The following is a 288358-nucleotide window of genomic DNA, read 5'->3' on the forward strand; positions in this document are numbered from 1 at the left end:
ACCTCCTTCCCTCAGTTAGAGCATTGAAGATGGGTCGAGGCTGGGTCTTCCAACATGACAATGACCAAGCACACAGCCAGGATAACCAAGGAGTGGCTCTGTAAGAAGCATATCAAGGTTCTGGCGTGGCCTAGCCAGTCTCCAGACCTAAACCCAATAGAGAATCTTTGAGGGAGCTCAAAGCCAGAAACCTGACTGATCTAGAGAAGATCTGTGTGGAGGAGTGGGCCAAAATCCCTCCTGCAGTGTGTGCAAACCTGGTGAAAAACTACAGGAAACGTTTGACCTCTGTAATTGCAAACAAAGGCTACTGTACCAAATATTAACATTGATTTTCTCAGGTGTTCAAATACTTATTTGCAGCTGTATCATACAAATAAATAGTTAAAAATCATACATTGTGATTTCTGGATTTTTTTTTAGATTATGTCTCTCACAGTGGACATGCACCTACGATGACAATTTCAGACCCCTCCATGATTTCTAAGTGGGAGAACTTGCAAAATAGCAGGGTGTTCAAATACTTATTTTCCTCACTGTAAGTATGTAAATGTATTTGTAGTATTCTTAGAATAAAATAAATGTATTTCAAATACATTTTAGTATATTTATTTTTTATTAGGGGTATTAACATGATAATTAATCGGTTTGAGATCAAATTCATGGATCAAAATCGTGGTCAAAAACATGGTAACTACAGCAGGTAAAATAAGCATTTAACACGTCACTATTTTTCTCAGTAAATATATTTCTAAAGGTGCTGTTGACATGAAATTTTCACCAGATGTTGGTAACAACCCAAACACACAGTCAAGGAAGCTCTCGATTGGTTTCAGAGAAAGAAAGTAAAGCTGCTAGAATGGCCAGCCAATCACTTGCCTTGAATCCAATAGAAAATAAGAACTAAAGATCAGAGTTGATAGAAGAGACCCACAAAAGACTGTTTGTGTGGAAGAATGAGCCAAAATCACACCTGGGCAATGCATACGACTAGTTTCTCCAACATGAGGCATCTTGAAGCTGTGATTACCAACAAAGGCTTTTGTACGAAGTATTAAATCAATTTCAGTAAGCGTGTTCAATACTTTCTCCTTGGGTCATTCCATCTTATTACACAGAACTTAATTTCTGAACTTATTTGTTTTGTTTTATTTGTATGTATGGATTACTTGGGTTGTTACTGACATCTGGTGAAAATCTGATGTTAACAGCACCTTTAGAAATATATTTATTGAGAAAAATAGTGACCAATACTACCACAATAGTGTTCAATACTTATTTTACCCGCTGTATCTACTGTTCACTGTTTTATTTTGCTTTATTTGCAAATGTTTGACTCTGTTGCGGATTCTCTTTTATGCCATACTGGGTTATATGTTTAAGTCCACATGTTATATGAAACTTTACTTATAAAATCACAGCTCATGTAGTTCTGACTGCGAGTGTTCATTAGAAACTGATATTTCAGGAAACACAGAATCACTGAACACCACAGCTGTCTAAAGATGATTTTAGGAAACACACTGCAGGTCAATTAATCATCTGATAATTGGCAAATTTGAGAATATCAAATGATAATGTGTCTGCTTGGCTGATTTTATTAGCTGTCAGTTCCAGAAACTAAAATCGTGTCAATGGATAATCTAACCATTTTATTGTCAAATGTTTTTAGTGAGTTAATTAATATTAAGTATAAGTTATTATTGCATGTTGTATCAGCCAGCCCACTATTTACTAAAGTCATTTTTTATTTTATATCAGAATCGCCCACTGAAAAATACTGCATTGTTCAACTAGTGTTGTTATACTAAAGTTCATTATTAAACTCTACATTCAGATTTGCTGCTGCATAGACACACTTCCACCTGTATTTCATTTTGATCCTCCTCTCAGTAATATTTCTGTTTATTCTCATGTGTTTCCAGCTGCTCTGCCCGTTCCTATGATTGTCAAAGACTCATCAAATCATCAAGCTCACAATGTGTCCTGCTGTGTTCAGTGATGAATGTGACGGAGGCGACTCTCTGCTCTAGCTATAAACAGTAGAGTCCGGTGTGGAAAGAGAGGTGGAAAGTGAAAATGTCTTCTTGAAATCTTCTGCTCATATATGTCGTGACATGAGGTGCATGAGAGAACATTTTAACTATTTTAAACACTGATGCAGAAGAGGGTATCCAAAATCTCTCACTCTATTACGTCACTACAGTGTCACAATTTAACGGTCAGATATTGCTAATCCGTCCGTCATCAGTCATAAATGTGTAAATCAAAGCGTTTATTTGAACTAAAACCAGCAGTACTTGCATGTCTCTCATATCACAGCATTTTTCATACAAACTCAACTGCCGCCATCTTGAATCTATTGATTGTGAAAATGACCTTTGAGTAATAGTATTATTGCAGTGTTCATCTTGTTGCTAATCTGTTTGTAATTAACTGTTGTAATGAATTGAACCACATGCAGACGCTAGATACCTACTCTTTAGTTATAATAATGAAATTCGATCGGTTGAAATTTGTAAGATTTGAGCACTGAAATTATATTTGAATCGTTAATTTCATCGGAGACTTATTAGCTTAAAACTTACTAACATAAATAAGCCAGTTGCGTGATATCTAGTGGGGCACAGATTTCAGTGAGGGGCGGAGAAGAAACAGTTTTAAAATCTTACCTGTTTATTGTCTTGTATTCTATTACAGTGTACAAAACAGTTGTTCTTTCAACAAAAGGAACACTTCAACAATATTAGCATAGGCCTATCAACACTGAAGTCCACCAGTTTTATCTCACAGTAAATACAGTCAATAATTGAGGCGCAAGACGGGACTTGCTGCATTTGAATGAAAGCACATCTGTGATGCTAAGTCTCATATTTAAAGAAAATAGCTCACTTTCACGTTGAAAACAAGGTGGATAAGCTCTGCTGTTTACACCAGTCATTATCACGGTATAACTGTGGAGTATTGTGACTGAGCCAGAATTAATTACACTTAATTTAGCAAATTAAACTGAGTATTAACAGCTATCAGTTATTTTCAATACCTCGATTTCAAACCCTACTCCGGTCTAAAATTAGGAAGATAATGGGATAGGTATATATTACATCCTCCTAACTTTGTAGGAAATAGTGCCTATATTTGTACTAATGGTCTGATGGTGTGATTGCAGGGGTCGTTTAGGGTTATGAGAGGAACAGAAGAACAGTCTCCAGGAGATTCAACAGCCACCCAGATGAGAGGAGTCCTTTCGAGATTGATGAAGGATCATGACCAACTTATAACACTTGCTAGCCAATAATGATGACAAAATAAACACATTCATTTAGGTCAGGGGTCTTTGGGGCTGGATTGGACACCCCGACTGTGTGTTTGGATCTGATCTTGTAACCTATTTGCGGCGGGCGGGTTACAATGTATCTATGAAAAGTATATGTACAATATATGTAAATATGTATGTGTATACATGTATAAAAAGACTGGGAACATATTTCTTTTCTACAAGCTCTTTGCCATGAAATGTAGCAGTCAATGAAAGCACACAACAAAGGAGAGTGTAATGAAAACCGTTTTAATAATAAACACTATCGGAACTCAGTTTATATACAGGACAAAGAAAGGGAACTAATGAGTTAATTAATGAGACGCCAGGTGAACAGGATTACTAATCAGACAACTCAGAAATACTAGGTCACAGGACACAATCAAAGCAGACATGTAACACTCTTCCAGTTCCATTGCTTTTTTTTAAACAAGCGACAACAAAAATGTTGACTGTGATCATTTATTGTGATTTATCAGACAATCAGTCTTTTATAAACATGAAAGTCATTTCTATAGACCAGTTCAGCTACAACCCTAATTAAAACTCACCTGCCTGTAGCTCCTAGTAAGTGTTCAGACCTTGATTAGATTGTTCAGGTGCGTTTGATTAGGGTTGAAGCAAAACTGCAGGGCTGCAGCTCTACAGGACCGACGTTCGTTACCCCTGCTATAGACTATTTCATCTTATATCTAGGGCACAATTTTAAAGTGACAAAATGAGCAAAGGGTTTTGGGTCTTAGGAGTTGCCTTTTTACTAGCAGGTGTGTACGTGCTGCAATAGATATATAAGATAATAATATATAAGATATATATATATATATATATACACATATCTATGCATGCTGTAGGTGTGACACCAAAACCTGTAAGACTAATTCGCCGCTGGTTCCCTTGACATTTTCCTATGGGTTTTAATTTTTTCCCCATTTGAGTAAAATAAGGTCTGTGGTAAACATAATTTGATGATACTTGGCCGTTTTGCTTTACAATGTAAATTACACCTATTGAAAACTTACTTTGAATCTTTTATTATTATTATTATTATTAACCTTTGGGGTGTGAGCTGTGAAAAAAAAAAAGTCCAAGTACCAAGTTATGTTCATACAAATCATATTTTACATAAAATAAAAAAACACCCACACTGTAAAAAAAAAGTTGCGCTAACTTAAAATTATAAGGCAACCAGCTTCAGCAGATTTTTGAGTTTTCTCAACTTGTTGTTTTAAGTTTATACAACAAAAATTGGAGAATCAAATAAGTTGAGCAAACTCAAAAATCTGCTGAAGCTGGTTGCCTTAAAATTTTAAGTTGGCTCAACTTTGTTTATTTTTTACAGTGCATAGCCTATATATATATATATATATATATATATATATATATATATATGAAAATGTGTTAGGCCTATAAGGTTTAGCTCAGGGTTCTCAACTCGAGGTTTAGCTTCAACTCTAATCAAACCCACTTGAACAAGCTTAATCAGGTCTTCAGGATTACTAGAAAGTTACTGGCAGGTGAGTTTGATCAAGACTGAAGCTGAACTCTGCAGGAATCTGTACCTCGAAGACCAGAGAACTTCTAGTTTAGCTAATTAGCAAAGATAGTTACAACGTTTTTGGAAGGCTCTTAAAAGTGTGAAAGAATTCGCTTTTTAATATCTAATAATTTATATTTCCCCTGGTCTTCTAATATTGAAGAAGAAAAATTATGCTAATGAACAGTTAATAATCCCTGCAATGTCTGTGTACACGTGTCAGTGCTGGAGATGGCAGCAAACATTCAAAGCATTACCTGCAAGACAACTGGTGGTTTAGGAGTAGTTCAACTTTAACAGAAGTGTCAAAAACTAAAAAGTCCTGCAATGCAATGGATTTAAACCTACATTTTGATTGTATACGTGTGTTCTTCATGTGTATCTAGGGGGTGGTTCAAATAAATCATTTATGTAGGCTATTTTATTCATTTAAAAAAAGACACAAAAATGACCAAATTAAAGTAATTAACACTAATGCATTTCTTTTTTGTAATTTACATGAACGCATTTTGTGTTATTTTATTCTGGGGAAAACATTTTCATGATTTGTCCAGTAGATGGCTGCAGTGATCCACACATGCTGCTCATTCAGACTGTTTCAACAAGCAGAGGAAATTAAGATGAAATCATTTCTATTATTATATATTAGTGCTGAAAAAATAACTAATTAATTGCACATTAATCCCACCTTACATTAAAGTTTTTAAATATACTTTTATATTGCAATAATTTCACATGCAATCAAATTAATGTACAAACAACATAAAGACAGTATATTTTTGTTAATATGTGTTTAAAGCCAACTTCTTGGCTCACAAAAAGCCAGTATTGTTTATGACTGAAGGCAAGTATCACCAATACCACTGATGTCTCTATATAATTTCCCCCCCCCTAATATTAAACCATTGATTATAGCCATTCAGCACTACAGTATAATTGAGAGTTATCAATTTTAACATTAGACTTTAAAAAAACAACTTCTAATTTAAGTGGACTTAAAACAATATTCACATAAACCTATTATAATAAATGCCATATTTAGATAGGCTGACTGTGCCCTTCAACAGAAATATACAGAAACTGAATAAAGTTATCAAAAACTACATTCTAAAGTAAATATAAATGAACCCCTTGAAGCCATAAAAGTTATTGATTTCCTCTTTTTTCCTTTTCTTTTCTCTTTGATTGACAGACATCACAGCAGCTGGTTAGGTTATTGGCCTGCTGTTGCTTTAAGAGCTGGTGCTAAACGTGACACAGATCTGACATGCATTGTATTTTCTCTCAACTCTCTTTACCATTTCTGACCCACTTCATGTCTTAAAGTCCAAACTTTAAGTATTATTCATTCAGTCATTTTTCACCATGTCATGTATCATTGCAATCTCTAGAAGTAATCTATAACAATTTCAACTAAAATTGATTTTCTTTGTTTCATTTATTTGACAAATAATTTTGTATGTCAGGGGCATAATTTTTGAGGGGGCACGAGTGAAGGGAGGGAGGGGGGGGTCTCTCATGCTTTTTATTCGAAATATTCCCAAAATATATCATGAAATATCTTGATTCTCAAATATGTGTAAGTAAACGCATTTTGCACCAGATTATGTTAGTTGATCTATAATGGGCGATGGGCAAAGTAGCCTAATAGTGTAATCTATTAACTTTGCATAAAAATCCGTCTTTTTACTTAAGTACCAGATATGAGTGTCATACCATAAAATATTTTTTAATACGACTGACTTTGTATTTTATGTGGATTTAATAAAAACACTGTAAGTTACTAATTAGCCCATAACACTTTAATTGTACAAAAAGTGAGCAAAGAACGTTTTCACTTCAGTCCAGCGAGTTCAAGCACTCTCAAAAACTCCCATAATAATCTCTAAAGCTGTTTACACTGTGAAATTAATATCTTACTTACATTCGTACATCTTCACTTTCTTGTTTCTGATGAGAGAATTAACTTTAGTCAGAGAATTCAGTCGTCATTCAGAATTCATTCATATAATTTATATTATATATAAATATATTTCATATATAAACGCAACATATTTTTATTAAATATATACATGCATGTGTGTGTATTTATATATACATAATAAATATACACAGTACACACACATATACTATGTAAACAAAAACTTTTATTTTGGATGCGATTAATCGTGATTAATCGTTTGACAGCACTATTTTAAAACAATAAAATAAATACAGATGTTGAACATTCTCAGAAACTTTCAACTTGGATTTCACAGGTTTTGCCGTTTGTATTTATGTTCCATGTGGAATCGCAGAGGCCGCGACGCGAGCACCGCCCCAACTGCACAAAAGGCCCCGACCAGAGAAAGCTGAAGCCGCGCAGCGAGCCTACCGGCCACCGCGCCCCGTGCAAAGGCTCTTCACACGGGACGTAGCAAGCGGGGTGAACATTACCACAAAAGCCCAAATGACACACACTTCAGACTTGTACACTGAAACGGGAACTGGAACAATTCTTTCATCCTCCGTTACTAGCAGCAAACTATACAGGTGCATCTCAATAAATTAGAATGTCGTGGAAAAGTTCATTTATTTCAGTAATTCAACTCAAATTGTGAAATGTGAGCCAAAATCATCACAATTAAAAGAACCAAAGACTTAAACTACTTCAGTCTGTGTTTCATAATTTGAGTTGAATTACTGAAATAAATGAACTTTTCCACAACATTCTAATTTATTGAGATGCACCTGTATTAACGCTAACATTAGTGTCAAGTCAAGTCACCTTTATTCATATAGCGCTTTTAACAATACAGATTGTGTCAAAGCAGCTTTACAGTGTTAAGTAGGAAAATAGTGTGTCAATAATGCAAAAGTTCAATATATACACTCAATTTTCAGTTAAATGCAATTCATCATTGAATTCAGTGATGTCATAATCCAGCTCAGTTCAGTTTAAATATCGATGATATCACTGGAAATTAAGTGTCCCCAACTAAGCAAGCCAGAGGCGACAGCGGCAAGGAATCAAAACTCCATCGGTGACAGAATGGAGAAAAAAGCCTTGGGAGATACCAGGCTCAGTCAAGGGGCCAGTTCTCCTCTGACCAGACGAACCAGCTGGTTGTTCCATACTGCAGCAAAGTCAGATTGTGCAGAGGACTCATCTAGTACCTGTGGTCTTGTCCCGGTGGCCGTCTAGGAGACAAGGTCTTCACTGGGGATCTGTCCTTTGGGCTCATCTACACTGACGTTCAGGGCTGTAGAGGTCATCTCTAGGTGCTCATCTGGGCAGGATACGTACTGGATCCGGGTAACTGCAGTGACATGTACTTTGCTACATCATTAGAAGAATGGCATCTACACTAATATTAGTCTGTTTCTTTCTTATTCCGAGGTCCTGTAGCCACCAGATCCAGTCTGTATCCAGATCAGATGGTCACTGCAGATGAATGAAAATCTTATGGATTTGGAACGGTATGAGGGTGAGTAACTGATGACAGAATTCACATTTTTGGGTGAACTGTCCTTTTAAATAATATTGTGTTCTTCTATAGATTAAATGGTGTAAACACTGGAACATTTCACTTGACTATTGACTGTAAGTCTATAGCAATTGTTATTAATGCCAGCCCTGTCTTTGTGTTAATTTTTTCCCCCATGTATTTGAAAATATTTTGAATCTTGACTGTTTCACAATGAAGTTTATCTTTGTGACCACTATTTGGTGCGACACCAATATTGTACAAGTCAAGTACCTGCTTATGTTTTCTTTTCTGCATGTTGCTGTTTAAAACTAAAAAGTGTTCCACAATACAAGCATTTTCAGTGGTGCTTTACACATTGTTAAATTAATTGATGTAATATTTTTGTCTTCACCTATTTAAGGCAAATAAAAGCTACTGAACACACTTTTAAGAATGTTTACATGAGGTAAAAATAAACCATGTTCAATTTGTATATATTGTGCTGGATTTATTTGCTACTAAAGATAGGCCTATGCTATAATTTTTTAGAAATTTCTGCATTAAGGATTGTCCGTTTATGGTACAGAAGAAAATGTAAATCTACAGAATTTTCCGTTTTAATGTTGAAGGAAATGTCCGTAAATTGAACAGAAAATGTCCTGGTAATTTTCTGCCAGTACATTATCCGTTTTTTTACAGAATTTTTTTTTACAGTGCAGATAGCAACATATTGTTGGCCCAGATCCGGCCCACAGCTGGCACATGTGGAATGATGATCTGGCCCACATGTAGCATGGAATGATGGCACTTGGGCGGACTGCTCTTGTTTGCCAGATCTGGGCCAAAAGCAGGCCATAGCAATGCCACATGTCAGCCAAGAGCAAAGAAATAAGCCACATTGGACCTTTTCTGAGCTACAATATCTTCGTATATTATTTATAGAGTCTTCGCAGCTTGTCTAAGCTTTTTAGGCAAGGCAAGGCAAGTTTATTTATATAGCACATTTCATACAGTGGTAATTCAAAGTGCTTTACATAAAAGGAAGTGAAATAGTCATTTAAAATAATAAAAAAAATAATAATCACAACAATAAAAACAAAGTCATTAAAAAAATATATTTAAAAAAAACAAACAAACATATTTACAACATTTTTAACAAGCAAAATCAATGGAAAAGTTAATTTCTGTGAACCAACCTTCACACAAAATATGAAGAATATGAGTCAGCTGTCCATGACGGGCCTCAACCAGCCAAGGTAGCAGAACAAAAATACACTTAGCAAATTATTGTCTAATTATTGTTATCAACAAAATCCCAGATAATAGAGATAACATTTTAGTTATCAATATTGCACACCCCTAATTATGATAGTAAAGCAGAACAAAAAAACATACTTTACTTCAAATACTGAAAAGCAACTGAAATAGCAGTAATGTAAGATAAGCTTTCCAAAATATATGAACAGGGTTCCCACACTTTGGATAACTTCAAATTCAAGGACCTTTCAAGGACTTTCCAGGTCCAATACCCTCAAATTCAAGGACTTAATGTGGGGACACATTTCAAGTGAGAGCAAAGGTTACATCGCGTCACCTTGTAAGATACATTGTAACAGTTTTCATGTGTCAAACACAACTATGCAAAAAAGCTATTTCTTTTTTTTTTTTGCTTTTATTTTTGGCCATATGACAGAAATCTGATATTTGTCGTATTTCTGTTTTGCATAAAATTGAGTAATATTTAGTACATATACTGTACTATACTGTACTGTATTCTAAATTTATCTGATATTAACTTTTGCATGGATTTTATTGAAAAGAGCTTATCTCATGTAACCAGAAGTTTTAAAGGGGTCATATAATGCCATTTTTGTACAAGTTAATATGATTCTTTAGGGTCTAAATGAAAAGTTTGTAATATACTTTAATTAAAAATTCTCGTTAGTATTGTAAGAAAAGACTAATTTTACCTGCTCAAAAACAGCTCTCTGTTCAGCACACCGTTTCAGTGCATGGGCCTTTAAATGATCATGAGTTTCTGAGCACACTTTCATTAATTTTAATGTACTGTTACCACGTTAACTTTACCACAGCGTACACAGTTTGTAATAACACAATAACCATAACGTTTTGTTCATTATAAACGTGGGATTATTAATTATATTGAGAACGTCAGAATAGAAAACATGCATGTACCCTGAATGTAAACATTAGCCACATACATCGTGAAGCGTGCTAGCGATTTGCAAAGATTAATATAAAGATTAATATAAAGGTTAATTAAACGTTACCCTCACTTCTTCTGGAGGTTCAGCAGGAACACGAATAGTTGGTACCGATTCTTTTTTCAGGAGCAGCTTCTTAGCAAAACCAGCTTTATACTGACCTTCATTTATAAAGCAGTCTGGTGAAAATGATTCGCACAAACATGAAAACATTGACGTTGCTCGTGGGGAATATTCCTTCAAAAGCAAAACTCAGCCACTGTGTCTTCAGCGGTTCGGACTTAGGAACATCAAAATGACTGCTGTGTTCATTATTGCACCCGAGAACAGAACACCACAATCGCTTAGACGCCATTCTGCTCATAGACAGCTCCAGCGTATATCAACAATGACGCGCGGACTATGATTGACAGCTCGCTCACGAGCAAGGGCGGGTCTGTGTTGAAACACTGCTGTCAATCAACCATCGTGGGAGGGGCGTCCGACCGTGTGGCGTCACACGGTCGAACGGCTTGATTTGAGACAGGGTAAAACAAATAAGGAGATTAAAAAAAAAACACTGGATGGATTTTTATCATTTTATGATGGTTGCTAACACACATTTCAGTACAATCAACTTGTAAAAGTGCATGTACCATTATATGACCCCTTTAAGATATATGAATATGCTTTTAAGTTTTTCTTGCCTCATGGCTTTACATTATCTTAACAAGCAAAGCAATTCAACATTACATCCTTTGGATCTCTGGCAAGCCATTCTTTGTAATCTTCTTTGGTGAGCCAAATATCTTGAAACTTGCATTTTCCAGTCATCACGTTTCAGCCTATTTTTGCAATGTTTCACAGTGTGTCTGTGAAACATTGAGGTACCATCTTAGTAGTTTCGTGTGCATGTGAACGTCATGGCAACAAACAACACAGAGTACCTCACGTGGGAAACACTTAACGTAACGCATAAATGTGCAATGTAAATCAAGCTAGCTAGTATGCACAAAGTGTTGGCAAAATAACATTAGCGGACCCGGAGGGAATAATATGGAATTTTCAAGGACCTGTATCTATGTTTGTTTATTTTCAAAAACTTTCCAGGGCCTTGAAAATTTTTTATCAGATTCACAAACTTTCAAGGATTTCAAGGACCCGTGGGAACCCTGTATGAACAAACTGTTTAGTTCAGTCAGTATGCTATCACATTTTTAAAAAACGAGGCATTATACAATGTGGCATCCATGTCTTTTTTTTAAATCAATGTAATATCAAAATGTACCTTATTAAATTTCTTAGCTATTCCAAAGATAAACAAAGCAATGTATATAATTTTTTTTTACAATCCAATTAATTCCTGATGGATAAAATCAAGTTCTTCGCTACACATTTTCTCGTTGAATATCCTGTTTCACTCAGAAGTCAAAAGGGTTGAGATGCTGCTTCATGTTGACTTTAACAACTGTGAGATGCCAAAAGGAGTCACTCTCAAAATTACAGTAAGTAATCATGTTCAGTCCAAACTTGTGACTGAGAGAATCCAGGATGAAGCTGAAGTTTTCTCACCATCACGACAGATTAATATCAGATTGCAGGTTCTTGCTCTTCAACAGATGCAGCTGTTAAATACACACAAAACAATCAAGCATTTACTTGAACGCATATGTATGTTTTTTTTCTCTCTATGTTCATCGTTTTCATGAACTACCTACCATCATCTTTTAACTATATTTAATCAAATTTGACTAGAAAAGACAAAACAAAAAATCATGTCTTTTGTCAGTGTTGAAAGATGTGTATTTGTAGAGTAAAAGATAAACAGGAGGAGTAAGACAGATTCAATTTAACTAATTTGTATTACAGCAATTTTCACAATACATGCTGTTTCAAAGCAGCTTTAGTAAGTACTTTACAAATCCAAAGCATGACAAGCTACACAGTATTAATAATAACTAGATACAAATTTTTGGTAACACTTTATTTCAATAGTCCACTTTAGACATTCTACTAACAGTAAGTAACTTTGCAACTACATGTCAACTAGCAGTCATTAGAGTATTGGTAGACTGTCTGCTTAATATCTTTATTTAATAATAATAATGATAAATAGATAATAATAATACACTTTATTTGTGATGGGTCCACAACACACAACATACTGACTATGAGAAACTTTGCAAGTAAATGTCAACTTATTCTACTAACCCTAAACCTAACCTAATGGTCTACTCTGAGAGTTAGTCATATAGTTGCAAATTAATGAAAATTAGTTGACATGTAGTTCCAAAGTTACTTATAGTTAGTAGAATGTCTAAAGTGGACTATCAAACTAAAGCATAACCTGAAAATATAGATAGAAGTTAATAACATGTTTCTACCATGATTAGCATGTTGTTAGCATGATTAAAATTTAGATTTGACTTGTTTAGTCCTGTGAATGTTATGTTTAATAAAAAAAGCATGATTAACATATTGTTAGAATGTTGTTAATCATGTTTATAGCATGATTAACATGTTATTAACATGATTAGTATGTTTCTTGCATATTGTTAGCATGATTTAACACATTGCTAACATGTTTTAACATGATTAAGCTTATTGCTAGCATGTTTTAACATGGATTTAACACACTGCTAGCACGTTTTAGCATGATTTAATACACTGCTAGCATGTTTTAACACATTAATACCATGATTAGCATGTTGCTAACATTGATAGCATGTCTTAGGCTACTTACTAGGCTTGGCTAGTGGGATAGATAGATAGATAGATAGATAGATAGATAGATAGATAGATAGATAGATAGATTAAATGAGACTAAATTGATTAGAAAGGGACGCTTGATTGAGTCTTAAGGGATTCTGGGAGTTAAGATTAGAATTTTGACAGGTGGAGTTTGAATAGTCTTGGCTCATTTGAACATTCCGTCAATGTAAGTCTATGGGATATTTAATCTTCATTTTTATCAGTCTGAAAAGAGCAAGCAACCCGAGTCAGAACAGTCTGAAGAGCCGAGCCTAGTTTAGTGGTTCTAGCTTAAAAGCTCTAGGAGGAGTAGCGTTCAGAAATTTAGTCGAAGAAGAAGAAGCGACTTAAATAGCATATCAGTAGGTTAGCTTTCTCAAGTCATTTGGTGGACACTGACGCCCGTTTCACACTGCAGCTGCAGACTCGCAGAGTATTCACACTGGAAGCATTTGTTCAGCGTCACAGCAGCGGCTCCAAAGCCATATTTCTTTACAAAGACAACTATAAATTTGTTTTTAGAAGTTGGACAGTTATAAACTTTAAAGTTTTGAAGTCTTGGGGATTCGCTTGTAAATGGTAAACAACAAAAACAGCTCCTATCATGTTGTTTCAGTCATACTCAAATATAGTGTCAGGGTACTGCCCTGACAGTCATGTCTGTTCTGGCTTTGTTTAATGTCTCCTTGTTTGTCTTGTGTCTGAGCACATGGCTTTGTCTTTGTTTTTGTTGGCCATGTGCTCCGCTTGCCCTGCCTCCTGGTTTCCAGTTACCCCGCCCCCTTGTTTAGTCCTGGTCTAGTCCTCGTTTACGTGATTGTGTCCACCTGATCCTCATGTGCTCTGCTCCTTTATATTGAGCCCCTTTCCCTCTTGTCTCTGCTGGTTCGTTGCGTTAGTTCCTTGTGTTTAAGAGAATTCATTGTCAGTCAACTGGTCGTATTAGTAGTGTTGTTTTACTTCCCTGGTCAGTCTAGCTTTGCATTTAGTTTTTTTTGAAGTTCATTTGGATTTCTTTGTTTTTGTTATTTTGGTCTAGAGCAAAAAGTAAAGCCAGGAACTAGGTTAGTCTTTTCTAGCTTTTAGTTTGGCTTCTTTCTTTATTTTGTTTTTGTTTTAGCCAGTTTATATTTCCAGTTATCGATTCCTGGTATTTGCCTTTTGGTTTATTATTTTGTTTATTTGTTCTCTGCCGTTTGTATTGCTTTTTTCCCCTTTCTAGTCATAGCGTGTAGTTGGTGTCTTATATTGTTGCTTGTTCTGTCTTGTGTGTTTTTTTTTGTCTAGTGTTTGTTCCTGTTCTGTGTCCTGATTCCCCCTGGCTGCTGTTCTCAATACCTGGCAATCTGAGCTGGACTGGTTTCACTACAGCTCAAATTATCAAGCCCTGACTGCTGTTCTCAAGACCTGGCTATCCGACTGGACTAGGTTTACTACAGCTCAAAGTATCTAGCTCAGGCTGCTGCCTGATCTCCTGTGGTCTCATTGACTGGTGCATCTCCTTTGTTCTCCGCCAAGCCTTGTCCAGGTCTGACCTCGGCCATCCTCCTGTGCTCCAGCAGACTGCCCTTTCCTACCGTTTGGACTCACTTCAGCCCTGTTTATACCAGTTTTGTCAATAAACGTCACCCCCTTGATAATTCTGCATCTGGGTCTCTCTCTCTAGTAAACTGTTGTGACAAAACCCTGACATATAGAAAGTGCTGTTTATACGGGTTTTTTTTTATAATAATAATAATATATATTTTACCCATAATCTCAATTTCTTATAGAAGCTGTCAATATGCTTTATGTAAATTACTTGTGATTAAACTCCACTTTTGTAACTGATCGGGAGAAATGTGAATTATGCGTTGGATTTTAACTAATTGTTATAGGCTAAGTAAAAATGTCAAAATGCTTAAGTTATTATTTAGAGCTGAATAAAAAAAAGTAGGCTATGTGTTTCTAACCAATCGTAATTTAAAGCTTAATATTTTTTCTTAGAAGCTGTCAATATGGGTTATATGATTTTTTTGGTGTCTGTGTTCATCTTGTGTCCTTGTTATAATTTGTGCCTTGTTGTCCGTTTTTGTAACCGAAGAGCTGGAGCAATTAGTCATTCTATTTTAGCTAATTGTTAAGTGAGAATATTATGTTTAAGTCATTATTTGTTCATAGAGATTCATTTCAAAAATGAAAAGGTGTATTTCTAACCAAGGTGAGCTTCGTTCATATATATATTTTTTATTTGGCCGAATGTTGAATGTCAGTATGTTTCATGTGCATTATTGTGTCTATAGCTCCTGCAAATAAATAAAAGGCGCAAGTTTGTCACTTCAATCATAAGTGAACACGTATGCAATATTTACAGAATACAATATTTACAGAAGCTGTCAATAATGAATGAATAATGAATTTCTTATGTAGGCCTACTGTATATACTCCATTGTAACTTAAGATCCTGAGCAAGATGAATTGTTCGTTGTGAGTTTGATAAAATGCTTTAAGTTATAATTTGCTTATGGCAATAAAAAATGAAAAACAAGTTAAAATGGGTAAATCTTCTAACATATTTTTGATTGTTCATTGTCTTTCCTGACACACTCCAATTCGTCTTAAAACACACTAGACCTGCTTATTCTGTGCATTTTTAGCACGTTTTGTGTGAAATCATATTTATTTTGTCCATCAAAAGTGTGCTGTCACTTTAATTGAGCGTGAGCGGCGCTGCAAAAATAGACTCGGCGCCGAAACCATCGCTGCAGCGCTGCTCACGCGACGCTCCTGCTTGACGCTCACGCGCTGCTCCTGCTCCCGGTGTGAATGCACTCATTTGTTAACATGCACGCCGAAAGAAATACGCGCCGCTCACGCTGGCGGTGTGAAACCGGCTTAATGATGACCAATTTGGTGTTGAACTGAATATAATGAATGTAAAGTAATAAATCAGACATTTACCTCTCATCCTGCAGCATTTGAAAATCAGCACGACTGTCACTAGCAGATATGGAGAAACTGCCAGAACAGAACTGAGTGTGTGGAGGACAGAGATCTGAGATCCTGAATGAGACGCTGAAGAAGAGACACACAAACACTTTATCAAGCTCCATATCTGAACGAGAACATAAGAAGAAATAAATCAGCTCAGTTTCATTGACTCTCACCTGTGACTGAGATCCAGCTCTTGGGTGACTCTCCTCTCTCTCGGTGTTTGCAGGAGTAGAAACCCTCGTGTGACTTTGAGACAGTAGAGATGATCATCTCTGTAGTTTGACTCTGGATGAGTGACCCATCTTTATAGAAATCAGCTCTGAGGTTTGGTGGAGTTGTGTGTCGATCTAAACAGCGTAGAGTCAGAGTTTCTCCTTCAGTCACAGGATGAACAGGACTCTCCAGAATCACATCAGCTACAGAAACAGAGCAAACATCAACTGACAAATAGTACGATTATAGTAAGAATGAATCAACAATGTGGTGACAACAACAAAAACAACAACAACAACAACAACAATAATAATAATGCATTTTATTTAGAGATGCTTTTCAAAACACTCAAAAACACCTTAAACTTAATGACAATCTTAAATTACAAGGCAGTAATACGATCAAAATAATTTCTATTCAACATTAAGATAATCCATAAATTAAAATTAATCAGTTAAAGCTAATTGAAAAAGATGAGTTTTAAGACACTTTTTTTTTTTTTTTAATGACAAAAGTCAAAGTTTGAGCAATGGCTTAATAGTCAAAGGTTTAATAGTCTAACAGATTGTCATTCAGGAATAAGATTGTGTGGATGGTTGAATTGAGATCACAATCCAGCTATTTAAATCCAAAACATAAAATTAGGGTTTTGTGAAATGAATAAATATAGAAACACAGACTCACGGTGTACAGTGATATTAACAGGATGATATTTCTCTCCAGATTCAGACTCACACCAGTACACTCCAGTGTCATGTGTGATGGTGGGGCTGATTGTACATGTAGATCCTGTTTGTGATCCCGACACTGATGATGAACAATCTTCCAGCTTCTCCCAGCTGTCTGTGTATCTTCTCACTGTCCATCCAGTAGAGTTACTCTGGTCCTCACAGCTCAGAGAGAGAGAGTCAGATGTGAAGTGTTGAGTTCTGTTGGGTCTGACGATCAGAGAGACTGGAGGAGAAACACCTGAGAAGACAATTACAGCTACAGTTTAGAAATCAATCAAGACAGTTTTATTGATAAAACACTTTACACAACTTACATTGTTTCAAAGCAGCTTTTCAGAAAAATATTAAAGTTCTAATATCTGAAAATCCATAAGTCAACACTGAATATTTCTAAAACTTCATAAACAAAATTACACCTTAATATATTTGTCATTATGCCATCAGCAATCAAACTAAAGACAGCTGTGACAACCAACAAAAACCTCCATAAGCTGTTACTATTGGAGAAAAAAAACCTTGGGAGAAACCAGACTCAACTCGGGGGTCAGTTCTTCTTTGCCTGTACAGCCTGTACAGGCAAAGAAGCCTTATATTAGGCTTGTTTGAGTAGTATTCATAGTTAGCTGAGATTGTTGTGTATTTATTTACTTAGATATAATCAGTGATGGGCAGTAGCGTCGCTACAAGTAGTAACGCTACTAGTTTAACTACATTTCTCAGTAGCGTGGCGGTAGCTTCACTGCTTTCTGAATCAAATAGCTTTTCACATTTTCCAAAGAAAGCATTCTGAAACTCGAGCTCAAATCAGAAATATAACAGCTACGGATCACTGATCCTGGATCAGTAAGTGACGCCACAGACACTCAAGCCTCGTTCAGACTGTCAGCCCAAATCCGATTTTGTGCTTATCCAGATGGAATCGGATTTGAATAACTGACTGTCCACACAGCATATCGCAACTGTTCATATGCGAATTGTGTGTCCATAAGCACTCTTTCGTTTTTACTGAATGTGCATTGGTTTCTATGGTAATACCCTTGAGTTGTTATGACTACGTTAAAAACAACAGTAACAGCAATACAGTTTGCAATACAGAAAATAGAATACGGAAATAGGTCTGGTATCTGATATCTAAACTAGGACAGTATTAATAATATAACATAAACGTCTCGAATGAAGATGACGGGTGGGTTGAAGCCGTGTTTTATTAAATCAAGCAAATTAGCAGAAATATGGACAAAGAGACAACAAAAAACTAGGGTGCAAAGCGCAAGGCCAAACAATTACCTTTAGAGGGGGAAAATACAACAAGAGCGGTAAACAAATTCAAACAGAAAGAATGCGCAAAGTCATGAAATTGTTCTGGTTTCAAAGCGTCGCCCCATGAAAAACCTCGCAATTTATATCTCACAACGGTGTGACGAGGCCTAGCGCTGTTAAGCACACGGATAAAGTCAAGATACCTCTCAGTTTTAGGGGTACTTACGAGGGACCAGTCTGGTGTGTGAAAGAGTTAGAACAATCATTTGTGTTTGTGATGTTCTTATTGTCTCTATAAAGATTTGTACGTTTATATCCATTTATGAACGCTGTTACAGAATTTGTCTTAGTGACATGCAATGGAATATTTTATTAAAAGATAACGCAGAGGACTGATTGAGTAACACTCGGTCAAGGGTTCGTTCAAGTACCGTAAACCTGTAACTTTATCGTAATTATTTAAAAAAATACATACAAGCATCACGCCTGCCACTTTTGTAACTGACTGATATTTAAGCTAAACAAACATTTGCAATTGTGAAAAATTAAGATAATTAAGACGCGTTAAAAACTGCCGACCGCATTCTTTCTTAAAGAAGAGCAGACAGACATGACAACGCTCAATTACAGGATCTGTTTGGAGTTGGCATTCCTTATTTTTAAAAACATTTGTCAACATGATTTCTTTTGTAATATCATGTTTGGCCTTGTATTTACTAGGAATTGAATCTTTGTAAAAATAAGAAAAGTAATAAATAAAAAAATGAAAATGATATAGATTTAAGAGACTTGTGAACCGTTAAAACTTAACAACAGTATTACCACTATTAATAAGCAGTCTTAACAACAAAGCATATTGTGGCGGGGGTGAGGAATCACACACGACAACAAGACTGTTGACGTCAAGAAAAACCCCGGAGGGTGGATTTATTCGTGCAGTATTGTGAGTTCGTGGTGTGGTGCTCCGTGTAGTGTTCCCGCTTAATCCTCGTGTGCCTTCCAAGTAGTGGGTCGGTGTGGTGCTCCGTGGATCGGCAGGACCGGTCACCCGCTGTCTTCTGGTAGGGAGGAGAGAGAACAACATTAGTTGTGGAGACTTCCTTGGAACTCACCAGAGTGTGCGTGAAAGGTGGCTTATAAAGGGCGGTGTCTGATGAGCTCCAGGTGTGACCGGTCTGCCGGTGATGCGTGGCGCAGGTGTGCACCCTTTGTTTCCAGAGCGACGCTGATGACGGCTCGGGACACGTGTCACACTCCCCAAGCGTTGTCCTGGTGCTCCTACACAACGGGGAAGACAGGGGTGGGTGGGTGGTGAACCCTGACAGACCTGCGAAAGCTGCCCAGCCACGGGAGAGTCCATCCGCATTGGCATTGGCCGTTCCGGCCCGATGTTGTACGTCAAAGTGGAAGTCCTGGAGCGCCAGGAACCACCGAGTCACCCGCGCGTTGGGTCTCCTTAGCTCGGGCCATCCACTGCAGGGGAGCGTGGTCGGTGACGAGGGTGAACTTCCGCCCGAGGAGGTAATATCGGAGCTCCAGGACTGCCCACTTAACGGCCAACGCTTCTCTCTCTACCGTGGCATAGCGACGTTCCGCGGGGGTCAGCTTCCGACTGATGTAGACCACCGGGTGTTCCTCGCCGTCTACTACCTGGGAGAGGACGGCTCCCAACCCGGTGTCGGATGCGTCCGTCTGCAGTAGGAAGGGGCAGCTGAAATCCGGGGCCCGTAGGATGGGCTCGGTCGTGAGGGCCGCCTTCACCTGTTGGAACGCCTGGTCCGTCTCACGGTTCCAGACGATCTTCTCGGGCTGCCCCTTCTGGATCAAGTCTGTCAGGGGAGCAGCTAAGGAGGAGAAGTTAGGGATAAAACAGCGGTAATACCCTGCCAACCCCAAAAAGGCTCGTACCTGGGTCTTGGTCGTGGGAACCGGTGTGGAGAGGATAGCCGCCACTTTCTTCTCCTGGTGCCGGACGACACCCCGTCCCACCTGGAAGCCCAGGTACTTGGCGTCGAAGAGGGCCAGGTGGCATTTCCGGGGGTTGGCAGTCAGTCCAGCCCTGCGAAGCTCCATCAGATTTAGATTTAGATTTAGTCATTTTGCAGACGCTTTAATCCAAAGCGACTTACAATTGGGGAATACATAAAGCGATTCATCTTGAAGAGGCAATCAGACAGACGAAGTGCTTGCAACACCAAGTCTCAGGCATTGTTCAAATAAATACAAACTACCAAAGGAAGGAATAAGTAAAGATTATTATTATTTTTTTTTTTTAAGTTTAGGATGAAGTCAAGTGCTGTCGAAAGAGATGAGTTTTCAGTTGTTGCTTGAAGATTGACAGGGATCCAGTATTCCGGATAGGGGTGGGAAGATCGTTCCACCAGCCAGGAATGGTGAACGAGAATGTTCTGGAGAGTGATTTTGAGCCTCTCTGTGATGGTACCACGAGGCGTCGCTCACTCGCAGATCTCAGATTTCTGGAGGGGATGTAGTTTGTTAATAGAGAGTGCAAGTAAACGGGTGCTGAGCCAGTGGTTGTTCTATATGCAAGCATCAGTGTCTTGAACTTGATGCGAGCCGCGACTGGTAGCCAGTGCAGGGAGATAAAGAGAGGTGTAACATGGGCTCTTTTGGGTTCGTTGAAGACCAGTCGTGCCGCTGCATTCTGAATCATTTGTAGAGGTTTGACTGTGTTAGACGGAAGTCCAGCCAGAAGAGCATTGCAATAGTCCAGCCTAGAAATGACAAGGGCCTGGACAAGAAGTTGTGCAGCATGCTCTGTCAGAAAGGGCCTGATCTTTCTGATGTTATATAGTGCAAACCTGCAAGATCGACCAGTCTTTGCAATGTGGTCTTTTTGAAGGTCAGCTGATCATCAAAGATTACACCAAGATTTCTGACCGAAGTTGATGGGGTTATTGTTGATGAACCTAACTGGATCGTGAAGTCATGCTGTAGAGTCGGAGTGGCAGGGAGGACAAGAAGCTCAGTCTTTGCCAGGTTGAGCTGCAGGTGATGTTCTTTCATCCATGCCGAGATGTCCGCCAGGCAACCTGAGATCCTTGCAGCTACCGTTGGATCATCTGGTTGAAAAGAGAGGTAGAGCTGTGTGTCATCAGCGTAGCAATGGTATGAGAATCCATGTGCCTGTATGATGGGACCCAGTGATGTAGTGTATGTGGAGAAGAGGAGGGGCCCAAGAACTGATCCCTGAGGAACTGCAGTGACCAGTATATGTGCTTTGGATACCTCCCCTCTCCAGGTCACCCTGAAAGACCTACCAGTGAGATAGGATTCAAACCAGCGAAGTGGAATGCCAGTGATGCCCAGTGATGAGAGGGTGGACATTAGTATCTGATGATTGACAGTGTCAAAAGCGGCAGATAGATCCAGCAGAATGAGGACTGATGATTTGGAATCAGCTTTTGCAATTCGCAGGGCTTCAGTGACCGAGAGAAGCGACACCCTCCGCAACCGTTCGAGGTGTTCCTCCCAGCTTTCCGCGTGTATGATGACATCATCCAAATAGGCCGCTGCGTAGGCCTGGTGGGGCCGTATTAGGACATCCATCAGCCGTTGGAAGGTGGCTGGGGCCCCGTGTAGGCCGAAGGGGAGAACCCGGTACTGCCTGTTGCCACTAGGGGTCGAAAAGGCGGTCTTAGGTTTTGCGGACTCGGTTAGCGGCACCTGCCAATATCCCTTTGTGAGGTCGAGCGTCGAGATGAACCGCAGGGCCGCTGCCTCACGATGGTCCCAGTCGGGCGCGGATGTCGTGGTGGAGGACGTTGGTCCGCCCGGGCAGGGGGGAGAACAAATCGGAGAACTGACTGACCAGATGTTGCAGCTCCGTCTTCTGGGCAGCCGAGAGATGGGGGTTGACGTCGACAACCACGGGGTCTGAGGTGGCAAGGGCCGACAGTTGAGCCCGGCTCCCAACCCACCGTTTCAAGAGATTGACATGATAGAGTTGCTCCTCTCGTCGGCGGCCAGGCTGACGTACCCGATAGGTGACTGGCCCAACTCATTTGGTGACGGTGTACGACCCCTGCCAGGTGGCCAGGAACTTGCAAGCGGCTGAGGGGACCAACACCATCACATGGTCCCCCGGCTGAAACTCCCGTGGTTGGGCTGCCCGGTTGTAGTGACGTTGCTGGGCTTGTTGGGCCTTGGTGAGGTGTTCCCGGACTAACGGCATCACTCTGTCGATCCTCTCCCTCATGTCGCACACATGCTCGATCGTGGATCGGAAGGCGGCTGGCTGTTGCTCCCAGGCTTCCCTCGCAATGTCCAGGAGTCCTCGAGGCTGGCGGCCGAACAGCAACTCGAAGGGGTAAACCCGGTGGAGGCCTGGGGAACCTCCCGGATCCCGAATAGCACGTAAGGGAGCATCCGGTCCCAGTCGCGCTTGTTCTCGGCAGCCACGCGGCGAAGCATTTGCTTGAGGGTTTGGTTGAATCTCTCTACCAAGCCGTCCGTCTGGGGATGGTAAACGGTGGTTTGACCTTCAGGAGGCGACAGAGGTCCACCATTAGCCGGGACATGAACGGCGTGCCTTGGTCAGTCAGTATCTCCGCTGGGATGCCGACTCGGCTACTCAAGAGGAACAGCTCCTGGGCGATGGCCTTGGAGGTGGCCTTACGAAGGGGGATTGCCTCTGGGTACCGGGTGGCATAGTCGACAATCACCAGGATGTGTTCATGGCCACGGGCGGACTTCGGCAACGGCCCTATCAGGTCCATCCCGATGCGCTCGAAGGGCACCTCGATGATGGGTAGCGGAATCAGCGGGCTGGGGGGAGGAGTCCTCGGTGAGGTCCGTTGGCAAGTCGGGCAAGCTTGACAGAAGCGCCTCACATCGGCCTCCAGGCCTGGCCAATGGAAACGGTCCCTGATGCGTTGGGTGGTATTCTGCACTCCGAGGTGGCCTGCCATCGGGTGGGCGTGGACTAGTTCCATCATGACCTCTGTTTTGGCTTTCGGCACTACCAACAGCGATTTTTCCTCCCCCCTCCGCTGAGCGACACAGTAAAGCAGGCCATTTTGGATGCGGAAGTGGGGGATCGGGTGCGGCGCTGGCAGGACCTCTTTCCCCTCGATTACCCGCACTTGCGTCCAACAGTGCTTCAGGCGGTCATCCCCGTGCTGCTCCTTTGCGAACGATCCCCTTTGAGGATCCTACTTTGAGAGGGGGACTCACCATCTCGGGCGCTGTCGGATGCCAGCAACACGGGGCGACGGCGGGGACTGCGTCTGGGTTTTCGGCGACGGCGGTTCCAGGCCGGGCTGACAGGCTGGCTGGCTGGCGGCGGTAAGGAGCCGTTCGAAACCCGGCCAGTCTCTCCCGAGGAGGACGGGGACCGGCAGGTCCTTTAGAATTCCCACTTCCACTGGCCAGGTTCCATGGGCCGCCGAGATGTTGATCCGCCGCGCGGGTATCTGCCGCATGTCCCCATGGACGCAGGTTACGGACAGGAGGGCCTTGGACTCGGCCTGCGAGGGAAGGACGGCCGGTTGGACGAGGCTTATGGCGCTGCCTGAGTCCAGGAGGGCGGGGAATGGACGTCCGTTAATCCGTACCTCCGTCTGTGGGGCGGCGAGGGGCGGGTCCTGGTGTAGGGAGCAGCCTGTCAGCCAGGCCCGGTTTGGAGAGCGGGGCGGTTCGGTGGGCATGGGCTCATCCTGGGGGCCGGGAACCGCTGGCCTGTTTACCGGTCGCGGGGTGCCCTCCGGCGTGCGTCGCTCCTGGACCACCCTCCGGGGAAAAGGCGGCACTCGCTCCCCCGCCTCTCGGTGAAGGGTGGCATCCGCGAGTTCGATGGCCTTGACGACTTCCCCGATGGTAAGGGGGTTGCGCATCCCAGCGGCTTGCCGAAGGGGGCGGGGTAGAGCTCGGAGAAGCCTGTCCACGACGACCCTTTCGGCGACTTGATTGGCCGTGGGGTTACCGACGAGGAGCCAATGTCGAGCCAGACGCGAGAGCTCGGCTGCCTGGGCGTGGGCCGGTAGGCGGGGCTTGTACTCCCAGTCCTGGAACAGTTGGGCCGCTCGGATAGGGGACAGGCCCACTCTAGCCAGGACTCCGGGGATAACGCGAAGTAGGCTCGCTGCGCCTCTCCGGTCAGAAGGGGAGCGATAACCCGGGCCCATTCCTCTTGCGGCCAATCCTCCCGGAGCGCGACGGCCTCGAACATTTGGAGGAAGTGTTCTACGTCGTCGTGGACAGTCTTCTTAGGGAGAAGCTGGGTCGCCCGCACGCGGGGATCGGGCAGCGGAATTCTGCATTCTCCACCAGTGTGGCGGGGGTGAGGAATCACACACGATAACGAGACTGTTGACGTCAAGAAAAACCCCGGAGGGTGGATTTATTCGTGCAGTATTGTGAGTTCGTGGTGTGGTGCTCCGTGTAGTGTTCCCGCTTAATCCTCGTGTGCCTTCCAAGTAGTGGGTCGGTGTGGTGCTCCGTGGATCGGCAGGACCGGTCACCCGCTGTCTTCTGGTAGGGAGGAGAGAGAACAACATTAGTTGTGGAGACTTCCTTGGAACTCACCAGAGTGTGCGTGAAAGGTGGCTTATAAAGGGCGGTGTCTGATGAGCTCCAGGTGTGACCGGTCTGCCGGTGATGCGTGGTGCAGGTGTGCACCCTTTGTTTCCAGGGCGACGCTGATGACGGCTCGGGACACGTGTCACAATATGTTTAATACATATTGTAGATAGGTTTTAACGGTGCAGGTATTTTCATACCGTCGGACATTCATTTAGCTTGTTCTGTGCTTTTAAAGCGTAATTAAATACCCTCAGGGACCCATTGCTCCGCATAAGGTGTTCCTCACATGTGCCGATTCATTCAAGGGTAGTTTACAACTTGAATGAAGTTGTAATACAAGTTTACAGTTTTGCCAAAGTTCTACCAACATGTGAACTTTGCAACAAGGGGAAATAACACACTGGACTTTGTTTACACAACAGTTAAGAGCGCATACAAAGCTGAACCCCGCCCCCACCTCGGGTACTCAGACCACATCTCTGTTATGCTAATCCCAGCATACAGACCACTTCTGAAACTGGCCAAACCGGTTCACAAACAGATCAAGGTATGGCCAGACAATGCCACCTCAGCACTGCAGGACTGCTTCCAGGACACAGACTGGAACATGTTTAAAGAGGCGGCCACCTACAACAACCACACAGACCTGCAGGAGTACACTGAAACTGTGACTGCTTACATCCAAAAGTGCACTGATGATGTGACAGTCACCAAGACCATCACCACACGCGCCAACCAGAAGCCATGGATGACAGCAGAGGTTCGTGGGCTGCTAAAGACCAGAGATGAAGCATTCAGATCAGGAGATAAAGCAGCCCTCAAAACAGCAAGAGCCAATCTGTCCCGCAGCATCAAAAATGCAAAACGGTCATACGCTCAAAAAATCAACAATCACTTCACAGACAGCAGTGACACACGGAGCCTGTGGCAAGCTATTCAGACCATCACAGACTACAAGCCCCCACCACAGGCCTGTGATGACGACACATCCCTCCCAGATACACTCAACCACTTTTACTCACGGTTTGAAATGCTGAATGACACACCTGCACAAAAACTGCCCACACCTCCCAACGACCAGGCGCTCTGTCTGTCTCCAGCCGACGTAAGGAAGTCCCTATCTAGGATCAACCCACGCAAGGCTGCGGGTCCCGACAACATACCTGGCCGTGTACTGAAAGACTGCGCTGCACAGCTGACAGATGTCCTAACAGATATCTTCAACACCTCGCTGAGCCAGGCAGTCGTCCCCACATGTCTCAAATCCACAACAATCATACCGGTACCAAAGAAATCACCTGTGTCCTGTCTAAATGACTACCGTCCCATAGCACTGACTCAATCATAATGAAGTGCTTTGAGAGGTTAGTCATGCACAACATCAAAACCAGCCTCCCCAACACACTCGATCCGCTCCAGTTTGCATACCGTCCGAACCGCTCTACGGACAATGCAATTTCCTCCACTCTCCACCTGGCTCTTACCCACCTAGAAAATAAAGACTCTACGTTAGAATGCTGTTCATTGACTTCAGCTCAGCATTCAACACAATAATCCCACAACAGCTCATAAATAAACTCAACCTGCTGGGCCTTAACAATTCCCTCTGCAATTGGATCCTGGACTTTCTAACCGGAAGACCTCAGTCAGTCCGTGTCGGCCACAACACCTCGAGCACTACCACACTGAACACAGGTGCCCCACAAGGCTGTGTGCTCAGCCCGCTGCTCTTCACGCTGCTGACCCACGACTGCACTGCCAAGTCCAGCTCCAACCACATCATCAAGTTCGCTGATGACACAACAGTGGTAGGCCTCATCAGCAACAACGATGAAACGCACTACAGAGAGGAAGTGGCACAGCTGGCTGAATGGTGTGGCACTAACAACCTGTCCCTCAATGTGAGTAAGACAAAGGAGGTTGTGATGGACTTCAGGAGAAACTCCGGTGATCACCCCCCACTGACCATCGACAGCTCGCCTGTGGAGAGAGTCAGCAGCACTAAATTCCTGGGGGTGCACATCACAGAGGATCTCACCTGGTCCACCAACACCATGTCACTCTCCAAGAAGGCACAACAGCGCCTACACTTCCTCCGCCGGCTGAAAAGAGCAAGTCTCCTCCACCCATCCTCACCACTTTCTACAGGGGCACCATTGAGAGTGTGCTGACCAGCTGCATCACTGTCTGGTACGGAACTGTACTGCAGCAGACCGCAAGACCCTACAACGGACAGTGAACACCGCTGCAAGGATCATCGGTGCCCCTCTCCCTCCATCCTGGATATTTTCCTCACACGATGCTCCAGCAAAGCCAATAGTATCGTGAAGGACTCCACACACCCTCCCACAGTCTCTTCCAGCTCCTACCATCAGGAAGACGGTACCGAGCATCAGAGCCCGCTCTGCCAGACTGCTCAACAGCTTTTTCCCCAGGCTGTGAGAGCCCTGAACTCAAATCACCCCGCCCCTCTCTGAACCCCCATACAAACCCCTACCTCCTGTAACATGTAACGTGCAATTCAAGTGTGCTACACACAGGTGAGTGGGCCTGTACAAACCACCTGTAGTAGCACACTCTCCTCCTCTATGCGCACTAGTCACTTTTCACACACACTGCTGTGTGTACACAAATCCCACAAAAAGAACTCCGTAATATATGTATGTTTACATGCTCATGCACTACAAATCATCCTGCACTGTTCCCCAGCCAGCTGCTTGAACTCAATGTTTCTCCTTGCACATGTACAGTACTTATCTGAAGCATTCGTATAGTTTGTATAGTTTGTATTTTTTAGTTTGTATAGGTACTTTTTTATAGATAGTATATTTATATTTATAGTCAAAATCTATCAGTAGGATAGTTGTGTATAGGTTTATATTGTCTTACTCCATTGTTGTATGCCTGTATTTATGTAGCACCGTGGTCCTGTGAGGCACGACATTTCGTTCCACTGTATGCCCCCGCATGTAGCGGAATGACAATAAAGCTCAACTTGACTTGAACTTGACTTGAACTCCGAAGAATGTGTGCCATGGTGACATGGACGATTTTGTAAAGACTTTTCACATGTCTGTAGTTGACTTAAACAAACATTTTAAATGAGCTGGAATGTTATGGGTAGAAAGATTGGTGCCTGCAAAAGCCATAAACTCGCTCTTCAAAGACGTGACCCTTCAAATCACATGACCATCAGGCAAGATGTTACATCATCATATGGTCTGTCTACATATGTTTCTTAGTAGACAACCAATAGTATATTTTCAGCTAAGGGTACCCTGCTGATAAAGAACGTTCAGAAAAGTACGACCATATACAACTATATAAGTGTAGAACTAGATCACAGGCTCACCCTAGTATGCTAATACTCTAAGATATGGCCGCTTTTTTATTTTTTATTTTGCTTTTTAAGCAGTAATATGCCTTGAAATAAGTTAAATATAAAATTTTCTAAAAATAAAACTTAAATAAGGAATCACCGCTCCGTGTTTGATGGAAGATACGTCAACGCTGTGACAAACACCCAGACGCCTTCACATATGGAACTTTTTAAAATATCGCTAGTTTATTTTTTTAAAACATACAGAAAGACTTTGGCAAAATGTTTTATAGCATGTGTGAGGGGATTAAAACATTGGAGACGATACTTAAAATAAGAACCTTTTAAAGATGCTGAAGTGTTTAATGTGGAATAAATCTAATATAAACTATTCTTTAGTTGAAATAAGAGTCACCGACATCAGCTGAAGTAGGGAAACTCTCTCTTAGAGAAAAGGTTAGCAGACTAACATCTCAGATCATCTGGTCTGTAACTCGACCCTCACCCTCCCTTGGCTGCCAGGGTCTGAGGCAGACCCTCAGTTTCACATTGGAGATTACCCCAAAGAGGAACTGTGAGTTTTGTTAATATTTAATAATGTTTATAACTTAAACTTTTTTATTTTATTTCTTTTATTTTGGAAATCTTTAATTCCCAGTATGGACATCATTGTTCACAGAAAAATGTAAGACATTTTATTGTCACCTAGCCTGGCTATTGTAAATGTTTATTTTTAATATAGTATGTTACATGTAATCACAGTGATGCCACCTTCTTTAAAAGACGAGAATGATGCGTTTTATAAGTTCAATCACCTTAAATGTTGAATATGTGTTTAAAATGTATGATGAATGAATTGCCTTTGTAGCATGTTGTCATATATATGTATCACCATTGGGGATTTTTTATTTATTTTCATTTAAAAGAAGAGAATAGCCTACGACTCGGGACGATTGAATGCGCAAGCGTTCATGTGAGAGAGAGAGAAAGAGAGGAGAGAGAGAGAGAGAGAGAATAGCAACCAACGTCAAATTCGTAGCATAAAGGGGTGACTAGTTGTCATTTTAGATAAATCATTAAAGTTTTGAAGCCCTTCCGAGCCGGGATTAGATAAGCGATCATGTAAATCATGTTTAAACTAAACACAATTTGTGTAATCAGTTCATTTGAGGCCGACTGGTATACCATGAAGACGTGATTCTCCATGAAGAATGTAAGACCATTTTATTTGTTAAACTAAAAAATTTTTATCCCTTCTCATTATTAGTCATGTTGCCTATTTTATTTAAATTCTTTTTATACAACCAACAGAATATATGTGTGAGCAAGGGCTTGTGTCTTAAAACTGACCTGTTAAAATTGTTTATTTATTCTGCTTTTACCCTTAAATTCAATATCTTTTTCTCAAGGACCCCAGAGATATAGAGAGCGAGAGAGAAAGAGCATGAGGGTGGAGACAGAGAACTTTTTACAACTAAACACTTTTTGTAAACCTCTCGTTCGAAGAATGGTGATGCTCGCAAGAGGAGGAAATATTTTTCTCTTGAGGAAAAATGTAAGAGGGTTTATTTCTTTATTGTCTGTCTTAAAACTGACCTGTTAAAATTTATTCTGTTCATCCTTTTACATACATCTCCCATAGAGGGAGAGTCCATAATACACCAGGCCTCGGAATGCAACCGCCACGTGGTCCACAGATGGGCAAACCCCCACCGGATGAGCATAAAATCTTCAAAACATTACCCGACAGCTCATTTATGGTTTTACACTTGTACAAACAACATATCTCATCCCCGGATGATGTAGGAATTTCACGCATTCCAATCCTCACATCTGGATCGCATTAACGGGGTCAAGGGGTCAACACGACCTGGGTGGTCGCTATGTGGGTGGGCCGTGTGGGGGAGGGGGAAAAGCCATAAATAAATCATTTTTGTCACTGTGTACTCCTTATATACTACTAGTATTGTTCATTCTTAGTTCATGTTAACTGAACCTTATTGTGAAGTGTTACCATGTATATAAATGTATCTGTATACAATAAAGCCACAATACCAACTACCAGGAGGTTTCCGGCCGACAGCAAAAATTTATTTTGCCTATGTCACAATTTGAGGTCAGTCCGGCCCTGTATTTGATACTGATTATGTTGCCAAACTGGTTTGGAACAGCTGTTGAATAAACAATTAATCTGAACTATTATGTCTATCTGCTTGACTGACAGTTTTATTGATCACTGAGAGAGCATTGACTTGGTATGATGTTGGTTCAATAGAATTTTTTTTTTTTTTTTTTTAAATAGCTTGGATGTAGTAAACTACTTTTGCCATGTTGCCGTAGCTTAGCTTGCTACATTTCCCAGGGTTGTAGCTTTAGTGTAGTGAAGCTTCATTTAAAGAAGAGTAACTGTTAGCTTAGCTCACTACATTTTCCAAGTAGCTTGCCCAACACTGCACTGTAAAAAAATTTAAAGTAAAAAAAAACAGCGAAATGCTTGGCAGCACAGGGTACCAAACGTTTGCCATTAATGGAAATAACGGTTAAAGAACGTTTTTAAAAAAAATGGTCAATGAATGGCAGAAGCAACTGCCAAACAAAAACTGTAAAATGAAGGTACAAGATCCTATTTTTTTTTTTACTTTACAGATATTGTCTGGATTACAATTGTGAAACATTCTCTGTGCAACTTTTTTTTACAGTTAACCATCATCTAACAACAGCATACGTGTAAAAACTAATAACGACCACTACATCAACAGCTCCACAGTTACTGCTTTTATATAAAAACAACAGAACATTAAACACTAACAGATCTCTCTAGATCTCAGCATCTTCACTTATTACAAACCAGTCTGAATTTATTTATTTCATACAAAACTTCTTATTGAGAATTAACAGAGGTTTAGATGTTGATGTTTTATTGAAAATAATCAAGTTTGAAGTCACCATTGCGGAGATAATCGTTTAGTAAGTGTTAGTGTTTAATGTTCTGTTGCTGCCAGTTGTGACGTTTAATTAATTAATTAGTTAATTTTACAGTGAAGGTGTTTGATCGTAATAATTTATGAAATTTCTGTAAATTAACAGTGTTGTCAGCTTGTTTAAATAAGAAGATTTTACTTTAATTTTAAGGTTTTAGTTTGGCACCCTGTGCTGCCAGTCATTTGACCGTTTTTGTCTTTTGTTTTTCAGTGAAGGTGTTTGATCATAAAAATTCAGGAAATACCTGTAAAATAACAGTGCTTGTCAGATTATTTAAATAAGGATATTTTACTTTAATTTTATGTTTTTTGTTTGGCAGCTGTTGCTGCCAGTCATTTGACCATTTTATCATCTAACGGTTTTATTTGATTAATTACAGATTATTTTGTGGATATAATTATTAGGCAGATGCTAATCAAACTGTAAAATGATTGATTAAGTGTTTATATGGTTCATCCTATAAAATGTGCTGATGTGCACATTGAGTGTCCTGTGTTGCTGGTAAAGTGCATCCTAGAATCAAGATCTGGTCAATGACATAAAAATTAAAAATTAATTTAATAATGAAAACACTATTTATTAAATATGTCAGATTATAAATTTGTATTACACCTATTTGATTATTTTCCCTCAAGTCCACTTATGTAAGAAACACTTTTGTGCCACAGTAGTTATATTTTAGTTTTTCATGACGATTAGAATTAAACGTTTTACATTTTTGCAGCAAACCCAGGAATCAACATGTTGCTGGTTAGTTTGGTCTATTTAGGCCCTGCTACTAGATTCAGTAACTACACCTGACAGCAGAAGCATCTCTCTCCATTCACACCATTAAAAAGTAGCTGTATATTATGACAGGATAAAATTTCCAGACACATCAAGCTCTAAAAAGATAGAAAATTTCAGAGTGTTTCATTCATTCTGTTCAGTCTGAACTCACCAGTGACCCAAAGTGGCTGTTTGTTGCTGATGGTTGTGTTATAGGCTGGTTCTCCTCTCTTTGCTCTGCACACATAAACTCCTGTGTGTTTTAGAGCAGCAGAACTGACAGTGTAGTTTCCTCCAGCTCCTCTGCTGCTGTCTGAGAGCAGATCATAACGATATCTGCTGTCTGTATAAAGTGAAAATGTGCAGTTACCTCAAGAAATGAGCAGACATTTATACATGAGTCTTATAAATGACCTTTGTTGGTGTAATCAGAGTATTCAGATTGATTAAATATTTTTAATCTCTATATTATTTTTTTATGAAACCAGTTTATTCAGATGTTACTGAAGCACACTATATCTTACCTGATGAACCAGTATCAGTGAACCAGCTGAATGTCCAGCCTGTAGAGGAGCCGTTAACCTCACAGATCAGAGTCACTGGATCTCCTTCAGTCAACCACGTCTGTGGAGAAACACTTAAAACTGCTCTGGGATCTGAAGCTGAGAAATCACTCATTAATAACATGTTAAACTTGTGTGTGAATGTGAAGAGCCCAGTCAACAATTTGATATCACAGTGATGTCACCATGAGCTCACAGGATACTCGTGATGAGATCACAATGTGAGGTAACAGTGAGCTAAAAGTGTAACCTCACAGCGCCCTCACTGTGTGCTCATACTATGGTCACAATGTAAGGTCAAAGTGCACTCACTGCACAGAGACTAGGTACCCAGCATGCATTGCAGCATAACGCTTTTGATTGTTTACAGTGTATCAAACACATAACAGTGTTTGATACACTGATTCTTGATATCTCTCTTTGTGTTTAAATGACACAGTAGTTCAAAATGTTTGTCTTATCATGCTTTTAATATTCTTCATAAACGATTATGACACTGCTGGGTCCTATATTGTATAACCACAGAGCTATTATTAAAAACTTTAAATTAATAACTCCTCACAAAGACTGCATACTGAAGTCTTCATCAGTTATCGTCAGTAACAAACCAATATCACCTGGTTGCAGTCTCTTTTTGGTTTTCCTTGCCATAACAAATATGCTTTACAAACACAGTTATAACAGCCCCAAAAGATATAATTCTGTAAAGTCAAGGGTCAAGAGCCCAACTAAAGCAAATACCACTCACCACGATGGTAATGTCAAACAAAACAATAAAACATCATCATATAAATCTCTGTTAATTCTCAATAAGCGCTTTTGTAGATGTCTGACAGAAATAAGAACCCCGCTCATCTTTTTAGTTCACAATGAGCTCATATATTACTCACACTGTGAGGATCATTGTATGAGAATGGTGTGATCTCACGTGTTGACTGGGAGATGATCAAACTCACCTGATACTGTCAGTGTAACTTCATCACTGATGTGTGATCCTTCTCTCTCTGCTCCATAACAGAAGTATTTACCTGCATCAGACTCAGTAACAGAACTGAATTTGTGTTCCTGTCGTTCACTGACAAAAACAAATGAACCGTCTTTATACCAGCTGTACTGGGCCTGTCTTTGCTGACACCACACCAGGCATCCACTTCTTTCCTCTCCGGTAATCCCAAACTAATACCCTGTCACCCACTGCAAATGTTCTGTCTTTAGCGTGCACTTGACGTCGCTGGCACAGTTTACCTTGAGCTTTTTCAACCACAGAGGCAACATTCGGTTTCAACAGATCAAAGCGAGATCGCAATCTACGATGTAGAAACAACATAGCAGGTGACTCCTTTGTGGTGGCGTGCGGGGTGTTTCGGTACGCCAGTAGAAAGGTGTCCAACCTTTGTTGAATGGAAGTTGATCCTTTTGAACAACGTAAAGCCCTCTTTACTGTCTGAACCATGCGTTCCGCCAAGCCATTCGTAGCTGGGTGAAAAAGTGCAGAACGTGTGTGTGTCACTCCATTGGCCTTGAGAAATGTCTGGAACTCCTCGGAGGTGAACTGAGGTCCGTTATCACTAACCAGAACTTCTGGGAGTCCATAATGACTAAACAGTGTCCTCAGCACCTGAATGGTCTTAGTAGATGTAGTTGAATCCATCACACACACTTCGGGCCACTTGGAGTGAGCATCCACTACTACCAGATACATGTGTCCTTCCAATGGGCCTGCGAAGTCCACATGTATGCGTTGCCACGGGGCTTCTGGCCATTTCCACGGGTGCAAGGGTGAGGGTCCAGGAGCTTTTAGTGTCTGTTGGCAGGACTGACAGTTCTTTGACAACTGCTCGACTTGAGCATCAATACCTGGCCACCAGACATAACTACGTGCAACTGCCTTCATCCTGACAACACCCGGATGTCCTGTATGTAGTTCTGCCAGCACCCTGGATCTCAGCTTAGGAGGGATAACCACTCTCCAACCCCACATGATGCAACCTTGTTGGGTAGTCAACTCATCCTTCCTGTTCACATATGGGGTGAGCATGTTATTCACATTTGTGACAGTTGGAAAATGTCCAGTTGCCACCATCTCCATTACTTGTGACAGGATGGAGTCAGCCCTTGTCTCCTTACAGACATCTGCACACAACACTGGTAGGGAATCCAGCTGTTTTACTTGAAGTAACTCCACAGTATCCAGCTTAACTTGGGATGCAGTTGGCAGGGGTAATCGTGATAACCCATCCGCATTGCAGTGGTGTGCACCATCTCTGTACTGAATGTCGTAATCATAGGCTGCCAACAACAAAGCCCAGCGCTGCAACCGAGCCACAGCCATGGATGGAATGGCTTTTGTTGGACTGAAGATGGTCGTAAGCGGACGGTGATCTGTGAGCAATGTAAACTTCCGCCCGTACAGGTATTGGTAAAATTTCCGTACTCCAAAAACAATACCAAGTGCCTCTCTTTCAATTTGAGCATAATTTTGCTCTGCTTTGCTCAGTGTTCTTGAGGCAAAGGCAATCGGTTTTTCCTGTCCCTCTGGAAGGACGTGTGAGATGACGGCACCAACACCGTACGGTGATGCATCGCAGGCCAGTCTGATTGGTAACTGTGGATTGTAATGTGTCAAGACACTCTGTGACAGTAACAAGTTTTTAGCCTTGTCGAAAGCATCGTCACACTCCTTAGACCACAGCCACTGTTTTCCCTTGCACAGCAGAGCATTGAGAGGGGCTAACACTGACGCCAGATTAGGGATAAATCGACTGTAATAATTTAAAAGTCCCAGAAATGAACGACGCGTTGTGTGGCGTCCTTTGGTGCAGGTGCATCCATGATTGCCCTGACCTTTTCAGGTGATTTATGAAGACCCTGAGCATCAATGATATGCCCCAAGTACTCCAGCGAATCTTTAAAGAACTCACACTTCTCACGCTGGACACATAACCCAAATTCATCCAGACGACTGAGGACTGCGTCCACATTTTTAAGATGTTGCTCATCATCTGACCCAGTCACTAATATATCGTCTAGGTAGCAGTGTACGTTAGGGAGGCCTTGTAAAATCTGATCCATTGCCCTTTGGAAAATTGCTGGTGCCGATGCAATCCCAAAAGGCAACCGATTGTAACAGAACAGCCCCTTTGATGTGGTGATTGTGAGGCACTTACGTGAGTTTTCCTTCACAGGAACTTGTAGGTATGCATTAGAAAGATCTAATTTAGTGAAGCGCTGGCCCCCTGCTAATGATGCGAATAAATCCTCTATTCGTGGGATTGGGTAGTGCTCAACACAAAGGGCAGGATTCACTGTTACCTTAAAATCTCCACAAATCCTCACATCCCCATTCCTTTTTACAACTGGCACAATCGGTGTGGCCCAATCGCTGCATGTGACAGGGGAGATGACCCCCAGCTCCAATAATCGATTTATCTCAGCCTCAACTTTTGGCTTCAAAGCATAGGGGACATTGCGCGCTTGGCAAAATCGTGGCTGGGACTGCGGCTTTAGTAACACTGTGGCTTCGATACCTTTTAACAAGCCCAATCCTTTCCTGAAAACATTTTTGTGCTTTGATAGCACGGTCTCAAGTGCATCCTTTTTCACACTCTTAATTTCACGCCAGTTCAGCCTGATTTTCTTGAGCCACTCTCTGCCGAATAGAGGTGGGCGCCTTCCACGACATAAAGTGGTAATTTCGCTTTTGTTTGTTCATTTTCACTTTAACTTCGATGACCCCTACTGGAGACACCACTTCTCCTGTATATGTTTTCAGGATCACATCGGTTGTGTACAGCGGTTTATGAGCTAATTGTGCGTTGTAAAGTTCTCTTGAAATTAGAGAGACAGCCGCTCCAGTGTCTAATTCCATTTCCATAATTTCTCCTTCTACTTTTGGTTTAAGACAAATGTGTGACAATTCCTCTTTCTTAGTCATCACATGAAGTGCAAGCTCTGTATCCGTAGTGTCATCACTTGATGAATCTTTCACATCCATCTGATGCACTTTCTTTCTCTGTTGGACATTTTTCCTCCACTTTGACTTTACCTTTACATTTTCCGTCGTGTGTTTCCCTTTAATTCTACACACTCTGGAAATGTGGCCTTTTTTAGCACAGTTGTGGCACTGTTGGTCTTTGAAATAGCAATCTCTCTCATTGTGGTTCGTCCTTCCACAACGGTAGCACTTGTTTCCCCCTTTTTCTTGCAAGGACAATGCATGCACTTTCAAAGAACCACTTAACTGTTGAGATTCTCTTGTGGCCGTTTCCATAGACACTGCAATCTCCACTGCCTTTTGGAACGTGAGCGCCGCTTCCGTGAGTAGCCGTTTCTGTATGGACTCCGTTTTCAACCCGCACACAAAACGATCGCGCAACGCATCTTGTAAATGTGTCCCAAACTCGCAGTGTTCACTCAGCTTTTTCAGGACTGCGACATACTGTGCTACTGTCTCCGTCTCGTGCTGACTGCGGCCATGAAACCTAAATCATTCTGCAATCACGATCGGTTTCGGAGAAAAATGTTCTTTCAAAACAGCGACAATGTCATTGTATGATTTCGCACCCGGTTTCTCCGGGGCAACTAAACTCCGCAGCAGTCCGTATGTAGATGAGCCCATTACACTCAACAACACCGCGACTTGTTTCTCTTCCGAAATGTCATTTGCAGAAACAAATTGTTCAAACCTTTCTATGTAGGTAGCCCACTGTTCGGCTGACTCATCAAAGGAATCCATATGACCGATAAACACAGCCATTTCGTCAGGTGTTGTTCCACAAATTCACTACAGTCATGCAATCCAATGTTTTCAGCAGTCGGTCCTTCACTTCACACTCAGGCGTTCGAAAAAAAAAAACAATCCTCGTCGCCAATATGTTATATCTTATCTGTTATATAACATGAATAATACGCTGAGACGGGTGCAGTGTCAACTCACTTCTTATTTACTGAGAACTCTGGAAAAACTCCTTTTTCTTCATTGATAACAAAACATACACACGGGAGGAATCTTGAGCGCCCTCTAGTGCGCTGAAACATTAAGTGCATACATTACAGAGAAAAACTAAGATATTGTGTGGGGACTGTATATGTGTCTAGATGAACATGAAAACATATTTTATAGATTTGGTCACAGCAGAGAACTGTTTTGGGAACTTGAAGGAAACAGTCTGATCACGAGCAGAAGAATAAAGACAAACTCTTACTAACTGTGTACTAGTGAATATTACGACAACAGCGACAATAACTGCAAAACAAACCAACAGAACTGATTCAACAGCATTACACATCACAAAACTGACTGACTGAACAAACACTGATCTACAACACAACAGAATGCATTTCTCTTTCACAAACAGCACTAACTGTACACTGTAAAAATTTGCTGTAAAAAAACAGCCATATTGTGACAGTAACATCCTGTTTTTTCATTACAACAGTAAAATCCCGTAAAAAACAATGAATTCTGGGTAATATTTGTTGTTTTCCAGAAAGTAGCCTTCTGCAGTCCTGTGAAGTAACAGCGCCCAGAGTCGACACTCAGAGGCTGTGTTTCAAACCAGACCCTACACCCTCATTCACTATTCCCTACATGAGTTTACTAATATAGCCCACCTGACAGAGAGAATGAACACTAATGAGTGAATTCAGCCAATGATGAGCAGCTGCTGTGAACAAGCAGAATCACTGGAGAGAAAAATGAAACTACAACTGACAAACAGCCACAGCCTTAGATGAAATCAACTGAAATAAAACAGCAGAGGATGATTAAACAACTCCACAAACAGCATCACCAACTTCACGCATTACAGTCTGACTTTATTTCTGCCATATATCTATAAAAAATTATTTGAGAATTAATAGACATTTAGATGCTTTATTGAAAACGTTTCTTGTGACCTCACCATTATGGCAATCAGTGTTTGCTTTAGTTGGTCTCTTCACCCTTGACTTTTCAATGCTTGATTTTTATTATTTTTTGCTTGTTGTAACTGTGTTTGTAAAAAGCATAGATTAAACAAAAGCCAAACAAATTTGTAAGTAAAAGTTTTTGGATTGTACTTCTCATGAAGCGACATCCTTCTCTGGTCTCATTCAGTCTTTAATGAAGTGGTGTGGATTTTTTTGTTAGTTTCATGTTCAAACTATGAACAATTGTAAAACATCTAACCCACAAAATCTTCAATATTACAGCATTGTTTAGACACACACAGACATCAAGAATCAGCATATGAATCTCAACAATGGTGAGTCAAAAGCTTCATGCTGCAATGCATGCTGGGTACCAGCACAGTATAAAACTCACCCATGACTCCCAGCATGCATTGCGGCATGAATAAATTGTCCTCTTGTTTTCTCTAATTCTTTCTATTTGCTTTTATAATTGCTTTTGTTTTTGTGTTGAGTTTTAATAGCATGTTTTGTGATGTTCAGAGTTTATCTGTTTATTTATTTTGGTTGATTGTCACCACTGTTGAGATTCATACGCTGATTCTTGATGTGTGTGTTTCATAGCACTTTAGAGCTTCTTTTTTTTTAATTGTCAGTAATGTTTTTAACAGTCTTATGTAAGCTAGAGCAAAATAATGAGCAGACCGTTATTACATCATCACTTTGGTAACAGAAGAGACACTGCAGAGAAAAAATAATCAATACTTAATGAACAATGCTTAATGATGGTTAGGTCATTAGCAAAACACAACTAACAATATTACAGATTTTGCTTTGGTTCTTTTTGCCTTAACAAATGTGCTTTAAAACACATGTTTACAACAGCCAAAGGCAAGTTAATGTTAAAAAGTTAATGTTAAAAAGTCAAGGTTCAAGAGCCCAACTAAAGCTAACAATGATCTCCATCATGGTAGTTAAAAAAAAACCCAACAACAACTTGCATTTCTGTGAACGTCTGACAGAAATAGCATCAGTCTGGTTAGTAATTTGTGAAGTAATGCTGATTTAGGAGCTGTTTAATCAGATCTTGAGAGGTTTAATGTCTTTATTTTAGTTGATTTCATCCAAGGCTGTGGCTGAAGTCAGTTGTAGTTCTTGTGTTTCTCTTTCATTCAGTGATTCTGCTTGTTAACAGCAGCTGTTCATCATTAATGCACAATCATCACTTAATTAATCACAGAATTATCTCGTTAACTTCAGCACTGATTCAGTGTTACTCTAACACTCTGTAGTGTGCACACATTATGTGTTCATTTAAAACTCAGGATTTTGTTGTGGGGTTTAAAGGGTTAAAGATGTAAGAAGAAAAAACCCAGCATGAAACGTAATTTAACAGCAATAAACTGTAATTAATTTACAGCAACAAACTGTAGAAAAACAGTTACTTACTGGCAACCGTGCTGCCAGTAGATTACCGTTAATCTACTGAAATTAACTGAAGTTAAAAAACAGCAATTTACTGTAAAATGTAACAGTCAGATTAACCAAACGAAAAAAGTTATTTTTACTGAAATATTAGTGAAGGTCCACAGAAAACAGTAATGCAAAGTCATGAACTTATAAGGAGAGTAAATATTAAACTGAACTGTATTAATGTGTTTTTGTACAAGAGAGATCTGTTAGTTTAACATAGTTTTGTGGGTCACCGTTGTGCTGGAGAGTAGAGCCTGTGCTTCAGTCAATGATGAGCCACAAACACTGATGTTCTGCTGCTTTATTTTTTAAAGTCAGTAACTGTGCAGTTGTTTAAGCAGCAATAATCTTTTTAAGTTCTTCAACACATGCATGTGTATTATAGCTGATGATGAACTGCAACAATTTGAGTAAAGACATGTTTTTAGTTATTTAAGGTGTTTGCAGTTTTATACTGAGAAATATTTATTCTCAGTGGACTCAAAAGATATAAGTTCACATTACTAATGCCATACCAATATTTTAAACTCAAACTGTTTGAACCATTTGGAGCAGAGTTCATTTCCATGGTAGTATAACAGTAACATGCTGTAAAAATGAAGAGCTGTAAATTAACGGTAGAGGGTTGTAAATTAGCAGTACATTACTGGCAACTCTGCTGCCAGTAAATTACTGTTATTTAACGGCACATTTTATTTACAGTGAACTCATCCTTCACTCAGATATCATGGACTAGAGCTGGATCTGAAACTCTGAGAGTAGCAAGAAAATACATAAATCTAGAAACACTAAAACACTTGATCATTTATATAATATAATAGCAATTCCACTGAAATACATTTAGAGAAAATAATACTCACAGAACACAAGAGGAAGTTGACTGAGCTCCATACTGACTGAATGATGACAGACGGTTAAAGACACAGACTGTTAAAGACTCAAGACTTCCTGAAATCTGCGGTCAGATCTTCAGAATAATGTTGATCAGTCAGATCTTTTCATAATGTTGATAATCTTGTAATAAGTTTTCACAGAATGTCACACTGACTAACATGCAAGCTTTCTACAGAAATGTTGTTGTGACCCATTCAGTATTAAACTGAACAGGATTTATTTGCTGTTATGAAAAGTTGTATTCTGGTGTGTTTAATGAACAAGAGAAATAGAGCAATATTTATTGTAATGGTGGTATAAGCTGTGTTTATAATTATGTATATACATGACAATATAGTGAACTGCTGCTGCTCTCTCACTGGTTCGTGTGTCGGAGCTGAAAGAGAACAAACCAAAACAAACCAAACTCTGATCTTAAATCTATCTATTTCTATTCTATCAGGCCTCTGACACTGATTTTGCTGAGTCTGACACTGATATATTTGTACCTGTGAATTGAAACAAATTTAATGTTTATAATTCCAGTTAATCTTAATGAATCCACCGTCTTAATATTAAATTTATTAATTTTTTTCAGTTGTTTTAAAGAAGAAATTCTTACTTTCAGCTCCCAGAAGCTCATATCAGTGGTTTTCAGATTTTATTTTGTTAGTGCTTCATGCAGAATGAGAAATGTTAGTAAAACCAAACACATAGGAATTTTAATCATTTGAGAAGCATCAATATCACTGTTGCTCATATATACTTTTTTGTTGTTGTTGTTCTTTTTTTTTTTTTTTTTGTAAGTCTCTTTTCTTATTAAAGTTTTCTCAGTTGCTTAGACACTAAAATTCATTATAAAACCCAAATGTCACCAACATAACGTCGCCTTGGAATTATAAGGTTCTATCTGACACTTTTGTCAAAAAGTTATTCACATATTCTTATTCTGTGACAACTTATTTACATTATGTGATGGTTTTTTTTAAGTTGTGTACATTGTAGGACTTTTTATTTAGAAAACAAAAAGGTTCTATCTACTAAGTAGAACTCTAACTTGGTTCTATAAGGTTCTATCTGTGAATCGGCCAATCAGTACTTCGAATGCACGCAAGAGGACCAATCAGGATCAACGTTCTTTGTCATGTCGCCGGACTGCTCCGTAACAGCAGGAATGATTAAACATTAAACAAAAATTACATGTCTGCAGAATCAATAAGTGTTTTTCTCAAAGTGGCACTGTTTAAAACATAATGATGACGTGATTTTTCACTCATAATTACCTCAGGCATAAAACAAATAATATCATCTGCAAAAATCTAACTGGCTTGAATGGCTTTACTGCAGAGCAATTACTGCACATAATAAGTGTCACTGTCTTTTGATGATGGATGTGGTGAATAGCGATCAAAATGTTGTTTTTGAAAATGTTGAAAACTATAGTTTTGAGAATATGGTTGAGATTGTGAATATGAGCCTGATGCTGAATGTATAGCCTACTGGGGAAATGCGTTCTGACGATGGCAGCGATGCTTAAATCGAACCATTGTAAGTTTCGAAAGGTAAGGAAGTATGCTTTATTTATTCTTTTGTAATTGTTCTTTAAATATCAGGAGAGTTTTATGCTATTGCAGCAGTTAGAGATCCATCCATGATAGATATATATCTGGGTCGCTAAAGACCCGAATATGTAGGCTAATGATTGGCTAAACATTCGTGCAGTTTAAAGTCTTAAAATGTCTTCAATTTTGCAATATTAAGCCTTAAAGATCAAATAGTCAACAATTTAAATGATGGGGTCTTAATTACAACAATAAACGTCAGCAAGTTGTCTCGGCCATACTGACCTAAAGAGAAAGCCATTTTCCCTGTCCCGCTATCTTATTTCTAAAGTGCTTTTTACAATATAGACTGTTTCACAGCAGCTTCACAATAGCATCAAATTCAAATTCTGCTGTAAAGCAACTATAACAAGTCAATAGTGTCATTATACAGCTCAAGTTAGTTCAGTATTGATTGTTCAGTTGCATAACTGTGTAAAATTCATCAGTCATACATACTGTATTTACAGTGTATATGTGCATATGCATGGATGTGCGAGTGCTATGACAAACTCCTGTGTACTCCACTGAACTCTGACCAACCAAAAGACACACAAGAGTAGTGTTTTACATTTTTCACATCTGTGTGTAGTTTGGCGTGTATAATTATTTTATGCTTGTGTGTAGAGTTAGAGTTTTTCTCAGTCGCTTTGGTGCATTTCTCGAATCATCCTTAATATTTGCAAAAAAAGTAGTGTATTTCTCAAAACAATTCGTACAAACAGCACCTCACAATGGATTTCCTGCAAAAGCCTGTAACTTAGAATGAAATGTCCTTGTGTCATTGTTGATAAACAAGATGACAAACTTTATGCTATATCCATTTCAAAAGTATAAATTTACACATTACATGTATGTGGGATATTGACTGAAAGAAACTGGATATGATTCACAGTTTCACTTTTACTGGTCTGACATAAAAACACACATTACAACGTCATTGTGATATAGAAAAGAAAAATAAATATGTGGACTTATATTGCTCAGAAGTCAAATTTTGGTTGAAAGTGTAGGATCAGAACGAGTCATACAAAACTAAGATTCGATCAGAAGCTCGAAACATGAGGAGCCGAAATTTCGGAGAGGCCCAAGAAAACAGGACATCATAAATCAGATTCCTAAGCGCCATGAGTCTGGAGCAAGCCTTACCAACAAGCCTCTTTCACAGAACAGTTTGCAACATTAAGACAAAAGAACACTTATTGATAAGTCCAACGCAGGAAGGAGATCGTCAAATTTGGGGTAAATAATTCAGATTAATGGTCAAAGAGATGGCCATCACATGTGTTCCACGAGAGAAATCACGAGCTTCTTTAGATTGACTTTTCCCCCACACATAGAAGACAAAGAACCAGACTGAAATTCCTCTGTCCAAAGAACATGTCTTTTGGTCTCCACAGAACTACACAGAGACTTTCTTTTTCATATGCACATAAAACCATCCTAAAAGGACATTGCTAGGCATAACACAATATTATGTATGTAACCCAGACATTAGACTATCATGTTTTAAGCACATATTATGTATGTCTTTTTAATAACTATTGAATGACTTTAAGGTATTCGTGTTTGGTATGTATGAGTTTGACAATTCTAGCTTGAAATGTTTCTTTCAATGAATTCTGTGTCAAATGTATCATATTCTGGTTATAGAAATCATGTCCAAAATTATACTTTACAAGAGCGTGTAAAATTCAGACCATGTGACCAGATAACAAACTGATTTATGATGAAAGGAACAACCCTAGCTAAGATAATAGCCTACCTAATTGGTCAAGACACCAGATGAGATGTGTTCAGAAGCCGAGTTTAAAACCTCAGGACACCATCCCTTCTTCCCTTCTTCCCTTCTCGTCCTTCTCTCCTCTTCTTCTCGCCACCGTGTTTTGACGCTGTTTTAGCGCTCTTTGAGCGTGCTCTGGCCTACAGGCCAGTTGCTACCTAACACCACGATGAGAGGAAAAACCACCTAGTCTCGTTACTCATTTTATTCTTTTACTGTAGTTTCTTTTCTTTCCGTTGAGTCTCGTGTTCAAAAGTTAAGTTTGCCGCAAAGTCCAGCTCCGACTGCACCCGCTTCAAACTTCAACCAGCAACTGACTCCAAGACCATCCTCAGCCAACGCCCAACCATTGGCTTCCCAAGACATCACTTCAAAGACTACTGAACTTCCAGCCAATCACCAACTCGGGAAAACCCCTTTCCTGCAACGACGACGACAGAAGGGAATCCCTTAACACAAAGGCAACGCAAGTAAAACAACTCCAGATTCTAACTGAGCTGGTGCATTTAATATACATTTTAGCCTCATTGAGAAACTCAATGCGAGGGTTAATTAAGTGATTGATGGTTGTTCAGGTCTATGTGATAGCACATATTGCTATAAACTTGGGATTTCACTTTCTCATTCTCTAAACTCCTCCTTTCTCTCTTTCTGCAACGTGTGAATGTGTGTGTTCATGTGTTAGATTAGTTTATGTCTTAGTTTTATATAAATAGTCTTATTTATATTGAAAAGAGAAGTATCTTGTGTTTTGTGCTTACAAGTTAATGTCTTAATCTGCCGATCTTGTTACTGTGCTTATTAATACTGTTTTCACTATATTTTGGATTTTAATATCCAGTGCAGAATTAATGTTATACGGCTCGTTCAGTGAATCGCTGCCGACTCAGTGATCAGCCACAAAACAGTGATTCTGTTTAAATTCCCTATAAAATCATAAATGATTCCCTTTGAGCTAAATTAAATTATAATTTATGTATAAACCCTACAAAAGTGAAAACCCCAACCTTTGTTTAATGTCAAGCTCCAGCGTAAATAACTCCAAAACCAGCATTACCAGCTTCACTTATAAACCATTTACTTTATTTCTGACATACATTTACAAAAGATCTTATTGAGATTAACAGAGGTTTAGATGTTGATGGTTTATTGAAAATAATAGTTTGGTTTGACGTCACCATTATTTTGATCAGTAGTTGGGCAGTTTGACTGATTCTTTTCAATGTTAGTTTTTGTTTAGTTGCTGTAGCTATGTTTGTTACGGCAAACACTGTGAAAGAAAATGTGATTTACAATGGCTGAGAGAGCTCAACGCACTGCAAATAGAAAAAAAAAAACACCTGCAAATGAAAAGAACTGCTTCATCAATTTGACAACACATGCGCTGCAAATGCTCACAACACAAACAAATAAAGAAACACGCTGCAAATAAAGTTCTTTATTTGGTTGTGTTGTAAACATCTGCAGCGTGTTTCTTTATTTGTTTGTGTTGTGAGCATTTGCAGCACCTGCTGTCAAACTGATGAAGATGTTTTCTTGATTTGCTGGTGCTTTTTCTATTTGCATGAAGTTGCAGCGCATTGAGCTCTCTCGGCCACCGAAGTGATCAGATGGTGTTGGTCACTTGCTTTTGTTAAAGATCAACTGATCTCATCCAGAGTCTAATCCATGCTATTAATTTCATATTAATGACTTTAATAATGTGCTTCAACAGCATAAAGTCCAGCAGTGTTTCAATCAGATGATTTGTTTTTCTATCTGTAATTTTTAAAACACATTGTTCACAAATTACTTTGAATTACTGAACATTTCGGCACACACAGACATCAAGAAACGGTGTATGAATCTCAACAATGGTGACATGCATCATGCCGCAATGCATTTGGATGAGTTTTGCACCCAGAAACACTGCAGCATGACGCATCACCACTGTTTCATAACCTGAGTCTTGAAGTGATGTTTTATTAACAAATTTCAGGAGGAGCACGCGCAGATAATTAACACAGCCAATTCATCATCAGCAATCACACTATCTATCCAATCAGCTCGAGAGAGAATCCCTATAAATAATCAAGCAGTCTTACCTCCATCAGTTCTAGTCTTTCAGCGTTCGATTTGCTCTTTTGCTATTATATCACAGACCCAATTTTTCCCCATCCAAACAACGTGATCTATACTCGAGATTTTCGGATCCTCTGCAGCAAATCTGCCGGCCCCAGGATCACTCCTCCTCCACCGGTCATCGCCGCCGAGCCCCAGGCTCCATCGCAGCCGCCACGCTGCTCGACCAGCCACAACATTTCCCCGACACAGAGGCTTAACCTCGCCTCCACTGCCTAACTTCCACCTTCCCTGGCATCCTTGTATCATTCGGCTGCGCCAATAAATTTCTCCGATCGGAAAGTGGTGAGTATTTAATCCAGAAGCAAACGCTGATTAATTCGCTCTGTTCTCGCAGAGAATAAACAAACGGATTCGTACGATCTATTCATCACCCTGCAAATCAGCCAACCTCACTCCTAAATCCACTTCAGTCGCCAAGGCCAATAGATCGAGCAAAGCCCCGAACTCGTCTCGCTTGACACCACCATTGTCCCACACAAAACCCGGTTCTCCGCGGGTCGCAGAAGCAGGCCTTCAACAAGCCTGGGCCGCGCCCAGTTCTTACCGCAGCAAAGCCTCACTCGCTTCCCGCTTCGGCTCAGCCTTCACCGCAGCTCTTCAGGCCGCAGCGCCGCATGCAGCCGGGCCTAACTTCTGTTTCTAGACGCAAGCGCGAGGCTGCCTCCGCTAGCGGCACAGGCCACCAGTCTTGCCAAACAATTTTCAGGTAAAAATCGCTAAAAGCAGGTCATTTGTTGTTAAATAACCATAACATGAACAATTACTGAACAAATGCAACCTGCAACTTAATTCATATATGAAGTGCATACTGCTAGGCACCTCCCTCAAAGTGTCTACGTTACCAGCCGATGTGCCGCTTGGCTGGCTAGCTGTTTCAATATGTTTTCCTTTTGCGTGGTTAAGAGAAAAACGCATGCCTTTTACCATTTTATCACTTTTAGATGCCGCAGCAGAGCCCGCCTCCGCAGAAGCCGCATTTTCTTCCAGATGCCGCAGCAGAGCACGCTTCCGCAGAAGCCGCATTTTCTTTCAGATGTTGCAGCAGTGCCAGCTTCTATAGAAGCCACATTCTCTTTCCAGATGCCGCAGCAGAGCCCGCTTCCGCAGAAGCCATATTCTCTTCCAGATGCCGCAGCAGAGCCCTCCTCCGCAGAAGCCGCATTTTCTTCCAGATGCCGCAGCAGAGCACGCTTCCGCAGAAGCCGCATTTTCTTTCAGATGTTGCAGCAGTGCCCGCTTCTATAGAAGCCACATTCTCTTTCCAGATGCCGCAGCAGAGCCCGCTTCTGCAGAAGCCATATTCTCTTCCAGATGCCGAAGCAGAGCCCGCTTCCGCAGAAGCTGCATTTTCTTCCAGATGTTGCAGCAGGGCCGCTTTCGCAGAAGCCACTTTCTGTTCCAGATGCTGCAGCAGAACCTGCTTTCGCAGAAGCCGCATTTTCTTCCAGATGCCGCAGCAGAGCACGCTTCCGCAGAAGCCGCATTTTCTTTCAGATGTTGCAGCAGTGCCCGCTTCTATAGAAGCCACATTCTCTTTCCAGATGCCGCAGCAGAGCCCGCTTCCGCAGAAGCCATATTCTCTTCCAGATGCCGCAGCAGAGCCCTCCTCCGCAGAAGCCGCATTTTCTTCCAGATGCCGTAGCAGAGCCTGCTTCCGCAGAAGCCGCATTTTCTTCCAGATGTTGCAGCAGGGCCGCTTCCGCAGAAGCCACTTTCTGTTCCAGATGCTGCAGCAGAGCCCGCTTCCGCAGAAGCCGCATTTTCTTCCAGATGTTGCAGCAGTGCCCGCTTCCGCAGAAGACACATTCTTTTTCAGACGCTGCCACAGTTTATGCCCACACAGAAGCCTTTCCTGTATCTTCCCTACTGCCACAGCAGTAGCTACTCCCGCAGGAGCCTTTTATCTCCCCTTCCAGCAGCGAAGGCTCCCGCAGAAGCCAACTCCTCTTTTGAGATACCACCATATCATTAATGACGTCCAGCACTCCTCTAACATTAAGCCTTGCTTTTTGGGGGGGTCATAAATGCACGTATCTGGCTGCTGTCCCGTGCTTATTGCATCTTTGGGGGGAACGCTCTGGGTCCAGGCTAAATGCAGAGCTCGGACCCCTCTCCCCGGACAGGGGGAGTACCCTGGGCTCGGGAGTAAGTACCGAGCTCTGAGCCCTCTCCCTGGACAGCACGCCAAATACGCATGACCTTTATTCAGTGCATTATATGTAAGTGTGAACTCGTGAAACTCTGCTGGGTCTCAGTCTGTTGAACCAATGAGGTGCGATAATATATAACGTGCAACTAATACCATAGATCAGTGTTTCCCAACCACTGTGCCGCGGCACACTAGTGTGCCGTGACAGGTTGTCGGGTGTGCCGTGGAAAATTATCAAAAACTTCTTATCTCAATTGTATTTCGTTATTATTTTAAATCAGTGCTATTGGTCATCGTTATGTCTGTTTGTGGGTTTTACACATATTTAACCAATGAAAAGCATTCAAAAGAGCTTGTGACTAAACCTCATAACGCCATTGGATCCTCAAATTGTCAGTCAAACCTCATAGCTCCACCCCGCCTCCATAGAATGAAGCGCCGCCCCGTTTGAAGACGGACGTCTACTTCTTCGCAATGCAAGGGTAAATAAAGAACTGATGTTTGAATAAGTACAGCGTTTCCTTTACTCAAGAAACGCTGTCTATAAATGCTAATGTTTTGTGTGTTTAAAGAGCAGAGTCTTAGCATTTGCTGTCTAGTTGTAGCCAATACACTTTTGTACGTTTTAAATATCCTGTGCATAGCGGTTCGTCTTTTATATCGTGAGATTTGGCCAAATGTATTAAACAACAAGAGAAACTGAACGCCCATTTGGCTACAATAAACTTTATAACCTGAAAACTGATTAAAACGTGATGCTGTTAATTTATTGCCTCATTTGCGGCCGTTCTAATGATGGACAAAACACAGATCTCCTGTCATTCTGTCGTCAAAAACCTTGTTAACTCCATATGTGTATGATTTTCAGAAATTAAGTGCAAGTGTCTGATCATATATAAAGCCAAAATACCAACTCTGATGACGCAATGTTTAATTATTGGGAGAAAAAAAAAAAAAACTTTTCCCCTTTCTATTTAAAAAAAAATATATATAATGCTTAGTGGTGTGCCGTGAGATTTTTTACATATCAAAACTGTGCCACGGCAGAAAAAAGGTTGGGAAACACTGCCATAGATTAGACTGAACAAAATAAGATAATCAGTCTGCTATGTGCTGATATCTTAATCATCAGCAGGCAACCAGCATCATCTAACCACATGCTCTCTTGCTGTTTTTGTCATAACAAACATGGATGTAACAACTAAACAAAAACATTGAGATGTCAAGAGTCAAATAGCCCAACTAAAGCAAACACTGATCACCACAATGGTGACATCAAAGCAAACTATTACTTTCAAACAGACATCACGTCCGCCATAGGGGCTGGACATTCAGAAAATGTAGAAAGTAGGCATATATTAATCTTACTTTTTTCAGCAAAAAAAAATAAAAAATACAAAGGGGAGCCCCTTGATAAAAATAAATAAATAAATATCTCAGAGAAGTAGGGTAGGGGGTGGATGGAGGTTATAAATCGCATCAAGGAAAGCAGATTCACCTCAGTAGAAATCACATTCCAGGGCCCTTAGGGAAGGGCCTTATAGGCCTTCCTGGCCCCCCTGTACACAGTCCCCTTTCTATTTATTTTGAGTTTAAAAATTGTGAAAATGTTAATATTTGCATGTAAAATGGATAATATTACATTTAGTTGACTACATCTTTTAATTTTTTCTCTTGCAGGGTTTCAAACAGCTTATTTTATGGTAGAACAGGGTTGTCCAACCCTGCTACTACACTCAAATAAATTATTCAGTCTAAATTTACATTTTATGTAATTCAATTGCATAACAATTTTCCATCCATTTAGATTACATAGTTTTAACATAAACAAATCAATAAACTAAATGTGAGTCATATGCATCAGTCATACGTGAATGAAACAAGTAAGTTTTATGTAATAATTCACAGCAAAGTCCCCACACTGCTCAGTGTTCATGTGTTTCCACACTACAGAGTGTTCAAGTAGAATTGAAGCAGTGCTGGAGTTAAGGAGATAATTATGTGATGATTGATCATTAATGATGAACAGCTGCTGTTATCAAGAAGAATCACCGAAAGAAAGAGAAACACAAGAACTACAACTGACTTCAGCCACAGCCGAAGATGAAATCAACTGAAATAAAAGAAGACATTAAATCTCTCAAGATCTGATTAAACAACTCCACAAACAGCATCAGATTGACCAGACTGACTTTATTTCTGTCAGACTTCTAGAAAGCTCTTATTGAGAATTAACAGAGGTTTAGATGTTTTATTGTTTTGTTTGAAATCACCATCAAAGAGACCAGTGTTTCCTTTTGTTGAGCTCTTGACCCTTGACATTTTGGTGTTAGTATTACGCTGGTTGCTTTAATTGTGTGATAAGCCAGCAAAGCCAAGTGAAAAAGAGTTGTGAGTAGATGATCCACTGATCTCATTTCAAGTCCAATTTCTGATTATATAGACATTATACTGTTTTAGGTTTTTTCATAGCTTCATATCTTGCAGTATTGTAAATATCAGAAAATTTGAATAATTTACAAGTCACTTTGTGCACATAAAGTTTTCATCTGTAGCAATACAAAGACCACAGACATCAAGAATCAGTATATGAATCTCAACAATGGTGACAGTCAAGAAAATATTCAGATGAAACTCTGAACATCACAAAACAAGCTACTAAAAGTCACAACTATAACAGCATACTTAAAATAAAATAGTAAGAATAAAAGAAAATAATCAGACAATTCAGCTGCGTTGTTTATTCATGCTGCAATGCATGCTGGGATACATGGAAGAGTCTTGTACTATGCTGGTACCCAGCATGCATTGCAACATGAAGCATTTTGTTGACTGTAAGTCCAGATGATACAAAAAGTGACATGAAATGATTTTTTTGCTGATCATTTTCCACTCTTGCCTGTTTTAGGGTTAAAACAACTTGAAGTTGACTAAAGTGCTTCACATATAGACACATATAGAACAACATTCAAAACAAAACAGAGCAAAACAATTTAAAGGTAATAAATCAATCTCTATAATACATTAAAATAATACACTGAATTTTTAACTCAGCCTTAAAATCTGACAATGTCTTAGCAGTTCTGATATACAGTGGAAGACTATTCCACAATTTAGGGGCAATCACAGAAAAAGACCGATCCCCTCTCATATTTAGTCATGCCCTAGGAACAGTCAACAGCCTCTGATCAGATGATCGGAGAGATCTCGATGGGTTGTGTAAGAGCAACATATTTGGAGCCAGTCCATGTAAAGATTTAAAAACATTTAACATTAAAACAAAAACATTAAAATAATCTTAAAATCAATTCTATAGTGGACAGGAAGCCAATGAAGAGACATTAGAATTGGGGTAATATGTTCACATTTTCGTACACCCAACAGAATTCTCGCCACAGAGTTTTGCACCATTTGAAGTCGAGAAATAGGCTGTTTGTTAATTCCTACATAGAGAGAGTTGCAGTTGTCAAGATGGGTAGAAATGAATTACCTTTCCAAAGTCATTGTGAGAGAGCCAAGGCTTCCTTTTCTATCAAATAGCACACCCAGGTTTTTTACAAAACAAAAAAGCAAGATAACTACTCCAAATTGATATTCTGAGTATCATACCCATGAGAAGGACTAAATACAACAATCTTTGTTTTGAATTCAACTAAAAAATATATTCATCACATTTTGACAACATTGATTGGTCAGAAGAAACCTATGTATTTCGTCCCTCTGAGCCAAACAGGAAGGATTGTTGACGCCAAGTCCCACCCCCGTGCCCAGATTGCTTCAAAGTGTCACATATTCAACCAATAAGCATAGGTTTTGGTCTTTTGAACCATTGTTTAATGTGTTTCTTAGGTAATTTGAGCAAGCGCAAAGTGAAAGTAAATGCGTGCGTGCATGAAAACAAACACAAAATAACACATTTGCATGAGAGCACTCTCTGAAAAAGCCCAGAAAAACACAGGACAGAGCACTTTGGCATAAAATAAACCAAAAGCAAGGATGAAAAAACGGTACATTTCGGATAAAGCACTGGAATTGAGGTATTCGCGTCGCAAGGTGATGTCCCGGTAATATCAGTTCTGACGCAGAGTGCAACCAGAGGATCCATCCATTTGGCTGTTTTATTATGTAAATAATAGGTACTTATATAGTTCATAAAGATCATTTGCACTATTTTTTTCTATTGCAATATATATATATTTCTCACCCATTTTGTGTGTAGTTTGTGAATCATTTGCACTGCTTGTATGTTTGTTGCATAGGACAATTGTTTCACAACTTTCTGCATTGTTTGTGTTTGTTGTTCATACTCAGATTGAAAATATATTTTTTTTTCTGAAAAAAAAGTTACTTTTTTACTGTATTTTGTTATTATATAACACGGATTCCATTTTCTTTACTCCCTAATTTTTATTTTTTATTTTTTTTTATACATATATATTGTTAGTAAAGTAAATAGACCTGTTTTTCACTGAAAAACGCCTATAATAATATTGTAATAAATGGCTATAACTTGCTTGGGGGATGTTATATGTAGACAAATTTTTATTTGGAAGTGTAAAACACACAGATACAACTTTTTAAAGTTTCTGTTTAAGTACACAATAAAAAAACACCCAATTATTGCTTGCGTTTTTCTTAAAATTCTGGAAATTCGTTAATTCTTAGAGAAAACAAAGGGAAAATTGGGACTTTAAATTAGCTAGACCGAAACTTCAAGTTCTCCTGTTTATAATGATATATGGCACTTAATGCTGACTGCTAGAATAGGTCTGAAAAAACAAAGAAAAGTACAGGCGTGTCAGGTGCACCAAACTGTTTAGCTCTGTTTTGTTTTGAATTTTGTTCTGTATGTGCCTATATGTAAAGCACTTTGGTCAACTTCAAGTTGTTTAAATTGTGCTCTAGAAATAAATTGACTGACATTTTATTTTAGTTCCCAGAATATTCTCCTAAAAAGATAACATTCTCTAAAAACATTCTAAAAATGTTTATTGATAACATTATTAGAACATTATCCCCCAACATTCTAATGAAGATTTAAGCGGGAAATTTTCCATTGGACATTTCATGTGGACTCAAATGTTGCTCAGATATCAAATTTTGGTTGAAAGTAAAAACCCAACCTTTGTTTGATGAATCTCCAACTTAATTAAATAAATCCAACAACAGTATTTCCAGCTTCACTTGTCATAAACCAGACTGACTTTATTTCTGTCATACATGTACAAAAGGTCTTGTTGAGATTAACAGAGGTTTAGATGTTGATGTCTGTTTGAAAGTAATAGTTTGCTTTGATGTCACCATTGTGGTGATCAGTGTTTGCTTTAGTTGGACTATTTATTTGGACTCTTGACTTCTCAATGTTTTTTTCTAGCTGCTGTAGCTATGTTTGTTATGGAAAAAACAGCAAGAGAACATGTGGTTAGATGATGCTGGTTGCTTGCTGATAATTAAGACATCATCACGTAGCTATCTGATTTTGTTCAGTCTAATCTATGGTATTAGTTGCACGTTATACATCATCGCACCTCATTGGTTCAACAGACTGAGACTCAGCAGAGTTTTAATCAGATAATTTCAAGGATTTCCAAAAAAAATATAAAAACCTTCAAGACTCAGGTTATGAGTCTCAACAGTGGTGACATGCTTCATGCTGCAATGTATTCTGGGTGCATCATACAAAACTCATCCATAGCCAAAATGCATTGCGGCATGTCACCACTGTTGAGGTTCATACACCGTTGCTCTGTGTGTATCTAAGCGTCAGTAGTTCAAAGTGATTTCTGAACAGTATGTTTCAAAAATTATAGACAGAAATACAGATCATCTGATTAAAACACTACTAAAGTCACTAATATGAAATTAATAGCATAGATTAAACTGTAGATGAGATCGGTTGATCAGACCACTACATCTTTAACAAAAGCAAATAGCCAACATCATCTGATCATGTTTTCTCTCACTGTTTTTGCCGTAACAAACATAGCTACAACATCCAAACAAAAACTAACATTAAAAAGTTTGAGTCAAACTGCCCAACTACTGTTCACAATAATGGTGACGTCAAACCAAACTATTATTTTAAATAAACCATCAACATCTAAGCCTCTGTTAATCTCAATAAAAACTTTTGTAAATGTATGTCAGAAATAAATATCCATACTGTCGCCATAGTTTACATCAAGTAGTACTAACAGAGTGCACTGTTATATTGACAACATGACTAAGCATTTTGACTGTCTTTTCTTTTTCAAAAATGACACAAGGACATTTCATTCTGTTACAGGCTTTTGCAGGTAATTGTGAGGTGCTGTTTGTACAAATTGTTTTGAGAAATGCACATACTTTTTTGCAAATATCAAGGATGATTTGAGAAATGCACGAAAGCGACTGAGAAAAACTGTAACTCTACACACAAGCATAAAATAATTAGCCACATACTGAAGGAATGGATTGCAGATCTACAATGGTCCTCATAATAATGTTAATTATAATATTTATTGAATAATAATTTATCAAAATTACATTTATGCATGTTAGAAAATAAGTTGAATATGGTTTTAGTCTGCATTTTTACTCTCTAAGAAGCTGATCTCATTGTGTGTGTGTGTAGTTAACCATATTTGATAATATTCAGGGCAGAGCCCGGAAACCTTGAAGTACAGATAAGTGTTCTCTGCGTATGTGTGTGAATGTCTATCTTTGTAGCTAGATGCAGAGAGAGAGCTCTAGGAGAAAATCGTCATTTGCCGTCACCCTGATGTCCAGGGTAACAGATATACAGGTACTGGTCATATAATTAGAATATCATCAAAAAGTTGATTTATTTCATTAATTCCATTCAAAAAGTGAAACTTGTATATTATATTCATTCATTACACACAGACTGATATATTTCGAATGTTTATTTCTTTTAATTTTGATGATTAGAGCTTACAGCTCATGAAAGTCAAAAATCAGTATCTCTAAATATTAGAATATTTACATTTGAGTTTGAATAAATTACCATCTCTACAGTATAAATTCTGGGTATCTCTTGTTCTTTGAAACCACAATAATGGAGAAGACTGCTGACTTGGCAATGATCCAGAAGATGAACATTGACGCCCTCCACAAAGAGGGTAAGTCACAGAAGGTCATTACTGAAAGGTGTGGCTGTTTACAGAGTGCTGTATCAAAGCATATTAAATGCAAAGTTGACTGGAAGGAAGAATTTGGGTAGGAAGAGGTGCACAAGCAACAGGGATGACCGCAAGCTTGAGAATACAGTCAAGCAAAGCCGATTCAAACACTTGGGAGAGCTTCACAAGGAGAGAACTGAAGCTGGAGTCAGTGCATCAAGAGTCACCACGCTCAGACGTCTTCAGGAAAAGGGCTACCAAGCCACTTCTGAACCAGAGACAACGTCAGAAGCATCTTACCTGGGCTGTGGAGAAAAAGAACTGGACTGTTGCTCAGTGGTCCAAAGTCCTCTTTTCAGATGAAAGTAAATGTTACATTTCATTTGGAAATCAAGGTCCCAGAGTCTGAAGGAAGAGTGGAGAGGCACAGAATCCATGTTGCTTGAAGTCCAGTGTGAAGTTTCCACAGTCAGTGATGATTTGGGCTGCCATGTCATCTGCTGGTGTTGGTCCACTGTGTTTCCATCTACCAGGAAATTTTAGAGCACTTCATGCTTCCTTCTGTTGACAAGCTTTATGGAGATGCTGATTTCATTTTCCAGCAGGACTTGGCACCTGCCCACACTGCCAAAGGTACCAAAAGCTGGTTCAATGACCATAGTGTTACTGTGCTTGATTGGCCAGCAAACTCGCCTGACCTGAACCCCATAGAGAATCTGTGGGGTATTGTCAAGAGGAAGATGAGAGACACCAGACCCAACAATGCAGAAGAGCTGAAGGCCACTATCAGAGCAACCTGGGCTCTCATAACACCTGAGCAGTGCCACAGACTGATCGACTCCATGCCACGCCGCATTGCTGCAGTAATTCAGGCAAAGGAGCCCCAACTAAGTATTGAGTGCTGTACATGCTCATACTTTTCATTTTCATACTTTTCAGTTGGCCAAGATTTCTAAAAATCCTTTCTTTGTATTGGTCTTAAGTAATATTCTAATATTTTGAGATACTGATTTTTGACTTTCATGAGCTGTAAGCTCTAATCATCAAAATTAAAAGAAATAAACATTTGAAATATATCAGTCTGTGTGTAATGAATGAATATAATATACAAGTTTCACTTTTTGAATGGAATTAGTGAAATAAATCAACTTTTTGATGATATTCTAATTATATGACCAGCACCTGTACGTCTGTGGAGAGACCTATTCTGCCCTACAAAGGCAAAAGACCTTAACTCACCAGAGTGTGAAACTGAGAAAAATGACTTTAAAGTTTTTTTTGTTGTCCAGCCAATTGTATGACAGGTAGGACACTGAAAATTTGCCAAGCAGTTGTCATAATTAATATATTTATCTACATAAAAAAGTTAATGTATTCTGCCTTTGCATTATCTGCAAAACAATAATGGGTCATACCAAGGCAAAATACCGTAATTTATAATTTATTGATCATTTTGACTTTTATCACTCTATACAAACATTTATATGATAACAATGAAAGCCTTAAAATAACATTTAGTGAGTTCTGTATAGTAAGGCTTAATATTACATCAATAGAATATTACAAAATAAAAAATGATGAGAAGGCTACAACTCTACTGGATCATTTTAAACCTTTATCATTGTACTTAATTTAAGTAAAATAACACTTTAAGAGGTTAATAAAGTAACCTTCCACAAATATTTCTTACATTTGAAAGTTTTGTTTTGGCTATGCCAGTAATATGTAGACGCCCTTTCTCAACACCATTCACCCTTTTCTGACAAAATGTATAGGAATATGCTATCTGATGACATTGTGTGTATGTTTTCCAGAATTAATGAAAAACTCTGTATTAATACATTTTCCTGGACAGAATGGAAAATGTATTTAGTACCACATGCATGTACAGACTACAGTTCTTGCTCACACATTTGACGTGATTAGGATTGATTGTCTTGATATAGTCAGTTTATGACAGTTTACAAAGAAGGGAGTCTAACAACAAACTGATTTCAAGAAATTTATTAAATTAACAAGAAAATGAATGTTAAGAGGTGAATAAAATGAAAAATGTTGATGTATTTTGGTTGTGTGTGTGTGTGTGTGTGTGTGTGTGTGTGTGTGAGAGAGAGATAGAGAATCACAAGATTCTGGAAATCAGTCCACAGAGGGGCTTAATTTATCCCTATTCTTCAACCTCATTGAGGTTTCTGACCAACAAGGAGCTCCAGAAAAACCTCCTGGTAGGAGGCATGAGGGGAACAACCACTGCAACAATTTTATTTTCACTTTATTTAAGTTAATGGGTGTGTCAAAAGTGCTTCAATACATTTGTGCATAACACCGTAACTTCAGCGCGGCAAAAATCTTAACGTTGGTAAAACAAAGGCAGAGTGCCTTAACTCCAGCGTAACTGAATTCCAGCGTTCTAGAGTGCAGCGGAACAAAGCTGTAACTGATGTTAAGGGTTTCTGCCTTTGCTTTCCCTCTGCTTTTGGAAGTTATGGCAAAAACAGCATCCTATTTTCAGCAGAAAATAACAAAATTGACTTAAGATATTTTTCCACATGATAAAACTGATGTCCATTGTTCCAAAAAAGGCAATAACTCATTTTGACCAAAATTGAAGTTAAGGTCTTTTGCCTTTGCACGGCAGTATTGCGTCTGACCTCTTATCATTTGTCACCAAAATAATCACTAGAAGATATGCTTCGAGTTTTACGTCCATGTGTGGAGATTTCCTAAGTTTATCTACCAACCAGAATCTTGCTTACCTATGTATTGACGTAATTAGTGACCTCTGTTAGAGTATAACTGTTGGTGTCTAGAACATGTAAGCTGAGCGGCTTACGAACTCGATTGCGAGTCTTGAAGCTGACTTCTGCTGATGAAACTGCAAACTATCTTCAGTAAATTTTCATTTTTGACCGAATCTCTTGACTTCTGGTCTTCATTCAACACACCTGGGGCCTGTACCATGATGGTGGCTAAACAAACTCCGGGTTACAGGATTAGTTTTGAGTTGACAAAACCAAACCGATGCAATCAGGCTTAATTGGTACCATGAAGCAGCTCATCAACTTTCTCTGTCAACTCGGGCTTTGATCCTTAAGCTATGATTACTCCACGGGCGCGTGCACATAAAAGAGTGACGCCGGCACCGAACAACCAATCGCGTTCAATATGGATAGAGCGAGAGCTGTATATTTTTCATGGAGGAGCAAGAAATAATTATTCAAAAGTATGAAGAATATAAACGTGTTTCAAGGACGCAGTAATACTGTATCTGCTGCCAAAGCAAGAGAAGAGTGTTGGAAAAAGATCGCTGATTGCGTTAATGCGTAAGTTAAACAAATATACATTCAATATTAATTAAAAATGATGTGCATGATGTATGTGTGCGCGTGTATATGATGCCTTTACAATAAGGTTGTATTTGTTTAGAGAACGTAATGCAGCTAACATGAATTGACAATGAACGATAGTTTTTCAGCATTTATTAATCTAATGTTAATTCCGTTAGTTGTTCAAGTTACTCATGTTACTTCACTGTGCATTAGACGTATGTTAACAGTTAGTTTTATTTTAAAAATGTATTAATGCTTAAATTAAAATGTGTATATACGTATACTGTATGTACAAAGGTTTGTGTATAAAAATGTGACTGTATATTAGGCCTACGTCATATAGATTAATAGGCTATTCATTGATTTTTAGATGCAACCCCAACTACAAACGTTCTTGGCAGCAGATAAAGACAAAATATAAAAATATCATTCAAAGTGGTGAGTATTTACCATAACCTTTTATTATTTTCGTGAACATTTTCACAAAAACGTTTTTGCAGCAAACAGAAAAAAGTGTGACATTCGGAAAACTGGGGGAGGGCCACCTCCCCCAGAATACACTGTGGCAGAGGAGCTGGCTCTGAGTAGCAATAAGGGGCGGCCGATTATGGATGGTATTACAGGTGCTGTACAATCTGACCCTGGTGCTGGCTCCTCTAAGCAAGTGACACTGGGTATGTGTGCAATGCATTACTACCTTTTAAAAGTTGTACATGTGGCTGACTGTATGTTCTGCAGTAGAGGGAAATACAGTGTCCCTGTTGAAGCCGGCACACATTCACACAGTCTCCCACACAGAGGTGAGCTTGCAGCAGACAGAACACTATGAATATGCTTTACAACAGTTACGCTTTACATTGGCCTACTTTTATTTATTAGGGTGACGCAAATGACGAAGACACCCTCTCTGTGTGTTCTGAAACCATTGCTGAGGTGAAAGCATTGTTTTTATTTTTTATTTTATGGCACACATTTTAATGTCACACCAATGTGACTGGCCCTTATCTTTTATTGTAGGATTTTTCACAACCTACCCCACAAACTGACGCCTCTACCTCAATGGGCTTCAGAAGGAATGTGAACAAGGTACTGCTTTAAACCCTTGACATAAATTACAGCCAGTCCTGTGCCTGTATTAAGTCATGCCTTTTGTCATTTGATTTACCTTAAGACTTGTAATGACTGTTTGTGGTGGAATTATGTTTCAGGTGGAAACTGACTCCGTCAGGGCCCTTTACAAAAGGAGCCTAGAATTAGACTGCACACTAAAGGAGCTGGACTGTGAGCTGAGGAGCCTCCAAATTAAAAAAATTAAATTGGAGATCAAACAGCTGGAAAAACAGATCTCAGTATGTGAACTTACTAAAACAGGCAACACATTAGTATGAACACTCAATACTTATTAATGCATCTTTCTCTCTTTCTCCCTCCTTAGCCACATCAACAATAAAACCATTTGAGACCTATCTGCAGTTTCAATGTGCTTTTATTAAGTAAAATATTGTATGGTGATTGCATCTCTGACAGCTGTGCCAGCTGGGTGGTCAAGTGTGATTGGGTCAATTTCATCGGGGAGAAGCTGGTTTAGTGGTGGTGCTTGCTCCTTTCTGATAGTGGCTATATTGTGCAGAATGGCACATGCTGTGATGCCCGCTCTGGTGACACCCTTAACAGCCGAAGGCAGTTGAAACGTGCCTTTAGGATGCCAAAGGTCATCTCGATCTTGACCCTGGTTTTACTGAGGGCCACATTGAACCTGTTTTGTGGCCTTGTCTGAGGGTCAGGATAGGGGGTTAGTAAAAATCTCTGGCATGCATAACCCCTGTCTCCTACCAACAGGCCATCAAAAAGCCCTGTCACAGAACAGAAAAGGGGAAAATTGTATAAGTTTTGCTTTGTCAATTAAAAAGAACACTTTAAAGTGTTTTGTACTGTAACTTGCCTTCCTCAAAGCGCTGACACAACACAGACTCACGGAAAATTCGTGAGTCATGCACTGAGCCAGGCCATTTGGCATCCAAGCTTGTGATCATGCATTCATGATCACAAGTTATCTGAAGATGAAATGTACAGTAGATCATTGTCATATGTGTTAATGATTCATCTCACTGAAAATAAGTCATCTTGAATCTATAGTACACCTACCTGAACATTGAGGCTGTGAAAGGACTTTCTATTCACATAATCTGCCTCATGTTCTCCAAGAGCTGTGGAGATTGCAACATGTGTGCAGTCTATTGCTCCTATGACTCTAGGGAATCCTATCATAAGATTAATATATTTGTTAAAAGATTTAGAATAATATTAACATGTACTGTATTGTATAATTTAAGTGTTCTAAGTGAAATCTGCTTTCTGGGGAGAAAAAAGTGAATGTATAAAAGTAAATCTGTTCATGTAGTGTCACCCTATCAGTCTTACCGGCAATTTTATAAAAGCCCTCTTTTATGGACATGGTCGATAAATGTCCAGGGAACACTATGAAGCTATTCATGTACCCCTGCAGTGCGAGGACCACCTTGCGAATGGTTCGACAAACCGTGTTTTTCCCAAGGTTCTCTGCATCACCGACCGCATACAAGTACGTACCGCTTGCAAAAAAACGCAACGCAATGCATACCATTTGCGGTACAGTAAGAGCATGACTTCGACGTGTCACATTTGATATGTGCGGCTCAAGAAGTTCGCAAATATAAGAGATTCCTTCCGCGGAGAATCTGTATCTTTCATACAAGTAAGTATCAGGAAAATCTAGGGGATTTTGTCTGTCCCTAAAAACTCTTTCTCTACGAAGTGCTCGTCTAACAATTTGTGCGGAGATGTCCACAGGATTTGGTAGAAAAGGTGAAGCCATTGCAACAGACACTGGGATATGTGACGTCACCTATATGTTTCTTTGATCACAGCTGATTGGTCGAATTTCAGTCTGAGATCTCGAATCCAGAACATAACCTGCCCCGGAGCAGGTTAGCCGTGCAGCATAAGATACCATGGCAACAAACAACGCTTAAAGCCGAGCTACCTTCATGGTACCTAAAACCCAGAGTTGGGGCAAACTAAACTGAAACTTACCTGGCTAGCCAGCTAATCCGGCTTCATGGTACAGGCCCCTGGTCCGAGGGTCTTTACTGTAAATTCCCCTACATTTGTTTTTTATGCTGCAAAGGAAAATATAGCTTATAATATAGCCTAATAATCAGCATACGGGTGAAAAAAAAAAAAAACACTCCATATTTCCTAAAGATATCACCCATCAGTGGCATTTATAAAGAAAATAAGACTGGGGCAAGAATTTAACCCTGTGGCACCCCACATGCAAGTGAGCGTGAGGATGAACTATGTTGGCCAACAGAAACACTAAATCTTTTATTTCTTAGAAATGATTGAATGAGGAAAAGATCCATGAATAAAGAAAGATGATTCAGGATTTTGGAGAAGGGGAGGAGTTCCCACAGCGATGCTTCGCAATGTAGTCAACTCTTGAAAGGGAACCACATTGTAATGTGCTGCTGCAGGAGCTCAGAATGGACAATTGGCAGGTTTCAATTTGTTTTAATGTGCATTTGTACACACAAAGCTGGCCTATGACCCATGCGGACTTATATTACTATAATTTTGTTTTTTGAACTTTTCAAAACAGAGAGATCTGAGATATCTATCTATCTTATCTATCTATCCATCCATGCATCCATGGAAAGTGGGGAAAAATACACAGCACCTTTAAAGCTATATTATTTATTATTTGAAGTCAGTCTCCATGTAATAAAAATAATAATACTAACACTTCAGATAGCTTTGATATATATTACCCCTTAACTTTTCAATCAGGAGGGCAAAGTAGCACCAGTCAACCACATCAAAGAAAAAGAAAAAAAGATTGAGGTAACATTAAAAATCACAAAACATGAAATCATGACATGTAACTCATTCTAATTGTAGTTATTGTGCAATATAAGTCTCATAGTAATCAATGACCCATACACATTTTCAGTATACATAACTACATGTTTGCATCAAAATCATTCGTATTAAAAAATATAATGCATCTATAGCAAGCATAGCTATACAGTTTCAGTCATTTTCATTTTTCATATATAAGACACAAACTGCCTAATTTGAGTGTGTTAATTATACACTTTATGAACTAAAACAACCGTTCATATCAGCTCCTAATTGTGGATATCAGCTAAAAAAATAAGACTTAAAAGCATATCTAAGACATCATTGAAAGAAAGCAACTCCTGAGTTAAAGCAAACATAACGGTGATCTTCATTATATGGGATCAGCCCATTCTTTGGTGTTATGGCAGAAACATTTGTCAATATGTGCGGAAATCAGCATCTTTACTGAGAACCGCGAGGAGCAGAAGCAGCTGTGAGAGGCTGAAGCAGGAGAGGAGGAGTGAGATCCTCTACTCTTCGCCGCTCAGAGGCGGCACGCTGGCCAGAGCCGGGACCAGACGCTCGTACACCTGGATGCCCCGCAGGAACACCTGCTCATTCAGATACTCATTATGATCGTGAAGCAGGATGGGAGTGAGATTCATCGGAGAGAAGCCAATGGCAGGAAGACCCTCCTGCAAAAACACAATATTAATAGGAACTCACCTACGGAGGGATATAACATACAAAATTAATGAAATACAATAGTTTAGGGTCAGTATGATTTTAAATATCTATACATTTAACATGCATCAATCAGAAATGTTTCTTGAACAGCTAATCAGTATATGTAAATGATTTCTGAAGGATCATGTGACACTGAAGACTGGAGTAATGATGCTGAGTAAATTCAGCTTTATCATCACAGGAATAAATTACATCAGAAGTGAAATTGACTTACTTCCCTGATGAAGCGGCTGTCTGTGGCAGCAGGGAAGATTTCCTTTTTCAGAGTCATGTTCCTGTTATGAGACACATAGAGTCACATGTCTACATGTGTATAATATAAACTAGAGGCTCACAAAACTACGTTCAACAAACTACTTTTCCCTCACATTGCTTTGCAGGTAGAGCTAAACGCGTGCCACCAGGGGTCACTCTCCTCTGTGGATGTGAAATTCTGGTCCATATGTTTCTGAAGAGCAGAAAAAAGCAACAGATTTAAAACCAAATCATGAGTCTCTTGTGCTTGTACAGAGGCACACATAGTTTAGTAATTTACAGGAAGACTGACTCCCGCATTTACCACAACTACGCAATGTATACGGAAACAAACTGAGCAACTAGTTGTTAATGTTGTATTTAAAATCATATCAGAGTTGTGTCTTTTCTGTGTGTGGGGTGCAAGAAATCACAGGGAAGGTTTTGACTCAGTAGTGTTGCCAGATCTTGCTATAAAATAAATAAATATATTTTCCTATATATATATATATATATATATATATATATATATATATATATATATATATATATATAGCAACCTGCACCTGCCTACTTTATTAACTCCATAAACTGGATCACTTTAGGAGCCGGGCCAAACAACAAAAACATCGTTTATAATAAGTGGACATGGCAACCGTTCAAGAGCGCATACTTCCAAACATAAACATGACTCTGAAATGACTCTGTGGTTTAGTTAAAAATCGCCAAACATTAGTCTTTGGTCAATGTAAATTTAAAAAATGAGACCAACTGTGCAAGATGCCACATGCAACGGTTAGCATGATGTAAATCATGGCAGTTTCGAGAGCAAGTTCTGACAACAATTTAGAGAATTCACCCCTGTATTTAAATGTAGGTGTCACTCCTGAATCTCTACAGTGTGTACGTGGCCAGAGTCTCCTGGCAGACACATGAAATTACCAGATGTGAGATCAGGCCACATGGAATTGTGTTTGGGGTGTAAAAAATAAATCTGACCTGTGCAAAATCATATGTCACGTCCTCACCAGCTTCTTTACACCAGGCTTTTATCTTCTCTTCAAACTCCTGTCCAGTGAACAGAATTGGCAGTGGCACATGGCGAAAGAATCAGTTCAAAGCCAAATAATTTAATAGAATAAAGAGACTATAAATGGAGGAGGGTGTAACTGAACTCGTGTTCGGATCACATGTAATGGTCCAGATACACACCTGCAGGTTAACGGTGGGCGGGATTCTCAAGTCAAAGCTGACATCCATTTCTGCAGGAACCACGTTGTAAGCCACGCCCCCTTTCACCATGGTCATGTTAACAGTGGTGACATCACCCAGAGTAAAACACTCGTTGGTGTTCAGCCTAAAAATCACACACAGGTGTATTTTCATTTTTAACAGATCTCCTTTAACCAGCTGTTTATAATACAGATTGAGAATGAAGCTCACCGGTGTTTCTCCTTCGCTCTGAACTCCAGGAAGGAGTTTATAACTCGCCGCTGTGGACACAACACAGACAGATGCATCAGAAACAGAACAAAAATAGACTTCAGGGTAAAATAAACTTCATGAGTTTAGGTTAAAATGCATTTATTTGTATATTTTCAAGTTACTTGCAATTTAATATAAAACTTTTTGCCTTCATTTGTTCACTTTAAATATTGCTGTTTTTTTAATAGTATAAATATTTAATGTAGTTTGTCAATTAATAGGAGAATGAACAGGAAAACTGCATGTACAACTATTATACATTTTGAAAGAGGTTTGTTTCTAATAGTTCGACGTCTGTATGCTGCGCCCTCACAAATAAGAGAAGATATGACTTCATTTATAAGGATCTCTCATGATCCTTCAGAAATCATTCTGATATGCTGATTTGCTGTTCAAGAAACATTTCTGGGGCCGGATTCACGAACATCATCTTAAGAAATACGTTAAAAATATTCTTAAGATAAATTCCACGAAGTTCGTAAGAATGTTCTTAAGCGCAATTCTTGAAAAATTCTTAATTTCTTAAAAATGTTTCCTAAGAACATCTTAAGAAGAAAATGACAGTCTTTATAATAAATCAGAATAAATGGCTGAAGACACACTGATAAACTCACACTTCAAGGATTGTCTTTTTGCGCTTCCTGCAGATTACCCTAATAATCATAATAAGCGCGCACACTATTTTCATCGCAACCAGCTTCACAGGCTCTTTAAAAATATAAAGTGCGTTAAAAACGCCAGTCTCAAGCTGCAGAGATCGGTTTCTTTCATTTTTGTGCTGTGTTTTTGCGCTCTCTTCCGAGTGAAAGCTTCCGGTATGTGCAGTGTTGCCAGACGTACGATAATTATCATATTTGTACGATAATTTTGACCTCTGTACAATAATAAAATGCCATAATGTACGATAATTTCAGAATTTTGTGACGCCTCAATTGATGGCAGTTGTGGTCATAGGGCTTCTATACTCGTATGCGAAATCGGCGCATCCAGTGTAGACAGCGTCACTGATTATAATGGGTTCTATAGTATTTTGCTCGCGTCCGGTGTAGACACGGTGTAAGGGGCGCCTAGTTATTTATCTAATGTGGTCATTTGCAGGTCGTGTCAGAAAATTGTTGGTCAAGATAAATAGCTGTATTCTGTACGTTTGACTCGCGTACGATAATTTTCTTCCTAATACGATAATTTTGAGATTCTAGTAAGATACTTGGACATTTCCAATCTGGCAACGCTGTGTGTCCACGCTGCTACAGTAAACACGTCCTGTGTATGGATGCATTCATATGCGCTAAAAACTGCCAAAGATTATATCGTATTTATAGGCTAAAATTAAAAATGAGCACCCTATCCGACTAATTTTTTTTAGAGTTGTTACTGAATTTTGAATTCAGCAAAAAGTCGCCTTACACATAAGCTAATCATGACCGATCATTGTTTACATTATCAGTCATTGGTGTGTCCCTACACAAGCACATCCCTATTAATAGTTCTACTATGTATTAGATGTAGATAGTTTTATTCTAATGCTTAAAACTATCAATTAAATTGAAATAACCCAATAAATTAAATCATTCTTACTATTTGGGATTTAAGACAAGTCTGGGGCTATCCTAACTTTAAGAAGTTATTGACGAACATTTTGAAGAAGATTCTTTTCAAGAATTTGAATTCTTCTGAAGATATGTCTTAAAAACAATCTTAAGAAAAAAGATAAGAACAATCTTAAGAAGAATTTTTGGGAATACAAAATACACAACTTTTTTCTTAAGTTAAAAAATAAGAAGAAAACTGCAGTTAAGAAGACATTCTTAAGAAAAAGTTTCATGAATCCGGCCCCTGATTATTAGCAATGTTGAGAACAGTTGCACTGCCGGATATTTCCAATTTTTCGAACTTCAGAATTCTAAAATGAAGTTCAAAAAATGGTATTTATTTGAAATAGAAATCTTTTGGACCATTATGAATGTTTTTATTTTTGATCAAATTAATTTGTCTTTGCAGAAAAAAAAAAGTGTTTGGCCACATTACGTTCTGAACACACTCACTAGTTTCTCTGCTGCTGTGTTCTCCACAAACCTGGAACCATGACCTGGACTTCCTGGACAGCGGACTGTTATCCCTGCAGGCCAGAGCACATGTTTGTTAACACACACACACACACACACAGAGTAAATGTGGCTACTGGCATATGTGATACTCACACCAGGGGTTCCTTTCTCCGTAGAAGACAGTATAGGCATTGGTTGGGTTTGCCAAACCTGTGAACAAATAAAACATCTCATTAATATTAGTGCATACATGTTTTAGTTTAAAAAACGGTTAAAATCAAGTCTGCAATTTTGAGAAAACCTGAGAACACTAAAGCAACTACAACTAGAAAACTGGATCTACAGGTTTGTTTACCTTCATCAAGGGCAAAACCAATGTTCAGCTTTTGAAATTCAGGTTGCTTCACAAATGTCTCCATTCCTTTGTGACCACCGACCTCCTCATCTGTCAAAACATTAAAAACACCATACATTTGTAGGCAAAGTGGCTTTTATTGCAGAACTGGTCACAACAGATACAAAAGCGTCAATGGATCTTTGTTATGCCATGTTTAATTTGCTACAATTGAAAATTTGAGGATGTGCGGATCTTGCGGAATTTGAGGATCTTGGTGTCAATGACCCAGTGAAAAACTGGTATTACATACATACTATATACCCTACTCAAGAGTCTAGTATACAAAAAAACTCAGGAAAACATGTTTGTGAAAATTAGACATTACAAAAAACTAATTTAAAACGCCATTCAAAATCACATTTTATTTCCAGAAGTACTTTTAATGTTGTGCAATAATACAGAAAACTTGCATTAAAGTTAACTACAATTCAGTGTCAATTTTTACTAACTTGACTATCCACATTTTTTAACGCAGAAGTAAGGTGTTTTCTGTGAATGTGCGAGACGGTTCATTAGTCACTGTAGTGAAATAACGAGAGGAATAACAAAATGCAGTAAACAGTAAAACTGTTTGCACTACAAACCAGTGCGTTTATAATTTAGACCAGGGGTGTCCAAACTCAAACTATTGTTAATGCGACTGCAGCTTAAATAGGTCATGAACTGAGAAACCAAAATTGCCTTTATCTTTTGACCTATAAGAGGTCGCTGTACTAGAAAAACATCCTGTCAGTTTCAGAACTCAAAATGTTGTCGTTAGTCTAAAAACAGCTTATACTGAAGCCAGGTCAAAACAACAGCTTGTGGAATGTTCTACTCTATGATGTAATAGTGTGGATAAGCACCGCCTCCGCAGATGATGATCAACACCTGCTTCTACATCGCTGCCTGTTTAGCCCCGCCCACTTATTCGCACATGTAGCCTAGTGTTTACAAGAGAGGTAACAGGTCTATGCAGAAACCAAACGATAAAGATGTTCTGAAGACAAGAAGACGCTGTGCAGTGCCAAGCTGTGGAAAAACAGCCTTTGCATTGCCTTCCTTCTGATCCCAACGTTAGGAAAGAGTGGATTGAGTTTATTTTTAATGAAGATCCAGACTGCATCAGTAAAAACTCTTGTCTTTTCTTCTCTTTCTTGTCTTGTCAGTAAGAACTCGTTCACTTTATTTTACCACGGATTCGTTAACATACAAGGCAGAATTCGACACGGGATTTTCAAAAAGATTGAAACTAAACGTTGATGCTGTGCCAACTATATTGGATCCGACAGTAATGTCACAACACACAAGTGTGAGTAACTGTATTCATTTCATGGTCACTATTGCTTTGCCTGTTATTACAGATCGTTTGACACGTATTGAGTTATTTATGCATTTTTCACCTAAATCACTGCAGCGCCCATCTATGAGGAATGTACGCTGTCAAACATACACAACTGTTAGCCAATCATAGCAGTGGCCGTTTACTTCGGAGTCTACCATACACCAAAAAAAAACAGAGGCAGTTCATGACCCCAAGGTCTGTTGTGAGCTGACCTGGGACAAATGTTAAATGGATAGTACGAGAAAATCTCTTCCCAGCCGCCTTCAATCTGCGAATGGCTTCAATGTACCTGCAGAGAAACAAAACTTCAAAACACAAGCAAACTCCATATCCAATTTAGATAAATTATTATTCTTTTCTTATGTTTGTTCGTGCCCAACCAAACCATAGCTGATGTTAGAAAATATCTGACTATAATACTCCAAAACTTTCATGATTTTGACCACAATTGTGACCCTGGACCACAAAACCAGTCTTAAGTCGCTGGGGTATATTTGTAGCTATAGCCAAAAATACATTGTATGAGTCAAAATTATCGATTTCTCTTTTATGTCAAAAATCATTAGGGCATTAAGTAAAGATCATGTTCCATGAAGATATTTAGTAAATTTCTTACTGTAAATGTATCAAAACTTAATTTTTGATTAGTAATATGCATTGCTAAGAACTTCATTTATACAACTTTAAAGGCGATTTTCTCAATATTTTGATTTTTTTGCACCCTCAGATTCCAGATTTTCAAATAGTTGTATTTCAGCCAAATATTGTCCGATGCTAACAAACCATACATCAATGGAAATCTCATTTATTAAGCTTTCAGTCTATGTATAAATCCCAATTTCGAAAAATTTACACTTAAGACTGGTTTTGTCATCCAGGGTCACAATTTATAAAAATATAAACTGTAACTGTAAGTATGGCAGTACCTCAGTAATACTACAACAACACTGGCTTGCCAGGTCAAAGGTTTTAACACAACCTTTAGTTTGTAGCTGGTTTTAAACTCACTGTATCGTGACACATTTCATATCCTGAGATCCTCTGCCGTAGATGTTGCCATGCTCATCTTTAACAGCAGCAAATGGATCGTGTTTCCAGTGTTCCTGAAGCAGACGGACACAGTTTTTGAGTGAGATCTGACCCATGCTATGTGATCTGTACAGTGATTGATGTGTTACCTCATAAACCGGAACCACATCGGTGTGTGAGTTCAGCACCACAGACTTCAGCTCCGGCCGGCTGCCGACCCACGTGATGATCGCAATGACTCGACCCGGACACACCTGAGGAACAGCTTTAAATTAACATGGCCGTGATTGATGAAGAACATGATTAGAGTTAGACAGATCCAGCAGGTAGTATCAATACCTCCACTTTCTTCATGGGTAAAGCCAGCTCCGCTGCTATCCGCTCCAGGAACCTTAAAGCAGCATCTGACAAAGAGTGATCGACAGAAGCAGATTTACTTTACCGATCCCAGACATGATAGTCAGCAACTTTTCATTTGCGATAACCAAAGGTTGTGGTTCACTAATCATTATCCCTCAGTCTCAGAGACAAAAGTGGTTTTCTATTTATATCCATCTGTAGAATAATGCAATTGTAATGTAAATTGTGAAAAACACACCAGACTACAGTTTTGTGATCTGTTCACCCAAATTAATGAACAATATGTTCATTAATATGAAAAAAACACTCTTTGATCTCCATTTGCATCCTTTATTCTGGGGATGTTTGCAGGAAAGACCAGGACAGGGTTGCACCAGCTATGTGCAATTTACAATATATGCACAACTAAATATTTACGAAGTGTCTATTTACACTAACTCGTGTGATTGGGGTAGTCAACGCTACAAAACACGGCTGTTTCAAACCTCATTTCACATCGGAAAAGGTATTTATTTTCAATAAAAATGAAGGAAATAGCCTAATCAAAAAGTTTAGGTAGGTGCAGGGACGGCTTTATTGTCCCAATAAGGTGGCATTCAGTTAATAATTTGAATTAAAGTTATAATTTAGTTATTATTGCATACCGTTTCATAATGTACTGCAATTCTGAGGTGCAGATATTTGCCAATATTTGCATTAACTGGTATAAATAGCAGAAAATACTGCTATTTGCACAGTGCAAATAGCCGCAGCCAAATATTTAAGCATAGCATCATTAAATTTAGCAGAACATAACTCTGTGTAAAAGCTAAATATCTGCAGTGGCTGGAATGGAGCGGGTCAGGTATGACGGCCGAACCCAGAGGACTCATTCACTGCTGGTTCCTATGGGGTTTTATAATGGGTTTTTTCAATTTGTGAGTAAAATAAAACCCATGGTAAACTTAACTTGATACTTTGAGGTTTTGTTCAGTACAGTATGCCTTCAATACTCATTTCTGCATAAATTGAATCTAAACTGTAACAAACAACTTGGGTTAAGTTTGTATAAAGACAGTGATTAACCTACTCCTAGTTTACCTGTATTAAGTAATCATCGCCGCACTTGATCAAAGATCAACTAATGGACTTTGGACGGATGTCATTGGTAATACATTACAACACCTTTCAGGGCAAATTAGTCTCAAAACTAGTAAACTGCCTACCTAGACAACATTTCTAAATGTTGAAGGGGTTAACATGTATTCCTGGGCAAAGGTTAACCCGAGTCATAAACCTAGAAGGTGATATTGCAATCCTATTTACAGCAGGACAGGGTGAGAGGGTCTCTGAGGTACCGTAGTCAGGCTCTGGGTGGACCGTCTTGAGCCGCAGGTATTCTCTGAACAGGGTCACTGAAGGGTCTTCTGTCCCGGGGCCATCCTTGACCCCTCCGCCTCCGTTTGGTCCATCTTTATCAGGCAACATACCGGCCCACTGTCCTGTGACGAGACGGTTCATTATTAACTAATACACATATTTTAAATAAATAAATAAAACAAAATATATATATATAAGTAAATAAAGCCTGTTGAAGGGACATTTTAAGGATTTATTTATTTATTTTTAACATTTTAACTATTATTTTAACAAGTACATTTTCATGAACCATAGCTTTATTAACAGTGATTCAAAAGGTGAGATTGCATTAAATTGATCGAACGTGACAGTTTATAATACATTTCTATTTATATACAAAATGCATAATTCATAAACATTTATAACGTTGCAACATATTTCTATTTCAAATAAATGATGTTCATTTGAACTTCCATTCATCAAAGAATCCTGAAAAAAAAGGAAAAAATTATAAATTATAAAAATTAAAAATTTATTTTTTAAATTAAAAAAATATGCATTTTAAAAAATGTATGCATTTAATATTTTTAAATTATGTTAAACAGTCTTTGCAAATATTAATTCAAAATTATCTTTAATATTTTTAAACATCTTCATAAAGGGTTTGGCTACATATACACATTACACTTACTAAAACAAATAACATTTGCAGATCTTACAGACGTCTTATTACAGGTTAGTTCTAGCTTCTTGAAACTATTTTTTTTAGTGAACGCACCGGGCTTTTTGGGGTTTGAACCCGCAACCTGACACTGGCAGGTCACATAAACTGCTTTGACTAGTCTTAAACGTTAGTATAAACTTACTTATTGTCCATTAAACGTCTGCATAAACCAGTTTACATTTTCATGTAGCAATCTTGAAAAAGTTACTACCAGTCTTAAAGAAAAAAAGAAAAAGAAAAGATGACTTGTAACACTAGTCTAAGCAGTTTATGCAACCAGTCACTGATTTTAAAGACAGGAGATACATTATATAAAATGAGATAGATAGATAGATAGATAGATATAAAAGACTTGCCTTTTGGCTATAGTTGGTCAGATTAGTTTTTAAGACTCTCTCTCAACCTAGTCACTGCGTTTATGCAACTGACCCCTGACCTTTAACTGAATCACAGCACCATCGACCACATTCACTTCTTTCACGAAAGGAATAAGTTACCGCATTTATTTCACCCTGATGAGGTTGTGATAACAGCTGTCTTCTCGTAAACACAGGTCAAATGTCAAGAGAAGTACTGTGTCATGTAAACTAATCCACTGCTCTTTAACTGTCAACACAACATGGCAGAAAAACTATATATATAGCGTAAACATCACTGCACAACAAATACCAGCCTGTCTTAAATCAGACGAGCGTCTCTCATGACTGCCGTGTGTTTAATATTAATAATAAGTGTATCATCAGTAGCAGCAGCTGCAGCTCGACGCATTGACTCACCTGCTTCCGCGCGAGCTCGCAGCTGATTTGCGTCTTAATCAATAAAGAACACAACACTGTCTTTCTCTGTAAGAGACAGATATCTGAAGGTGATTTATAACTCACCTTCGCTCCAGGGTGCTCGGCTGAACTCGGGTCGTTACTTATTATGCTTGATCATGCCAAAAAAACATCCTCTCTCTCGCTCCTGAGTCTTGCGTCATGACGTCGCACGGGATGTTTAGAGCGCATGCGCAGCACGTAAGAAGCGTTACTACACTATACTACAATTGTCCGTATGTGTTTTCATAGCTTTTTTAGATAAGTGATTTTTATTCCTGGTCTTTATTTAACACACTTCAGACTATGAGCTCGAAACACACACTGTGTGAGCGACGCGTTTTATCTTATTTTAACAGGATTCACGTTGTATACTCGATTTCGTGTTACTTTGAAGCTGAGTATGTGAGGTCTGTAGTGCGTACTAGTAAGCAAGCGTTGGTGGTATAGTGGTGAGCATAGCTGCCTTCCAAGCAGTTGACCCGGGTTCGATTCCCGGCCAACGCAGATATCTTTTCCTGTTTTAAGTAACTTCAAGGAAAAGCCCTTCACGCCAAGCTAGATCATTATAACGATTTTTTTTCTGTTCCGGGATGAACGAAAAAAACATTGACAGCCGATAAAACGCTCAAGCATAACGTTATCGTGCATTGATGTAATGCTGTATTACATTTACATTTAGTTATTTAGCAGACGCTTTTATCCAAAGCGACTTACGGACAATGAAGCAATCAAAATCAACAAAAGAGCAATGCTATTCAAGTGCTATAACAAGTTAGCTTGTTTAACAAAACAAGCAGTTACACAACTTACACATTTTAAATAAATAAATAAAAAAAACAATATATATATATATATATATATATATATATATATATATATATTAGTAAATAAAGTCTGTTGAAGTGACATTTTAAGGATTTTTTTTTTTTAACATTTTAACTATTATTTTAACAAGTACATTTTCATGAACCATAGCTTTATTAACTGTGATTCAAAAGGTGAGATTGCATTAAATTGATCGAACGTGACAGTTTATAATACATTTCTATTTATATACAAAATGCATATAATTCATAAACATTTATAACGTTGCAACATATTTCTATTTCAAATAAATGATGTTCATTTGAACTTCCATTCATCAAAGAATCCTGAAAAAAAAGGAAAAAATTATAAATTATAAAAATTAAAAATTTATATTTTTAAATTAAAAAATATGCATTTTAAAAATGTATGCGTTTAATATTTTTAAATTATGTTAAATAGTCTTTGCAAATATTAATTCAAAATTATCTTTAATATTTTTAAACATCTTCATAAAGGGTTTGGCTACATATACACATTACACTTACTAAAACAAATAACATTTGCAGATCTTACAGACGTCTTATTACAGGTTAGTTCTAGCTTCTTGAAACTATTTTTTTTAGTGAACGCACCGGGCTTTTTGGGGTTTGAACCCGCAACCTGACACTGGCAGGTCACATAAACTGCTTTGACTAGTCTTAAACGTTAGTATAAACTTACTTATTGTCCATTAAACGTCTGCATAAACCAGTTTACATTTTCATGTAGCAATCTTGAAAAAGTTACTACCAGTCTTAAAGAAAAAAAGAAAAAGAAAAAGAAAAGATGACTTGTAACACTAGTCTAAGCAGTTTAAGCAGTTACAAAACAAGCAGTTAGTAAATGAATAGAGTGCATGTCTAAAAGGAGGATTTAAAAACAAAAATAAAAAATAGAATAGAAACTAGAGTTATAGGGTCAAATAAAGATGGAAGAGATGTGTTTTTAGCCGATTCATGAAGACTGATTGAGTTGGGCAGGTTACTTTGATGTTTAATGTACTTCATGTTGTTAATAACAACTAATTATTGTTGTATTTTTTATGCTACAAGATTATCCTATTTAAATCAGTGTGAAAAACAAGTTAGGTCAAAAGTAATCTTAGCTGATTATATTACCTACAATTTTTATCATGTAATTTGGAATAAATAACAAATTGTAAGCAATCTACCCAGCTCTGCCTATATTTATTTTTGTAGGTTTGAGCGAATAAATAGCAAACTTTGGTAAACACAAAGCTTTATTCAGTTCAACAGTACAAAAATTGTTATGAAACTAAAAGCTGTTTTATTAAAATTCAAACCACCACAATATCTTAGCAAAGAATTACAAGCTTTGGCATCATCATTTCAATGGGACAAAACTGAGATGAACTCATTTTGGGCACTTCTGCATTTGCCGTGTGGATTCTTATTGTAATGCTTTAATCAGGGGGCGCTCGAGGTCCACTCTTTCCTGCAGAGTTTAGCTCCAGCCATTATCAGACACACCTGCACAAGAATAATGAAGGTCTTCAGGATCACTAGAAAGTTACAGACAGGCGAGTTTGATCAAGACCGGAGCTAAGCTCTGCAGGAAAGTGGATCTGGAAAGCCAGAGTTGAGAACCTCTGCTTTAACTGCTGTTGTCTTGAAAGTACAGATTCACATATTGTAAGATGTGGTCAACAGCTTTGAGCAGCAGAATATCAGTGTTTTCATCCAGATCCAGCTCTGAGCAGTAGTTCTTCACTGGGACGATGTAGGATGTGGCCATTCCCAGCAGCTCTCCGGCCTTCACCATCTAGAGAGGTCAGTGAAGACAGAACGAATCATGTGACGCTCAAACAGCAGAACATGGCAAAGTGAAGCCTTCAGATGTAAACACTGTTATCAAGCATGACATACCGCCTGCTTAATGGCCTGGCTCTTGTAAACCTTGGTAATGTCACTTCTGGTAGCGTTACAAACCTGGTCCACATGGGTCAGTAACGCCACCTGGTGCACACCTGCAATTCAGACAATGATATTCGATTTTTCACAGTTCTTAATAATATGTGATCCTGGAGCACAAAACCAGTCTTAAGTCGCTGGGGTATATTTGTAGCAATAGCCAACAATACATTGTATGGGTCAAAATGATCAATTCTTTTATGCCAAAAATCATTAGGATATTAAGTAAAGATCATGCTCCATTAAGATATTTTGTAAATTTCATACCGTAAATAGGCCTATATCAAAACTTAATATTTGATTAGTAATATGCATTGCTAAGAACTTCATTTGGACAACTTTAAAGGCGATTTTCTCAATATTTTGTTTTTGTATGCACCCTCAGATTCCAGATTTTCAAATAGTTGTATCAAATAGTGTCCGATCCTAACAAACCATACATCAATGGAAAGCTTATTTATTCAGCTTTCATATGATGTTTAAACCTCAATTTAAAAAAAAAAGAAAAAGACCTTTAAAGGGTTACTCCACCCCAAAATGAAAAAGCCGCAGTTTGAACTGAGGCTTCTATACAGCGATCTGTCGCACCACATCAAAGAGCGCTAAAATGGCATCGTATTGTCTAAATTTCCTGAAAAACATTTAATTATTTGTTTGGTACACATGCATACCGAATGGAAAGTCCCATATCGAAAATTTTCGGTACAAATACATGTACTGTTACACCCCTAAGTATATGTGACCCTGGACCACGAAACCAGTCTTAAAGGGTTACTCCACCCCAAAATGAAAATTTTGTCATTAATCACTTACCCCCATGTCGTTCCAAACCCGTAAAAGTTTCGTTCGTCTTTGTAACACAATTTAAGATATTTTGTATGAAAACCGGGAGGCTTGTGACTGTCCCATTGACTGCCAAAAAGTATGAAAACCATCGTCAAAATAGTTTATCTGCCATCAGTGGTTCAATCTGAACTTTATGAAGCGACAAGAATACTTTTTGTACGCAAAGAAAATCAAAATAACGACTTTATTCAACAATTCGTCTCCTCTGGTTCACCGTAGCGCCATTTTGGAGAGAATCCGCTAGACGCAAATAGCGTATGCTGTTCTGTGTCAGCTGCGCCACACGGATCAAAGCGTAAATACACGTAAGAGACTTTTCTGGGTCTTGACAGTGTTAATTGTTTGGCAGTCAATGGGACAGTCACAAACCTTATCTTAAATATCTTAAATTGTGTTCCGAAGACGAACAAAGTTTTTACGGGTTTGGAACGACATGGGGGTAAGTGTTTAATGGCAATTTTCATTTTGGGGTGGAGTAACCCTTTAAGACTGGATTCGTGGTCCAGGGTCACATATACTTAGGGGTGTAACAGTACATGTATTTGTACCGAAAATTTTCGATATGGGACTTTCCGTTCGGTATGCATGTGTACCAAACAAATAATTAAATGTTTTTCAGGAAATTTAGACAATAGATGCCATTTTAGCGCTCTTTGATGTGGTGCGACAGATCGCTGTAAAGAAGCCTCAGTTCAAACGGCGGCGTGGAGCGTGATCATCCCCTCCTCTTTATACTACTACTAGTATTAACGCGAAATAAACATGAATGAACATCTCGCCCCTCACGCAATCGCTCAGCCGCGTAAAGACGTGATTAAAACATTATGTAGCATTTCATTTACCGTAGGCAAGTCATCAGTGTCTACAGCTCGTTAGTTTCCTAGAGAAATTAAGTCTAGAGAAGAGCATTTTGCGAAATATTAGACTATACTCATATTTTACTTTACCTGATAGTGATGTCTTAATTATTTAATGTATGTTTTGAATAAATCTTTTATGAATCAATATTTTGTAAATGATTATATTTCAACAACAATTAGAATTTAAAAGTTCATTTAAAAACTGCATTATGTACAATTTACATGTTTGCATACAACTTGTTTAATTTGAGTGTTGATTCAAATAAATAGTAATTGAATTTTGGGCTCTGTTGCTAATTGTAACGTTATAGTAATGTAAAAGGCTCCCTATAGTTTAGAGCAGAAGCTGAGGTAGATTGTATCCCTAAGAAAATATTAATTATAATTGAATGTATTTAAAGAAAGAGCAATTTGTTTTATTTTCTCCTGCTGTATCGAAACCATACCGAACCGTGACGTCAAAACCGAGGTACGTACCGAACCGTCATGTTTGTGTACCGTTACACTCCTAATATATACAGTATGAAACATGGCTAAAGACTATTAAGTGAAGCATCAAAAACAACAAAAACGATAACTATAAATAAACTATAATGATAAAGATATTACCGCTCACACCAATGGACGTTCTTTAAAATACTTTTTTGTTCTGTTCAGCCCATTTTTTATTGTGAGACTGATTGTGATTCGTTCTTCAGACACGACTCACCTAAGTTGCTGATGTGTTCTCTTAACTGCTGGAAAGTCGCGCCAAAGCTTTTGGCGTATGAACCGACTTTTGAGCCGTCTATTACAAACACCACACAGTGCACTTTATCATTAGTGCTCGGTTTCTTTATGAAGCCCACAGTCTCTGCTCCAATCGGCTGCTGAGGACTAAACTATAAAGACAAAGGAATGTTTTACTAATAATTGTACTGTTAACTACACACTTTGTCAACATTGAGTTATGAGTTCATGGTAAAAATACTTGTAATTTTAATATATATAAAATGTAATGTTCTACAGTACAGTAAAAACTTAATTGATAACTATATAATGTGAATTACCACATAATTTACAGTGAAAATGTGTACTTCACCCCATTTTATGTTACTTAGTAGCCTTTCATTTTCCTTTCTAAAGACTGCAGAGAAATCAAGAGATTAATCATGCTATTTCCACTTAGTGCAAACAGCCGCTGCCTTTTGTTTATTATAAGCACTCACAGCGTTTGTCGTCTGTCACTTTAAATCCTCAAAATCCATAAAAATAAAATAAAAGTTCTTCTGATCAGCTGGAAAAAATATATATTTTGGAAAGTGTTTACAACGATATCGTTCCTCTGTGCCGTTATTGTTATATTCGTGGTGTAGACTTCCAGGTCATAGAATTAGAATAATTTTTGTTTGTATTTTTGTCCTTTGGTTTGAAAGAGTCTTAATGCTATCCTGCAAATCTTTAAGTTTTGTTAAAGTGTTTTTATCAGCAAAGTTCTGCCAATCACACTCGCCTGTTTTTACTGTACATTTAAATGCACAAATGTCCTATTATCCAGCTTAAATGTACCTGGTGTCCCTCTGGTGCGTGTCCTTTAATTACAGACAGTGCATCATGAAGAGTCAGTCCAGTGCTTTCTCCTTCACCTACACCCATAATGTCACACAAGACCAGAGCTGTGGGCTCATTTGCATTCTCTCCCGCTCCTTTGATGTTGTACGAGCGAAGCTGAGAAGCACCAAAGAAAACAGAAGAAAACTAACCACTACTTTCCACAAATAGACTGCAAAATATAGCAAAAAGTCAATGAAACCTTCAGAACCATGTTGGATTCTGTTTGATCACAAAGCTTTCCCAAGTTCTAGTCACGTTTACCTTTTTAGTGAAGCTGGTGGAGGATGAAGAGCCCACCATGGCTCTGTTGATGACCCGTCCAGAGAAGACAGACTGGACCGAGCTGATGAAGCTGGACTTTCCAGCACCGACTGGACCGACCAGCAAAACTCTGGCTTCGGTAACAGTCTCACTGGCCGGTTTAAATGACCTGATAGACTCCATCAATGTCTCTCTCACGCTAAACACACAGAGTAAAGGTCATTGCACACTGCCTCCGAAACTTTCGTCCGTCAAAAAAAAAAAAATTACGGATCAGGTTCGATTTTCTGCGTTTTCGCATCCGTAGCATGCATTTTGATAGGAAAGGATGATGAATACGAAAACACAGAAAAACGCATGCGATAATTTCGGACTCAGTGTGCAATGACCTTTAGTCAGTATTAAAGGCATTTGATACCTTGGTGTTATAACAGTCCAGTTTCATAGTGGTGGGTCTACTTACTCTTCACTCCACTCCATATTTCTCCACTCCTTTTCTAGCAAGGATGAAGCTTGTGTTAAGGTGTAAAATTAACAGTTATAAAGTGGACATTGAGAGTTAATTAAGTATTTGCAAGGTTGTTTAGATATGTGTATAATACCTCCATGAGTAAATTGAGGTGGAGGTGCTGTTAAGTTTTCAGGTTTGCTAGCAGGCTGCACTGACTGCTGCACCGAACGTAAAGGACGAAGTAACATTGTCTGCTGCGGGTTTCCCAAAAGCTGAGGAACCAAAACGTAATCCTTGATTCATCCTTGATCAGAGAAGGGAATGTTTGCGGATGTTTCTAGAATCAAAGGCAATCAAAGACAGGACAATACAAGATTACTGAGTATATAAAAATATACAAAGTATATAAAAAAGTATTTAATATTTACATAGCCTACTGTAAGTGTTATATGTGACCCTGGACCACAAAACCAGTTATAAGGGTCAATTTTTTAAAATTGAGATTTATGCATCATAAAGAAAATAAATTAAAGGCTTTCAATGGTTTGTTAGGATCAGACAATATTTGGCTGAGATACAACTATTTGAAAATCTGGAATCTGAGGGTGCAAAAAAAATCTAAATATTGAGAAAATCGCCTTTAAAGTTGTCCAAATGAAGTTCTTAGCAATGCATATTACTAATCAAAAATTCAGTTTTGATATATTTGAGGTAGGAAATTTACAAAATGTATTCATGGAACACGATCTTTACTTAATATCCTAATGATTTTTGGCATAAAAGAAAAATCGATAATTTTGACCCATACAATGTATTGTTGGCTATTGCTACAAGTAGCCTATACCCCAGCGACTTAAGACTGGTTTTGTGGTCCTGGGTCACATATGTTACTGTTAAAATTATAATGCTGGATTCTCTTCCTAATTAAACAATAACAACAACAACAAAAAGCACAGGCCTAGATTTTGTAATATTTATAGGCTACTGATGTTGTTTATTGTTTATCAAATGTTCGGGTCAAGGGTGCAAGGAAAAAATGTGAAAACTGACAGACTTTTGACTGTAAGATTTTACTACCATAAATGTTAGTAAAGTCTTTTTACGGGGTCGAAATATGACCAGCTAGCAATTTTTCAGTATAATAGGCTACTAAACTTAATTATGGTATTTTTGTGACAAGCTATCTCAATGGAAATCAAATTAAAACAGATTTTTTACAGTTTTTATGACATAATGTGCCATTGTTACAAGAAAATATATCGCTTTAACACTGCGGTCAAGCCAGCCGCGGTTTGAAAATACACGGTCAAGCCAGCCGCACTTTGTTTTGTTTGCGCGTCTAATCGCGCACTTACGGTAGGGGTGCTGGAGCGGTCAAAATGGATGTAAAGAAGCTGTCATAACGGCGTTTCCTTTGTACTTTTGCTGATATTTTCAATAGCTTGCCGTTCACGGTGACCTAAAATATGTCTACATTAAACATAATTTAACCCTAAAAAGACCATAAAGCGACATCAGAATATGTATTTATTGCTATTTTATAATTTTATATAATGACATAAATAATACAATTTCAGGATTTTTTTAATGACTTGAACATTGAATTAATGTTTGTAAATATTTTTTTTTACATTAACATTTGTATTGTACATTTATTAATATACATCATTTATCAATGTTACTATATATATATATATATATACATATATATGTATATATATATATATATATATATATATATATATATATATATATATATATGTGTGTGTGTGTGTATGTGTGTGTACCTTTCAACTGATACTTGTTTAGAGTGACCATTACTGTAATAATTTTCAAGTTAAATCTACTGTACAATTTCTGTACAAATTAATGGCAAATCACTCCAAATCTCAATGTGCATCCACACATTTTCTCATAAGCACTTACTCGTAAAAAGCTTTCCTTAATAGGTTTGCTCTTTCTTCCAATTGATTCCTGATCACAGTGACCCTGACTATTACTGTGATAATTGTTAAAGATTTTTACTCTATGGTTTTGGAGAAAATTAAAGGTAAATTCACCACAACCATCTAATTGCATAAGCACTTTTCAATCACGTCTCATTTTCAAACACTCATAAAAATCTTTCCTTTATAGGTTTGCTTGTTTTATCAACTGATTCCTGTTCAGAGTGACCCTGACTATTACTGTACTGATTTTCAAATATTTTTACTGTATAGTTTTGGAGAAAATTAGAGGCAAATTCACCCTAAGCATCTAAGTGTATAAGCACTTTTACACCATATCCCATTTTCAAACACTCATAAAAATCTTTCCTTTATAGGTTTGCTCGTTCTTCCAGTTGATTCCTGCTCACAGTGACCCTGACTATTACTGTGATAATTGTTAAAGATTTTACTCTATGGTTTTGGAGAAAATTAAAGGTAAATTCACCACAACCATCTAATTGCATAAGCACTTTTACACCATATCACATTTTCAAACACTCATAAAAATCTTTCCTTTATAGGTTTGCTTGTTTTATCAACTGATTCCTGTTCAGAGTGACCCTGACTATTACTGTAATAATTGTCAAATATTTTTACTGTATAGTTTTGGAGAAAATTAAAGGCAAATTCACTCCAAGTATTTAAGTGCATAAGCACTTTTACACCATGTCCCATTTTCAAACACTCATAATTATTTTTCCTTTATAGGTTTGCTCTTGCTTTCTGGTGATTCCTTTTCACAGTGACCCTGACTATTACTGTAATAGTTTTCAAATATTTTTACTGTATAGTTTTGGAGAAAATTAATGGCAAATTCACCCTAAGCATCTAAGTGTATAAGCACTTTCACACCATGTCTCATTTTCAAACACTCATGAAAATATTTCCTCTATAGGTTTGCTCGTTCTTCCAGTTGATTCCTGCTCACAGTGACCCTGACTATTACTGTATTAATTTTCATGTTATTTTACTGTGTAGTTTCTAATAAAATTAAAGGCAAACTCACTCCAAAAATGTTTTTGGAGTGCATTCTTGCATTTTCAAACACAATGTTTTCATTTTTTGAAGGTATTATTGAGCAAACGTACCATGCTTGTTACCATATGAAACTGAAAAGTCTAGGTTACGTACGTAACCCTTGTTCCCTGATGGAGGGAACGGAGATGTTATTATCCCCATGCCACAACCTTGAACCAATCGCTGATGCCGGGACATGTTCTCGGCTCCTCAGCGTAAAACCTGAATGAGTGGATGCACGCTGTCACCTTATATACCCATATGCACGAGGAGTGGCTCAGCATGCAAAATCCACTAGCCAAATTTCATTGGCGTTTTTAGGGGTTTACTTGGGAGCCCCAATCATCTCTGAGAGAAGAAATGCAGAAGAAAGGCATCCAGTGTCCACTGGGCCAACCTCTTCTTGAAGACAGCCTTCCTTTTCTCCTCCGGGGGCAGCGCTTGCAGGTTCACCACCTGGTCTTGGAAGGGAGTGGTGGGAACCTTGGGCGTGTATCTAGGCAGGGGTCTCAGGACAACTTGAGAGTAGGCCGGCCCGAACACAAGACACTCTTTGCTCACTGAAAGTGCTTGGAGGTCCCGACCCTCTTGATGGAGGTGAGAGCAATCAGGAGCGCTGTCTTAATAGACAAATATTTAAGCTCAACCGATTCCAGCAGCTCAAAGGGATCCTTCTGAAGTCAAGCCAGGACAACAGAGAGATCCCAGGAGGGCACAATGGGTGACCTAGGAGGATTTTATCTTCTGGCACCCCTCAGGAACCTAACGATCAGGTCATGCTTCCCCAGGAATTTGCCACTGCATCATGCATCACTTTCAAGGTGGAGGGTGACAGCCTACACCCCCACCTTTCTTGCAGAAAAGAAAGTACGACTCTACTCAGGCATCTTTGGGTGTCTTCGGGAGAAGACACCCAAAGGGTGAAGGGCCGATTCAAGACGCCAAGAGATCCAAGATTGGCCAAAGGCCACCGCTTTTCTTGGGTACAATGAAGTAAGGGCTGTAAAACCCCTGCTTCATCTCAGCTGGAGGGACAGGCGCGATTGCATCCTTCGCCGACAGGATGCACAGGACAGGGGCATCTCGGACTGTCACCGAAGTCTCGAGGATGCCGCTGAACCTGGGGGGTTGCCTGGCGAACTGAATTGCGTAGCCGAGTCGAACTGTCCGAATGAGCCAGCGGGACGGGTTGGGTAGCACAAGCCACGTCCCCAAACTCCGTGCGAGTGGCACCAAAGGGACAATCGACATACTGCATACCGCGGTGGTGCAATGGTGGGGAGTCGTGCTGGATGGCCCAGGAGGCAGCGCGTTCTAGAGCAGCTTCCCACATCTCCAGGTTGTCTGTGTCAGGGCCGCTTCATCGTCTTCCTGTAGGACTTGGTGGACCACTGGGACGAAAATGGAAGAATGCACTCCAAAAGCAATTTTGGACCGAGTTTGCCTTTAATTTTACCAGAAACTATACAGTAAAATGACATGAAAATTAATATAGAAATAGTCAGGGTCACTGTGAACAGGAATCATTTCAAAGAATGAGCAAACCAATAATATATTTTTATGAGTTTTTGAAAATGGTAAATGGTCCAAACGCTAGAATGCACTTTGATTTACGGAGTGAATTTGCCTTTAATTTTCACCAAAACTGTAGAGTACAATGATTTTAAAATGAATACAGTAATGGTAAGGATGACTGTGAACCGGAATCAATTGAAAGAATGAGCAAACCTATAAAGGAAGGATTTTTATGTGTGTTTGAAAATGGGTAATAGTGCAAGAATGCACTTTTACGCTTGGGGTGTTTACCATTAATTTTCTCCAAAACCATACAGTAAAAATATTAGAAAATTCATAAAGTAATAGTTAGGGTCACTGTGAACGAGCAGACCTATAAAGGAAAGATTTGAATATTTGAGTATTTGAAATGGGAAATTAGAATGCACTGATTTTTGGAGTGATTTTCTTTACTGTTATTCAAAACTATAGAGTAAAATCAGTTGAAACTTGATACAGTAATAGTTTGGTTCACTCTGAATAGGAATCAATTGGAAGAATAAGCAAACCTATAAAGGAAACATTTTGATGTGTTTGAAAATGGGATGTGATTGAAAAGTGCCAGGATACACAGATGCTGGGGGTGACTTTGCCCCCAAATCTTTGACAATTATTACAGTAATAGTCAGGGTCACTGTGAACAGGAATCAGTTGATAATACAAGCAAACCTATAAAGGAAACACTTTTATGAGTGTTTGAAAATGGGACATGGTGTAAAAGTGCTCATGCATTTACATGCTTGAGGTGAATTTGCCTTTCATTTTCTCCAAAACTATACAGTAAAAATATTTGAAGAATATTACAGTATTAGTCAGGGTCACTGTGAATAGGAATCACCTGAAAGAAAGAGCAAACCTATAAAGGAAATATTTTTATGAATGTTTGACAATGGGACGTGATGTAAAAGTGCAAGGATACACTTAGATGCTTGGGGTGACTTTGCCATTAATTTTCTCCAAAACTATACAGTAAAAATATTTGACAATTATTACAGTAATAGTCAGGGTAACTGTGAACAGGAATCAGTTGATAAATCAAGCAAACCTATAAAGCATATATTTTTATGAGTGTTTGAAAATGAGACATGGTGTAAAAGTGCTTATACAATTAAATACTTGGGGTGAATTTGCCTTTAATTTTCTCCAAAACTATACAGTAAAAATATTTCAAAATCAGTACAGTAATAGTCAGGGTCACTGTGAACAGGAATCAATTGGAAGAACGAGCAAACCTATAAAGGAAAGACTTTTATGAGTGTTTGAAAATGAGACGTGATTGAAAAGTGCTTATGCAATTAGATGGTTGTGGTGAATTTACCTTTAATTTTCTCCAAAACCATAGAGTAAAAATCTTTAACAATTATTACAGTAATAGTCAGGGTCACTGTTAACAGGAATCAATTGGAAGAAAGAGCAAACCTATTAAGGAAAGCTTTTTACGAGTAAGTGCTTATGAGAAAATGTGTGAATGCACATTGAGATTTGGAGTGATTTGCCATTAATTTGTACAGAAATTGTACAGTAGATTTAACTTGAAAATTATTACAGTAATGGTCACTCTAAACAAGTATCAGTTGAAAGGTACACACACACACACACACACACACACACACATATATATATATATATATACATATATATGTATATGTATATGTATATATATATATATATATATATATATATATAGTAACATTGATAAATGATGTATATTAATAAATGTACAATACAAATGTTAATGTAAAAAAAAATATTTACAAACATTAATTCAATGTTCAAGTCATTAAAAAAATCCTGAAATTGTATTATTTATGTCATTATATAAAATTATAAAATAGCAATAAATACATATTCTGATGTCGCTTTATGGTCTTTTTAGGGTTAAATTATGTTTAATGTAGACATATTTTAGGTCACCGTGAACGGCAAGCTATTGAAAATATCAGCAAAAGTACAAAGGAAACGCCGTTATGACAGCTTCTTTACATCCATTTTGACCGCTCCAGCACCCCTACCGTAAGTGCGCGATTAGACGCGCAAACAAAACAAAAGTGCGGCTGGCTTGACCGCAGTGCTTTAACTACATAGCATCTCGTTATTACGACAAAATGTAGTTTTAAAGACAAAAAAGATTAGTTTTAAAGACAAAAATATATGTCGTTTAAACGATCAAAGCGTCTCGTTATTACGAGAAAATATAGGCTATAGTTTAAACAATATAAGACCTCGTTATTGTGAGATAATGGAGAAAAAAAAACATGTAAGCAGCAGCAATTAATGCGCCACAGCAGGAGTCGAGATACTGTCTCAAATGTACAGAGTCGTTCAGTAGCGCATTATCAGAGTTATAATCCTGTTACCGTGGTATTTTTGTGAGGAACACAGTAACTCAGGTAACTGTTAGGTCATTGCAAATCAAATTAAAACATACTTACAACTTTGACATGAAAGAGTGCCGAGGAACCAAGTGAAAGGTTTCAATACCGAGAAAACGAAACTGTGTTGTGTATGTTTGATATCTGGCCAGTAGAGGGCTGCCTTTTCATAGATTATTATTAAAAGACAAGCCATAACTCATCAACACAATAAGACACTAAGGACAAACATTTCACGTCTTCAAGACGTTATTTTATTAGTAAAGTCGCATATTGTTCCAGAAGATACTGCTGCTGCTTAGTACGAAGTAACATTTACATTTAGCAGACTCTTTTATCCAAAGCGACTTGCAAATGAGGACAATGGAAGCAATCGAAACCAACAAAAGAGCAATGATATGCAGGTGCTATAATAAGTCTCAGTTACCTTAACGCAGGTAGATTATTTCAACACAACCATATTGACCAATCAGATTTCAGCACGGAGTTTCATTCAGCTTTGCATGGCCTTTAAGCCTAGCTTGCATACATTTTTGGTCTTTGATGAATATGGTTTCACTTAAGCGTTCATCTGAGTAAAAGAAAATTCTAACCAAATAATTAACTTTTATTCATGTATATATAGGTGTTGGTAGTCGATTTGCTGTCATACAATGTTTGAAATGTGCATTTTTCTGGAGAATTTTCAGAGCCACTGCAGAAAGACAAAAACCCACACTGTACTTTCATTCTTAACTTATCAATTTTATTTAACATTTGAAAATATGCTTACATTTTGGAATTCAGTACTGAAACATTTAAGCCTGTTAGTGACATTTAACACATTTGCGGTGATATTTTATTTATTTTTGGCTGGTTTCTCCTTATAAGAAAAATGAATGAAAAATAAAATAAAATTAAACAGTACTTGTACCTCAGAAAAATAATTTTATCGGCTCAGGAAAAAATAAAATAAAATAAAAGTGCAATTTTGAAAATGTGAAGCATTAACTGTTTCATTAACGGCTTTATAAAGTCCAAACAAATAAAAAAAAATGTCTAACAAGAGAATTTTATGGAAATGTCTCCACCTGTTTACAATTAAACATTTTTCTCAGAAAGTTTAGCAGCCATTGCTGTGACAACGTACACATTGGTTGAGCTTGTCTAAATGACATTCAATAAAAATCAGAAAAGCAAGGTGATCAGCAAAAAGTATTCATAACTCTAAATGTCATGAACGACGTGCTGCTTTAGTGTTTGTCGATGATGGCGAGAACATTAAGGCATTCAGCTTTGTACACATAACATGTTCTCTACCAAAAAGAGCCAAGTGGGAAAAAAAGCAAAGACTATAATATTCCTCTCTCTTAACAAATGTAGAATTAAAATGTTTCTTTCACTACAAATGTTTTCATATATGCTTCACAAAAATACTTTGCTACATAGTGTTCACACACAAGTCATTTGATGCACTAAAATTTTATCTTGCTTACATTGCGAAACCACACTTTCCACTGAATGTTTTAATCTGGAAATGTATTTGGTTCAAATTACTGCACTAGAGAAGTGTTTATCTAGCTGGTAAAGCTCAGAGTCTGTTGACGAAGGTGGTGCAGCTCTGGTAAACAAAACAATTGCCTTCATTTTCTCTCTAGAAGAAAACAAACTTGCTAAAGATATCACTAACAGACCAAAAAAAAAAAAAAACAACACTGTGGAGTGCATGATCTATACAGTGAAACACAAATACATCTGCCGCTTACAAACATATCAAGTGTTAACCTGCATGTCTGACTCTATTCTGCCATAGTTTTCCAAGGGGCATCTAAACTGTGCAAAGTGTATAAGCAATGTAGGACCATAAGATATGGTAAACTGTTCAGATGAAACTTGACCAACATGCTAGATGATCAACAAGATGCAATGAATAAAATAACATGGACAAGTGTAAAACTGATAAAAAGAGCTTTAAAGAAAAGAAATGGCAACATTGTGTACTCTGTTCACACAGAATCCTAACATTTAATAAGCAGCAAGTGTGTAGAAGTCTTAACACTACAGATAATAAGTCATTCCTTATGAATGGAACTGAAATGCTTCATCCTGCTGCTCAAGATAAAATGTGAGAGACAACATTTTGAAAGTGAACAGAAGTGCTCTAGTGACAGGCAGGGGTGTGATCCTTCAGGTGTCTTTAAAACTCCACTTTGCATGCTGGGAAGGTCTCGTCCTGCATGGCCACGGTGCTGTTGCTCCCAAGTACCGTGATTGCTAGATCTCTCTGCCGTTCGTGAGTCTCCTGGTACCAGCTGTGCATAGTCAGCGAATCAAACGTGGGGATCAAAGTCACCTGTAGGTGAACAGAAAAACTATTAAACAACTATTAATCAGTGAACTGGTCAAAACTGTCGTTTGTGTGAATTTCAACCTCTGTAGAGATCTGACGTGTTGAGTGAGAGTAAACGTTGACTGAACTTTCATTTTTGTGAAACTTATCATTTTTGCATCTTGAGCTTGGGAAAGGTGATATAAATAAATAAAACATCTACTTACCTGAACATCTGGCCAGGATGCTTTGCCCTCTAAAAGAGAGTTGAGAGTAGATCTCATGACTGTTTCCTTGTGCGGCTCATCTCCACTAATTATATAGCAGGATGAGCGGAGGCGCCGGAAAAACTCCACATCGACAGTGGAAGCTGCAGAGCCGGAGGGCAAATATGCCAAGTCCAAACAGATGGGTACTGAACCTGCAAAGGAAACCAATAACATTATGCACATTTGGACTTCAAAGCAGATTTACTGATCTCCCTCCATTTATAAATTCCAATATAAATGGAAAGCGTTGGGCCTTCACTTCATAAAATGTATTGCTGCTATTCACTGGAGCTGGTTGATATGATTCAAGTTTTAGAATGCTTATTAAAGACGTTCACTGAACACCAGTGAACTAACAAATGGACAATATATTCTCAGAGTTCAGGTCACTGGTTTGCATTGACCAAATTGATTGTCTTGAAGGCAGTTGATGTCTTACCTAAATTGTGACTATGGATGGTTGTAGCAGTAGCGGTTTTAATGAATTTGCATGAATTTAAGCCTTGTTTAGACTGTCAGTCCAAAGCCAATTTTTGTGCACATCCGATAGGAATCCGATCATATTTTGCAAGTGGGAAAGGCAAAAAACATCACATGAAATACTATTTTAACAAATCCGATTCAAGCTACATCCATATGTGGTTTGAAATCCTACTCAAATCACGTTTCTGGAAATCAGTTTCAGTTTGAGCGCTCCCATTGAAATTTGCATAGCTTTGTTTTGCTTATGTCAATATCTAATGCAATGTAAAACGTAAACACATCAGACGTTGTTTGTTAAAACAAGCAGAATCTCTGCAGAAACAAGGTTGTGTTGTTTCGAAGTGCAAGTCGAGAGAAAAAATACAAATACTGCTAGTCTACAAACTGTGCATTCCAGCTTCCTACATTTGTCCTGCTGCCTCAAGCGTAATAATCCAGCGAAACGACAACGTTTTCATGTTGTAATACAAAATCTATATTGCAAACCACGTTGCTGTTGTTTTTTAGCGTAGGCATACCAATGCACCGTCATTTACGTAGAAACCAATGCAGATATTCAATAAAACGTAACAGCGCCACAAGACACACAAATCGCATCTGAACAGTTGCGATACACAATGAAGACAGTCTGTCATTCAGATCAGAATTAAAGCAGATACACAAATAATTGGATATGGACTGACAGTGTAAACATAGCTTTGGAGATGCAACCTATTCTAAAAAACCTAAAGGTTATAGTTAAAATCCTGTCAGAGATATTGTGCCTTTAAATCATTGGTGTCAAACTCAATTCCTGGAGGACCGCAGCTCTGCACAGTTTAGCTCCAGCCCTAATCAAACACACCTGATCCAGCTAATCAAGGTCTTCAGGATCACTAGAAACTTCTAAGCAGGTGTGATTTGGAGTTGGTTGGAGTTAAACTCTGCAGAGCTGTGGCCATCCAGGAATTGAGTTTGAGACCACTGCTTTAAATTCATCGCCTTTAATTTATCATCTCTAAAAATAAGCTTCACTAAGTGACTAGGAGAATATCCTAACCGATCCCCAACATATGTACAAGTCATATATTTCTAGAAGAAGCAATGAGCCCTTACTGGATGAGGACTTTGAAGGCACTGGTCTAGATCCGCTGACAGCATTGCGGGATGCAGGTCTGGTGTCCAGACTGGATGTTGGCCGAATAGTTCCACTGGCAGACAGCGCAGCACCAGTCCTTGTCTTCCCACTCTGTGTTACAATGTTTGCAGATGCAGTCTTTGTTGACACAGGTGCTGTTTTTTTGGTCTTTGATGTTACATTCTTGGAAGATCTACCCTGACCATCAGCCTCTGGGTCAGCCATGCAGGCACCGGGCTGGGGTGGCAGTGGTGGCAAGTCCTTCATTGGGGCAGGTGGAGGGTCCTCAGAGACATGTTGGGAATTGTGGTGTACTGAATGACTGCTAGGATGGTCGTGAGGGTGGTTGGGTGGAAAGATGTCACTAGGGTCCTCATCAGAGTCCAAGTCCTCAGTAATGGAGGGGCACTCTTTGGTGGCTGGTGGCACATCAGAATCAGAAACCGAGATGAGAGAGACGCTGACAGAGGACGTCGTCTCCTGACCTTCCAGAGACTGATGATCGCTACTACTGCATTGGTAGGGCAGTCTACCGGGCTCCAGAGAGAGGTCAGGACTTGGGGCAGCAACCTCCGAGGACAGTCCCTGTTGGTTCTCTGGAGATTTGTGATGCTTAAACTCACAAGGTGAAACCAGACATAGATCAACATCATGTGGAAGGATGTCAATCTGTGGTCCAAAGAGGTGATTCTCAGATTCGTCATATGCGTGATGACTATTATGAGATGTTTTTAAAGGTAAGGACATATCTGTTTTGGAGTCACGGTCTGCTAAATGTCCATTAGTGTATGCCAAGCTGCCCATCTCTTCCTGTGAATGACAAACAGGCACTTGTTCAAAGGAAACCGATAAGGAATCATCTACTTCAGTGGAGTGTGGAGAGCCAACTTCCGCAGGAAAGGAAGTGATGCTGGGAGAGCCATCGGGTAGAGTATCTTTAAGGGAGGTTGAGGAGAGAAAGCTTGATTGTCTATCTTGTGACGATATAGAGCTGTTTTCTATATTGCTTCTTGAACAACCTGCTATCAAGTTCTTGCAGATTTGCTGACCGTCTTCAAAACCAAGACCAGAGTTCCTGAGACCTACCTTGCAATCTTCCCCAGTGACTTGAGAAGAATTGTCAGGAGATTGTGGGCAATGGCCTGAACTGTTCTTCCCAGAGTCTGTGGGGGAAACTAATTCAAGGGTTTTTTCATCCGAGCTCGTACAGACATCGTCTTTGAGGCATCCATCAAGCACTGTTGGCGTGATATCAAAATTAACACTTTTCTCACTCTTTGGAGTATTTGCAAGTGGGGAGGGAAGTCCAATAGCGCTGTTCGAGCCAGGGGCCCCATCCATACTACGAAACTTCTCTGGACTTTCATCAGTACCTGTTGTACAGCCATTCACCTGCTTGTCATTGTTCCCGGAGGCACATTCAGTTCTTGAGCTCGAAGGGTTGCCTTCAACATCCTGCAATGGCCCATGTTCATTCTCAATACCCAACTTTTCCAACTGAGCAGTAATGTCCTCAGGAGTAGATGTCTTTGACCGCTCTGCACTTGAGGCTTTCAGATTTTCAGGCTCCTTTTTGCCTGGCTTTGGCTTCCCTTTGGTTAAAGAATCCTTTTTAGGGACCATCAAGTCTTTCTTTAGTGAGCCATTCTTGCCCATTGGCTTTCTAGACTCTGCATTACCTGACAAATTTCCAGCTGCTTTCTTAACATCCTTAACCTGAGTTTTGGTGGTTTTTTTGTCTTCTGGTTTGACCTCTTTCTTAATCTCCTTTTTCAACTCGGGTTTAATATCTTTCTTGGGCTTTGCACCAAGATCTTTTTTCAAGGGTTCTTTCTTTTTCTCTACGTTCTCATCTTTCTTTGCCATACTTGTCGGTGGCCTTTCCTCTTTCTTCCTAACTTCCTTTTTCTCATCTTTAGCAGGTTCTTTCTTAGCCACTTGCTTTTCAGGCTTAGAAGTTCTTTGTTTCACATCATCTTTTGGCTTTGCTTTTTCCTCACTCTCTTTCCCTTCTTTTGGAACAGTGTCACTAGTGGGTTTAGTCTTTGTTTTAGTGTCGAGCTTTTTCAAATCTACTTTGCTTACCTTGTCTCTGAGCGAGGCACTACCAGGTCGAGATTCTTTGGAAATACTCTTAAGGCTTTCCTTGCTCCCAGCATGCTTTGGCTGTTTATCCAATTTTGATGCCTCAAGGTCCTTCAAACTAACTACTGGGTGTTTGAGGAACTCTAGATGCTTTAGTCTCTCTAAACCTTCAAAGATCTTGGATTCTGGAGTGCACCCAGGAAACAGAACACGAATGATCTTTTCTCGAGGATTAGCTGGATGCCATACCAACAGTGCACATATGGACACCATACACTCTAGAGGGATTTCTGAGGTTTTTATATTTGGAGTGCTGCCAGGCCAAGTTTGCAAGAAAGCTTCTAGTTCTTTGCTACCTTTGACTGGATTGAGTACATAAAGATCTAGTCGACCTACACCCATCTTCTGGAAAAGAATTACCGGCTCAATAGTTGGCCCTGCAGAACGACTGATCTGTTCTGGAAAAATTGACAACCTTTCTAAATGCTGTAATGTTAGGGAAGCCTGATCACAGCTTCGAAGGACCCTGGAGTCACTCTGTAATGTTTTGAGTCTTTCTGAGGCATTGAAAAATACAACCCCTATTTCTGGAGATATCAGATTCCTCTGCCAGTCTTCATTGCTCTGCGATCCAGCAGACGACTCTTCTTCTTGTTCAGCCGCTTTTCTGTTAAGTAGGCTGTTTATACCAGGTAGATTATCCACACCAACATGGGTGAGCAATACTGAGTCAACTCGGTCTAGATGTCTCACCAGTTTCCAAAAACAGGATCGAGAATCAGACCCCCCATTGACTAAGACATTAAAACCATTCACAGCAAAGAAGGCACAGTCACCTCTTCCTCCAGGAAACACATAGCAGCAGGGACGGGACAGTTTTAGGAAGCCGACTGTCCTGGGTGGCTCGAGCAAATCAAAAGGCGACTGAGGTTCAAGAGACTCGGACAGATACTCTGTGAACTCCTGAAGGCCCTCCATCTCTGGGAGCACTAACGGAGGGTTGGTTTTAATTTCTATATAATCTTGCAAATTATGCTTTTCTAACTGAGAATTTTTCCACATCCCAGATTCGGGACAGCTCAGAGTTAGGCTGGCTTTCTGAGTAGGGTCTGCAGAGCTCAGAAGATCTCCAATCTGTTTTAAGGAAAACACTTTCTATTACAAAACAGCATATTAATACCAATTGCAGTTAATAAATGTTAATTGTTTTTTAATAATAAGAGAGTAAAATTACAAAATAAAGAACTTGTTTGACAAATGCTTGACTGACCTCTTCATTTGTAAATATCTGGATGAAGTCATTCAGTGAAAAAGACCCTGTTTGTAACACAAGGTCTCCAGTCTCTTCAACACATTGTCCAGCAAGAATTAGCAGCTTGTGAAGAGATGTATCAGAAATAAGCCGTCGAACCTATGGAAATTAAGATTTTAAATAAGAATTAAAATGTGCAATGATTGTTAACCTTGACAAATCTTGTTAAAGAGTATAAACAAGATCACATTAAACAGTATTTAGCCCTCAAATCGTAACCTTAACTATAACTAAATTTTAAGAGGGATTAATAGAGGACACATGGCTGCTGCTCTGGATAGTAAACAAATATCAAGAGCAAATATAACTGAGTTACTTCAAGGAATGTGTCAACATTTCCCTGTATTTACACGGTCTAACACTGAGTAAATACCAGTCAAATAGCTTTCATACATTTATTAGAAAAGAAACGCAGTGGACAGAGACCAGTGAAGGAACTGAGTGTGCATGTTTGCAATTGTACAGCAAAACCAATATTTAACAGTTTAAACAAAAGGGAATCTAGGTACACAGTATAATTTACATCATAAAAGCAAATGTTAAATCGACTTTGATTTAGGGTTGGGTACAACACAAGAAGAGCTGGCAACACAAAGTTTCAAACATCATCTAGAATAGTGCAAGCTAGAACTAGGAGGGGTTTAAGAAAATGTGAAAGCACTGATTTTTTTAATACAGAGTTTATCTGCATTTCAATGATATTCAATATACAGTATATATCTTCTCTAAAATGGCTTAATTTCTTAACTTATAACTATAATATTTGCGATTCCTTACTAGTCTTGCAAATTGCAAAACTAGTCTAAAGGTGCGGCCACATTTACCATTGCTCTGTGAAATTTCACAGGCAAATCCAGTCATACAAATAGGAATTTGTGCAATCAGGAGGGCAAAAATCACGCAGATTTCTTGACTCTATTGACAATGGGCTTTTTGCATGCTCAAAAGGTTACAGCACCTTATGATATCTTTTTTGAGAAATTTAATAGCCCAACAAAAAGATCAATGTTGCTTAATTTTGTATTGCCGACCATACTTAATTAAATTCAAGCTGCAAACCAGTATACTAAGTAAGTGCGTGTTGATATTAGTGTATTGCAATCTGCACAAAGCACTTCAACACTCACCTCTGAACAAACCAAATCATGAGATGGGTTCACTATCACCTGGGTCTCAAGCACATCCCCGTTGTGCTGCAGGGTCTTCTGGCCTGTGGATAGATCCAAAGAGTGTGGTCTTTTAGAAAGTTTGCGTATTTATTTGTTTGTTTATTTGGATCCCCATTAGCCACTAACATGGTAGTGGCTATTCTTCCTGGGGTCCAACAAGTTAAAAAAAAAAAAAACTAAATTACATGAATCCATAACAACAAAAACCAATACAATAAAACATACAAACCCAAATTTCATTCATAACATCAAAATCAACAATTTACTTAGTACTGTACCATTAAATATTTCTTTAACGATTTTTTAAACCTAATTTTGCTTAGTAAAAAACATGTAATGTCTGATGGCAATTCATTCCATATTTTCATTCCTCTATACATTACAGTCCGTTGCTTTGCATTCATTTTTGAAACAGGAAGCAAAAAAATATCCTTTTGATGCATGCCTGGTGTTAACTACTAGCACTACTATACAAAAGTTGATAGTACAATACACTTGGAGCTCTCAATACTGAAATGTTTCTTATAAAACAAAGCAGAGAAACAATTATCCTATCTTTCACCAAAAGCCAACCTAAAATTTTGTGCATTTTCATAATATTTACCCATCTATTACAGTTCAAAATTAGTTGTGCAGCTCTATTCTGGACTACCTGTAATTTTTCTGTCTTTACTTGATGCACTCGACCATACCGCTGGACAGTACTCTAAATAAGTAAGAACCATTGCTTGCACAATTTGAGAGATGCAATCCTGTGGTAAAAATTTTGCACATCTCTTAATAACTGATAGACCTCTTCCCATAACTATTACCATATTTTCTATCTGTCTTGACCACTTCAGCCTACTATCAAGAGTAACTCCAAGAAGTCTAATTTCCTCTATTTGTTCAATAGCCACACTTTACAGACAAATTTAATTGTGGTTTAAGTTTAAGTTTATAATTTGATCCAAACACAATACTTTTGGTTTTTGTCAAATTTAGAACCATCTTATTATTCCGTACCCAATTTACCACTAATTGTAACTCCTCATCTAAATCAGCAGATCATTTTTCAATTGATGTTGCTGGTAGATATAATGTTGTATCATCTGCATACATAACTGCCCTTGCACGCTTTAAAACCAAAAGGAAGATCATTGGTAAAAATATAAAATAAAAAAGGACCTAGACAACTTCCTTCCTTCTCTTTCACTTCCGAATAACTTCCATTATAAAATACACATTGCCTCCTATTAGTCAGATAACATTTAAACCAATGCACAGTTTGAGAAGTACATTTGTAGCATTTCAATTTTTCAAGCAATAATTTATGATCCAGTACATCAAAAGCGGAGCCAAAATCCAACAATACTGTTCCTACTAAATTATTATCATCAATCTGTACTAAACAATCATCAGTTATCTGTGTTAATGCTGTTCCTGTTGAATGTCCTACTCGATATGCATGCTTAAAATCAGAGAACAAACTATTTTTCTTAAAGAGGAATCAAATTTGTTCACAGACTATCATTTCAAACACTTTACTAAGAACTGGCAATAAACTTATTGGTCGACTATTAGCACCACTAAAACTCAGTGCTGCATTTTTCTGTAAAGGAATAACTTTTGGTTCTTTCCAAGCTAAAGGAAAAATCCCTTTTTCAAAAATGTGGCAAACTGGTTCCGGCAAACAGCTGGCTGCTAATTTTACAAGGCGACCATCTAAGTTATCTATTCCCGATGGTTTATCTATATTTATCATTGATAATTTTTGTTCCACTTGTTGTACATTTACTTTATTCAATTCAAAGAATAGGGCTGGCTTAGCACTTGTTATTTTTTCAATTTGCCTTTCACTTGATGTAAAATTATCAATTAACATCTCTTCTCTAAGTTTATTCACTTTATTTATAAAAAAGTCATTAAAATAATCGGCAATTTCATCTGATTTAGTTACAAATAAATCACCTGTCTCAATAAAAAAAAAAAAAAAGGAGTTTGAGCTGATTTCCTACCAATTATTTCATTAATAATATTCCACAATTTTTTTTCCATCATATTTATTTTCACTTATTTTTACTTTATAAAATGTCCTTTTCTTTTTCCTAATAATCTTAGTTACTTGATTACGCAATTTGCGATAAACTTCCCAATCCTGGTTACTCCCAGTTCTGTTTGCTATACCCTTTGCCACATCTCTTTCTACCATTATGTTCTTCAGTTCATTATCAATCCATGGTGCCCTAATATTCTTCACTGTGTGTTTTTTCATAGGTGCATGTTTATCCACCAAAGAATAAAATAGTCTTTCAAAAGCTGCTAATGCATCATCAGGATGACTTTCCTTGTAAACGTCAGCCCAACACATATTATTTACATCTTTACAAAATCATTTCTGACAAAATTTCCTATATAACCTTTTGTAAATTACTTTAATTTGAATTCATATCACATAATTCACTTAAATAACAACTATTTGCACATGGTGGTCTGTAGCAACAACCAACAAATAATGATTTAACAAATGGCAACTGTACTTGTAGCCACAAAGCCTCTACATCTACAGGCATTAAAACTTGTCTTATCTTTACTGGAATATGATTTTGAATATATATATATATAATGGCAACCCCTCCACCATATTTATTTCTATCTTTCCTGTAAATATTATAACCATTTATATTTACTACATCATCTGAGAAAGTTTGATCAAGATGCGTCTCTGTTACTGCCAAAGCATGAATATTATTTGTAATCAAAACATCAGATATTTCAACAAGTTTATTCCTAAGGCTACAAATATTAATATGAGCTAGTTTTAATCCTTTCCTTGGTAATTTGATTGCTGCTGACATATGTATGATGTATGACCATACAGTGGGAAACGATTGTATATTTTATTATGTAAATGTTGCACACAGTGGCTATGGCACAGTTACAAACATGACAGCAAAACAGACAGTTTGAGTTTGAAGATTTCCTGATCATATTTCTAATTTTCATCCTTTCTTTCTAATGCACCTTTCAATGAAAGATGCAAAATGCTACAAATTAAATGCTTGCTGCAAAATTCTGAGACATTTATTTGAATAAAGCACAGCATACTGTAGCACCTGGAGTTAAAAATGTCCCATCGCTTAATTATTCACCAAGACAATGTCCCAAATGGTGCAAAGACCGCCAGATCAGCAGCATATATTAACTGCATCATATTGCTCTAGTCGAAAGGTTTTATTCTACTATCTCAAACTTTCATCATTGACGACAGCAATATAATTTTGATGCAGTGGATTAGGAAGTACAGGATGTTGAAGAGGTCACAAAACGGACGTTTAAGACTGGCTGCATGACATGTTCCTGTCTTTTCCACAAACAATGAGCAAACGTGAGCAGATGGTAATTCTAGCCTCTACTCTGCAGCATGACTAGTTGAAAACACATGATAGGAAGCATCTCTTTCCTTCCTGTATGCAGGCACAGTGCTGTGACAACATCTTTGCAGCCTTTAATAGTCGCAGAGAAGTTGAGAAACAATATCTAGGGCTACAGACCAATAAATGAGACCGAAGTCGTACAGACTGTGGCAGCAGCACCTTTAAATTAAGAGTTAAAGGAAACAACTGATCAAAAGCCTAAATAATAAAACATTCTTTCAATATTAAAACCAATTCCTTTTATTCTTAAAACATTCCTTCTTTCTAGGCCTATTCAAAGTTTGAATTTCAGAAACTTTCTCAATTTCTAAGTTACTAAGCACTGCTGGTGCACAGTGCCAAAACAAATCCATAACTCAGCTAGAAATCAATGCCATGAAAACAGAACCTGCAGGACTGTTGTTGTGTACCACCGTAATAAAACTCCAGTGAAGCTTTCCTTAACCGCCTTCACCATGCCTCAGATCTTATCAAACAGTAATTATGTGTGTGGCGGCCCTTCCCCTGCCATGCATTACAAACAACTGCAGCACAGACCATCACATCTGCAGACACATGAGGGCCGTAGCTGAAATATAGCAGCATATGGAAACCGAGTGCTACTCATGTTGTGTATGGGACACTGTCAAACGTATTGCAGGCTCTTGTACAAACACGCACCCAGCTGGTCCTGTTCTGTGTCATTTGTGTAAATAGGGGCGAGGGGTTTAATCTGATCTATCTGCTGCTGTGTTCATTCTGCTGGGACCAGCTGCTCTGACAAAAACATCACAGCTGAAACTATACCTTGATAGCTGTTAAATTAGTACTATGAGTTACTAACAAAAAGGAGCTTCCTACATGGGGACATTAACGTGTTTTTTTTTAGAGTTCTTAGAACTCAATTCTTTCTAGCACAGAAACAGATCTCAATCAGCGTGACAGCATTAAACTTAAAAATATAAACTTATAAAACTAAAACGACACACTAAGAAACAGCTATTTTTCTACAAAGAAAAAAAATGTAGTAAATATAAACTTGATAACATACACAAAATATAAATGAATCCCACATACAGAAATACAGAGACTTTTTTTTTTTTAAATGGACTGTCTGAACAAACCAATTTGCAAAAAGAAAGAATAAATGAATGGAGAAATCAGTTATTTTTCATAGCTTCCATGACCATTTTTCAAATGTCAAAAATGAATTCATAATATTAAATGAATTTAGCCAAAGATATGTTAATTTAGGCTGTTATTAAAATGGTATTATTATTTTGTGCATATTTGACAGGATTAATAAGCATCTCATTTCAAATGAACCGTTGAAATGCTCGCAAGCTGAACTCTCAGAGAGTGGAACCCCAATTTAGATTTTTGGAATTTTCAATTTGGAATTTCAAAAACCAGTGAAATTCCACATTCTACCATTAATTCCATTTTAATTTCTGCATGGAAATCACAAAGCCTGAATGAAGAGTTATCAAACCAACTGGAATTTAAAATTCTCTTAAACCCTTTCAAACTGGCAGCCCTTCCTGCCCAGATACCATAAGTATGTCTCCAAGATTTCAGTTAAAGGCCGCTTCACGTGTGCGGGAATAAAGATGGATCTTTTCTCTAGATTAAGATGGATCCAGAAACAGGATTTAGTATCTTCAGCCTTGGGTGAAAAAGCTAACTACTTCCAAAATGTACACAAACTCCATCATCTGTCAAACGAAAGACTTTATGAACTCATCACGAGGGATGAAAAGACTCACTGATGTGGTCCAACATAGAGTTTATCATTCAAAAGTGTTTTATTATATCATACAGACTTCACTGTGGAAATAAACCAATTTCCAGGAACAGGAAGGAGAAAACACTTGACAGAGATCAGAGCGATCTGCCAGTGACATTCCTGAACAGCTGCTCAAAGATTAGTCAGGATTAGTCAGCATGTGTGCCTGGAAATGACTGGGTCAGTATACCTGTCACAATCAGCGGGAACTAAGCCTATATGAACACACTGAGCGACTGATGCTGCCAGTGTGTACAGGGATGCGCAGACAGGAAGACGGGGTTAATGCAGGCACAGGCTGGAGGACAGTGGCCAGTGACGGGGTAAAGACTAGACACGGGTTGTGATGGGTGTAGGCCATTTTAATTTTTTTTTTTTTTCTTCCAAAATTCCATTCCATTGGAATTCCATTATTTTTTCTGGATTATGTTTTAATGGTTTAATTTTAAAATTTGAGTAAAAAACCAAAAATCATGTCTAATCAACTGAATGCATAAAACTATCAATAATTATTAGTTTAACAATAATTTTTTACAGTGATAGGGCCCTACTTTTTTTTTTTTTTTTGATATATTTCAAATTCATTCTCAAAAACAGTTATAATCCTAACACATTAACACTTTAATTAATATTTTAAAACGTAACCAACTGAAAAAAAAAAAAAAAAAAGAGATTTAAAGACTAGACATGGGTTGAGAGGTGTGTAGGGCCCTATGTAATGAGTTTTGTTTGCTTGCTTTAATTTTTCTGGATTAATAATTCAAAATAAACAAATAATAGACATGCATTTATTTATTTAATGGGGACCTACTATTTTTTATTTTATTTATGATTTATTACAATTTTATTGAACATGGTGGCAAATATGAAGACAAAACATGAATAATTTAATCTTTTAAAATGTAACCAACTGAAAAATTAACAATCCCCAAAGGTTTACTGTTAAAATTAAAACATGAAAGAAAAAAATTATGGTATTCCTTAAAATGAAATAAAATAATAATTTTATTATTATTACTTTGAAAAGTACATTCTACTGTGCAGTAGTAATACATGTCATAATTTCTTCAAGTTAAACCAAACTTTTATTTTGATGTGTTGTCACAAAGAACATTGAGTTTTTGCATGTATGACAACAATTTTCAATCAAATCCAATAAATTTTTTTTCGCTTTAATGTTTATAGACACTGATCCATATTGCTCCGAAGTGTACAGCCCTACTTTTGATTTATTCATTCAAAAATCGCCAAATTCCATGACAATCTGCATTATATTGAAAATTCAATTTTATTCAAGATGTTTGTTTGTCACATGAACAGTTATGGTACAGAATATGACCTGCAGTGAAACGTAAATCTATAAATGTAAATGGATGTAAATTTTATGCCTGAATTCCATGGTTCAGTCCTGGCTGGACTATCTTCAGTGCTACGTATCACTGAAGATAGTCCAGCCAGGACTGAAACGTTTGCCTTTTTGTTTGTGTGTGCAAAACATTATTTTTTCATCATTTTTTTTGACTTATTGAATTCCACGTTTCCCTATGGGTGGAAAACTTTCCCAATCATATCCAAACCCTGCTGCTTCAACACAGTGCCTTCATTGTACAAGGCAAATCAAAACACTGAGAGCTTGAACTCCCTGCAATTTTAAAAGCACAAAAATATTAATTCTTAAACACAGAAAAATGAGTGCAACACTGAAAGGCAGTGTTGTTCTGGGCACAGAGACATTTACAGTCACTGACGGGTCTTTGAGAGGACTCCTCTATGAGGTGACGCTCATGAAGAGAACAGTTTGAGCCCGAGGGGAAGTTCAGATCAGAGAGTCTATTTCACATGCGCTACAACATCCAAGTCAGAATAGAAGATATGAAACAAATCTTATCTTATTCTTATTTAACATCAGCGCATGTCATTTTATGGCTGTTTTTGCAGAAATTAATTACCTTAAACTACATTTTGTGATATGAACAAAGGCTTCACTTTTGAACTGTATGTAAGCCTAAGAACAATTACATAGAAATATGTGATTTTTTGCTTTTATTTGGGTCTTTATCACCATGAAATTCAATTCAATTATATAAATACAGTGAACTATATATTTAGAAATATATAAATCTAAAAAAAATAAAATAAAATTTTTTAAAAAGTATGTAAAATAAAAATAAATGAATACATGCTATAGTAGTATAATAAATAATGCTAAAATTACACCTATCTGCCAATTCCAAACCTTCAAGACTGATACTTTAAACAATCTTTCAAAGAAAACATTTTGTGCTGTAAGCACCTCAACAAAGTCACCACTAGCCAGTACAGACTCACTTTGAAACAACAATAATCAGCAGTTAATTGCTCACAGCCAGGATGGCAGCAGCTGGTCGCTAAAAAAGAAAAGCCACTGCTGTTGTAACCCTCATTGTATGACCATGCTTACCAGACAAATACTGTGTGTCCTAACCTACTTCAGCAAAGCTGACAAATCTGACATGCAGGTGACCGGTGAACTGCAAACTAAAGCTTGACGGTTTCATTTGTATGTTAAACACACTTCACCAACACAAGATAATTAACCTGCCATGACAGGATTTATTAATCCACTGCTGAAAATCCACCAAAGGATTTTTATATCTATCCATAACAAGAATATAGATTTCAGTGGTTTCTCCGTTGCTGAAGCCAGAGAAGAATCAGCCCAGCCAATGATCGCTCACACTCAATATCAATACATCACTTATGCACATCACTGTGCCTTTGAGATAAATGAGAAGAATATACAAGACACATTTAACAGGGTCCTGAGGACTCCCTCGGGCGGCACAGGTTTAACATAAAATGGTAAAGATGATTTAGGCCTGGAGAATTTCAGCTGTTCAATCAGCTGCTGGTCTTTTCTGCCCCACTCCAGTCTGCAGCCTGACTGGAAGGGACTTCTACTTTGTGCATTAAGGACATGTTAGTTTTGCTAGGGAACACAACATTTCTTAAAGAAATGCAAAGTTTTTGCAAGATAAAGCAAAAATCACTAGAATATAATTTTCATCTCATATTCTTTTCAATCACTTTGCGTTCCATCCAAGAAACTCTATGTTCACTTGCCAAATCTTTGCATTCTCTCCCCCCCCCCAAAAAAACATTTACGTTTACTCACAAAAGCTTTGCATTTCACCCAAGACAATTTACATATACTTGCAAAACTTTTGCATTCCCCCAAGAAACTTTGCATTCACTTGCAAAAACTTTAGCTTTCTCTCAGAAAAACTTTGCATTTCCTCATAAAAACATTTGTTTCCCTAAGATACTTCACTTGAAAAAAGTTAGCATTTCCCTGCAAAACTTTGCATTCTCCCCCCAAAAAAATTTGTTCACTTGCAAAACTTTTGCTTTCCCCAAGAAACTTTGCATTCACTTGCAAAACATTTGCATTCTTTCACAAAAAACTTCTGGGCTCTAAGAAAAACACTGCATTTCCCACTAAGAAAAACTTTGAGTTCACTTGCTAACTTTTGCCTTCCCTTGAAAAAGTTTGCATGAGTGTAAAATTTTTGTGTTCCCCCAAGAAACGCTACGTCCACTTGCAGAAAATGTTGCCTTTCAAGAAACTTTGTGTTCACTCACAAAGAAAGTTTTGCTAGGGAATGCAACATGTCTTAAAGAAATGCAATTTTTTTGCAAGAGAATGCAGAATCATTGGAATATAATTATCTCGTATACCGTTCCATCACTGTCCCTTAAGGGTCTCTGTATAATACTCTCAGATAAACATTGAAATAAATCCCACACAATTTCACAAATCTCCCTCCAAAAAGAAAATGCAATAAAATAGATGAGCAAATAGTTCATACGTAGATTGTTTGATTCTTACCTTTGAGGTCTTCAGAGAAGGAAGCAGAGTGTCTTGAAACAAACAGCTTCAGCTGTTCATCTATATTGCAGGCAGTCAAGTCAACGTTCCAGGAGCGAATACCTACACAAAGATGAAATCGGCCCAGTCAGACTGCAGTAAACACAAGCAAAAGCTCAATTATTCATGGTCCACATTCACTGTCCACTGAAGATACTGACATTGAGCACTTTCACTGACAGACAGCATCCTGTGACACTGACACACTGTATTTATAAACCTTCTAGTGAGATTTCAGCGTCTGTGGTAAAATAAACGAGTAAGTGAACCACCGCTTTCAGAGTTTTTGTGAAAATATGAAACCAAGCAGCGTTCTATTTTAAATGCATATTTTATAACCAAACAAGAGGTCACAGTAAACTTGGTTTGAGTTTTTGTTCTCTGGACAGAAATAACGCAAAGACAGAGAGCAGGAGAAGTTATGCACAATTCAACAGCAAACTGGAAAAAGCTTCTTTTTTTTCCCCTGAGCCAAAATAAGGTGACCTCTTTCTACACTGACTCACTTAAAAAGAACTCTACTACTGCTATGACTGCATGTTTTTCCTCACATACTGCCCAAATTCTCAGCAGCAGTAGTGAATGGTAGCAATATACTTCGGCAAGTAGCCTGTGTGTTTTCCTAGCTTTTGTATTTTCCAGTAGTGTGGTTGAGTAACAAGCCGCTGACTAGTGATATAGCACGACAAAAATCACACATGAGCCACGAAAGCTCAGGAAATAATCACAGTCTTATGGAATGTCTCTCTCATATGTTGCATTCACTAAATTTATTTTAGTGAATCAGCTTGTTCAGATGATTCACAGATTTTATTTATTTTTTCCTTTGAAATATTTAGCTAAATGCTGTGGTTTTATAAATTGTGCATTTTCTAGTTTAATTGTTGTATTTAATATTTATTTAAAATGTATCTGTTCAAGCGTAATGTTAACCTCAAGTCCATTTATAAAGAAAAACAACAACAATAAATAGTAAATACAGTACTAAAAGAAAAGTAATAATAAAAATTATGATATACTACATAAAGTGATAGTCTGATATATTTTAAAATATACTGCCCTTTATATTAGCGTTAATGCATTTAGCTACATTTTAGTACGTGACACTGTTTTCCAGTAAAAAATGAAAAACATTTTATGCATTTTAGCCATACTTTTAACAACATTTTTGGACCTGCAAATACAAACTTTGGAAAAAACGGGTTTCAACGTGCGAGTTTCTGAATATTATACCATTATAGTCTCTGTCTAAACAATAAAAACATAAATTTGTTAAATTCCTGAACCATGCATATTTTGTGTTCGGTCCATAGCTATGTGTGCATGGACCAAACACATATGTTCATTTATTTGTGTGTTTATCTACTGGCCTGGCATGAATAATACAGCATTTAGTTGTTTTCTCAGATCCATGCGAACGGGAATCGTATCGACAATGTTGTCGTCTGTACACAAATCTTTTAATAAAACGAAAGGTTTCGAAAAGAAAAAAAATTCCTGATGAAGGTCATGCGACCGAAACGTCGTTAATAAATATTTTGATATATTTTTTGCATAGATAGTGTGAGGAATTTGTTTTTGCTTTTTAGTTTTTGACCTGGCTGGTCTTTGTTTCCAACGCACCTATTTATTTCCGTCAGGTGTGCGGAGGTTTTGTTAATTGAATAAAACGAAAGGAAAATCTTTCCAATTTGTAGTACAATTGTTGTTGTGTAAACGTACCCTTAGTATCTACTTGGGTAGACAAGTATTTTTCCCCAAAAAAGATCCATTGTCTATTGCCACAGCTCAAACTAATTTTCAAACCAAACAGCTTTCTGTTGGTTAACATGGTGAATTAATTTGATCAATTCAAACCCAATCCAAAATCTACGTTTGTAAACGTTTCGCCACAAAATTACCAAATCGCATGAATTTCTATTGAAATAACTAGATTTCGCTGTGAAAATGCGCCAAACAATGGTAAATGTGACCACATCCCAACAACTTCAAATTACAAAGTAGCTTGTTTCTAAGTAACTTTTCCAACAATGGTAGCTACACGTTGATACGCAAGTTACTATGTGGTTGCTAGCATGTTGATAGGGCGCTTCTCAAGAAGCCACACAACACGTTTCCTCATTTATGTGCCGCTTTTGGAACAGTAAAAATAGCAGTTTCCCCGGTAACGCTGTACACAAAGCAGCACTGCGCTCACAAACACTGCTTTATCAGGCATTACAGGCAAGATGAAATGAAAATGAGACCAATCAGACCAATCACCGCAGATTAGCGTCACGCAAAGGAGGGGTTTGGAAAAATGAGTTTGGGAGTCGTTGAGCAAGTACGGTAAAAATAAATGCATATTATAAGACAATAAAAATGTTTTTTGACCTTGCATTCATGTCAACCTGTTGTTGGGGACTCCCAAAACCAAAATATGAACCTTTCATAACCCATAATAGGGGCACTTTAATGAAAGTGGTCCAGAAAGTGCTCATGATTTACGAACTAACCGCCGTCACACTCTCTGTAGGGCTCAACAAGGGCCAAAATGACGAAAAACACACCACTGTAGATCAGTGTTAATTTCGTCGACGAAGACGAAAAATATTCGTCAACGAACCTTTTTTCTGTGACTAAAACGAGACGTTGACGAGCTAAAATTAATATCTGATGATAAAAACTATGTCGAAATTTATGCCACATCTTCATTAACGAGACGAGACGGGACTAAAATGTTATTTGAGGACTGCCGGACATTCAAAATACATCCTATAGGCTAAGTTAACTGTATTGTCTTTCAAAATGTGGTCTCTGTCATTGGATTACAATCAGATGAGGGGCGTTTATATCTAGTCTCAGTATGGCAGCCGCAGCGGACGGATAGGCTACCAAAACGCCAACTAGCGATCTGAAACAATGGCCTCAGCACCTGAAGGGATTTTTTTAGGGATAGAGTGACCAGACGTCCCGTTTTTCCCGGGAGTCACAGTTCGTTGTCGATTAATTTAAAGTTAGTGACGGCGGGATCGAGCTGATAGAAGTGCTCTCTCGCGCACGCTCCGCTACTTCAGTTCTCATACAGCGCGCGATCAGTTCTCGGTGCTCAAATACACACACAGCAGTTAAAATGTCTATTGTGTAGAGTCAGAGTCTTAAAGGGACAGCATTCCTATCCTTGTCATAAATGTTAACCAACAAAAGATGTTAAATAAATGTATAATTAAGTAAAGCTACTGTATCTGAAAAATGAGTTTAATTTGTATCTCTACCAAAAAATGAAAATGTATTCCAGTTTTTCCAAATTCAATCCTTGATTCAAATTTCTCATAAGCTTAATTGATTTGGTCTAAAGAGAGAAGAATTGATGCCTATTTTTGTTTGAATACTACATATAAAATAGTTACCAAAATAAGTGTTTTTAACGGGACTTTGACTAAAAGTAATGACTAAAAGTTGACAAAAATACAATTAATTTTCGTCGACTAAAACTATGAAAAACTCAAATGACTAAAATGTGACTAAGACTATTAAGCATTTTCGTCTCAAGATAAAGACTAAATCAAAAATGCCTGCCAAAATTAACACTGCTGTAGATGCAAAACGATCGGCACGACTGTGGTTCAACTCAACAGAATAATTCCTTCCTATTTAAAGTTGCTGACAGCATTTAAAACAGAAGAAATTGTATTCCTGTCCGATTAGCGAGGTGAAAGCTGCAGCGTCTGACCAGGAAGAGAAGGAAACGCTGGCAACAGTCACAAAGAGGATGTGTGCATATCAGTCACACAGCCCTTGTGTATAGCCACAGATAAAGAGACAGAAAATCAAAGGAAAGCAGATGATAAAAGAAAAATAACTACAGCAATCCCAGCTGCACACACACAATCATCTCTAACCAGCCCAGACTCCCAATCTCACCAACTAAAAAGTGTATAAACCCCCTCTAAAAGCCAACAGGGGTAGAAGACCAGCTGGTCTAATCAGTTTTCTCTCAACAACGCAGATGTATCTCGCACATCTGAAAGATGAACTTTGAACCAGCCAGCACAATGAGGAAGGAGAGTCTGCAAACACAAGACTGGCTCTATATAACTGTGCAAAAGAACTGCTTCGCTTTTCAGGGACTTTCAACAGATAAAACAAGCCAGTGACGCATATCTGCTGCTATATGAATGTGCTTATCTTTCTTTCATAAGAAGGTGCGTTCAGATTGGAGGACTGCAGGCTGGGAGAGATTTCGAGCAGACCGTCTGAACAGGGAAGTCACGTCGGCTTAGCCATGCTGAAGTAAATGAGATGCATTATTTATGTTCTGCAGAGCAGGCTGGGGTTTTTTTTAATTTTTTTATGTGCTTTGGGATCCAGGGGCCGAGAATCTCACAAAAGTACCCTGAAATACTGAAAAAACATTATTTACACCTCAGAGATATAGCCTCTTTGTAAACAGAGGCAAGGACAGCAGACTCACGAGCTGTTATTTAGTCTGCCGTCTCTTCTGCAAACAGCAGAGTCAAACTCTGAAGAACTTCCTCAAATTGATTTAAGATCCTATACAGGTTTTATGCCATGCTTGAAAGCCGAGAGCCCCGGTTCAACAGTAAATATCTGTGTATGAGCCCTCTGTGGGCATTCATCTCATTTTAGTTGCTCCTCAGCTGACAAAATGAAAGGAGGTCAAGGTCACATGAACAAAAGGGAGTCTCTGGAGTTGATATTTGGTTACATTCATGCCATGTGACAGCTTTCATGAGACTTTCAGTGGTAATTCTGCATACCAGCTACTCATCAGGCGTTTACAATGGATAACAAGCAATACAGTCCTTAAAGTTTTAACATAAGTCTAAACTAGTCGTAGAAACTTTAATCTAGAAAAGTATAGTTATTTCTCTATATTTTAAGATATTTATACAAATAATAATAATACTACTACTACTACTACTACTACTACTCCAGCAACATTATGCAAAGAGAGACTGCCGCCCTTTTCTGATAAAGTAATAACATTGTTTTGATTGGTTTTTCTCTCTCCATGATGTGAACTCAGAGAGTGATGGGCGAGGGAAGCGCGCGCTGGCTCTCATTCAATCACCATCAAGTAAGACGAAACTTTACCTCTTTCAATCTCTGACACTAGTAAATCCACAAATCCAGCCGGACCGGGCTGTCCAACAATGACCAGCAGAGAGTATTTGTCGCTGCAGAAACCGGGTCGAGCGCTTCGGCTGGACTTTTCCATGCTTGCCAACTCGCCGATGTGGTCCGCCGCCATGTTGAAAAGTTTACACAAATTCGTGATGTCCGATTCGCGAGCGAGTCGTTCGTTCGACTCGGTTCTCTTTAACGATTCAGTCGAACCGACTCTCTCTGGATCTTTTACGAAGAACATGCTGCGAGGGAAAAATTGGAGCAACACACGAATTTGACACTACAGATTATTTATTTAATTTTAATTTTAATTTTATTTTTAAATATATGGGCTGTTTATGATACATACATACATACACACATATATATATATATATATATATATATATATATACACAACAAATACAGCATCTTTATTCATATAGCTTACTCAGAAAACATGGTGATAACAGCCAGACATTAAAACAATGTAACGTGGACTTCTGGCAACAGTTTAAACTCGAAAGAACCGGCTCGCTGAAATGAATCGTTCGAACGAACCGACCCCCTCAAACGAATTGGACAACGGTAACACAAGAGATGCGCTCAGGGAAACGCCCACAATTTATACACAAGGGGCGGGGAGGAGAGGTTTACGTCATTTGTGTCCAATCAGTTGATAAAGAAATTGCAAATTGGTTCTTTTTGCTCTTTGCGCCTGGAAACAGTCCCCCAAAAGTTATGGTATGATGTCTCTATGTTTATCAAAGAAAAGGTACTTTTTAATTTTAAGCATTATGAAAATGTAATTTTTGGTTATTTTAATTTTGATAATTTCAGTAACGAAGCTTTTGTCATTAATCTGCTTAGTTAGAAGTTGCATATTCATAAGTGTAAGTTTTCTAACAAAAAGCCCTGTTTTACTGTGGTTTACAAAGAATTGGAAAACTATGTTTGTACTATTCAACAAACAGAAAGGCAATTAAAACTGTCCACTTGTGTTCTACCTTCAAAATCTTTGAATGATATAAAGATCCTGCATGTCTATGATTGTATTTTGTTTTCTTTCTCTTTTCCTTTTTTGTCTCTCCGTTGTCCCCCTGGATTTATAATGTTTGTTAAAGCATAATAATAATAATAAAAATTGCAAATGGGTATTTTGGAAGGATTTAGAAACACATATTAGTGAAAAACTAGGTGTGAAATGTGAGTATTTGATGTGCTTTTTTTAATTTTAACAATGACAATGTAAAAACTATTATGCCAAATAAACGCTGATAGCATACTGTCATGTCAAGCAGCTAGTCTTATCTTTGTTATGAAGATATATTTGAGTATATGTAACGAAAATAAACGAATCCGTAGGTGTAAATGTGATTAATTATTAATATCTTATCTGCTATTTAGCCTAACTTTTATTAGTCTGCTGGGATGAGCTGCATCTGATAAAATATAATATATATAATATCTTTACTACTCATCAAAGTGCTCTTTGACTGCTCACGACTAATTTGATAGCTCTGATATGACACCAGCCCCTTATTTATTTAGATAAAATTTTCAAGGACTGTAATTGGTTGAAGCTTTGCACCACCTAGTGGCCACGAAATTACAAGATTTTAACAGTGGTACGCAGTTAATATTTTAAGATTATTCTCTCAGAGTAATCAGACTTTGAATAAAAAATAGAGATATATACAAAAATGCATGCATTTATTTGATGTGTGCATTAATAAAACATGTTACAACTGATGGGAAACAACAAACATCTCTAACAATCATCTGTAGGCACATTAAAACACTGGATAATGACAGAATGAGGCATGTTTTCACAAACACTTGAGGATGGAGAAGCTGCAGGTGGTTCCTCCTGGACAGCTGCACAGCTTCCCGAAGCGAGCACCTTTGCGAACCGCACACTGCTCTCCTGCATCACACTAAACACACCATTTCATTGTTTTGTCAGACTTTAGAGTTTTCATATTACATAATTATATTACTGAATACAACTCGAACAACTCAATTTGTGGAACACCTCGTATAAAACTGGGTTATTTTCCATGCTGTACTTTTTCATATATTCACATCATGGATAGTCTTCATCCCAAAATGAAATTCTGTCTCATATCGTTAAAAAAGCAAAAAGAGTTTTGTTTATCTTTGGAACAAGAATGCAAATATTCTTAATGTTCACTCATCATTTTTGGTAATCAACATGTTCAAGTTTCAAAAAGTACATAATCATAAAAGTAATCCAAGTAATCCATTTTTATCGTTTTATATCATGCTTTTAAAATAGGCTTTTATTCACATATAAATCAACACATACATATAGAGCTCATCAAATATGCTATAGCTAGACTTTCAATGGATGGTCAAAAATGATAAGAGGATATTAAAAATAACTAAACTTGCGTGCCGAGGATGAATGAAAGACTTATGGGTTTGGAACAACATGAGGTTGAGTAAATTATGGGTGAACTACCTCTTTAATATTGGAAATCAGTATTACACTCGCATTAAAAAGACAATTAAGTCAACATAGGTGAATTTGAATTATTTCACAGTTTTATTGGATTTTGTCACGCATTCGCCACATACCCAAAAGCAATACACTACATTTTAATACGCAAACTTCTATTTATTATTTTATCTATTTATTAAGCAATTTATTTGGAAATATAATCATCGTATTTAATCCTTTTGTCCTTTCTCTAAACAAAATGTTTCAACCAAAACATTATTTTGTTGATAATTCATATAGAGTTCAAAACGTACTGCAGAATATGAATGACCTAATTACACTGTTATTTACTGAATTATATTTATGTAAAACTGTGTGTAAAATGTGACCCTGGAAGTCGCTGGGGTATATTTGTAGCAATAGCCAAAAATACATTGTGGGTCAAAATTATCGATTTTTCTTTTATGCCAAAAATCATTAGGATATTAAGTAAAGATCATGTTCCATGAAGATATTTAGTAAATTTCTTACTGTAAATGTATCAAAACTTAATTTTTGATTAGTAATATGCATTGCTAAGAACTTCATTTAGACAACTTTAAAGGTGATTTTCTCAATATTTACATTTTTTTGCACCCTCAGATTCCAGATTTTCAAATAGTTGTATCTCAGCCAAATATTGTCCTATATCATAACAACCCATACATCAATGGAAAGCTTATTTATTCAGCTTTCAGATGATGTATAAATCTAAATTTTGAAAAATTGACACTTAAGACTGATTTTTCGTCCAGGGTCACAAATAGACACTATTACCGAAGACTTAACTGCTGATCAGACTTACCGAGGGAACCCAACCAAACTTCTTCTCTGCAGTGGGAATCTGTCTGTTTCTCAGTTTTTCAAGAACTTCTTGAAGAGCCTCGATCTATAAGATATTGTTATTTTCTCAATTAATTTATCTGTTAATGCTGTACTTTTAGAATGATTTCCAGAGTGTTCCAAAAGTTATCTTACCAGTTCTTTCTCCTCTTGAGCCTTCATGTTACCTTCTGGCGAGCGGATCTCTAGAACATCATCACAGCTAACTAGCAGCATTAAGACGGAGCAGGTTATGGTTAGAAGAAAGATCCGATCACTAACCATTGTGGCTGAAAACAGGACTTGATTTGAGACGGACGTCTGTTTTGACTGAGTCTTCTCAAGTAACAGTAGAAGGACCATCTCTACCGTTTATAAGCTCTCTGTGCAATGACACAAATCCGTTCTAAATGCATCAACATGAGATGTTGTAGATGTCATGGGTCACGACCCCATAGCACCTCCGAAGGCAATGCAAACTAAACGCTAGCTCCGTCCACCTGAGAACGTCAGCATGATGATTCATACGTCTGACCCATGAACCTCAAACATCAAGCCACTGATGTACACCTAACCTCATCTTTGACTACAATTACCAACCATTTTTATTTCCGGAGAAGATCATTTAATTACCGGAACATCTATGACAAGAAATAGCCATTTTAAGGGACTAGGGCCAGTTGCAAACAATTCCTTTTGTAAATCTATTTTGGTTTTGCGTGTCATGGGTTAGCAGTGAAAATTAAACACGCAGGATGTCACAATGCTAATCACTAAATAATGTAAAGTATCTCAGCATTAACAAATAACTAATAATAACTGAATTAGACCACCATGACTTTAATACACAGGAGATCTTCTCTGATAGTTCCAAACCTGTTTGAAATTATTTTCCATATAATGGAATTACGGAAAAGAAATGAAAAAGAAGAAATGCATCACAGCGGGAGGCCATGAATTTACAGATATATATATTTTTAAACATAACAAAAACCTATTATAGAGTGGGGGGGGGGGGGGATAAGTATTCAAAACTCTCTCATTGACTTACCCCAAATCACAACGGTAAACCTATAAAATGATTTATAATTTGAGCTGTCGGGTCGGATTTCGCGGGTCAGTTTCAAGTAATTCGTATACTTCATGTCACAACAAACTCAGGTCTAATTATTAAGGGAAATGTTGTGTTAGGCTACACAATGGATCGTTCAAAAAGGCATCTATCTGAGACAATATTTGTTGTTAGAACATCCTTTTCTGAGATGGCCACAGATACTTTAAAGCATTTTAAACGGACCCAGAGATGCAGGGAAGATATCAATCGTTATGTCGAATGTCAGCGTTTTAACTGTAAAAAACCAAGACAATTAAAGCAACTGTTTTTAATAGGCCTAGTAAAAACAATAGTTGAAGACACTTACCTGCTCAAAAAACATTACATATATTAACATTACTTACAAATTAGTCACTTATTTATTTATTTGTTAGTTGATTAGCTAATTTTCTTTTTGTTTTAATATCATTCGTGATATTTCGCTAATACGATCGCCTGAAACCATCAAACTCTTCTCACCTCACGTAGCCTAATTAGCAAAACCGCGAGAACCGCGAACAGTGCGGTCACAATAAGAATGCAAAAAGATAGCTACTTGTCGATGTAGCGATTTATAAAGCACAGCTCATAAGTCACAGAAGTCACTTTTAAATCACGCAACTTAGCCTATCTTCGCGTGACCAACTTAAAATATTTTGCCCTCACGTGAAATTCCTGATCGCGTGGATTCGTATTGAAATGATTATTTCTTCGCAGAAATTCACTATACAACGGCAAACGTGATCGCTCTTTAACTTGCAGTTTACGTCTAGACCGCAAGAGGGCCAAATCTTCCATATTATATGTTATAGAGACGTGCAACACAATTCCAACAAACAGCATATTTGGATCTGGTCTTTATTGTGAAATATGAGACATGAGTGTACTGTGAATTATTGTAGAATCCACAAATAAATGAATACTAATACTTTATTCAAAACGTCAGAAACACATTATAAGAATGGTAGTTGAATTTATTTTCATCTTTCTTTCTTTTTATTTTTTTATTTTAGGTATCCATTTAAACACACACACAGGCTGCTCAGCTTATCAGATCCTGGTCGTTTAATGCAGAGCCTGCTGCGGTCGTGTCCGGCTGTGAAGACTCTGTAGTGTTTGGAGAAGCGATGCTGGCAATGACCGGCTTGAACTCTTTCCAGGGTTTGGTAGGACAGTTGAGCGGTGTGCGTTGGGTTGTGTTGATGCTCTCCTTGGATTCCTCTGAGGATTCTTTGACTTTTGGCCTTTCAGGCATGATCCTAAGAGGAGACCAGCCTGGTGGCCGTTTAAATCTTGTGACAGACTGAAAACAAGACGTTGGGCATGAATGGGTTTATTGAAAATCAATCGCAATGCTGTGAAAATTATCTATATTTTTTAATAAAAATAAATGATTGATGGGTTGGCTCACCTTAGTAACCACTGTCTCACATTCAACATGCACTTCTGGGCCCTCGTGCCTCCATGGAGCCACATCCACAGTAGAGTTACACTGCAAAACCTCCTAAACAACAACTTATGTGAGAGGCTACAAGTACACATTCCTTAAATTTGATAAATAATTTCAACATTTTATCAGACAAAGAGCAACTTATTATTGTTCCATCTCAGACTAAATTAAGAAATATTAAATTATACTAGCATTCAAAAAAAAAAAAGTGATTTTGGATGGTACCGTTTTTTCCTGCATTGGGTGGCACTCCTCAGTAACCACTTTGAATTCTGCCCTGGTGCAGTTGCTCTTCTCAATCAAAAACTGCAATTTATACCTGAATCCAGCAACCACCTACACACAGAAAAGATCCACAAAAGCACAACATTAACCTTGTTGATCTTGAGCTCAACCTATTTGGCCAACTGCAGCCAACAGCCCAATCTGACAAAAACAGTCCAATGGATTGTCTAATGAGGTGATTTCACATTCATATTTGTGCATTTGGAAGACAACTCTACCCAAAGTCGCTTTATATTGCATTCAGGCCATTGGTCTTATCAGTGAACACATTCCCTGGGAATCAAACAGCTGAGTGAAAAGAAAACCTGTTTTGTTGCAGATGTCAAGTCCTTAAAGATGAAGAAATTATCGTGATTGACCATGCCGTTGGCTTTCGACAAAGAATGAATGAGTGGACCTCTCAGTTCTTCCTGATATAAATCGATCTTTTCAGGGCAGCCCAGACACGGGGCGACTTTAGAGGTAGCAGCTGGCTCAGCTGTCGAGAAAGTTTAGGAAAGAGAGTGAGTAAAATTTGAGACATGCTTTAATAGATGCCATATTTCAGCTTACAACATTTTAAAAATATTGTTTAATCGACAAATTGCAACTACACAAAATTCAAAAGGGAGATCCAAACAATCAGAGTAGTCAGTGTTGGAAATGGAAATCACACATTTAAAGGGATAGTCCACACAAAAATGAAAATTATGTCATTAATTATTCACCCTCATGTCGTTCCAAACCCGTAAGACCTCCGTTTATCTTGAACACAAATTAAGATATTTTTGATGGAATCCGAGAGCTTTCTGACCCTCCATAGACAGCAAGGATATTACCACGATCAACGCACAGAAACTTAGTAAGGAGATCGGTAAAATAATTCATGTGACATCAGGGGTTCAACCGTAATTTTACGAAACAAAGAAAATATTAATAACATAATTTAATCAACAATTCTTCTCCCCGAGTTACCATCCTCCGCCATTTTGGAGAGTATCCCAGAATGTTGTTTACGTTCAGCATGTGTGCACTTTATCCTGAACGTAAACAACACTGATTAAGTTGAAAGTATTCTCGTAGCTTCGTAAAATTACGATTGAACCCCTGATGTCACATGGACTATTTTACCAATGTCCTTACTATGTTTCTGTGCGTTGATCGTGTGAGGATCCTTGCAGTTTATGGAGGGTCAGAGAGCTCTTGGATTTCATCAAAAATATCTTAATTTGTGTTCCGAAGATGAACGAAGGTCTTACAGGTTTGAAATGACATGAGGGTGAGTAATTAATGACAGAATTTTCATTTTTGGGTGAACTATCCCTTTAAACTACTGACATAAAGTTTTTGTAAATGTTTGAATGTTTTATGCAAAACCATATAATAATATAGCATTTTTTATCCAATTTTATTCGCAACACTTGATGGGAGGAATGGACAGTCTTGTAAAAAAGTGAGTCAGATTTATTTGTATAACGCTTTTCACAATACACATTATTTTAAAGCAGCTTTACAGAAAATTATGTTCATGTTTATTATATCTTAATATGTCTTATAGCTGGCGATAGTATTGTTAGAATTTGCGATGATACAAGCAATCAGGCAGTTGAGATTTGCTATATGGTCCATAAGCTCAACATGAGTGTATAGTTTGTATCCAGGCGAGCTTGGATTTAAAGTAGTTGTATAATTCATAATCAATCTGTTAATTAATTCATTATGTTGTGATATTCAGAAATATGAATTGTCTGATATAACTGGAGTCGTTATATCATGTGAATATACATGATTTTAATCAATTTGTCACAAAAGCCCAGCAAAGGCAAAACACAGTAAGTAAAAAAAGTGTTCAATTTTTTTTAATCTATTTTCAAAAAACCTTTCTTGAATTTGAGGGAATCTGAATTTTGTCTTTCCCCGGACAATTTATTTTGTAGTTACTACAGTTTGAATTTCTAGGGCAGAAAAGTGCTATAAAACGTTTAATACAGAAAAATAACTGTATGCACCTATAACTGTAAAGAAAGAAAGGGATTAAATTGCAGTTATTACAGTCATAACACATCATGCGACATACCTGTACAGTCATGTAACAGTAACTCTTGACCTGCTTCTTCAAACTGGACTTTCGCGTGACAGATTATGAGTGCCTGTGGAGCCACAAAATATACATGTACAGTACTATAATCATGGCCAAAGCCTGCTGTTAGGCACTAATTGCAAGTGCTGGGGGTAACGCATTACACAACAGATTACTTTTTCAAGAAGAGGCATTTTCTTCAGAAGGGCCTTTACAGTTGACAACAATACAACTTTTGGTTTTTTTGTAATTAAAAAAATAAATAAAACAAATAAGCAAGCCACGCTCATGTGATAAAAAGTAACGCAAAAGTTAAGTAATGCCATAAAAAGTAACTGAGTAACACAATTAGTTACTTTCTATGGAGTAACACAATATTGTAATGCTTTTAAAAGTATTTGATTGTGTTTGGAAACATATTTGTATAATTTACACTAATCTGACTGAAATAATTGACTGTTGCACCAGGCAAGTATTGTTTCTAAATGCGAGGGTTTGTGTGGCAATAATGAATGTAGATTATCATGTAGATGACTTTGTAAGATCTTACCTTATCTGCTTCTTGCAGATAGTCACATTCATGCCAAACCTTGTCTCCTCCTGCAGGACAATCTGTCTCTCTGCTTGTGAACCGTACAAACACAACTTCCACCGATTCATTCTGAGCCTGTAAAAATTACTGTATTATGCTACACTCTTCACAATGAAGGTTCTTTATTGGCATCAGTGTTCTATAAAGAACCTTAAACATCCATGGAACCTTTCAAATGCAGAAAATGTTCTTTATAGTCAAAAAGGTTAGATTTCTAAAATGTTCTTCAAAATGGTTCTTTTGGGAACTGTTCACCGAAAGGTTCTTTGGGGAACCAAAAATGGTTATTCTATGGCATCACTGCAAATACACCCTTTTGGAACATTTAATTTTAAGAGTGTCGTGGAAAAATGGCTCTTCTATCGCGTTGCTACACTCCAAAAATAAAGGTTTCAAAAGGGGTTCTCGCAGTGATGCCACAGAAGAACCATTTTTGTTTCCCAAAAGAACCTTTCAGTGAACAGTTCTTAAAAGAACCATTTTTTTCTTAGCATGAAGAACATTTCAACAATCTACAGAACCTTTTGTGCATTGATAAGGTTGCATGGATTTTAAAAGTTCTTCATGGAATAAAGAACCTTTACTTTTATGAGTGCAGGACAACCTAGAGTTGCTTGGAGCTAAAATATTGTACAATGCAAAGAGCAAAACTACATCCTACCTTTGTAGCCTCCAGGATTTCATAGAGAGCCAGTTGACCGCCTCCAGTTAATATCTTATTATGTGTGGAAAGAGTTAAATTCACAACATTCTCCACACGTTTATCATCACACGGAATTTTTATGTCAGTTTGTCCATGTCCTCCAGAAGAATAAAGCCAAACTAGCGCAAAAACCATCAAGATCTTGTCCTGCATCATTGTGCTCTTCTGAAAACCCAACAGTGTTGGAGTGAGAGGGTTCAGAAGTGTCCACGCTGGACTCTATCCACCTCTGTAATGATTTACTCACTGCTAGAAAGCTCAATTCTGTGTCTGTATCTCCAGCTGTCCAAATATGGTGCGATGGTATTCAGTAAATGTAATGCAAATGTTTACTCGTCTGAGATGGTCTCCACAACACGCACAGTTCTCTGAATCACCGCTCCAAAGCAATGATAAGGGACCTTCACTGAGACCTTTACATGATGGTGCACAAATTTATATCAGATCACAGTTTTAACATTTTATTTTGGTGGACAATCTGTTCTAAAAGATCAATCCAAAGTGTTCCATGTGTTCTGGACTCAAACTCTGCAAACACTGACTCTCAGGTAAAAAGAAAGTGTTTGCAAGTCCAGTTTGTCCACAAATCGATATTTGATTACAGTATTTATTAGTTTTTGGTTTTATTTGACCGTTTTATCTCATGTTTTCATGTTATTGTAAGTCACACAAAGTGTTTTTTTTGTTTTTTTAAGAAAAGTCCAGTGCTTCATAACAGAGACACACAAGCAGCGTTAGAAAGCAAAGTTGCGTTAAGTAAATTGACAAAAGCAGCATTGTGTATTTAAGGCCATACTTTGCCCCCTCTACCTTTGACCTGTGCTGTGTATTTTCCTCTAATGGAATTAAATACATGATCTCGCACCAAATTCTGTCTCTACAAAGTTAGTACTTCAACTTACTGAAGAGAATTTACTAATAAAAAGATAATACATTAAAAAAAAGGGTAATTTTAATAGAATATTAATGTAAAATGCTACAGTAAAAACATAACTGTTTTAATTAAGTTTTTTATAAAATAATAAACTATATTAATTAACGTTACCTTAGCATACATATTAAATGTTCACATTATATTTAACAATACAATAATTACATGAAACTCTTTTTCCTATGTAAAAAGCATGTCACCTTAATTTACTCTGAAAAACGTTAACAGGATGTTCTCAGAAATGTATGTGTGATGCATCATATTGAATTATATTTTAATAGCTATATTTCACTTTTTTTAGTTATGTACTTTGAAGAGTCTTATATTTAATACGTTATAACTTAATTATCATTATTACAGAGACATAACTGACATTCCATAATGTTGTCACTGTTGTTGTCTCTGTACATTTAACCAATGTTGGAAGTAACTAGTAAAGTAAAGCATTACTTTTAAATTTACAAGAAAATATCTGAGTTACTTTTTCAAATAAGTAATGCAAGTTACTTTGTTTTCCCATTTATTGACTGACAGCTCACCTGTCTTTTAGCCTTGTGCTTATTAATATCACTTTTGGTGTTAAAAAGGTCTTTACAGTTACAAAAAATATAAGCTTTGTTGTTTTTTTTGTTATTAAAAACAAATAAGCAAGCAGCCCAGGTGACAAAAAAGTAATGTGAAAGTAACGTAAAGCATTACTTTCCATAAAAAGTAACTAAGTAACACAATTAGTTACTTTTTTATGGAGTAACGCAATATTGTAATACATTACTTTTAAAAGTAACTTTCCCCAACACTGCATTTAACATTTTTGAAGTGCTGATAATTTGTCTTTTCCTGTTTTGCTCATTTCGCCATGTGTATGTCACTCACAATGAGGAATAGCAAGCTAAATATTCCAAAATATTATTACTATCAAGCAAAATATTAAAAAATATTTTAAAATGAAGCCATCAGGTTGTCTTTAAAGATCTTTTAAGAGGAATGCTCATCGTTTGGGGTGAACAGTTGTCCATTTAGAGGTCAAAAAGATCCAACATTGAATTTTTTGGCATCAAAATGACTATCCGTTTTTTTTTGTTTGTTTTTTTTTTCTTATCTTTTAATTGCAATCTACATAGTCAACTTTATTTTTCTTTTTTTTACATTTAAGCACCACAAAAAAAAAGTATATATGACTTTTAATTTAGAGACTGAAACATGTTTGTCAAAATGAACTGCATTTTTATGTGCTTTTGAATAATAATCTGGACAAAAACAACAAAAAAGTGTTGCATTCTTTAATATATGTAATGATTATTGGTAAGATAATTTTATAATTATTCTATAAAAACATAACTTAAATATATATATATATATATATATATATATATATATATACACATACATATATATATATATATATATATATATATATATATAAACAAGAAACTTGAACACACACACACACACAAGAGTTCCACAACCAACCAAAGTAGAAAGGGAAGTAAAAAAAAAAAAAAAGTGAACAGAGCACACAAAGTGTGAACAGACGTGTCCGAGTGATCTGCATCGTTCACACATTACAAAAAGCCAAAAGTTACACACTACCACAAAACAGTTTTATTCCATTCTGTCCTAAAGCTATAAGTCCTAAGTTATATTTCCAAACAGATATACATGGTTGAACAGTGAATAAAGTTGCTGTTAGTTGTGATGAATGTGGAAGATTTGAAAATTTGCTCACATGCTGAAGCTCCACGAAAATGGAATTTATTAAAGTTATTAGTAATTCAAGTTGCTGTGACATTGAACCCTTTGAGGCACTGAATGCATTTTTTCTCCAACGGAAAAGTATGGCAAATATTAGTGACAATTGACCTGTTGGCAGCACTACATTTTGGGCAAGAGCTTAAAAGTGGCACCATGAATGTCCAAACCCAACTCTACCACTGCTCCACTAATCAAAGAGATGTCTAGATTGCTTAGAAATTCAATTTAGAACTAAAACTCTTGATCTGGAATATATGTTTTACACTAATATAGAGTTTTTACTCATATCATTACTTGGTTTACTGATCGTGGGCTTGGCTAAAGAAGCTTCCTGATGTCAGACAATTGCTGACAGCATCAAAGCATAAGTATCCTCCTTCACAACCACATGTGCATTATTTCACCGCGGCTTCAGAGCTAATACCATAAGAGCAACTGCCCTGAAACACAAGAGCCACTTTCTCAAAATGACTCAAGCATGTTGCTACACCGCTCTGCTTCTTCTGCTGTCTTCCATGCATTGGCTAGGTGAGTTGATTTGCCTTTCATTTGAAGTCAAATAGTGATTTTAATGGTACAAAAGTTTGCATATATTCTTATAAATGATGATTTATAATGAGAAAATTTGATTTATAAATAGCTTTATAACTATAATGTTCCAGCAAGTTCTAACCTCATTTCTGAGAACCCAGAACAAAGCAACACTGAGTCAGTTTAACAGCATCAGTGATTAGTCCTGGTAGCTCTGTGTTGGTTAACACTTCACGAAATGGTGTTGAAGCCCCCTGTTATTTTGCGCTTACAGGAAGCTCTCTAGCCTCAAACCCCCTTCAACTTTCAGCTAGAGCAGACGAAGGTCCTGTCATCATCAACAGTGATCCTCCCATTATTAATCTGTCCCAGAGACCCGTTCTCCAGCCCAAAGAAAGCATCCCGCCTGAGTTTCTGTACACCTTGAAGAACCCTCAGGGCAAAGTGTGTGTGCGGGCCAGTTTGGGAGTGGAGTATGTGGTGCGAGAGAACAAAGTAAGCTTGTTATTTTCTCAGCATTTTTATTCAGCTCCTCAGCATATTCTAGAAAGGGGTGAGAACTCACTTGGTTTACCACCAACATTGTCAACGGCTCAATGCACTGTCAGAAAAAACATGCAGAACTTGGGCACAACAGTTTTACACTGGGTCAACATCCTTAAGAGTACATCTTTCTAATATTTTACATTGACTGACGGCGGAATGGAATAGCCCATAATTAAGACAAACTATAAAGTGAAAAACTAATATCCCTTGTAGGGACGAAGTGCTCTTAATTTTATTGAATGTTCACTTGTAGTGAACCTCAAATCTTAAGTTTATTTAAGATCATTTGGGATCATTGTCTCACTGAAATGTCCACCCTCATTTCATCTTCATCATCCTGGTAGATGGCAGCAGATTTTTATCAAGAATGTCTCGGTACATTTTTCCATTCATCCTTCCTTCAACTACATGAATTTTGCCAGTGCTACACCATGATGTTTTGGGGTGATGTGTAGTGCCATTTGGCCTCCAAACATGGTGTGTATTATGGCATCCAAAGACTACAATTTGTCGTCTCATCTGACCAGACTATATTCTCCCAGTATTTCACAGGCTTGTCTAAATGTTGAGCAGCAAACTTTAAATGAGCTTCAACCTGCTTTTTCTTTAGCAATAGAGCCTTGCGTGGTGAGCATGCACACAGGCCACGGCGGTTGAGTGAATTACTTCTTGTTTTCTTTTAAACAATTATACATACTAATTCCAGGTCTTTCTGAAGCCCTCCACAAGTGGTCCTTGGCTCTTGGACAACTCTTCTGATAATTCTTTTCACTCCTCTGTCAGAAATCTTGTGAGGAGCACCTGATCGTGGCCGGTTTATGGTAAAATTATGTTCTTTCCACTTCCAGATTATGGCCCCAGCAGTGCTCACTGGAACATCCAGAAGTATAGAAATCCTTCTGTAACCAATGCCATCAGTATGTTTTGCAACAATAACGTTGCAAAGGTCTTGAGAAAGCTCTTTGCTTTTACCCATCATGAAATGTTTCTTGTGTGACAAATTGGTCATGAGACACCTTTTTATAGGCCATCAATTGGGACCGAACCAGCTAATATTAATTTCCACTGACGAGGAGCAGGATTGCTTTCTATTTACTGATAGATTTCAGCTGGTGTCTTGGCTTTCCATGCCTTTTTACACCTCCCTTTCCTTATGTGTTCAATACTTTTTCACTGTGTCATTCCACTTTATTAAACAGAACTTAATTTCTGAACTTATTTGTTTTGTTTTCTTTGTATGTATGGATTACTTGGGTTGTTACCGACATCTAGTGTTCAATACTTATTTTGCCCGCTGTATATAAATAAATAAATAAATATATATATATATATATATATATATATATTTATTTTTGTCTGCTATGCCTACAGTTTCTGTGCGGTCACACCAAACTTGAGTGTCTTGATCTTTAGCTCATGATGGTTTTTTTTATATTGTTAATTTTACAGGATTTTCATACTAACCTGATGTTGATCCAGTAATCACATTGTATTCCACACTTGTATTGCAGAAGAACTATTATTTCAACGTGAATCCCAGCTTTGTGCGAGTCACGGGATACTGTGGGAGCCAAAAGTCGGTTTTCTCACTGGAGTTTGATGGTGGACATCTGGAGTTCACTTTCATCAAGGTACCAACAGTAGCTTTTATCTCTATGATAAGTTTTCTCTTTCAGGTTAAACGTGCGCAAAACAAGCAGCCTTAATCAACATGCAATGTAATATTTCCCCACACTTGCAGGAAGGTGATCTCTCCTATGTGAACACTGTCAAAGGTCTTCTGAGACCTGTTCCCCCATGTAAAAATTGCCAGAGTAAGTATAAATTACACTACAACCTTTACAAAAAACAATATCACGCACTTACGATTATTCTTATCCTAAAAAATATCTTTATATTTTATTTGGGGCTTGACAGTTAAGAGATAGCGTGTGGCAAAAACCTGAATTTTGCAGTACAGTACACACATACTCTTCTGGTGATGAAATTTGCGTCACACGCACTGTACGCAGACCCTCGCTTGCACATAAAAATCGAAGTGTACTTTGGCCTTTAGTCCCACACCGGTTAAATACTCTCTGGCTCAGCCTGCTACAGTAGCCACGCCCCAGTCTCTGTCCCAGTCAAATTCACACTTTTGTAGTTTACACAGAGAACATAATGCTATCATTTACTATGGAAGCAGATAGGGCCAAAAGTCTTTAAAGGGGTGGTTGATTACGATTTCACTTTTTTTAACGTTAGTTATTGTGTAATGTTGTTGTTTTGAGCATAAACAATATCTGCAAAGTTCCGAAGCTGAAAGTTCAACGCAAACGGAGATATCTTTTAGATGTCTTTTAAAATTATGGCAGTTTAATGCCTACAAAAACGGCTCGTAGGGACTACAACGAGTTACAGGCGACAACGAGGAACAAGGAACAAAGGGGGTGAAGCCATGCTGCGCTGCTTTAGAGAAGAGGAAGAGTTGTTGCCAAGCCGTCAAAACTAGGGGTGCACAGAAAAATCTATTCATATATGAATCGTGATTCTGTCTTCTAATGATTCTAGTGGATTCACAAGTTTGAAAATCAATGTTCTAAAGCAGGAAATCATAAAACCAAGAAATCATCAGCACGTTTATAGGAGAAGGGACAGAGCGGTGTAGAATGAAGGTAAATTATGTGAAAAATAATGCTTAATAGACTGCACCCCATAAACACAAACAAGCCTAGAAAATAACCAGTCAACCACCGCTTTAAAGGAACGGGTGAAATTTGACCTGTCAAAACGCACTGTTTGTGCACGTTAATGTGACAACATGCATAGCATCCGATAAAATTGCTGTATTTGAGACATAGGATGTCATAATAGTACACTGGTATACATGTATGCAAACATCAGACATTAAACGCTAAAAAATGCTGGGTTGTTTGAACCCAACTTGGGTCAAATATGGACAAACCCAGGTAAAATTTGGGTAAAAATTTTGCATTACATTTTTAAACCAAAAGTTGGTTCAGTCCATATTTGACCCAAAGTTGGGTTCAAACAACCCAGCATTTTTTAGAGTGTACATTTGTTCATCGTTTTCAGGCCCTCAAAACTGTGTGGTCATTTAAATAAATGGCCAAAATGCATAAACAAAATGCATGAGTTTTTTTCCGACATGTAAATGGCGCCTGGGAGACTCACTGTTCACACTTTTGGGGGAGATAAACCCGCGAATGGCATACTTTACTGTATAGTAGTTAATTAACAATAAATTGGATTAAGATAATGTATTTTAACATAAAAATCTCACAAACTAAGTACATTTTATACATTTAATCCACAGATAAAACCTACGTAGGAGTTGTAAGTCACGAAAAGCTATTCAAAGCAAAAAATGGCCTAAGCTTCCAATGCAAGTCTCAGACAACTCTGATACTGGCAAGCTACTTCAGAGTCAAACTGGTGCCACTCCAGATTCAAGCCTTTGATCTGGGTAATTCAGCATTTGGAAAAGGTACATACATTTCACATCGTAGACCGTAGAGATGCTATTTTTATATACCACGTATCTAAACACATCTATATTATGTTAAACTATTTACCCAAGAATAACAAGATTTCTCACGTCTTGATTTCAGAGGTTGAGTGCTGGGATGATTACAACAAGCGCATGATCCCCATTATTCTGGGTGCTGTAGCTGCAGCAGTTTGCCTCATTGCCATTCTGACATATGTGCTTGTCAGAGAACGCCGTAACCAAGGCTACGAACAACTCTGAGACTCTAGATGTGTAATGTGAAGATGAATCGCAAGATTTAATGATGTTTTACATTGTGTGGATATTGCTTTAAATGATCTCAGTAAAAAATTAAAATGCAATTGACATGAAATACTGTTAGAAATGGGCTTTTTATAGACTATGGTCATTCTGATGTCTGAAGGTTTTGGGCCATGCCAAGGTATGTACATTCAAGGGAATGATTATGATAAAGTGCAGGTTTTACATGTGAATATGAAACACTTTTTTGTGAAATGCCATTGGAATAAAAATGCTGATTTTTGTAATAAGAAAACGGTTTTGATCAATTTAGTGTTAGACTGCAAAGACTAACATGACAAACTGAGTGAATTACAAAATGATGGGGGATTACTGTTGCTTATAATAATTAAATAGCTTAATTTACATTTTAAATACAGATATTATGGATGATTTTTTCCCCTCCTTATTCTAGTCTAGACATTCTTTGCAAATAAGTCAACATCAAGTTCCTATAAACTGACAACACATCCCATATAGTGTGACAACATGCCCCACTACTTTGCATTTGACGTTTTCATAGGTAAGACTTTAAAGCTTGTGTCTGAAAATAATAATAAATAACAATAAAATACTTTTAAACTAAATCTAACCTGAGAAATGTTCCCCATATATATATTTTTTTAAACAAAAAAGTACATAATTACCCGGATTACATGCTTTCTGAGAGAGTGAACACATTCATGACAAGAACAACATTCATATTACTTATTTATACCATATAACATATACTTTTAATGGTCGCTAAATAATTACTTATTTAAAAGACGTACTTAGAGAGGATGCGATTTTGAACGGAACCTTATTATTTCTGTCGGGACGGATTTCGCGGGAAATTGCATACCGAGTGTCATATTCATAAACAGAGAAAATTAGCTCCCCTGTGAACCAAGAGGTGAGCTATTTTACTTTTAATCGCTATAGGGACAAAAGTTATATAGTATATCTGAGGTGAAGGCGCTGGTATATTTACCTCGCTGTAGTACTTCATATCCCACAATACTTGCACACATACCTCAGTCCCCGCCTTCAAGCTCTCGTTTCTGATTGGCTGCTGTCAGTACGGTAAGCGGATAGGGACAAACCGTAATGCGTTTGCTTTTCCAGCGGCTACAAGTAGCATCACTGATATTATCGTTTTAATGACATTTTACACGGAGTAATTCAACCGAGTATAAATATTTGGAAGTATTCTATCAAGTTTACGAGAATGAAGCTGTGAAACCCATGAAGTATATGAAATTAACGCGCTGTTTTCGAGCAGAGTCGTGTTATTTACACTCACATATGCTAACACAGTGACCATGGCTGCAGTGTTTCTGAAAACTCAAATCAACAGAGCCATAAAAAAACACCTGCTGTAAGTTACAAACTACTTTATTATAAAATATAAATTACAAATATAGCGTTCATCATATCTGGGGTTACAAATCAGAGCAGTTTGCACTAATATCAAGTCGAGCTGTCAGATATGACATTCAAACTTTGCTTGAAGTATCATATTTCTCTTTTAAACGAATGCATTTCATTGCACTGATATCTTTGTGAATGCTGATGTTAAGTCATGCTTTATTAGGGAAGAAAATACTGTTATTGGTAATGCATGTATATTTGGTGCATAATTAAGTTATTTGTAAATGTGTGCAATTTTGCTGTAGCTGGGTCTTTAATACATTGTTATTTAGCATCTTTTAGTTATTAATATGCATTGTGGGGTTACATTAAACGAAGAGGTCACCTCTGCATATGAATTTGCCCTTGACTCCATTCTTCAGACTGTTTACTAAACACATGAAGTAAGATCTTGTGTTCAGATCTCATGCTTTCTTGTCTGCAGGACACTGATCTGGACCAAAGGATCCATCAGACATGCATCTGTGGGTAAGAGCTGTTAATACCTAATGCTCGTTATTATTATTACTCATCATGATACTTATAGGTGTTGTTTCTCTGTTTACAGGCCGGATTGAGAAAGTCCTCATTGCTAACAGAGGAGAGATAGCATGCCGGGTAATGCGGACGGCTAAGAAGATGGGCGTTCGCTCGGTTGCGGTGTACAGCGATGCAGACAGACACTCTATGCATGTGGCCATGGTGAGAGAAAACTGTAACAAATACATACATTCTCATATTCTGATCCTAGGCAGATAATAATATAGTTATATAATTGGGTCTGTAATGCTAGGCAGATGAGGCGTATCATATCGGGCCAGCAGCATCTCAGCAGAGTTACCTGCGCATGGACAAGATCCTGGATGTCGCCAAGAAATCCTCTGCACAGGTGTGCTAATGTTAAGATGTTTTTCTTATTTTTTTTATAGCTGAATATGGAGTCTGATTTTTTTCTTGATTAAATCTTCTGTTTTGGTCAGGCGGTCCATCCTGGTTATGGATTCCTGTCAGAAAATACAGAGTTTGCTGAACTTTGCAAAGAAGAAGGCATTATCTTCATCGGCCCACCGTCATCAGCCATTCGGGACATGGGAATCAAAAGGTACAGTAATTTTAAAAAAAAAAAAAAATTGTTTGACTGTAGCAACTGCACAACAACACCGTAGAAAAGCCCTAGTAAAGAAAAAAATAAAATAAAAACGTGAGCTTAATTGTATTTAATATTAGTGCTCTCAAATGATTAATCGCATCCAAAATAAAGGTTTTTGTTTACATAATATGTTTGTGTACTGTGTATATTTATTATGTGTATATAATATAAATATACACGCATGCATGTATATATTAAGGTAAAATGTTATGTTTATTTATTAAATGTATTTATAAAGAATTTAAATATGGATGTAAATATATACATGTAAATATTTTCAAAATATACTGTATGAGTTTGTCTTTATATAATAAATATACACAGTACACATACATATATTATGCAAACAATAACTTTTGTTTTGGATGCGATTAATCGTTTGAAGATTGCACTATTTAATATGCACTTGCAATGTACTTCAGATCTTAAAAGTATATTTTGAAAAATACTGTATTTACACAAATAACAAAATAAATGCCATTTAAGTGTACTTAAAGAGAGACTGTTTCTTAACACACTAAGGTTAACTTTTAAAAAGTGCCTTTGTAATACCAAATTAAGATTTGCTTGAAAGTACATTTTAAGTAATTATTGTTTTAATAAAATTTTGTCTTGCTTTAAAGAAGTACGCTTATTTTGATGTGTTGACTAACATACTAAAGCACATCCCTTATGAAAATTAACCATGGTTTTACTACAACAACAAAAAAAAGCATGGTTACTACATTTACATATGTGGTTATACAAATGGTAATAAAAATTCCAAAAAAACTATGGTTACTACACTTTTACTGTAATAAAACCATGGTTAATTTTCATAAGGAATGTAATATTTTAATGGGCTAAAATACAAGTTACGTAATTTGATATTGAATTTAAAGTTTATATTTTAAATGTTCTAAATTGCAACTTCATTTTTACAAAGTATATTTAAGTACATGGCGTAAGTTTCAATAGAAGTTACATTTATTGTAAACTAAAATATATTTAAATATTTATCAGCATAGTCAGCAGTATTTCAAAAACAATATAATTATGAAATTACATAAAATATAGTTGCATTTAAGTAATTGCATTTAATATTAATTAACTATAATACATTTTCATTAAATTACAATTAACTTGCATTTAAATGTCCTAAAACATTACATTCAGTATATTATTTCCATAATAAGTGCTCTTCAAAAGTATGCAAAAGTGTAATTCTTACCTAGCAATGCCTTATTATCTGTATAGTGCAGTCTTTAACTTTCAGGCAAAGCTTTGTCTAGCCAACATTTAACTAAGCTTTCCTTTCTAGTTTCTAAGTTTCAATCCATCTTTGTTTTTGTTTCAGCACATCTAAACACATTATGTCAGCTGCTGGCGTGCCTATCATTGAGGGTTACCATGGAGAGGACCAATCAGATGCCAAACTTCAAAGCGAGGCCGCAAGGATCGGTTACCCTGTGATGATCAAAGCAGTTCGTGGCGGCGGCGGAAAGGTAGGTTGTGTTTGCACTAAACCATTCTATACACATACTTGAAATCACAACGCTTTATTTGCACCGGCTCGCGCAGGGAATGCGAATCGCACACTCAGAAGCAGAGTTTCACGAGCAGCTGGAATCGGCTCGCAGAGAAGCCCGCAAGTCATTCAACGACGACGTGATGCTGATCGAGAAGTTTGTTGAGAACCCAAGGTCTGTTTGGTTGATCAGGCACAGTACACACACTTTGTTTGATATATGTGACCCTGGACCCTGAATAAATAAGCTTTCCACTGATGTATGGTTTGTTAGGATCGGACGATATTTGGCCGAGATACAACTATTTGAAAATCTGGAATCTGAGGGTGCAAAAAAATCTAAATATTGAGATAATCGCCTTTAAAGTTGTCCAAATGAAGTTCTTAGCAATGCATATTACTAATCAAAAATTAATTTTTGATATATTTACAGTAGGAAATTTGCAAAATATCTTCATGGAACATGATCTTTATTTAATATCCTAATGATTTTTGGCATAAAAGAAAAATCTATAATTTTGACCCATACAATGTATTTTTGGCTATTGCTACAAATATACCCCAGTGACTTAAGACTGGTTTTGTGCTCCAGGGTCACATATATGATGGAATACATGAGTGTTTGTTGTTGCATTAGACACGTTGAGGTGCAGGTGTTTGGTGACCAGTACGGCGATGCGGTGTATCTGTTCGAGAGAGACTGTAGCGTACAGAGACGACACCAGAAGATCATCGAGGAGGCTCCAGGGGTAAATATGACACCGCTTCTGTCATTCTGCATCTTCTGCATTCTGGGGAAGTCTGTGATATATGCTTGTGTTAATGAAACTGACCTGGCTTGATTTGTGTGTGTGTGTGTGTGTGACTACAGCCGGGCATCAGTCCTGAGGTCAGGAGGAAACTCGGAGAGGCCGCGGTGCGAGCAGCTAAAGCAGTCAACTATGTAGGAGCAGGTGATGATAATGCCATGTGACGTCAGCAAAGACGCATTAAAGGGATAATTCACCCAACAATGAAAATTCTGTCATTAATTACTCACCCTCATGTCGTTCCAAACCTGTAAGACCTTCGTTCATCTTCAGAACACAAGTTAAGATATTTTGGATGAAATCCGAGAGCTCTCTGACCCTCGATAGACAGCAAGTGTCGTCACACGATCAAGGTCCAGAAAACGTAGCAAGGACATCGTTAAAATAATCCATGTGACGTCAGTGGTTCAACTGTAATTTTTACGAAGCTACGAGAATACATTTTGTGCGCAAAGAAAACTAAAATAACGACTTTATTCAACAATTCGTCTCCTACAGCACCATTTTGGAGAATATTACATATGTAAACAAGGTATGCAACATATCTACGCGGATACACGGTTTACGTTGTTTACGTTTTGATCTGAATGTACTACGCTACGCTACGTTTCTGGACATTGATCGTGTCAATTACATTGGTGTCTATGGAGGGTCAGAGAGCTCTCAGATTCCATAAAAATATCTTAATTTGTGTTCCGTGTTTTAATAGATAATATATATTGATTTGATAATTACTTGTTAATATCGTTTAATATTATTAATTAATTTAATAAAATATAATTATTTAAAGGAAAAAACACATCTTCCATCTTTATTTGACCCTCTAACTCTAGCTCTCTCTATTCTAATTCTATTCTTAAAAAAATAAATAACACTAACTTTTCTAATGTTTTTGTGGTCTATCTGTTTGTTTTCTTTTTATTATACAATTAACAAAAGCAAAAAAGGCATCTAACACTAGCTTGCTCCATTCTTTTTCTATTATGTTTTCTTTTTATTTATTATATAATTTAAAAAAAACTAAAAAACCTTGCTATGTGGTCTGGGTTAAGCTAACTGAGACTTGTTATAGCACTTGTATATCATTGCTCTTTTGATGATTTTGATTGCTTCCATTGTCCTCATTTGTAAGTCGCTTTGGATAAAAGCGTCTGCTAAATGTAAATGTATTCACTATTAAGACGTGAAACATTCAATATAGGTTTGTAACCTGGCAGAAGTTTTAATTTCTGACTGAACGATTCTTTTCTAACAGGCACTGTGGAGTTCATAATGGACGAGCAGCACAACTTCTACTTCATGGAGATGAACACGCGTCTGCAGGTGGAGCATCCCGTCTCAGAGATGATCACGGGAACAGACCTGGTGGAGTGGCAACTGCGCGTAAGATCAAGCTCATGGACTTAGAAACTACTGACAATATTCACATATTTCCTAAGTAATACAGTGGCAGATTCGTCCACAAGGGGTCACAATCACACCTTTCTCTATACTCAATCAGTATTTTAATCAGACCTGGTGTTTTCGTTCATCAGGTGGCAGCGGGGGAGAAGTTGCCCCTCTCTCAGGAGCAGATCATGTTAAGGGGTCATTCTTTTGAAGCCAGAATATACGCTGAAGATCCCAATAACAACTTCCTTCCCGGAGCGGGGCCGCTGCTACACCTGTCCACGCCGCAGGGGGATCAGTGCACACGCATCGAGACGGGCGTTCGAGAAGGTACTCTACATTTAATCTCAAGTGACTTGTGAATTTGCCATTTACAGGTGAAAAAATAAAAGGTTTGAGGAGGTTTACAACAACAACAACAAAAAAAATGTAATGTTTTTCGTTTACATGACAGTGGAGTTTTGGGGGCCTCAGAACACAAACATTTGAAAGTTTTTGAAAATTATACAATTATCGTCTCTGTATAAACTACAGAAAAATGTGAATTTGAAAAACGGTGACGATATGCGCATGTGGATTTCTTTACCAAGTAAATCGCCAAATACTGGCATTGCATGCATAATACAGCGTTTTAAGTTGTTTTTACAGATCCATGTGAACGCGGATCATTTTTTCTTTTCACATTCAAATATTAGAACCATTTTGTTGCTGTATTTGTATTATGTTAATTAAATTTTGGGAGGTATATATAGTATGTGTGTTTTGTCATAATGTAGATTTTCTCAATGGCCTACAAATCTTTATCCAAATATTTGTTTATTTTCATTCTGTTATTTATTTCCTTTTCATTTTCAATTGAAATATGGTCTGGTTATGTCCCCTGAGCGGTCTTGTGAAATTCACCCTTAGAAGTTTGCATGAAACAAAAATTCACATTAGGTCTTATTTAGAGCCTGACTGATATGAGTTTTTGGGGACCGATACCGATATTAGGGAGTAAAAAAGTCTGATATAGATATATCGGCCGATATTCTTTGTGTATTTTATAGTACAGTACCAGTCAAAAGTTTGGACACACTTCCATTCATATGTCTAAAGTTTTGACTGGTACTGTATATAGAATTCATTTTATACATAAACAATATACATAAACGCATGACAAATTCTGCGAAATTCCATGTTATACACTAAATTCCTTTTTTTTCTGGATTCAATCCATGAAGTCATCGGGCCCTATTAATGTAGCAAATGGGTTTGATAAGCTCATTGTGAGAGTAAAAGATGTGGTCATTGTTTATTAACTTTACTGAAAGTTATGTATTTCACAAACTAGTTAACATCTTACCGTTAAGACAGCGCTTGACTCGACGCTGCCTGAACAAGAGACCTCCTTTCTGAAGTGAAAGAGTTGGCTGGTGTCACTCAGGGTTGCCAGGTTTTCGCAAAAAAACCCGCCCAATTGCTCCTCAAAACTAGCCCAGTCACATTCTGGGGGGTAAAAATAATTTTTTTTTCATGGGTTTCCCTGGTACAATTCGTATTCAAGGGGCTATATATCACGTTACTGGGGTCGCTACAACCCACGGCAACATTGTTAAAGTAGCCCAGTACCGCAGGAAACGAACAGACTTGGCAACACTGCTGTCACTACAGTGACCTACAGTAGCAAACAATGGAGCGCACTCTGTTGGACAAACTAAGTAATTTACAGCATTTACAAGCATTTTATCCGTGTTATATGTTCTGTAAGAATAATTCATATCGGTGGCATATACGACGATGCAGATATATCTGGGACAAGCTCATATTGGCTGATAAAATCGGCAAAACACATGGATTTACGTCACAACAAACCATAAAACATCTGTGGCATTGCAGCCTTAAAGTCTGAAGGAAAAATACATAATTATTATGAAAAAACAATTGTGTGTAGTGGAGAATAAGTAGTGTGTCGTTTACATAAATGCATTTATAAGTTAATTACTTTTATTGATGATTGGTTGCTAACTGCTGTATGTCTGTTGAACATATGTAAGGTGATGAAGTGTCTGCTCATTATGATCCAATGATCGCTAAACTGGTGGTTTGGGGGGAAGATCGCTCAGCCGCTCTGAAGAGACTCAGATACTGCCTTCGACAATACAACGTAAGCACACATTCTCATTTTTACAGTTGCGTTAGCTACATTTTGCTGACGAAAGGCCCGTTTGTCCATCCGATATTTCCTACTGACACACTACAGCAAAAGATAGAAATAACTGACTTGACACCATTTTTAGCTGCTGAAAATACTAGTGTTCTAATCATTTTGGCCACCGCTGTGTAACATCTTGACCCATAAACTTCCAAAACATTTAAAAACAACACTACTGCATAATTTACTTAACCTGTACAACTGAATCAGAATTTGACTTCCTTCAGTATTCTTAATATTATTAACATTGTGTATGTGTATTTCACAGATTGTGGGTCTCAACACCAACATCGACTTCTTGCTCAGTCTTTCGGGGCATCCAGAGTTCGAGGCAGGAAACGTTCACACCAGCTTCATCCCGCAGCACTATGATCAGCTGTTCCCAGCAGCTCAGAGGCCATCCGGTGCACTGCTCTGTCAGGCCGCTCTGGGTCTGCTGCTCCGCGAAAAACAGCACACAGAGATATACAGAAACCAAACCAGTGGTGAGAATGCATCGTTTGTAGTTTTTAAGATCATTAGAAACTAATTCAAGTGTGTCCAAAATTTAGTCTGCTGGGTTTTGGTGTTCATTGATGGTACAGTGTGTGTGTTTTGGCACATGAAGCTTGTTTGAGATGTTAACCTAAGCTTCCTGTTGCAGACATGTTCTCTCCGTTTGCCTCCAGTAACGGGAGACGAGTCAATGTCCTGCACTGCAGGAACCTGACACTGCAGCTCGGGGACGACAGTAAGTGTTCATGCTCTGAAGCAGTGACTGATACACTCCTGTCAACATGATTTGACTCTGAATGATCGCTTTAGAAGAAGAGCTACACACGACAAATCATTTCTCTCTACAATTTTAAATATTGTTATAATAATTATATAAATATTATGTACATTTTCATATCTGTGAGAATAATTAGTGCATATTGCACCCTTATTATTTAGAGATTTCTTTTCTGACTTTATAAAATTGCTTTTACTTATTCGAGATTTCTTCAGTGCTTTAGTATTCAGATAAGCGTCACATATTTTGTTGATGTCAGGGGTCAAGCTCTTGCAGATTAATCATGATTAAGTTTCTGCAGTTGCTTTGATCAGATTCTTGACTAATAGTTCCAGAGGGTCAATTTACATGAATATTATTATGAATGCATGAATGATCAGTGTGCTTATTAATGGATGGCTCACTTGATTCTTCTACATGTCAAGACTATCAGATTATTCTCTTGAAATAGAAACGTCTGCATTATATATGAGCACTGAAGAGATACCATTGATCATAATTCAGGATTTCAGCATAACAAGTCTTAAATAGAATCTGCACAGCAAGATCTGTGTGGATGAGCCAATCTCACCAAGAAGTGTCTTCAAATATAGTAAACTATATTTCACTTAAAGAAAACATTTTTTTTAGCACCATTATGATGTGTTGCTTTCTGACAATGTTATTATTTAATAAGTAATAAATATTATTTATTTTGCAGAAGTGGCATTATCTATTACTTACAATCCAGAAGGGACATACAGTATGGAGGTAAATTCTGTCTTAGACTGTAAAATGTTATATGCACACCATATATATATATATATATATATATATATATATATATAAATACAATTTATAAACTAATCAAATGTATAAAAACACTGCATATTCTTCATTGTGTAAATTAACTGTATATTTCTTATTAAAGTTACAAAAGTGAGTTCGTCAAGAGCAGTGAGAGATTTTCTCTCTTTTGTTGTTTGATTAACATGAATGGCAGGCAGCAGGAATATTAGACTGCTGTCACTTTAAGAGCTGCCTGGATCCAATACACTGTTACAGCGATTTATTTTACCTTAAGACATAAATTACTGTTTACAAGAATACTCGCAAAGATTGGCATTTTGACACACACAAGTGTGTGTATTTAACCGTTCAAGGCCTATAAAGCGGTAAAAATAACCGTCTTCTCTTGCGCGTGTGCATATAGCAAAATGAATTCTCTTTCGCTGCTGATTGCGTTTCAACAGCTTAAAATCACTTGTTTTTAAACCACAATGCTTTAAATACTCATGCAAACGATACGTTTTCATGGCCAAGCAGCACAGCAACATCACGTGAGCATGTAACCACAATAGAGACGATAGTCTAATGGAGGTTAATCGTGTCTACCGGTATATCGCCCACCCCTATTTCACATAGTCTTAAGTTAAGTGTCATCATGTACTAAACATGACTTTTCACACGTCTTCATTTGTGGTTGTTAGACTGGAGGTCAGGTGTTTCATGTATCAGGAGAGTTGCAGGTGGAGGGAGACGTGACCTACCTGTGGTGCTCCGTCAATGGAGTGCTGTCCCGACCCAAACTAGTCATTCTGGACAACACCGTACACATCTTTTCTATGGTGGGTTTCTTTCACCCTTATATTAAACTTCGCCATCAAGTCAAGACTATTGATGATCTTTTGTGTTTTGTTTTTGCTCTTGTTTAGGAGGGAAGTGCCCAGGTGGATGTACCTGTGCCCAAGTTCCTGGCTGGCGTTAGTGGCTCCAGTGCACAGGGTGGCACTGTTGCACCCATGACAGGCACTATCGAGAAGGTATTTAAGGCATCTGAGACCAGAATAATGCATCCCAAATCAAACTATTGAAAGTCACATTTACATTTTAAAATGGGTTCCATGTAGATTAATTAACCAAACAGCAACTTCTGGAACTTGCCTTTGCTTTGATTCTAGGTCTTAGTCAAGGCTGGAGACTCGGTCCAGAAAGGAGATCCTTTAATGGTGATGATTGCCATGAAAATGGAGGTGAGGCTCTGTCACTTTCTCATTAAGTGAACTTTATAGTCCATATTATAACTGATCGGGTCCTTCTCTTTCTGGGCAGCATACAATCCGTGCACCCAAAGCAGGAGTCATCAAGAAGGTGTTCTTCAAAGAGGGCTCACAGGCTAACCGTCACGCAGCTCTGGTACAGATGGAGGAAGAGGAAGGAGCTGGTGAAGAGTAAACCTAGTGACATCACACACAGATGACTGGAAATCCTGAACCTGGATAAGTTGCTGCTCAATACAACGATCTTGACGAAGCACTACAAATTAGTTTGGATCTATTGAGATTTAACAAGTAAACTAGAAACTTTAAGGACACAGATATCTTGTCACCTTTAACTTTGTTTGTGAGGAATTCAGTCCTCAATAACTTGGTGTTTCTGTGGTTCTGGTCTCCTGGTTCTTTTGTACCATGATAGTCATGGTCAATTTCTGGGTGGATGAAGATCAACGGATGGATGACTGTGGAATGGCTTGCCATCTCCCTATAAAGTATATGCATTTCAAGAAAATTAAAAAAAATAAAAAAAAATGCCTGTCCCATACCTATAAAAGAAAACTCCTATGAAGCATTGCTTAATACAGTAATGTTATTTGTGGTGGATAAGGTGCCTTGTTGTTAGTTTGATTACTAAAGGAAACCTTTAGAATCTGTGAACTTTTTAACATTAATCATTAAAGTTTTTTTTTTGTTACGCATAATCTTAAGTTTATTTGTTTTTTTTCACCTTTGTGTTCTGACCAATAAGGTAAAAATAATTTACAAAATTAAGTCACTGTTCACAGCCTGTGTAACGGTTGTAAAAGTCTGCTGCATTAATTCAGATTAAACCATTCTAAATTTGATTTACGATCATCTCTCAAATATGCGTGTGTGTGATTCATAGAATGAACATACGCACAGAAAACACATGTACGCCTCTCTTTCAGATGTGAAATCTATGAATCGCAAATGATTTGCGCAACTGAATGGTTTCAGCTCTCTGCCTTGTAAACGACTCAATGTCATTAACATATAAAAGATAACCAACCAGTCATCATCCAAATTCTTTAATTTAGAACAGCTTACATTTCCAAAAACCTGCAGTACTCCGACGAGAAAAAGTACGTACGTCTGCTAAAGACCCTGACGTTCCTCTAAGCACTTTTCCACGTCAAAGCCAGTTTTAAGCGTACGCACATTCAATAAATGAGGCCCTAGGACTGATGCTCCAGCTGTTCATACTCTATAAATTTTAGAATTAAACAACGTTGTTAGTACTGTACCCACAAGATTTAATTCCACGCACATTTATCAGGCTAAAACTGAAGTGATTCTGGAAGCAAAACAATCTTTCCAAAACTGATTTGCCACAAGCTCTAAGGTAGTTCTGTGATGATAAATGCTATTCTTACAGTATTTATAAAATAAGGTATTGGTATTTCTTTCAGTAAAGAATGAAGCTGCCCCGAAGACTTCAGTAGAGCTTTTCACATTGCGTTTAACCCTGTCAAATGGTGACAGAAAACATGAATGTTTCAGATTCAGTTTTTGAAACAAATCCCCAGCAAATCTCGATTTATCAAGTTACAATTTTAAGTGACTAAGGCGAATTGAAACTCCAATGGCAGCTCGCAAATGTGGTGGTGGGTAGGGTGCACAGGGATTTGTTTACACATTTTTGAAACAAATCCCCAGTGAGTAGCGACAAAAGCAAAGCCAAAGCTCCAGGATCAGATTGTGAATGAGGCTGTAAGGTGCGAGGCTGTGGTAGGTGGGTCCAAACTTTGTAGCGTTCCCAACCCTGGTCCTGGAGGCACCCCAACATTGCACATTTTGCATGTCTCCTTTCTCTGACATGCCAATTTCAGTTCTTGAAGTCACTATTAATGAGCTGATGACTTGAATCAGGTGTGTTTAATTAAGGAGACATGCTAAACATGCAGTGTTGGGGTGCCTCCAGGACCAGGGTTGGGAACCACTGGCCTAGGCGTTTGTCCCCCACGACCCCAGAATGCCATTTCAACTGAGTGGGGAATACAGAATCCTGGAATGCGATTTCTACCGATCTTTAGATAAAATAGTTTTTAAGATCAGGAGAAACAAATTCAAGTGCGTCCAAATTTAGTCTGCTGGGTTTTGGTGTTCATTGATGGTACAGTGTGTGTGTTTTGGCACATGAAGCTTGTTTGAGATGTTAACCTAAGCTTCCTGTTGCAGACATGTTCTCTCTGTTTGCCTCCAGTAACGGGAGACAAGTCAATGTCCTGCACTGCAGGAACCTGACACTGCAGCTCAGGAACGACAGTAAGCGTTCATGCTCTAATAAACACACAAATATAATTTAGTTATTATATAAGTACTTCAGTAACGTATACATGACATTATAGCTTTGATAACTTTTATCACTTTAAAATCCATTGACTAACTACTGTTGTAATGGAACACAGGACGCGTGCTTCATCTTCATGATCACCAGATGGCACTAAAGTGAACCATGCACAAAAGCTTCAGATAATGAGCCAAAGTGTCAATAAGTTCATGTATCGAAAGCCTCATTTCTTCATTTTGCAAAAGGAATAATTAGAAAATTGCCAAATTGTGAATTGCTCCTTATATTTATGTAATGTGCTCGTTTTTTCCCTCCTCCACAAAACCTAAAATCTCATTCGAGTTTGCATGAAATAACCCTTTAAATTGCTTTTACATTTTCAAGATTTATTCAGTGCTTTAGCAATTTATTCAAATAAATTAGATTTTGTAGAGGTCAGGGGTCATTAGAGTCCTGTAATAATTGCTTTGATCAGACTCTTTTGACTATAAAAGTTCAACATGAGTATTATTATGAATGCATATTCTCATTAACAGATGGCTCAAACAGTCATTCTTCAACATATGAAAACTACAAGATCATTCTCTTGAAATAGAAACAGTTCATCTGCATTATATATGAGCACTAATGAGCAGCGATTGATCATCGTGAAGAAGGACGTCAGCATAACAATCCTTAAATAGATTTTACACAGCATGGCCTGTGGAGTGCATGAGCGAATCTCACGAATAAATGTCACCCAGAGGAGATGCAGCATTATATTATTGCTTTTGCTGAAGCGGCTTTATCTGTTACATTCAATGCAAATGATTTATGAAGTATATTTTTACATTTGGATCAAAAAGTTCACACTATGTTCAGGAATCATGCACTGAATGTCTCTGGAGCATGTTTGCAGTTAGACTGGAGGTCAGATGGAGGGAGACGTAATCTACCTGTGGTGCTCCGTCAATGGAGTGCTGTAGAAACTTGTCATTATGGACAACACCGTACACATCTGTTCTGGTGGTCTTTGTTCTTTCTTCAGCATTTGTGTCTCTGGAAGTGTGCAGGTGGACGTACCTGTGCTCAAATTCCTAGCTGGCGTCTCCAGTGCACAGGGTGGCGCTGTTGCACCCATGACAGGCACTATTGAAAAGGTAATTCAGGCTCAATTCCTGTACCTAAAGTATGCAAGAACTGGACCAGCGCATCCTAAATCATAGGTCAGTGTTGGTTAGTTGGCAAGACCCAACCCTAAAGTACACTGGACACAAATTTAATGACATGGTAGTGTTCTTATGTTGTCATACTGTTCAAGTGTACATGTAAGTACTTATTATGCAAAGTGTTTTATTATATATGAGAACAGTCAGATGGTTCAGGGCCAGTTTAAAACTGCTAACTTATCAGAAATTGATTGGAAAGTCACTACTCGTTACAAGATCTTAAGAAAGCACTACTTAGTTTGGAGCTTTCCGACTCAAAATTCTTCTTGTTTTGCAGTTTATGTTTCCTCTGAAATTAAAGTTAGAAACTTTCTTGTTTATCTGAGTAAATGGCTCGTTTCCATATTGAGTTTGTATTTGCTGTCACCTGTAACATTCAGTCCCTGTGGTTATTTTGTACCCTGTCGTCATTGGTTGGAAGATAAAGATGGGTTTGTTGGCGCCATTTTCCTGGATGCCCACCATCTGAAATGCTTGGATGGTTTTCCGGGTTAACCGCTGGATGACTGTGGACTGAAACGACTCTTCCATTAAACAAATTTGCAAGTATTTGCATTTCAACAAAACCAAACCACTGAAGTATACAGAGAAAACTGTAATCACTTCATGCTTGCTGTACAAGTCTGTTTAAAGAGTTGTTGCAAACATTTGTGCTGCCAAAGTCACACTTGAGGAAGAAAATAAATAAATAAAATACTTTTGAAAAACTGCTTAGCACAGTGAATCTTATGGTGTGTACACACCAAAAACGAATTTAATTATTTGCAAGTCAATGCAAAAACGTGAATAGGTGCGAAAGTTGAAAAAAAATGTTGTGTAAGCCAATCAGAGAATAGCTTATTCACAAGTCCAGTTTTGACTCAGAAAATGGAGGAGAGCATGTGCAATGTTTTTATTCATGCGAGTGACGAGAAAAAGCGATAGCACGATGAGAATATTTGCTACGTTTTTGGTGCGCACACACTTTTATATAATATATATATATTTTTTTTAATAGAATATATCACATACACACAAACCATTGGTTTATAAAAGTAAGTCTACTGCATTGTAAAACTGTACAAAAATTTAAATGTGGAACACTAATAATCATAAAACACTGGATTTTATAAAGGTATTTATTCTGTAAATAGAACTTTCATAAACATCGGCAATTAAACATATTCACTGTAAGGAGAGTACAATTAGAAGAACATATGTGTACACAAAAAAGATGAAACTGCAACATGGATGACTGACATCACAGCTAGATCAGGTATTTCCAGTCTAGATTGAGTCTTATTGCTAATGTCTCTGAGTAACAAGTGGCATACTGCATTGCTATATAATCCAAGAAAATACATTATAAAGCAAAACACTTCCGCCGTGTGATTTCAACACAAGATCTGAAATAGTAATGATCAGCTGTCAGGAGTCATTTTAGGTTTGAACATTGACATGAAAAAAGTGATATACAAATAAAGACTAGAGAGAAGAAGTACCAAAATAGAGTAATTCACAATTCAAAATGTAACCATACTCCATCATAAAATCTGACTGCCAACTGCCACCCGGGTCACGGCACCAGATTTCAACCGATACCTGTGAGATCCAGGGTGTCATGGCCTTTGCAGCAAAAATAAAGACAAATCCCAAGACTATACTCCTCAAATCGGGAGCATTTAGGTCCAGTTGACTTAGGCCTCTGTTACAGGGTTATTGAGACAGATTGACCCAAGTGCAGCATGCAGTCTGATATCATAAACTTCAATATAGTTGATATAAGCAAGTTTAAAACGGTTGTCTCAATGCTCTGGCTTTACAATAACCCACGGCCCATGTAGGATGAATTTTATTCCTTTTCCTCTGACTATGCCCTCCTACGCGATTAAATACACACATGCATACACACGCAAACAAAAAAAAAAAAAAAAGGAGGAAAAAAAAAATCATACAGCTTTGACGAGTGGTTAGCAACACAAGCAGAAAAACAAGGAACACGGCAACAATGAAAAATTAACCGGTGACAATGGTTAGAGATGACAACATAGCATGTGCGAGACATAACGAAAAATAATATGCAGGCACATGACTGATGGAGGTTAAAGTGATAGAGTTCAAGGATGATATGTGAGTTTTCCTTCAAGAACTCCATCGCGACATTCTTGCATCATGATAGTCTGTACGAACCACAACTCAGGCTGGGTGTACAGGTAGGCATCTTAGGGTAGGAGGCTACAGGTTTGTGAGCTAGCGCTACACGGCGCCCACATTTAATACCTTGAAAATCAGGCAATTAAAAGAGGGAATTATGGCTTCAAACAGACCCCCTCGTTTTCCTCAGGAAAGACGGTGGCCCTTCTCGTACAGTTCCGTGGGTTTACTAGCAGCGGAAACTCAAGACACACAAATCCTTTGGTTTTTGCAGGAGCAACTGCCTGTCCCTTGTTGTTGCTGATCACATATTATGTGATACTCAAGAGCTTTTAAAGTGTGATAGTCTGGCTGGTGACTGGACAAGGGCATGGGACGGGGTAAAAGGGCAGGCGTCTCCAGACTCTACGAGCCGATCCTTTTTGGGCTGGTGCATTAACAATGAGAGACCTCCATGGGTGAGAGCGTCAGGATGCTCCGGTCGTTGGAGAAGAAGGTGTCCGAGTCGCTCCAAGATCTGGAAGGATCAAGGAAAGTGCGAACAGTGAGGGGGACAGTGTGGACAGTTTGGAGATCTCAATTCAAAGCTATATAGGCGCAGAGCGGGACGCTCATGACCAATGCATGACCTGAATACTAGGGATGCACAATGTTTCAGTTTTTACTGCTATCATTTTGATAAATATCAAGCTATTTTTCCCCAATTCAAACAGGTTATAAAAGTAATAAATTGTTATTTTATTTAGATTTTTTTTTTTTATTTGAGTATATATAGTGTAAAACAACTGTTATGTAAATCATTAACTGGTATTATGACTATATCCATGCATCAACCATTAAGAAACATGACGAATTGGTCAACGACTAATTGTGAACATTTGTTTTGCAGATAAAAGTTTGAATTTATGAAAAATAAATAACTATTGGCCATTAAGTCTTACTATATTTGATAAAATATCCTTAAAGGGATAGTCCACCTAGAAATGAAAATTCTGTCATTAATTACTCCACGCTCATGTCATTCCAAACCCATGTGACTTTCGTTCATCTTCGAAACACACATAATTATGTTTTATTAAAGAATTCGCTCCTTCCATTCAAAGTCCTTTACACCAAAAAGTTCAAGAACACTGCATAAAAAGTAACTGACCAAGAGACGCATCAAATATGGTAAACAGAAGCTTAAACACGCTTGCTTAATTAGCGAGAATCAATGAGTTCTTGTTTTTTTCTCGTAGATGACAAGCACGGTTAAGCTCCTTTTGTAGCGTCAAAGTTTTGTTCTTTTAGATGGAAAGAAAAATCTTTTGGTCTTTTAAATGGAAGGAAAAATCTCTGCAGTTTGAATATCTTCATTTGTGTTTTGAAGATGAATAATAGGGTTTAGGGTTTGGAAAGACATGAATTACGAGTGTGAATAACTGATAACAGTTTACATTTTTGGCTGAACTATCCCTTTAATGGGCCTTAATGACACCGTCCTCTTCGTTTTGTGGCTTTAATTGGTTATTGACTAAGTTATTTGTATTTTGCCAAACATATAGTATCAAATACCGGTTAAAGAATATAAACATGAATTTCAAATGGACACCTCGTGTAACTCAATCCCTCACTGAGGAATGTCTAATTTTAGCTCTTGATTTCCATCTTGTTAAGTTCCATAATGTAAAATGTATTGCGACTGGTTATTAATTACTGGGTTACCAGAGTGTATTCCCCCAAAGTCCAGAAATTTTTTTTATTATTATTATTATAATTTTTTTTTACAAGAGTGTTCATTTATCCCTTCTTACAAATCTCTCTTTAATTAATGAACTCTTTGTGCATGAAGATCAGCAAGCAACAGTCAGAGTCACAGCCAATGGAGAAATGGATGAGTTGCATGTTAGTACAAGATGGGTTAATGTGGATGGTTAAAAGACAATAAACAAATATAAAAACAACATGCTTCCACAGCCTCAACATTCAAATAGACTACATTCTTATGAAAGTATTAGCCTTTTCCTAGCCAGAATACGTTGGGTATGGTACCTATATATGAAAAAGATCATTTACAGTATATGAGTAAATATACAATGTAAATCTATTGTTTGTAGAAAAATATGTGTATATAGGTTCACTATAAAATTTATATTATATTTGTAAATAGAGTGGAATTAAGCAGCCCTTGAGGATCGGAGCCGTTCCAAAGCTGTAGTCCTCAAATGCCAGACCTGCTACTCTTGAACACCAGAGGGCATTGCCTTTATCCAATGGACTAATCCCTCTGAAGCACAGCCATATTATAAATAGATCCATGCTATATAAGATAAAGAATACATTGACAGCTACAGTAATGCGATTATCTTTGGATAGAAAGGACTGGTAGAGGGCAAATGTAAATGTACCATCGTCATGTTTTGCAGATGAAGACAACCGTTTTAAGACCTTGAGGAGGTAAAAAGTTGAAATCAGAACGTGTATTTGCATTTATATAGTTAAGTGTATGTATATGCGGCTTACTGGCTTCATACCATAGTAACAATCTCCTTTATTATCTAAAGCAGTGGTTCTCAACTGGTTTTGCTTTAGGACCCATAAAGTGTGTTGACCCAGTGCACCAAGAACCAAAATCATCCCCAAGTACATTAAACAATGAGAAAGGTGAAAAACACTAATAAACTGCTTGTTTTTGAGGATGTGGGTATGTTGGCATCTGCCTAATTTAACTTCATTCTACCAAGCAGATGATTTTGTGCCAGACCAATGTTAAGTGTGATGGGGCGCACAGACTTTGACATCAACAACAAAAGATGTATATATGTTTTTTTAGGGGCCATAGAAAAAAAAAAGTTATGAAATTTGGCACTGATAGAGGGCAGTCTCAACATATATCATAAACATGCGATGGTTAAAGCTAACTTTTGAACCGTTAAGTTTAGAGGCAAAATTATTTTAGCCTCTTATTCATTGGCTCATGTTGACGTCAACATTAAAATTTCTAAAGGCCAAGATTTTTCAATTTTGAATTATTCAAAAAACCTACTTTTTCGAACTCATCCTAGTCTGTTTTGATTTCCACCAAAATTGGCTTAGATCATGCCAGCAAAAAGTTATTAACAGCTTTTTGATTTAATTAAATCGTTCTCAAATAACATGAGCACAAATTTGACGAAGATCACACCAAATTGGACATGAGGCTATATCTGCATGTCATTTTGGCATATTCAAATAAATCTTGGTACATGTCATCATAAGCTGACATGAGGCTACATGCAGTGTGTTTTGGCATAACACCACCTTCTGGTCAGGAGACATGAAAAATGCTTATTTTTTATTTATTTTTTAAAATGAGCGCATTAGTGTATCGTCACAAAACTTTGTATGTGTCATCAGGACCAAAATATCAGAACAGCGCCACCTTCTGTTCAAAATTTGGTGAAAAAATGTTAATAGCTTTTGATTAATTTTGCATGAAAATGGTCTTGATATCTTTCTTGGATCATCCCAAGAACATCGATACCATTTATGCCATATTCGGACATACTTGCAATCTGTCAATATGAATTTCTTTGAAAACCTACTTTTTCTAACTCATCCTAAACTTTTGGCCTGATTTTTACTGAAACTGACTTCCGTCCATGCCGGCAAAAAGTTATCAAAAGCTTTTCGATACACCAAATAGTTCTCGAATAATGCATACATGATTGTTAGCATGATGCCAAGCTGCTTCTGAGGCTACAACTTTGGCATATTGACACCTCACACTGACAACATCATAAGTAGATAACAGTGCCACCTATTGGTCAAAAGTGATAAGCAATGAAATCATATTACTAGTGACTGTATATCCTTGTATATTTTGACTAAAATAATTAAAAAATGTCTAACTACTCACTGTTGTAGTCATTGTTCCTTCATTGTGCTTGGCTCCTTTGCTGCTTGCAGCTATATTTTAATATTATTATTACTTTTATTATGATAAATGTTTGGCATTTAACGCATCACGACTGCATAGGGAATTGGTAGGAAGCAAAGTGGGAGAGAAAGTGAGATGTGGATTATGAACTTAGTTTGCCTACATGTAGGAATGCTGCTCACAAATCCATTGGCTGTAATATAGGATCAGGATATGAGGATCTTTTGACCCTCTTTTTTTAATTTAAACATAGAAATGTGACTCATTTTTGGCCCATGACCCACCAGCTGAGAACCACTGATCTAAAGACGTATGGAAGAAAAGCAGTACAGATCATTGATAAATGCAACAACATATAATTGTTTAGATGCTTCATTTGAGAGACACGAAAACGGTAAACGAACAGCGATAAAGCGTAGTAAAGTGCCTAGTAAGGAGGACGCACACACTCTCTGGCATTCGTCCACCACTTAACACACTAAATATGAAACGCTGCCGTCATGCACTTAGACAGATTGATTCGACTTCCGTAAGGCTTCAAGTTTAACGTAACAAAAAAAGATGAACAAAAACAACTGAAGAATCCTCTTGGAGACTACAGTTAGCAGTGTCTCACGCAATCACGATGTGGTCCCTTGTTGAGTTTTTCTTTGCGATAAATGAGCCAATCACAGCGGTGGTAGCTGTTGACCGTGGCTATCATTGGCCAGCCAGAGCAGAGGTCTCCTCTAGTACCCTGCGCTTCAATGGCAGTGTTCTAGCCGTTATACTGGAACAGGAATCTTATACTTAGCGAGACCAGGTCTCCGTGTACTCATCTCACCACTGCGGAGTAGTTTCGGAAGCGCCCTGCTTCCCAAAGTGCGGATACAGACAGTCAAAACGTTTACGCGAAAAGCTGAGGCTTAGGAGTGCATTACGTTCGCATGCCATCACAAACCCCTCCACGGAGAGGCGCACACGCAAGGCAAAGACTACGACGCAGATTCAAACACTTGAACAGGGATGCAACATCTCAGAACACGTAATGATAGGATGTTCCATGAATCAAGTCATATAGTCCAACATTCGACGAGCAAATACTTGCATAAATTGGTGCTACAAATGTTAGCCTTGCTAATAACTGGGTGTGATGTCTGAAAACGAGGATGACGAGACAGCTTTGACGATTATGGACTCGTATGGAGGCACAAGATCTTCAGCAGAGAACATTTATCTGCCACATAGAGATAAGACACGAAAGCGACACCAGCGCACCTTGAAAGAAGGTGAAGACGATGAAAGACGAAGACAATGGGTTGGAAGGGCAGACTCAATGTAACTTTTCAACGTTTCCTTGTATACGTACATACCTGGAGCATCCCAGGCGATGAAGCTCACTTGAACTCCTAGCTAATCTTTGTTACATTAAAGGCAAATGAATGCACCCGTTTCTGTCTTAAATTCTACATTGTAATCATTAGGGAATGCTTTGAGTGCGCTGGCGGCCCTCACTCGCCCAGGGCTCATCGTGCTCCAGCTTGTAGGAGATGTGCTTACAGCAGAGGCTAGAGAGAGAGAGGTCGCACCTGGTGGCTCGAGCGGGGTCGCAGCGGCCCATCATTCGCTCCACCAGCCGGCCCAGCCGTGAGCAGCCGTTTTCCCCCTCTGAGAAACAGCACATGGAGTCCACGCATCCGATGCCCTGGTAGGCCTCAATAAACTGGAAAAAGAAAAAGAGAGGTCAACCAGAACATGAATGAGATGAAACCAAATGGTTCCCAACAAACATATTTGCACTGATTTGATGTCCGTATTGGCAATGACTAGATGTCTTAATATTTTGTCATACTGAATACTCTTTACACATCAACTTTAAAATGCAGAATCTGTCCACAGCACTTCCACAAAAAGGGCACAAAATTGGGCTTGAAACCTGAAGGGGTTTAAAAGGAAGATGTAAACTCACAATTATGAAAAGAGTCAGAATTAGTAGCTACTACAAATAGAACTAGATTAATTAATAGTTGCAATTACCTTTTTTAATTCAGTGGCAGAAACAAGCTTATTGTGTCAAAAAAGTAATAGTACATCAATTTGTACCCGATTTGAGAAAAGGGGGTATTTAAGTAACACCAGAACAAAGCCTCAAATACGGGGCATCTGGTCATACCAATAATGAAAGTCTTGAACACTGAACTCAAATCATAAATGCAGTGCATGATTTTACACTTAAAAGATGAGAGGTCTGAGATGAGACAATGAATGACCAAAAAATGAATACATTAGAGTGATAAATGATGCCATCTCATCAGAACCACAGACATCCTTGGCCTCAACAGAAATTACAGTTCTCTTTAATTCAATACTCAATTACTAAGATGACGCTAAAACCTGCATGTTAAATTACAGCCTGAGTGCTCCAAGATGACTTTATTCAAATAAGATTCCCAATCAGATGCACTCAAAACCAACCAAAGAGGAAAAAGAGTGCATGCAGCCAGAACTGAGGAAGTCGATTCTTTGATCTCTCTCAGGCAACCTGACTAGGCATTATGCAAACTACCAATATTAACATTAAATCCCTCCGGACTCACTTCAGCATGCCTTGCAGAATTACTACACAGTCTTGAAACAAATGTGTTTGTTGACTGATGCATTAATGAGGACTTTAGGTTCATGTACACTTTGCTCTACATCTACAATAAAGGATGCTTGACAATTGTCCAAAAACTAGCATCCACAACTATAATGGCAGTCAATCTCCAACACATTCGGTGACCACAGTAATGCAGTCCATGTTTCTATGATGTTTCTTGTTAACCCGAGTTTGACTATGTGCTGGGTTAAAGATTTAGCTATCACTACATGGACCTTGGCAGTTCTGCTAATAAAAAAAATCAATATTAGCAGGAACTTTCGGAAAGATTAAATGCCGCATGACTTCAACCGTGTCCTGTAACTGTAAATAAAGAGGCAGTTCAAGCAAAACGTGCAGGTCTAATCAAAAGCAGAACCTGTGCAGTAATTGCTGGTGGCTATGACTAACCGCCAAATGACAAACGATGCTGCTGTCATTTCATCTCAGTTACAAATAAATGTGCTAGCTATTAATAAATCACATGTACCGGTTTAATATCTGTAGAGGTAGGAGAGTCACATGAATAACTGTTCATTTAATGGTGCAAATGGTTGAGTTCTGAGTCGTTAACCTGAACGGTAAACACCTGAACTAGGAAAACTGTTTTTAAACAGACCTAACAATCCAAACTTTGGTTTTCAGTAAAAGCTCTAGTTTAAAAAATTCGAGTAAATCTCCTAAAATTGTTTAGTGAGTACTACACAGTGAGTACTGGTGAGTACAGAGTACTGAATACAAGAGTCTCTCCTGAACTCATAATTGTTGACATAATAACAACATTTAGGAATCTTGGCTGTGAACCAAAGACATGGAGGCCAACAGTTGGCAATTTAGTTTGGTGTCCAAAATATATTACAATTCATTAGGGCTGCAACAACTAATCGATAAAACCGAAAAACAAAAATAAACCAGATTATTGACTTTTCAGGTCTGTGTGCTGTGCATAGAAAATATCACCAATCATTCCACTTTATAATAGTGAGTAGTACATTTCAATGGATAAACAACATCTGGAAAATAGTGGAGAACACATAATTTTAAATAATAAATAAAAATGTTAATTATGTTTGGATTTTATGTTTGGATAATCAACAGATCAACTGGTTTTTAAAATTAGTGTTAGTTTGCAGCCCAGCAAACTAGCAAATTAAGCACTCAGGAACGGAGAGAAAACCATATTTGCCTGCAGTGTGTACATGGCCTTATTACGACAAAAACATGCTATTATATTATAAACAAAGACCAGCAGCATAAAAGTTACTAACAACCATTATTGAATCACACATAACTGTCAGTAACTGTTCATTCATGATAGAAAAAGAGCAGTACGTTCAAATCAATGATTTATAAGGTTGATGAAAATACAAACAAATGTTTGTCAAATTAAATACAAACACAATTGATTATGGGAAAAAAAATAAAAAAATAAAGATGATTAAGACATGCAGACATATAAGGCACTTGAGGCGGATATTAGACCAGCAGAATCTCAAGCGAATAGATGGTCATGTAACGGACAAAGATCTCATGCCACTCAGAGCAGCCCTCGCTCCTGGTTACATCACGGGGAGAGCTAGTGTCACATGACAGGATGACTGGGTCGTGGCGGTCACATACTGTACACACACAGACGGAAGCCTGATGGGGGTAGAGTACTACCTAGGGGAAGGGTGGGGCTGCACCAGAGGTGGAGGAAAAGCAGCGATCAGTGGCCGATTGTCCTCCCCTCTGCTCCCGATTTCAGCAGTGTCATATTCTGAGCTGACTGAAACCTTATCCGCTTCCATCTGGAAGGACAAAACAGCGCGGTAAGTCTCCCAAACGGATGAAAACAGAAGAAAGGTGAACGAGCATGAAACTGCCCCATGTCCACTGCGAGAAAACACACCTTCTGAACTTGAAGGCTCTGTTCCAAAACCTAGCGAACTGCCTATGCAGACAGCATTTTAAGGCATCTTGGACACTATCCAGATGTGAAGTCTGTTGCAAAAAGCTTAAGAAACTTTTGGCCAGATTAAGGCAGCATCACTTATCTTTCGCAGAGCAAGCTAATTCTTCCAAGAAATTAAAAAACACAAATTATATATATATATATATATATATATACACACACACACATACACATATATACATATAATTTTGTATTATTTTAATATAGTGTTATACAAAATTGGTTAAGTAGACACCACCAAACTTGAACCTGACGTAAAATTCACGCAAGGATTTTATTCTACATCACTGGAAGTCCATCGGGCAACTGCTTTCAAAAATTACTTCACAAATTCAACTGGAACATTAAACAAACTTAGGTTTTCAATAAGAGCTCTAGTGTGAAAATGCCCTAAAATCTTTAAAATTCTTTAAAATAACCTAACCAAATAAGACAAAAATTCACAAACAATCGCATTTCTAAATAGAGCAGAAATGAATGTAATGAATAAAGGAGTCTTTCTTGAACTCACAATGGCTGACATAATATCAACATTTTGGCAGCTTGTGGCTTGTAAACCAAACACATGGAGGCCAATAGTTGGATAAAGAATTCTAAAATAACATTTCGGTTCGGATGCTGCCTTCGAAGGTAGAACAGGAAGCAGACAGGAAGACAGGTCACTAGGTTTTGGAGCAAAGCAGAAGAGTTAAAAATAAATTCACAGTTTTAGCCTTACGCTTAAGGTGGTTCACTCTCCGGCAATGAAACTAAGCAAATTAATAAATAAATAAATTAGCACAATAATATCGTGTATCGGCGATCTCAGAGGCTGTCGAGAGGATGATAATAAAATTGAACATATCGCTAATTCATAGAACATTTTTAGAATTTTTTTGCCGAATTTCCACAAAGTTAAACTCCGATTTTAAAGGGATAGTTCAACCAAAAATGAAAATTCTGTCATTAATTACTCACCCTCATGTCATTCCAAACCCGTAAGACCTTCGTTCATCTTCAGAACACAAGTTAAGATATTTTTGATGCATTCTGAGAGCTGTCTGACCCTCTCATAGACAGCAAGTGTCCTTACATGATCAAGATCCAGAAACATAGCAAGGACGTCGGTAAAATAATCCATGTGATATCAGGGGTTCAACCGTAATTTTACAAAGCTACGAGAATACTTTTCGTGCGCATTAAATGTTTTTTTAATTTTTAAAATACGTTTCTGGACCTTGATCGTGTAAGGACCCTTACTGTCTATGGAGGGTCAGACAGCTCTCAGATTCCATCAAAAATATCTTAATTTGTGTTCCGAAGATGAACGAAGGTCTTACGGGTTTGGAATGACATGAGGGTGAGTAATTAATGACAGAATTTTCATTTTTGGGTGAACTAACCCTTTAAGTAAGCATTTTTATTGATGTCTCGCTGGAGCTGGACTGGAGATCATTTTCTCTGCTCGTTGGTAGAGACTAAAAACAATCATTTTGGGAACATGCAGTCCGGGTAAACATTTTTCAGAGAAAAAAAACTCATTAAAAAGCTTCCAAACATTACAAAAAGCATCTATCAATGGGGCTGTGAGCTCAAGCTCATGCTGTACGAGGACGCATCTCCAAACAGCCACGTCTGCTTTAAATCTGACCTACACAATCATGCACTTGCAGGTACGGGTTACGCATGCAGGTGAATTGTTAAAGCACGTGAGTTGCTTATCTCGCTCCTCCCCCTCTGTTAGTTTTTCCTCCGCATGCAGTGTGAGGGTGTCTCTCCTACTCTACCTAATCTTGCCCAGCTGATTCTTGGCTCTGGACAGAGGCTGAAGTGCGATGAAGTCATCACCTATAGCCACACGGTTGGTGTACATCTACAGAACACACAGAGGGTCAGTAAAGAGGAGGAAAAGTCACATGAGCAGTTATACACACTCCCACACACTGTACACACATACCACTCACCACACACATTCAGAAATGACAGAGACAGGAAACAGGAAACAAGCAGCAGACGCAGATAGAAAGCACTTCGAAACTATCGGGTGTCATCCGCAGGGCAGCGGGTGCTGACGCCACTGAACCGTACTGCAGCAACTTCAGTTACTGCCTCACTCAGGCATGTAGAAATAAATGGGAATATAAGGATTAAAAGTGTACGAAAATAAGCGAAAAAATCTGAGTGTTAGATGCGAGTATAGATTTTGAAAGAGGTTGGAGTTGACAGCCTCGTGTTCGAATCCCAGCTCATCATTCTCTCCTTCTCACACTTTTTTGCCACATCTTGAACTATCCTATCCAAATAAAGGCACAAACGTACAAAAATAAACCCTAAAAAATTTGATAAGATAGTAAAATTTGATATTTGGCTTAATTCATATATAGTCTTATCGTCTTAATTTAGGCTCATCTCTCTCAGTTGGTACAAAACTAGATATTGCTTACTGTATTCTTTAGCAGTTCTCTCTACTTTTCATTTGCGAAAAAAATAAAATAAATGGTTTTGGCATACAATCGCCAGTGGTACTCAGTCCTATGCAAGAAAGTAACATAACATGAACCAGAAACTATCAACCACCCAAACCCCAAAATATTAACTGCTAGCCATAGTCTCTTTACAAAAGTGAAAAAACTGGTAGCATTTTTAGTTTTAGTGTTTGTCGTTTAATGTTTCGCATACCAACAGAAATGTCAGCAAATAATCAGGGAGTTTATGGTTTTAAGTGCCTGATATACTTCCAAGTGCAATCGAAGAACGAACGGGTGTAGCATATTTTCTAACAAAGCGTACGTTTACACGACTACAATGTACTAAAAACCGATTTTTTCCCTTTGAACTTTCGAAAAGTTTTGCGTACAGACGACAATGTTGTCAAAACTCCCTTTCACACGGATCCGTGAAAACAACTAAAAATCCTGTATTATTCATGCCAGGCCATTAGATGGCGATGTCACTTTGTAAATAAACCTTCACATCTGCTCACATACCTATTTCACATAACATGTGAAACGCACAATGTCAACATTTTCACAAATTCATGTTTTTTTTTTTTTGTTTACACAGGGATGCTAACGTTATCGTTTTAAAAAATGTGCACTTGAAAACATGCTTTCAAAAGTTTGTGCTCTCTAAATAGGGGCTTTCGCACTGTGTAGTTCTATGAGAACCAATTTCTCCCTTGGGTTTTCATGATTGCATTCGCACCGGCAGCAGGAACGTGACATCTTTATTCGGGCCATTTACAAACATCAACAACCGGTGAATAGAGACCGCCCGCGTTCGGAGCCGTTTCAGATGTGTGTCATGAGTTTCGTGATAAACGCGCGATTTTTGCGAGCATTAAAATCTGACTAAATCTCCTATGACAACTTGCAGTGTTATCATTGAGGCTGAGAAAAGAACACAACGCTGCATACAACAGGTAAACGCCATCATCACCGTTTTCCATGTTCGTGGAGTAAATATTTTTACAGGGCTTTTTAAAAATGCCGGTAGCCGGTGTTTTTCGTATGCGTTTGGCCAATCCGCGTACACTAACGTCACTAGTAGTTCCTATAGAACTGTTTTAGACCCTACTCTGAAGTAGGAGCTAATTTAGTTCCCCCAAATGGAAATGCTACTTCCTGTGGTGCAAACGCCCAGAAAGCGGGAACTTCCGCCAATAGTTCTAGGAACTACGGAAAGGTTCCTCTGGTGCGAAAGCCCTAATGAACAGCCAAACTGCAAAAGTTCGAAGCGGTGTCGGGTAAATGCCCCTAAAAACCTGGCCAAAACAAAGATGTTTGAGTTTTTTTTTTTTGTTGTTGTTGGTTCGAATAAACCTGTTTCTAGAAAATTTGTGCTGACTTTTAAACACCATCAAGCCACTATTGGTTCATGACGATAGCATAATAGATGAGTGTGCTTTAGGGCTCCGCCCTCTTTGACATGGAAATATTTTAAGGAGAAGACACGACTAAATCCATGAACGAGTGTCGAATTGTAGAGCTGAGGCAAACATATCAACATCGATATGATCAGATGTTCACAAACCATCGAAAAGCTATTTCAAACTTTAATTTAACCCCGAGTGAAAAACTTCACTAAAAGTATACCAGGGCCTTTATAGTAGCACCAAACTATGTAGACTGGAACTCTTGTAGGCCACAAACAATTGTTTTAATTAACTATGTGAATCTTTAACTTTTTGAATAAAGATGCTCTATTGAAAATTAGAGAATCATGAAATATCAATGGAACTGGTGTAGACTACTGAAAAGTTTACTACTGTGGCAATAGTAATCTTACTCAAATGAGGAATTATGATGTTTAACACCCTGCCAGTCAGGACTATTTTCAAAGTGTCCACACAAATACCTATAAAACAGGAAGTAGCCATTAAGATAAGCAAGCCATCATGAAGCTACAACCTGCCATTATCTATTTTCATAATTCAACCAGGCAAGATGCACTGCATTTCCAGATGTAATAAGTGTCTGCTGCAGAAGATTTTTAATATTGCGATGAATGCTGGTGCTGTAGTGACACGGCGCTGTCAGATGATACGTCTGAGTGAGTTTGTGAGTGAGTTTAAGTGAAGGTGAGCTACTGGTGAGAAGTCATGCGGTGACGTGAGCCACATGCTGTATTACTTCATCAGTGTCCTCTTTGAAAGCACAAACTCTCACTCCATCTCAATCAGAGCTACAGACGCTCACCTGAGATTTCTGCGTGCTGGTCGGCTGCAGGTGCCTGTAAAAGACTTTCTTGATGACATCTGGAAACAGGCAGGTGATGACGATGATGAAGATGGCAAACCAGGCCGAGCCGCTGGACAGCAGCTGAACAAAGACGAAGTACATGTCCTGCGTGTGAAGAAATGGCCTAAAGGAGGGGAAAAATTCAATTAGACTGCAATTAGTTGAAATCAACAAGCGTTTGATAATGCTGTCAAATATCTAACTAATGAGCTAACGGGCAACTGTTTCAGAGCCAAATATTGAGCACAGCATCTTGACTGTATTCCAGAGGATGTTGCTACTGCACATGTGAGACCAGACCAAAGCACAAACTGTTATCAGCAGCAAATCAACAATTCAATACAAACTATGTAGAAAGGAAAATAACCAATTTAGTCATTTTTCTTGACTTCCACTTTCTCACACAGGACAGAAAAAAAAAAAAGGAAAAAAAAAAAAAAGAAGAGTTTTAACAATATATCACACTCATTTTAAGCAGTGACTTGTGTCATTCTTGATTGCTGGACAAGGATTTGAAGAAAAAAAAAAAAAAAAAAAAAAAACTCACTTCCAGCTTGATTTTAGAGTAAGATTACAAAAATGACAAAAATTGACATGCATTTAAAATTGCATGCCAAGTTCAACTTAAAAAAAAAGAAAAGAAAAAAAAAAGAAAAGTGGACCGAATCGCGAAATCCAGTCAAAAAAAGAAAAAAAGAAAAAAAAGAAGGAATTTACTGTATAAATGTTGCGAAATTTGCCAAATTGTGGATGAATAAATCAATAGAAAGTCAGTACATTTACATCAAAAAGTGATTAATGGACTAGTTTCTGTGAATATTAAACTGCAAAAATACTATTTAAATATGAATTAAATATGAATTCTGAATGTCTCTGTGTAAATGAATGGCGCAGTAGTGCGGTTTTGTTTACTGAAGCACGCGCGTGATGCTTGTGGTGTTTTGAGCCTCTGCTGTCTCAATAGGAGTACATGAACATGAACATAATCTCTAGAGTCACTTCATGAGCATGACAGCAACCTGTCAAAATAAAAGTTCAGTTCAACTTGTGACAGAAATATATTACTTAAATGTAACGATACTACTAAAATTATTAAAACATTTTTTTAAGGAATAATCGCACAAATATAATAATAAATTAAGCTTTTTTAAAATAAAATTAATTAATTAAAGATGCTTTTGATTATCAACATTTAATTAAACCACTAAAATGAAATCCAGAAAATTTAAATGTAAAACAGAATTTGGTAAAAATAAAACTTACTTCATAAGGCGCTTAAAATGTAATTTTTGTTAAACTTTTAATAAACTGCTGTTAAATTCTGTAAATTTCATGATGTCATTTATTAGACATGCTTTTTGATTAATACAATTTAATTTAACCTTTAAAAGTCCAGAAAAATTAAAACCGGAAAAAAATGGAATCCAGAGAAAAAAGAAAAAACTAAAAACAAAAAAAACAAGGGGATTTGGAAAAAAAAAATAAGATGGGATTTGGGGTAAAAAAAAAAAATTCTTAGGGCGCCGTGCATCTCAAAACCCTGCGTTTTTTCCCCATGCCACTGTGCTTGCTGGGTCTCGCATTTTTTTAATTAAAAGCATATAGACATCAGTAGAATACCTGTTCTGGCCACTAGGTCATTGATTCATAGTGCTGATGCAGTAATAATAAAACTGTCCAGTGAAAACTTGAGAAACTGTCTAATTTTTATGCTTGTTCGCAATTTACAATGTAAATTACATCATCTAAAATAAATACGTAAAATACAAAAAATGCTGAATATTGAAGGGATTTGTGTGTACACTACAACTTAACATATTTGTTTTATTTAGAGGGAAGGACTATTATATTATTGCATATTTTATTATAAATTATAATTCACTCACTTATTTTAGTTTATACATTCTGAAAATTTACTGAAACATTGCAAGCCTGTAACCTATGGAAGTCCGTTTCCGCCACTGAATATAAAAAAAAAAAAAAAAAAAAAAGGTTATTGCGACTTTTTCTCTCACAATTCTGACTTTCTTTCACAGAATTGTGAGATATAAACTCGGAATTGCAAGTCATGAAGTCAGAATTGCGAGTTAGAAAGTCAGAATTGTGATAAACTCACAATTCTGACGTTTTTTTCTCAGAATTGCGTGATATAAACTCGCAATTCTGAGAGCATATCAGTTTTTATCTCGCAATTGTGACTTTATAAATCGCAATTGTGAGTTTATATCATGCAATTCTGAGAACAAAAGTCAGAATTGTGAGTTTATAGCAGTTCTGACTTCTCAGAATTGCGTCTTTATGTCTTGCAATTGCGAGTTTATATCACGCAATTCTGACTTTATTTCTCAGAATTGCGAGTTTATATCACGCAATTGAGAAAAAAAGTTGTAATTACCTTTCTAATTTCTTATTCAGTGGTGGAAACGGGCTTCCATAGTAACCACATATTAGGGATTGGGGGTAATATTTTAAGAAAGTGCCACTGAAAAACTCATATTTGCTGACCACTAATCTGAATAATGCGAAAGACACATTCCTCTAAAATAGACCCATAATTCCCATGGATAGGTGGTGGGAAAGCATGATTTCTTTAAAGTTAAAATAAATTTTTTCCGAAGGCACTATGGGAAAACACATGCAATACAGTACCAGATGATGCCGCCATAAAACAAGGAGAAGATGAAGTAGAAGGCGATGGAGCCCCATGTGACAAAGTGATTCATCCACGTCCAGAAATGTGTCTCTAAGGCCAGCTGTGGAGACAACAATGCAAATGAAGCTCACGTGTTATTTAAAAAGCATGCATGTTGCATTTAAGTACGCACTCACCTTCAGCGTAACCGTAATAACCATCACAGTGAATACTAAAGTGCCAAACGTCCAGTTTCCAAACATCTGCAAGAAAGAAACACGACAGAATGAAAAGATTTCAAATTAGCCCATCAGGCTGTTTACATGTCGTATGAGGTGAACTAAATATCTAGAGGCTTTCAATTCATCCAAAATAAACGTTGCCGAACCGCTTTATATCAGAGAGCGATTCCGGCTTGTCGGAAGCCATTCGCTGTCATGCAAAGTGCGAGGAAGCACGTCCAAATCTTGTCGTAACTCAGCCCCATAATTGAGGATGGCAGAGTATCAAAAGAATCGAGATCAGAGCCGCTAAACCAAACCACAGAGACAGCTGCTCATTAGAAGAGACGCATGCATCAACTGGAATCCAGTCAACTCTTACCAGTTGCCTGTTAGCTCGCAAAATCTGAGAGCATGCACGGCAGGAAAGAGAAAGAGAGAAGCAGAAAAAGTGAGAGAATATGGATAAGTAGTAAAAGCCAACAGTACGGTACAAATGTGCCAGATAACGATGTAATTAGTTGGAGGATTGATGCTGTGTGTCTGTAAGCTGGAGTTAATCAATAGTCACCAAGGCTAAGTAACAGTTATTAATGTCTAACCAAGTGCATTCACTACCTTAAGCGCTTCTAACTAAATAATTCAGATAGGCATCTCAGAGATCTATACAGAAAGCTTTGTGGAGGATATCAAAGACGACTGTCATGCCACAGACACACATGAGCTTGAATGACGGAAGAGCGAGGTGAAGCCGAGAGACGTTGGTGCTGACCTGTCCGTTTCCCATCAGCGTGGTGTCTTCTCCCATCAGGATGTAGGACCCGAAGAAGAAGACGAAGGCGTGGCAGAAGCCCAGGAAGGTCCAGTACAAAAAGGTTTTGAAGGACAGCAGGGAATTTTTACTGATGTCTCTGATGAAGGGAAATAATATTACTTCATCTTGATTTGGGGGGAAAATGAAAACAACAAAACAGTATCAAATTCCCATTACAGCCAATATTAAATTAAAGCTGACCCCATTTAATTTGGAAATAGAGAAAATGTGCAGGTATTTTTCTTTATTTTTGCAATACTTAAACTTGAATGTAAACACACTATTAAAAATAGTTTAAATTATTGAAATAAAGCTTAAAAAAGACATAAATAAAATGCTGAAATAAAAAAAAAATGAAGTACTAAACATTATTTTAGTATGATTGATAAACTATTATAGTTGTTTGTTAATTTAATTTAATGTTAATTTTCAGCTATATTTTGTTATAAATTTAAGTTTTGAAATTTTGCTGTGTATTTTAGTCATTAGTATTAGTTTTAGTTTGCTTTTAAACACGCCTACATAGTTTTTAATTTAGTTTTAGTTATTTTAGTACTTCAACAAACTAAATTAAAATAAAAAAATGCTGCCTTGGCAAATAGCTGAATATATATATATATATATATATTCAGCCCTAGTTGAGGCCGGTAGTGTGTGCTCTGGAGGAGTCTCTAGGATCAGGGCTGGGAAGCTCTGCACTTGAGTTCTTCTCCTGATGTTGTACCTGTAAAGTGCTGGTTTGCTCTGCAGAACATGTGGATGCACCAGCTGCTCAAACAGACTGTATACCAGTATGGGCAGAGAGGTGAAGCAGATATTATACAGCGTCAGATACACGCTGTCATAAAGAGTCTGTGAAGCACAAGACAGCATGTAAAACACCCACACTAAAATCAAACAGGGTTTTGAGAAATCACACATGCTGTCAAAGGTCAAACTGAAATCTCCAGACTTAACCAACTTCAGCTGATTTCTAAAAACACACAACAGCAAATATCTAATGACTGGAAAATTAGACTGGAAAACCTCAGTATATAGTCCAAGAAAAAAATGATGTGTATTATAATGACAATAATTCTATTGGAAAACACTTGACCAACTTGAACCTGTTCCAAACCTTTTTTCACTCTCACATGAAATTCACAATACCATGGATTTCTACTAAAGTAATTGGATTTCAAAAATCAGAACTGTCCTTTCTCCAATGCCACCAATTGATCATTTTGAGTCAGACTGCTTAAACATTTTCTGTAGATCGAACAGTACAGCATGGCACTAGGAACACCAATGTTAAGGGTTTGATTCCTAAGGAATACATGCATTGATTAAAAAAAAAAGAAAAAAAAGTAGCTTAAATGCAGTGCAAGTAGCTTTGGATAAAATCATCTGCTAAATACATAAGTGTAAATGTAAATGTAAAATAACAATACTAAAGGCCATTACACACTGCGTCCGAAATTTTCGCACATTTAAAAATAAATAAGACCTCATGTTGTGTCAATAACGTTTACACACTGCCTCCGAAACTTTGGTCCGCATAAAAAAAAAATTCTGATCGGGTTCGATTGTCTGCGTTTTCGCATCCGTAGCAAGCATTTTGATAGGAAAGGATGACGAATACGAAAAAACGCATATGAAAATTTCAGTGTGCAAGGACCTTAAAGGAGTTTAAATCACTAACCCTACATATTAGCAGCAGTAATAGTGACTTAGTAAAGGTGAGGTCACATTTACCATTGTTATGCGAAATTTCCTAGGTGAAATCCAGTCATTTCAATGGGAATCCTTGAGAACTGGTATTTCAAGCGAAGGTGAAAGATTTCGCAATGGGTTTAAGTTGGTCACACAGATTCGCCGTGTTAACCAATAGAAAATTACATAAAATGATGCCTGGGAGAGACACTTACTTGCTGTGAGAACAAACAGAAGAACTGGTATAAAAACTGGGGAGTGATAAAGCACACATTCTACAAGAAAACAAAACAGAGTTTTACAAAAACGCAAATCTTCAACCTGAAAGCCACATAGAAAAGCTCCCAACGTACCTTGTAGAAAAAGTATTGCACAAGGGTTGCTATTCTAATGTAGTAGAAATGGCCGTGTACAAGCAGCAATTTGGCGAGGAACTTGAACCTCGCGATTGCATAGTCGCTATTCCTCACGGCTTGTCTTCCTTCTTTGCCCATGATGCCTGTATGGAGTTTCATTCTGTTAGCTTGATCGCAATACATTTGACTTGCAAGCCACACTTTTGAGTCCACCTACCAATACCAACGTGAGCCTCCTGGATCATACTGACATCGTTGGCTCCGTCTCCAATGGCTAATGTAATGGGCTTCTCAGGAGAAGTCTTCAACAGTCTCACCACCTGCCAAACACACACCAGAGCTATGAAAACAACAGGCCAGTGTGGGGCGACTGAGCAGAGACCGGCCATATTAGTGTGAGTGACCTCTGGCCTCACGGGGACAGAGTGAAACATCAACACAAGAAGGGTAAGGTGACCCACCTTGGCTTTTTGGAGAGGAGCCATTCTGCAGCAGAGCACTGCCGAGCAGTTCTTACACACCTCCATGAAGAGTTTCTCATGCTCCCGCAGAGCCAGAGACAGACTGGCCCCGTCCACCACCAGCCCGTGCTGGATCACATGATCCTCCTTAATCCTGCACAGACCCATCTCAAACAATTAGTCCTACAAATTTAGGGGCAGATTTACTAACAGCCTGGTGTTAAAATAGTACTGTCAGGATTTACTAAAGACGCGGCAGTGAAGAATTAGCGCTGAAAAGGCGTGGACACAGTTATTTTTGCACTTGACCTTATTGAGTATGCATTTGTAGGAGTTTCCCTTTCAGACACAAAAATTATGGGAGGAGAGTATTAAAATGAATCACGCAACGTGATTTACTAACGTTTGCGCTCGTCAAATTACTGGTATTTGCGCAAAAAAGCATGTCTTAAAGGGGTCATGACATGAGAAATCAAATTTGCCTTGATCTTTTGGCATATAAGAGGTCTTTGTACCAAACATCCTGCAAGTTTCATAGCTTAAAACGTCCTCCTCATTATAAACAATGCATTTATTTAATCGAGCTCCAAAAACGTTTTGGATTCAATGGGGCAAGGTGACGTCAGCTAGGCACAGTCGTCTGCATAAACAACACCTTCAGAGCAACATATTGACATAGGCTCCAACCACCGGCCTTCAGTTGCTAACGGCTTGATCAATGCGAGTGTCGCGTCAAAAGCAAATTACAATCGGTGCCGCTATCTTGTCTACACTGGATACAGTATACAGATGTGCATTCACTTTACAACACAGTCCACGCGCTCAAGTCTGTCGTCAGGAGAAATGGAGTGAAAGAACGTTAGTTTTGACGCGTTTGGTTTAAACGGCTAAAAACCAAACCGGTTAAAACGAGCATGTTGTTTTGTAAACGAGGCACAGTGTCATGGAGAGTTCGCAAAAAACATTTGTTGAATGATGAAGCGGTACTAGATTTGACTGCAGCTGTGTCACAAACCGTAAGTAAACGATTTCATAATGCTTTGTCTGGAAATGACCGTTTTATTTTGATCATGTTGTCAAAACACTCAAAACATGCAAAACCAAGGGGCGTTGATACTGTTTCCTATGCAATGATGTTAGCCAATCATAACAGTGGACGATTACTGAGAAGCCTTAAAGGACACACCCCTTAAAACAGGTCATTTTAGACAGAGGGTCAAAATGAGGGTCAAAATTTTTTTATTTTTTTTTTGGTGCAAAAAAAACTTTATTAACATTAAAAGTAAACCTCAAAAAGCATATAAAAATAATAATTTAAAAAATCCATTTCATGACTCCTTTAAACTATTTTGCGCTTGAAATGGCTGCAATTGTTATTGCTAGAAGGCGGCACCGCATAGAACAGAGATCTGAGAGAGGATTTTTTTCCACACGCATTAATTTATTTAGAATACCAGCACAACACATTATCCGAATCTGAACACATCCTTGCACTAATTTGCGCTGTGCTTGGTATATTGCGTTGGTCATTATGTAAATGAGATGTTGCGTCTGTGTTCTTTAATTTGCGCGTTAGTAAATCAAATGAAATGTCCCCTCCCATCGGTGCCGTTTTGGAATTGTGCTCTTGCACTAATTTGCCCTGTTTAGTAAAACTGGTCCTTAGTCCTATATTCCCATTCAACATGGAACGTGAAAATCTCTTGACACTTAGCATGAAAGAGAGTGTAAAAAGAGTTCCTGTGGCTCAGTGGTAGAGCACTGCGTTAGCAGCGCAAAAGGTTGTGGGTTCAATTCCCAGGGAACACACATACTGACAAAACAAAATGTATAACCTGAATGCACTGTAAGTCGCTTTGGATAAAAGCGTCTGCTAAATGCATAAATGTAAAATGTAAATGTAAAAAGGGCTGGAAATCTCAAAGGAAGTGTGCACTGGTGTGTTACCTCCGGGCTAATCTGCGGAGCTGCTCGGCGCACTCGTTGTCTGATTTCTGCTGCACGAGCTCCAGGATGTTCATGGTGCGGTGGAAGTGACCGCAGGAGAGGCTCACGCTGACCGCTGTCTCGTGCTTGTCACCGGTCAACACCCACACCTTGATTCCAGCCAATCGCAGAGCTTCAATCGTCTCCTGAACCTTGTCCTGCAGCCTAGACACAAACACACACAGAAGGTCAAAGCATCTGGATTTCATAGGCCACAATTTTTTTTGTTTTAGATTAGAAAATAAAAATAAAAAATAGATGCAGATTAATTTCAACATCCTTCTTCTATCATATTTACCAAGGGTGCCGATATTTTTGGCCACGACTGTACATACATACATGCATACATACATACATACATGTATATATACACACGTACATATATACACATATACACAATCATCTCTTGGTAATTCTTCTTTAATCACCTGGAAAAAAGTTTTCTATTCTTTTTTATATTTTTATTAACAACATGAAATCAAGGCACTTTTTATCAATCAGCCTATTAATGACTTTTAGATTATTTATATTATTATATATATATATTTTGTCAAGCATCTGGCAAACTATAACTGTATATACACTGAACAAAATTATAAACGCAACACTTTTGTTTTTGCCCCTATTTTTCATGAGCTGAACTCAAAGATCTAAGACTTTTTCTATGTACACAAAAGACCTATTTCTCACAAATCTGTCTAAATCTGCATTAGTGAGCACGTCTCCTTTTGCCGAGATACTCCGGCATATTGCACAGGTGTGCCTTAGGCTGGCCACAATAAAAGGCCCCTCTAAAATGTGCAGTTTTACTGTATTTTTGTCCGAAAACCAGTCAGTATCTGGTGTGACCACCGTTTGCATCACGCTGTGCAAAACATCTCCTTCGCATAGAGTTGATCAGGTTGTTAATTGTGGCCTGTGGAATGTTTGTCCACTCCTCTTCAATGGCTGTGCGAAGTTGCTGGATATTGGCAGGAACTGGAACACGCTGCCGATCCAGAGCATCCCAAACATGCTCAATGGGTGACGTGTCCGGTGAGTATGCTGGCCATGCAAGAACTGGGATGTTTTCAACTTCCAGGAATTGTGTACAGATCCTTGCAACATGGGGCCGTGCATTATCATGCTGCAACATGAGGTGATGGTCGTGGATGAATGGCACAACAATGGGCCTCAGGATCTCGTCACGGTATCTCTGTGCATTCAAAATGCCATCAATAAAATGCACCTGTGTTCGTTGTCCATAACATACATCTGCCGATACCATAATCCCACCGCCACCATGGGCCACTCGATCCACAATGTTGACATCAGCAAACCGCTCACCCACACGACGCCATACACGCTGTCTGCCATCTGCCCTGTACAGTGAAAACCGGGATTCATCCGTGAAGAGAACACCTCTCCAAAGTGCCAGACACCATCGAATGTGAGCATTTGCCCACTCAAGTCGGTTACAACGGCGAACTGCAGTCAGGTCGAGACCCCGATGAGGACGACGAGCATGCAGATGAGCTGCCCTGAGACGGTTTCTGACAGTTTGTGCAGAAATTCTTTGGTTATGCAAACCGATTGTTGCAGCAGCTGTCCGGGTGGCTGGTCTCAGGCGATCTTGGAGGTGAAGATGCTGGTATATAAATAAAATGTATATATTTTTTTTATGCCGGTGTCGGTCAGCGAATCTGCTGTGCTGCGTGCCGTGCTGCGTAGTCACGGGAACATTCCAGCTGAAGATTATGAGGAAATTAGATCGCTCCCTTTGCCAAGTGCATTTCAAACGAGTAAATAATGGCTCGCACGTGCCCTGTTCACTCCAAAGTCCCCACTCCAAGGGGATAGGGATGATCACTTCCATTTGGAATTTGCCCGTGAACCGTACAGTTGCCACCCCTAATACACACACATCCATATATGTATACAGGTATATATATATATATATATATATATATATATATATATATATATATATATATATATATATATATATATATATATATATATATATATATATATTGTGGGATGATTGTCTGGATTTTTTTTTTTGTACACAAAATACCAAATGTAGGATTAATTTGCTCCTCAGTGCATTTCCTAGTCATGTTAAGCAGCATATTCTATAGAACTCATTTAGAAAATAATTAAACATATCTCTTAGCCTTGACTTTACACAGTAATAAATTAAGCAGACTGTTGGCATTTACTCCAGAGACAGCAGCATTATGCTGCAGAGAATGCCAACCACATAATTGCATATGCAGTCATGGCTTGTTGTTTTCCCTGAGGCTCGATTAAACGTTCAGATTAACAAGCAGCTATTCACACTTGACACATGGAAACGGCTCACCAGTCATTAAAGCGAAACCATCCTGATCTCTCCAGTCATCATGTGTGAAAGTACCACGCTGATGACAGCTTCATCATGTTTTCTTGTAGTCATAAATGGGTTTTTCGTCATTATTTTTACTCTCTCTGACCCTTAAAGCACATACACAGTTGTGTTGTTCAGTTAATTTTCGCAGGCAAAATTGAGTCGTTTCAACTGCAAATGGGATTTATGTGTGAGGATGAAAGATTTCCATATGCAGATTTTGGTTGCACAAATTGTATTATTGTTCTATTTGTATTCCTCATGCTTTTATACATAGCTCTTTACAGTCACTCTGATGAATACAGTGTAGCCGCTCACATGACCTGTCAGATATATCTGAGGATTTCTCTGAAGATGTCCATTGGGAGGACGTGTATGTGCCTCAGTTGAACAGTTTTAATGGTTTGTCAAAAGGCTCATGGAAATCACAGCGACAGTCATTGCAGCACGATTCCAGACACGCTCCTGTGTCCCTGCATGCCTTTAACACTTGAATTGCACATGTGGACAGAGATTGATGGCTGGCCTTAAGAGCACAGAGAGCTGCGTGAGTCACAGTGACATGTCAAACTGCATTAGCAGCAGCCGCACACTGACTCACCGCTGACTTCTTGCTCTCCTGCCAGGAGGCCGTCCAATAATCACGAGCGAGCACCACACGAGTGTGAATTCATCACACCACTGCCACTATCAGCACTGCCTGTTGACAATTAATTGTCATCTATAGTCATTTGTCACAGAGAGTATGTGCATTTAACAGATCCAACAGACTTTTGCTGTCAAAATTAAAGTTTAAGTTCAACTTTTACTTTTTAATGCAGATAATTACAATAATAAAAATGCCAAAAATCAGACGATATATTTGTCAACCACTACACTAGCATTATACCTTGTCTACATCAAGCGTGACTGTTGTCAGTTTGAGGCCGTCTACACTGAACATGCCATCTATTTGATTTTGTTGCATTGTTCCCCTCATCTCCGGTGTAGACAGTTTATATTTATAGTAGAAGTTATATTTTGGTAGCATTATAATAGAACCTAAAGCAACATATTAACATTAGTGATCATAAAAGTTATTTGGCATTTTTAAATTATCTGCATTGGCTGATAAGTTTTGTTTGGCTTTTATTTTGACAGTGTTTAGAACACCGAGCATCCATTCTCCGTCTCCATTAGTTTAAAATCAGTGTTTAACACTTCTAATGGTGTGTGCACACCAAAAAAGAGATTACCGCATTGTCCCGAATATAAGACGACCCCCCTTTTTCCAGATGTACCTTTTGGAAAAAGGCTTTTTGAAAACCAAATCTTTTTTTTTTTTTTTCTCTCTCTCTGTTTTCTCTCATTTTTTTTCTTAAATTATTTTCAAATTGCATATTTTTCCTATTTTAATTTGTTTTGAAAGTATGGTAAATACTGGTAAAATGTACCAACAATGACACTGAAGAATATACACTTTTTGATATACCATTGAAATAACAGGTAGCCCATCTGAATTATATAACATTTAGGCTGTCCATCTCATAGTAGCCTACCAAAATTTTATTATCAGTAGAAGTGAAATCTTATTGTAGTCTTCAAATCTGGGTGTAGTCTTATGTTTTAAAATCACTTACAGAGGAAGTTTGGTCCCATCAGGCTAACATAACAGTCACGACTTTACAACACACATTACATTACATATTTCAAGGCACACTCGTTATATGCGTTTTTGGCGCCACCTATTGTTGTGGGTGTATTACTGACATGTCAAAGTCTACACCCCGAATATAAGACGACCGCGTTTTTTCAGATGTATTTCCAAGAAAAAAACATCGTCTTATATTCGGGACAATACGGTAATTATTTGTGTGAGTAGATTACATACAAAGTCAATGCGAGTAGATTACATACAAAGTCAATGCAAAGATGTGAATAGGCACGAATGAAAAGTATCATAGCATTTGCTTTTATTAGTAACAAAAAGGCAAACGCTATTATACATTCTCAATGACTGTCAGTATTCAGCAAATATGCATTTATATGATTGTAGCTTGTTTCCGTTGTGTTGTGGCTTGTTTCCGTTGTGTTGTGCTAAATTTATTACATTGCGGCTTGTTTCCATTGTGTTGTGCTAAATTGATTGCATTGCGGCTTGTTTTCATTGTGTTGTACTAATATCATTGTCTTGCAGCTGGTTTCTGTTGTGTCGCGAAAATTCCGTTGTTGCAGCTTGTTTCCGTTGTGTTGTGGAGATTTCTTTTTGTTCTGCACTATTGAGACAATGTAGCTTTCCTATTATTTTCAAACCTGCTGAAGGTAATGACAGAAAAGTAATTTGACCAATAGTGTGCAAGTGTTGCACATAATTGACCAATTAGGTATGGCCAAATCCACTCAGGCACTATAATGTATTTGTGTGGTATTCTTTATATTATTGATGCTATATTATTTTTATTAATATTTAAAATATTGTTTATTTGTGTTTATAAAATGACCACAAAATTAAGTTTCCGTTGTGTTGTCCTAATTTTGTTGTGTTGCAGCTTGTTTCCGTTGTGTTGCGCTAAATGTATTGTGTTGTGCTAAATTTATTGCATTGCAGCTTGTTTCCATTGTGTTGTGCTAATTTCATTGTGTTTCGGCTTGTTTTCGTTGTGTTGCGCTAAATTTATTGCATTGCGGCTTGTTTCCATTGTGCTGTGCTAATTTCGTTGTGTTTGACCAATAGTGTGCAAGTGTTGCACATAATGTGGCCATACCTAATTGGTCAATCCACTCAGGCACTGTGATGTGTTTGTGTGGAATTCTTTATATTATTCATGCTATATTATTTTTATATACATTTTAAATATTGTTTATTTGTGAAATTAAGTTGCCATCTAAAGCAATGTTTCCTAACCTTTTTTCTGCCGTGGCACAGTTTTGTCAAGTAAAAAATCCCAATGGCACACCACTAAGCACAAAAAAAAAAGAGAAATGGGGGAAGTCCCCCGCCCCCCAGTAATTAATTAAACAATGTGTCATCAGAGTTCGTATGTTGGTTTTATATATGATCAGACACTTGCACTTAACATTTTTTGACAATCATGCTCAAATGGAGTTAACAAGGTTTTTGACAAGTGAAGATCTGCGTTTTGTAGGGCTGCCGCCCCCTAATAGTCGACCAAAATTTTATTAGGAAAAAAAAAATTCTATAGGCAAACTCACGCAGTCCTTGACGGACAGATCGTTAACGGCTGGTCTTTGTGGTAACACAGTACATCGGGCAGGACATCCAAATGCTCACCTATCATTCATCGACCTCAAATATAGCTTATCTGAAATATATGTTAGTAGTAGCAACTTTACATGGACGCTCAATCTAATGTAAACTAGAAAAATGTGCGCTATTGAAGTGTCTGTGTGGAGTGTGGAAGCTGAACAGTAGCGCTCACTGCAGGACAGATGGAGGGCGCTGGTGCGCTCACTTGCTCTTAAAATACTCCCTCATTTTTGCTCATACAGATAAGAGTAAAGAGTAATACATCTTTCAATTCTGTAAAGACTTTACATTTATTTGTGTGCACTCACAATAACAGCAAAACATTGTGCTTTTGTAAAATAATAAAAAGCAACTCAGTGTATACTTGCCTTACAGACATGAAAAATACATCTATAGAGAGTGAAATGTCTACTTTCAAATGCATACAGGTGCATCCACTACTGCGGAGATGACGAGTCAGTGTCGCCAAAAATCATCTCTTAAGCCGAACACACAGAAAAAGTACTGTTTTACTCCTTTCTATTTTACCCTTACACATTCATAATCATTACTTCTGCCGGTGCGCTGTGGCAAGCTTTATGTGTGTGCTGGAGCGCTTATGTAGGCAATTAAAGGTTCATTGTTATGATTTATTAATAAACGTGCGATTAGTCGACTAATGCTTAAAATAAACAACTACTAGTCGACCACAAAAATCTTTAGACGAGGGCAGCCCTAGTGTTTTGTCCGTCATGGCAGTAAATTAATTGCATTACTTTTTCATCAATTTACAGGTTTTAAAGTTTATTGTAGCTATAATGGCGCTCAGTTTTTCTTGTTGTTTAATACATTTGGCCAAAATCTCATGATATAAAAGATGAACCGCTATGCACAGAATATTAAAAATGTACAAAAGTATATTGGCTACAACTAGACAGCAAATGCTAAGACTCTTCTCCGCTCTTCAAACATACAAAAACATTAGCCTTATAGACAGTGTTTCTTGAGTAAAGGAAACGTTGTCCTTATTTAAACATCAGCAGTTCTTTATTTACCCTTGCACTGCGAAGAAGTAGACATCTGTCTTCAAACTGAGAGTCGCGGCACTTCATTCTGAATGGAGGCGGAGTGGGGTTATGAGGTTTGACTGACAATTTGAGGATCCAATGGCGTTAAGAGGTTTAGTCACAAACTCTTTTGAAAGCTTTTCATTGGTTAAATAATTGTAAAACCCACAAACAGACATAACGATGACCAATAGCACTGATTTAAAATAATAATTATGAAATATAATAGAGATAGGAATTTTGCGATAATTTTCCACTGCACACCCGACCAATCTGTCACAGCACACTAGTTGGGAAACACTGATCTAAATAATACATTTATTTAACAAATAAAAATAAAAAATTTAATTTTATCAAGTTCATATTTTTTTAATTTAATTAATTTATGTATTATTAATCTAGAAAATGTTATGTAAAATAAATATAAATTTCAGCAATTATGCATGTGTTTTTACTATCTTTCAATGACATGTCAAAGGAATCCCATGTGACCAGAATGAATTTGCTTATGCTTATGAGATGTCCGTCTTCACTGCAGCATTGCATTAGCATTCTTGTGTGTTTGTGTGTGTGTGTGTGTGTGTGTGTGTGTGTTGACTCACTTGTCCTCCACCCCAGTCGCTCCCAGCAGCTCTAGGTCTTTCTCAATGAAGTTGAAGACCTCAACCAATCGTTCTTCTCTCTGCTGCAGAGCCGTTCTGGCTTCATGGAGCCGCCGGTCCACTTCCTGATACTCATCTGCACTGAAGTGTCTGCAGGCCACCACTAACGTCCGCAAACCCTTCTACAAAAGTAAGATGGGACAAACACGCGAGGAAGAAAGTTAAACTAGTCCATTTTACTGATTCGTGCACAAAAGAAGAATCAATTATGCACAAAATAATGTAATACAAAAGTTGATATAAAGTAGAATTGATGGTAAACTTTTGGCCAAGAAGCTGCCTGAAAGCCACAGTCTTGAGTTCCTCGTCCATAACTGAGTTAATGCTTTTAAGCGCAGACACAGAGAGCATTCAGCGTATGGAGTAGCATTTCAATGTGGCTGTTGTGTCTGAAACATCCCATGAGTCTTAATACGATCCTCTGAGAACTGCCGGGAGCGTGTGTGTGTGTGTGTGATGTGGGTCTGAAGACACTCTCATGGGTTTCAGCAGAGCTGATAATGAGGACAGCAAACGGAGCTAATTAACTGCAGTGCTCTCATCAACATCATTTGAATTAGAAAAGCTGAACTCGGACCAGACCTCGACATTTCAACTAGACTTTTAGACGTCTGAAGAGAAAGTTTAGCGGCTACTCTCTCATCAATGCTTGTGAGAAGTTGCTAGGGCATTTTAAGGTGATTTGTCTAGGCAGTTATTTCCTGTACAAATCAGTCTCTACGATATTCTGGGGCTGAATTCATGAAATATTCTTTGTAAAATTCTCAGTAACTGCTAATTTTCTTATTTTCTAACTTAATAAAGTTGAGTATTTTGTGTTTTTAGGAATTTAGGAACTTAAGATTGTTCTAAAGAAAAAAAAAAAAAAATCTAAAAGAATCGTATTAAAAATCACTGTAAATAAACACATTTGCAAAATTTAGGCAAAGTTTTGTGGACAAAAAAATGGCCCATTTTCCGTAGTCAATAATATATGAATCAAGGATATTATAGTTTTGAATTTTTAAATAAGTTTTTATTTTTATATCGTTTTCAAATTTCCTATAATTTCAGTTTAGTTTTAGTTAGTTTCATTAATGGTTTTGTTAGTTTTAGATTAGTTTTTATTTTGTGAACGCATTTCTATTTAGTTTTGATATATTTTAGTTTCAGTTTTAGTAATTATAGTTTAAAAACCAAAAATATGCTACTTATATGTATACAATTTATTAATTCATATTCATGTTCATATTCATTCATATTAAAGATGTAATCTTGTTTAATATGCCAATAGTTTACAAACAACAAGCTAATCAAGGTTTTCAGAGTTACTAGACAGCATCAGACAGTTGAGTTTGTATCAGGGTTGGAGCTAAATTCTGCAGTACAATGGCCCTCCAGTGCTGGATTTGAGGAAACATGCCCTGCGTCCCAATGTGCATACTATCCACCCTATCTACTATCCACCTAATATCAGATAGAATTTAGCATGGACTGTGTGCACATCGGGACGCAGGCATGTTCTTTGAAATGGTCATTGAAACTCTGTAAACTTTATTTTTGTCCATCTGTGTTTTCAATGCATTCATTTGTTGGATTTTTTGCACATACGAGCCGGTGCACACTACTGTATGTCCCATCTCCCTCAATGAACGTACACAATAAGAAGAAACAATCTAAAATGGTTTGAAACCTCATACTACTCAAAAATAAATGCGATATGGTGATTTAGATGTTTGCACTTTACTTTGACGAGCCGCTCCAGCGCGCAGCCGTCTACTATCACCATCTATTTCCCTAAACAACCACAGGTCCGATTTTCTGGCACAGAGAGCTTATTAAATCACGAAAACGATTGTTTATTTTTGCTAATTATTTTATTTTCGTTAGTTTCTCCGTTACTGTTGTTAGTTTCGTTTAGTTTTAGTTTTTCATTTATTTAGAAATTTTTATTTTATTTCAGTTTCCGAAAATGTTTTTTGACCAATAGTTTGTCTTCGTTTCGGTTTTCGTTTACGAAAATAACGTTGGTATGAATCACAGCTCACACTCAAGTCATTTTCACAACCAAACAGCTTTCTGTTGGTCAATGTGAATGATTGAGATGACTTCTTAAATCACATGAATTCCTATTGAAATGAATGTAATTTGCCTATGAAATTTTGCAGAATAACAGTAAATTTGACCGAACCACAATGGGATAGCTACTAACTTTTCCCAAATCTCCAGATGTAAAAAGTTTACCGAATTAAGACAAATATTAAGCATTACAACATAACACTAGCTATGCATTAACACAATGCATATTACTGCCAGTAACTGATCATTTAAACAATGATCAGTCATGATTATGCATGACATGACTTTTGTAGAATTTAGTGCAGTCAAAATTAGTGCGTTATTCATTTTTCCAGTTTAACAGTATTAAAAATATTTAACGCCGTTAATGCAAGGGTGGGGCTAGGGTTGGCCACCCCACTCACAACTGCTGCTTCCGTCTCGTTTTTCTTGACAAGAAGTGCGTTTATTTAGACGCAGAAAGTCTTTACGACCACATCAAACAGGAGACTTTTCAAACGCGCACTCCACTTCGCTTCAGCAACAGAAATCATACAGGTGACGAGGAGCTTTAGCAGAACAACAGTGATGAGATGCTGTCAGGCCATACGTCAGTAAAAATGAATCTTCCTGTCCTGTCAGCCGTTATACTGTGCTCGTAGTGCATGCTCTTCAATTGCAAGAGCATGCACAAATATGGCAGCACGCTGTAGCCTGTATCATTTCATATTAAAGCGTGAATGAAACTACGAGCGTGCATGTCAGATCCGCATCACATTCAGTAGCGGCAGCTCTTAAAGTAATAGCAGCCAAATAAGCTAATAAACCAGCTACTGTGATGTCTGTTTTATCAAAGAACAAAAGAGAAAAAAAAGAGGAAATCAGTAACTATTGTAGCTTTAAGGATTCATCTATTTAATTAAAAATTTTGAAAACTTTATTCAATTTATGTATATTTTCTACTTGCTGAAGGACACAGGTAGCTAAATATGACATTATAATGGATAACTAAAACTCACGTTCTTAAGAATTAATTTTTTTCAAGAATTTCACATTTTTACAGACCTCTTACAACTCATCTTAAAAAAATAGTTTCTTAAGATTTTCATAAATCTGGCCTCTGGTTTTTAGATACAGTAGAACTCAATCCCACCTTCAAATGGGATTTTTTTTTTTAACCACTTAATTGTTCGGTGAAAATGGCCAAAATGTAGCTTTGAGAAAAATAACACTGCACTTCTCCACACGCCACAAAATCCGGTGTGGACGAGTTGTACACTGAATACTTTGGGATCAGAAGATGGTCCATTTTACTACTTATGAACAACAGTAAAACTTCAAGCACCACTAACTAGAGTGAAGCATGGCAGCATGATGTCGAGAGCTCACCAGAGCAAACTCATCCACGTGGACTCTGGTTTTATCAATCTCGCCGCTCGTGGTGTAGGGCAGAATGGCTGATTCGGCTCCTTTCGTGAATAGCACCTTTTCACCTAACGAGAGACAGAATGTCATTAGATAACTCCTCACGCGCTGCAGTTCAGTCATAAATAGCACATATGCGATCAGAGGCACATGCCTGAGGGCTTCTGCAGAATCACACTCATTCTTCTGCGGTTTGCGTCAAACTCCAAAACGTGGAGGAGTTTGTATCTGTGGGTGGAAAGATAGCTGTTAAACAGACAACTAAAAGCTAAACAACTTTATGAATATGGTTCACATTTAGAAGTTACCTAAAATAAACAGAAAAGTGTGATGTACCTCTCTGCTTTTCCAAATGTTTTAATCTCCATTATTTCTCCATGGCTGCCTATAAATGTGACACCCATCCTGCAGTCAAAAAGATCATTTAAAAATATGTTTTTCACAAATGTAGTCAAATGGTTATATATTTAGCACAACTGACTGCAGAAATACACAGTAGCAGGTGACAGAGTGGTGACCTCACCTCTTGGTGGCTTCCACTAGAGCTTTCTCGTCAGGAGAAGAGGCGTAATACTCCATCTGAGGAGAGAAGCCGTTGGCATGTGAGAACGGGTCTCCCGGCCCATCCGTTTGATCATAACTGATCTGCACCGTGTGACACAGTGAGACAGCTTTCAGGAACAACTCCTCCTCCCTGTTCTGAAAGGTGTACACACAAAATAATACTATGATTTAAAACATGATCAGTTGTAAAACGTCACCACTGTAATGCTTATCATGCATCACAAAAAAACGGGTCCTATTTTATTTAAAGCTTAAAATATAAAGATAAAAATATTACAATTTAATAATTAATATCATCATAAATTAACACAAACTAGTGTTATTTCAGTATCATATAGATATATAGATTAAAGTTTGTAGCTTTTAGTTATTTTTATTGTGTTTTTGTCATTTTTAGTACTTCTCATATGTTTTAGTTATTTTAGTAAAATTCAATTAAAATGAGAAATGCCTTGGCAACTGGCTGAAGTAGACGGTGCTAAATCAATATGCCTGTATGTGATCAATGAAGTTGAACCCTGGTATGCGTCCTCTTTGGTGAATGTCCTAATCAACTTTCTGTGGCTAATAACACCAAATCTGAATGGCCTAATGTTACAAAAATTGATATATTCGTACATTGTGAGAAAACGAGTTTTTGCCAAAAACTTCAGTCTCTCCAAATAAGCTAATCATATCTATATCCATTTCCACAAATAATAATAATAATAATAAAAACAACACATTACTGTCATTGAGGTTTTTTTCTTTTGTCAAACATTTTTGTTCTAGGCCATTTGTCCGATTTGCATGAAATTTGGTGGATATGAACTAGAAATGATTCTGACAAAAACTATTAAAAGAATTTGAATTAATTTAATCGTTTAGCAGATGTAGGCTAATATGTTTATGGGTGTGCCTATATCTTGTGACCATTTGATCCAAACTTAATGAAAATTAAAACATATGGACAACAGAACATTCTGAGGAAACTTGCCAAATTTCATGAATTTTCAGTGCAAGAGGGCACTATAAATTAACACTAACTTAATTGTGCAACTGTGATCAAACAAGCTGAGATCTGACCCAAAGAAAGGTGTGCCCACAGCATCTACAGGACAGATTCTTTTGAAATTCACTATTTTGCTTAGGGTTTCTAATTGTGCATAGACCAAGTGGCAACCTTCCAGTCTCTCTCTTGAAACCAACATGGAAGTGAAACTGGCTTTGTGGTTTTGGTCTATATAGTTTTTTTTGCCCTTCATGACAACTGTGACGGGGTGATTTAAATTATATTAAGCCTTAAAGCACTGGTCTCAAACTCAATTCCTGGAGGGCCACAGCTCTGCACAGTTTAGCTCCAAGCCTAATCAAACACACCTGATCCAGCTAATCAAGGTCTTCAGGATCACTAGAAACGTCCAAGCAGGTGTGATTTGGAGCTGGTTGGAGCTAAACTCTGCAGAGCTGTGGCCCTCCAGGAATTGAGTTCTGCATAATTAAGGTCATGGCCACTTGAGTGACAGGTGAATTGCTGCTGCTGTCACCACCGTCGAGCTAGGCAGGAGTTGTTTCAGCAACCAGCTCCCGCCTCTTTGGTGACGGCCAGCTCCGCCCACTTTGGGCTTCAAAAATGCTCTTCAGAAACCCACGGGTGACGTCACGGACACTACTTCCATGTTTTTATACAGTCTATGGCATGGACCACGACAAAATCCTCTAATCTCACAAACGGTAAAAATTAACCTTACCAAACAAGGCACCGATCCATCCGGAGAGTCTTCTGTCATTCCTTCAGGGACAAGCTTCCCGTTGATCTCCTGGTATTTGATACCGTTGATAGAACACTCCCTAAACTGCATCTCGTTCTCAGTGAGGGTTCCCGTTTTGTCTGTGAAAACGTACTCCACCTGCGGCCGCAAAATTAGCATAGATTTACTCATCTCAGACAGTATTATAACTGGGGAAACAGTTCTAAATCACAAACACACACACACACCTGTCCCAGCTCCTCATTGAGGTCTGATGTGTTGACTTGAGCCTTCTGGTCGCTCTCCTCATGGTACAGGTCCAAGTCCCAGCCAATGAAAAAAGAGCCCAGAAACTTCTGCATCTCAACGGTCACGTACAGCGAGATGGGGATTATGAAGTTGTACAAAACCAGGAAAGCCAGGAAGTCAGAAATAAACTTCAAAATCTGCGAGGAGAAAATCACCAGCGGTCTTAATGAATCCTACTAGTTTTGAGGCCATCAAAGAGCTGCCAGGTGTCACACAGTATGACTTTTAAATGTAAAGTAACTGAGTGTAGAGACTTTATAGTAACCTGACTGCTGTTTCTCTCCTGATCAGTCTTCTGATTGTAAAACGGCTCGTTCCACTTGTCCTCTGCCTGCCAGGCGTACTTCAAAATGGTGCTGAGAACGGCTTCAAACAGCAGAATGCCCAAGTAGATGATGAGAAACGTATTCATGGATCTGCACGAGAGACGAGAGAGATGATGTGGTAAAATGAGAAGGAAACGGTGGAAATGGAAATGACGAAACACATACTTCTCTACTGCAGAGCGTTTCTGGGATTTGCACTTGTAGTTCAGAGCCATCTTGGACTCCATGCCAGTATACACCGCCACACCTGCATGACACAGCACCAGTTATACTCAAACCAAACAAAGTTTTGATGAACCATTACAAACACAAACTTTTTTGGGAGTAAAGTGCAGTCATAAGTTGCAAAATAAGTTAATAAGTAAATAAGGTCAATTTTGAATTCATGTTGACTTTAAAAGTTCTAAGTTGGGCTTTAAAAATAGGTGTGAATGCCGTACCAAAGATTTCTTTGGTGTTTTTTAATCTTGCTCCTCGAAGCAGGAGGTTCTCTGGTCCTAAGGGTCTAAAAAGAATAACCAAAACATATAAATAAACAAATAAATAAATGTAAAAATACACAACATAAATACTTAAACATAAAGGGCCAGATTTAATACCAAAACAGCGTCGATGGGAGGGGAAAATTCTGCGAGTGATTTACTAACAATGCGCACATTAAACAATACAGCCGCAGCCAGATCATTTCCATAACGACCAGCGCAGTCTCCCAAGAGTAGCGCAAATTACAGTCTGTTTTAAGACATACTTTTTTGGGCATTAAATAATGGCGCAAATACCAGTAATTTGATGAGCGCAAATGTTAGTAAATCATGTTGTGTGCTTCATTTTAATACTCTCCTCCCATAAATTTGGCTTCTGAAAGGGAAACTCCTACAAGTGCATATTCAATAAGGTCAAGCGCAAAAATAACTGTGTCCACACTGCGCATCTTTGGTAAATCCTGACAGTACTATTTTAACACCAAAAGACGTTTTGCACTGACGCAAGTACATCTGGTAGTCAAAACCATATTAATCTCACATTTGAAGCTGGTCTTACCTGACTATCTCCTCTCCATGTTGGGTTACTGTTATTCTCCCGACAAACCTGAGAAGAAAGAACGTGCAGCGTCAGGACTTACAGAACTGATAATAGCATCAAATCGACTGTGGTTGAGCTGCATTGTTAAGCAGTGTGTGAGGAGGATTTGAGTGGATCTGATTCTGTAAGGTACCTGTATAAGTCTGCCTCGGGCTGCTGGCACTCCACCACCGCCTGCAGAGACTCCAGCCGCGACACCGACTGCGACACCGCCGTTTCTGGCACCGCATAGTGCGTCTGCACATCAGCAGAGACAACACATTCAGCGTTACAGTCTGATACATCTCACTACTTATTCATTGCTTAGTAAAACACTGTATAGCCAGCAGACACGTATCTGCTTGTCAAATAAAACAAGATATCTGGATATTAAATCATTTTTATTAAGATATCTTATATTAGCCAGACATGAACAGAGAATTTGTGTTTGTTTTTTCATCGAGCATTCATGTTTTTTCACGAAGTGGTAAAACTTTGGGGGGTGGGCGATAAGCAAATATATGACAAAATAACAAATAAAAAAAATAGAACCCTGAAACAAACAAAAAAAAAATGCGACGAAAACGTATCGTTTGCATGTGTTTTAAGCATTGCGGTTTAAAAACAATGATTTTTTAAGCCGCTGAAACACAATCAGTGGCGAAAGAGAACTCATTTCACTAGAGACTGTTTCTCAGTGCTGTCAGAGAGGCATGCGCAAGTGAAGACGGTGCTCAGAGTATTGAAAGGAGTTATTTTTGCCGCTTTATAGGTCTTGAAAGGTAAAATAAACACTTGTATGGGTCAAAATGCCCATCTCTGCAAGTATACTCGTGTAAACAGTAATTTAAGTATTTAAGTGAAAGCAAATGGCTGAGAAAGAAAACACATGTAACAGTATATTGGATTCGGGCATCTCTTAAAGTGACAGCAGTCTAATATTCCTGCTGCCTGTCATTCATGTTAATCAAACAACAAAAGAGAGAAAATCTCTCACTGCTCTTGACGAAATCACTTTTGTTACTTTAGTAAGAAGCAATATAAATTTAATTTACACAATGAAGGATATGCAATGTTTTTATACATTTAATTACTTCATACAATGTATGTAGCATTTCTTATTTACTATTTGTTCTACTGTCCTTTTTTCTGCCCTATTGTTTGTAATTTTTAGTATTGCTTTTATTGTTAGTTTCTTATTCTTATTTAATCACTGACTGTTTACTGTTTGTTACTGTTTACTGTATTTTACTGTGACATTGACACTGGTGACAATAATTATGAAATTTCTATGGTATCAAAAATTTATATCATAAAGACCTTATTTAAAGCAAAAATAACTATATTGTGATATATATCGTTACTGTGAAATAAAATTACTCGTATCGTGGAATAAGATTTTGGTCATATAAATGATAATTTCCAAAAGAATGGTAGACCACAAATATGATAAACTTTTTTTATTATTATTTAAATAGTCACGAACATTGCAATGAACCACCTTAATAAATAACTACAAAGAAAATCTCAAAATACTATTTTAGAAAGAATCTCCAAGTAATAAATCTCTAAATAATAAATCTGTAAAACTATTTTGACCAAACGGTATGTTTAAATGAGCTTTAAACAAACAAACAAATGGTTTCATCTATTTATAAAGATGTATTTATCGTTGTTCTGCAATTTCTGAGGGTGAAAAATTCTCACACATACTTGGCAACTGGCCTTCACACTGGTTCGCCACACTGACCAACAGAAAGCTGTTTGGTTTAAAAGTGACTTCTGTATGAGCTACACTATTGCACTACGCAATGGACATTTTTTGCCCACGAAAATTTGCTGAATTCTATTTAAATGATCTATTTCAAATAATTATTTCATTTGCCAATCTTTTCAATCCAACATTTTTTTTTTTTTCGTTTTAGAAACAAGCGTTTTCTTACATTTTAAAGCTTCTCCATCACAATTTGGACAGCCTTTCCTGACATACTGAAAACCTTTTTGACGACTCTATATTAAAGCATGGCTAATCCAGACATTACTCTGCATTTCTTGAGGTAATTCACTCAGTTGCACGGTTGTCACAAGCTCAGGGAGGTAAAAGTGACAGCAGAGCTTAGTGGAGGGCCAGTTCGACAAAACCAGTCAGAAAATACACTCAGAGTTTAGTTCCACAAGCCTTCAGTACACAAAAAAATGCTTCGAGATGGGCGTCTCTGAAAGTAACAACAACTTTGGTGAGTCACATATTTATTCAGTAACCGCTCTGAGAAATTCAGTGAGATGCTATTGTTTATGAGCATAAAGCACAAACCTTCAGGTTAGTCTCTCCGTCCAGGCTGGCAGTGGTGATGTGGCACGTCCCCTCGGCCCGATCTGATGATAATAGTACCAGATCTGCAGGAAACGTCTCATCTTTGGCTACTCTCACAATATCACCTACCTACGAGAACACAGGAGGAACATCAACCCACATGACTTGACAAGGATGCCTGAATTGCTGAAACAGCACATCCTAAAGTCACTGTATTTATTAACATGACTGCAGGGGTATGGAAGTGTTTCTAATTTTTGAAAGCATCTGTTGTTGTTGGTCTGGGACGATTAGCAATGGGATCCCGGTGGCATTGGCTGAAACTCACTCTGATATTCTTGGATCGGGTTTGGACCAGACTGCCGCTGCGCACGACAAACACAGGCGCTCCGTTCACTTCATTGTCAGCTTTGTGCCGCAGCCAGTCTTCATATCCCTGTATTTGTGAGCGGGATTATGACAACTAATCGGTTATCCTGCAATCAAACTGGCACAATACTGTGTACACGTCATGATCCGTGAACATGAGCTGCCAAAACACGCTCGTACGCTCACCTGTTTGATGGCAGTTACTGTGATGACAAAAAACAGGGGAAGTCCACTAGTTATAGGGGAAGTGGGTGTGTCTATCATTAACTGTAAGGGAGAGAGAGGATCTGGTTAGAAACAGGGCAGACCTGTAGTATGCAATGCCATATACTGCCTTTACCCTCCACGGACATATATCGCCTTTGAAAAAACAAGGAGACATGCTTAATCAAGACAGACAGTATCTTTTTTAACATTAGAGCTGTACACTCTCAGAAAAAAGCTCCAAAAGCTGCCACTGGGGCAGTACCCTTTCAAAAGGTAAATTTTAGTTGACGAATAATTTATATCAACAAATTTTTTTTACCGACGAAAATGAGACGAAAATGAGACGATAATGAAACGAAAACTCGTTTTGAATGACAAAAACTATGTTGAAAATCTATTGACATTTTAGTCAATGAATAAAAACAAGACGTATGGATAAATTTGCCGACACAAAAGAGAACTCGATTCGGTCCGGTTTACGAGCGCAGACACCGAAGCAGCGCAGGAGTAGCCTACTCTCTCACATCTCATGAACAGAGAAATACACACAAAATGATGTTGAATTGTCAGTTTTGACAAGTATTCACGTAAACCCACTCGGTTACGTCTTTGGTGAACGTAAACAGTTGGGAGAATAACGGACTTGTATCAGTACATTGTATCTGTGTATCTGGTTTTAAAGGGACAGCAGCCAAATTTAGTTGCTGTTGTCTGTGGCATTGATGTTAATCAAGCAACAAAAGAAAGACTGAAAATCACTCACTGCTCTTGACCGAATCACTTTAGTTGCCCTAATAAAGATTAATATAATATATATATATATATATATATATATATATATATATATATTTTTTATTTTTATTTTTTATAGAAATAAATGTGTCTGCTTGAAAGAATGAAGAATGTTTTAATCATCTATAAAGAATGCATAATTAGCCTATATAATCACTGGTATTTCATTGAAAAGAAGACCGTGTTCTTGTTTCTTTATGAGAAGTGGTTTCGTTTAATTTTAATATAAAGGCATGTTGCATGTCGACTAAAACTTAAACTAAACTAAAACTATTCGGATGACTAAAATATGACTAAAACTAAATGCCATTTTAGTCAAAAGACTATGATTAAATCAAAATGTGCTGTCAAAATTAAGACTGATTTGGACCTACCCCAAAGGGGTCTATACAAATATCTTAATGGTACATATTTGTGCCTTTCAATAAAGGCACTGCCCCAGTGACAGCTTTTGTACCTTTTTTCTGAGAGTACAATATATTATAAGTTCATACAATATTTGTATACCTGCCAATTTATTAAGTTTTAAATATGGATATTTTTACACATCGATTCACTTCAGAAGGTAGGGATGTAATGATTAAGCGTGAGCCATCGATTCAAATGTGAGACTATTCAAATCGGTTGAGATGCTAAAGAAATCATGCTACAATTGGAGTAGGAGTTTATATATGAATTGGTCTATGACTGTCTTTAGAAAAGTTTATGTGGTATTTTCTTGCCATCTTGTCTGTGAACGATGGATATTAAAGTAGTGTTCATAAGCACAGCTCTGCTTTGTTTACAGCGGTAACCCAGGAAACACAGTATCATTGCTGTTCATAAGTGTCACCTGCTGTCAGAGAGTGAATCTACGTCTCATTCAGCTCGTCTGCTGTTTCATTCTGATATGTTTTATATATAGTAAACTAAAGTCAGACCATTCTGTTTTCACTTCAAATTTCGACATTATAGTCTAATTTAGATTAAAAACTGCTCATGCTGTATGTACGCTGCATCTTTGTTTGGATGATGATTAAAATGCAGTGGTTGCCTCACATTTTAAATGGAAAGAGCACAGACAAAGCCTTAGTTTGTTTATATGAAGAGATTATTTTATTTGTGTAACTTGATTATTTGATTTGGGGTTTGTTTTAAAATTTCAGTTTAGTTTTGTTATATTTCAATTTTACAAAGAAACATGGAGCAATAGCCTAATAAAAGGACATCTTCTCATTTACTGTATAATGTCTTCAATCTTATTTAGTAAAAAATAATGATGAGAAAATCAAATTGTGAAATCAAAATTGTGAATCGAATCGTTACATCCCTATCAGAAGGCCTTTATCAACCCACCGGAGCTGTGTGGAGCACTATTTATATGGATGGATGTACTTTTTTGCTTCAAAATCTCGAGCACTACTCTCTGCTATTATAAAGCTCGGAGGAGACGGCATTTTTAAATATAATTCTGATTGCATTGGTCTGAAAGAAGAAATCCATATACACCTGGCTTGAGGGCGAGTAAATCATGGGGTCATCTTAATTTTAGGGTGAACTATCCCTTTAAAGGTGTGGTCACATGTTCCATAGTTCTGCAAATTTTCCCAGGCAAAATCCAGTCGTTTCAGTAGGAATCCATGTGATTGAGAGTGAATTCAGATCATAATAATATGTGTTACTTCAGGCAAGCATGATTTCATGCTCACATGACTATCAGTTGGATGACACATCGACAGCAATATGTGGACATTGTTTGTTGCTGTGTTGTACTTTAACATGACCAAGGTGTTTGTAGTGAACATAATCCTTACTTACAGGAACCGTTTCCAACACTGATGTTGCTGAACCTGTATTATTTTTTCCAAGCCAAGGATTACAGAGCTAAAATAGTCTCAAAATATATTTACAAAATATGATCCACAAATGCCTAAGCTAATTTACATTACCAGAAAGTTGACATATTTGCAAACAGCAATTCTCAAACTTACTACCTCAATCGCAATATCTCAAAATATTGTGAATCTGAATTAGATGACGAGTTTGTGAACTGCTGTTTCAAATGCGAATGTGAATTAGCCTACACATTCCTTTTCAGAATTCATTTTGAGACTAATTTCATTCTCAAAGTACATCAGCTCTGCTGTGTCGTCACACTCAGCTGAGAGATGGGGAACACAAGGACGATCAGGGCTTACCTGAACCAAGAAGATGATGAGAAAATAAAAATTGGCGATTCTTCTGAACTGCTCAAACAAATTCTTGGGGATGAAGTTCCATATCGTGTACTACAAATAGAAAGCAAAACAGCGTGGAGGATTTTACTGCCAAATTCTCAACATGAGCAGGGAAACATGTGCACGTGATCTTTTTTTTTACCAAGATTTCAGAAGAATCTGCTCTTACCTTGGAGGAAATGATCCTGTTGTCTGCAAACCTCTGAGGAATATAATGGCCATGCTGTGGAAACTTGTTTGCTATGTAAACTGTGCGTGTGTCACTCTGATGGGGAGGGTCGAAGCCCTGGGAGAGATGAGGAGAGACAGGTCGGTCAGTCAGTGTGACAGACAGACAGGCCAGAGACATCAACAACTTCTGTTTAATATTTCACCTACAGCGATAGATAATATCATACTAGCTATTGGTGAAACAGTGACAGAATCTTAAAGCTTATGGAAAACAGTACGCTGAAGAAGCCGAGAGCCTGATGGGAAGGCATAACACTCTGCCAAAGTCATTATTAATTCAGTTAGTATGCAGCAAACAATTCATTACGGGAGGCACTTTCACAGCACATGAGATCTAAATCACTTACTATTGAACTCTTATTGCTTTCTGACTGTCTTTTCGGTCTGCAGGCCAGACGCACACTCTGTATGAGACTGAGTGCGTGATAACCAGATTCACAAAAATATTTTTAAATAGGGCTTGAAAATGGCCAAAATATGATCCCGATAAAACGTTTCATATCAGTCGATATCGATAATTATCACAATAAGTTTAAAGGCAGATTTTTGCTCCTAGGGTTGCTACGATGCAGAGTGCCGATGGTTTTACTGATGTGAAGCTGCAACATTTTTTATGTTGCTGATTTTTACTTTGTTTAAACTTTGTGTAATTAATTTATTTTATTTGACATCAAGGTGTATGGCAAGCTTTCTTATTCGTTTTGCTAATAAATGTTCTATGTTTCTTATTTATTTGGTTCCACAGTGTTTACTACTTTTCAGTTTTGTATACCCATTTAAACTTTGTTATTTTATATCAGGCATAGTCTATAGCATGGTGTATTTTTATTCGTTTTGTTAAAAGTTCTATCATTTATAGATTTTTAGGCTAAGTGAGTTTGACATTGTATTTTGTTGTTGCTTGTATTGCATTCAAGCAATTGACGACGAATTGCCGCTAATTTGAAAGTGCAAATAAAATGTGCACGCTGCACGTCCTCATGGTGCTCTTCAAATACCTATTGCTGTTTTGTTGCGCATAAACATTATATTGAACATTTATCAAATTCTTGTTATCGTTTTATCTAAGAAAATTCTCACACGATAATTACGTTATGATTTTATCACCCAGCCCTATTTTTAAGAAAAGTTTCTTAAGATAAATTCTCTTTGTAAGAATGTTCCTGAATGCAATTCTTTTTTAGGTGCCAAATATTCTCTTAAACAGCTTGGCATTATCTTACTGTATGCTGGTTCTCGTCGAAGACTCACTGATCAACTTAATGGAAAAACATTGCAAATATCATATTTTGCAGATTACCATAATAATCACAAGCATGCATGAATACTAGGCTATTTTCTCGGCATTGTGTTTTTTAAATGGTCACTTTAGATGTCTCCATCTAGAGACAGGCTCTTTAATTCAACATGATTGATTACATTACCAATAGTATGTTATGATGCTTGATATCTGAAACAACCCAATAAATTCATTGAACATCTGACCTTTAGCGATTCAAGGCAAGTTGGAGGTTTTCCTAAGTTTAAGCGGATATTTATGATGATTTTTAATAACATTAATTTCAGGAAATTCAATTTTTCCCTAAGTTTTGTCTTCAGAAGATTCCTAAAACTCATTTCAATGGAAATGCACACAACAGAGTTTCGCATGATGTGAGGGCAGAAAAGTTCCCCACAGATTCCGCTAATGTTCAAGTTGGTCGCAGTGTTGACCAACAGGAAGACACTTGGTTTGAGAGTGACTTCCATGTTGTGAACTGTACTTCATACATCACTGCACTACTGACAATAGAAAAAGGACCTATTTAAAATAACATTTAAAGTAAAAAAAAAAAAGAAAAGAAACTAGCAGTTAAGAAGAATTTCATTCTTAAGAATCCTTTGTAAATCCAGTCCCAGATTCCTGGAGCGGTTGAATTTCCTCCCACTTAACAACACGTAATGGGTTTGGTTTGTGGAACATGTGACGGCTCTTTGCATAGACACAAACTCTCAGTCAACTTAGTGCTTTATGCAAATGTTTCTGCAGCAGCACACTGGAAATATTCTCTCCTACTCTGAACCTTGAGCCTCTGTGACAGATGGTGTCTGTGCTGAGCATCTTCCATTGACTCTTGTCCAGAGGAGGCTGAGAAATCTCCTTCCTGTATGTTACACGGCCACGTCACCCAACCCCATTGGCAACACATGCGTTCAATTACAGTCTGAATCTTTTGACTGAACCTTTGTGTGTTTCCATCCCATTTCCCCTCTGCACTTTCCAAGAGTAAGACACTGGAATTCATTCTGTGTGCCAACATGAACATCTTGTGCTGCTTTTTCAAAACTGATGCCACTGTGCTGTGATTATGAATCCATGTTAACTGATTCCTAGATCTGTTAGAAGAAAACTTTTAAAGAATAGAGTAGTATTGCTGTTAACTACTATTAAAAAATGTAACATTAACAGTTTATTACAAAACATTCACATTTACAAAAAAGCGTGGCCCTAATTTAATTGAAGAACAAATGAGTGTGACAATTTCAAACTAAATCTGGCCAAATGAAGGAGTTAATTTTTCTTTGGAGTTCATTTTGGTGGCCTGAAACGGTTCAACAGAGCAAACTTTCCTGGCTACTTTCCACCGTGAACTTCCCAGAAACCTTCATGGCAGCAGTTAAACACCTTCAAGCTGCCAGTAGTCCATGATGACTATATAACCACCAGTCATTTCTGTTGTTTGTTGTGTTATTGAGAAAACAGTGCACAGCACATATCTAATTTATGTAGCTATTTTGAACATCTGTTCGAATAAGAACTTCAGAGAGAGGCCTTTACTTCTAAGCTTCCAGAAACAGGCTTTGAGAGTTTTTTTTTTTTTTTTTGTGTAATTTTTGTTTGTATAGTTCATTCAACCAGTTCACAATGTCTTGCAGCTTAATCTGTGGTCAAGGAGATTCAGTTCAGTTGGAAAACACATTTTGATCTGTTTCACACAATCCTTTGTGTGAATTAGGGGATGTCACTATCAACATGTTTTGAAATGGCCATTTTGCGTATGTTTTTGAAGTAAGGTGAAATTTTCCATAAGAATCTGCCTTATAAATAGTGTAAATTTCATCAATAAAAACAGTGACAACTGTTTGCTGACAAACTTTTTAAAACCTTAACAATCTAGAATGATTGCAAACCAGGAACCAGGGAATTTTAGTAATTTTGGTATTTTAGCTTTTGAGTTTGACATAATGTAGTGATGCACGGTAAATCTTGTGTTTGAGTTGACATTCTCTTGATTTGTGCTTTTAGGTGAAAGTGCAATAATTCTGATGAAATGTAAAAAAAATTCTCAAAAGACAAATCAAGATCAGTAACAACAATTACACTTTTGAGAAAAATGTCACTTTAACCGCATAATTCTTAACTCACTTTAAGCTAAAATTTACACTTTTTCTTTTCTTTTCTTTTCTTTTCAACAAACTAAACCAAAAGTAAGACTAAACCAAAAACAAACAGCTGACATAGGGCTGGGCGATACGAGCAAAAATTCATATCTCGATATTTTTTGGCTGATTTGTGGTATATGGTATATATCTCAGTATTTTGTATTTGGATTAAACAAATAGTGAATGTAAGCATGTAGGAATATATTATGTGCAAAAAGGGTTAAAAATCACATTACATTCTAACATTGTGACATTGCAATCTTAAAACAAAAATATTGCTTTTAAAAGCAGAAGTTAAATTTACTAAACTAAAAATGAAAATAAAAAAGCACAGACTATAGGCTAATTGCGTAAAAAGGCTATTTTGATTACCCCATTACACTTTACAGTTAGTGCTATCATACAAATACACTTACTTGTAGGTTTAAAATTCTGCATACGTCACATTTATTGTCCAACTACAAATATTTCAGCAAAATATATATTTTAGTCAGAGTTATTGTGCTCTGTCTGTATGTCGCGCTCGTTCTGAATGAAATCTGTGAAGTTTAGCGGAGAATTGCAAAGCAAAAGCTCATGCACAATGGACAGCAAAATGGAAATATTTCCATGGCTTTCTAACATTTACAGATGAAGAATATACCTGTGAAATGTAAGTTATAGAGGTCGACCGATAGTGGATTTTACCGATACCGATAGCTAGGTTGGACCACACTGGCCGATACCGATTAATCAACCGATAGGTTTCAAAATGGATACTGAAAGAGAGCTAGTGCTTTACTATTTTTTAAAAAAAAGCAACAACAGTACAAAGTATGGTTCAGTAAATGAATAAAAATAATATTATTTACTATATTGATCATTAAAGTTATTTCATAGTTTGCTAATGTTAAAAGAAGAAACTTTACAATTTAAAAATGTAGCCTATTAGTAGCTAATAGTGAATGTTGAAATGAAAACACTAACAAGGAACAATACTTCTACAGTTTTCATTAATGCGACGAATGGACTCTTATTGTTAAGTGTTACCATTTAATTTCAACAGTCATGCTTAAAGATGGCCATCTTTAAATATCTACACAAGGCCATAGCATTAAAAGGACATACATATGGATATTGTATGTGTACTCACACACTTCTATTTAACACTTGATAATTATCTAATCAAAAAAAATAAAATAAAATAAAAATTTAGTCACACATCGGGCAAAAGCGCAGCGCTGCGTCTATGAGAACTCAGAGGTATCACAAATACACACACACACACACACCAGAAGCTTTGCGTTCAAATCAAGTGGCGGTCTAAAACAATTTATTTAAATCACCAAACGGACATAAGTTTGCTTCAAGAATGAACAATGTGGCATAAATGAGTTTGAAGTTCGGTGTTTAAAAAAACAGAGCAAGAGGAAAGAGAACCCGTGATCTGTATTACAGCTCTTTATTAGAGCCACAGAAAGACAAACATTTTGCTGAAAAATGCACAATACATAATTTATAGCCTAGGGTGAAGTCATTATGTACATTCACAATGATTTGGGAGAATATAATGTAATTTAATAGAAAACTATGTGGATGGCGCTCTGTTCCGCGGCAGGCTTTTCTGTCGGCTGTATTTAAATGCACGTCTGGAGTTTCCCACTCTGTGCAGCGCGCAGTGTCACGTGTCAAAATAAACAACACATGCTGTCAGTGATTTCCGCCTCTAGAGGCCGCTCTCGTACTGTATAATGCCAGCGGACCCTTCTCAGCCACTCCAGCAATGGTTGCAAACCAGAAAACTATCGACATGAATTTTTGCCGATAACCGATAGTTATGGCAATCAACTATCGGTGCCGATTAATCGGCAAAACCGATGAATCGGTCGACCTCTAGTAAGTTATGCATTAAGGAAAACAGTACAAACACATTAAACAGCGTCTGTCAGTGGCACACGCAGCCTTTCAGAGCCACTTTAAATTGAAACGATAAACAATAGGCTAGTATATCTTACCAGTTTTTTTTTTAAGCCCTTCATATAAAGCTTGTCACATGTTGTAGTATGCACTTTCTCCGCAGCAGTTCAGTCTGTGTCCTCCCTAGATATTTTTTTCAGATGCGCTCGTATCAAACTACTTTATATCGATATTAATGGTATTGCTCCATACCGTATCACTTATAAAGAATATATCGATATAACGTACAAACTCGATATACCACCCAGCCCTAAGCTGACAAAATTAACACTACTTGTAAGGCAGTGTAAGTAACTGATTTGGAATTCACAACTTATTTCAATATATTTTGACACTGACTAAGAACAGCAAACAGAGCTTTATTGTTAAAAAGAAAAAGAAAAAGAAAAAGAAAAAAAGAAAAACAATGGAGAGGGATATTGGACACAGGACCTGGTCTGTATTGTGCAAAACTCAAAAGCTTCTGTGCCGCACGACTCTTCTCTTTCAGTTGTGAGTTAATAGCATTTTAAAGCATTAATTAGAATTTTGTGCTAATAATCCACATTATAGAGATAATGAAACACAACAGCAGAACAAGGCGGCTAATCAAGTATATCAAATTAATTGGAGAGCAAGTGATGCTGTATCTCTTTCTCAGAGCTGATCATTACACAGAAAAGCTTGCAAATATCCGCTGAGGTGACCAAAGCAGAGCGTCAAATAAATCTGAGGCACAGCTGCGTGACGCTTCCCTTTGCTGCTCCATGGCTAAATTTACTCTTAATTCAGAGTTATTTAACAAAGGCAGTTTGAGAGGGCACTCATCTGCTCTGCGTATTGTGTAAAAGTCTGTGACTTTCACTGTGAAGAATGAGTCTGCCGTTCCACTAAAGCACCTTTAATTAAACATTCATTTGGGAACCGGCAGTTAATGAGATGAGCGGTCAGGCAGGCCATCACTGACTCACAGCTACTTCCTTATCCTGGAGTGACCCGTCTAAAAGCCCAAATGAGTGCCTAAACATAAGCATCTCACACACTCACAGCAGCTTGTTTAGTGTGAAACATCTGGCTAACTTGGACAAAGCACAAAGGATGAATAAAACAACTGAATGGCCAAAAGAGAACAGATATTAGGGCATTTTGATTAAATGTTATGTCAAAATGTTAACGTCCAATTACAGAAGCACTGATATTGAGAAAAAAATAGCTTTGGGAGGATCTAGTTACTGGGGTGCCTCAGGGCTCAGTTCTTGAACCACTTCTCTTTTCTGTCTGCATGGCATCACTAGGCTCTGTATTTCAGAAACATGGCTTTTCATATCACTGCTATGCTGATGACACTAAACTCTACCTCTCATTGCATCCTGATGATCTTACGATTGCTGCTCACATCTCAGCTTGTCTAACAGACATTTCTTGCTGCATGAAGGACCTGCACCTTTAACTCAATCGTGCAAAGACAGGACTGCTTGTGGTTTCAACAAACCCATCACTTCATCACAATTTCACCATCCAGCTAGGCGCATCAAACATAACTCCTTCAAAGACAGCCAGAAACCTTACAGTTGTGATCAATGATCAGCTGACTTTCTCAGACCACATTGCTAAAACTGCCTGGTCCTGCAGATTTGCTTTATTCAACATCAGGAAGATCAGGCCCTTTCTTTTGGAACATGCTACGCAACTCTTTGTTCAAATTTGTTGTGCCCAGGCTGGACTATTGCAATGCTCTCTTGATCTTCCAGCAAGTTCTATCAAACCTCTACAATTAATCCAACCTCTACAATTTATGACTCTCATGGAGCATTCCAGACGGCCAAGTAAACACATCACAATATAAATGCTTAAGTCTACAGGAACATGTGTCAACTGCAATTACAAATTTAGTTAAGCTGTTCATTAAAGTGCCCATTCCCAAAAGCAATCACTTTCTTGGCTATTAGTGTTGAGAACGAGCCGTTTCCTTCGCTTATGCAGAGTTGAGAGGTTACTCGGCACAACATCTTATTTAATCTTTGATGTGGAAATGCTTTGAAGATAGAAAACATGTATTTTTTATTTGCCGAGTACTACTTTTACATCTACAATGCCAAGTATTTCAACAGTTGACTGATTAATCAGACCAATGAAATTTCATTGTACTCTGTACTGTAGCAAAAACTAATAAGCTACTGAGAACACACCTTTATCTAAATAATTAAAAACGAATAAATGTTAAATGGAAACAACCACTGATCATAAGTAAACACTGTTGTTCTTGTAATTACTCCAGCAAACAAAGAGTGGTTTGGTCACTTTTGTCAATTCATATAATGAAAGTCTATAGACTGCTCACTTTTTCAGTGACCTTGGTCTCTAAAGTATAACCTATTTCCCTATTAACTTTTCTCATTAAAAAATTATCTAGGAAAAAGTTATAAGCTACAGAACAAACCAACCAGCTAGAAGGAGAAGTACAACATCACAAACTCTGATTTGAAAGAAAAAAAGTACTTGAAAAGTAGACCGACTACATACTTAATGGCTTTGACAAAGATAAGAATTACAATCCCATGAAGCCTTGTGAATGACAATAAAAAAAAAAAATTATATTATATTAAAGTACTGATTTAAAGATGCTACATTTTAAAATATATCAAAACAATGTCCAGAATATAGCTGTTTTTACTGTATTCATCATCAAATTAACCCAGCCTTGGTGAGAATAAGAGACTTCTTTCAAAAACAAAAAAATCTTAATTATTCAAAATTTTTAATGGTAGTGTATAGAAACAATACATTTTACATTTATTTCAAAATACAAATACAAATATTTAAGTAGACTGAAAGACTCCATTACGTCATTTGCAGTGATTCATGGGAGTGGGCGCCTGTGAAAGAGTTCTTTCGGCTGTTAAGTTGAGATAATGCTGGCTGATGGCTTTAACAAAAGCCTAAAACATCAATTATCAACCCTGGAGACAACAGGTCTTTCTGGTTCATAAGTTATCATTAAAGGTGTCAGATTTTACTGTTCTCTGACGTCCACTTACAAGATTTTAACATTAACAACACCATAATTCAGAAGAAACAGGCTCTTTTCTGTCCTGGTTTCAACCCCCATCATCGAATCGCTCCGATTGGATCGGTGTGGCTCATTCTAGACTTAGAAACATAAGCCCACTGCTATGATTGGTTAACGGTTTGAAAAGCACAGCTGTGTAAAATTCTGCATGTCTGTTTGACAGCCTACATCCTTCATAGAGGGACACTGCTGTGATTTAGTTTTAAAAAACGTATCAGTCAGTACGTGACCTGGAACAGACAAAGCAATAGTGACCCACGATAAAAACACTGTTACTTGTGAGTTACGACATTACTGTCGGAACCAATATAGCTGACATGGCATCGTCTTTTAGTTTTAATCTCTCTACAAATCCTGAATCGATCTGTGCCTTGTTTAAAAACAAATCTGCGGTAAAATGATTCAAACAAATGACCAGGTTCTTACTGATGTGATCAGGAACTAAAAATAAAGTTCATCCACTCTTTCCTAATGGTAGGATAAGAAGGAAGGCAATGCAAAGACTGTTATCCTCTTGTTATCATCGGAGCATCTTTATCATTTGGTTGCCTGGATTTGTTTCTCTTGCTATTTACCTAGAACATGCGCAAATAGAAACGGGTGTTGATCTGATTCAGCAGAGGCGGTTTTTCGTTGAACTTTGCTGTCACAGTGTGACAAATTCCAAAAATGAGTCATTTTGGCAGCTTGACTTCTGTTTCTAGACTTACAAGCAAATTCTGAAACTTACAGGATGCTTTTATCATACAATAACTTCTTACATGTCAACAGAGCTGGGTAGTAACTGATTACATGTAATCTGGATTACGTAATCAGATTCCAAAAATTAAGTACTTGTAATTAGATTCAATTACATTTTAAAATACTTGTAATCAGACAACAGTTACTTTGTGGATTACATCATTACATATTTACACAATAGCGATATTTTTTCAGTAATCAACTACTGATGAACACACAAATTCTTATTTGAATTATCACTCAGTCGGTTATTTTATTATTATTGTATTTATTGACAAAATTGTATACATGTTAAGCAAAATTGAAAATTGAGGATGCAGTACGATAAAGAATAGAGGATGCGGAATGATAAAAATGACGGTTATTTTCGTCTGTATTACTATTCAACTGTAAGTGTACGTTACTATGGTTACCAATGTTTATAGGAAGCACATTAATATAGAACGTGATTAAACTGACCTGGAACTACCTGTGCAGTTAAACGAATTTAAATCAACACCTGCCAGCCAATCAGAATCGAGTATTCAGACAGACCATGACATAAAAGCTAAAATACACTTGCTGCACGGCGCATAAAACGTTCAAAAATGCAAATATGTGGGAGTAAGAGAAGATCAGGCATATGGATAAATCTGACGATGCAAGAGAGAACTCAATTCGGTTCGGTTTTCTGAGCGCAGACACTGAAGCATACACACACAGAAAGCGTGTCTCACAGCAAGTGAGTACTCTTTCATGACGCATGAACGGAAAAATACACACAAATGTCCATTTTGACGAGTATTCACGTAAACACAGTTGATTACGTCTTAAGTGAACGTAAACAGTAGGGAGAACATGTATCTGTACAATGCATCCATTGCATCCGTGCATTCGGTTTTAAAGGGACAGTGGCCTAATTTAGTCACTATTGTCCGAGTCACTGATGTTAATCAAGCAACAAAAGAAAGACTGAAAATCACTCACTGCTCTTGACTGAATCACTTTAGTAGCCCTAAATATTAATCTAAATTTATTTATAGAAATAAATATGTCTGCTTGAAAGAATGAAGAATATGGTAAACAAGTTGTTATAAAGAATGCATGATTAGCCTATATAACCATTGGTATTTCATTAAAAAGAAGACCATGTTCTTGTTTTTTATGAGAAGTGGTTTTATTTAATTTTAACAAAGGTGTCACCGCAGTTAAATTGCAGTCTATCATGATGAAACCGAGTTTGGAAATTTTAGAGAAATGCTTAATAAATGCACTGTAACTAAACCCATTAGATTTTAGCCGACTAAATTTACTGTAGATTTAGTCGACTAAAATCTTATGATATTTAGTTGACTAAAACTAAAAACAATTCAGATGACTAAAATATGACTAAAACTAAATGGCATTTTAGTCAAAAGACTATGACTAAAACTAAATCAAAATTAACACTGCTGCATAAACTACCTTATAATGTTTAGTGCACTTTGTGTTGTTAATAACGACAAATGGAATAGATTTTCTTACTCTTTGTATTTTTTTATGTCAACATGGTACAAGATTGTCCTATTTAAATCAATTTGAAAAACGAGATGGGTCAAAGGTAATCTAAAAGTAGCTGATTACATTACCTAAAATGTGTAAAGCAATGGATTACGTTACTAACTACAATTTTTGTCATGCAGTTTAGAATCAATAAATTACAATTTAGCAATCTACCCAGCTCTGCATGTCAAAAGATCAAGGACAATTTGATTCATTTATCCCATATGGACAAAATGGGATTTTTGCTTCAGGCCCTCGTTGTTACTTTCCATCAGGCTGCTGTTACACTTCAAGATGCAATGCACAGACCCAATATTACGACACAGAGCAGATGTCCCGCCTGTTTACATTTACATACCTACTTTGCTTGCACTGATACCTCACCAGACGAGCACTCGGACCAAGAAGTGCATTTGCCCATTGACTCATGTGGCCACCAGCACTCTACACAGAACATGTGCATTAGAGCTGAGCTATTAATAAAATATAATACTAACTGAACAGCCACTCACTGGAATAAATACTACATTAAAATGAATATATATATATAAACATAGTGACTGATTATGAGTTATGTGATTGTGAGCTGGAAGCAGCTGGTATGGCAGCAGATGAGCTTGTGTAAGATGACGTTGGCAGCAGGAAAGCAAACAGAGTGCAGATCACATTAGGCTTTTGTGCTCTGCCCTGACTCTAAGCCCTGCCATAACAAGACACTTCCCATGACTCACTGAAACATGAAGAAACATAAGTAGCCTTGTGTAAATTAGGCTGGATGAAGGAAGGAATAAAACAATCCACAGACAAGCGAATACACGGATTTGTAACATGATGTCTGAAATGCAGATTCATAAATAGAAATCTGCAAACAATGCTTAAAGCCCACATGCTGATCCCTGTAGTCATACAAAAGTTTCAGGGAACAAAAACTAATTAAAGGAATAGTTCACCCAAAAATGAAATTTGCTATAAATGTACACACCCTCGGGCTATCCGAGATCTAGATGAGTTTGTTTCTTCTTCAGATTTGGAGAAATGTAGCATTACATCACTCGCTCAACAATGAATGCTCTGCAGTGAATGGGTGCCGTCAGAATGAGAGTCCAAACAGCTGATAAAAACATCACAATAATCCACACCACTCCAGTCCATCAATTCTTGTAAAGCCAAAAGCTATGTGTCTGTAAGAAACAAATCCATCATTAAGAAGTTTTTAACTTTAAACCTTTGCTTCCAGCTAAAATATGAGTCCATAATCCATAACACTTCCTCCAGTGAAAAAGTCATCTGGTCTGAATCAGGAGAGAAATCTGCACAGATCAAACACCCTTTACAAGCCAAAACAGTTCTAAACAGCTCTAAACAAATATGTGGATGAATTTTGATGTGAGAGACAACAGGAGATGGACTTTTTCACACCGGAGGAAGCATTATTATGGATTATTTTAAATCTTGTTTGAAGTTAAAACACCTTGATGGATTTGTTTCTTACAAACATGGAGCTATTGGCTTCACAAGATGTTAACTGAAGGACTGGAGTGGTGTGGGTTACTTGTGGATTATTGTAATGTTATTATCAGCTGTTTGGACTCTCATTCTGACGGCACCCATTCACTGCAGAGGACCCATTGGTGAGCAAGTGATGAAATGCTACATTCCTCCAAATCTGATGAAGAAACAAACTCATCCACATCTCAGATGGCCTGAGGGTGAGTACATTTTCTTTTTTTTGTGTGAACTATTTCTTTAATAACATTCCTCTTATAATCAGTTTGGTTTTAGGATCTGCAATGACGTGTAAAAGAGAGAGGAACTGAATCCACAAGGTTGGTAGTGAAAAGTGAACACCTGAACTATAATACGCACAACAGACTTAAAAAAAAAAAAAAAAAAATCTTACTGGGTGATTGTTTGACAGGAACAGTTACAAAACTACCAAATGAGGGAAGTTCTGAAAACTTTAAGTGCAACACTGCCATTTCAGCTTTGCAGGAACACTCCACTGTTACTAAATACACCAATTACCCAGCACAAGCCCAATTACACAGACGGGAAAAAGTGACACCCGAAAGATGTGAAAAACAGAAATGTGGTTCTGCCCCATCACTGTTTCCATCTCCACGTTTGCAGCCACAGGGTAGCAGTGTCTAAAATGAGACCAGATCTAAACACACTTCCTGTGACATGAAGCCAACAGCGTTAGGGGACACCCTTCAGACAAACAAACAAGATAAGATACATCTAGTATACCCAGTCTTCTAATATGTTCTGTAAATTACTGGAAGCCAGCTGAGAAGTCTAGTAACCATCAAAATAAGCAAATATTACACTGTAACTATACACCATATTTAAACAATTATCTTCAATATCGTCAATTTACAAATAAAAGCTTAGTTTTAAAATTTACATAGCCTCAAACACTGTGGTAGATGCACATTAGCCTACAATTCATTGAAAAAAGTTAAAAATTGATTAGTTATCCACCTAAATAACTTAAAACCATCACATATGGCTAATGAACAACATAACTGTACAAGTACAGGACAGATGTTTTATTGTATGCTCTACATTGGGCTTTTTCTAAAGATATTTCTTCACTGTTACTGTACTGAATAAAAGCTACCTTAATTAAAAGTGTAAAGCACCAAAAATTAGGGCTGCAAAACGATTAATCGCAATTAACTGCATTCAAAATAAAAGTTTGTTTACATACTATGTGTGTGTGCACTGTGTATATTTATTACATATAAATAATGTTAGATTTATATCCTAAAATATTTATATTTACACACACATATAAATATATTTTTTAAATATATAAATGGTGTATTTAACAAATATACACAGTACACACATATAGTACGTAAACAAACTTTTATTTTGAATGTGATTAATAATGATTAATCATTACCTAAAATACCCATTTTGTAAAGTATTTTTGAGAGCATTTTATAGTCATATAATTATAGCTTGATTATAAAAAAGAAACAACAACAAATACAAAAATTACTTTAACTACAAAACAGTGCCTGTACACAATGCTCCGGAAATCTTAATAAATGCTTGCTAGAATACATTTCAAGGCGTTATTTTAGTTGTTTCGTCAAAACTAAACTATATTAGACAACAAACACAGATATCTGACAGTTATAGATCACAAATATCATAATGAACAACAGAGGAATTCACCACAAGGGACATTTACCTGCATATTTTAAATATTTAAAGCAGTTTGTCATTTTTGACTTATGTTTGTTCAAACAAAGCATGTGAAGTCAACAAGTCAGCCTCAACAGATTCCAGTCTACTAGTCAAGTTACGGTCCAACTTTTTGCAATATTCATAAAGCGCATGAGTAATGGCACTTGTGACATTTGTTGCAGTAAAATTACACAACTGCCAGGAAGAAGGAAACAAACAAATCAACAGACAAAACAAACAAAAACAAAAACATTCCGCAATCACGAGGAGCCGCAGGCGAGCTTCCCTCCAAAACGATTTAAAAACAAAACCGTTAAATTATCTCGTTATTCGTGTTCTCAATAACCTCATATAACCACCTGCTACATAAAATAAAACAGACGAAATATAACAATACACCGTTTAATTTAAGCGAAACGCTGTCCTGTGCCTTCATTAAATGTAATTTAATTCGTGATTTAATTAGCCAGACAGTACACGCTAGCTTCGCGCTAACTCAATAATAAGACCGCAGCACCAAAACAATGAAGCGAGCAGATTGTGTGGCGATAAAAGAGTTTAAACGGCTCGTAACGTTACCAGCTGCTGTCGGATCCAGCGAATCATCCTGTCTCGAGCTAGCGCAGTGAGCTAGCCCGCTCCTCCGACACAAATCCCCGCAGCATCAATAAAACCGCTTCCCCTGGCGCTTCTTCCTCTCCGCATTACAGAGCGAGCGAGAGAACGCCGCGAGCGCGAAGACCCCGGACCATTCTGATACTCGAACCCGATGCGGCGGAGCGCAAACGCGGACCAAAACACACACCGACTGCGCTCGACGGAGACGACTTCTGACTGACTGACAACATCCCGGAAGTGACGTCACCCCCTGCCCGAGCGCATCAACGGCTGAAAGTTGTGTGTGTCGCACGTGCTACTGGAATCCCTGGGTTTGTTGACGGTGAGTGTGTTGTGTTTAAGTGTTCACGCGCGAAAAAAATCTAGTTTCTGTCGACTGAAATATAGACAATGATATTCCTGATGCAGCCATCACGCAAGCGTCGCTTTAAATGAAGAAGAAAAAAAAAAGAATATGTCTCATCGTGTGTCATCGTTTACTCTCCCTCAGGTCCTTCCACTCCCTTTTGATTATCTGTGGATCGCAAAATGAAAACTGGAAAAGCGCAGATACAAATACAAACAAACATATTTTCTGAAATTGATTCATTAAGGATTCACGCGGGATTAAACAAAGCATAGTTTTGGAATGGAATGAGTGCGAGTACATGTTTTCTTCCAGAAGAGTAAAAAAAAAAAAAAAATTGATACATGCAATTAATTCAAAACTCTTTTGCAAGAATTACAAATTCTAAATTGGAAGAATGAAAAATTCATCAAAGAAAAAAAAAAAATGAATGGTGAATTATTCCACTGAGGGTGCGTCGGTGAAATATGGTCAATAGAATACAATTTCTATAAAACAATAAGCTGCTGTTATTGGTTTGCTTTCTCAGAAATCATCACTGAAATGAAGCAGATAAAAGCAGTGCTGTGAAATATAGTAAGTTACCCAAACGCTGTCAACTTCATAGTTAGTATATTTACCTAACCATAATAAAAGTAGTGACTGTGGATAATATTATTAAAGTAGTTAGTTAGTTAATTTTATTTCATAGGCTTCACCATGTAATAGAACATGGAGAGCTGCACAACAAAGATCTCAATAAATAACCTATATATATATATATATATATATATATATATATATATATATATATATATATATATATATATATATATATACAGTGGATATAAAAGTCTACACACCCCTGTTAAAAGGCCAGGTTTTTGTAATGTAAAAAAAATGAGACCAATGCAAATCGTTTCAGAACTTTTTCCAGCTTTAATGTAAACTATAACCTGTACAACTCAATTAAAAAACAAACTGAAATATTTTAGGAAAGGTGGAGTAAAAATAAAAAACTAAAATAATGTGGTTGCATAAGTGTGCACACCCTCTTATAACTAAGGATGTGGCTGTGTTCAGAATTAAGCAATCATGTTCAAACTCATGTTAAATAGGAGACAATACACACCTGCCATCACTTAAAGTGCCTCTGGTTAAACCCAAATAAAGTTTAGCTGTTCTAGTAGGCTTTTCCTGACATTTTCTTATAGTTGCATCTTACAGCAAAATCCATGGTCCGCAGAGAGCTTCCAAAGCATCAGAGGGATCTCATTGTTAAAAGGTATCAGTCAGGAGAAGGGTACAAAAGAATTTCCAAGGCATTAGATATACCATGGAGCACAGTGAAGACATCAAGTGGAGAAAATATAGCGCACCAAGCACTGGACGTCCCTCCAAAATTGATGGAAAGATGAGAAGAAAACTGGTCAGGGAGGCTGCCAAGAGGCCTACGGCAACATTAAAGGAGCTTCAGGAATTTCTGGCAAGCACTGGCTGTGTAGTACATGTGACAACAATCTCCCATATTCTCCATATGTTTGGGCTATGGGGTAGGGTGGCAAGAAAAACATCCAAGCCTGTCTAAATTTTGCAAAAACACATTATAAGTCTCCCAAAAGCATGTGGGAAAATGTGTTATGGTCTGATGAAACCAAGGTTGAACACCATACCCACAGTGAAGCATGGTGGTGGCAGCATCACGCTTTGGGGCTGTTTTTCTTCAGCTGGAACTGGGCCTTAGTCAAGGCGGAGGGAATTATGAACAGTTCCAAATACCAGTCAATATTGGCACAAAACCTTCAGGCTTCTCCTAGAAAGCTCCTTTCAGCACGACAACAACACAAAGCATACATCCAAATCAACAAAAGAATGGCTTCACCAGAAGAAGATAAAGTTTTGGAATGGCCCAGACAGAGCCCAGACCTGAATCAAATTGAAAATCTGTGGGGTGATCTGAAGAGGGCTGTGCACAGGAGATGCCCTCGCAATCTGACAGATTTGGAGAGGTTTTGCAAAGAAGAGTGGGCAAATATTGCGAAGTCAAGATGTACCATGCTGATAGACTCATACCCAAAAAGACGGAGTGGGGTAATAAAATCAAAAGGTGCTTCAACAAAGTATTAGTTTAAGGGTGTGCACACTTATGCAACCACATTATTTTAGTATTTTTTTTTTTTTACTCTACTTTCCTAAAATATTTCAGTTTGTTTTTTAATTGAGTTGCACAGGTTATAGTTTACATTAAAGATGGAAAAAGTTCTGAAATGATTGATCTTGGTCTCATTTTTTTACATCACAGAAACCTGGCATTTTAACAGGGGCGTGTAGACTTTTTAAATCCACTGTATATATATATATATATATATATATATGTGTGTGTGTGTGTGTGTGTGTGTGTAGCTAATTTAATCCACAATGCAAAACACCTGAAGTTTTGCACTTAACTATATATATGTATTTATTTTCGATAGAGTGATTGTCATGATATTGTGACTCAGTGGCATTATGGGGAACAGATGCAGAGATTATGCCATGCCAGTGGTTTACGCTGCATTGAAGTCTGTATACAGCATTAATCTGTCAGAGAGCACTGCATTACCTCATCATCCACTGAGAGTCTGGATTAGTTTAAGAGCATCACAGCTGTCAGAGTATATGCTGTCAGATCACTACTTAATATTTTGGGAAAATCAAAACAATCATTGTGAATGTTCAGTTTTGCACATCAGTAGCTTTTGCCCATCCAATTAATGGATGGGTAGATAGATAGATAGATACATTTTTTTTTCTGTGAATAAAGTTGTTAGTAAAATATAAATGAATTTGTCTCTGCATGTGCCTTTTCCATTATTTAATGTGCAACTCGGTGTGTTTATCACTTAATTTACTGAAGGCCACTTCCGTTCAAGTGCCTTTTATAACACAATAGCGCCTCACTCAGGATGAAAAGATAAATAAACAAAGTGTTTTTGCTATTTTTGTTCTGAGAAGTTGTCCAAGTCGTAATTTTATTGAAAAAATAAAATAAAATACTGTTTTGGATGGACAAATGTCTAATAATTCCTTTGAGTAGACTTTGTGAGGGAAATGTAAGGAAAAAGATTTAGTAACATGATGTTACTTTCTATTAAGTGTCATTACAGTTACTGAAAAATAAATTATTTTTGTTTTGAAACCAAATATGTTAATTAAAAGATGTAAGCGTCTATAGTTAACCAATTAGGCTACACTTAATAGTATGGGATACATATTAGTTTTAATTCGCTTTTAGTTTTTGCCACTGAGCTGTAGCCTGCAGTATGCAACCATTTACCTAATTAACTTTCCTTGCTAATGTTGCAATTATCTGTTAGCTTATTTTTAATCACAACAAAATAATAACAGAATTGAAAAATGACAAAAACTGACAAGCTACGTTTTTGCAGATGAATTGCCTTCGATATTGCGCAGTGAACTATGGCTCTGTGTATTAAATGGTGCTCTATTCGAAAGCGGGTGATGGAGATTTAGCGCTAATCACGGAACCGGATTTACTGACGAGATGCGCATGAATATCCTGTTCCATATATCGCCCAACCCTAAATATGCTAACCTTTCTTTTGCTTTACAGTCACAATGGTAATTCTTATTTTTGCAACAGGGGATTGTTACATCCGGGTAGCACAGCAGTGCAAATTTTGATGTACCAGTTTGATACCAAACACTAGCTATTAGCTAATGTAATTGTAAAGATTCAAGATACCAGTCCAGATATATGTTAGAAGCTTGACCAAATCCTATCCATACACATGTACCTTCTGTCACTGTCTCTTCATCCTCAACTCCTCTCCAGTCTGATGCTAGGGAGACTCATATCAGGAGGCCTGGCATATTTTTAACAAGATAAAATATGATTTTGCCTGTGTAGCTGTAAGCCTTTTTTTCTTTTTTTTTGTCAAAACTCAGATTTCAGGGACTTTCTATAAAACGTTGTGGATCAAGGATTATGAAATTTAAGGAAAACAGGGGCCCAATTAGCCTAGAATCATTAGCCTAGTAGAGAATCGGATGTGTCCAGTGGAGACATGACAATGATACAGAGTCCAGCCCATACAAACTGGGGGCATTTGCATTTCTAGAGGAGGCCCCAGTAGAATCGGTAGAAATCGTGTTCTAGGGGCTGGGTGGTGTGCTTACCAGAGGTGAGGGGGCACAGTGACCGTCACTGCTATGATAGGGAGCCTCCAATGCAGGTTGGGAAGGTTTTTTTTCCAATCCTGCTCCTGGAGGATCAATGTCCCGTAGAGTTTAGCTCTCAACTGCCCAAAACACATTAGCCTGGAAAACCTAGTAATCCTGAAGAACTTGGTGTGTCCAAGATCACATACCATCCGAGAAGTTACTACATTTCACGAGGAATGAACTTTACAACATTCTATATTGTGTCATTGTACATACTACTTGGTCATGTTGTAATGTGACGTTTGCAACTTTTCTCCTGTGGCCTCATGGAATAGTAAAGTGTAAGCACAGAAAACATTTGTCTTTTATTCTGTATTTCCAGGTGTTTGGTCATATGGGTGCAGGTGGATATTTACCTGACTTTTAGCATCTATTTGTTACATCATGCCAATAAATGTTCATGGAATTTAAACAAATTGGAACGTGTCAAGGATTATTTTCTGCTACTTAGCCTCTTAGCGAATATTGTAAGGTGGCTTAGTAGTGTACAATACCACAAAAAAAAAAAAAAAACACACAATGGAAACAAGCCACAATACAATGAAATTAGCACAGCACAATGGAAACAAGCCACTACACAACGAAATTAGCACAACACAACAGAAAAAAGCCACAATGGAAACAAGCCACAACAAAATTAGCACAACACAATAGAAACGAGCCACAACGGAAACAAGCCACAACAAAATTAGCACAACACAAAAGAAACAAGCTGCAGCACAATGAAATTCACACAATACAACGGAAACAAGCCACAACACAACAAAATTAGCACAACACAATGGAAACAAGTCACAACACAAAGGAAACAAGCCAGAACATAACAAAATTAGCACAACACAACGGAAACAGGTCACAACACAACAAAATTAGCACAGCACAATGGAAACAAGCCACAACACAACGAAATTAGCACAACACAACGGAAACAGGTCACAACATATTGAAATTAGCACAAGACAAAGGAAACAAGCCACAACACAACAAAATTAGCACAGCACAACGGAAACAAGCAACAACACAACGAAATTAGCACAACACAACGGAAACAAGCCACAACACAACGAAATTAGCACAACACAACGGAAACAAGCCACAACACAACGAAATTAGCACAACACAACGGAAACAAGCTGCAACACAACGGAAACAATCAACAACACAACGAAATTAGCACAACACAACATAAACAAGTCACAACACAACAAAATTAGCACAACACAACAGAAACAAGCTACAACACAGCGAAACAAGCTGCAACACAATGGAAACAAGTCACAACACAACAAAATTAGCACAGCACAACGGAAACAAGCTGCAACACAATGGAAACAAGTCACAACACAGCAGAAACAAGCTGCAACACAACGGAAACAAGTCACAACACAAAGGAAACAAGCCACAACACAACAAAATTAGCACAGCACAACGGAAACAAGCCACAACACAAAGGAAACAAGCCACAACACAACGAAATTAGCACAACACAACGGAAACAAGCCACAACACAACAAAATTAGCACAACACAATGGAAACAAGTCACAACACAAAGGAAACAAGCCAGAACATAACAAAATTAGCACAACACAACGGAAACAGGTCACAACACAACAAAATTAGCACAGCACAATGGAAACAAGCCACAACACAACGAAATTAGCACAACACAACGGAAACAGGTCACAACATATTGAAATTAGCACAAGACAAAGGAAACAAGCCACAACACAACAAAATTAGCACAGCACAACGGAAACAAGCAACAACACAACGAAATTAGCACAACACAACGGAAACAAGCCACAACACAACGAAATTAGCACAACACAACGGAAACAAGCCACAACACAACAAAATTAGCAAAACACAACGGAAACAATCACAACATAACAAAATTAGCACAACACAACAGAAACAAGCTACAACACAGCGGAAACAAGCTGCAACACAATGGAAACAAGTCACAACACAACAAAATTAGCACAGCACAACGGAAACAAGCTGCAACACAGCAGAAACAAGCTGCAACACAACGGAAACAAGTCACAACACAACAAAATTAGCACAGCACAACACAAAGATAACAAGCAACAACAATGAAATTAGCACAACACAACGGAAACAAGCGGCAACACAACGAAATTAGCACAACACAACGGAAACAATCACAACATAACAAAATTAGCACAACACAACAGAAACAAGCTACAACACAGTGGAAACAAGCTGCAACACAATGGAAACAAGTCACAACACAACAAAATTAGCACAGTACAATGGAAACAAGCCACAACACAAAGGAAAAAAGCCACAACATAACAGAATTAGCACAACACAACAGAAACAAGTAGCAACACAATGGAAACAAGCCACAACACAGCGAAATTAGCACAATACAACTATTCAATTTCATTGTGTTGTTCACTACTGGGCCACCGTACTATTGGCTGTTACTATATTAAAGTGTCCACATGAAGCACATTTCAGAATCTTGCCAGTAGTAATAGGTCATTCTAGGTACTTTGTGCTTACTGTTTATACACACTATTTATTTGACATACAGTTTTTTTGCATGCTATATAGAATGGAAGTAGGCAGGGGTGTTGTAACCGGGGGTAAGGTTAGGACAATTCCAAGGGCCCCTAATAAGGGCCCAACTTGATTTCTACCAAGGTGGACCCCCAAACAACCACCAAAGGCAATATCAATATGTCAATATGCTGTCAATGAGTCAATATGCTGTTCAGGGGTCCTGGAAACCATAGCGGCGACTCTGGAAGTAGGCATGGAATTTTAAATGCAGTACTTGGTTCAGATGTGTTTGATTGGGATTGGAGCTAAACTCTACAGGATAGTGGCCCTCAAAGAGCGGGATTGGACACACCTGGTGTAAAGCTTGCCATAGGGCAGGCATGCCCAATCCTGTTTCTGAAGATCTACCTTCCTGTAAAATTCAGCTCCAACCCTGATCAAATACACCTGTCTGTAATTATCAAGAGATCCTGACGGTTTTAATTAGCTGGATCAGGTGTGGTTGATCAGGTTTGGAGCTGAACTTTGCAGGAAGGTAAATCTCCAGGAACAGGATTGGGCACCCTTGCCATAGGGTGTCTCATTTGTCATTTTAGGCTTTAGAAAGATCTTCATGAACTCCCCCCTTTGTGACTGCTGTGTGACCCCACAGACACTTTTGCCGGGCTCCACAGCAAATGTCTATGCCTGTGTTTCCCAACCCTGTTCCTAGTGGCGTGCAATAGTACATATTTTCAAACTCATCCTGATCAAACATACCTGATTCAGTTCATTAGTAGAGGCTACAGTGGCCTGTCCCAATATCCACACTTGTGGTCTTGGCCACTTGAAGTAAGACTGACCTAGGCCTGAAAAATGCTGAAGAAAGCTCAGTGCCCTTAATTGTAAGTTAACACTACAGGATTGTAAGCCCGTTTTGCAAGTTAACAAGCTTGTCGACAGGTTGGGCTGTGATTAGGGGAAAATCAACAGGTGATCAGCACTCGGCAGTCTTTGTGTGAACTACTCAACAACCCATCAAAGAGGCTCACTGACGCATTTACACAACACTATTTTCAGCTAAAAATTAAAAAAGTTTTGTGTGTTTTGGCTGTTCATTTACACAACAACAGCATTTTGGGGACCTGAAAACACAAACTTTTGAAAATGGGTTTCTAAGTGCAAGTTTTTGAAAATGATACCATTATCTTCTCAGTGTAAACCATAAAAATGTGAATTTGTGAAAACAGTGACGTCATGCACATGCATACCACATATTCAGTCTTCCAGAATCTTGCAGAGTACTTGCAGAATGTGTGTTTGTGCATAGGGCTAGTTTTACTAAACAGGGCAAATTAGCGCAAGAGCGCAATTCCAAAACAGCGCAGATGGGCATGGAAATTTCTTCGGTGATTTACTAACAACGCACAATTTAAAGAACATAGGCAACATCTAATTTACATATCGACCAACGCGATACCAAGCGCAGTGCAAATTAGCGTAGTCGCAAATAAATGATAAAGAAAAGTAAAGAAGTCACAGTATGTTGAAAAGGACTGGAGGCCAAAAAATTTAATTTAATTAAATTTTTGATAGACCTGGTATTGCATGACTCCTAGTTGAGGGTTCCAAGTCATCTTTTATTTTCTGAAGCATTAAAAATAGCATGGCTTGGCAAATTATATGTTCGGATAAGGTGTTCTTCTGGTATTCCAAATAAATTTACGTGTGGAAAAAATCCCCTCCCTTCTACCATGCGCTCTCTGTTCCCTGCGGTGCCTCCTTATTATGGCAACAGCAATTGCAGCCCTTTCAAGTGCAAAATAGTTTAAGACATGCTTTTTTGGTGCATTAAATAATGGCGCAAATACCAGTAATTTGACGAGCTCAAACGTTGGTAAATCTTGTTGTGTGATTAATTTTAATACTCTCCTCCCATAAATTTTGTGTCTGAAAGGGAAACTCCTACAAATGCATAATCAGTAAGGTCAGGCGCAAATATAACTGTCCACGCCTTTTCAGCACTAATTCTTCACTGCGCGTCTTTAGTAAATCCTGACAGTACTATTTTAACATAGCAACACATTTAGAAGTATTCTGTTGGACCCTACTTTTACCTGTTGAGACATGCCTTCACTTTTATCAGAGATGGTCGTATTAAAGTAGCTTTGTTATTTTGTTATTTGAGAGCTGTGCTTGTGATGTTTGAGTGGTGGAGGCGTGAAATGCAAAAGTAATATTTTTTAATGCTACTTTAAAATAAGCATTGCATGACAGCTAAAAATAGAGCATGATGGAAAATTTAGCTCATTTAAACTGATGAATGCAGATTTGTTGTAGCGGAACCTTTTAAAGTGCCCCTATTATGGATTTTTGAAAATGACCTTTCATGCAGTGTGTAACACAGCTCTAAGTGAATGAAAACATCCTGCAAAGTTTTAAGTCTGAAAGTGAACTGTATATAAAGTTAGTGTCTCTCAAAAGAAAGAGTCGACTATGAATCATCAAAATGAGTCATTTTTAAAACGAATCCCATTCATGTTGATGTCAACATGAAACATTATTGCCCGCCCACTTGTTGTGTGTGCAGACCTTGGAAAACTTGATTTTCCGCATTGGTCTGAATGAAAATGCAAATTCATTCTTTGCCACTAGGTGCTGCTTTTGGGGCATTAAAAATAGCTGTTTCCCCGGTAACGCTGTACACAAAGCAGCACTGCTCACAAACACTGCTTTAAATGAAATCGACCAATCGGACCAATCACCGCAGATTAGCGTCACACAAAGGAGGGGTTTGGAAAAATGAATCGTTGAGCAACTAAGGTAAAAATAAATGCATATTATAAGAAAATGAAAGTGTTTTTTGACCTTGCATGCATGTCAACCTGTTGTTGGGGACTCCCAAAACCAAAATATGAACCTTTCAAAACCCATAATAGGGGCACTTTAAATAATTGTACGGCAGTTCCCAAATCAGAAATGCCATCCATACTTTTAAACAGTAGGCTTGTTACGAAAAAAGGAAAAAAAAGTGAATATTGTGAATAATGTTCTACTTTTTACAGCTTTTCCTCCCTGTCCTTAGTTTCACTAATGACATCATCCTCCAGGAAGTTACATCATTTTGGTGTGAACATCAAAAGTTAAGAATAAGAATAGCATAAACTTTTTAAGTTTTAGCAATGAATGAATATCATTTATTCTTGGGTGTTTTGTGAAATCCATTATTTAATTTTGTTTGTGCCATTAAAAAAATAAAATAAAAAATCATTAATCTTTTGAAAGGTTAAAAATATCAAAATGATCTTAAGGTTGACACCCACATGAAAGCTAATTAATCTGTCATTTATCAATGATATTAATGTCAGTGGAAGTAACATGGATGAAGGAAAAAATGATTTCCAGTAGTAATAAGATGAAATGTAAATGAAACTATAGATTTGTTGCTGTGCAATTGCTAATGTGTTGTTTTAGCAACATTTTACATTGTTTAAGGAGGCTGTTGTTGTGCGTTGCCAGGTAATACTGGTTGATATATGCTTACAGAACTTACAGGCCAAAGCAAAAGAGTACTTTTGGTCTCCATATAAGGATTTCTCCTGTAGGAGTCTGTGGGAATTATTATTATTATTATTTTTTTTTTCCACTCATGAAAAGGACAATAACTTAAACAGTATAATTCCCCTTAAAGGGACAGTTCACCCAAAAAGGTGAACTCAAGGTGAAGATAAGAAGATATTTTGAAGAATGTTGGTAACCAAATAGTTTTTGGTCCCCATTGACTTCCATACTAATTTTGTCCGTAATATGGAAGTCAGTTAGACCCAAAACCGTTTGATTACCAACATTCTTCAAAATAGCTTCTTTTGTATTCAGCAGAAGAAACAAACTCATACATCTTTGGAACAATGTGATGAGGGTGTAAGTGATTAGAACAGATGCTATTTTCAATTTGCACAATTATTATGCATTTTGCATAATCTATTATTCACCTTCAACAGCAATATTTCTCTCTTGAGCATTAAATTCAGCACTAATAATTTTCCTTAAGATCTGAGTCTGCAGCGCCACCTGCAGGAATGATTGGGTAATACATTGTAAGTTCCATAGCTATTGGTCATGGTTTAAAAAACAATTATTACTTGGCATTGGCAATACTTTGGCATTGTTGATATATATATATATATATATATGTACACATACATATATATGTCATTTTGTTTTGTATTTTTGCAATATATATATATATATATATATATATATATATATATATATATATATATAATGTATGTATGTATACACACACACACACACACACAAACATATATATATATATAATCCAGGGTTCTAGAAAATAATTTTGCTGGCAGTCAGTTAGAAAATTTGAAGGCATGAAAACTGAACTGAAGCCAGCGCTCTTCTGTAAATACACAGACAGTTCTGGTTTCTGTTTGTTGCTGTCGTTAATCCTATTTAATGGAAGATACTTGTAATTGCCCACTTAGGAACCTTAAAGCTGGGTTCCTGTTGGTCTTGCTTGGTTGCACCTGGCAAGCTCTCTGCGCTTTAAGAGTATATGGGATTGGGTTTCGTGAGGAAATAATCCTTCCTGCCTGCATCTCTAACAGCCACTGACCCACAGCGAGACGCAGTGTGCCTTTAAATACAGCCACATATTTCTCATGGCTGACCAAACACAATTCGTTGTAGGTCTCTGTGAGTGCATGCATATGCTTACAAAGTGACCAAGGTTTTTAATAAATGTATGTCTTTAGTCCTGTTCTGTTAGTTATGATACATATATAAAACATGCCCTTCTCAAAAGAAGAGTGCTTGAATATGCATTTAGTGTACTTCAGATCTTAAAAGTATATTTAAAAAACGGTACTTGCAGATAATATAATATAAATTAAATAAAAGACCACTTACTGTAAGTGTACCTAAAGAGGAAAAAAAGTTAACTTTAACCATATTTCAAAGACAGTAGAAATGTCATATGATGTAGGTAAGTTCCACTTAAATGGGTCAAAAACACTTTATAGTTCAACCAATTGTGTTTAATGTAAATTTAAACAATAATGCATTTTTGTTTAATTGGAAATAAGATGCAATTAAGTAAAAACATTATTCAGTTATTCAAGTATTATTTCAATAATACGTATTTTTAAATGTATGCTAAAGTGTACTTTTTTTTCACAAGGGTATACGCATCTCATTAATTTATTATTCAAAGTTGTTTGAACGATTTGCTTTGACAGAACCACTTTTTGTGTTGTATTATTATAAAACATAAAAATAATTATTATTTAGAAGCATAACAAGACTGTGAAGCAAAAATCCATTAATTACTGCAATTACCATCTGTGCATATACAGTATATGCACTACCTCTAGATTAAAAAAAAAAAAGAAAAAAAGAATTAAAAAAATTAAAATGTCAGGGTAATAAAATACAATGTACTGATACCATAATAAAGAAAAAGTGAAATTCTCGAAATGAAATGAGAATTTTCATTCTCAACCAAAATGCAACATCTGTCTGATGTCATGTCCAACGTCAACCTGACGTTATATCAACAACCTGTGCCTGCTGGGTAATTAAGAAATAACCCGCTTTAGTTATTAAAGTCGTTAAAAATTTAACTCTGGTTCATGAAATAAAAATCATGTGGTGCAACCAACAGATAATTTAACCTTTCATTTAAATTAGTTCATGTTATGTTAAAAATGTTATGTAATATGACTACTTTTTGTAAAAAAGAGAAAGATTTACCTTAAAATAAATGTAATGTAAATGTCATTTATTCATTCATTCATTCATTTATCATAAGATCTGAATAATTCCTGACAGGTGATTGTGTGATGGAGTTGATCAATGAAATCAGTTCAGAGGTAGGTTTACGTTTAACTGGTTAGGGAAAAAAATATCGCACCTAAATTTTCTTTTACAATTCAAGGATATGACAGTATCGCTTTACGTTCAAAATAGGTCAGTAAATGGGAGGAATCATTGGAGATATTGTGATCTATTTGTTTATAGGGAGCGTGAGTGTAGAGGCCTTGTCTGCCGGGATTTAACCGACTGCAGCTTTGGACGTGCCTCATTTCCACAAGGACCTGTCGTAGCTTGAGGGGATACCAAGCTGACAGGCCTCAAAACGCTGCGTGGCTATCACAACACACTAATGGTGGTAAAGAGGTACGACTGATTACAGGGTTTGGCAGGCAGTCTGTCATACATGCTCTCACGTAATGGGCAAAAATGGAGTGTGGTGTCCTCAGACAGTGCTGACGGTTTCAGAGTGATCGCCATGATGCCACTGAATGGCCCTTTCTCATCTACAGTATAATTGTGCTGGTTGCCCCAAACTAGACTATGTGATGCTGAATGTGTATTTTTTTATTTTTTAGTCACACTTTATTTTTAGGTCCAATTCTCACTATTAACAAACCATTAACTACAACTTTTTCCTCAATAAACTCCTAATTTACTGCAAAGTGAAACGTCCAAAGCCAATGAACATCAATCTGGCAGCATTTTATTACGTTGATTATGTACGTATCACAGCAGTTCTGAACTGAAATGTCCAGCGATTGGCGCTTAAAGGTTAAAAATAAAAAAATAACGTACCACCAACATTAAACCTAAACCCTAAACCTAACTGATAGTGTTCACAAAAGTAAACATCAGTTTAAAACACGTTTGTTGAAGCAACCATGCCATTTTAGTTTACTTTTACAAACTATTGAGATTTACTTGACATGTCGTGTTAGGACTTGTTACCGAGTGCTCTGCATCGCAATTGCAATGTTGTACCAGGTGGGCTACCAAGCAAGTTTACAACATCAGAAATGCCGTACATATGGACCTAGTATAAAAAGTGTCTTTATTAATGAATAATTCTCCCTTGTAATCATAATTTGTATGAAAAAGACTAGAAATTGCTGGTATTTTACTGCAACTATAGTGTTTATTTCAGCTCGAATGTAAGCAAAAATGTAGGTAGAAGCATGTCTTTTCAGTGAACCTATGTTGCTGGTTGCCAGGCTCTCTTCTTGCTATAGGTGTTCTGGGGTATTTATAGCATGTTGGAGCTGTTAGGATGTTTATGGTAGTTTCTAGCTCATTGCTAGGCAAGAGATGAGCACCTCTGCTCTAGAAGCTAACCACTGAGTAAACATTGGTTTGTACACTTGTTATTGCAGTCTATCATGGGATTGAATGAGCACTTGATGGTTTCAGACACCAAAATAAATGGCTAGTGCTCTATATAAGGGTACGGGGTGGTTTCAGACACACCCTTTATCTTAATTTTAGCTAAGAATAAAAAAAAACACTGCGGTGTGGTTTATAGTGTGTGTTAATGATAGTTGCTAGGTTGTTGTTGGGAGTTTGTTAGCTTCTTTTAGATCAGGGGTGTTCAAACCTGTTCCTGGAGGGCCACTGTCCTGCAGAGTTTAGCGTCACACCCTAGTTAAACCCAATTGAATCAGCTAATCAAGGACTTCAGACTCACTAAAAACTTCAGTGAATCACTGACGCTGACAAGACAGGTGTGTTGGAGCTTTTTGGAGCTAAACTCTGCAGGACATTAACCCTTCCTACAAGTTACACCTACTACCAGAAGTTATGCCCCCTTCAAACAAACCCGTTTACCTGTCTTAGTAAACATTAGTAAACTTATGTTAAGGCTAATATTTTTTTTTTGTGATATTGAAATTGATGATGGTATCAAAAATCAGTGATATCAAAATGGTATCATCAATGGCATCAACAATTTTGACATGATAAAAACCCTTCTAAAAATAACTATATTGTGACATCTGTTACTTCTTCTACTGTTACTAAATTTTAAAATGTATCTCCTTCTAGAGCTTTCAAGCTACAACCACCAAACTCAGACCTTCAGATTGGTCTGACTCGGTGTGCTATCTCTTTTCTAACTGATATGGCTTATGGCTTTTTATAAACCAGACCACCAAACCCTCCAAAATCCCATAGACTTTCATTGAGGGGACAAAACTTTCATATAATAAGATGTTGTATAATAAAAGTGTTTAAGCTGTCTATCACTTAAAAGCTTAATGACTAACCTAGGACAACATGTTAAATCATGTTAGCAACATACTGAAGCATGTTAGAAAACATGCTAACCATGCTAAAAGATTGCTAGCAATATGCTTATAATGTTAACAACATGTCAGCAACATGCTAAAACATACTAGCAACATGTTAACAATGTGCTAAATCATGCTAGCAACACTGTATCAACATCAATCTAATCTATCTAAACTTTCAATCTTCAAGCTTTTACAACTGCTTCAAACTTTCAGGATTGGCTTTTTCAAGCTAACTTCAATGTTTGTTCTCAAACTTTACTCATCTAGTTTCATTTAAAAAATGCCAGATTTTTTAAATTGTATGTTTCACTAACAGCTGTTATATCATACTTCATAGAATTTGAAATCAATATAATTTTGCCTCGCAAACATGTCATGCATTAACTATAAAATAAATAGTTTACATAATTTACTCAAAAAAAATTTTTTTGGACTCATAGTGGTTGTAGTTTGTAGTCTTTTAGAATGCAGACAGACCCTTTTTGTTTTGGTTGCCAGGGTCTTACTATATGGTTTTGGTTCTGGGTGGTTGCTAGTGCATTTCTATATGGTTGTTAGTGTCTTCACTTGTGGTTGCTAGGGCATTACTATCTGGTTTCTAGGGTGTTCTGGGTCTTTGGTGCTGTCTTAATTCAAGTCTTTATGACATTCTTGTCTCTAGATATGGCTCAGGTCCCACATTAAATCCCTCCTCTTCGGATTTTTATCACCATTTAGTTGCCCTTTAGGATTTGTTTTAATGCCTAAACCTAGTATGAACAATAGTAAAGATGAATAATGAGGGAATAGCTGTTTAATATTGGGAAAAGCATCAATCCAACTTATATTTTTGATGTAATATACTGTGTTCTTTTGTGTTTTATGAATGTGTTATCACTCTACTTTGTTCTTTTTTGTTAAAAATGGAGAAGATGGTTGCAGATCTCGGACCAGCATTTATTTTTAAGACTATGTGAACCTGAGCAGCTTTGAGTAGCTGCGTTTTGTTAGATGATCAGTATGTGGGCGTTTGATGCCTTGAAATGTCCAGGTGTTGCTGTGAATGTTATCACAAGACCTGGAACTGAACTCCACTCAAAGAGAGCATGTCAGAATCAAGCTGCTTGAAGTCTTTTGTTTCTCCTCTCGTGCTGATAAACCTGCCCAAGTTCACCACTTTAAATCATATATGGTGAAGACAGGCTTTGAATGTGTAAGATAAGATAATAGCGTAAGTTAACTGGAAAGACGGCTGTTGAATGGATTGCTAATGAAGAAATATGGATGTCAAAAAAAGCTGTTTTTGCTGATATCTTTGGGTAACTATTTTTCCTCCAGATGTATTAATTTATAAAATAATTAATTAAAAATATCATGGTTTTTTTTTTTTTTCATTAAAATGTATTACATTTTTGTTGTTGTTGTCAAATGTCAAGGTGACACAACTGTTCTGATATCAGGAAGCAAACAGGCATGAAATTTGTATTATTTCAGCAATTTAACAAAACAATTTCACTGTTTAATTAGTTTTTAAAAAAATGATTTGTTGACCAAATCATGCATCATGTGGTGCAACTAACAAAGTCATGTAGAGACCAGAATAGCATAGGCTATGTTCAGACTGCAGTCAAAAGTGGCCCAATTTTTTTTTTTTTAGATTCTGCCACTTTTATGTGTGCTACTAAATCAGATAGAGGCAGATATTTTGCAATACAACCTCAGTCTGAACAGTCACTTCAGAATTTTGCTTTTATGCCACTCTAGATCGACATTCATCATAATTCTACGCTGATGGGAGTCACTCCAAAGATTTTACATACTGGTAGTTATTTGGTCACTCGGTTAAAGGTGCAGTAAGCAATTTCAGAGAAATGCTGCTGATATTTGACATCACCAAAAAAGACACACCCCTACCCCAAAGGATCACACCCCATCTTGATAGCTCCGCCTCCAAATTCACAGCATGCCATGTAACACAGGCACCTCCCCCATCATGAGTGGACACACCCCTTACTGGGGATTGGCTACAAATGTTTTTGGTGTTTGATCTGAGCCACTTTCAACTGTTTCTCAGAAATTGCTTAGTGCATCTTTAAAATGGAAGACAGACATGATAGTAGTCAGTGGGGGGACAGTGAGATATAAGTATTATGGTGACAGCTCTATACATGCAAAACTGGAGGGAAAACTAGAAAAACATGGCTCTCTTAGTACTCCTTATCCCCTGCGCATGAATTCACAGGCTTCCATCAGCTTATTAATGAACTTATAAATGAAAGCTGATTTCAGTGTCCTCCATGTCCGCTCTGTCCTCTGTCCTGTTATTGTTCTTTTGTGCATACTAGTCAATTTGGGACTGTGACCAGTTCACACTCGAATCTGATAGTATTTAAAAAAAAAGGAAAATAATAATGTGAATAGCCAAACAAATATATTGGATCTGAGCAATAATTTAGAATTGAGAATTGAAGGTGAACGTAGCCATAGAGATCTCAGATTGTTGGAGCGAGCTGCTAAGCAACCATCCTGTAAACTACATAGCAGCACCAACAGGCAATTTGTAATTATTTTACATTTTGGCAAATTGGTGGTGAATTTGTATAAATTTGTAAAATTTCGCTGCAAAAGACATTAGACGTGAGTGTGACTGTCATACACGTCCATCTAGCGTGTATTTACACAGAAAAACAATGGAAAAGTAACACATTACCAAATGAAATGGCGAGCCAAGAAGTGGTTTAGTACTGTGAAGCTTTGGTTGTGTTGATGGACTCGATCTACTCCATCTGTTTTGATCATCATTCTAAATTCAATCGAGATGTATTCAGATTTTCTCAGCCTTTTGATCAAAATGTTGTTGATTTTTTTTTTTTTTCACAAAACTTACCCACATTCAAGTGTCGATGAGAAAGAATGCATAATAAAACATCTGCATGTTCAGATATTCATACAACAAAATATTCTGAAAGTTTTGTGAAAATTATCAAAAATGCTGGCAGTGGCTGGCAGGGAAAGAGTTAAAATTTGTCAGAACATAAGATCGGGTTGCGCAACACCCTAGCAATCACTTCCAAGTGGGGAAAAAAAAGTTTAACCCTAAAATACGCTAGCCCTAGACTGACTCTTTGTTTATACAAAAGTTTCACTGGATTATTACAATATTTGCATTTGTTCAGAAATCTAATACAAATATTTTCTACTGGCTCACTAAATCTAAAGTTACATATACAGTATGTCAATCATTGATGTATTTTGAAGGTTTATACTTGTAGCATTAGTCACAGCACAGAACATAAACCACAGTGGGGAATTTGCTTCTAATATGTGTGTCAGGTCTTTCATCTGTCTTGTCCTTGTTCACTAAAACGTCTTGAAAGTGGCATGACATCATGCGGCTGCAGCTCCCGTCTTGAGTTAGCGTGAAGTGCCCTGTCAAATATCTTCTTGGGGCTGTTAGTACCTGCATGTGTCTTAATCCACTCAATTTCGCTTGTTTTTTCTGCCTAAATGGCAGAGAAGAATGCCTGAGGACTGTCAGCAAACACCTGCAGTCTGTGCTCCCCAGCCAGATCTCTTGGCCTCCAACGACGCTGGCGCAACTCGAGAAAGATATTAGCGACTGTGAGAAATGTAACAAACAGTAACGCTGCGTCTCTCACACTTTCGGTTGGCCGGGGGCCAGGAGGGATAACAAGCCGGGGCAGCGAGAAACCCACAGAGACGGGCCCAAGTCTTCCAGACGGTGTTGGCATGATGAAAGGCAGCTTCTCAGTGGCTCATCTCACCGCAGCCTCGACTGTGAACTCCACTTTTTTTTTCTGAAAGCTGCAATAATTACATGTAAGCAAGGGTTAAACTTTGACTTTTACACCTGTAAAGTGAACAGCTGCAGATTTGTTGAGCGACAGCGATTCATAGCTGTCAGTCGCGGTTAATCTGAGGGTTTGTGCCGCTCAAGTGCACTGAGTTGCTTCCTGCTTCAGACCACCGGGTCTGGAGTCCCATGACTATTTGTTTTTGGAAAAATTGTTTTATGTCAAGTAAAACAGTGTTCTGTGTTTTTACATAAGTTTTTTATTTATATATATATATATATATATATATATACACTGAACAAAATTATAAACACAACACTTTTGTTTTTGCCCCCATTTTTCATGAGCTGAACTCAAAGATCTTAGACTTTTTCGATGTACACAAAAGGCCTATTTCTCTCAAATATTGTTCACAAATCTGTCTAAATCTGTGGTAGTGAGCACTTCTCCTTTGCTGAGATACTCCATCCACCTCACAGGTGTGGCATATCAAGATGCTGATTAGACAGCATGATTATTGCACAGGTGTGCCTTAGGCTGGCCACAATAAAAGGCCACTCTAAAATGTGCAGTTTTATCACAGATGTCGCAAGTTTTGAGGGAGCGTGCAATTGGCATGTGGATCGAGTGGCCCATGGTGGCGGTGGGGTTATGGTATGGGCTGATGTATGTTATGGACAACGAACACAGGTGCATTTTATTGATGGCATTTTGAATGCACAGAGATACCGTGATGAGATCCTGAGGCCCATTGTTGTGCCATTCATCCACGACCATCACCTCATGTTGCAGCATGATAATGCATGGCCCCATGTTGCAAGGATCTGTACACAATTCCTGGAAGTTGAAAACATCCCAGTTCTTGCATGGCCAGCATACTCACCAGACATGGCACCCATTGAGCATGTTTGGGATGCTCTGGATCGGCGTATACGACAGCGTGTTCCAGTTCCTGCCAATATCCAGCAACTTCGCACAGCCATTGAAGAGGAGTGGACCAACATTCCACAGGCCACAATCAACAACCTGATCAACTCTATGCGATGGAGATGTTTTGCACTGCGTGAGGCAAATGGTGGTTTTCGGACCCCCAATACAGTAAAAATGCACATTTCAGCGTGGCCTTTTATTGTGGCCAGCCTAAGGCACACCTGTGCAATAATCATGCTGTCTAATCAGCATCTTGATATGCCACACCTGTGAGGTGGATGGAGTATCTCGGCAAAGGAGAAGTGCTCACTAACACAGATTTAGACAGATTTGTGAACAGTATTTGAGAGAAATAGGCCTTTTATGTACATAGAAAAAGTCTTAGATCTTTGAGTTCCGCTCATGAAAAATGGGGGCAAAAACAAAAGTGTTGCGTTTATAATTTCGTTCAGTGTATATATATTAAAAAATAAATAAATAGAAATATGCTTAATTGTATTTACAGGGATCAAGTCAAGTCACTTTTATTTATATAACGCTTTTAACAATACAGATTGTGTCAAAGCAAATTTCCAATATCAAAATTGGAAAATAGTGTGTCAATAATGTAAAATGACAAGATTAAACACTCAATTTTCAGTTGAAGGCATTTCATTATTCTATTATGTCCTATTATGCTCATTTACAAAGACTTGATTTTGTCTTGGGGGCTTACTAGAACATGATCTCATGTTTGGTGGTTTGAAAAACGCATTATTTTTCACATAATTTACATTATTACTTTCTCCCCAGCCTGGTACAAACGGTTCGATTAGTTCCGGGTTTGATTGGTGTTGTGATTGGTTAGCTGTCCCAGAGCGTTGTGATTGGCGAACAGCTTAGACTGTGTTTCAGTACTCCCCTTGCCAAAACAGCAAGTTCGTCAATATTACCATATCAATTCAGACCCTGAGAATATTGAGGATCGCGCAGAACATTTGCACGCATGGATATAGCAATACATATTGAAGTGGTAATGTTGTTGTTGTTGTTGTTGTTTTTTTGTTGGCTAAATCATGTTTTAGATAGGATGTCAACAACAGCTTAAAAATAACTGCATTTACTGTGTACAGATAAGTGCAATGGTAATATGTATTGTTTATTGTTCTTTAATTCTAACATTATAACCTAGATTGCAGTGAAACTGTTATACAGTTGAACTTATTTATACCATAGTCCCACAGAGTTAAGGTCATTGCAAACTGAGTCCAAAATGTTCACATGTGTTTTTACGTTTTTTCGTATTCCCCATCCTTTCCTAGCAAAATGTATGCTACGGATGAGAAAACACAGAAAATTGAACCTGATCCGAATTTTTTTTTGACTGACAAAAGTTTCAGAGGCTTTGTGTAAACGTGAGGTCGTATTTATTTTTCAATGTGCAAAAATTTCGGACAATTTCGGACTCAGTGTGCAATGACCTTTACACTATTTGTAGCGGCATATATTCAAATTAATTATCTGCCAGCAGGAGGCGCTGTTGGAGCGGAGAGATTGAGGTTTCCCCGGTAACGCTGTACACAAAGCTGTGCCAGCTCCTCTCACAAACGCTGCTTTATCAGACATTACATGCAAGATGAAATGAAAATGACATCCAAAATTTTCTGAAAACAGTCGGTTTCCTTCAGAAATACAGTGGTATAAAAACACCCGCACCGGGTTTCGATTTTGAAAAGTGCAGTGCTCAACCAAGCAATCTCCCCGTAGGCGGGATTTATTTAAATTATATTCTAATGGACCGCTTTGTGATGTCACAAACACCGGAAAACAAAGTTGTAGTCCAAACGAGCCGTTCGTTGTAGTTCTTGAAAAGGGATTTTTAAAAATAAAAAATCTCCCTTTGGAGTGGACTTTGAGATTTGTAACACACTACACTCTGACTAAAATTCAAAAAGTGAAAAAGCATAATAGGACCCCTTTAATGTGTACTTCAAATCTTAATGAACAGATATATTAAAAAAAATTGCAGATAATATATTAATTAAATAAATGGCCATGTGTCTTAACACACTTAAGTACACTTTTAAAAAGTACACTTTGTAGTAGTGTCAAATTAAAAACTTTACTCTAAAGGATAATTTAAATTATTAAGTTTTAATAATCTCTTATCATGCTTTAAAGAAGTAATTATTTTAACGTAGCTAGTATTTACACATGAAAGCACAAAGTACATGTTAGTACATAATGGTTATAATTTTAACTTTAGTATTCCATTCAATGTTGCATTTAAAGTTAATATATATTTAAAATGTACTAAGTTGTAATTTCATCATATACAACATGCACATTTCAATAGAAATTATATTAAATTATATTTCACTTTACCATAAATGCTGGTTAGTGCATACGACAATAAATTTTAACCATATTTCAAAGACAATAGAAGCAATTATGACATTAAATATAAAGATGTATTTAAGTCAAAAACAAAAAGCTCAGCTAAATAATGTAATATAAATAAAAAAAAGAATGCATATAATATAAATGTAAACTATAATACACTTTAATTTATTGAAATTAACATGCAATTAAATGTATTTTGCATTAAGTCTCCCCTTTAAGTATATTCTTTTAAAAACATATATTATTTCCATATAATCTATTGTAATTAAAAGCATGCCAAAATGTACATCTCTTTCATAAGTGATCTTCTATTTTTGGGCATCATAGAGTCATTATAGTCTTGTTGTTTTTGTCTTGTGAAAATTATTTTTTGTTAAATTCTAAGTGGATTTGCACATAATGTGTTTTTTGTTATACTGTGCTGTTTTTAAAATATTTTTCTATGTAAATGTGCTCACTCGCAACAGTTCTCGCTGCTTGTTCAGCGTCTTGCATTCTTTGTGGAAAAAAAGTAATGCTAGAATACACAGCACGTTCTGTGAAAGAATCCATCCAAGATGGCAGAAGCAGTGAGAGAAATGTCAATTATAAAAGTAAGTAGTTACTGTTATCATTACACTAGTAATATGGCTGATAGCTTAGCAACACGCTAATGTCAAACTAATGAAACTGAGCGTGAAGGAGTGACATTTGTTTGAAATACAACAGAATGTTCCAAATCACTCATTTATAAGGTTCCATTTCAGTTAAGATAGTTGTAACGTTTTGAAACTTCATGGAATATTTGACCAAATCCCATGCCCACAGTGTTGATTAAATGGCCTGGATGAATAGTAATGTTACCCCGACAAAATGCTTCAAAACTGTTATGTTTAGACATATTATAGGTGTGGGTTTGTCTAAATCAGACCAAGGACTCATTGAAGGACCCACATTTTGTTTATAAATGTTCAAGGTGCAAGCAGAACAGCTTCTTTAGTCTTATCCTTTTGTTCAGCTCAATGCTTTTTATTCACTAGCTTCTTTATATTGTGCTCTCTTGAATTGGATTGTACCAGCAACATTCCTTCAGGCTACATTTAAGTTTTTTTTGCAGTATAAGTCGACTCAGAGAAGAATATCCAACAGTGCTATCTATCTACAGTATCTATCTATCTGTCTATCTGTCTGTCTGTATGTCTGTCTGTCTGTCTATTTGGTTCAAAATATATAAATATATGATCAAAATAGTATTAATATTTTGCATTAATTATAATAAGACATCAAAAAATGGTTAATGTAGCCTCTGAAGCTGAGCTTTAAAATAGACAATATTTATTCAGACTAAAGTGTATTTAGTTTGATGTGATCAAAATATTTTTAACACTTCAAAGATGGTTTAAACTACCTTACAATCAATCTTAAATACAAAACAAAATATGTATTTATTTATTTTTAAACACATCAAAGAATGTTTAAATTACCCTATAAATAAGCTGAACTGCAAAATAATATTTATTCACATTTAAGTGTATTTTGTGTAATATAAACAAAATATTATTGTGAAAACATCAAAGAATACCTTATGAATAAGCTAAGATGCATAATAATAATAATTTATTCATTCATTCAAAATCTACTTAAACATAATTGTTAAAAAATAATGTTGGCTAAATTTAAATTTAATAAATAAATAATATATATAAAAATATTTTGATCATATTTAAAAAAAAAAAAAATACACTGGTTATTCTTTAGTTTCTGTAAAATTATACACTATATAATTTATTTTCTCAACACTTATATCACACAATGTAGCTGAAAGGTTTAAGAAGCAAACTGATGACCCACTGTAATCAGATGATAAGACTCTTTCCAGCCAGATGATGGCACTGTGTATCCATCATGCACTGGGTTTGATGCACTCAGAGCCTGCAGGCGCTGCTGTGGGCTGTCATTTTTTTCTTGTGCACTCAGTAACCCAACAAGTTTGAATAGATCTGAAGCATGGAGGTAAACAGGAGTAAACAAGCCACAGTATGATTTACACATTTATAAAAAACAACCGTATAAATGAGGTTATGTTCATTTGGCTCTAAAGTCAAATAAAATGTGTAGTGTTTTAACTAATTAATTTTTCATTCAATTTAATGAGTATTTACTTCATTCAGTTTAGATTTACAGAGCGCACTTAATAATATTAATAAATAAGTATTAATAGATATATGTGATCATGGACCACAAAACCAGTCATAAGGGTCTTCTTTTTATTTGCTCAATAAATAAGCTTTCCATTGATGGGACAATATACAACAATTTGAAAATCTGGAATCTGAGGGTGGAAAAAAATCGAAATATTGAGAAAATAGCCTTTAAAGTTTTCCAAATGAAGTTCTTTGCAATGCACATTACTAATCAAAAATTAAGTTTTGTTATATTTACGGTAGAAAATTTACCAAATATCATGGAACATGATCTTCACATAATATCCTAATGATTTTTGTCATATAAGAAAAATCGATCATTTTGACCCATACAATGTATTTTTGGCTATTCCTACAAATATAGTCGTGCTACTTATGACTGCTTTTGTGCTTTCCAACATATTTCTGTAAAAGTACAATTTTTCCATTACAGATCATTTTCAGATATGATAAAAGTCAGATATAAAAGGACACACAAATGAAAAAAAAAAAAAGACTTATCTTGCTATACTAACAGCTCTATTTCTTTAATTTGGAAAAATAAATAAACATCATGAATTTAATATCAGAGCAAGTGCTATCTGGTTTATCTTTTACAGTATGTGAATCATAACTTCATTTGTTTGCCAAAGTGGTCTAAACATACGTTAGCCTATATGCAACAAAATATATCATGTGCAGTGAATGAAAAAGCTTTTATTTAAACTAAAACATCTATTTAAAACACGTTAATGCTTTCCCTCATACTTTGTGAAGTTGTTTGATGCATCTAGGGCTTCTTTTCAGGATGACAGTGGTGCGAGCTGCGAATAATGGCCGGCAAAACACAGCCGCTCACTGGCTCAGACATGACATAAATGGATAAGTAGCCATCATTACATGAAAGATTGTTTGTTCAGCTAAATTGATCCCTCTGTTTTCTAGGGCTTGTTTGCCGTTCTCTAGCTGTCCGCTGCACAATGCGGGCTCGCTGCTGAGGAAACGTCCGCCCGCTCTTTATTTATCTGGACGGAGCAACAGTACTTTCACATGAGCATTCAAATCTATCTCTGTGCCCGAGTTGAAAGCACATGCGAGTCCACATAACCTCTCTCATACACGGCTTCCAAGAGGCGAGGGTGTGCTCACACTGGCAGGGTTGGGCCGAGATCAGAAGTAACATACAGGTGCACCGTAACAATTGACTGTGGATTGATGTTGCCTACAGAGAAGTTGTGGTTTAGTACCTGCGTGACTGCAGCGGGTAACCCGGGGAAGGTGGAATGGGGCGGCAGCTGTGTGTATGGAAATTCTTTTCTTGTTTGTTTGCTTTTGGACGGTGAGAGTACCGCTGCGCTCTAATGACGCTAATCCCTCCTCAACACCAGCGGAAATACTGATGGTTTCAACAGAAACTCTGGACAATGTCCCCTTCCAAACCTCAATTAGATGTGAGACGATGAAGTATGTTTTGTTTCACATATATGTAACTTATCATGAACTTGTTACCTTCAGCTAAGGTAAATATTGGTTTATGAGGCCTCATGGTTTTCATGCTGAGAATAGATGTCCGCTGAGTCAACAGCTGCAATAAGAAAGTAAAAGTCTTGGACAAAAAGACGTTTGGATTTGGCTTGTCAGCTGAATAGTCTCGCGCTTCGTCAATAGGGTTTGGCTTCAAGCACAAGCAGCTTCTTGAGGTGGGCAAGCGCGCGCGAACGTTCACCCAGCTGCAGCGGATCATGCGTTTTTAACGTCTTGAGGGCACAGAAAAACAAAAGGCGTGCAAATGAAAGAGTGTCCAGAGACAGGATGGAACACAAACAAGTAACAAAGCAAACCACTTGAAATGCTAAATCTGAAGGACTGATGTTTCGCCAGCACATCTGTCTCAGATGGAGTTTAAGATGATAGATAATCACATCTGAGGATGTAACATTTTAAATGCATCTCTTTCATTCATACATTTTCATGATATATGATTATGCACCAGTGAAAGTAAAAAAAAAAAAACTGGCTAAAAACTTATGAATTTGTACAATTTAATTTGTAAATTTTTGTACAATTTGCTTATGTCCCACAGATGCTTAGGTTTAGGGGTGGACTCGCTTCCTTACATTTATTTATTTATTTTTTCTTAAAATTGTATATTTCTGTAAAAATCTAATTCATATGATATTTACAAATTTATACGAAATCTGCAGTGTTGCAGTTATTAAAAAAATGGAACGTTATCGACATTTTGGTTTGTACGCTAATATCATATTGTTGTTGTGAACTGAGCTGAGCTGATTGTACGCTTATTGGTTTGTACGCTAATGTTGTTATCATTGTAGTCATCTGTATAGTTATCAGTGTTGGTGTGATTGGGCCTTTAGAAAAAAAAATTCCAACTGATGAATGGTAAAAACATTGACAGCCAATCAGAATCCACTTAACTTTAATGAACTTGAGCATTTAAAGCGACAGATGACAAAACTGCAGCACGCAGTTATAAGAAAACATAATGTTATCTTCTATTGGTTTCTATGCTAATATCGTTATAGTTATAGTTTTTGGTGTGAATGGACCTTTAGAACAATTTTTTTTTCAGCTGATAATGGTAAAACCATTGATAGCCTATCAGAATTTACCTAAGTTTAAAGAAACTGATCATTTAAGTGACTGATGGCAAAAATGTGGCACGCAATTACAAGAAAACGTAACGTTTTCATCCATTATTTTGTATGCTAACATTTTTATAGTTATCTTATAATGGCATGCTTCAGTTTTGTTGTCTGTTGCTTTAAATGCTCGATCTCTTTAAAGTCAGTGGATTCTGATTAGCTGTAAATGTTTTTATTGTTCATCAGCTGGAATTTTTTTTCTAAATGCCTGTTCACACCAACAATGAATACTATAATGACAGTAATATCAGCACAGAAACCAATAGACGATAAAGTTACGTTTTCTTACAATTGCACACTGTAGTCTTGTCAATTGTTGCTTTAAATTCTCAATTTCTTTACAGTTTCTGGCAATGTTTTTGGAATTGTTCTTCACCTGGAAAGAAATTGTACTAAAGACCCATTCACACCAAGAAGGATAACTTAATGTTAACGTCTTTCGCTACCATTAAAAAGCTCAATCATTTTGCGACAGATGACAAAACTGCAGCAAGCAACTATATGAAAACGCACGGTTATTTTCCATTGGTTTGTACGCTAATATCATTATCATTATAGTTATCATTCTTGGTGTGAACAGGCATTTAGAATGCTTTTTTTAAATGCTGATGAATGTTAAAAAAATAATGACAGCCAATCAGAACCTACTTTATAAAGCTTGAGCATTTAAAGCAACAGACAACAAAACCGTAGCACACAAATATAAGAAAATACATTGTTATCGTCCAGCACTAATAATGTTATAGTCATCTTTATAGTTGTCGTTCTTGGTGTGAACAGGCCTTTAGAACATTTTTTTCCCCAGCTGATGAACAACAAAAACATTAACAGCCAATCAGAATCCACTTTACTTTAAAGAGATCGAGCATTTAAAACAACAAACGACAAAACTGCAGTTCGAAAATGAATGAAAACTTAATGTTATCTTCCATTGGTTTGTATGGTAATATTGATATCGTTATAGTTATCGCTGTTGGTGTGAAAGAGCTCACTTTAGCCAACTTTAAAGAGCTCACAATCCATGCTGCTTAAAAAGCTAGATCATGTAAAGTGCCAACGACAAAATCGCAGCGCTCAGTTATAAGAAAACGTAATGTTATTGTTCATTGGTTTGTACGCTAATATCGTTATCATTTTTGGTGTGAAAGGGATGAACGATAAAAACATTGACAGCCAATCAGAGTCAACCAACTTTTAAGAGCTCAAGCATTTAAAGCGACAGACGACAAAACTGCAGCATGCAATTATAAGAAAATGTAAAAGTAAAACGTAGCTTTAGAGCTCAAGCATTTACAGTATAGCGACAGACGACAAAACTGTAGCATAATAAACAATGTTATCATGTGGATGCTAATATAGATATCTTTGTCCTTCTTGGTGTGAACAGGCTTTTAAAATGTGCTCAGTATTTTCAGAAATGGATAATGAAGCAAAACAACTTTCTTCACATAACGACACGCTAAAGAGACCTTCTGTCAGATGCAAAGTAGGCTAAGTGCATGTATCGACGCTGAAATTCAATATACGAAAAAGCCGGCAATTGTTGGCTCGGGTTTTTGACCATACGCTACATTTAGCATTCATCTTCTTCAACAAGCTGTCACCGCTCAGCGCGGCCCCCGAGGAGGGCCTGCCAAAATATCTGCACTTGCAGCGGCTCTCGTTGGACGTGACTCAAGGTTCATCTCTTTATGTTTGAGGCAGGGCCTGTGGAGCGTGACCCCGAGGAGCTCCATGCATTAATCATGAGCGCAGGCCAGGACACCCAACAGGCACAGGACATTCCTGGGACCACTCGCCGCCGGGCAGGTGAAATACGGAGGCTGGCCCGTCTCCGCTGGTAAGGGCCAGGGGCGTTGCTATGGGCCGATCCCTGTAGAGCGTTCGCCTCGCGCACTCCTGACAAGTAAATAGGATGAGTAATTAGATATTACAATAAAAGATTAATGGTGTCAAATTGATGCTTCACTCATGAAGGCTTGTCTCCTGGAGGTCAGCGATCTCTCGCAGGCTTGCACTGGTCATTGGGCTGCTCACCCCCGCTGGAGTTTGCATTGTGAATACTGTGTTTATGTTTGTCGTTGTGTATAAGATCAAACCAACAGTTGATTGTTCTGCCAGAGAGCTTGGACTCGGGCCAGCATTGCACGCCTAGCAACATGATTCAACGTCGTCGTCATCATCATCATCACTGCCGCGCAGTGAACAGGTTGCGCTGGCACCCTAACAGTGGACATATGTTCCTTACTTCACACATCCAAGCCGTTTTGTTGCGTGTTCAAATGAACACGTCCAGGAAAGCTGAATCGTTTGGGAAAGCAGTGTGAGGTTCAGATGTTCATTGTATTAATGAATCATTAATAATACTCATCATGTGTCGTATAACCAGAAGTATTAGCATAAATTATCAACAAACAAACATTTAAATAACAACATAAATTATATTAATGTTAATAAAAATAATAATAATAATAAGTAGCTACAATAACAGTAATAATAAATAAATCAATTAATTAATTAATTATAATGAATATGCTGCAATAATGCCAAAATAATAATAATATGCAAATCAGTAACAACAACAATAAAAATAAAGAAAATAAATAAATAATTAACTATATACATTGTATGAATAAATTAATTAATGTAATAATGGCAGAAATAACAATAATATGCAAATCAGTAACAACAACATAAATAAATAAATAAAAACATTGCAATAATGGCAAAATAGCAATAATACGCAAATCAGCAACAACAACAAAATAAAAACTAAAATAGATAGATAAACAAACAAACAACAACAATAGTAATGATAAAGTAAAACAAATGAATTAATTGTAATAAACAAACAAATAAATAAATAATAAATATTAATAATGGCAATAATAATCAACAATTACATTATTATTATCATCAATAATAATAATAATAGTATAAATAAAAATAAAGAAACAACAACGATAATATTAATTTATTTAAAATAATATTTATTTATAGATGTGTATTTATTATACCAAAATGGATTGGTATATTGTGTGTCATTCGAAAAATACATAGTTTAAAATATCTCAAGATATTGCCACATCATGCTTATTTCCACTACAAAAAGCAGATAATATCTCCATTGTCGATTTAGAATGAGGTAGGTGGTTTTCAGTCTCTTACTGATTTCATGTAGCAGTGTCCTAACTGTCACACTTCACCTGGAAACAAGGAAAGAGGGAGCGAGGAGTACTTCAAAAACACAGTCTTTATTAATCCAAACATGCATGAGACACAGGAACACATGGAAAGACGTTCAGAACCGACAAACACTAACTGAATGGACTAGGGCTTTTAAACACAGGATAATTGGGGAAGAACGAGACACACCTGAAATCAAATTAACACAATCAACATGAGGGAGAAACTGTGTCCCAGGGAGCAAAACACAACACAGACAGGTCCATAATCCTGACATTACACCCCCCTGGAAGGTACGTCCTTGCACCGTAGATACAGCATGGGGAGGGGCGGGTGGGAACTTGGGAGACGGCTCAGGAGCAGGACGGACACCCGGAAGGGGGCCGGCAGACAGAGTCCAAGGGGGTGACGAAGGAGGGAGGAGACAGGAGGGACCCGGAGCAGGAGTAGCCCAGCTGGTCCCAGGCCACAGCCATAATGTCAACCCAGGGTGGAGCCGAAGGAGGGAGGAGCCATGGAGGAGGGATGGCCACCGACTCCAGGGGGCCGACCGACGGCGGCGGAGCAGGTGGCGAAGGAGCCCGAGGTGGAGACAGAGAGCCAACAAGCCAGGGGGGATGCCGAGGATCCGGGGGGCCAGGGTGGAGATCCGCGGTGGAGCCGAAGCGACTGAGGACCAAGGTGGAGCTGGCGGGAGGAAGGAGCCAACTTCCGGGGAGATCGTCTGCTCAGTCGCTCGGCTTTGCGCTGGCTCGTTGATCGCAGCGGGAATAGGCTCTTCTTCATCGGGGGACTCGGGCGGATGCTCTGCACTGCAGGGAGTTGGTGGGCTGGACTCTGGGTCAGGAGTGGATCTGGCGAGATCTTCCTCGGGGCAGTTGGTGAGTGGCAATCCATTTCTCGCCAGAATCCACTCCACGAAGGCGGCGAAATCCTCTCGAGGACCATCTTTGGACAACAGCACTCTGCTCGTGGTGTTCTGGCTTGCATCATAGAATGCACAGAGCGTGTCGTCCGGGTAGCTGGTGACGTTAGCCAACAACAGGAACAGTCTTGTATGGTCCTCGAGAGATCGGTCCCCCTGCTTCAGCAGGAGGAGGAGGAATTCGGGCCAGGCAAGGGGATCCATGGGGAAACACACAACGGAAACAAAAAACTGAGTAGAAACGGTAAACAAAACGGAGGGTACAAACGGAGCAACATGATCTCACAGAATTCCGTGTAATGTTCACGGACTTAATTAACCTCCGAATCTGTGGTGGCATCACGGAATCGCCGAAAATTCCGTGATGGGCTCACAGAAAAAAATCCGTGATGGGCTCACAGAAGTGATACCAATGTAAGTCAGTGACAGGCATCAGCCGTGAACCACGCACGGATCCACTGGTTCAACACTTTCAATATGCCGACGCGATAATTTATCATCATCATTATTGTTCAGAACTGGGTAGGTTTAGGGTAGGGGTGGGGTCAGGTACTCCAGTGAAAGTATAACTGCATCGGAGTCACTCTTTTTACGTGGTCCGATGCAGCGCTGGTGTTGAACCAGTGAATCCGTGCGTAGACCACGGCTGATGCCTTCTGTGAGCCCATCACGGAATTTTCGGCGATTCCGTGATGTCACCACAGATTCGGAGGTTAATTAAGTCCGTGAACATTACACGGAATTCTGTGAGATCAGGTTGAACGGAGGTTACTGTTGCTGTCGATTCTTCTGTTACACTTCACCTGGAAGCAAGGAACGAGGGAGCGAGGAGTACTTCAAAAACAGTCTTTAATAATCCAAACACGCATGAGATACAGGAACACATGGAAAGACATTCAGAACCGACAAACACTAACTGAATGGACTAGGGCTTTTAAACACAGGATAATTGGGGAAGAACGAGACACACCTGAAATCAAATTAACACAATCAACATGAGGGAGAAACTGGGTCCCAGGGAGCAAAACACAACACAGACAGGTCCATAATCCTGACATTACACCCCCCTGGAAGGTGCGTCCTTGCACCGTAGATACAGCATGGGGAGGGGCGGGTGGGAACTTGGGAGACGGCTCAGGAGCAGGACGGACACCCGGAAGGGGGCCGGCAGACAGAGTCCAAGGGGGTGATGAAGGAGGGAGGAGACAGGAGGGACCCGGAGCAGGAGGTGCCCAGCTGGTCCCAGGCCACAGCCATAATGTCGACCCAGGGTGGAGCCGAAGGATGGAGGAGCCATGGAGGAGGGATGGCCACCGACTCCAGGGGGCCGACCGACGGCGGCAGAGCAGGTGGTGGAGGAGCCCGAGGTGGAGACGGAGAGCCAACGAGCCAGGGGGGATGCCGAGGATCCGGGGGGCCAGGGTGGAGCCGAGGGCTCTGGAGACCGAGGCGGGGGCGGAGATCCGCGGTGGAGCCGAAGCGACTGAGGACCACGGTGGAGCTGGCGGGAGCAAGGAGCCAACTTCCGGGGAGATCCTCTGCTCAGTCGCTCGGCTTTACACTGGCTCGTTGATCGCAGCGGGAATAGGTTCTTCTTCATCGGTGGGCTCGGGCTGTTGCTCCGCACTGCGGGGAGTTGGTGGGCTGGACTCTGGGTCAGGAGTGGATCTGGCAAGAACTTCCTCGGGGCAGTTGGTGAGTGGCAATCCGTTTCTCGCTAGAATCCACTCCACGAAGGCGGCGAAATCCTCTCGAGGGACCATCTTTGGACAACAGCGCTCTGCTCGTGGTGTTCTGGCTTGCATCATAGAATGCACAGAGCGTGTCGTCCGGTTAGCTCTCAATTCTTCTGTTACACTTCACCTGGAAGCAAGGAACGAGGGAGCGAGGAGTACTTCAAAAACACAGTCTTTAATAATCCAAACACGCATGAGATACAGGAACACATGGAAAGACATTCAGAACCGACAAACACTAACTGAATGGAATGGGGCTTTTAAACACAGGATAATTGGGGAAGAATGAGACACACCTGAAATCAAATTAACACAATCAACATGAGGGAGAAACTGGGTCCCAGGGAGCAAAACACAACACAGACAGGTCCATAATCCTGACACTAACACTATATTAACAGTACGCGTGCTTGAGCTGTGCTCCTCTGGTAGGTGATGTAACTGAACTCCAGTAGTGCAGTATAGCGAGTGCACAGCATGGCCTCCAATTCTGTGTTGTTCTACATTCTTTCTTAATTGATGATGACAGGTGCAATTACACATGATGGTCAGTTTAACTGAAGCTGACGCTCATTTTTGTGGACACCTCCTCCTGAAACATGGGTTCATTGACCCTGGTGACCTGTTGTAGAGCAGTTACATTGGATGTTTAGCTTGAGTGTATAATGTCAGATGCATGTCTGCTGTTTAATGAGGGAAAAATGACAGATAGCGGTGAAAACACATCATATAAGAGGCCATCATCTTCTGCCTGATTTGCAAAGACTCACATGAGCTTTGAACACTGATGGCCACTGTATTTTGTTGTTTTATTCACAAGGCCTGCTTGTATGTGTTCCTCATGAACAGTGTTAGGGGTAACACATCACAAGTAATGTGAGTTATGTAATCAGAAAACTTTTTTTCTAAGTAAATAGTAAATTAACGCATTACTTTCAAATTTACAAGAAAATACTTAAGTTAATTTAAGAAATAAGTAATATAAGTTACTTTGTTTCCCCATTTATTTACTGACAACTCACCTATCCTTCAGCCTGAGGCTTATTCATTTCACTTTTGGTATAAAAGGGCCTTTACAGCTGCCAAAAATATTACTTTGGTGTTTTTTGTTGTTAAAAAATAATCAAGAAAGCCCAGCTCAGGTGACAGAAAGTAACACAAAAGTAACATAATGTATTACTTTCCATAAAAAGTAACTAAGTAACACAGTTAATTACTTTTTTAAGGAGAAACGCAATATTGCAAACATTCCTCATGAACTAAATTATTTCACATCATAATTCTATGGTTTATTTACACCTGAATTTTGGCAGAAAAGAACATCATCTTTGTTTTTACTGAAGAAGAGGAAATTAATTTTATTCTGCAAAGCTACAGTAAAGTGACAGAAAAGTTTTTTTAACATTTCATTTAAAAAATTTCTGACCCCAAAATTTGGAATGAGCGTGTGGTCAGTGAGATTTATTTTATTTTGAAATGTATATGTATATATAAGTGTGTGTGTGCATGTGTGTGTGTGATATATGAAAAATCAGTTAACAAAAAAAACCAAACAGCTAAAATACGTCATCAGACATGCAAAACATCTGAAAGAAAGGTCAACAAACCTGTAATTAAACACAATTTATTTTAAGTCTAAAAGTGTATTTATATGCATGCAACATATCACCAGTGTTCCAAATCATAAATTATCATTTCTGAAACACAACATATCTCTCAGTCTGTAAGGGAGATTTTCAGTCATGTTTCAGGTTTTTCCCAGCTTAGTACAGCGCGATACGGCTGTTGAGTGTGTTTGTATGTCATGATGAGTGTGTGTGTGTGTGGTGTTTTGAAATAGTGTTTGCTTTAGAGCATATATTATGAGATGAAAGAGAGATAGCGCTACGCCCTGCGGTGCTGTGGAATATGGAACGCTCCTCGTTTGCTCACCTGGACCCGCAGTGAGTTCAGAAGCATTAGTAAACAAAAGGGCGGCTTTTTGGCTGCGAGCGTGTGCAACAGATGTTCACTGCGGCTCTCTGTGTAACAGCTGCCCTTGCTGTCTGACTGCAGGGCGGCACATTCATTTTTGGAGATTTAGATTTAGATGTGCCGTTTCATGACTTTGTTTAATTTAAATTAAAGGTACATTGAAGTGATATTTACTGTGGAGGCGGCATTATGCACACTTCCGACATGCTTGAAATCCCAGAATGCATTGCAACAAGCTTAGTGAAGAAATGAATCCAAGTTATATTTCATTGGATACTTAAAAGTATCAAGTATCAAAAAAATGTATTGCTAACCCTTGCTTAAAATCCTCTAATCCTGGCCTACAAAACAAAATTGTTTGTAAATCTCTTTGATTCAGCTGTTTTCTTTGAGTTAGCACAGGTTTTGGAGCTGACTGGTCATATGCCTAATTGATCTGAGCTCATGCACAGTTTTTGAGCGAAAAAAAGCATTATTTGTTGATATTTTTGGCAATATTCTCAAAAATTGAGGTGCATGAGCTCAGATTAGTGAAGCCTGTGATCAGTCAGTTCCAAAAATCTATAAAATATGTCTGCTAATTAAAAGGAATTCAAGTTGACAAAAAGATTAATTCCAAGATTTGGTAATAATATAGCATAACGAGAAACTTATATATGGCAACACCACAAGTATAACAAGATGGGAGGAAAAATCCCCCCAAATTAAAAACATTTTTTTTTATATATATATATCTTTTTTGGGGGTGGGGGGTGGAAATTGTACCTTTTGTAAGCAAAGTCGTTTTAGTTTGTCAGTATTACCTTATCAACATGCTAATGCCAACCTGTATTGAAATCAATTTTATGAAATGCTAGGGGGTATTTACAAGTTTTTATGCTCCACTGCTCTGTTCGACAATTGTTTTTTCTATGTTAATATGACTGTTGCACATCTTTTGCAGTGTCTCACACATGGGCTCAGCGATTCTAAAATAGCATGTCGACTTAAAATAAATTCAAACTTTTAAAAAATACATCTCCACACTTTGCATTTTTCCTCATTCCATTGCCCTGCTTCTTGCATTTTTAAACAAACACACACACACACACACACACACACACACACTCACTCACAAAGCATTCTCTGCTATATGTATATATATATGTATACATATTTCAAAGTTGTCACTTTTTTGACTATGTTTTACAAAGAATGCTATTTCAGTCTTTCTACACTGTAAACTAACTCAAACTCTCTAGCACCACCAACAGCTCAAATTTGCACTCAAGTTTATGCTAATAACCTTTTAACTGTTGAGTTTAGAAGCAAAATTATTTTTCAGCTGTTTTATTGGCTCAAGACGATTTGAATGTAATTTTCTGTCATGAAACATTTTCCACCATTTTGAATTTTTCGAAAAAACATACTGTTTAAAACTCTTCCTAGACGTTAGTCTGATTTTCTCGAAAAACTAACCAGGGGTGTGTTTCCCAAAAACAACTATGGTCGCAAGTTCCGTCGTTACCAATAAAGTTCAATGGAACTAACGACCATAGTTAGCTAACGATGCTTTTGGGAAACGCACCCCAGATCGGTTTCAGATCAAAAAACATGGAATTCAAGTTGATTAGTCAAACCGTTCTTAAATAATGTCTGAATGAATTTGTCAGAGCTCGACAAAGTGGACGTGAGGCTGTGTCTCAGCAAAGGTTTTAGGGTATTGAGACAAAATTTGGTACACTTCATCACTAGCATGCCCTGAAGTTACCTGCACAGTGCCACCTAGTGGTCAAGGAGATATGAAAAATGGTTATTTGTGTTTATAACTTCTGAACAGTTTGGCCAAAAATCACAACTGGTCTCTTTAGATTCAGAGCAGCATACAGAGTCAAACGATACCCAATTTTCCCATGTTGTCCCTATTTAATTCAGTATGTTACTTGCTGTTTATGTGTAATTATTTTTGCGAAATTTACTATCAATTTCTGAGAAACAGTTGTTTCAAAGTAAATCCAACACCAAATCTCTCTCTCTTTCTGTGTGTGTGTGTGTGTGTGTGCGTGCATGGTCCCTTTTGTTTCTGTAATGTCTTTTAAGTGGTTTTACTTATGATGTTTAAATTCAGTTCATTGGGTTCTGGTCCATTTTGGCAGTAGATGGCAAGGTAGCTCACAAGGTTTTGGATCAAAGCTAATGTCTCCCTAACCCTCTGGGGTCGGCAAACTCAGCAGCATGTTCAGTTGCATTTTTTTCCTGATAACAGCACAAAATAACTTAAAATACACTATCATTTTGGTCATACAGATAAGAGTAAAACGTTATTCAAAACTGTAAAGGGTTTTATTTGTATACATTTACAATACTTTTGTTTGTGTACACTCGCAATAACAACAAAACATTGTACTTTTGTAAAATAAAGAAAACAAACAGGATGTGCTTTCAGCCGCCTCGGTCTCCGCGAACTTCTTTCTGAAACGCATCACAAAAATGAACCGAAATTCATTGAATACTTAACACACAGACATATTCATGGCCATTGTCATTCCCTTGCATACAGCCTTTCTGACACAAAAAGTGTCTCACAAAGTTTTTTTTTTTTGAATGATTGAGCTTTATTTCATAGCAAACACTCTAGTCTACCATATCCAGTACTCAAAAGTCAGAAATGTGTTTTTTGGCCTTATTTCAGGTTTTTTTTTTTTTTTTGTATTTCTCAGAATTACAAACTTGTACATGCATGCTGATTACATATTATTTTACTACTGTGCTGAACACAGTGTAGTCAGACTTTACCCATTAAATGTTTATAAGAAACTGGAAAAAGCACAAATGGCAGGGCACGCCAAACTTCTCCAGGGCCCAAAAAACCCCTCAGACCCCAGAGGGTTAAATCCGGAATTGTTTTAGCTTTGTCATCATGTGCATAATATATTGCTTGAGATAAGTCAAAGTGAAATTAATATAACCAAAAGCTTTCATGTTTGTCTAATTGAAAAAAAAAAAAAATCCCCTTGATGTATAAAATAAACAAAAAAATAGCCAAATCAGCTGTCAGCACACTCTTCAGTGGAAGCTTGTAAAAACACTTCTGAGTAATATCAGGACAGAACATGGCAACTTCAGCACTAAGCTGCCATCAAATATATTCCTGCAGGCCACATCCTGCAATTTAATACCATAAAAGCAGAGACACAATGTAATGCATGTCAGGTTCACCCAGATATGTGAAATAATATAAAGGAAAGACATTAAATAGCATGGGGGAGTCTACTATTAGTTTATGGTAGCATATTCTGCTTCTATGAAGTGTCGCCACCAATCTGTCAGGCTAAATTTCAGATTTACTGTCTTTATAAGGTGATTGTCTGTTGTGGGTATAACTAAAAAAGCTAAACACTTATTTGTATCATTTAGATACAGTACTATAATATTTTATTAATTTGTTTTCATTTTAATTGTAGTTATAGGTTTAGTGATTTTGTGGTGTTTTTAATATTTATTAATTTCAAAATAATATTCTTTATTAATTTTTATTTCAGTTTTAGTTTGAGTTATTTTAGCACAGAAAATTAAATTAAAATGAGAAATACTGCCTTGGACTATAGACTGAAAAAAAAAAAAAAAATATATATATATATATATATATTTTTTTTTCCCTTTATTTAAGTTAACACATTTTATTTCAAAATTTGTTTTTTTTTATCTTTTTTTTTTAAAGATCAAGCCTTTTTTGACACAAAAGTGACATGAGAATCATATTTTGTTGAATAAACAGGCTGAAATTTACGTCAATATTAACTGATAATCATAAGAATCATAATTATTATAAGAAAATCATATGAGTTTTGAATGACAAAATTTTTGATTCATTCATTTTGATTTTTGGAACTATTCTGTGAAATTAAGAATCACCCCCTTTTATATATATATATATATATATATATATATATATATATATATATATATATATATAATTTATTTAAATGTTAAATACAAACAAGTATTTTATTCAAAATCATTTAAAAGGAATCCCCAAATAGTATTATTAATTATGAATTTACCACACAAAAAACAATCACCTGGTCCTCAACAGGAGCATTGCCAAAACACTGGAATTGTTGCTGCTAGACATCAAGTTTACTCTAATAAATTACTCATCTAATTGAAATAATGGTATTTGCCAAAGCTTGTAATTAGTTGCAAATAATTAACCATGTGTTTGATTGAAGTGCCTTGATAGCAGTTGAACGGTACTAATCAAATAATTCAGGGCACCACAAATTGGGCCAGTAGAAATGTCTTCATTATGAACACAGCAAGTGATTTGTCTTGGGTGAAGATATTTCAAATGCTGAGGTGTTTCTTTATTTGGCTTGTAGAACCTCAGAAGATAAAATAGTGAAGTCACTGACACTCAAATGCACCTACATATAAAGCGCTGCCTGCTAGTTTGCTAGTAACACAGAGCTAGCCTTTCAGCACATCAAAAAAACAAACTTTATCTAACCCTGGTTTTACAGTAGACAGTATTTATGTCTACTGTTTATGTGAGTAAACGGCACAGACAAACTCAGAATGGCATGTATATAAAGTGTTTATAGAGGACCCCACCGTCACCCTTAGTTAGCTTTTAATGCTACCCTATAAACTATCCTCTTGGGAGAGGTGTGAGGCCATAAGCAGTAGTCTTAATTGGATGTGAAGAGAAACATGGGTCCTTACAAGGTTATTCACACAGTCATCTACGAATGACCCCTCTGAGACTTGGGTTAAGCCTCCCTGCCACTCATAAAGGCCAATCACGTGAGGAATTTCCTGTCTGAGTTCACTTTAACAGCTGGGAATAAAAGCTTGGGGACTTGTGAAAGAAAGCCCAGCGGGGAAGGGTTTATTATTATTTTTTAAGCTGATCTAAACACCTGCAGTCCTTTGCCAACCGTCTACCCCAGTGGACACTATTACTTTCAATGCAGTGCAATTTGTCGACAAACTTTCAAATGAGTCCGCCGACATCAGGGAACGACCTTGTTAGGAAACCCCTACAGAATGGTGACATCATAACGTGGAAGTGTGTGCATTGTGTTCTCAGTCGCATAATATGGCCGTGCCCCTCCCCATCTGCTTGAAATCTCCTCCTTGCAGTGATCCCGAGGAAACTGGCAAGAATCCTGTGAGCCCCAGGTACCAAAAAATTGCAACCAGGAATCGAACCTACATTGCCCATATGAGAACAACAGTTCAGTGTGTTCATTGTGGCTCCAAAACACTTTATTTAGAGCTATTTTGCAGTGGCAAAGAAGAACCACTTTTGGTTCCCCAAAGCCCCCCTCCCCTCCCCCATAAAACATTATATCTTTCACTATAAAGAACCTTTTGTGGAATTGAAAGTTTCCATTGATGTTAAAGGTTCTTCATGGAACCATAGATTCCAATATAGAACCTTTACTTGTAATAGTGTAAATAATATTGTGACAGATATTCCATACTGCACCTTTACTTAAAAATAAATAAATAAAAAGTTTGGAAAACTAAGTAGTAGGATCTTCTATCTGACATCCTTCACCTGTTTGAATCAACAGAACACAAAGAAATAGTCAAAAGTGTCCCGTTTCCCTGAGCCACAACTCCCTCATTGCTATGCGCCGCACGAACATCCCGGCGTATGTTGATCCACAGGACTTGAGAGAAGGAAAGCTCTGGGTGGAGGGGTAGGGGGGTGTTTCCATTCATTCCAGCCTCTCATTTACATTGTAACAGCTCTGGCTATTTCCCTCACTACCCCCAAATATTAATGCACTCTCCTCTCCTGCTAACACCCTCCACCAAATCTCAAACCTCCAGCAGTTTCTAGAGGAAAGCTCTTATTTCTTAAGTCTGCACTCCAGACCTCCTCTCCAACCCCCCTTTTCCAACGTTCAGCCTCTTTGATGTCTTATTTTCTCGTCTCTCACCCCCATTCTCTCTCATCTGAGAGTCTTGCTATGGAAAAAAAATGGCGAGGTGAAAATGGTCTGGTAACAAGCAGGTGCACTGGGACCTAAGCAGCTGTTTTTGGTACTCAAGACAAGGTGTCCCGGCTCTCCTTAAGCACTTCATATAATCCTCTCATGCAATTCACACTGTAATTGCTGAGATACATGCTCTGCCCCTGTTCTCCAATGCCCACGTCCACTGTAAACATGTGCAACTAATGAGACACATGAAGCTAGACGGACCGCATCAGGCAGGCCATTGTTCCTGTATTGCGTATAGCTGTGCGTGTTGTCTGAAAGCGGCCAATGCTTGACTGTGTATGTACATGTCTTTTTCCCTATCAAATCCAAGGACGTTTGGGCTTTAATTCTATGAGTTCCGTGTTGCATGGTCAACAGCTCAAGTCTGGCACGTAGGCCGTCGCCAGCTAGTGCTGTCGGGCACAATAGCACTCTTCCCTCCAAGGCCTCGGCTGATAAACTGATGACTAAACGAGGGGGGTGAGACGTGTCTGTTGCTCACGTCTGTGTGAATGCTTTATCTTCCCGGCGAGGTTGCTGGCTCAAAAAGACATATTCTTGCAGAGAAATTTCTCGAGTAAGGGGTGTTTGTCACATGAATCCTTTTTAGAGCAATTACTTAAAGGTGATGTGTGCAATTTTTAGGATGTTAAAATATTTTTCCTATCCCAGATTAATATGAGACAAGGATAATAGGTTGATTTCTCTGAAAATGATCAGCCTGACACAGCAGCCTTGACTCAACCAATGATGTAAGTAAGTTTGGGTGGGGGTATTTGTTTGATCTGGTGGGGGAGTTTTCCGGGCTATTTTTGCAATTGCATTTGGTGACAAATAACACAGTCTTTTAACCATTGTTTATTTTTATTAAATTTGTCTAGATATAGCTTATGGAGAACTTAAAAATAAATTAGGTTTTCTTTAGTTAGTAAATGGCAAGTGCAATGAATTTCAGGATTGCATAGTCTCAAATTTGGGGGTAGCGTCACTTGTTGGAGGCGTTGAGTGATCGTGACTGTTTGGTAAGGAGCACTTCACTGAGATTGAATACCTCAGTCTAGTTTATTTATCCCACAATTTCTCTGCTGATTCCCAAAAGCTATGGGTTACTTTCCATCATCTTGAATGCCTTTTGGATTAAGCTCTGTCCCTCCCAAAACTGAAGGAATGCAGATGCGAAGGGCCAACGGATTTAAGGTCCCCAGCGTTAAACTGAATTCTTGCACCCCGCTCAGGGTCCCCTTGCCCCTTCCAAAAGCCCCCAGGGATGACACAGCTCATTGATGCATCTCTCATTAGCATTTTACCAGCTCGCTTCACTAATTTCAGAGGCAATCCGTCATGAGAAAAACGGAAGAATGTGCTCTATTTGCATGATGCTGTGCCAGAACGCCACTTCTTTTCTGCCTCTCTCTCGCGCGGTCATTTGGTAATATGCCCAAGACTGCTCCACTTTCCCAGGGAAAATCTTAGAAATCATACGAACAAGACATTCATTTTGTGCCAGAGGAGAGAAATTGTTTGAAATAAACAAAGGCTTATATTCAGCTGAAGCAAGTTTTATTCTTGATTTACACTCTCAAAGGAAAGGTACAGAAATATTATAGTTGTCATATTGTAAAAGATAATGTCTAGGATATTTTGTAAACACAAGCAAAAATTAAGTGTTTGGAAAGACAAACATCACTATTACTGTTGCTCACGTTTAGGGTTGGGGATTTGAACAAACCCCAACCTGACGTATTAAACTTTGCAAACCGATCTCACAGCTCATGAATTCATACTACCTCACCAATAAGAATTTAGTACAATTTGTTAAAAAAATCTTACGTATTTTATGAGTTGGCAAATTTGTAGGAATTCATTTGAAGGACCACCCCAGCCCTGCCGCTAAAACAAATCATAAAAAATCACTTTTGCGAATTTGTACATATTAGCCACCTCGTTAAATACGTTCTAATTGGTCGTGAGATAGCATTGAACTTTGATAAGTAACTTTGAACCTGTTCTGTAGACTTGAATGAAACCCCAAACCTTCTTTGTCTAGTTGAGGAGAGGTGGTATTACTTTTCTAAATAATCACAGTTATGTTTTCTCTTAGTGGATGATAAAAACAGGGACTGGAACCATATCTAGAGACTTGGGTTTTACTTAACAACCTCACAGAGCCTCCTAGCAAGTAACATTGATTGAGCTTATATTCTTATATTCAGGTACATGAGATATTTGTTTCTGACTGAAAAGATAATTTTGACACAAATAAGATGACATCCTACGAACTGCTTTCAAAAGGTACTGGCAAATCTTCTACCACCTGTTGAGTGCAGAGAGACAAGATGTTGTGGCAGTGTGTTGAATATTAAAATGCAGTGTGCAGAAGAAAACTGAATGCTGATTACTCTAAGACAATAGAAACTAAAGCCCAAAAGAAGAATATTTCTCTTCCTCGGTGGTGGAGCTTTTTGATTCTTCATACATAGTTACCTATCTGAAGATTTGGTGCCAAGATTGTGATTTCCTCTTATTACTCTGCTCATTATTATGGGAATTATCATCACCTTTGAGCTGAACGAGAACTGGAGGTTCATGATTTGTTCTTCCAAATGGTGGGTTGTACGTGAGAGCTTCTGAGAGTGCTGTCTCATTAATTACTGGTAATTAATTTTACCTTTGCCAGAGGCTGGAAGCCCATCCTTCCCTATCCCACTAGCACTCACCGCAGCCTGTTGTTTAACCTTCCGTCTAATCCGGCTCATCTTGAGCTGATGGGAACCACTTTTATCCCACCTCTTCTGGAGGTAAGAAGGAACAATCTTCTTATTCATGAGCATCACACACACACAACACACATAGACACACACAGAGGGACAGTAAAAAAAAAACCCGGCCCTGATTAATGGCTGCTAATTAGCAATGTTAATGACCAGGTGTCCGTAAGCCGGCCAGATTCTCTCAGCATGGAGGGGCTCCTCATTGAGAGCTCCGCAAATCCATTCCCAGTGACCCCTTCCCCTCAGCTGGCAGCTCCTGACGCTCCGATCTCTCTCATTACCCCAGAGAGAGGCTCAGAGGGAGGCCGGTCCTGAGAGACGGCCCTGTTCCCGTTTCCAGCCAGGCTTGTATTAATTAAGGTCAGGATTGGCCAAGACTGTGGGGTCCTCTCTGGGAGCGCCGGGAAGGATGGCATGGATGAGCAGAGAAGAGGAGGAGTTGTTAACCGTTTCAGATGTCAAACACTGCCTTCTTTGCTAATCTATCACAACTGTCGTGAGCAGAAGTTAGCAATCACACCGAAGGCTTAATTCTTAACTCTGCTTTTGTAAGTCGTCGCTTGCAGAGTATTGACAAAGACTTCAAGAACAGGAAAGCAATTAAAAGTTGTAATAATGCAGTGGAAATGAATTGTCCACTAACATCTGGATGTTCGCAAAGAGACACAATGTTCTACCCACAAGCCCCTGCTAATCGTCTGGCATAATTGCATGCATTGAGGAGTTGAGGAGCTACGGTACTCAAGGCTACTGAGTAATTAAGGAGGCATTTTCTCGCCAAGCTTTAGCATCCTGGTTATGTTCTACTTCATTACCTTTTATGCTAAAACCTCGATTCATAAGAGGCAGGAAACCTTGTTGCAATTAGCAACGGGATATAGCTGGAACACTTGAGGTATGGGAAAGTATTCCGTCGTGGGAGGGTTGACATTGAGAAGAGGCTGTTTTGATTGGTTTTTGTGTGGCGATATGAACAAAACCAGTCAATTACGCCATTTCACAAGTTTTGGAGTTTAAAATTCATCCGTTAATGGAATTATAAAAATCGTCTCGTTCAACATCAGAATCGAGAGAAGATTGGTTGGCTTCGCCAAGGTGTTGTATTTGGTTAAACAAGGCAAGATCTGCCACCGTGACGGCAGGGGGAAATAAACAGTGAAACTACAGCCCTAGCCACACACACGCAGGTTGGATTTCGTGATAACTCGTGGCAGGGCTAAGACGGTTAGGTTAATTCTAGTCCATTCTCGGGCAGGGGAGTGGGAAAGCTGCATTTATCACACACTGTGCCACCGAGCTCTGGTTCCCACACACTCTGGTTACATCATTACGGGGTTTGCGAGCCGGCCATCCAATGGTGCTCTGGGGCGCCGGTCAGCTGACCTGGGTATGAAAACATGGCGGAAACTCTATCCCGGCTATGGGGTTTCAGCCCAAACCCACTGATAGCCGCCTTCTCTCTCGCTGCACTGCAATTTTCAGATTCTGTTTCACCTTTGCTTTCATGCTAAGCTGTCGGCTTCCCAAAGCCCGATGAGTGTGTCTGTGTACGAGCTGAGTTAGATCGGGCTTTGTACCCAGGTGCTGTGGCGGAGCACCACCTAGCTGACATTACAACAGCCTTTCTAGAGTCTCAATGACACCCCTTTACAATCATGTTTCCCTTTGGGTGCAATCACTTACCTCTCTCCCAGTTTAAACGCTGCCTGGTTCAGTTCAGGAGAGCTTGAGGACTTAAATATGTGGCATTTGCAATAACAATACTTGTAGTATAACAACATGATGTACATTTAAGGAATATGTGCTTTTCATGAACATTTAAAAAGATTTTGATTATGTTTTGAATACCTTTTCAGATTGATTTTGTTATTATATCATAGTTTCATCACTAGGGGGAGCCAAGAAACAAAATGAACAAATTTCCTCCAAAAACACACACAGGCTGACCTGGCAAAAGTACTGTTGCTCATAATTAATATAGTTCTGCATTGTATCCTGCATTGTTTGTTATATGGCTGTGGATGATGTTAAATTATGCAGATTATTGGTTGGTGTGCTTTTGCTTTTCATCAGAAGTACAATTTGCACTAGCAGATGAAAAACATGGAAATAAACTGATGATACGCTTGCATTAAAAAGAGGTCCAACCCATATTTAGAGATCAGAATATCATAGAGACTTGGGGTAAGCTCTTTTGAATTAGTTCATAAGCAACCGTTTATGAATTTCCAAAAAACTCAGAACCCAGAACACTCTTATTATGCCTAGCAATGCACTACAGAACAACCACTGAAAAGACCCTCATGATTGTTTAGAACACTGTACCAATGCCCTAACAACCATAAGAATGCCTTAGCAACTGTACAACAACCTAGAGCATTGAGCACTACAAACAGGCAAATAGAAACTATTCTTGAAGAAAATGTGTTTTTGTTACAAGTTTTTCTCAAATCAACTGATAATGAATCTTGTGTGCTCGGCTATTTTCATTCTTTTGTATTTAACTAAATAGAAAAAAAGCAATGTGTCACAGTATTCTCAAACAGCTTGGTCCCTGAATAAACAGCAACGCAGTGACGTTCAGTCAATGTCCAGACACTGTTACACAAGGACCCTTCTTGAGCCCTTCAGTTCTCAAACCACGCACATCCTGAACGCCTTTGACAATGGAAGTACAATATTAATAGGCTCTAATCTTCCCCACTAATAATTCAGTGCTCTGGAGAGTTGACACATGGCATAATCAAAACAGTCTTTATCAAAGCCTAGCCAGGGATTATTCGGCACGTCTCTGAAGCAGATATTAGACAAAAGTCTGTTGTTGAATTATTATTATTAGCACCCAGACTGCTAGCGACCTGCCCTCTAGATCTACCTGCCTCCAGTGTATATGAATTGACCCCTTGAAAAGTTGAGTGAAATTCGTAAATCGTGGTGAAGTACCTAAAAAAAGTACATTTCAAATGATTCGGGAAGCGCACAGATCATGTCCCTCTATCTAGTGGTAAAAGTGAGTGACAAGCTTCCTAGTCATTCAAAGTGAAACCTGATCACAGATCTTTACCTTAAACCCTTGGGCAGCAAGTTCTCCTGAACTTGATTGTTAATTCTCATGGCACTTTGACCCAGAGCGAAACCAGATAGGCTTCTGGGTGCAGGGATCGAAGTTCTTCATGCGAAGTCATTTGTATGGTGGTTCACACCAATTTTCTTATCTATACCATGCTAAAGTATGCATGCACCACTGCTTTGATAAAACGAACATTGTATTTTTCTTCTCATCAGGTAAGGCCAAATTGATCAGGTATATTCTTGTACAGGAAACATCTTGGTAGTAGCATGCTTTCTTGAGGACATAGCCCTTCTTTGACCTCTGTATCTACAGTAAATGTTCGATTTGCTCTGAAGAAGAGAAAGTCAAGATATACAGATCAGACTAACATGCAGACCCTTAATTAACCATGTAAAGAGAGGACAAACTCCACCTGAGTTGCCCGACAAGGCCCTTGGCAAGAAACCCCAAATGGAATTACTACTCTGCTTGGCAATTACACCACCTTGAGTAATTCGAACTCTTGTAAGTACAAGCCCAAGTTAAACATCCCTCTCTGCATGCCCGCACTTCGACCTCTAGCTCCAAGTGTACGTCCAATTACTGTCTGCTGTGGCAGAGACTGTTGTACCAAGGTCAACAGCTTCTTCATTTGAGCCTATACCATCCAAACATTCGCTAATGGAAATAGTTTCCCCAAGGTTTGTCGATTGTTCTTACACAGTTTTCCACTTTGCTCGGCTGCTAGCATGTTCACCTCGAAAAAGCTCATCTGATCAAGGTTTTCTTTTCTTTCAGAGCTCGTCCGTTCGTTTAATTCAGTACAGCCTTGTTTTTCCATCTTCTCTTGAACAAATAGCATGTTTATCGTGGAATGGTTGGTCTACCTGGCCAGTCACATTTGCGTACTGTCTAAATTAGATCATTTTAGCCCTTTCATTACAAATATGCTTTTGTCGTTTTGTCTGATAACTTAATTAGGGCTTGCATACATCTCTCTGGTCCGTATTTGCACCATTTATTATTTCCACTTCAACATGGTGTTTCAAGACTAATCCACAAATCGATGTGATTTTGAACTCTCGTGAACTTTTCCACTGCTTAGATGAATTGGAAGTCTTTAATTTATTGTGGCTATTCATGTAGTCACAGCATTTGGCAGGGTTTGTAGTCTAGTTTGTACTCTGGTCTCCTGAGGCTGGGTGGTTCTGGGCTTTTCTGTTCAGTCTCAGGTTCCCAATGAGGTGATGATCTCCATCCTCTCCCGCTGAGTCTCCAGAGCTTAAGGAAACCTTTCTTGTACCTCTGACCTAATTTAAAAATTATATATATATATATATATATATATATTTTTTTTTTTGGATGTTGTAGCACTTTAGTGACTGAAAGAGCACAATACTGACTGCTCATTTAAGTGGCATAAGATTTAAAAAAAAATCTTAAATTGCTCTAAATTGGAGGAAAAAAAAAAGAAGAAAAAAAAGGGACTGCACTACATATCCTAGGAATCATCGGGAATGATAATCAAATAAAATAAAAATAAAATAATATAAAGTTACTTATTTGTTGTTAATTATCATTTATTTTAGCAAGCATGTTGCTGTTGTATTACAATAATTTTGTCTAAACATTTACTAGCAACAACATCAATAATAATAATCAAATAATCAAAGTCTTTAAATTGTTATTTATTATTATTATTATCGTTGTTGTTACAATAATGTTGTCTAAAATACATGAACAACAACAACAACAACAACAATAATAATAATAATAATGATTTGCTTTGAACTTATAAAGTTGTTTTATTATTATTGTTGTTGTTGTTGTTGTTAGAATAATTTTGTCTAAAATACATTAACAACAACATCAATAATAATAATAATAATGTTTTAACTTTGATTATAAGCAAATTAATAAAAGTATAATAACAACACTAATAATAATGCTAATAATGATTTGCTTTCAACTTATTATCATTATTATAATAAACATTGTTATTTATCATTGTTTTTGCAATAATTTTGTCTAAAAATGTATTAACAACAACATAAATAATAATAATAATAATAATAATCGCTTTATTGCTAAATATTCATAAATACAAACATGTAAGCTGTTTCCGAGTGAAGGACAGGGGGGTCAAACACACCTGCCTGTAATTTCAAAATAATCTCACAGACGTTGATTAGCTGTTTAAGGTGTGTTTGATCACAGATAAACTTTGCAGAAAGGAAGTTCTTCACTCAGGGTGTATAGAGATTCCCCACATCTGTATATGGGTAGTTGACGTATCAATGTGTCCTGGTGTGACAGCAATAATGTAAAAAAAAAAAAAATCTCTAACATTGAAGATAAACCTCTCTTATGCTATTTTCATTTGTCTCATGCTATCAACTCTAAGAATGAAGATACATTTTTTCTCATGTTATTTGTATGTTAAGTTTTTTTTCTACATTTTTGCAATGTCACACCATAGGACACAGTCCAATTTTTATTTGTCAACTACCCATATACATACTTGCCTGCTACATAGTATGCAGAAAGCAATGCATCAAATCATTGGTATGTCCAAATTCACAGTATCCATAAGACAGTAGGCCCAAAACACCCTGAAAGGGAGACTGATCTCTCTTCAGAATCATGGGTATAGTGCAGTCAAGAAAAGAAATGGGCTTTATACTTTTAGATCCCAACTGTTGCACTTTTTACAAAAACAATAGCGGGAGCAATACATGTCAACATTTTCTTATCACATTTTAATAACTTTAGTTGTCTGTTTATGGAACATATGCATGTTACTTAATAGCTAAATGTGTTGTAAGAAGGTGGTGTGCAACTAAAAAGTCAACACTATACCAACAAATAAACATTTCGGCAATCCGTTTTCACTTAAAATCTTTTAAGTAGCTGCTCTACAGCTAGAAAACACCTGCAATCAGACGTTTTGTAATTGCACATCGCTTAAGCCAAACGTGACGGCGGCGCTTTTTGTCACATGGACAGCGGAAGAGGAATTTGATTAATTTCCTGCGCCACTTCAGTAGCCAGGCTCTGATAATGCCAGCAAACTTTTGCGTACGTTCTGCTAAGTACTCACGGATGAATTTATTAATATTCGCTCTCGCCTGGCTGCCGTGACTTTTAAGGAGAGGTTAGACTGTACAATCAAATTAGTTTTATGCGCGGCACATTAATCCCACCACGACCACGGAAGCAGTGCTTTCTGACAAGCTCCTTTCTGAAAAGTTGACACCAACAAGGAATTTTGAATTCTGTCCAATTGAGATAAGGCCATGTAGACACGCTGGTGGAAATGTGAATTGCTGTACCTGCCAAAGCGTGGGATATTTAGGAGATTTTAGGCACTGGAGGGAGGGCCGTGCTTACAAGCGAGACTCAATGAACGTACATGTGTCACGCTAAATCCAATTCAGCAAAACAAAGCCAAATCGGGAAACAAGCGAACAGGCTGGCAAACTAAAGTGACATAAGCTGAAATCTACGACAGCTTCTTAGTAAACACTTAAAAACAGCGCAATTTCAGAAGACAGGACGGGATTATAAAAATGCTCTTAATTCGGACCTTTTGTGGGAAGACGCGCGTCACAGTCGCCTCGCTCTCTGTCTGTCCGTCTCCTCAGGGCAGCAGGCATGAAAAATTGTTACCTGTCTCATTTACCTGATCACATGGCCCGATAATGTGACAACGGCAAAGAAAAACAACTCCCTCCGGACTGCACGCAGCGCAACTGGTGCTTTCTGATGACTGCTTTCTGGGTGCTTGTGTTTTTCTCTCTTTTATCTCTTCGATCGCCTCGTAGTAGGAAAATATTTGTCTTTCCTATGAGAAAAAAATAAATAAAAATGCTAATCTCCAACATCTATCTGTTCCTGCAATGCTTAACGCAGGTCAGACAAAACAAAAACAGGGCAGCTTAATTGGAACTTTGTAATAAAGCTCTTCTAAATTAAGCCAGTGACTTTAGTTTAGGGTTAAAACTGAAAATTGATCATATAGTTTCAATTTAACCGGTTGAAATGGCAATATTATTTTGGCATATGTTTGATATTTAAGTCTGCAGCTCTTGCCCTGAGGTGCATATCGTTCTGTTGGTCTCTTTTACCTGTATATCCTCCATCAATTATTTACCGGACCATCTGCATGCAAGCAGAAACTCTTTCAACAGAAGAAACATCTGAATAATTAAACATAAACAGTCTGTGACACATAAACAATTTTCTGATGTGACATGCTACGCTTTGGTGCTGATATTGTTTGCTTGTATGGCGTTTTGGTAATACTCATTCCTTATATTTAGTGTGGCTTGTAATTGGAAAAACAATATGTTTTTGTTTTTTTAAATATATTTTATAGTTTAATGAGATTTTTTTAAACATATACCATTACTTCAGTTTTACTACCTTTTCTGCTACATACATAAACAAATGATGTAAAATGCCTGATTGCAATAATTTAAGTTTATCATTATATGAGATCTTATGTTTTTGCTATATTGTTGTTTACTGTACTTTTACTATATTTTTGCTATTTTTTATTTTACTATGCATATGATGAAATAACATGAAATATCTAATTTAATTTATTTGACTTTTTAATGAGATCTTTTTTTACTGTAATATTGTTTACTGTACTTTTCAGTATTTTTACTATTTTTATTTCACTGCGACAAATTAGCATGTAAAACATCTGATTTAATTAATTAAACTTTTTATGAAATATTTGTTTACTCTAGTATTGCTTATTGTACTATTACTGTATTACAAATGTCTGATTTAATTTGAGTTTTTATGAGATCTTTTTACTGTACTATTGTTTACTGTACTATTACTATAATTTTATTTTTACTATTTGTTACTACATTTTGCTATATTGAAAAAAATAACCTGTAAAACATCTGATTGCAATATTTTAAGATTTTAGTTTTATAAGATCTTATGTTTTTACTATATTTTTGTTTACTGTACTATTACTATTTATGCTAACTTTTTACTTTTTATTACCTTACACACAAAAAAATACATGTAAATCATCAGCAATTATGTAAATAACTGCATTCATTTTAACAAAAAATGTAGCAAACTGCATTGAATGTATGCATTTTAATGTTGTATGAAGTCACACAGGTGTAGTTTATCACATTAACTATAAGACATCTTATGACATTTGACAAAACCACAGTGTCACATTAATCACTATATTGTTTTATTGCATGTAAAATGTGAAATGTTTTGTTTGAAAAGTCTGCTTGCCGTAAATATTTGCGTTGATATTTTGTGATATACGATAAAAATAAATAACTAACTATAAAATTATATATATAAACAATTTAAGTCCCTAGACAAATTGTGTGGCCACTGTATATTAGATAAACTCATTTCCATCTATCAACCGTGCTGAAGATGTAAGAATGAGGTTGTCCCGCATCTCTGTCCTGACGCTCCATGATTTGTCTGGAAAGTCGAGGACAGGGGAGGGAACGGGACAGGAACTGACAGGATGATTGAATATAATGCCAGTTCTGCTCTTCTCTTGAAAGAGCATCTTTTAGGTATCAGATACCTAAAGTTGAGCTTTCTGGTCAACCAGACACCTCCCCTGGGATCCCGGTGGGCTGAGGGCTACCTCTACCTCGCTGGCGGAGATAGTCACCTGAACCAGGATCAAAGTGCTGCTTTTTCCTGCTGGGGGAGATGCACACACACACACACACACACAAACACTGGCTGTGTCTCCATCAGTATGGAGGTGTGGTGAGGCCCATGGGACCCAGAGCTCAGAGCTCAAGGATCGACTCTCTGCCAACAAGGGGCTTATATGAAAGAGAGGTGACGATCAACACTCATCCAGCCCTGAAAAAACCATGGTTGAATCTCACAAAAGCATGTCCAGGTCACATTTCAGTGATTAAATTAAATTAAAATGATAATTTATAATAATTTTCAAATTTAAACTAAATTAAAACTTTTCTATGATCCCCCATGTTACCAGAATAAGAATTAAATGAATAAAATATTATATTACAAAATCGGTTTTAGATTAGGGAACACTATTCACTATCAACTAGTTATTATTATCATGCATATTACTAGTATGTTGGCTGTTTATTAGTACTTATAAAGCACATATTCTGCATGGTCATATTCTACTGTACATCCCTTACTAAAACAACTACCTTACTAACTATTAATAAGCAGCAAATTGGGAGTTTATTGAGGGAAAACTTAAAACCCTAATCTAAAGTGTTACCAAAAAATGTAGTCCAAAAATAGCCTCAATTGTTGAAAAATGTAACATTTGGATTTGGGTTGAAACATGAGCCACACATGTCGTTGACAGGTTTCGTGAGATTCGCGCGGGTCGGAGAGAGGGGGGTGGAGGAAGTGTGACATTCCCTTTTGTCCTTTTAGCAGGACAGTAGGATCACATTCAGAAACGCTGATCTCAAAAAGGTGTTGTGTCTCATTTTTGTTAACGAGAAGCTAACACCATTCTGCGTTTGTCTGCGGCCGCATGGGCCATAATGGTCATTCATTTACTTCTGTTTACCCCTTTTGTCCTGTTAAAAGACTACACATGTGTGATTTGATGTGGGCCTTTTGTATCGCCCTGGCTGAAGCTTGTCTTGTTTATATACTCAATAACAGCAGCCAAAGAGAAATGTTATAATAACCCATTGAATGGATGTAACAATCTTGTTAGATCAGGACTGTATGGAGAATAAGCACAAACATAATGACGGCTTGTTTAGGCCAATTTTCCTTAATATTGTTGTGAGAAACAGCATCTCAGATCTGAATAGAGGAATCGAGATAGATGTGGTTGTTTCCATAGAGCTAATAATTGCAGAAATGCAATTTCATAATGCTTAGATTGCACTTTTCAATCTGTATTATGCGATTTCAGTTATTTTATGAATTGTTGGACTTTTTTATAGCACACTTTCAAAAGTCAGTACAAGCATTATGTAATAGAAATGCAAACAGTGTCCTTTTTTTATGAGGAAAATATGTACATTAATAATTTAAGTGGAAATAAGAGGATTATCTCAGTTCTGAAAGCACACATAGACAGGGAAAAATAGGCACATAGGGTTGAAATTGTTCTTTGCATTAGTATCTTGTAAGACATAGTTAACATTAATTCAGTGGATTGATTGATTGATGATTGATTGATTCATTGATTGATTGTAAGGTTGTTGTATTTGGATAGTTGTGGATTATTGTTGGTGGTATTTGCCATTGTTTAATGCTGCCTTCACATGTCATTAAAATTATAAACGTTTTTGTGGTTGGAAATTCTATATGAACAGCCTCTCAAGTTGTATTTACTGGAAGACTATTATATTGCTTTGTCTTAGTTTTGTTAATTTTCCCTACTAAACCTATATTGCTTTCTATGGCTGTAATGGTCATGCATTTTTATGTATACACATTGCCATTTAATGCATATATTTTATGGCTTATACACAGTGAAAATGGCATTTAATTGGTGGAAAATTCTGAATTTTAAGCAAGCTGACTATGTAGATCATGCTATTGTATTGCTGCACTGGTAATCTTTATATGTTTGCCAATGAATGAGATGCTACTTTTAATTCAAAATCCAATATTGATCAGTGGGTATTGACCAAACATCTTAAAGACAGTTTGACTTCAATAAGATTTCCCCCAAAATAAGTCAAGAATGAATCTGCCATGAATCTCCATGATTCCTATTCTCTCTGACAACAAAGCAGTTGCACATGACAAACTCGTAATTATGAAGTGGGAAATAGGACATTTCCGATTGCATTGACACTTAGAATTAAAAGCTAGGCATCTAAAAAAAATAATAAAAATTGGAGCTCTTTGTGCTACAGACATGTGTTGAGGAGGTACGTCGACTCTTTTGGCTTGGACCAGTAAGCAATTACCATACAACCACCTAAAGCATCCCTTCTAACACCGAGAAGAAGGTGGTACTTAAACATTATGTTGACTTGTTTTGGGACAGTTGTTATCTACAGTAGCAACTACTGTACCCATAACACCCTTCTTCAGAACATGCAACATTCTTATTACAGTGTAACTACATTGTAGTAACAAGGTATTTGACATTGCATAATTATATTTAATGTATTAATCAAATGTTTGTTTAATCAAAAAACTGTAGCATAAATCCTACACGTTATAGGTATACTTAAAGGTACAGTATTTAATGGTTGAAATGGGTACTGCAGTCCAAATTCAAAATATATGAGATAGTTGTTTCTCCCGCCTCCGACTCAATGCTCACGCGGGCTGCCAGGTTGAGGATGAGCACGCACAATTGACAATGGAAGGCGATGAGCATTAAATTGTAAGGTGATGAGCTGACTCTTTAGTGATTTAACATGTTTCTTGTAACAGAGTTTTTCGATGAATGCAGAGGCTTTTTAGTTTGGGTAGAATCTGCGATCTGATGCAGTTTGTTTGCTGGCTTCCATGGCTGAAATATGCTGTGCTTTCCACACTGGCAACCCGAGGTGTTGAAATAGTATTGAGTAAACTGGCAGTGGGCGGAGCCACACAGACCAAAACAAAAACAGACATTCTGACACAGAACACACATTTAAAAATAGAATATCTGGCTGTAGCTTTGTTTTGGAGAAACAAGTATGTACTTAGCATGTTTACTAAATATTTGCAAACATATTAGGGTACTTTTATGATTTAGAACAGTCAAAAAAATCACACACAGCATTTTTAATTCATGTAGATTTAACCAGGTATTAATGAGTTACTTTGATCAGCTTCCCATGGGACCTTCATCATGTCATACCCACCCGGACCAACACACTTCCAACACAGGGGCGTATATTTGACCCGAACATTCACTAAATGTGCCACAGAAAAAAAGCTCTCCACCTGCAGTACGGATTACTCGTTTTACCTGAAGGTAATTCAAGAGGCCTCTGGTAGATCTAGGGTCTATCCGTTTGATAGGAAGTATTAAATTAGCAGGGCTGACAGGGCAGACAGTGATGGGTGCGAACGGGCTCCCAGAGCGTCCCATGATGGCCACAAAGTGTGTCAGATACCGGGGGGATACGGGTGAACGGTATTCATGAGAACTGGGTTGCATTACTGGGTGGAGCTGTGCCCTGCCCTTAAAAACATGTGAGAACTGAAATCTGGTCCCATCCGCAGTATAAAACACGATAGAGCGAGCGAGCGAGAGAGAGAGAGAGAGGGAGAGAGTAAGTGAGATAGGACTTAAAAGTGACAAAGGGAATGAAAGGGAGCGATAAATGGAAGAAGACAGAAAGGGAGAGTAACCACAAACTGTAACTAGGCCCTGCAGCCAAACTCCTCTAAGCACCACCCAGCACAGGGTCCCTGCAAACCAGCTGTTACAAATGCAGGGGTCGGTGTAAATGCCCAGGAGACAGTGCGTGCGTTTGCCCTAACACAAGCTACACCACCTCCTCTGAGTCTCCAGATGGGAGACAGAGCCGTGAATCTTGAACAGCGCTCAACACAGCAAGCCAACAATCACCACATTCGCAATTTAAGGAATGTTCTTGGCTCGACAGAAGTTGAATTATCTCAACATTATATAGATTGCCATTAAAAAAAAAAAAAGTCAAATGTCAGAAATCTATGCTAGTATTTGAGCTTGAAAATGTATAGCATTCTGAAATATCCTTCATGCATTCTCAGTATCGCCTCAAGGGGCACTATAGCTGACATTTGCATAATCTTTCTTTTTCTACCAACAGTTTTATCTTTCAGGTCGACTAGCCTATTTTGTTCTGTTAAGATTCTGTTGAATTGCAAAATAAATAAAAAAACCTTTCAGGTCGACTTCTCTCATGGTGGAGCAACAGTTTGAAAACAGTAAGACAGTAAGATACTTACCAATAATGTTTGCTCTGTCATAAAAAAACTCATAAATCCAAGGCACTCGAAAATATTGTGAAAAAGTAGAAGGCCTTTATTCACATGGCTTTAACATTAAAAGCAACACACATGTGCACCGACGCGGTGCGGCTAACTCGCCTTCATTAGGGTGTCCGTTGGCTCTGTGTTCCCTGAAAGACAACACATCTAGTTCAATAGCACAAACATTTGAAGGAAACTTTTTACTGCCACAGAAATATATATGCATATGTGCAGATATGGTTTAGATAAGTTTTCCATGATTGAAATGCGTTGACATCTGTTCAAGAATTTGCATAAAGTTCATTATTAGCCTTAAAATAGTTTGCTCACATTGTTTCAAACCTGTATGGCTTATTTCCTTCTGTGGAATACAACAACACTGGACTACAGGGGCTTTCATTGTATGAATGAAAAAACATAAATAAAACAAAATGAAATGCACAAAGCAAAGCAAAACAAAATGAAATGAAGCAAAACAAAACAAAGAACACAAAAAAACTAAACAACGAACACTAAGCAAAACAAACACACAGACACGAACAAACAAACAATAAAACACAAAATGAAAAACTAAAAACAAACTGAAATGAAACCAATAAAAAAAAACAAAGACAAAAAACACTGAGAAAAACAAAAAAACAAAAATGCAACAAAACAGAAAATGAAACGAATAATACACAAACTGCAATGAAAAACAAAATAAAATGAAATGAAAAAAAAAACACAAAAACAAACACTAAGCTAAACAAACAAAAATAAAATAAATAATGCAACAAGATACAATGAAACAAAACAAAAACACAAAATGAAACGCAAACAAAATGAAACAAAAGAAATAACAGAAAACACACACACACACACACACACACACAAAAAACTAAAACTGAACAAACACTAAACAAAACAAAACACATGCACACACACAAACACTAAACAAAAAACAAAATTCAACAAATGAAACAAAACACAAAACATATTTTTCTAAATATTTTCTTAGTTTGGAACGACATAAGGGTAAGTAAATGATAACAATGTTTTTTTTTTTTTTTTTTGGGTGAACTGTTTAAACTGTCAAAAACAAGTTTTACTGAACCCAGGACTTGTCAAAAGAGCCTACCTTTGGTTTGACTTCCTGCTTTAATAAAAATCTCTGATGTTTTGTCTGCCTTACGAAAATCACAAGACCTATTACTTGGAACAGCAACAAAAACCACATAATTTGAGGAATGATACATATGTATAGCACAAATGGTGTGGGACATTTTTTTGTTGTTGTAAAGTTCTGATATTTTGAATTTTCAAATATGCAAGTAAAAAGAGCTTTAAAATCAAACAGAAAGGTCCTCATTAATGTTTCCTTGCTTGAAGGCACACATGACGGAGTAGAAAACTTTAAACCTGCAAAGATGTTGATATTAGCCAGGAGGGCTAAAGGCGTAATTGGTCCATCTTTATTTCCAAGCTGACAGGCCGTGTTTTAAACAGATGAGTGTACAGTTTCATTACATTAACAGCATCAGTCTCTGCTCTTTGAAGCTCTGCCCTGGCACTTAGTAATTTGGTAACAGGTTGGAAGTGGGCTATGGGGTAAAATGAGACTCTGTTGTCTTGGTAACAACCATCCACGTCTTATTTTTGAATCAGGCACGGAGCAGAAGGTGACATATTAGCACAGAGCAAGAATTACCCTACTTTACCTTTATGGTATTCTGGGGAAACAAACAAAATAAAGGCGAAAGGAAACATACTTGCCAGCTTAAATGTGAGGAAATGGAGGGATTTTAGTGTCAAACAAAAGAGGCAGATAATTTGTCAGTAACACTTTTATATGCATGATAAAAAACTTTTGGTTAAGTATATTTTATCAGTCTAAATAAATTGTCAAGTGGTGCAACCATTGAGTAAAAGGTAATAACATATGTCTTTCTTTCTTTCTTTCTTATATCACACTGACTTTGATTTTGCAGTCAAATGTTTTTTTGTTTCAAATTATTCATAAAAATCATAAAATATTCAAATAATATTATGCCAAACTACTTAAGTTTTTAATGAGACTTTTCCTTCTCAGTACGTACCTTGACATTTTAGATTTTTTCACACACAAAAAGAAATTGAAAACATATTCATCATAGGAGATGTGCATTTAGATCGTTGTCTGTATGAATGTCATTTTAAATGAATAAATGTCAAAAAAGTGCATAACTTTCAAATTATGCAGTTTATTCTTATATATTGTAAAGTATATAATATAGTGGTTGTTATGAATACTGTTATTGGAGAACACTTATATTGAATGACCGTAATATAAGACACTTCAACTTTTCAGCTTTGTTTTATCAGGCTAACATAAATGTTCCTCCAATGTGTCCTTCAGGTAGCATGTATGTATATATGCATATATTTGTGTATTTATTTATGTCACCTTTAAACCTTTAGAAAACAGTAATATTGTAAAATATTTTATAATTTAAAATAACATATTTTCTATGTGAATATATTGTAAAATGTAATTTATTTCTGTGATCAAAGCTGAATTTTAACTCAAAAACTCTTCAGTGTCACATAATCCTTCAGAAATCATTCTAATAAATCATCCTTTTCTGATTATCATCAGTGTTGAAAATAATTTTTGCAACCTGATATTTTGTGGAAACTGTGATACGCTACCATTCGAAAGTTTGGTATGAGTATTTTATTTTTATTTTTTAAAGAAATTATATGAATACATTTTTTTTCAGCAAGGCTCTATTGAATTAATCAAAAGTGACAGTAAAGACATTCATAATGTTACAAAAATGTATATTTCAAATAAATGCTGTTCTTTTGAACTTTCTTTGAGCTTGAAAAAAATCAGTTTCCACAAAAATATGCGTCTGTTTTAAATTGTAACAATATTTCACAATATTACTGCATTTACTGCATTTTTAAAATGAAATAAAGCCTGTGTGAGCATAAGAGAGAAAAACATTAAGTGGTGAATCTGCAGGTATTCTCTGCATGTATTGCCCAAAGCAAACTGGAAGAACATCTCAAACACAGCAGTGTGATTTCCTGTGTGGTCATGATGAAATGTAATCTCACACACTTTCTGATAGATTGACCACATCACACCATCTTCTCTTCTATCGTTCTGTCATCTTCAACATAATGGAAACACCATGTATTTGCCAATGTAATAAAAAGAGTTTAATTTGAACAATCAATGAATGTAAAACAATATAAGTAACAGGATCTGTATGAAATAACAGTGGTGTTTTCCTGATAGAGTAACTTTCCCTTGAGCCCCTAATTGCTCCCCGTAACGTCAGTGCTCATTCTGGGGTGTTCAGATCGATTAGGCAAACATCAGAGGCGGTGGCCTGAGCGGAGAGGGGCATTGTGGGTAATTAGTGATTACTTACCTTGGACTAGTTTGTATCATGACTGGGGGTCAGGAGCGGGTCAGTGCACATGGCAAACTGAAGGAGGCTGGAGACGTGCGGGTGACGCCGGCGGAAGAGAGCGCGGAGGACTGGAGCCAGAGACGGGCCGACAACGGGTCACACCGCGCGCCACTCAGGAAAATTAACAAGCAGCTGCTCCTCGCTGCCACAACACATTCCAGACACCTTCAGTCACTGACCCATTTCTGAACACACTGTCCCAATCACAACCAGCATTTCTGCCCAAACCACTTTATTATTAATTCTGTCTTTAATTAATAGAATTGAAAAAAATAAAAAAATAAAAATAGTAATAGTAATATATATATAGAGAGAGAGAGAGAGAGTTTATGTGCAAAAACAGATAACTCCTAAATTCTTAAATCATGTTTTTATTGTGTTTTATTGTGTTAGTTAGCTGTATTTGTTTAGTTATTATTATTTAATCAAAACTACCCAACTGCAGTTTGATTGATATTAATTGGAATGCAGGACGAAAATTTGTATTTTTATTTTTTTTAATGGAACTTGATTTGACCTTTAAAAAATATTTCATTGTTGTAACCTATAATGTAGTCAGTTTAAATCTTATTCAATAAAAATGTAAATGTATACATGAAACCTTTTTTTTTTTACATTTCAACACAATGATTTGACCATGTATGTTTACTTTTTATTACTATCACTATTACTAATATATAGACATTCTCGTAGCAAGTAAGTACATTTTAAAAATCATTTCTAGCAGGTGGGTTTATCAGATCTAGCTAATCTCATTGTGAGAGAGCAGGCATGAAGAGTTTGATAGGTGTCATTTGATCAATCCCATGAACCATGTCGAGGGAAATACGAGAGGAAGGACTCAGGTTTCAGCGGAGTAATTAGGTTTCCCAGTCACTAATTACCTCCACGTATTACAAGGATGATTGACTGTCATTTACGCATTTTAATCTGGATAATATTTTCAGGAATAGCAACTGTTTGTCAGAGAAATTAACATAAGTTTAGACGCTCAGACGTGAGAAGAGACTACCTATCTTGATTTTGTGGTTTACCCATAATTTCATGCAGTTTTGGAGTTTTTTTTGGCTTTCAGTTTTAGTTTTCAATATAATTTACCAAGTCCGCATTTGAAGAAAGTGTGTTAAACATGACTCTCCCAGCGCTCTGCTACATTTACTGCTACAAAAGGCTTTAAAACAGAACTTCAAGAGCTTAACCCTTATTATTTATTCATCCCGTCAAACACATCATCTAGTAACTGAAGAGGGGTTAATAGCAGGCTGGCTCAGGTTTGTTGTCAAAAGTGGCTTTAACTGTCCATGAACTTGTTAGAAAGAAAGCATGCGGTTCGCTCGCCGCTCTTAATGTCACATGGGCGAAGCGCTCTCTGTCAATGGTAATCAAATACGGCTGAAGTTATTTGTTCTGTCAACAGAAGGAGCTCATCCAAACCCCAGCGAGTTTGGTCCACCTCGACATTAAGCTGTGGACAAATATTGCATTGTTAAAAACATTTCCTGAAAGACAACTCTTCAACAGTCAAGTGCTTGGATGAGAAATAATAACACTTTGATTTTCTTTTCTCTTGTGCTCACAAAAATGGACTTTCCTTTGGTGTATAATAATAATAATAATAATACACTCTTAAAAATAAAGGTGCTTAAAAGGTTCTTCACAGCAGTGCCATAGAAGAATCAGAAGCTACAGCTGTGTTTGATTAGGGTTAGAGTTGAACACTGAAGAACTGTGAAGAACTCTTCCATAGGAGAACCTTGTTAAGCTGCTTCTCTGGTTCTTTACAGAACCACCTGTGCACTACTTATAAGTGTTGTGATTTTGAGACTTTTCAGACCCCTTACGACAGCAGTGTTACTGATTCTTCAAAATGTTTTCTCCTGTTAAATGATGACACGTAGAACCAAACCAATTATCTTGAGAACCTATAATGGAACATCAGGAACATCAAAGAACCAGAGAACCATATACTGTACACTCTTAGGCCCTGTTTACATCTGATATTAAGATGCATTTTTGTCAATCTGGTCACAAGTGGACGATGCTAAATACAGGTTTAACTGGGGTATGAAATATTTTGAACTTGTCCGCCTTTGACCACGTCCAGAAGTAGCTGAAAACACGTTCAAACGGATTACTTTCATAGTGTAGATACTCCCATGGTCGAATGCAAGTAAACAGCACAATGTTCTCTTACCAGTCTATAATAACACATGTAAACAGTACCTTAGAAATCAAGGTTCCAAAATGGAACTTTTAAAGCAGTTCAATAAAAGAATCCTTTTGGGTTCCTCAAAAAACCTTTTGGTTTTCTTCCACTATAAAGAACCTTTTGTGCAATAGAAATGTTCCATGGATGTTAAAGGTTTTTCATGGAACCCAGGGCCGTCGCTAGGAATTCTGGGCCCTGTGCACTGAATTTGCTATGGGGCCCCCTCAAAATCAAGTTCAGTGGGGTAGTGGGGGGGAGGGGTCTCAAAATCACTTTCATTGGGGGCTTTCGGTGTTGGGGGTTGTCGCGAACTCAAAATCATGTTCAAGGGGGTCGCAATGCCCCCCACCACCAAGGGCCCCTGTTACTCTGTTCCACTATTACCCCCTGTCCAATGCCCCTGATGGAACCATAGATCAACTTAACTTAACTAAACTTAAAACTTTTTATTTTTCAGCCAAGAAATTGTTCTCTATAAGAAGACGACGATTCTTTACTGTCCCTAAAGTACTTCAAATGTCCACAAAACAGCCTTATTTTGTTGGACGCCCTCGTTTTTAAACATGAATTCAAATCATTATGTATTTACACATGTAGAGCAACTGCTTTCTCTTCATCCAGTCATGACCGTCTCATCATCTCATTAGCAGCATGTCTCCTTCTAAAATTAGAGGTCATCCTCTCATTTTGCTGCTGTTTGATCATATTTCTTCTGTCTATTGATAAGAGCGGGTTTGAGAGAGCAGACACGGGACCCACGGTGGCAGCGTGTGTCACGCGCACGATTACGGCGGCTCCTCAGACACGCTTGGCGTTCTCGGCACACAGATTTTATTAATCTGTCCTTTGGGAGCTTTCCATGCTGCTCAATAACTGCCTTCAGATCCCACTAGACACTTGAGCGTGATAGAGAGTGCTTCTCTCTCACGTATCCCCTCAGCTTCTTACCAGATTAACCGCACAATCCATTAATAACAATCTTCACCCTACCCATCCCCCCCGGCTCATTTTGAGCACTTTATTTCAAGTGACATTAATTTTAACTGCGAATACATTGGGGGGTGTAATGACAGCACAGATATTAATTAATTGCATGTGTAATTGCAAAATTAAGTTTTGGAAAGTTGGTAATGATCTGTGGAATTACAAGATGTGCTCACATTATGAGGGAAAGAGGGACTTTTGACTAGCCGCCGCCTCGTTTTCTCCGGCGAAGATTCTCGCGTAATCCAGAACCGGTTACTCGGTGGCCGTTGGAGGTTTTGTATCCCTCAGTAATCTTCCTGTCATGCCTATCACTCATGTCTGACCATCAGTTTGTGGGAGAAATCCTCCATTGATTTCAACTTTGCCACTTTAATTAACTTTGGCCTCAGATAATGGGGATCTAACGTCAACTCTGGGAAAGTTGGATGAACGTTGCTAATTTCTGGTTTTGTCAGACAGTGGGCTGAATTGGCTGTAAAAGCCTAGTTTGAATTGTTTATTGTCTTGAGTTTTTGGGAGCAGATGTGTGGTGGACCTGCTGCGGTTTGATAGGAGGACCGCCATTGTTGAATTGAGGAAGAATTTATGTGGGTAAGAAGGACAGAAGTGTCATCGGGTAAGTAACGTGTTATCACACAAGGAGTCGTGTAATTCATAGTTTTGGAATGATTTCTGCGCCATAGGAAATGTAGTTTCTCAAATGATTCGAAATTGAGAGTTAAATATGCTGAATCAATCCGATTTGAGTAAAATACATCTTGTATGTGAAAATGCCGAAAGCCTTTTTGAACTGTAATTACAACCAAAGCATGTCTTCTTTTCGCATTAGGTCTATTAACAATCATCAAACTTTTGTATGGAACAATTTTATAACTTCTCGATTTGTTCAAGTTGTGTTGATTTCTAAACTAGGACTGGAAAAAATAATGGAATATTATTATTAATATAAACTGTTTAACGTTAAAACATTATTACAATAGAAAAATGAATGCATGGTTATTATTTATTTAAAAGTAAAAGTTGTAAGTTATAACATGCTTTGTAATTGTTAAAAAATTATAGACAAAAAAGTAATTTGAAAATTTTAATACTGATCTTGTTAGCACTTGGAGAGCCATTAAACAAATATTTAAAATATACTTCCTTTTTTGTTGAATCTACATTAATTTAGGGATTCAGTGTGTAGATATATTTATGATTACAAGATTTAATGTTATGGTGAATTAACTGTGATTAATCTTAGATTTATTTTTTATTTTTTTAGAAATTATTTTTTATCCAGGATATTCCAGAAATAGAGGACATTTTCTGTCCTACCCATACATTTTCCAAAAATAGATGCTCAAAAAACTACAATGTGGTTGTTGTGTACAATGAAGTTGTCTTAAAATACAAATAATTTTAAAATGATGTTTCAAATTAGTTAAAATATATTAGTAAAAAATCAAGCAATCCTCCTAAAATGTCCGTTGCATCCCAAATGTGTTCTATTCCATTTCCAGAACCTATTTGCTTGATAAAGGATGTAGAAAAACAATAGATCACATGACAAACAGGAAATTACATCATCAAGACATTCGTATGGCCAGAAGAAAAGTTAGTGCCTTCTACTATTTCCTATATTGTTATCATCAGCATTGGTTGTCTTTGTCCATTTTTTTCCCTTTTATTCTATTCTATTTTTTATTATTTTTTAAATGTTTTAATTTATTTTATTTATTGGTTACAGGGTTTCATGATAGTCAGCACATATAAAATAAAATAGAAAAAATTATTGTAAAAACTTTGTCTTTGATCCCTAAGATCTATTTTCTTCACGAATAACAGAAAATGTAAAGTAAATAAGTCTAAAAAAAATAAAATAAATCTTGGTAAACTGAATTTCAGAGCAAAATAAAAATAGGAATTTTTGTAGGACGTTACTGATTCTCAGTAGATTATAATTCAGAATTGGTTCCAAATAAAGATTTGTTTGTAATTTCAGAATTTAAAAAAGGCAATAAAAAAGCAACACCAGCAACATTTGAAATTTTATTTAGCTGTTTATGAATGCAGTAGTTCTAGACTCCAAAGTAACAGCTCACGTGGTGCATCTGTGTGGTACGGACTGAGTTAAAGTCAAGGTATAGTTCCTCCTTTATCTCTACAACTGCATTAGCTCCGACGTGCTCCGCTGCTCCAGCCCTTGGGCAGTGAAAGGATTAAGTGCGATGCTCCTGATAGTTTGTATGTTTCTCATGCAGTTCTGTTTACCCAGAGAGAAAGGCTTTTATTCAGGGGGGAGGCTCATCTGTTTGTTTCCCAGGAGTGTCCTCCTCTACAGGTACAAATGACTTGTTGTTCCCGCATCCCGTCTGCTTCCTTGGCGACGGATAGACGAGAAGTGCCGTGTGAGCGAGTGAGACTCGAATGTGATCTGGGTCACTCCTGTGGCAGGCCGTGGGGACACGGACACACCTACACACACACATAGAGAGGCACTCTCCCAGGCACATACTCACACACTGGCCATGCCAACCTCGTTCCCAGCGTCCCGTTCTGATGGGAGAGCAGGTGAGCACATCCCTGTGGACCCACCACAGCTGCTCTTCACGTGTTGCAGTTTATGCAAAGTCAGTCCAACGAGAACGGCCCTTTACACTGGATGACAGAGGATATACTGTACTTACAGCTAGGTGAAAATCGAGAGCATGCGTCAGCTACTGTGCTATTGTGTGTGGCTCATCAGCACTACAGCAAACCTAGAACACTCCTATTACAATCAGTGGTAAAACTGCACCATGAGCAGCGCAAAACTTAAAAAAAGTAACAAAAAGTACCATTGTAATGAAACTAAAACACTCCCATTAGAATCAATAGTATAACTGCACTGTGAGCAATGCATAGTTAACAAAAAGAGTATCAAAAAGTACCACTGTAACAAAACTGTAACACTCACATTAGAATCAATAGTATAACTGCACTGTGAGCAACACAAAACTAACAAAAAAGAGTAACAAAAAGGACCATTGTAACAAAACTGTAACACTCACATTAGAATCAATGGTATAACTCCACTGTGAGAGATGCAAATCTAACAAAAAAATACCAGAATCAATGTTATAACTCCACTCTGACTGATGCAAAACTAACAAAAAAGTACCATTGTAACAAAACTGTAACACTCCCATTAAAATCAACAGCATAGCTGTTATCGATGCAAAACTAACAAAAAATTACCAAAAAATACCACTGTAACAAAACAGTAACACGTCAATTAGAATCAACGGCACAGCTTCACTGTGAGTGGCACACAACTAACAAAAATGTTACAAAAAGCCATTGTAACAAAACTGTAACACTCCCATTAGAATCAACATCATAACTCCACTGTGAACAGCACAAAACTAACAAAACAAGTACCAAAAAGTAACATTTTAATAAAACTAAAAAACTCCCATTAGAATCAATAGTATAACTGCACTGTGAGCAATGCATAGTTAACAAAAAGAGTATCAAAAAGTACCACTGTAACAAAACTGTAACACTCACATTAGAATCAATAGTATAACTGCACTGTGAGCAACACAAAACTAACAAAAAACAGTAACAAAAAGGACCATTGTAACAAAACTGTAACACTCACATTAGAATCAATGGTATAACTCCACTGTGAGAGATGCAAATCTAACAAGAAAATACCAGAATCAATGGTATAACTCCACTCTGACTGATGCAAAACTAACAAAAAATTACCAAAAAATACCACTGTAACAAAACAGTAACACGTCAATTAGAATCAACGGCACAGCTTCACTGTGAGTGGCACACAACTAACAAAAATGTTCCAAAAAGCCATTGTAACAAAACTGTAACACTCCCATTAGAATCAACATCATAACTCCACTGTGAACAGCACAAAACTAACAAAACAAGTACCAAAAAGTAACATTTTAATAAAACTAAAAAACTCCCATTAGAATCAACGGCATAACTGCATTGTGAGCGACGCAAAACTAACAAAAACACACCAAACAGTACCATTGTGATAAAACTGTAACACTCCCATTAGAATCAATGGCACAACTGCACTGTGAGTGGCACAAAACTAACAAAAACACACCAAACAGTACCATTGTGATAAAACTGTAACACTCCCATTAGAATCAATGGCACAACTGCACTGTGAATGGCACAAAACTAACAAAAACGTACCAAACAGTACCATTGTAACAAAACTGTAACACTCCCATTAGAATCAACGGCATAACTGCACTGTGAACAGTGCAAAACTAACGAAAAAGTACCAAAAAGTAACATTGTAACAAAAGTATAACACTCCTGTTGGAATCAACATGATATCTAATTTCCGAGTGGGGCAAATTTAATAAAAAAGTGTACCAAAAGTACCATTGTAACAAAATTAGAACACTCCCATTACAATCAACAGTATAACAGTATAGCACCATTTATTATACTGTTGATTCTAATCAGAGTGTTCTATAATTTGTTGGTACTGTGGTTTCAGGAAACACTGAATCGTTTAACTATGTTGGTAACGATGAAACTTGCGACCATAGTTGGCTAACAATACTTTTGGGAGATGTACCCCACGTCCATCTTAGTACTACAAGCCACAATAATTTTCTTTAGCCCTCCTCCACCCCAGCACCACCTGTCTATATCTGCTAAAGATAAATCCTTCCTACACACCATTCTTATCAATAAAATGCTGTTAAATCTGTTCTGGAGTTGTCATTTAAATATGGTAAAAATTCAGTACAATTATATGTTTACAGTTCTTAAGTAGGTTTGCTTCAGGGCAAATAAATATTTATATTGGACACCAAGTTGTGACTCAACACTGTACCAAAATTGTTTACTATCCCAAAAAATCTAGCTACAGTACCTGGCAGATACATTCCACTTCATTTGTTATGCCTTTCCCTTGCTAACCCTCCATCTTGTTGACTCGGATATACGTAAATGCATACGTTTCATGAATGCCCACTACTGGCAGAAGTTGTGCACTGGGTTGAATTGGTCACTTGGAATACGCTACAGATCTGAAAAAATGTTTCCTATTATGAATTATTATTATTATTTATTTTTATTATTTATTATTTTTATTATTTTATTATTATTTTCACCATTCTATATGCCTATAGGTATGCTTGGGCTGTTGATTAAAATGTATAAAATTACAGAAAAAAAAAATCAATACAATGCACCATGAATGTAACAAACAGTCAGCTTAAGGTAGCAACAAGTATGATCCAGTTAAATCTCAAAATAACTCACATATAGCACACACTTGAGTTGTGTGGGGTTTTGTAAAGTAAACAGGATCTGTTGTGACGTCAGTGTTGGGAGATATGGAGCTGCCTGTTGTGTATAAGAGTAGACGTGTATCCACTTGACAAAGTAGATCACAGTTTAAAATGGCGGCAAGGATTCCTTCTAGGGGAACTGAGTAGGGAAATTAGCAAATGTATGTCTAAAAGTGTAGTAATTGTTTATAAGTATTATGAGTATTCTGTATTTACTTTTTCTCCATGCCCCCTTACAAAATAAAGTAACATTCTGGTACCATGATACAGTGGACTCTGGTCGTAGCTAACTAGCTTAGTAGCCAATAAATCACTACACAAAACACACTGTGTTGGAGCTGCAAATGAACCTGTATTAAAATACAGCTCCCATTTATTTTACCTTGTATAGTTTTGCCAATGGTTTTTGAAAGGGATGTCAGTTAACCTTTTTGGCTTGTACATGCATTCTTTGACATAATCAAAAACGATATGGAAAGTGTTTTCTACTCTCTTTTAAAAACTGATAAGCTTAATCATTATGCTGTCCCAGTTATTTGATTCATTTCATTTTATCATTTGCATTTAGCATGTCCCTATCATAACAGACCTGCGACCCATTTTTGTGCTGTGACCCATCTTACCATCTGATACCACAATATCATGCATGGTACCAGCATGATACTTCTTTTTTTTTTTTTTTTTCATAAGGGTGCATGGCAAAACAAGAATACTCACTGTAAACAATGTATCTGCAGTGCAGACAACATTGCTGATTACGATGGTAGGGTTTTAGTGTTGTTTCAGATATTTTTATTTATTTATTTATTTTTTAATGTGATTTCCATGGGATAAAATGGTGACTGGGGATGCTAAAAAAACAAAAGCCAAATGGACAGAAAAATCATGTGAAGGAAGATCACTTTATTACAACTCTTGTGAGGTTTGTCATCTCATCATTTCATATCATTGATTTTCATTGAAGTTAAACCTTTTTTGATACTTTTATGTTGTGGTTTTGTCCCTTCGTGGCTTGACTTACATTATGTGGGAAAGATCAGCGTGAACATTCTGCAAAACTTTTCTTTTTAATTTTCACAAAAAAATAATGAACACTCCAAAATTGTGACTTAAAAATGCAGTTTGATACAATAATCTGATATTTCGCAATGTAATATCACAGTATTTTAGTGTGTTACCACCTGCGTTCATTTCACTGACCACAAAGTTACAGTAAATATCCAGAACTCCTCCAAACGCAGTTGTGCGAGACCTCTGCCAGATCTAAAGAATCTGATAGAGGGATGAACTATTGCATTTTATACACAGTTTACACCTTTTTTTCTTGATCTTTGAGCTATGTAGAGATCGAGTTTCCAGCAAAAGAAAGGCCGGGGGACAGAGGAGAGGAAAAAAGCAGGGCTCTCTCAAAGCTGGTCGGGATTGAAAAGCGAGACCGGTGCTGACAGCTAAATGCGCTAATTTTCTTCTGGGAGCAGGGTTTGTCTTTCCAGTGCGGTGGGCAATCAGCAGATACCGTAGAGGCCTTGTACCCTGCCCAGTGTGGTGATGTCAAAGGACCAGATGAGAGCAACTGGAATCAAGTAAAAGTTTAGCTTTACCTTGTATATTGTTGACAGGCAAAGCTGACTTTTTGCTACGTGAAAGCTGGAGTTATAAGGCAATCATATTGCGTTGCCATATAAGTTATTTTGAGAGTTAACCACTGCATCTGGGGCGGGGAAAGTTTTTCGCTACTATGACACCAGTAATTTGACGTAATTATTGCCTATTTCCAATATGAAGGCTAATACGTGTGTTTTTTTTTTTTTACTTATAGGCTGAGGGAATACAATGGCTGTGCAATAATCAGCCAGCAGTTTTTTTTTTCTTCTTCCCTCTTGTGTTAAAGCTGCATTAGAGTAGTGATTACCTATAATATAGGCTCTTATCTGCTCTGGGTACTGCTTCATTACACCCACTGTATTCCTTACAGTGCTATGAAACCTGAATCAAAGGCCCGTTTTAAATGTTAAGAGCTAGTTTGGATTCATTTGAACTTACGGACACTGGCACACAAAGCAGCATTCACTACAGTAAGCCTCAGTATGGCCAATAGTCAACTTGGTAAAATGATAAAAATATACATGAATAGTATATACACAATAATAAATAATAATAAGAAGAAAGAAAGAAAGAAAGAAAGAAAAATTTATGCTATGCTAACACTTTAGTGAAGGGATCAGTTCTCACTATTAACTAGTTGCTTATTAACATGCATATTACTAGCATATTGGCTGTTTATTAGTACTTATAAAGTACATATCAATGCCTTATTCTGCACAACCATGTTTTAGATCACTTAATCCATCCCCATACCTAAATTTAATAGGTAGTCAACATTTCAAGTGGATTACAAAAGTTCATCAAATTGTCCTAAGACAAGAAAACATTTTGGTTTTAGGTTTTAGGACAAATTTGATGAAAGGTTTTGATCCACTTCAAATGTTGACTACTGTGTGTGTGTGTGTGTGTGTATATATATATATATATATATATATATACTTGAACCACATCTCCCACATAATTATAACAGCTCAACATGTCGGGTCTTTGCAGTAATTGCTCCACTACGACTCCAACCAACAAAGAGCATCTAATATTTTCATTTGATATGGTATCATTTATTTAATGCAACAACTTCAGAGTTTGCCCTAAGCATATGTGTGCTTGAGCCTACGCCAGCATGTAAAACTCATAAACAAGAGTTACAGAATAATAATTCACTCACATTGCACATCTACTAAGCGTGTAGGGGTAGGTATGGTCCCTCAGTAGTGTATAAAGAGTCACTAGGGGGCAGTGCCACTGCATAGCCCTAAGTAGAGTGGACAAACCAACTGATCAATATTTTTTGTATTGATCATTAGTTTACAACCCACTCAATGCACTTTAAAAGATTATGTTTGAATTGGTGATACTTTTTGAGCTTATTTAGATATTAACATTGTGTACAAAAGCATTAAATTATACAAATACAATTGTCAAATTTGGGGTTCTTTTTTACACTTTGAAAAGTGGAATGCCACAGCTAAAGATTTAATGAACAAACATATGAAAGAATACAATATTTATAATCTCCTACATCTAAATTATTTGTAGGCCTCTTTTGACCTAAACTGAATTGAAAAGCAAAACAAATCTCTGACGTTTCAAACTAAAATGCATTGGTTTAAGGGTTTCCAAAACTTTCTCGGTGACATCATTCTAGTCACAGATGTTTTCTTCACTTTAAGGAGAGGACAAAACAGGGCAGTAAACCCGGGCCAGCTTGTGGTGAGGCCGTTACCCACAATTCACAGAGGCGCCGGATGGTTCCCACTAGGTTCTGGTCGGCTTGGAAACGGCAACTTATTAATCTTGTGATGGAAGGCCAGCTGCAGCCGTGGCAGTTACCGTATTTCACCATCAACCTGCTACTGGGAGTGGCTCGTTGGCGTTTAACTGGATTTCTTTCGCTTGTTCGTGTCGTATGTTAAGCAAAATATTCTGGAAATACGTCACTTGATAAAACCACAACAAACTAGACCGACCGTGATTCAAGTGTGGTGTGTCATCCTTTCTTTGGCATTCCCCCTCCCGTTCCCTCTCTTTAAAACCATGCTGATTAGGTTTACTAATTCAGAGCGACTGCTTAGTTTCCAACTTTAATGATATTCCCGCGGCATATCACCCGCGGTTGCCTGGAGACCGGATTTGAGCTCGGCCCCTCATTCGATTCCCACACATCAGAGCCCTGAAAAGCAATTTTTTCTCCTCGAGCTTTTGATGCAGGCTCCTCTGAAACCCTTCCCCCTGCTGTGTCAGTATGGGTGGGCAGAACGCGGGCAGAATGGGCCGGGAGGTGAAGGGGAGGCCTGTGGGTTGCTGGTCACACATCAAGGCCTGAAAACAAAGGCCCCGGGAACCTTCCTTACAAACACAAATTCGGCGCTCTGAAAGTAAATGTGCGAGCCTCCGTTCCTTAAGGGTGCAGACATCGACGCAGGAAAAGGCCCTGCTGCAAACGCTGCTTCAGCGGCAACAGGTCGCTCAGCGAGACGGAATTTAACCGTCTGTCGCGAACTTTGTAAGTTGGGGCCTTGACGTAAGTTTATGGATTTATTGAAGCAAAGTGTTCGCTTCCAGTGAAATTGAGTCACTTTGAGGTTTAAACAATGGCGAAAAGTGAAATGTGTTTACACTTTGTGATTTGAAAGTTGTGCTTCTTACAAGAAATTGTCTCTTTTACGCAATTTTTTGGAATATTGTGAGATGTGGCCTTGATATATGTTTCAAGTTTTTAACTCATATCATATTGCCTGTGAGATATTTACAACATCAAAACGTTAAACATTTACACTTTGTGGATATTTATATTTGTTAATACTTTATTTGAAATTGTTAATACTTCAAAAAAAAAAAATTAATTAATAAATAAAATGTTCACACTTTATTTAAGGTCTAATTATCACTATTAACAAACCATTAAATATGACTTTTGCCTCAATAAACTGCTAATTTGCTGCTTATTAATAGTTAGTAAGGTAGTTGTTAAGTTTAGGTATTGAGTAGGACTAGGGATGTAGAATACATTGGTCCCTATGCTAAAGTGTTACCAATAAACTCACCTCTTTCATTGAAAGATTCCTGTAACTCTTCCATACTGTTGTTAACCAGTCAAAGTTTCGGGAAATTTATTAAATGTGGCCTTGGTAGAGATTTATTTATTGATTTATTGAAATAAAGTTGTTGCTTCCAGTGAAAGTTCTTCACTTCGAAGTGTAAACAACAACAAAAAAGTCAAATATGTTTACATTTTTAGCTTTTAGTCAAAAACTTGTTTGAAAGTTAAAAGAAATTGCCTCTTGGTTTGAAGTTTTTGCTTTAATCAAATTTATTCACTATGGAGGTATTTACAACTTCAAAATATTAAAAATGTACACTTTTTGGATGTTTTTTAGTACTCAAAAAATAAAAAAATAAAAATAATAATAATCTACAGAATCATTTTACTCTAAACTTTCTAACATGTGGTCTTGTTAGAGATTCAGTTATGGTTTTATTGAACCAAAGTTTTGGCTTACAATAAAATTTCTTCACTTTGAAGTGTTAACAGCAACAAATACTGAAATGTCTTTACACCTATAGTTTTTAAAGCTGTGTTTTTACAAGAAATTGTCTTTTGCTTGCAGTTTAGAGAATTTTGTGTTATGTGGCCTTAATATATGGTTAAATGTTTTCCTGGTTGCACTTTATTTTACAGCATGTGTACTTACATGCACTTAAATTGTACTTACCTAAGAAAGTACTGTAATATAAGTTAACTACATGGAGGTTAGGTTTAGGGGTAGGTTTAGAGTTAGTACCTAGTTATTACCCATTTATACATATGGAACAGGACTGTAAAATAAATTGGTGTGAGGTGTTAACAACAGCAAAATGTTACAATTTTACACTTTTTTGATGTTTTTGGTTCCAAAAAAAAAAAAAAATCACTTCTTTCACAAACAGATTCCTTTTACTCTTCCATAATGCCTTTAACCATCAAAGTTTTGGAAATGTTCTAAGATGTGGCCTTGGTAGAGATTCGGTTGCGGTTTCATTGAAGCAAAGTTTAGCTTCCAACAAAATTTCTTTACTTCATCATTTTCCACAAAAAGCGAAATGTTCAGAAATTAACACTTGATCTGGCATTTCTGCTACAGCGAAAAACGGCTCTTTCATGGACAGATTCATTTTACTCTGTCCCATGTTGTCCTTGTCCGTGAATGGAGCGTAAATTGTTGAGGATGTCCCTGCCACTCATACGAGAGCGTGGAAGTTTCATGTTGCGCGCAGAAAGAAAGGCGGCGTTTGTGCGCCTCTTATCGAGTCCCTCTCGTCATGTAGGCCACAAAAGTGATAAGAGCAGCCCCACCACAACAAGGAGGAGACTGTTTCTGCACGTTTCCACCACAAAATAAAATCCTCCTTCCTGGAGCATTCATGTTTGCCATTTTACTGCTTTTGTGTGTCATGATCGCTTACATGAACACACAGAGATAACTGACGGCACTTGCAGGAGGCGCTGGGCCCCGCCGTGATAACCAAGAATGAAACTCTGGAGCATTTTGTTGCATGCTTGGAAAATTGGGTAATTTTTTTTTAAATGACAAAAAAGATTATTGTTGCAATTTTTGCCCTTGTTCTTTTAAAACTTCTCAAAAAGAAATGTTTGGGACTTTACTTCAGTAATAAAAAATGCATTGGTCGAAAGAGTGAATGAAAGTGAGTAATGGTTCTTGTGAGCACTTCAGATCCTCAGTGCTTGTAGTGTTGATGCTACATATCCTTCAGCGATTGAAGTCCAAAGACTGGAGGACCCAAACCCCTCCCGGGCCTGGCTAAGAACCACCTCTAGATGCCTATAGGCTGATGTCAGACTCTCAAATGAGGTCATAGATTAGCCCGGTTGCCAAGCACTGGCCTCTCCAACCACTTTCCACTCCAGTGCTCTGAAACGCTCTGAAAAGTACCATTGGAAATTAATTAAACCCTGTTTTTGCTACTAAGACTTTTTTTGGACTAAATTTTCAAGACCAGTTTCCACTAAAATGATGAGAACTTTTTATTTTTATTTATTGGTCTTAATTGGTTTAATTCATTTTTTTTTTTTTTTGTCAAATAATAAAAATGCATTTTAATTTTTAACACAAAAAAATATATGGCAGTTTCAGGCAATTTGTTCATCAATGCATTCAACAAGTGTATTGTGAAGCTACATAAAATTAAAAAAAAAAGCACATCTATTTCTGTTATAGTCTCTATAAAGTACATCGAAAACATCAATAATATCTAATTCTACCCAAGTGAAAAAGGTAGATAAAATAACATATTTAGTGAATTTGCAAGAATTTACATTTATGCATTTGACAAATGATTTTATCCAAAGTGATCTGCATTGCATTCAAGGTTCCCATTTACAATTGATCAGTTCTTGCTTTCGCTGGGAATCGAACCCATGACCTATTGCCATGCTCTACTCTGTTTGAGCTACAAAAACTTGACTAACTCACTGTCATTGTTCTGTAGTATTTTACAACATTCTGAAATGTTAATTTTTCCATTGAATGGTCTTGCAGTAACTGAATGTAAAATTCAAAAAGATTAAATGTGTGTAAAAGTAAAATTGTACTAAAGTTTTACACAAAATATGATTAATTAAAAAAAAAAAAAAAAAAAAACATTATTTACTGAGAAAACAAGTAAATAATCTGTTTTCGTAGTCCTTGGACAAAATGAAGAACTTTTATTTTTACCAAAGTAAAAAAAAAAGTAGATAAAATCAGATTGGAAATTCACTCCTAGAATTTGATGTCAATATGAAAAATATATATAAAAAAATACAAAACTAAATAAATACAGTGAATTGCTAGAATTTACGTTTAGGCTTTTATGCAAAGTGATTTGCATTGCATTTAATGTTCACATTTACATTTTAAAAGTGGGAATCAAACCCATGACCTAACACCATGCTCTACTGTGTAAGATTTAAGCTCTACTGTTTAATAAGATTTGTTTAATTAAAGAAACATCAGTAACTATCCACTATTAGCTAGTTGATTATTAGCATGCATATTACTAGAATATTGGCTGTTTATTAGTACTTGTAAAGCACATATTAATGCCTTATTCTGAATGACCATGTTGTATATCCATTAACCCTACTTCATACCTAAACTTAACTACTTACGCCAACTACCTTACTATCAATAAGCAGGGAAAACTCTTAATTAATAGTGAATATGTGTTCCCTAATCTGAAGTGTTACCAATTCATCCTAGTCCTGGAAAAATTTAAGATCTTGTATTTCTACCAAACTGAAAAAACAAAAAACAAAAAAAAAAACACAGTCTGCCCCCTTCCCCGTTGAGAAGTTTAGTGATGGTATCTGGTCAGTGGTACACAGCCACATTGAAAGTGCAGCATGGGCACTCTGCCATTGTTTCCCTTGCGCTGAACATATTGCCTGGCCCAATTGTTCTCTTTATCTTTGTGTTGGGCTGAAAATAGACAGACACACTTGTGGGTTTTGTGGCGCATGCAATGTGATTTTCAATAGCCGTGTTTTCTTTTACTCTTTCTCTTGGTGTGAGTAGCGGAGTGAAAGCCCAAGTCTTGTGCTCTTACATGAAGATGTGGATTAGAAGAGATTGATTGATCGGTCGGATGGACTATTTCCTCTCCATCACTCTTTTAACATTGGATAATGGATTGTGTAGATGTAATGTGATGCCCTTTGGCTTCATGAACCATCCGACACGTTTCTTCCCGAGTCTATAAACCCATTAGCTATAAACCCAAGCTGTCAAAGAAAGCGTGTTAAAGCACGCTAGGCTAATTATGTTTAACAACATCGCTTCTTTCATCATTGCATGCGGTTCTTGTGATTTCTAACAAATGATCGGAAACTGTTTGAAACCAATCACAAATATTGCGTAACTTGAAGCATAATTCAGAAACTGAGGTTGTTTAATAAGAAACAATTTTGAGACTAATCATGGTTAAATGTTTTTGACAGCCCTACTTAGATCAAGACTTCAGTTAGATAAAATTATTGTTCACAGTTGCATAATAGAAAGCCGAACAAGCTTGAAACTTTTAAAATATTTAGCCTGTTTTTCAACTACTAGCCTTTTTGAGATCTATCAGCATCTCTTGCCTCTCTTGTTCGAGCTCCGGACTTTTCACAAGTTTGATTAATCAAGATAATTAATTTCTCCAGCAAATTACAGCATTCACTCCCAGCTTTTACTCTGAGTGAGCGCTGTTTTGACAGTCATTCACATTGCTTGTCTTCAAGCATGATTCGCTGCTGTTTAATGACAAAGATATCATGTGGCGCATCTTCAAACATGACACTGACATGTGGTATTTAGTCAGTCATTTTGTAACAAGTAAAATTGCACTTTTATGACATTCGAGTGTTTCCTATGATGTAAACGTAGGCCACCGCTCATTAATAATGCATTTAGTCCCAAAAAAAGAGAAGAAAAAGACAATTTTAGTGAGCTTTTGAAAGTCAAAAGCAACAAAAGAGACAAAGAACCATTGTGTATTTACAAAATTAAACAGCCCTGTCATTGTGGCAGAGTGAGTCATTTTTTGAAGGCAGAAAAGTCGTATAAAGCGGCAATTTCATTCTAATTTCATTCCAATCTGTTTCTGAAACAATTGAAGTAGGCATTTGATGTGTTTATCTCAATGTGTAATTGGGTATTGTTCATCTCTGAAAAGTTTCCATCAGCGGGGAAGTAGATGGTGAAGAGAGGGCCGCGTGCGGTTTTAACGTAGGAGGGAAATGCGCTTTAACACTTCTTATTGCATTAGAACAACTACATCTTATAATTGACAGTCAAAGCTGTTTCCAATTAATTTGAAATGATTCTGGGTAGGCTTAGAGTAATAAGAGATTTTTTTATTAAAATAAAGTACTCAATATACACACAAATGTGTACAGTGGTTCCAAAAAGTTTTTGGACACTTAATTTTACTTAAAATGTCTGAATGTCATTGCAATAGATACAAAATTGATATCTGATTAGATATTTTTTTTATGAATATTAAAAGAAAGTACTACTTTATTATACACAAAAATTTTGCACAATTACTTTCCCAAACATTTGGTATCTAAATCAGAGATTTTTATGAATATTGAAAGAAAGCCTTACAATAATCTATACACACAAATCTGTACAGAGGCCCAACAAAGTTTTAGGACACTTAATTTGACTTAAAATGTCTGAATGTCATTTCAGTAGACACAAAATGCTAAAACAATTGCTATCTGATCAGAGATTTGATATGAGTATTACAGAAATATGGTACTATAATATAAACACTTACATTTTATGTGTACAGTGGCCCCCAAACTGTTTTAATTCTTAATTTTACTTAAAAAGTCTGAATGCCATTGCAATAGATGCAAAGTTTAAAACCTATTGGTATTTGCGCAGATATTTTATTAATATTTTATAATTTATGAGATATTTTTATAATATATACACATTCATTTTCACACTCAAATCTATGCATTGCAATAGATTTAAAAAAAAAAAAAACCCATTGCTATCTGATCAAAATATCTAATGAGAGATTCTCATGAATATCAGAAGATAGTGTTACTATAATATACACAAGCTTTCGTACACTTTATTTGGCTCACAATGTCTAAATGCAACAAACTGCAATATATGCCATTTTTTTTAAACCAGTTTTTCTCAAAATTAACTACATGTTTCTGAATAGTTTTGCAGTGTCTTTTAAGCAACTGATTTGGCAGTGATTTGGGAAACACTTTAGAATAGGGAAAACTTTTTCTCTATTAACCATGACTTTTCCCCTCAATAAACTCCTAATTTGCTGCTTATTAATAGCTAGTAAGGTAGTTGTTAAGTTTAGGTATTGGGTAGGATTAGGGATGTAGAATAAGGTAAAGTAGAATAAGGCATTAATATGTGCTTAATTACTACTAAAAAATGGCTAATATTCTAGTAATATGCATGCTAATAAGCAACTAGTTAAGAGACCCTAAAATAAAGTGTTACCGTGATTTGTAGTAGATGTATTAAAGTCACTTTAAACAGATGAAAGCATAAGTAGAATATGTTCATAGTTCAAGTCAGCCATCGGGATATTTTTATTTGATGTCTCTTCTGACCATAAAGCTGCTCCACTGAAACTGACATATCAGGAAACAGAACTAGAACGCCACTGTTTGCTTTGCAGGTGTTTGATTGTCAACAAAAGTCTCCTAGCAACTGAATTGTAAAAGATAAATGATGCTGTGCAATGCTAGCGTTTGTTCCACAGGTGTACCATTATCAACAGAGAGGATCGTTTACCCTGTTTGACGAAACTTCCTCTGCCAAGGACTGCTAAACGAGTAATATTGTCATTTAATGTCAAACTTTGGCTCACGAATGCAGTTTATTTGCTTAAAAGTGACTGTGTACATCTCCCCAAGTCTAACATGTTATTTAGAGTAAAAAACAAAAAACAGAATGTCTTAGTTTATTTATTTACAGTTTAGGTAGCACTTTATTTTACAGTACGTTTACTTCCCTGGTACATACATGGTAAATATCTTGTACCTACAGGCAAATGAGTGGTAACACAAGGTACTTACCTGAAGTGTATGTTCATGGTAACAAATAAGACGGCTGTACTTAAAAGTCGCACATGCATGGTAATTACTTTGTACATACAGACAAGTGTGGGTAAGAACGGTCACTTACAGGTAGTGCCTGTACTTGGTAACTAATTAGATACTTTACTGTACTTACTAATGTACATACATGGTGAATATGAAGTACTTACGGACAAGTATGTGTGTTAATGTTAAATTGCTCTCCACAACAGTGCTTACAAAGTTTGAAGAATTGGTAATTCCTGTGTAATGTTTATGTAAAATGGTGCACTTTATTTTACAGTCCTATTTCCATATACTTACTATGTACCATCTACCATCAGTTACTCAATAAGTACCTTGGTCCATGTTTATACCCCCAACTTGATCACCGCATAACTTATTCTGTACATTAACTAATAGGTACATACACCAGTACGTGCATAGTAAGTATATGGAAATAGGACTGTAACATAAAGTGCACCCTTTTACATAAACATTACACAGGAATTACCAGTTCTTCAAACTTTATAAGCACTGTTGTGGAGAGCAATTTAACATTAACAAACACTTGTTTGTAAGTACTACATATTTACCACGTGTATACCAAGTACCGTATGTGTCTTGTTTGTTACCACATAATAGCACATTTTTCCATAGGTGCTACACATTTACAATGTACATATCATTAGTATGTACAGTAATGTGTCTTATTAGTTACCATATACAGATACTGTAAGGACGTGCCTGTTTGTACCCACTTGTTCGTAAGTACTTCATATTTACCATGTATACACATTAGTAAGTACTGTAAAGTATCTAATTAGTTACCATGTACAGGCACTACCTGTAAGTGACTGTTATTACCCACACTTGTCTGTATTTACAAACTAATTACCATGCATGTACGACTGTTAAGTACAGCCGTGTTTCTTATTTGAACATGAACATACGCTTCAGGTAAGTACCTTGTGTTACCACTCACTTGCCTTTAGGTACAAGATATTTACCATGTATGTTCCAGGGAAGTACACGTACTGTAAAACAAAGTGCTACCTTTATTTCTTTATACAGTATGAACTAGATTTTCATTTATTTATGTATTTATTCATTTATTTATTTTAAAATAGATTTGTATTTATTTTAATTAAAATAGATTTTTATTTATGTATTTATTTAATTAAAATGTATTTGTTTGTTTGACATTCAGTTATTAAGTGTACTGTAAGTGTCCAAAGTGTTTTTCGGGTCACTGCATAAACTAATTTCTCAAGTCTGTGGTATAAAGGAGGCCTGAAAACTTGCATCTCCACATCAACTGTCACGTGTAATAGGTTTGGGAGATGATATAAAGCATGTCACTATGGAAACGAAATGAATAGCCTTGAGAACTGCAAAAGCATTAATATACTCAGAAGAGTCGCCTCGCTGTGTATCCTTGAGCGCTACGGATTGATGCGATTGATTAACATTTCACATGAGCTCTTCTGGGATGGCATCAAACGTTTGTTTCTGTGTTTGTGTTGATGTGTGTTTTAGTGAGGGATCAAAGTGGCGCTGATCTACCACACTATCCCGCACAGATGTGTGGAGAGCACACACACACACACACACACACACACACACACACACACGCATACATACACACACACACTCACACACGCACACACACACACACACACACACACACACTGCCCACATCTTTGCTCACACTCATGACAGCATCTTAAGCAAATGCAGCTTTGTGTACATTTCTCAGAGTACCTCTGGCTGGGCTGTGGGACGTCCTGTGGGGCTGGGGTCTTGCCGAGCTGGATTAGGGGGTTACATCCCTGGCGGCACATAGACAAATAGATGATTAACTACTCCAAATCAGCTTGTGTTGTGAAGACACCATTCAAAATAACTCAAGTGACTTAGTTCTTCCCATTTCTGCCAGTCAAAATCACCTGCAAACAGACTGATCTTATTTGATGTTACTTGCCTTTGTATTTTGTTATTAAAATGTTGTTAGAATTTTAATTGAAAAAGTACATTGAAAGTAATTGAAATTACATTGTTAAAATATAAAACAAGCACCCTCAAAACTCTTAGGATGTGTAATGTTTCAATAATACATTATTTGTTAAAACATGAAGTACTATTTTCTGTTGTACAATTTGTACAATATTCTATTTCAAAAAATACAATTTAGAAATTTTATTTCCAAAATAATGTGTTTTTTTTAACTGCCTTTAATATATAAGTACATGAATTATAGTATGTTTACTGAAAAGCTAAACAATTTGTAAATAATTTCACATGATAAAAGACATGAAACACCAAACAAAGCAAACAATACACAAGACAAAGCAAACACAACCAAACCACTACCAAACAAAATACAACAGCAACAAAAATAAAAACAAACCAAACCAAAAATCAAAACAACAAATCAGATCAAAACCAAAAAGCAAAACAATCCAGAAAATATATTAAATAACAAACTACAAAACAAACTAAACAAGCAGAACAAACCACCAAACAAAAACAAACTATCATAAAACCCAAAACAAACAAAAACAAACTACTCAAAAACAAAGCAAACCAGAAAACAAGAACAAAGCAAAAAACAATAAAAACACAAAACCGTGATAAAACAAACAAACCAAAAAGCAGAACAAACCACAAAACTAAAAAAAAAACTTACAAAAGAAAAACAAACCACAAAAACATGAAAAACAAATCACAAAACAAAAAACAAACAGAATATCAAAAAAAAAAAAAAAAAAACACCAAACGAAAAACGAAACAAACATAAAACCCAAAACACACCACAAAACAAACTACAAAAAATCTAACCAAACCGCTAAACAACAACAAAATTAACAAAAACAAAACAAAACAAAATAATTAAATAAAAAGCATAACAAACTACCAAAACAAAATAAAAAAGCAAAACAAACCTCCCACCAAAAACAAACAAGCGTAAAACCCAAAATAACAAACCACAAAACAAGCATAAAAGCATAAACCACACACACGCACGCACACACACACACACACACACACACACATGTTCGTTTTTGTGAAAAGTGGGGACATTCCATGAGCGTAATGGTTTTTATAGTGTACTTACTGTATGTGCTATTGCCCTAAACCAACCCTACACCTAAACCTACCCCTTACAGGAGCATTTCAACTTTCCCCAAAAAAACCTCACTCTGTGTGATTTATAAGCGTTTTGAAAAGTGGGGACATGGGTCCTGAGATGTCACCTTCACCTTGTAATACCTGTCATACCTTCGTCATTATACGAATCTATGTCCTGACTTTTCACAAAAACGCGCACACACACACACACACACACACACACACACACACACACACACACACAGACACAAATATATTGATCCTAGCATAGGCTTTACTTAATGCTGAATATTTCTTCTTTGTTTTCCTTTTAATTTGAAGCTGAAGTGTCAAAATGTTTTGATAAGATTTATTAATTTAGACATATCCACAAATGCTGGATTAGAGAAATGTAGAGTTTTAATCTTCCTAAACTTTTAAAAGCCAGTTAGATGAGCTATTAGTTAAGGATTAATAAAGGATAATAAATAAATTTGACATGCCTGCTGTTGAAATGGTTTCAGATTAATGATCTATGAGGCTGGATAAGAGCTTAATCCACAGGTGTGCTCTTCATTATGAAACGTTAAAGAAGAAAAGAATTAATTGAAGCCGAACACTGAATTTAACAATATATCATGAATTGCCACTGAAATGGAGGTTATTTTTGATTAGCACTTTTCAATATCATTAAAAGGCCAATCAAATTAGAGGAGTGGCAGTATTAGCGCTCATACAGGACTGTGGTCTCCATGGCAAACTAGCAGTATCCTTTCTCTGCAAACGCCGGATTTCAAAAGAAGGGCAATTATTTGCTCAGTATGTGCCGCTAATCCTGCTTTATCTGCATGGACACCACCTGAAACACTTTGATCAGAGATAGCAGCATTCAGGCGCTGTTTATTCACAGATTGAGGGGAATACTTGCATTTAACTCCACCCATGCCATGAAAGTGAGAAGATCCTTTTTAAGGTTGTTGATTAAGCCCTGTTGTAATGAAATACATCTCTCCTCACTTGCTCTCTCTTTTCCTGTGATGTTTTTCACAGCAGTCTTCTCCACCGGGAATCACGTGGACTTTCGTTTGATTTCATTACGGGGGTTGATGTCATTACTCAGCGTTAGTGAGAGAGACTGCTAGCGTTTCTGCCTGGAGGCTGTTTGACATTTACCTGAGTGAGTCAGAGGTGATTCACTCGGCCCTGCAGGTGTGACACACACTGGAAATAGGCCACACAGTATCGCTAAAATGACAGACTCACTATGCCGCAGATACTAATGAAGTGTTGATAAATGCATATACACTAATAATGAGTGGAGCTTTTGCTCATAGTTAGGGTTAAACAAACATGTAGCCGTAAGTATCAGTTTTGGCGTGTAACTCATCCAATCCCATACCAAATAAATAATAAAAAAGCACAAAAAAACAAAACAAAACAAAACACACACACACAAATACACATGTCTGGTTTGCGGGGACTCTCCATAGGTGTAATGGTTTTTCTACTGTACAGACCATATATTCTATCACCCTACACCAACCCTACACCTAAACCTACCCCTTACAGGAAACTTTCTGCATTTTTAGATTTTCAAAAACTTAATTCTGTGTGATTTATTAGCTTGTTTGCCCGTGGGGAGCTCAATTTAGGTCCCCACCGTGACACGAGTCCCCATGAGTCTGTGTGTATTCAGGTTTAAGTCCCCACCTGAATAGAAAAACAGGTACACACACACACAACAATAAAAACACAAAACAAGCAAAAACAAAACAAAATAAAAACACCAAACAAACCACACACACACACACACAACAAAAAACATAAAACAAAACAAAATAAACACACACACACACACACACACACAAATTCCAAACAAAATGAAATAAAAATACAAAACAAACAAACAAACAAACACAAATAAACTAAAAACAACACAAAACAAAATAACACAATATTTTTTATCATATTTTTTGCAATATTCATTTTTACAATATAAAATATTATTTTTTTATAAATAACTTTATTGGTCCTGTTTGTGCTACACACGACACACAATTTTATGAGAGTTTTCTTTTCTGAGTGATTGGATTTATGAGTTTCACCTTGGGGAGGTTAAAAAAATCAGATGAAAAAAAACAAAACAAACCAAAACAGAACTTACATTTAAGCAGGGACATGAGTTATATCTAGAGACCAGAATATGAGAGTGAGATCAAATCTTTTGACTTTGGCCTTTTAAGTAACCACTTAACAACCAGTAATATACTAATAAATCATCCATGACAATTAATTGGCTGAAATCTGGCTATTGTGATGGCTGATTAACAGAAGTGGTCATTTAGCCTGATGTCAGTTCCAGTATAAAAAAAAATAAATAAACTTTGTGTACAAAAATAAGCTTTACTGATTGTGTTACATATCAGCATTATATTGATCATAAGCTAGCCTGCTCTCAAGATACTGATAGCAGTCAACAACTGCTAGTAACAGCCCAAAATACCCTAGCAACCACCTAGAACACCCTAGCAACTGCAAAGCAAAGTGCTGTAAAACACTCAGAATACCTTAGCAACTGCACAACAACTCTTTGGCAACCACACACCGTGGGAGTGAGTTTTATTTAGTTGTTTAACGTGGTTGCTTAAATTGTTCAGTTGTTTAAAAGGCTTATGAATTATCATTTGTTAAATCTATACAGACAAGTCCAAATCTAAAACACAAATATTAGGAGTTCAACAGTGCAGTATCTGTCATTTCAAAACATTTGAGAATTTTTCCTGGTTAATAAATCACAAAGCAGCAGATAAAGAAATGTACTTAGTTATAAAATGTGAAACATTATTTTAGTTGTACAGTGTTGCACTGCTGACCTTCATGAACTGTTTAGTCAGTGTTTGGGTTTGACCGCCATCCAGTGTGACTTCAAAGTGTCCAACAGACAAGACTAAATAATCTGTGTAAGAAGTCAATCTCTCTCTTGTGTCAAACCTTGCTTTTATTCAACGTTAAAATACTTCCTTGTATGTGTGTTTAATATGACAAATCTAAGTAATCTACAAGTAATTCGAAAGTTGAAAGTGGTTTGGATCTGTTTGTTTGAGTATCGTAGCCAGTCCAACAAAGCAACACTGGCTCAACCAATTGCGTGAGTTTAGGGCGGGGCTATCTCTTTGTCTGACCAATGATAGATGAGGGGAGTGTTCAACAAACCTGTTGTTTTTTTTGTTTTTTTGTTTTTTTTAAACATCATTAATTAAGCAATTCTGTTTGGTGACGCTAAAGATGCAGTCACGTGTACCATTGTTTGGCAAATTTTTTGCGGTCAAAATGTGAGACTTTTTAATAGAAATTCACCTGACCAGGAATTTCGCTTGAGGGTCAAAGTTTCCCTATGTTGGCCGCATTAATTGGCCGCAAAATTAACAAAATAATTTCGCTACTCACCCATATGATGCAAAAATTACACACTTCACTTTAAATACAAGTTCTTTTAGTTGTGTGCGATAATGACAAAAATAAAATTAAATAGATTTTTTTCGATAATGATTATGAGGCAATATTTTTGTGTGTTTTTGTTCTAGGTCTGCCTAAATCTGCCGTTAGGTGGCAGCCCAACCCTGTCTTAATGAGGGATTCACTGAATCATTCATTCAAACGATTCATTCAAAATGGTTGATTCATTCAGAAATGAATCAAATGACTGTTTTTATGAATGAGTAATTCAATCATTGACTCTAATGATTCATTTAAAAACAGATTCTTTCAAGTTTTGCTCTGTGATGCACACATGTTCTGCATCGTCTTTGTCTGGAACTATTTTCGTTGGCGAAACATAGCAAAAACAGACAATATAATGCCTAAAATATAACTCACTCAATATTAACTTCTTGTTTGTTGAACTCGTGAAGCCTCGCTTACACGCAAATATTCAGAAAAACTACTCTCTTGCTTGTTTGATACTACTTAACTATTTCATATATAAATACACAAAACAAAAATCTTTGAAAAGCTTCATCACACAGTGAATACTTTTGGATGTGTTTTTGTTTGTTTTTGCAAAGTGAGTGACGTACTTCATAATGTCAGCTATTGTTAAAACAACAATTATATATTATCATAGATGATACATTCCACACACTATTTATCCATAATTTCAGTATTTAAATGAGTTTTAATCGTCGTTTTAAATATGTTTTGAAAAAGCTGAGTTCAGAAGTGATACAACTATGATTAAATAGGACAAACTGAAAGACTCGAGGCACGTTTCTTCATAAATCCAGCAAGCCCACGGAAGCTGCGGTCTGTGCCAGCCCTGAGGTAACGGCCTCAAACAAGGCTTCCTCTGTCAGCTTAAACGCTGTCCTGGAGCAAAACTGGCATTTCATCTGACGATTGGAAAGGATAGTCTAGCACTGAATGACATGTCTTTCTTCCTCCAAACCAAATGACATTTCCCCCCTCTCCCACAGACCTTAACCTCGCCAAACGCTCCTCCACGCCACTCGCTCTAACTGCTGTTTTGACATAGATTACAACTTTGCATCTTGGTTTGTGCATTGCCACGTTCTGACAGCCAGATCACATTTGGCTTCCCAAATTATTGAGAAAGATGTCTTATTTCCTCTTGTTGAGCTGTCTGTACTTCTCGCTCGCAACTAGTTTCTTTTGTCCAGTTTTCAATCTCAACAGCACATGCCTGGAATTGCGAAAAAGCAACATTTTAAGCAAAA

General features: G+C 37.5%; 10 protein-coding genes, 1 non-coding gene and 2 pseudogenes across 19 annotated transcripts; 4 read left to right on the top strand and 9 right to left on the bottom strand.

Annotated features, from left to right (window-relative positions):
* Window positions 1–10772: 10772 nt before the first annotated feature.
* On the bottom strand, window positions 10773–32733 carry LOC131530477 (low affinity immunoglobulin gamma Fc region receptor II-c-like). Its single transcript, XM_058760764.1, has 6 exons — window positions 32571–32733; window positions 32219–32389; window positions 17128–17412; window positions 16404–16646; window positions 16198–16311; window positions 10773–12131 (listed from the first exon to the last, which is right to left on the bottom strand). The coding sequence occupies exons 1-6, from the start codon at window positions 32731–32733 to the stop codon at window positions 12097–12099; spliced, it is 1011 nt and encodes a 336-aa protein (XP_058616747.1). The 3' UTR covers window positions 10773–12096.
* A 975-nt stretch (window positions 32734–33708) lies between these two features.
* LOC131531058 (uncharacterized protein K02A2.6-like) lies at window positions 33709–47560 on the bottom strand (annotated as a pseudogene).
* Window positions 47561–58820: 11260 nt separating this feature from the next.
* Window positions 58821–60413, top strand: LOC131530483 (uncharacterized). Its single transcript, XM_058760774.1, has 8 exons — window positions 58821–58945; window positions 59322–59389; window positions 59452–59625; window positions 59690–59751; window positions 59831–59884; window positions 59969–60037; window positions 60160–60300; window positions 60387–60413. Exons 1-8 carry the CDS (start codon window positions 58848–58850, stop codon window positions 60399–60401), a joined length of 681 nt encoding a protein of 226 aa, XP_058616757.1. The 5' UTR covers window positions 58821–58847; the 3' UTR covers window positions 60402–60413.
* A 27-nt stretch (window positions 60414–60440) lies between these two features.
* On the bottom strand, window positions 60441–62022 carry LOC131531059 (putative nuclease HARBI1; annotated as a pseudogene).
* A 648-nt stretch (window positions 62023–62670) lies between these two features.
* acy1 (aminoacylase 1) lies at window positions 62671–73531 on the bottom strand. Of its 3 annotated transcripts, none has more exons than XM_058761758.1 (15): window positions 73401–73531; window positions 71795–71938; window positions 70437–70501; window positions 70247–70351; window positions 70077–70171; window positions 69281–69357; window positions 67703–67792; window positions 67501–67557; window positions 67345–67418; window positions 65258–65307; window positions 65027–65171; window positions 64814–64882; window positions 63949–64028; window positions 63795–63855; window positions 62671–63528 (listed from the first exon to the last, which is right to left on the bottom strand). In XM_058761758.1, exons 2-15 carry the CDS (start codon window positions 71922–71924, stop codon window positions 63364–63366), a joined length of 1263 nt encoding a protein of 420 aa, XP_058617741.1. In that variant the 5' UTR covers window positions 71925–71938; window positions 73401–73531; the 3' UTR covers window positions 62671–63363. The 3 variants fall into 3 exon arrangements, with proteins under 3 accessions (XP_058617741.1, XP_058617739.1, XP_058617742.1); XM_058761756.1 differs by having other exon boundaries at window positions 73296–73443; XM_058761759.1 differs by lacking the exon at window positions 73401–73531 and adding an exon at window positions 72876–73198.
* A 238-nt stretch (window positions 73532–73769) lies between these two features.
* Window positions 73770–73841, top strand: trnag-ucc (transfer RNA glycine (anticodon UCC)). Its single transcript has one exon. It is a non-coding gene; the product is annotated as a tRNA-Gly (tRNA).
* Window positions 73842–74664: 823 nt separating this feature from the next.
* On the bottom strand, window positions 74665–87198 carry ifi44g (interferon induced protein 44g). Of its 4 annotated transcripts, none has more exons than XM_058759518.1 (8): window positions 87117–87198; window positions 80277–80462; window positions 80138–80171; window positions 79675–79873; window positions 79369–79527; window positions 78530–78701; window positions 76070–76170; window positions 74665–75965 (listed from the first exon to the last, which is right to left on the bottom strand). In XM_058759518.1, exons 2-8 carry the CDS (start codon window positions 80371–80373, stop codon window positions 75798–75800), a joined length of 930 nt encoding a protein of 309 aa, XP_058615501.1. In that variant the 5' UTR covers window positions 80374–80462; window positions 87117–87198; the 3' UTR covers window positions 74665–75797. The 4 variants fall into 4 exon arrangements, with proteins under 4 accessions (XP_058615501.1, XP_058615500.1, XP_058615502.1 ...); XM_058759517.1 differs by having other exon boundaries at window positions 80138–80186; XM_058759519.1 differs by lacking the exon at window positions 87117–87198 and having other exon boundaries at window positions 80138–80166; window positions 80277–80382.
* Window positions 87199–87779: 581 nt separating this feature from the next.
* On the bottom strand, window positions 87780–110191 carry map1sa (microtubule-associated protein 1Sa). The gene is made up of 7 exons (XM_058760903.1): window positions 109985–110191; window positions 104849–104950; window positions 95758–95840; window positions 94589–94729; window positions 91212–94452; window positions 89592–89785; window positions 87780–89388 (listed from the first exon to the last, which is right to left on the bottom strand). Exons 1-7 carry the CDS (start codon window positions 110139–110141, stop codon window positions 89233–89235), a joined length of 4074 nt encoding a protein of 1357 aa, XP_058616886.1. The 5' UTR covers window positions 110142–110191; the 3' UTR covers window positions 87780–89232.
* Window positions 110192–111658: 1467 nt separating this feature from the next.
* Window positions 111659–115112, bottom strand: cart1 (cocaine- and amphetamine-regulated transcript 1). Of its 2 annotated transcripts, XM_058759612.1 has the most exons (4): window positions 114373–115112; window positions 113478–113611; window positions 113305–113388; window positions 111659–111933 (listed from the first exon to the last, which is right to left on the bottom strand). In XM_058759612.1, the coding sequence occupies exons 1-4, from the start codon at window positions 114464–114466 to the stop codon at window positions 111826–111828; spliced, it is 420 nt and encodes a 139-aa protein (XP_058615595.1). In that variant the 5' UTR covers window positions 114467–115112; the 3' UTR covers window positions 111659–111825. The 2 variants fall into 2 exon arrangements, with proteins under 2 accessions (XP_058615595.1, XP_058615596.1); XM_058759613.1 differs by lacking the exon at window positions 114373–115112 and having other exon boundaries at window positions 113478–114267.
* A 161-nt stretch (window positions 115113–115273) lies between these two features.
* Window positions 115274–119746, bottom strand: kng1 (kininogen 1). The gene is made up of 7 exons (XM_058759611.1): window positions 119462–119746; window positions 118759–118875; window positions 118206–118278; window positions 116455–116627; window positions 116090–116200; window positions 115826–115918; window positions 115274–115717 (listed from the first exon to the last, which is right to left on the bottom strand). Exons 1-7 carry the CDS (start codon window positions 119657–119659, stop codon window positions 115457–115459), a joined length of 1026 nt encoding a protein of 341 aa, XP_058615594.1. The 5' UTR covers window positions 119660–119746; the 3' UTR covers window positions 115274–115456.
* Window positions 119747–122003: 2257 nt separating this feature from the next.
* lamp3 (lysosomal associated membrane protein 3) lies at window positions 122004–127329 on the top strand. Its single transcript, XM_058761073.1, has 6 exons — window positions 122004–122714; window positions 122992–123212; window positions 124775–124894; window positions 125005–125077; window positions 126580–126750; window positions 126875–127329. Exons 1-6 carry the CDS (start codon window positions 122654–122656, stop codon window positions 127012–127014), a joined length of 786 nt encoding a protein of 261 aa, XP_058617056.1. The 5' UTR covers window positions 122004–122653; the 3' UTR covers window positions 127015–127329.
* Window positions 127330–128112: 783 nt separating this feature from the next.
* Window positions 128113–138617, top strand: mccc1 (methylcrotonyl-CoA carboxylase subunit). The gene is made up of 19 exons (XM_058759431.1): window positions 128113–128413; window positions 128891–128934; window positions 129014–129147; window positions 129239–129334; window positions 129426–129547; window positions 130932–131079; window positions 131156–131277; window positions 131740–131851; window positions 131974–132055; window positions 133167–133294; window positions 133447–133630; window positions 135337–135446; window positions 135763–135979; window positions 136138–136224; window positions 136967–137016; window positions 137736–137873; window positions 137961–138068; window positions 138207–138278; window positions 138358–138617. The coding sequence occupies exons 1-19, from the start codon at window positions 128358–128360 to the stop codon at window positions 138478–138480; spliced, it is 2133 nt and encodes a 710-aa protein (XP_058615414.1). The 5' UTR covers window positions 128113–128357; the 3' UTR covers window positions 138481–138617.
* A 4306-nt stretch (window positions 138618–142923) lies between these two features.
* Window positions 142924–201776, bottom strand: LOC131529634 (phospholipid-transporting ATPase IF-like). 3 transcript variants are annotated; one of them, XM_058759429.1, is made up of 31 exons: window positions 200679–201773; window positions 186147–186263; window positions 185939–186028; window positions 182949–183029; window positions 182722–182829; window positions 182394–182522; window positions 180234–180337; window positions 180059–180106; window positions 179458–179522; window positions 179183–179264; window positions 178957–179107; window positions 178631–178828; window positions 178383–178541; window positions 176612–176787; window positions 176425–176493; window positions 176243–176316; window positions 176053–176156; window positions 172567–172748; window positions 165265–165468; window positions 163318–163471; window positions 163074–163176; window positions 162854–162999; window positions 162716–162775; window positions 161533–161660; window positions 160767–160905; window positions 159971–160036; window positions 159791–159894; window positions 157100–157265; window positions 154190–154275; window positions 149421–149554; window positions 142924–144471 (listed from the first exon to the last, which is right to left on the bottom strand). In XM_058759429.1, the coding sequence occupies exons 1-30, from the start codon at window positions 200703–200705 to the stop codon at window positions 149452–149454; spliced, it is 3423 nt and encodes a 1140-aa protein (XP_058615412.1). In that variant the 5' UTR covers window positions 200706–201773; the 3' UTR covers window positions 142924–144471; window positions 149421–149451. The 3 variants fall into 3 exon arrangements, with proteins under 3 accessions (XP_058615412.1, XP_058615411.1, XP_058615413.1); XM_058759430.1 differs by lacking the exon at window positions 142924–144471 and adding an exon at window positions 152132–152259 and having other exon boundaries at window positions 200679–201776; XM_058759428.1 differs by lacking the exon at window positions 154190–154275 and having other exon boundaries at window positions 200679–201763.
* Between the last annotated feature and the right edge of the window lie 86582 nt (window positions 201777–288358).

This window comes from Onychostoma macrolepis, chromosome 22 (genome assembly GCF_012432095.1).
Source record: "Onychostoma macrolepis isolate SWU-2019 chromosome 22, ASM1243209v1, whole genome shotgun sequence".
Taxonomy (NCBI): Eukaryota; Metazoa; Chordata; class Actinopteri; order Cypriniformes; family Cyprinidae; genus Onychostoma; species Onychostoma macrolepis.

Bases quoted from the DNA above. Each gene is read 5' to 3' on its own strand.
- mccc1 (XM_058759431.1), top strand. From the start codon at position 128,358: ATGGCTGCAGTGTTTCTGAAAACTCAAATCAACAGAGCCATAAAAAAA. The intron at 129,335-129,425 runs GTGTGCTAATGT...TGTTTTGGTCAG, and splicing joins CCAAGAAATCCTCTGCACAG to GCGGTCCATCCTGGTTATGG. The intron at 133,631-135,336 runs GTACTCTACATT...AACATATGTAAG, and splicing joins CGAGACGGGCGTTCGAGAAG to GTGATGAAGTGTCTGCTCAT.
- kng1 (XM_058759611.1), bottom strand. From the start codon at position 119,659: ATGATGCAGGACAAGATCTTGATGGTTTTTGCGCTAGTTTGGCTTTAT. The intron at 116,628-118,205 runs GTATGTCGCATG...CTTTCTCGACAG, and splicing joins ACTGTTACATGACTGTACAG to CTGAGCCAGCTGCTACCTCT. The intron at 116,201-116,454 runs GTTTTCTTTTCA...TTCTGTGTGTAG, and splicing joins TGACATCTGCAACAAAACAG to GTGGTTGCTGGATTCAGGTA.
- acy1 (XM_058761758.1), bottom strand. From the start codon at position 71,924: ATGTTGCCTGATAAAGATGGACCAAACGGAGGCGGAGGGGTCAAGGAT. The intron at 67,558-67,702 runs GTAAACAAACCT...ATTTGTTCACAG, and splicing joins TGGTTTTGCCCTTGATGAAG to GTTTGGCAAACCCAACCAAT. The intron at 65,172-65,257 runs GTGAGCTTCATT...TGTGATTTTTAG, and splicing joins AGAGCGAAGGAGAAACACCG to GCTGAACACCAACGAGTGTT.
- ifi44g (XM_058759517.1), bottom strand. From the start codon at position 80,373: ATGTTACTTCGTCCTTTACGTTCGGTGCAGCAGTCAGTGCAGCCTGCT. The intron at 78,702-79,368 runs GTACATTTAAGC...TTGTCTTTATAG, and splicing joins ACGCACCAGAGGGACACCAG to TTTAGTCCTCAGCAGCCGAT. The intron at 76,171-78,529 runs GTGAGTCGTGTC...TCTGAATTGCAG, and splicing joins AGAACACATCAGCAACTTAG to GTGTGCACCAGGTGGCGTTA.
- LOC131530477 (XM_058760764.1), bottom strand. From the start codon at position 32,733: ATGTTATTAATGAGTGATTTCTCAGCTTCAGATCCCAGAGCAGTTTTA. The intron at 32,390-32,570 runs GTAAGATATAGT...CACTTTATACAG, and splicing joins CACTGATACTGGTTCATCAG to ACAGCAGATATCGTTATGAT. The intron at 17,413-32,218 runs GTGAGTTCAGAC...TTGTCTTCTCAG, and splicing joins ACAGCCACTTTGGGTCACTG to GTGTTTCTCCTCCAGTCTCT.
- map1sa (XM_058760903.1), bottom strand. From the start codon at position 110,141: ATGGCGGCGGACCACATCGGCGAGTTGGCAAGCATGGAAAAGTCCAGC. The intron at 104,951-109,984 runs GTAAAGTTTCGT...ATCTTTGTGTAG, and splicing joins AGTGTCAGAGATTGAAAGAG to GTATTCGCTCCTGGAACGTT. The intron at 94,730-95,757 runs GTGAGTGTTGAA...TAATTTCCATAG, and splicing joins ATGATTTGGTTTGTTCAGAG to GTTCGACGGCTTATTTCTGA.
- cart1 (XM_058759612.1), bottom strand. From the start codon at position 114,466: ATGAAGTATACGAATTACTTGAAACTGACCCGCGAAATCCGACCCGAC. The intron at 113,612-114,372 runs GTAAGTCAATGA...TCCTGTTTTCAG, and splicing joins GTTTACCGTTGTGATTTGGG to CCACAATGGTTAGTGATCGG. The intron at 111,934-113,304 runs GTAAGTCTGATC...TGGTGTGTTTAG, and splicing joins AGTTTGGTTGGGTTCCCTCG to TGTGATGCAGGAGAGCAGTG.
- LOC131529634 (XM_058759428.1), bottom strand. From the start codon at position 200,705: ATGATTCGCTGGATCCGACAGCAGCTG. The intron at 182,523-182,721 runs GTGAGTTTCAGC...GTGTTCTCGTAG, and splicing joins CCCGATCCAAGAATATCAGA to GTAGGTGATATTGTGAGAGT. The intron at 163,000-163,073 runs GTAGGTGGACTC...AACTCCATACAG, and splicing joins GGAGGCTCACGTTGGTATTG to GCATCATGGGCAAAGAAGGA.
- LOC131530483 (XM_058760774.1), top strand. From the start codon at position 58,848: ATGAAGAATATAAACGTGTTTCAAGGACGCAGTAATACTGTATCTGCT. The intron at 59,626-59,689 runs GTATGTGTGCAA...TATGTTCTGCAG, and splicing joins CTCTAAGCAAGTGACACTGG to TAGAGGGAAATACAGTGTCC. The intron at 60,038-60,159 runs GTACTGCTTTAA...ATTATGTTTCAG, and splicing joins TCAGAAGGAATGTGAACAAG to GTGGAAACTGACTCCGTCAG.
- lamp3 (XM_058761073.1), top strand. From the start codon at position 122,654: ATGACTCAAGCATGTTGCTACACCGCTCTGCTTCTTCTGCTGTCTTCC. The intron at 122,715-122,991 runs GTGAGTTGATTT...TTGCGCTTACAG, and splicing joins GTCTTCCATGCATTGGCTAG to GAAGCTCTCTAGCCTCAAAC. The intron at 126,751-126,874 runs GTACATACATTT...TCTTGATTTCAG, and splicing joins TAATTCAGCATTTGGAAAAG to AGGTTGAGTGCTGGGATGAT.